A 272,516-nucleotide genomic window follows, 5' to 3' on the forward strand; every position below is an offset into this window, starting at 1 on the left:
CCTAGAAAAGACATTTACCAAAATCTTAACTGTGCTTATCTCTGGGTGGTGGAATTTCAGGTTATTTTGGTAACATTTATTGAGGGCTTATTATGTGTCAGGCATTCTTTTTAAGTACTTTACATGGATTCAATTCATTTAATAATCTGTATTATTTGCATTTTTTTTTAAAAAGCAAAAGCATGTATCATTTTCCCCCCAAAACCTACAAAGCAGTTTTTAAAAATGTCCCTTCTGTTCTCTTACATGAGAGGAAGCCCTTGTTTCCTAGAGCCCCACAATCTTGGAACCATTGAGAGTCTGAAACTGCTCTATGCAGATCCCATCAAGCGTTATTATTGGGAATCTCCCCATTTTGCAAAAAACTGACTTTCTCTCATTGCTGTTGGAGTGTTTTGTTGGTTTGTTTTCATGGTCCCTCTGTTGTTTATTACGGATTGAGTGAGTAATATGTTCCCTTTAACCCTCCTTCTTACTTCTAACCCTCTCCCATAGGCAGCCCTTCTGATGTACTTAATTTTCATCCTTTTGTTTCTGCATGTGCTTCTAAAATATGCACTGTTTAATAAGCTTGTATTTTTAATTTATCCAAATGCCTAATGGTCTGATTTTATTTCTCATTCATGGGTCCTCCCTGCCCCCATCCCCATATACTTCCTCCCATCCAGCACCAATACCCTGTCCTCACTGTTTCTGCTGTTGCTGCCTCAGGGGTTCCTAGAGCTGCGAAAGTATCCTTCATCAACCCTCCATCAACCACTTACCCCCAACCCCACGGCTGGCCCTTACGGTTCACCCAAAAGTCAACCTTGGTTTGTTTAGTTTTGTCTTTTCATATGCGTGGTCCTCTCTACTGAGAAACTTGGTACAAGTTCCCTCATTTGCCCACCTGGAGGGAATTGCAAAGCTCGAAATGAGTGTCCAGTCCAGAGCATTCAAGGCTCTGGACGAGGCACTATCTCCCAGCTCTCTTACCTCCAAGTTACCCCCCTGCCTTCCTAAGTCACTTTCTCTTCTCCACAGGGGTGAAACAGCCTTGCTTTCCAATTTGTGCTTATGCTTACATCTGGAGGCCTGATGTCAGCCCCAAGACTCCATTATGTGTCTTCCAGAAGATCTAACATGTCCTGCGTCATCTCCCAGCCTGAGAGCTTGATATTTGCAAGAGGAATAAGAATGTATGTGATGGGGTGCCTGGGTGGCTCAGTCAGTTAAGCATCTGCCTTTGGCTCAGGTCATGATCTCAGGGTCCTGGGATCGAGTCCCACATCGAATTTCCTGCTCAGAGGGGAGTCTGCTTCTCCCTCTCCTGATTCCTCCAGCTTGTGCTCTCTCTCTGTGTGTGTCAAATAAATAAATAAAATCTTTAAAAAAAATGTATGTGATGAGTCCCCACTGTGATCTTTCTATAATTTCTGCCTTCTACTCATCCCTTTGGCTGCCTTTAACTTTAGTTTGATTTAATCTGCAGAAAAATGCTAGGGGTGGGGCACAGTCAGAAGAGGATTTATCTCAAAGTTAATGAAGCTTGAGTTTCAAGGCCCCTAACTTGTAAAGGCCCTGGAAGGAGTCCTATTAATGTGTTCACAAGGGGCACATGTTTTTGTTAAATTTGCAGCATTAAGGTATTTTAACCACAACCAGTTAAGACCTCTGTCTTTGCTCTCTGATTTTCCTTTCTTCACAATCTCCCTCCTGTCAGAGAGCTTCATAGAGGGGCCTTGGACATTATGGAATCTAGCTAAAGGAAAAGTTGGCTTGGAGATACACATAGTAGGGTTTGGTGGATGTATTTAAATGTTTCTTAAGCACTGTTGTGTCTCCTTGTTATAGTATTTGTATCCTAAAATTGTATTCTTTTCTCTTTTTCTTTAAAGATTTTATTTATTTATTTCAGAGACAGAGAGCGAGTGCAAGCATGAGCCAGGGGAGGGGGAAGCAGGGGGAGATGTGGGGCTCGATCCCAGGACCCTGGGATCATGACCTGAGCCAAAGGCAGACACTCAACTGAGCCACCCAGGCGCCCCAAAATTGTATTCTTTTCTTAAAGGTTTCTAAAATTATAATGCTTTCTTCCACTTCCCAGAGCTGAGGCTTCCCACACAGTGAAGCACAGTGTAATTCGCTTCAGAGCTCATATACCCCTAGATGACCTTGGATGTTAATGATGGTTTTGCCTGATCTTAGTTTTGAAACATTCCTGTTGTAGGTGGTCCCCTAATTTCCACTTAACAAGTGCAGCCCTTGGCTCAGAGTATGGCTTCTAACTCACATATCTTTGTTGGTTTTCTTTCTGGGGCCTCTCCCCACCATCGCCCTACACACACACATACACATACATACATACACACACACACACACACTTTTATATCTGCTTCATTTGAATCTATTTAAGTATCACAAGCTGGAGTGCAGAATGGCAATGAGCCAGTTTTTAAAAATGAGCTAAAATGTACAAGGCAAACACTTTCAAGAATGCCCACAGCTGCCAGTCTTAACCTTAGAGGGCAAGCGTACGAAACAGGCTTACGAGGCAGGTGCTCTCTCTGGGTCTTTGGAATCGAGGCTGTTTAATGAGGTAAAAATATTTCCACCTCTTCACCTACCAAAACGGTAAAAGGATGAAACACTTTTAAATTAGAAAAGTTCCTCAAACTAACATCTCAGCAAAATTTTTAACACATAGAAAAAGTGCTTAAGAACTATTAAGTTAACAGAGTCTCATTTTAGAGGAAAGCACCTCCGGTATTGCAAATGGATTCCATTTCCACCTAAAATGTCTTGGAAGAAAGGCTTTTCCATTGGCCTATATTCAAGATCAAGTTTTTTGTTAGTGTTTTCTTTTTTCTTTTCTTTTCTCCTTCCTTTTTTTTTTTTTTAGGGGAGAGAACTGTTTTTATCTTCTTTTCTCCCTCTAAAATTCCTTTCCAGAAGTGTTAAACCTACCTATAGTTTTAAAATATGTTAACCTTCATTTCTCTGGCAGTAATCCATTCATGTATTGATTGAACAAATATTTATTGAGTGCCTACAACATTTTAGGCCCTATTCTAGGTACTTCTTTCACTAGGAGAATTTTCCTATGTTATTAAATCCCTTTGCAAACATGATTTAATATCATAACATTTTATAATAAGCAGAGCCCAGAGTTTAGTTAGCCATTCTCTTTCTGTTAAACATTTAGATCATCTCTAATTTCTCCCTATTATAAGCAATGCAGCAGTGATCTTCCTTGTAATAGATGCTTGTCCGTATCTGTGATTAATTCTACAGGACAGATGTCTACAAGTGGAATTACTAGATCAAAGGGTAGGAACACTTAAGTTTCTTGTTAAATACTTCTAGCAGACTTTCCAAAGCATATTATCACCTTTGAGTTCCCCAAATCCTCTTCAACTGAAGAATCACCCACCGCTATTTAAAGACAGAAGAGCATATTCCATTCCTTCTATAGAGGCTTGCTGATTCCTAAAATAATCTTATTTCCAGATGGCAATAAAAGTAATCAGGTTGTTTTCTTGAACACCTCTAGTCCTTTCTGTACCACACTCCTTTTTGCAAAGGAAAAACACTTAAAGAAGAGAGAGTATCCATATACTCATCTGTTCATTATTATCACTCCAGACAGACAAGAGGTCAACCTGAAAATCATGCATGAGAAATACAGAATCGTGCAAAGGTATGTAAGATTATAGTAATCATCTTCATTACTGCTCATATTGAGGCTTTTGGGGAGGGACAATAGGTAGCTAAACACATCTCTGAATAGCCTTGTTCACAATAACAGCACAGTGGGTAAATGAGCCTTCTCAGCTCATCAGCATCTCTGCTCTGGGAGGTCAAATGGTAAAAATACTTCACAGAGGTGTTTTTCAATGTAGAAGTAAATTTCATTGCATAGCACTTTGTCCTCTAATATTTTCTGGAATAACTTCATTCCCTCTCAAGAAAAATTGCTGCTTTCCAAGAAAACCAGTGCCCCCAGTACATGGTGCTCAAAGAGAAACACTAGGGGAAATAAACAGAACCAGGAGCAAGTCCCCTTTGGTCTAGATCGAGGTGGAATATTTGCTAACTGCATTGCCTTATTGTCTTATTTGCATCAGAAGCCCCTTTGAGCCGGAATTTTGTTTTTATGATGGTCTGCTCAGGACAAGAGCTATGAAGATTGAAATTCAAGCTTTTCTCTTTCCTGGAAGCCGGGCAGCCTAAAAGTAACTGACTGCCTGGATTTTTCCCCCTCTGACTGAGTCCAGGCTGTAGAAAAACCCCTGACCAGGGCAGACTTTCCTCTCTGGCTGACCAAGAGGCATTTTACCAAAGTGGAAAACAGAATCTGTGGTGGGTGAAGAATGACCATCATTCGTTCACCCATCAACGAGGTACTCAGTGTTTAGAAACTAGGCTGGGGAGCACTGTGCAAGTAAAATGGGCAGATAACCTGCCCTCGTGGAGCTTGCTCCTGAGTGAGAAGCAACACTAAACAAATGATCATGCCCATATATATAAAACTGCAGTCGAAGTTGGGTTTGTTTGTTTTTTTTAAAGTACAATACATACAATAAAGTGTTTTAAGCACAGGAATGACATGAGATTTGTCATATGATGAGAGCCCCCTGGCTGTGGTCTGGAGAAGGATAAGAAGGGGCCAGAATACTCCTGAACATCAATGCATATCAGCGCCTTATCAGCCTTTAAATAGGAGAATTCAGACCTCCCCTTGCTGACATCCCCTAGGAATTGTGCAAAGCAGTTGTCAATGGACTGTAAAGGGAATTCAGCTGGAGAAAAATAGCTGGGAAACTGGGCTAAGAGAACTAAGGAAACCACAGACAAAGGAAATAGGTTGAATCAGATTTCTATTACATAGGATCTTTTAAGGCAGAATTAAAGTAATCATGATTGTTTTAAATATTTCAAATCTGTCAAATGCCTTCTTAGGTTCTCTTCCCCACATCAATAATTTTTCTTCTGAGATTAAGAAATCTAGCAGGCTGGAACTGGTTGATGCAATAGGAAGGCAAAAATTATCTTTTATCCATAGTTAGAATGAATAGAATTAAAATGAGATGAGAATCAGGTTATGTCTCCAAAAGAACATAGGCAATATTAAGCAATGGAAGAAGGTTTGGGGAGGAGGACTGGGTTGTAGAATCATGTGTGGAATCCTAAGGCACCAATGCAAAGTCAGAGGGGCACCTGCTTGATGAAGGTTTAAAAGAACCACAGAATCTAATCATCTCAGAGTTGGAAAGGATTCTCAGAAAGCCTATCAGCCTACACATTTCACAAATGAAATGCAGAGGTAAAGGGAACAAAATTAACCAGGAATATTCATAACTAATATTTGATTAGCAGTTCACCAAGCATTTCAATATTTATTGCCTCATTAAATCCTCATAAAGTGCTGGCAAATAGCAATTATTAATTTTTCTTTTCAGAAGAAAAGTTGGGGCTTAGAGTGTGATGCAGAGAAACCTAGTTCTCATCAATGCTCAAGTTTCTCCTCTTGCAAGACACGCCACTAGGTCACAGTTCTCAGCTCACTGGCACTTGGTAGGGTGGGCTGGCAGAAAACTGAGTTCTGGCCAATGGAATGTGGCAAAAGCCTCCCCACTCCTTTCTGGGCTGACTAAAACCTGGCATACAGTCCTCTCTTGCCCACATTCACTCTCTTCTTTTGCCTGCCGTTAGATGCATGGGATCCAGTAGAAGATTCAAGGCCCCAGGGGCTGATGAAGCCACCACTTGGCAGGAGCCCGAGTTCCCTGAATGACTCTGTGGAGCAGAGATGTTTTTTCCCATTCACTGGCCCAAGTTAGACTGTAACAGGAGTGAGAAATAAACCTTTATTGTGTCCAGGCACTGAAGTCTGGGTGGTTGTTGTACTGGTTAAACTAACATAGGAAGGTTAAGGGACTCGTGCAAAATCTAGATATTAATTTAACAAAAACTTGCTGAGCAATTATTATAGGTGCCAGACATTGGCACAGCATGGCACTGGGTGTACGTCAATGAATTAAGGCAGATCTGGGCCATGTCCTCATGGGGCTTAATCTAGCAGCTCACACAGTTATGGACAGGGCTAGGATGCCAATGAAAATCTGCTAACTCTAAATTTCTTCTATTGTCTACACCACATCTTTCCTCCCAAATAACATGAATCAAAATGTATGACATTCCTCAAAGATTGCTTTGAAAGATAGAAGACTCATCCCACCATATGAATTATAGGATTGAGAAAAAGAGGTAGAGATTCTTCGTTAACTTCTTTGTCCTTCAAGACCTGAGGAGGCTCAGCCATGAAAAACTTCCCCTGTACTGGATGGTTCAGTCAGTTCAGCATCTGACTTCAGCCATGATCTCAGCTCCTGTGTCCTGGGTGTCCTACATCCTGGGATGGAGCCCCACGATGATGATCTCCATTGTCATCGCCATCATCATGGTTGGGATCTGTGCTCAGCATGGAGTCTGTCCCTCCCCTGCTCATGCTCTCTCTCTCAAATAAATAAAATCTTAAAAAAAAAAAATTCTCCTGTACTGTAGAGCTTTAGTCAGTAGGAGAGACTGGAAAACCACTGTTTTCATATATTTAAATTTTCAGTTATTTAAGGATTAACTTAAACCATGTATTTCAACTTACATTGTTGAAAATGGCATGAGTCCATTCCCCTGTATTACTAAGTAGTAGGTGATTTTAACTTCTCTGGATCTAAAATTCTATGAGCCTATGACTATTTTTTCAACTTTTTATTTAAACTCAATTAATTAACATACAGTGTGTTACTAGTTTCAGAGGTAGCATTTAATTATTCATGAGTAGCATACAACACCAAGTGCTTATTCCTTCAAGTGCCCTCCTTAATGTCCATCATCCAATTATCCCATCCCCCCACACACCTCCCTTCCAGTAACCTTCAGTTTGTTTCCTAAAGTTCAGCATCTCTTATGGTTTGCCTCCCTCTCTGTTTTCATCTTATTTCATTTTTTCTTCCCTTCCCCTATGTTAATGTTTTGTTTCTTAAATTCCACCTATGCGTGAAATCACATGGTATTTGTCTTTTCTCTAATTGACTTATTTCGCTGAGGATAATACCCTCTAGTTCCATACACGGAGCCTATGACTCTTTCTGATAACTGTGGCTTTCTGGTACCTCATGCTCACTACTCAGAACTGTTCTCATTATAATGCATTGTTATAGGACTGGGCTATCTCTCTCAGACTCAGGATATCCCAAGCAATTGATTGGATTTTTTTAGAATACTCAGAGGCTAGTTTCTTATGCCTTACTCTCTTTTCTATATGATTAATTTTGGCAAGTTTGTAGGACAAGCTGACATAGCCAATAGACTCTGAGTTTTCATTTGTCTCTCAGATATTGCTCTAAAAAAATTCAGATATATATGTACTTATCTAATTTTTCCTCTTATTCAAGTGAATTTTACATGATCATTTTATATCAGTTAAGATTTTTTTGTTTATAAGTAACAGAAAGATTCATTCAAATGGGATTGAGCAAAAAGTTAATTTTTGATTCAAGTAATTAGGCCTGGGTTTCTTTTTCTCCATCTTTTGGCTCCATGTCCTTCAGGTTGACTCCATTCTCAGACAATCCCTTCATGTTCATGAGATGGCTGCAGAAATGCCAGCCTCACAGACCTGTAAGTTCATATCCGGAGGGAGGAAAACGTATCTGCTGGTGGCATTCAGAGAAATCTTGAAAGTTCCTTAGACTGCACTGATTTAGGTCATGCACTACCTCAGGAGCACATGTGCAGGTTCTCTCGGGCCTGGGTCATGGCTTCACTCTTGATATGGGGAATGCATTGAGACCTCACAGACTCAGAGTGGAGAAAAGGTAAATCCCCAGAAGAAAACTAGAGGCTAATTCCATTGAGGCAGGCAAAGAAAAACTACGGAATGCAATGACTTAACACTGCATTGAACACATTAATGATTATAAGCACAGAACCAAAATTAGATTCTTTTCAAAGAACAAAGCCATTAACCAACTTGGATAGCTGTCCTTGAACTCAGCAAATGTCTGGGTAACACAAGGATTAAGGGTTCTACTTAGCCTTAAGGACTAGAAAAGCTGAAAGAGTAGACAGTGGAACCTGTCAAAATAACTCTTTGTTAGAGAAAGTGTAAGCTTGAGTAAGCACTTGGTAGGTTATTTGTAACTAAAGGGGAGAAAGATAAGAAAGTATACATACTTTCTCTTACAAATCATTTATTTCTTGTTCCTTTAAAAATGGACGATTTAGTAAAGTAACAAGATAATATACATTCAGCGCAATAATGTGATGGGGAAAGTAAGGAAGGGAAATACAATTTAAACTAAGGTTGCTAATAAGAAAAAGATCTTTGGGAGACTACCTGGGATAGTTGTTCTAATATTAGGCATAAGTAGGAAAAAAATCATTTTGAACAACTTCTGTTTCTATTAGGAAAAACACAATAGCCGTTTGTGGTCACTTTATTTCCTACCATTTGGGTTCGATGTTTGAGATGCTTATCGAAATGAAGTTAACTTCATCTTAAAAGACTTAAAGGATTAAAGACCTAGATGTGAGACCTGAAACCATAAAACTCCCAGAAGAAAACATAGGCAATAATTTCTTTGACATCAGCCATAGAAACATTTTTCTAGATTTGTCTCCTCAGACAAGGGAAACAAAGGCAAAAATAAATCATTGGGAATATACCTCAGAACAAAAGGCTTTTTGCACAGCAAAGGAAACCATCAACAAAACAAAAAGGCAATCACTGAATGAGAGAAGATATTTGCAAATGATATATCCAATAACGGGTTAATATTGAAAATATATAAAGAACTTATACAACTCAACACCAAAAAAACAAATGATCCAATTAAAAAATGGGCAGAGGACCTGAACAGACATTTTCCCAAAGACGTACAGAGGCCAACAGATGCATGAAAAGATACTTAACATCACTCATCACCAGGGAAATGCAAATCAAAACCACAATGAGATATCACTTCATACCTGTCAGAATGACTAAAATCAAAAACACAAGAAATAAAAATGTTGACAACAATATGGCGAAAAAGGAACCCTCATGCACTTTGATGGGAATGCAAACTGGAGCAGCCCCTGTAGAAAACAATATGGAGTTTCCTCAAAAAGTTAAAAATAGAACTACCCTATGATCCAGTAATTCTACTACTGGGTATTCACTCGAAGAAAACAAAAACGCTAATTTGAAAAGATACATGCACCCCTATGTTTATTGCAGCATTATTTATAATAGCCAAGATATGGAAACAGCCCAAGTATCCATTGACAGATGAAAGGATAAACCTGTAAGATATATATATATATATATACATATATAATATCACCCATAAAAATAAAAAAGCCATAAAAAAGAATGAGCTCTTACCATTCATAACAACATGGATAGACGTAGAGGGTATACTACTAAGTGAAATTAGTCAGACAGAGAAAGTCAAATACCAAATATAATTTCACTCATATGTGGAATTTAAGGAACAAAACAAATTAAGAAAGAGATAAACCAAAAAACAGACTCTTAAATAAAAGCACAAACTGGTGGATGCCAGAGGGGAGGTGAGTGGGGAGAGGAGTGAAATAGATAAAGGAGATCAAAAGTACACTTACCTTGATGAGCACCAAGAAATGCATAGAATTGTTGAATCCCTATATTGAACACGGGAACCTAATATAACACTGCATGTTAATATACCTCAATTTTAAAAAGGGGGAAATGGAGTTGACCTTTGACAATATAAATGAAGTAATAAGCTTTGACAATATAAATTCAAACGAGACTTATTTGAAGTCATTGTGAATGAGGTCTCTCTCCTTTAGTGAAAAGTGACTGAAACCCAAGTCAAAACTAGCTTGGGCAAAAAGGAATCTGCTGGAAGGCTCATCAGTTCTGAGATGGCAAGAGCATACCTGGGCCTCACAGACAAGGGATCAGAGATTCAAATGCCACCTGGAGTCTTCTTTCATCTCTCATCTCTGTTTCTCTTGTACTGGCTTCTTCCTGGGAATTATGCCACAAACATAGTGATGCTCCACCTCTCTGTCTTAGAGAGGGAGTAAGCCTCTTCCCCAGCACCAGTGTTTCAAATCCCAAGGAAGGACTCTGATTACCCTGGTTTAGGTCATCTGCTCACTGAAGACCAAAACACAGTATTTTGATCAGCCCTACTTGATGTGGTCACTCATCTTTAGTCCAATAAACTTTAGCCAGGAGTTGGGACTCCCTACAGATGTTTGTGGGAGGAAAATGGACATTTTCTAGAAGAAAGAGGGTTGGAATACTTGGTCAACAAAATCAGAAATGCTTACACCAGACACTCAATTCTTTTCTTAATGATAAAGAATATTAAAGTCAATAAACATAATTATCACTCTAATAAGAAGGGACTTAACAATTGCAACACGAAGCCCACATGCCTGGATAAAATGCTTGACAGGAGATAAACCAAATACTTCACCAGTGGCTTCAGTCTTTGCTTTGGTGTCCAGCCTTTGCAGATGGCCTCACTTAATGCATATTGAACGGCAGAGCTTCACCCGGATTCCTAAAATGAATCCCAACCTTTGGGAGTTCTATGTGCCACTCTGGGACTCAAGGTCAAATCATCCTTATCTTGCTTCTGACCTTAAGCTTCAGGTCTGATAATCAGACCTCTGCTTTGCTTATCTTTTACTTAAGCCAAGTTTCCCCTTCTCTCTGACCTTCCATTCCCTCATGTGATCACCATATAGCTATAGACCTTCAGAGACAAGCTTCTTAAAAGGAATAGTACCCCAGATCATGGTTTCTAAATACCATTTTCCATTCAAAGGAAACAGGAGTCCTTAGACAAATGGCTGATGCTAGGGCTAGGGCAGGGAAGATAAGAGGAGCCTAAAACCTCTTATTGTGTGAGAAAGTAAAGAGGTACTCAAAAAATGGTGGGACACGTCAAATGGCTTAAAGGGCTCCTTATGTCACTTGACTTCTTAGGGGCATGTAAAACTACTAATCTCGTTCTCCTTCTTGAAACTTTTTCCTTCTCTAACTTCTGGCCTCTTTCTACTTCTGATTCTCTTTCTTCTTTTCTCAATGGCAGCTTCTTCGAAGAGTCTTTTCTGGATATCTCACTTTCCGCTCACCTCATAAATATAGGTGTTCCTTGGGGTCTTGTCCTCAGCATTTTCTCTTTTCATTCTATTCCCTCCCTGGTGATCTTAGCTAACCTCACAGCTTCAATTACTATATAAATAATGGCTCTCAAATATATACATTTCTGAGTATACTTATGTATAGGTAGAGATGAGAGACAGATACATTCAGCACAGACATCTCTCTTAAGCCCCAGAGACATATAGCCAACCAAAAGGCCTCCTGGATATCTCCATGGAATTTAAACTACTAGTATCCCAAAGATAACCTGTTAAAAAAAAAAAAGATAACCTGTTAAAAATTGAAGACATTACCTTCCTCTCATCTAGTATTCTTTATGTCTATTACTAGTACTACCAACACCTGATTATCCAAGCAAGAAACTCTGGGATTATTCTTAATGTCTTCCAGCCACAGACTAGGACCACATCTCTAGTTGAAGGAGGTGAGTTTATGACTCACTTCAGGAAGAATGCACAGCATAGGGAATTATGGAACTCAGTACGAGAGCATTATAAAGAACCCATTATAGGATTTGCTAATTGTGTGAGTGATTTGAGAGAGGGTCTAAGGAAGCAGAGGCCTATTCTAGATTGGATGTGGTCAGAAAGAGGGGGATTTTTATGATTGAGATCTTAACACATCTTACGTACAGGATGGACCACCCAGAGCAAGGATAATGTTATAATTGGTAAGAAGTAGCTGTCACTCATTTCAGCCAAAAGAAGGGGGTGTTTGGAATTTTGTGGATGGCACAATGACCGCTTTTGTCTGTGCTTAGACAAAATTATGGAATGAACCTGTTTTGTCTCATGTCATTATGGCCTCAGAATAATATCGTCTCATGGTATTCTGCAAGGTTCTTATGCCCAACAGGAAATAACATGGCCTACCTGTAAATGCTAGGCCAGCTTCTGAATGTCAGGAGTTGCTATTACCCCCTTCCTCATTCATTACATTTATTAGTTTTATTCCCATATAAATTAGTTACCAAGTCCTATTAATTTTCTCACGTATCTCTGGGCTCTGTTCTGTTCCCTCCATCTTCTTTGCTTCCTCTGTAACCCAGGCCGTTGTCCTTTGTCATCTGAATGACTACATCAGTTGCTGAACAGTTCACCCAACATTTCATCTCCCTCCTGTTCTAGTCCATCAGCTCCCCTCCACTCTTTACCCACAATGATGTGGGTAAATAGAGCACCTCTGCTTAAAATCTCCTTTGGTTACATTACCAAATTGCTAATATTTAAACGGTAAAATTAAAAATCAGTAAGTTTAGCAAAGAAAATTGACTTTTTTCTTTTCTCCCTAAAAGGAATAAAAAAAGGCAGATGAGTGTATTTACATAAGGAATCAACTGAATATGGAGACTGTTTTGATATTCTGATTCCCTCTTAAGAAATTATGACTCAGTGTGAATCAACAGAGTGACAGGACTGCTAAAAAACTTACTGCATTATTGGCACCATTAGCAGAAGTGTATTTATTGTCCAGAACAAGAAATTTATGTGCAGTTCAGTTCTGGGTAATCCATTTTAAGAAAGACATTATTAGAAGAGTATGTCCAGAAGAGGGCAACCAGGATAGGAAGGTTCTGGAAACCATGTCATATGGATAATCAGAACAAGTGAGGCTTACAGAAAAATGAGGGATAGGACAAGTGTTTGCAAATATCCAAAGAGCTGTCATACACAGAAGGGAGTAAATTTATTTTGTACAGTTCCAGGAGTAGGATCAAGTCTGAAGACTACAAATCACAGGAAGATTGATTTCTATTCAATTGAAGAAAACATTTTCTAATAATCAGAACAGTCTAATAATGAGTTGGCTTCCTGGAAAGGTAATGAACTCCTAGTTACTAGAAGAGTTCAAGCCAAAGCTGAATAGTGGTCTGGAAAGTATACTGTAAAACAGGAGTTGCCAAATCTTTTGTTAAACGGGACAGTTCTTTAATTCTGTTGTGGTCTGATACTTTTATAAATTACCACACACACAAAAAACAAACCCTAAATTAGCAGAAATGAAAAGAAAAAAATTGAAAGTACAGGCTTAAATTTTTTACTATCTGATTCAATGAACTTTAAATTTCAGCAACTAGAATTAGAACAAACATAAAAGGGAAAAAGTGATTTAAAAAAACTTGCTCACTGAAAATGCACATTTAAGATTAGAAAATTTCTAGAACTCTTAACATTTTGTTCAATTGTAACTGAAGAAAATTATGAGTGAATTATTAATTCTCTAGATTAGACCATTATGTAATACTTTGAATAAATACTATGCATATTAATATTTTTAAGTTTTTAATGTGACAGATTAGCTAATTTATTAAAATATCTAATCCAGGACTGATAATACTACTTTCAGGGAATGATGTATATCAAAACTGCTTCTATGTGTTGCTTTAATATCATTCATAAGAAAAAACGGTATTTACAAAGGGATGATGATGAAAATGGAAAAAAGGGGTTTTAAAATAATTTCCACATGCTCGGACTATTCATTTTTAACTTTGTCCAAAATGAGGTGAGTGATGCTGTATTTTCAAAATTCATGTTCAATTCTTCACTAGTTACCAGTTTATAATTCAAATCATTTTTTGATGAAATAAATGGATTCCAGATCCATGAATTGGCTGTATCTGGACATTCTTTTAGTGGAAAATAAAATTCGAAGCATCCTATCAAATTCTTAACAGTTTGATAACTTTTTTGCAGATGTGCAACATCAAGATAATCACCTTCACTGGGAATTGTTGTAAATTATGGAACATGTAATAACAGTCTATAGAAACCCTATTCTTTCAAACTGCTACCTTTTGGTGTGCCCTTCAATTTGATCTGCCATTGAAAAACATGTTGCATTCCTGCCTTGCAAGGAAGAATTCTGAAGAGATCAAAAAAATTAATAACTCTAGTTGGCCAATTTATATTTTGAGACCAAACTGGTTTCTTGCAGTCGCACTAGATGTTCAAATATGCTCAAAAGAACTCACCCTCTGGATAACCATCATGTCTCAGCACGCAATCACAGTTGTTTATGATTGTCTTCCATATTATCATATAAAAAAAGAATAATCTTGAATTTACTGCATTAGCCTTTACATGATTTATAATCTTCAACAAGTCACTAAGCACACTGTTTAGTTCAGTTGACCAAGACTTTCTCAAAGAAAGAAGTGGTATGTTGACTTACATTCTGGGTCATGGTCCTTAATTTCGGTAACTACTCCAAAATGTTTTCTTGTCACTGCCACTACATATCCAATTGTATTCCTACACAGAAGTTCAAACCACAATCATTATGTTATGTTAGTTATGTTTTTCAGCAATGAAGCTGAAAAAAAGAATTCCTCCTTCCTATTACTATCATATTCTAATAGCACATAAACTAAAGGAATTGCCATATTAGCATTATCTATACATTCATACCCATCAATAAGGTTGCAGAGAAAAATAATTAGCTTTATTCATTCTATGAGTTAATCTACTCAAATATTTCAAGTTGTTAGGTTGTTGGTAAGTGACAATTAAACTACCTTCTCTGCCATAGATTCTCCCAACGTTTTCAAGAATTTTTGATGCAGTTTTTCACTAATGCCTTGACAATTACATGCATCTATATTAGTTTTAACAAGCTAAAATTGCTTACTTTATAAAGAACCTATAAAGCATACTGTTTATAAAATTGAATGTCTGCTTTTTCCAGCTTTTTAAATTCACTTATCTTTCTTTGAAACTGGTCTTTTGGCTTTGGACTTACCACTATGTCTAGGCCCAGGTATTGGGGAAAATTTACAGCAAAAGGGTCATGATAAAAATGTCTTCTATCTTGGTTGTGATGATGGTCACATGAATGTATACATTCGTTAAAGGTCATCAAACCACACATTTAAAATGTATTCATTTAATGTATATAAATTATACCTCAATAAATTTAAAAAATGGTTCTCCATGAAGCAATCTTCCCTAAATAATATAATCTCCAGTGACTGCTTCTCCTGAACTTGAATGATGGTATAAAATTTATCAATTGACTACTTAATGTCTTATCTTGGTCTCCAATATTGCCTTATTGTTTAGCTCTCCCCTCACCTCAACCCTTACTAACCACTGTGTGCAGGAGACACCGTTAAAATATACGAATTAAACTGATAAGGAAATTATCGGTTACTGAGTATATCAATGAGTGATCATTCAAGTAGAGATGGTTCATAAGTAAAGGTTATAAATTTCTTTTAAACACTGGAAAAGAACACTCTAATCAACTTTTGACTGAGGGCCAACCATATCACGTGCATTCAGCTCCGTCCCATAGATATGACAATCTAAACCCCAAATCAGTAATGGAATGGAATGGCCACAGTATTTGCTGTTTTTCCCTTCAAAAAGTAGAATTTATTTCCCTATTCCCTGAACCTGGGATGGATTTGTGGAAGTAATGTTGTGCCAGTTTGAAAACTAGGCCTTAAGAGACCTTGCAGTTGCCAGTCTCATACCCTTGAAACTCTGAAGCCATGTGAACAAGCCAGGCCTGACTTGCTGGATAATGAGAAACAGAAAGTTCTCCTTATGGCTCCAGCTGATGGTCACTCAATCAATCACCGGACATATGGGTGACACCAGCTAATACCAGCCAGGTTCATCAACCCAATTAAGACCTCAGATGCACTGGCAAACCCAGTCAGGATCAGGTGAACCCAACCTAGACAAGATTTACCCAGAACTGTAAACTAAATATAGGGTTTTTGTTTTCAGCTAATAAGTATTTGGGGTGACTTGTAACTTAGCAAATAGGTAACTGATATTCAAAGGTTCATCCAAAGTTCTCTTAAGAGACAGACCCTCCAAGTAGTTTTAAACACTTATTAAGAAGTCATTAAATCCTTTTTAAAAACACACATAAAAACCCAAAAAACACTGAAAGTGAAGGTTAAAGCTAACATGTAAAGAATAATTTACTTACCCCTGGAAATACTAATCAGAAAATAAGGTAGAGTGTCTCTGAATGGATAATTAGGATGAGTAAGAAAATGATCCAATGGCATGCTAGAGCTGGTTCACTACAATCTGAGATCCAATTATTAAATTTTCATAAATTTTGTGAGCCAGTTGTTAAACTGTTGATAGATCAAATCAGCCATGATGGCATTATTTACACCATGGAAATTGGCAAACATTACCAGCAGAGCCAGTTGTTGAACCTCTACTAGTATACGAGTAAGCACATCTGTAGTTGCAGGCTAATTTCATCAGTCTGTGTACGCATAAATATACATATAAAAATATCCTTAATGTTTAAAGACATTGGTTGATTCTGCCATGATGTGATCTTTGGCAAATCAATTAGTCTGACTGAATCTCAGTTCCCCTATCATCAAAGTATGTACCCAAAAATCATCTTGAAGGTGTCCTTCGTGTCTACTATTCTATCTTCTATGATCCCACTTATCATCCCCAATGATGAAAAAGGCCAACGGGACTAATTAAAATTGTCACACTGACCATGTTACTAACCACAAACTTTGCTCTAATTCGAGACAAATTTTAAAAAGTGATACATTAGTAATTCAATGTGCTTTGGATTATGGAGAAGGAAGAAGTGAACTCTGACTAGAAGCGAAAGGAGGGAAGGTCTGGGCAAGATATTTTGTCAATCAGGAATGAGGTCTCATCTTTGAATACATTGTGGCTTGAACTCTATAGGTGCTTAATAAAATTTACTGAAATAATTAGATGCCTGGAGAGAACATTAGAATATAATCTTGCTGAATTAAAGACTGACTCAGGGTTCTACCTGCAATTTCCAGATGTAATTGTGGAACTCTGCCTCAGTTTTTCCATCTAAAAATGTAATTTACAAGCAACACTGTAAGAATTTACACAATCACAACTGTGAAGCATTTTAGGTTCCTACGGGAAGATGCTATATAAATATGAGGTGATGTTACTAAATCAAAGCAGATGCCTTTGTGCAAAACTAGAAAGCTCATTACATATTCTTCCTGAGCATTTCTTCCTGTTGTGTTAAAATATTTTTTCTTTCAGAAGGTTAAACAGCACATTAGAAAATAGTAGGGGGCTAATGGCCGAACTATAATTGGGACAATATTTACAAATTATTTTGCTAAGAATATTAGCAAGTCATTTTGAACTTCTGAGAAAAAAAAGATCTAAGAATTCATTCCCTTTGACTGTAAGCCATGGAGACATTTATTTATGCCTTCAGCAAATAAAATAATTTGCTAACCTCTTGTGTTTATGTGCTGATACTCAAGTTGACTCGTTTCTGGAAATTGAAAAATACACATCTGAAACTGGAAAAATCTTCAAGTCAGGGTTTGTTCACATTGCTAGAGCCTTTCAAAATGAAGGCATATGAGGTCTTCTGTTCTTAAAAAAATGCTTGGGATCTAACTAAGGTTGCTTTCTCAGAATACGTGGAAACCACACTTTCCATGTTGCATATCAATACCATTCCAGTACTAATGTTGTTATGTACTTAGTTGCACGCAAGTAAGAACTAAGACATGATGTGATATAGCCTTTAATGAACTGAAAAACTATAGATTCTATTCCCAGGAAAAGACACAAGATACATATTTTCCAAATTCTACACAATTTCAGGAGTTTCATAGATATCCCCCAACCCCAAATCCCATTCATTAAATGGGAGGGTTACTATCCTCTACACTACACCAATTCTTTTATAAAATCATATGTTTGTGGTACAATGAATGTACCAGGCCATATTAAGCACTAGGGACACAGTGGTATACAGAGCCAGTCAGGGACCTTGCAAGTTATAGAGTTTACAGTCCTGTAGATAAGATAGATATTTATCAAAATAATCACACACACACACAAATGTTTAATTAAAAACTTTGATCAAGTGCTCCAGAGTAAGAATTTTATCTAACTTAGTTCAGATACCATGAGGGCAAGAAGAGAATGGAAGGAAATATTTAAAGCATTGAGAACAAAAAAATCCCACCAACCTAGAAATCTATACCCTGAAATATTATCCTTCAAAAGTGAAGGGAAATAAAAACTTCCTCAAACAAAAATTTAAAGAATTTGTTGCCAATAGACCTGTCTCGCAAATAAAATATTAAAAGTTCTTTAAAGAAAAGGAAAATGATACACGTCAGAAACTCAGATCTACACAGAGAAAGAGCAATGAAGAAGGAATAAGTGAAGGTAAAATATAAACTTTAACTCTTCTTATCCTTCACTGATCTAACGTAACTTTGTTTAAAAAATAGCAACAGGGGCACCTGGCTGGCTCAGTCGGTGGAGCATGCAATTCTTGACCTTGGCGTTGTGAGTTTGAGCCCCATGTTGGGTGTAGAGATTACTTAAAAATAAAAAAAAAAAAATCTTTAAAAAATAGCAACAGTGTATCTGATGATATGTATATATGCTTATATGAGAAATGAGTCACAGCAATGATACAAGAGACAGAAGGGAGGAATTAGGATTATTTTGTTACTATAAGGTACTTGCACTGCCATGAAGCAATATAGTGTTACTTAAAGTGGACTTGGCTTAGTTGCAAATATATATACACAATCACTCTAGGGCAACCACTAAAAAAGATTTTAAAGAAAGAAGTATATTACAACAGGGCCTGGCATGTACGAAGGCCTTAAGGATGAAAAAAAAAAAAAAGAATAACAGATGTGCTAAGGAGAGAAAACAGAATCACATAAATTAATCAAAACCAAAAAAGGCAGAAAAAGAGTAAAACACAAAAGACAGAAACAAGGGCAACAAACAGAAAACAGTAGCAAACATAGTGGATAATAACCCAACGATATCAATAATCACTTTGAATGTCAATGGTCCAAAGCATCAATTAAAAGACAGAGATTGTCAGAGTGGATAAAAAACAAGACTTAATTCTATGTTGTCTGTAAGAAACCCACTTAAAATGGAAAAACACACACAGATTAAGAATAAACAGAAAGAGAGAAATATATACTATAATAATACTATTCAAGAGAAAGCAGGAGTAGCTATATTAATTTCAGACAGAGCAAACTTCAGAGCAAGGAACCCTATCAGGGAAAAGAAGGGCATTACATAATGATAAAAGGGTAATTTTTCTAGAAGACATGACAACCGTTAATGTGTATGCACCTAACAACAGAATGCCAAAATATGTGAGGCAAAAGCGATAAAACTGCAAGGAGAAATAGATGAATGCAATATTATAATTGCAAACTTTAATCCCCTCTATCAGAAATGGACAGATCCAGCAGGCAGGAAATAACTAAGGACATAGCTGAACTCAATACCACCATCAATCAACTAGATATAACGGACATCTATAGATTACTTCAACCAACAACAGTAGAATACATATTCTTCTCAAGTTCACATGGAATGTTCACTAATATAGACCACATTCTTGGCCATATAACACAACTTACCAAACTTAAAATAGAAATTATACAATGTCTGCTCTCAGACCACAATGGGATTAAACTAGAAATCATTTACAGAAAGACAGCTGGAAAATCCCCAAATACTTGAAGATTAAATAACACACTGCTAAATAACACATGAGTCAAGGAAGAAATATCAACAGAAATTAAACAGTATTTTGCACTAAATGAAAATGAAACAAACCTATCAAAATTTGTAAGATGCAGTGTTTAAGCCATGCTTGAAGGGAAATTTTAGCATTGAATATATGTGTTAGATAAAGAGAAAGATTTAAAATTAACCAACCATCTAAATTTCCACCTTAGGGAACTAGAAAAAGAAGAGCAAATTAAATCCGAAGTATGCAGAAAAAAAAGAAATAATGAGAATTAGAGTAGAAATCAATAAAATTGAAAACAGGAAATCAATAGAAAAAACTGATAAAACCAAAGGCTGTTCTTCATAAAGATCAATAAAAAATAGTAAGTCACTAGCCAGGATAAGTAAGAAAAAAAGACAAGACACCAATTGCTGATACTAGAAATGGAAGAGGGGCCATTACTACAATTCCCATGGACAACTCTACACCCACCGATAACTTAGATGAAGTAGACCAATTCTTTGAATCTGACAAAACTCGCACAAGATATAGACTACTTGAATAAGCCTGTATCTATTAAACAAATTGCACTGGGACGGCTCGGTGGCTCAGTCTGTTAAGTGTCTTCCTTCAGCTCAGGTCATGATCCTGCGGTCCTGGGATTGAGTCCTACATCAGGCTCTTTATGCTCACCTACATCAGACTTTTGCTGGGCAGGGAGTCTGCTTCTCCCTCTGCCTGCCGCTCCCCCACTTGTGCTCACGTGCTCTGACAAATAAATAAAATCTTAAAATAAATAAATAAATAAATAAATAAATAAAATATGGAAATTGCATCAATAATAACCTTCCAGAACATAAAGCACCAAGCCCAGATGTGAATTCTACCAAACATATAAGGAAGAAATAATAACAATTCTCTACAATCTCTTTCAAAAGATAGAACAGAGGGAATATTTCCTAACTCATTCCATGAGGCCAACATTACCCTAATACCAAAACCAAAGACATTGCCAGAAGAGAAAACTACAAGCCAATATCTAAAATGAATATAGATGCAAAAATCCTCAACAAAGTATTAGTAAATCAAATTGAAAAAAAGTATAAAAGAGAATTATGCACCATGATCAAATGGGATTTATGCCAGGTATATAAGGCTGGTTCAACTTTCAAAAAGCAATTAATGGGGGCGCCTGGGTGGCACAGCGGTTAAGCGTCTGCCTTCAGCTCAGGGCGTGATCCTGGCATTATGGGATCGAGCCCCACATCAGGCTCTTCCGCTATGAGCCTGCTTCTTCCTCTCCCACTCCCCCTGCTTGTGTTCCCTCTCTTGCTGGCTGTCTCTATCTCTGTCGAATAAATAAATAAAATCTTTAAAAAAAAAAAGGCAATTAATGTAATCCTCCAGTATTGAAGAAGGAGAACAAAGTTAGAGGACTGACACGATCTTATTTCAAGACTTACTATAAGGCTACAGTTATCAAGAGAGTGTGGTGCTAGTGAGCTAATAGACAAAATATTTCAACAGAACAGAACAGGAGAGCCTAAAAATAGAGCCATATAAATATAGTCAACTGATTTTTGACAAAGAAGTAAATGCAATACAATGAAGCAAAGATAGGCTTGAAATAGGGGGAAGGTATATGTTGGGATATGGGAAATATCTGTACCTTCCCTTTAATTTTGCTGTGAACCTAAACTGTTCTAAAAACTAAAGTCTTTCACTTTTTTTTTTTTTTGAAGATTTATTTGTTTGACTGGGGGAGGGGTACAGGGAGAGGGAGAGTGTCTTAAGCAGATTCTGCACTGAGCACAGATCCTGAGATCATGACCTGAGCTGAAACCAAAAGTCAGACACTTAACCAACTGCCACTCAGGTGCCCCTAAAAATAAAGTCTTTTAGAAAAAAGTAAAAGTATCCACTAGGATGTTAATGACAGTATTATTTATAATAGGGGACAAAGAGAAACAATGATTATGTCTAAAAGTAGGGAGTTAATTATGATAATCAGATTATACAGTAATATGCATTTGTTACACGAGAGTAATGATATGGCAAAAAAAATCAGTTATATTAAATGAAAAAAGGAAGTTAAAAAATAGCATGCATAATTAATACTACTTTTATTTTCTGACATATATTTATGCAGTGAAATAAAATGGAAGAAGGAGAGCAAAAATTTTAGTGTTATCTTTACAAGGGATAATTATGGGTAATTTTTAGTTTCTATTTATCTACTTTTTAATTAAAAAAATAATAATGTACTATGTTCACTGTTTAAAAACATCATTATAAAAATTCAGTAGCTCAGTAGATACTAGTGAAGTAGATACAATCATCCTTAGAAAGGACCATTTTTTGCTATTGGCCTAGCAAAAAGTATAATGCCTCTTCACATGTATTAGCGGTTTGGTAAATGCTTAACAGGTAGATCAACAGAATGAATAATGGACTCAGAATATCTCAACACATAAGTTCACTACTGCCATTTATTCTAGCACTCATTCTTACCTAAAGAACATCCAAATATTCTCTGGTAGAAGCACTTTAAACTACTACCTTTGGGTGAGCAACGTTTGAATACAACACTATGTGAGAGTGCCCTCTGGTGGTTTCACCGACAGTGCTTTTTATCAGCTTGAGGTGTGTTGCTCCACCTTACCAATGGACACAGAACTGGGTCGTTAAAAAAAAAAAAAAAAAAGAACTCAGTAGTAAATTTTTCATGAAGCTCAATTAATTCCATTTAAAGGACCGTCCCACCTTATGAAGTTTTTAAGTTTCAGGGAAAAAGGAGACAAATAAGTGGACATTTAATAAAATGTTAGTGATGACAGGTAAGTTACTACTCCTGGGGTAGTGGGGAATGGAAGAAGCAGAAAGGAGGTGACGATGGTGATGGAATATGTACTTATTTAGCAAAACTAAATAACAGCAATCCATGAAAACCAAAATTCCAGCAACTACAGTATTACTCTGTATTTCCAGCACAATAAGATTGAAGTTAATTCTCCAAAGCTTTGACATGTGGATGTGATGTTTAGGTATTTTACAGTTGAACAATCTCTGTTTAGTACATCTTTGTACTTAGAAAAAAATTTTTTATTTAATTAAATTCCTTATTCTTCCTACTTTTAAAATGTGGCATATCTCAATCTTAATAAAAATTTGGATATAAATCAACCTGAAAAAATTTAACCACTTTTCAACGTCATTAAACTTGTCTGGTAAATATTTCTGATTATTAAGTTCTACCAACTTATTTTTTTTGATCTTTCCCCCCAGATTAATGTATTAATGAAAAAAGTAAGCCACTAAAAAACATTTCCTTTTGGTAACAGAGGGTGGCCATTATTAATTAGTTCCTTTACTCTTCCCTATTTATTATTCTGTAGATTCTACAAAATACTTAAACCTTCAGCAAGAGTTCCTTTATTAAAAGAACTAGATTAAACAACAGACTTAAAATAAGTTTTCATTTCAATGAATTTCATTTCAATTTCACTTTACTGAAATCATTTTTCACACCAAATTTTAAAATACCACAAATATTTTACAAGTCTGAATAAAACACTTTTCCACCTTCTTAAGAGATTCCTCACCTCCTAAATAGAACTCACAGGAGCAGTAATGCCATCAAGGATCACATATAAGGCGGTAGTGACAATCAACAGCAGAATAATCTACTAACATTCTCACAAACTAGTTTAGTGATATCAACATTTTTTTTTAAAAGATTTTATTTATTTATGTGACAGACAGCCAGCGAGAGAGGGAACACAGCAGGGGAGTGGGAGAGGAAGAAGCAGGCTCCCAGCGGAGGAGCCCGATGTGGGACTCGGAGGAGCCCGATGTGGGACTCGATCCCAGAACGCCGGGATCACGCCCTGAGCCGAAGGCAGCCGCTTAACAACTGCGCTACCCAGGCGCCCCTAGTGATATCAACATTTTAACCAGAGCTGCATGTGTTCTGAAGCTAGCATAATTTTTAAAAGAGCCAGAAAAAAAAAATCTCAAAAAAAAATATATAAACTGTAAGCAAAATGTACTTTCTTTCTAGGAAAGTACACTCTTGGGTGAAAGAAAATACCCTTTTGTCACTGTAATATACTGTAAAAAAGCTTTGGGGCCTGACCGTTTGGATTTTGGCTCTCCCATTTGCTAAGTAGGTAGGGTTCAAGTCACTTGGCCTTCCCATAAAATGGGGATGATGCTCTTTCTTTAAAGAATTATTGCGAGAATTTAATAATGATGTATATAAAGGACCCGGCAGACAGTAGAACTAATTAAAATGTAATTACAGTTGACCCTTGAACAACAAGGGGGTTAGAGATACCAATCGCCATGCACTCAAAAATCCATCTATAACTTTGACTTCCCAAAAACTTAATCGCTAACGGCCTACTGTTGACTGGTGGCCTTACCGATAACATTAATGTTCAATTAACATATATTTTACATGTTATATGTACTTTATATTGTATTCTTACAGTAAGGCTGGGGAAAAGAAAATGTTACTAAGAAAATCATCAGAAAGAGAAAATACATTTACAGTACTGGACTATATTCATCCAAAAAAAAATCTGTGTATAAATGGACCCGCACAGTTCAAACTCGTGTTGTTTAAGGGTCAACCGTAACTTAATTTAGAAGTCACAAGAATTGTCACATTAATTTTCTGAGTGGGCCTCATGAGTTTCTTTTCAAAGGCAATTTAAAAATCTCCTTGAGAATCAGGAGTACCATGCACATTTCTATTAATCACATTTATACTACTAATAATATATGGCTGATAATGTAAAAATAGTTAATCACACTAGACACATAAAAATAAATGGCAGACCTTAATATCTCAAAAGTAAAGTAAGATGAAGTAAGTTTCTGTAAGTAAGAATGTCAAATCCACGATACCCTAATATATATATAGATATATATATAGATATATATATATCTATATATATCTATATATATAAAGAAATATACATTCTAATATATGAAGACATTTTATTATTTTGCTATATAACATATTAGTGAATATACTCCATTGCATTTTCAAATGGCAAATGAGACACAAGATAACATATTTTGATTCCTGAAAACCTCAGTATCATCTGTCTTTTGGAGGATCCAGTTTCCTACGACGTCTATGATACCTTTAAAAGAAGAAAATATTTAAGATATTATTTTAGTAAATGTTAACTGTTCTTGAAAGAAATATCAAATTTCTATGATTAGTTCGTTATTCATTAGTACTCAATGAAATCAATGAAACCTTACATATATTATATATATTATATATATTATATATATTATATATTATTATATATATATAAGGTATATATATACATATAATGTTAGCTAAATCCAAGATAAATATTTAAATTTTTCTTAATAAGAGGCCACATTTCCCCACTGTGAAAACCGTTTTCCACTAAATAAGCATTTTAGAAAGGTTTTCTTCCTGCTTTTGAGGTTGATTTCAATAAGGTAACCTGGATAATTGATCCTTAATTAAAACTTAATAATTGTCTTGGGGTGCCTGGGTGGCTCAGTCAGTTAAGTGGCTGTCTTCAGCTCAGGTCACAATCCCAGGGTTCTGGGATGGAGCCCCACATCAGGCTCCCTGCTCAGTGGGGAGCCTGCTTCTCCCTCTCCATCTGCCCCTCCTCCCGGCTCATGCTTGCTTGCTCTTCTCTCAAATAAATAAAAAATAAAATCTTAAAAACAACCCACAAAAAAACAAATTAATAATTGCCTTTTGAACATGCTCTATTAAAGTTTTATTTATAAGGGGGCATTCCCCCCTAAATGGAGGTCTCTTAAGCTACAAAATCATGTTTTAATACACAACAGAATTCAAATAATAATATGTTTATAGAAAATGTACATCACAAAAACTGGACGAAGTGCAAACAGTGAGGAACTTTTGTTTTTGCAATCACGATATTTTAAAAATCATAATGTCCAACCCAAGCACAGGTGTGATGAAATAAAGCAACATCAGACACGACTGGTTAAAGTATTAACTGGTACAATACTTATGAAAAGCAGTGTGGCAATATGTATCAAAAAATATTTTTAAATAGTCATAGCTTTTGATCCAGTAATTCCTCTTCTGGAAATCTAGGCTAAAGCATATAGAAAAATAGTTAAAATATTAACTATCTTAATAGTAAAATATTAAATATTAATCTGGGAGGTAGAGATGCAGGACGCACATTTATATACACGGTATGATTAAAGCCATGTAAAAATACACAAACTAACAACACTTACGACAGATATAAAAAGAAAAATGAAATGCATTGTTAGCAGTGACTGACTTTGAGTGATTTCACCAGGGAGAATTTTTCTTTTTGCTTCTTTGCATTTCCTTATTTTCTTTATTGATTTAAGAGAATTTCTACATAGCGTACATGTGTTTATGGTGATGAGTTCTCTTCAAAAATTCCCTTACGACCAGATTTTGGCAAGTTGGTCTAAGTTTTATTTACTTTTTTGTGAATGGGGAAATCCAGTGTAAGGATTTCTATACCATAAATGGTAAGACATGTATTTATGCTCTTTACTTATGATTAAGATATTGAAAGCATTCTTTTTTGCTTATCTTATGGTTTCATACAGGCAGCTCTCCTATACATTGTTTTTTGATACTGATTTTTTGAAAACTGGAAACCAGAAATTTAGTAGAAAAAATGAAGTACATCTATATACAATAACACAGAACATTAAGTTGTAGGATAACACATACAGCATAATACAATTTACATAAACTTTTCTACATGTACTTATACTGGCTTAGAAAAATTATAGAAAATAATCATTTTCTTAAGGGTTCCAGTTATGTGCCAGATAATCAAGGTTTTACTATTGCAACCCTGAACGGTGTTCTCTCAAAGCAGCTAGTGACCAGAACAGGGGTTTGGGAAGTCACGCTTCCTTTTTTTTTGTTTTGTTTTTAAAGATTTTATTTATTTATGGGGAGAGAGAGAGAGAGAGCATGTACACATGAGCGGAGGGGAGGGGCAGAGACAGAGGGAGAAGCAGACTCCCACAGAGAAGGGAGCCAGACATGGGGCTCAACCCCAGGACCCTGAGATCATGACCCAAGCTGAAGGCAGACGCTTAACCAGTCGACTGAGCCACCCAGGTGCCCGAGAAATAAGAAATTATGATGAATTTCAATATCTGTTACAATCATTAGCCAGGAGCAAGCACTTTAATTATAGGGTGCCCTTATAACTTATCATCAGACTCAGACCCTTGAGAGAATTAAAAACCCACCCTATTAATAATTAACAAGAGAGTTAAACCAAGACTATTCATGGAAAACCAAGACACACTGTTAACCTTCTTAAATTATACAATGACTCAGGGACATCTGATTTATCTGTCTACAGTTCTTAATCCAGAACAGAACTTTATCTCCCGGTTCACACTGCAGCCTGATGTTCAAATCTGTTTCCTACTGATGGGGTAACTAATTTTTGTGACCTCCGTGGAAAAATAATAAAATAGTTATTTAAATAAAAGAATACTGCTATTCATACATTTATAGGATTGATCTATATTTCAAGATATTTAAAATTATTTTCCAAATCCTCCTTATTTTCCATCCAGCCTTCCTTCAACCCTTCCATCCTTCTTCCTTCAACATACCTTTATACCTAGTAGAGCTATGTTAGCTTACATCTTCTTTTTTAAGAGGTATTACGAGAATCAGGATCACTTACCCATTCACTTATTAATTTTTAGATGTGTGAGAATCCACTACATGCCAGCGACTACTTCTAGGTGCTAAGAATTCTGTAGTACACAAAACAAGACAAAAATCTCTGCCCTCATGAAACTTATGGTCAGGGAAGGTTTCAGGGAGCAAAAACCCAAAGGAAGTGAGAAAGCTAGGTTTGCTGATACTAGCAGGAAAAGAATTCTATGTAGCATGAACAGCAAGTATAAGGGCTTTGAAGGAAAGCATGTTCAAGGAACGGCCAAGAGGCCGTGTGGCTCTAACAGAGTAAACAAGGAAGAGAACAATAGGAAATGAGAATGGAGAGGTAATGTAGGATCAGATCACACAGGTTCTTATAGGTAACAGATGGGAACAAACAGGGAACTACTGGAAGGTTTTCAACAGAAAAATTTTAAGAACTAAGGGAAGTTTTAACAAGGTTACTCTGCCAATATGCTAAGAACAGACTATAGAGAAGTAAAGCAGAAGGAGGGAGACCAGTTAGGAAATGACTTCAGTAAACCAGGCAAAAGACAGTGGCATGCACCAGGATAGTGGCAAAAGGAATGGTGATAAATGGTCAAATGTAGATACATTTTGGGAGACAGAGGATAGGATTTGCTGCCAGACCAGTTGTTGGGTGTGAGACAAAGAGAAGAGTCAAGAATGACACCAAGGTTTCTGGCCCAAGGCACAAGAAGGGAACTAGCATTAACTAAGGGAAGGGGGCAGGAGAAGCTGGTTTGTAGGAGACCATCAGAGGCTCAATTAGAGACAATATTAAGTTAGGGATGCCTATTAGACATGTCAAGTGGGCAGGTGGATGGATATACAGTTCTGGAGGTCAGGGGACAGGTCTTGACCAGAGATAGAATTGGGAGCCGTTAGCATGCAGAAGGTATTTAAAGCCATAAGACTGGTTGAGATCATGTGTTAGAAAATGGGACAGGAAAGAGCAGAGAACCAAAGACTTGAGCACTCCCAAATTGATAGATAAAAAAGATGAAAAGGAAACAGTAGGACAAACCAAGATAGTATATGAACTTCAGATACATAAAAAGAGTTTCAATGAAGTTATTAAGATTGAATTAATGAGAAAAATAACAGAAAACCCACACACAACCATTAGGGACTGTAATATTGCTAAAATGATGTGTTCTGGAAAGAATTATAATGGAAAGAATGCACCATCACTTTTGATTTTTTTTCATGCCAACTGAGGAAGACTGAAGAAAGGAAAAACAGCTTGTACACAAATGCTAGCAACTAAGGGCATTGACATACTTGCTTCCTGAGTACTGGCAACCCTAAAGGCCAATAGGAGATACCTCAGAGGCTGCTGGGGAGGGCAAAACAACTCAGAATCATGTCCTTAGCAATTATTTACAAAGGGGCTATCTAACACAAATTGCTGTTGGGGATACAAAAAAAAAAAAAAAAGGATTTGCATAAGAGGCACCTTTCAAAGAATACGTTCAAAGTTCCATGACTTCAGGTAAATATAATGTAATGGCTAGGCTAGATTAATTTGTTTTCATACCCACAATATCATCTAATAGGAAGCAGTAGGAGCCGCATGGTTACATATGTTATCTTTTGAAATCAACCTTTGCACAAATGAATGTACAAATAGTCATTCGGGCAAAGGTAGAGGGTAAGGAACTAAAAGTTTCTTTTAAACCCAAACCCAACGTCCTGAGTTTTCTCATCACCCACTTCCCACACTAAAAATTCGAAACAGCGCTAGCACCCACTCTCAGCATAAAGCCCAAATCTAAGATTCTTTGAATTGCCATCCCAAAGTAAATATGATCACCAGGATCAGGAAAAGTAGTAACAATATTAACTTCAGCCTTCCAGACCAGAGATAATCTAATCACCAATGTTTATTGGCCATTGGGCTATTTCACAGGATCAGTTTTGTATAGTCATACTACCTACACTTCCAGCCCACCCACTCTGGGTGAGGTCAGTAATTAAATGCATGTAGGTTCAGAACTGAATGAAGTTAGGCAACACCTTGGGATCATAAAACTCACTTTGCTGACCTTGATTAAGAATTTGATAATAAGGAACATTTACTCTGAGACTCTCCTAAATAAAATGGAAATTGAATAAACCCACAGAATTTGACAGCTAAACTCTGGAAATAAAACTTCTAAGAATCACTGAGAAATTTACCAGTGGATCATCCCCAAAACTACCATAAATGAAGTACTATTTCAAAGAAAAACTGAACACCTTCAAGAAGCTGTGAGGATAATTAGGTAAGATAGTATTTCATCAGATAGCAACTGAGCACCCACACACTGTATTAAGAATATTGTATTAGAGATCATGTGGAAAAGTACAAAAGATGCATTCCTGATGAAGAGAGAATAACCTACAGCAGGAGATGTAAACAAAAAATTACCCACAAATATAAATACAACATTAACAGATAGCTAAACCACCTATAGTTATAGATAGTTGGGTTAATAGGGGTAACAGCTATTCAAAATTACTATACTCAAATTAAATTTCATGAGGAAAGTGAGCTAAGAGCAAATGGTAGAAAAATGAAAGTACTGAAATCAAAGGAAACAGCATTTAAGATAGCTTGATACTGAAATGAAAAGTCAAACTGGACGAAAAAGCAAAAATCCAATTATATACTACTTCTAAGAAACCCACCTGAAACATAAAGACACAGACAGATTAAAAGAACAGAAACAGATAGATTTTGTAAACACTAGTCAAAAGAAGGCTGGATAGGCTATATTAATACAGATAAAATATATTTCATATAATAAATATTAGCATCAATGAAAAGAAGACTTCATAAAGATAAAGGTGTCAATTCATCAAGAAAATATAATAATAAACATATATACAACTGATAACAACTTCAAAACATATGAACACAGATAGAATTAGGAAGAGAAATAGAAAAATCCATAGTACAGATGTAGAATTCAATGTTCCTCTAGTAATAATCAATTAGATAAACAGAAAATTAGTGAGGGTATAGAAAAACTTGAACAATACTACCAGCCAAGCAGACCTAACTGATATTTTTAGAACACTACCAGCAATAATGGCAGAATATACATCTACTTTTCAAATGTATGTGAAACATTCACCAAGAGAGACCATAATCTGGGCCATAAAACAAATCTTAATCAATTTAAAGACTGAAATCATACAAAGTATGCTTTGTGATCACAACTAGAAATCAGTAACGGAAAGGTATCCGAAAATTTTCAAAATATTTAGAATTTAACTCACTGATAAATAATCCATGGGTCAAAGAAGAAATCAAAAGAGAAACCAGAAAACATCTTAAACTGAATGAAAGTGAAAACGCATCAAAATTTGTGGGATGTGCTAAAGCAGTGCTTAATGGGAAATTTACAGCATTAAAAACTTAAATTAAAAAAGAAGACAGTTTCTAAACAATAAGCCTTAAGAAACTAGAAAAGGAACAAATTAAACCCAGAGTAAACAGAAGGAAGGAAATAACAAGGAGCAAAAACAGAAAACTGGGGCTCCTGGGTGGCTCAGTTAGTTATGCATCCAACTCTTGATCTCAGCTCAGGTCTTCATTTCAGGGTAGTGATTTCAAGCCCCAGTGTAGAGCCTACTTAAAAAAAAAGAAAAAAAGAAAAAAAAGCAAGCAAGTAAGTAAGAAAGAAAGGAAAGGAGGGAGGGAGGGAGGGAGGGAGGGAGGGAGGGAACAGAAAGACAAAAGAATCAATTAAACCAAGAGCTGGTTCTCAAAAAAAATCAACAAATTAACAATACCAGTAATGAGAGAAATTACATCACTACAGATTATGAAAATACTAAAAGGATAATAAAGGAATATTATAAACTATGTACAAAGAAATTCAATCTAGGTAAAATGGGCAAATCCTGAAGGAATTTGATACAAACTGCCAAAGCTCCCTCAAGAAGAGATAAACTGAATAGTCCTATCTATTGTGTACAGAAGTTGAATTTGCAGTTAAAAATCTTTCCACAAAGAAAATTCCAGACCCAAATGGCTTCACTGGTAAATTCCAACATTAAGAAACAATATCCATTCTACACATACTCTTCCCAGAAACTGAAGAGGAGGAAATAGTACCAAACCTACTCTATGTTGCAAGCATTACTCTGAAACCAAAACCAGACAACGATGTTATAAATCTATAGACTAATATCCTAATAAACAAAGATGTAAAAATTCTACAACAAAATTTTAGCAAATAGAATCCGAACTACATTATGTATATATACATATACACACATATATATATCATGACCAAATGAAGTTTAGTCAGGAATGAAAGGTTGGTACATTTGAAGTCATTCAATATAATTCATCACATGACTAAAAAAGAAAAACGTTATGATCATTTTAATAAATACAGAAAAAAGCATCTAACAAAATTCAACACCCATTCATGTTAAAAAAAACTCTCCACTGCAGGAATAGAAGGGATTTTCTCAACCTGATAAAAGGCATCTATAAAAAGACCCAACCTGATAAAGAGCATCTATAAAAAGACCCATATTGAAACATCACAATTAATGTTTAAAGACTCAATGCTTTCCCTCACTAAAACTGGAAAAAAAGCAATGTCCATTCTCAATACTTCTATGGAACACTGTACTTAAGACTCTAAGCTGTGCAATAAGGCAAGAAAAAGAAATAAAAAGCATACAGATTGTAAAAGGAGAAGTAAAATTGCCTTTATTCAATGATACCATGATCATCTACATAGAAAATCCTAAGGAATATATCTAAAAAGCTACTAGAACTACTCTCAAGATCACAGGAGACAACATCAATAAACAAAAATCAATCATATTTCTACAACAAATAAAACTGTATTACAAACAATAAATCTTTGGAAACCGAAATTAAAAACCCAATACTATTATTTATAATAGCATAAAAATTATGAAATATTTGAAATAAATTTAACAAAAAATGTACCATACTCATACACTGCAAATTATATAAAACACTGTTAAGTGAAAAAATTCTAAAGACTTAAATAAATTAAGAAATATACCATTTTAATGATCAGAAAGATTCCATACCATTAAGACAGCAATTCTGAACCTGATCTAAAGACTGAATGGCAATCTCCTTCAAATCCCACCAGGCTTTTTGTAGAAACTGATAAGCTGATTCTTAAATTTATATGGAAATGCAAAAGACCTAAGATTGCTGAGACAACTTTGAAAATAAGAACAAAATTAAAGGACTTTACCTAATTTCAAAACTTAAAGTTATTTAGCCAAAACAGAATGGTATGGCAAAGATAGACAATGGAACAATATAGAGTCCAGAACCCACATATATGGTCAACTGAGTTTCAACGAAGTTGGTAGGGCAATTAAGTGGTAAAAGATAATATATTCAACTAATAGTGTTGGAACAACTGGATATATATATATATATATATATATATGCCAAAAAAATGAACCTCAACTTATGCCTCACACCATATATAAAAATTAACTGTAAATGGATCAGAAACCTAAATGTTAGAGCTTAAATTATAAAACTTCTAGAAGAGAACACAGAAGAAAGTCTTAGTGACCTTGGATTAGGCAAAGATTTCAAAGTAGAATGTAAAAAACCTGAACTAAAAGGAAAAATTTGTAAATTGGACTTTGTGAAAATTATAAAAATTTTTGACCTTCAAATGACACTATTAAATGAAAAAGCAAGCCACAGAGAGAAAATATTTACAAGACGTATATCTCACAAAGGACTTTGATCCACAAGTTTTACGCCATAATAAGACAACTAATTGGCTTTTTAAAAATAGTCAAAAGCTTTTTACAGATATTTCACCAAAAAAACCCCAAACAAAAAAAACCTCCCAAACATACAAAGGCCAATAAGCACATGAAAAGATGCTCAAAATCATTAGCAATTAAGAAAACATAAATTTTTTTTAGAAGGAAATGACTTGTATTTTTTTAAATAATTTTTATTTTGTTATATTAGTCACCATACAGTACATCCCCAGTTTTTGATGCAGTGTTCCATGATTCATTATTTGCATATAACACCCAGTGCACCATGCAATATGTGCCCTTCTTAATACCCATCACAGGCCTATCCCAACCCCCCACCCTCCTCCCCTCTGAAGCCCTTGGTATGTTTCCCAGAGTCCACAGTCCCTCATGGTTCATTCCCTCTTCTGTTCCCCTCCCTTCAATCTTCCCTTCCTTCTCCTACCGATCTTCCTATTTCTTATGTTCCATAAATGAGTGAAACCATATGATAATTGTCTTTCTCTGCCTGACTTATTTTACTTAGCATAATCTCCTCCAGTCCCGTCCATGTTGCTGCAAATGTTGTGTAATCGTTCTTTCTGATGGCTGAGTAATATTCCATTGTATATATGGACCACATCTTCTTAATCCAGTCATCTGTTGAAGGGCATCTTGGCTCCTTCCACAATTTAGCTATTATGGACAATGCTGCTATGAACACTGGGGTGCATATGGCCCTTCTCTTCACTACGTCTGTATTTTTGGGGTAAATACCCAGTAGTGCAATTGATGGATCATAGGGTAGCTCTATTTTTAACTTTTCGAGGGACCTCCACACTGTTTTCCACAGTGGCTGTACCAACTTGCATTCCCACCAACAGTGTAAGAGGGATCCCCTTTCTCCACATCCTCTCCAACATTTGTTGTTTCCTGCCTTGTCAATTTTTGCCATTCTAACTGGTGTAAGTTGGTATCTCAAGGTGATTTGAATTTAGGGAACCGTAAGTTTAAACCACAATGAAATACTACTACTCACTCAACAGAATGACTGAAGTTAAAAAAGAATGATAATAGCAAGTGTTGGGAAGGATATGGAGCAACTGGAACTGTCACACACTGCTGATGGGAATGAAAAATGGTTCAGCTACTTTGACAGTTTCTTATGAATTTAAACATGTCCTTATCATATGACCAACTAATCCTACCCCTAGGTATTTACCCAAGGGAAATGAAAATATGTCAATAATGACTTGTACTTGAATATTTATGCAGCTTTAGTCATAACAGCCCCAAACTGTGAAGAATCCAAAATGTCTCTCAACTGTTGATTAGATAGACAAATTGTGGTCTATCCATACAAGAGAATATTACTCAGAAATAAAAAGGGATAAACTACTGGTTAACATAACAACAAAGATGAATCTCCAAAGCATTATACTAGGTTAAATTAGGCAGACACAAAAGGCTTCAGACTGTAATTCCATTTACATGAAATTCTAGAAAGGGAAAAACATGAAATTCTAGAAATTCATGAAATTCTAAAAGGTGACAGGAAGGAGATCAGTGACTGCCAAGGGTGGGGGTTAAAGGGAAGAAGCTCACGGCAAAGGAGATAACTTTTTAAAGTGATGAAACAGTCTTTATTCTGACTGTGGTAGTAATCATACAATTGTATACACATTTGTCAAAACTCATCACAGTGTATACTTAAAACTGGTGAATTTTTCTGTATGTAAATTATACCTCAAAACAATCTAAGAAAAGATGCTTCAAAAAGAGTAAGAAGGAAACTATGAGTAGGAGACACTATTAATAATTATCATTACCATATTATCACTGAGCATATACTATATGCTAGCTGCTTAACTTACATGATTATATTTTATCTCAAAACCACCACCATGCAGTATTTACCCAAAGAATATGAAAACACTAATTTGAAAAGATAAGCACACCCCTATGTTTATTGCAACATTATTTACAATAGCCAAGACATGGAAGCAACCCAAGTGTCCATCTATAGATGAATAAAGAAGATGTGGCACATATATATATTTTTTTCAATGGAATTTTACTCAACTATAAAAAAAGAATGAAATGTTGCCATTTGCAACAACATGGATGGATCTAGAGGATATACATGGCTAAGTGAAATAATCAGTCAGAGAATGACAAATACAGTATGATTTCAATCATAAGTGGAATTTAAGAAACAAAACAAATGAACAAAGATAAAAAGAGACAAACCAAAAAACAGACACTTAACTATAGAGAAGAAATTGAGGGTTACCAGAGGGAAAGTGGGTGGGAGGACAGATGAAATAGGTAAAGGGGATTACAAGTACACGTATCATGATGAGCACTGAGTAATGTATAGGATTGTTGAATCACTATATTGTACCCCTGAAACTAATATAACACTGGAATTACTTACTTTTTTAAAACCATCAGGCAAATTAGGCACTATTATTTCTATTTTCTTTAATAAATAACAAGATTAAATACATAGTTAGTAACTAGAGAGGGAAGATGATTTGAGTAAGCCCAGGACCCTTTAAAACACAGCTGTACACTCAGAAAAGAGTTTTGCTTTACTGGAGTTTAAAAAGCACAAGACTGAATATAATATGAGATAGGTCTATTCATATAGGAAGAGTTTAACAGTGTTTATGGGGCATAAGGAATGAGTAAGTATAAAGAAAATTTCTATTTTATACTTTACTGCATTGTTTAAAAATACTTTAAACAAGCATTTTGTATCTGGTAATAAAAACTTATTTAAAAAGATATTATATACCCACAATTATTAAATTCATAATGGTTCTCAGTCTTTTGATTGCCATAATTTAAAAATTGTGAAATATTTAATAAAACATCCTTCTATACACTGCCTGATGTTTAAGAAGAGCTCAATGACATCTAGAAATCAACACTTGAAAATGGCTTACATTAATCCAAAATAAATATTTGGATAGCAAACAAATACTTGTTGAATGATTAGTGATCACACCTTAGCTTATTTAAAATTCTGAAAGATGATGCATCACAAGGACAATGCCTATTGGTAAAAATTTTCTTTATATACATAAGCTAGTATCTGGAGTTTTTCTGCTAAACTCTTTATTAGGAGAGATATGGGATAATCAACTGCATCTAATTAAAGTCTGCTTAAAATTGCAAGTGTCTAGTAATCCTAATGGGACAAGACATACCAGGAGATTAAATTAATTAGCAGTCAAAAGCTAATAAGCAGTAATAAGATTAAATAAGTAAATAAGATTAAACATAGGTGGGATACTAGACATAAAAGTCTGAGGATAACACGCGTGATTTTAAGACTCCCTAATGGTCTTCTTGCCTTCAATTTTGTTCCTTTCGAGTCCCCTTTACAGGATTTTTATAACTACAGTGATTTGGTTATACACAAAAGACGGCAGAAGATTGAAGCAATATGGAACACGCAGGAAGAAAACAAGTACTGAAAGTCATCATAGAAGAATTTCAAGATAGGGCTTAAGCTTAAATATCTGGATAATGAGACAAAATAAAATATAAACATGAGTGATAATATGAATCATAGAAAGAAATCTCAGAATACAGTAATGACATAGATACGGGACTAAGAAATGGTCTGCTAATTTGTTTCCACATACCCTAAATTATAATTACAAAGACTGGGAAAAACCCATAGAGCATGCATAAACAAAGTGAGTACTAAATAAGAAAGAAAAAATCCAAGAAGAGGATATAAAACAGAAGCAGGAATTGAAAGACACCATGGTGGCCAAAAAATTGCAGATTTTTTTCCTGGGAAATTGATACAGAAATAACACTTTTTTTAAATAGAAAGATTGATTATTAAGGGAGGAGCTTTTTTAAGACAGAAAAAGAAGAGCTCTGTTTTCGTTACAATGAATTTACTAAAACTCTGGACATATACCTATTTTGAAATTTCTAAGGACAACGATACTGGGAATAAGACCAAAGAAATAAAAAAATGTATAATGGAGCAATTGCATGTCATCTATATAATGAAAGTAATTAAAGCTCTTAGAATGAATTTCAGCAAGACACGGAGAATGAGACTAGAGCCCTAAGGAATCTCTATTTTACCTAAGGATAAGGGAGGAAGTACCATCTGAAGAGAAACTAAATACGTAAACCAAGCTCCAGAGCCATACATCCAGTTGCTTTCAGAACTGCTCCCCACCAGATGGATCCACTGACACCGACTCAACGTGACCAACAATGGGTTCATCTTCCTGTCAAACCTGTTTCCCAAAGTGAATGAATGGCACCACCATCCACCCAAACACCTCTGTCGGAAACTTGAGAGGTCACCTGTCTCTTCCCACACCTAGTCAGTGACCTACTGCTGTTAATTAAAATTCTTTTTTTTCCCTCCTTCCTCCTTTTATTTCCTCCTTTTATCACAGTCCTTTCTTTTATTTTCTCCCTTTCTATTCCCATTTCTGGCCCTTTCATTGAGATCTTCAATAAATCTCACCTAGACTATTACAATAGTTTCCAAACAGGTCCCCGTGACTCCAAACTTTCCATGTATCACCTTTCCATATACACTTTCCACGTATCCCAAGTACGTAACCCACTTTATCATTTTCTTACACATTAACTTTTCTTCTTAAAATTTGGCAATGAAAATAAAATGTAACCTCAGCACAACACAAAATCCTTCATAAGACCTACAATCCCTCCTCATAGTCTTGGTCCCATACAAACTGAACTACTTGCAATTTCCCCAACATACTCTATGACATCCTGTTCTCTCTGCCTGCAGACCCTTTTCTATATTCCCCATGGTTAGCTCCTAATCATTCTTCAAGGCTCAATCACTTGACTTTGTTTATTACTGTACTATCTTCTCTCCTTGACTATAAACAACTTGCAAACAAGAATTGTATTTTTGATCTCCCAGCACTTAGTAGAGCAGGTGGATGAATGTATATTCATTAATTCCATAAGCATGTCCTGCCATGAAATGTGCCAGCCTAGTGCTTAGTCACTGGTTGACTAAGTAAGAGTAAGAGCAAAGTTTGCTCAAACATAAACGATTAAAAAAAGTCACCTCTCAGTTTTGGCAGCAAATAAGATAGATATAAAAGAAAGAATCAAAAGAACAAAAATAATTACAGCCAGAGTCAGATAGGAAATAAGAATCCATGTAATAAAAGATGAGTACTAGCAAACAGGGGCAACTAGCTTCTAAAGGAACTGAGAGGGGCACCTTGGGTGGCGCAGTCGTTAAGCGTCTGCCTTCGGCTCAGGGCGTGATCCCGGCATTCTGGGATCGAGCCCCACATCAGGCTTCTCCGCTGGGAGCCTGCTTCTTCCTCTCCCACTCCCCCTGCTTGTGTTCCCTCTCTCACTGGCTGTCTCTCTCTGTTAAATAAATAAAATCTTAAAAAGAAAAAAAAAAGGAACTGAGAACCATATACACTGCCCAATCATTTGCTGTACCCGATTTTCTAAACAATAACTCGATATCTGTTAAATAAATGGACAGGTGGGCTAAGTACAAGATCAATTATTTGGTAGGAGGATGAATAAAAACAGTAAATGACTATATCACAGAGTAGAAAAATTTTCAAGAATTTTTGCAAAATTCACTGAAAGCTTTGGTTAAATTCCCCCACTAAAAATAAAAGAAAAAAGAAGTACTATTTCATTTTAGCTACACTATATGTACATCTAAAAATATAATTTAGGAGGTGGGTGTTAATTTCCCCATGCAGACTAGAACCTCAGAAGTTTGTTAACACAAGAAAAGTTACATATTCTTTTAGTTGTTAAGTGGGAGTTAAAGAAAAGAACTTACTGTCCACGAGGATACCAACGGTGCTTAGTAGTAAAGAACATTTTGCTAAGTTGTTCTATCATGGGTCCTTGCTCAAAGTGCTCATTTTTTTCTTCTAATCTGGTTTTCAGTACTTGGTCATGTGTTTCTTCATTATTGTGCACAGGATCTGGCCGAGGGATAGGCTACAAAATAACCAGTAATCAACAGCATCAGAATGTAGGAATGTTAGCCAGCATTTGATTGAGTTTACAGTACAACAATTACTACACTCTGGAATTCATTAGAGTACCTAAAGGTAGGTAAGTTAGTTTTCAGAACAGAATTTTACTTAGTTGCATTATTCATTAAAGAATCAGAAATAGGGGCGCCTGGGTGGCTCAGTTGGTTAAGCATCCAACTCTTGATCTTGGCTCAGATCATGATCTCAGGATTGTGAGATCGAGCCTCGCATGGGCTCTGCACTGGGTGTGGAGCCTGCTTAAGATTCTCTCTCCCTACCCTCTTACACTGTTGGTGGGAATCCAAGTGGTGCAGCCACTCTGGAAAACAGTATGGAGGTTCCTCAAAAAGTTGAAAATAGAGCTACCCTACAACCCAGCAATTGCACTACTGGGTATTTACCCCAGATACAAATGTAGTGATCCAAAAGGGCGCCTACACCCCAATGTTTATAGCAGCAATGTCCACAATAGCCAAACCATGGAAAGAGCCCAGATGTCCATCAACAGATGAATGGATAAGGAAGATCTGGTATATACATACAATGGAAAATTACTCAGCCATCAGAAATCTTCCCATTTGCAATGATGTGGATGAACTACAGCATCTAATGCTAAGCGAAATAAGTCAATCAGAGAAAGACAATTATCATATGATCTCGCTGATACGTGGAATTTAAGAAACAAAACAGGATCATAGGGGAAGAGAGGAAAAAATAAAACAAGACTAAACTAGAGAGGGAGACAAACCATATGAGACTCTTAATCACAGGAAACAAACTAAGGCTTGCTGGAAGGGAGAGGGGTTAGGGGATGGGATAAGTGGGTGATGGACACTAAGGAGGGCATGTGATGTAATGAGCACTGCATATTATATAAGACTGATAATCACTGACCTCTACCTCTGAAACCTATAATACATTATATGTTAATTGAATTTAAATAAAAATAAATTTAAAAAATTCTCTCTCCTTCTTCCTCTGCCCCCCCAACCTCTCACCTCCCCCTCTTAAAAAAAAAAGAGAGAGAGAGAGAGAAAAAAAGAATCAGAAATATTTTTCCTCTCACATCAAGTTTTGGGTTTCTTTTCCAATAATAAAGTTCTTATTTAATGTTATTGTTCCCCTAATAATAAAGTACTTATTACTTTAATTTTTATTTCCCAAAACTATAAATTGTGCCCATTATTTTTTAACTTAAAAGTTTACAGTCTCGGATGCCTGGGTGGCTCAGTCAGTTAAGCGTTTGCCTTCGGCTTACATCATGATCCCGGGGTCCTGGGATTGAGTCCTTCATTGGGCTCCCTGCCCAGCGCTGAGTCTGCTTCTCCCCCTGCCTCTGCCTCTCTCTCTCTCTCTCATGTATCTCATGAATAAATAAACAAAATCTTAGAAAAAAAAAAAGTTTAGTCTCTAACCTTGCTTATCATTTAAGTGAGATACAATGAAAATGGTATTTCTTATATCCAAAGGAAACAAAAAAATTTCAATGTTTTCATTTTAGGTGACTGAAAGTCATCAAACGATACTTTATGGTAACTTGAGTACTTTTTTCACCTAAAGATATCAACTACTAAAAATCTCATGTCCTCCCCAACACATTTGAGTGATATTCCCATCAGTAACACTACTTCATTAAAGCCTTTAAAAATCACTGTTTTGGAAAGTCAAGTCATGTATATTTTAAATATTAAATGATAACGTATGTAACACAAGGTGGTAACATTGTCTTGCTTTACAAATACCATATATATGTATTACAATACAATGAAAATCTGAATTTATAACCAGAAAACAATTCAAACATAAATGCCTTTACATTCATACACTATTAATGACAACTACAGTGGGGAATACATTCCCCCACACTATAAAATATTATAGCATATACTTATATTTATTAGGCATATGTACACGAAAAAATAAGACTCCCTTAAAAAGCATTATCTAAGCACATGAAGGGGGCACAATTAACTCAGTACTACAGAAATGCAAAGTAACAAAAAGATATTAGGGAGAGGTAGAATAGGAGCCAAGTCAGAGTCTTGTTACAGAGTGCAGAATGCATTCTACAAGGGATAACAAATATTATGAATAAAGGAAAGTAGGAAAGAACACAAAATAAATAGATAAACTTAAAAATGGATCTTGAGGGCACCGGGGTGGCTCAGTTGGTTAAGCATCTGCCTTTGGCTCAGGTCATGATCCCAGGGTCCTGGGATCAAGCCCTGCATCAGGCCCTCCTCAGCAGAGTCTGCTTCTCTCTCTCCCTCTGCCTCTTCCCCCTGCTCATGCGCACGCTTTCTCTCTCAAATAAATAAAATCTTTAAAAAGATAAAAATAAAAATGGATCTTGAGAAACCAGATTATGAAAGGCCTTCAAAGTTAGACTTATAGGTAACTATCTGAGGTAAGTAGAAATAAAGAACCATTTACTTAGTGTGGGAGGGAATGAGGAGGTAGTATAATAGAGAGGTTAAGAACTTGAGCTTTGGTCTCTAATTCTACCACTTAATAGTCTGTGATCTTGGACAAGTTATTTAAGCTCTTAATTCCCCTTTCTGTAAAGTCAGAGAAATAATACCTATCCAAAAGGGCTTGGTGAGAAATAATAATATATGATATGCTTAGCTGTCCCTTGTACTCCTAAGAGTTCAATAATGGTAGGTAGCTACTAAAATTTCTTTAAGGCCTCAAACAGAAGAGAAGTGATATAATTTTATTTTAAAGAAAAAGTTCTCCTTAGACATTTAAAGTAATTTTAAAAGATCATTACTTGTATGTAAAGTAAAATATTAGTAAGTGTCTTTGCAAGTTACTATGAGACCCTCAGAGGTCTAGCAAACACAAGATTAGAGCCTATAATAGTTTTCTTTTAGGTCACTATACATGTTGCTAAAGATCAAATGTTTTTAGTATTATCAAAAGTTAAGTTGATTTCAGGTGTTCATGAATGTTCCATTGTCTGTCTTCCTATTCCCAAGCAGGTTCAATTCTAACATATCACAAATTCTCTCTGCTTTGTATAATTAAAAAGACTTCTTTTCCAGGCACATAGATAAAAGACATTGGAATTAATGGATTCTTCAAAGTCTATACCAAGAGCCTCTGGCTGATTCAGAATTGATTTTTAGGTAGCATTTGATCTCCTTGATCAAACTTCAAAGAAAGGATACGTGACTATTTCAGTAAAAAGGAAAAACTAAAATAAAACTGTCAATTTTAAAAAATATTCAGAACTGTCATCCTGCATTTTCTTTGTTTCTCTTAAGAATTTTCAAAATTTGACTTTTGAAATTTTCCACTAAATCAGCCACTAAAAAGAACTGCCTAGTACTTACATTTTAATCTTTCCAAGTCATTATTTTTGCCCCTGGTGTAATATTTTTATTCTCCTAAACTAGACATCCTAAATTCTAGAAAAACATTTTTAGAATACTAGTACTTTTAATAAAATATTTACTTGGCAAAAGAAGAAAGAAGGATCTTTCTACCTGGATCTGTGGAAAACAATCAACGTGTTTTAGATTCAAATTACCAGAAAACCAAAGATGCAAATCATCCTAACTTTCTTTAAGCCAGTCTCAGTAGGTATTTCTTTTTTTTTTTTTTGAATAATGCATCATTATTTTATTCACTACTAAGAAAAAAAAAGGTGCCAATCACAATTGTTAGACTGTTAGATACCTCCTAGTTTCAGAGATGTTGAAAGGTGGGGAAATGTGCATCTGAAAATTACAAACATAACATACAGTAAATCTACATAGTAATTTTCTATCACATTTCTTTGTATTTTTAAAAATTGCATCATAAAATTTCAAACATATTCCCGGATACAAATGTGATTTGGGTACCCTATTCAAATTTAAAAATCTGCATTTATTTATTTCAGCAGATCTCATATAATTGATATAAAAAAGCATGTGTTGTCACTTCTTTTAATATTTGAATTATTTGGATTACGACAATTTTTAAAATTAGATTTCTCACTTTTTTATAAAGATCTACTATTTGGATAAAACAATATTAATGTTTTTGCACATAAAGTGAATTCTTAATGCCAACCAGTGCATATATTTTAATCCCCTTTTAAGACTTAGTTGACTTTTTAATCTTCCTTTTAAATTATACAAGACCTCAGATAAAAATTAGGTCCCTTCATATGTGTATAGCATCTAGCGCTAATCACCAGTTATGACAGAAATTTAGCGCTTGCCCAAACTCGTCATTGATCCTGTGCAACTGGAACATTTTTGATTACTTTATTGTCATGTTTCTCCTGAGGCAGAGTATTCAGATGAAGCTTATTTTGGGGATTTGGTGAGGCTGCTGATGTCAGTAGGTATTTCTACATGACCAGGATCTTTGTATGTAGTATGCTTTTCAGGGCCTAGAGAGTCAAAGGGCACACTGGAGTTGCAGCAGCCCCACTTCCCTGAGGAAAGAAAAAAAAATCAAAACTAAAATTCAAGTCATGTTGGAGGGTATTTACCATGTACTATCTGCATGAGATTTGTAAATCTAGATTCAAAAAGAACATACTGTATTCTAAATTCTAACAGTAACGTGTTTTCAAGTATGTTTCTCACTGTGCAGCCCAATCTACAATTTATTACTTCCCCATGTGCATGTCTCTTTGCCCTAAAACAGAAAACCCATAAGGATGAAGAGAGAGGAAAAAATTTATTCATTTAACAAATATTTAGTGTACACTTATCAAGCACAGGTGTTCTTACAGATGCTAAGGATATAGCAGAGAATAAAAGACAGAGCTCTATCCTCATGGAGCTTACATTTTAGTGGTGGGAGACAGACAGAAATACAAGAAAATATCTATTGTGCCAGAAATGACACAAGCTATTGAGAAAAGACAACAGGAAGGAGTCCAGCGGTAAGGGTACTACCTTAAATGCAGGAGTCATTCACTAGCTAAGAAATATGGAAAGGGGATAAACTATGAGGTTTCTAGGGGGAAAGCATTCCAGGCAGAGGAAGAAGGAACTACAAAAGGCCCAGAGGTAGGAGCCTGCCTCATGTACCTGAAGAACAGCAGAGAGGCCAGTGTGGCTAGCAGTGGAGTGATTACATGTAAAGTGATAGGAGTGATCTTCTAGACGAGAGAGAGAGAGAGAGAGACAGAGAGAGAGAGAGAGGCGGGGGGGGGTGGAGGAATACTGATGATGTGGGAAAGGAGACAACGGCTACAATGGGAGTGCAACAGAAAAAAAGGAACCAGAGAGTTGGACATGTATGCAAGAGAGTGATTATAATGATGGACCATGGAATCTATGCAGAGAAGTAAGAATGTGTGAGATGCATGACGGCTATGAAAAAGTGCTTTGATCAATAAATGTAGGTCTCAATGAGGAGAAGAAGAATTCTTGGAGCTGGGAGACTGGGGGAATTGGTAGGAAGCTAGCAGAATTCTTGAAATCTAGACTGGCAGGAAGGAGAAGCAGGTTATTTGTGATTAGAACATCTCTAGAGTATAGCAGTGGGAATGGGGGCTGAGGTAGGGAAAAAGATGAAGTGAGAGGCCAGGGCATTAAATCATCTCCATACACTGAAATAACAAAGAATTAGGACAGAAACAGTAACAGAGGGTGTGATGGTACACCTACAAACTACAAAAGAGTGGAGGAATGGGGGAAGGAGAAGTGAACTGAAGGATGGTAGATAACAGCAATAAAAAAAAGAGAGCAGATGGTGTAGTTTAATGATACAAACCACAAAGCTAGAAAATTGTTAGGGAGGAGGAAAAATGGTCTGAATATGACAAAAATGAGCTACAGAGACCCCTACTTCCCCTCTAGGTCTAGTAGTAAAATGGAACAGGAAAGAAAACATCAACTACTTAAAAACCTGCTGGGGAAGTTATGACTCCAAGGTCCAACCAGGTTTCTGTTAGAGCCAGAGGTGAAGGAAAAATTCTGGAGAGATTTTAATGATGATAATGAGTTCTAAAAGTACAGTAGAAAGTTTTGAGAGTCAGGAAGGATAGGAAAAGTGTCAGATTCAGGGATGTAAAAAGCCATACACGGATGAAAGTCTGAATGCTGAGAAATGACTTTGCGATTGTGGCCTTGGAATAACCACTAAAATAGAAACAAAGCATGTAACCAGAAATATAATACAAAATAACAATGGAGGGGGGCACAATATAGCATAAGCTGGAGTGTTTACAAGCCAAAAGTCAGTGATTTATGCCTATTTTCTACACACTGCCCCAAGAAATGAAATTAAAGAGGTACCGGATTATTGCCTATGATATGTGGCTAGAATACAAAGCAGACAGACAAAATGGCAAGGTTAAAAAGGGAATAAAAACTAGCAAAATAAAATTAAGTTATTTTGTCAAATCAACCACTACTGTGGCCCTAACGATGATTTTTAAAAATAGGTACGACTAGATGCATCATGTGATGATTTGAATTATCTAATTATTTTCTCCTCAAAGAGCAAATCAAACATTACCAAATATAGTAAACTAAGGCTTAAAGACATAGAAGGAAGCGTTTCAAATATAAAATAAGAAAAAGACTTGGGTTAAGCTAAAATAAATTGTACTGAAAACAAAAACAAAACTTCCTCTATCTAGTGCTTGACTTTTGAAGGAATATGGAAAAAATTCAACTAGTCCTTAAAATATATGCTCCGGTTGGCTCATTAAAAAAAACTGGGGGAAAAAAAAAAAAGAAATTCACCAAACACTAAAAGGATTATCAGAACCAATATAATATAAAAGGTATAAAACAGCATACCAAAATACAAGTTTTTCATGATTAATTAGATTTCAATATAAGGTAGTATGGGACAATGAGTTTTGTAAATCTGTACTAATCAAAAATCATCTACCAGATTTTAGACCAGAAAACTGATGCCATAATTGTGTTTAAATGGTTTATTCTGTGTACTGAAAAAAGTCTTTAAAGAAAGATGAAAAAGAAATAGGAAAAATTGAAATAGTAAAATAAAAACAACAACAAAAAAAGATCTAAACCAAAGGAAATCAAACAATTCCATTCTCTTTGGATACTGTAAGGAAATGTGAATATTTCTAACAGCAAATTATAAATTAACGAGAGATTTTCTCATACATACTTTTGTATGTTCATATGGAATGTCCACAGAAGGGTGGTAGCATACTATCGTCCTGCCATCAGATGTCAAAGCAAGCTCTACTTTGCTAAAAAAGAATGTTTTAGAAACAGAGTTATACTGTATTCAAGGCAGAATGATTTTCTTAGAGATAAAATTAATTAATCATAAATCCCTGAAGAATTGATGCTGTGACACTGGACTGGCAGACCTGGTACCCCTATCATAGGGGACAACTCAGATCATCCCACAAAATATGTCAGCTTAACTACCACAACAAACCGTTAATGCATAACCCACTATTTTACCTATTTGTTTTTAAACTATCCAAATATTTGAAAGGGATCTTCATGTTTACTCATTATTATTATTAGAACCTTTTTTCCTTTTCTAAAAAATATCCTCAGGGAGCCTGGGTGGCCTAAGTCGGTTAAGCGGCTGCCTTCGGCTCAGGTCATGATCTCAGGGTCCTGGGATTGAGCCCCGCATTGGGCTCCCTGCCTCAGCTGGGAGTCTGCCTCTCCCCTTCCCTCTGCCCCCACTCTGATCATACTCTCTCTAATAAATAAAATCTTAAAAAAAAAAAAAAACCACTACCCTCATAAAACTGTAAGTAGATTACTTTGTTGAATTATTAAAATTAAAGATCAGCAAAGTACATAATCTTCAGGCAAAGGATCACCTGAATTTCCAATCATAAAAAAGACTGCAGCTGAGCCCTTTTTCTAGATCAAGTGCTTTCTCCAAGTGCCTTTGGTGGAACAGTACAGCTTAAGAAGCCTCCCGTAAAAAGAGTTCTGCAGTCAAATAAATTTGGCAATTACTGAATACTATCCCTTCCCTCCATTAATATCCCTCAGAAAACCACATTTTGGGCAATACTCCTCTATTTTTTCCAGGAATACTCTGGCTGGATCTCATTCAAGTACCAACTGACCAAAACTATTTTTCAAAGATCCTAGCAACTACTATTATACTTAGATCCATATATTCTAAGGAGCACAACTTTCAGCTTTCATTAACCTTACGTGTTCTCTAGATATCTATAAATTTAAGTTTCTAGGGTTTCAATACTAACCAGATTTGAACTAGATTAGCAATTAAACACTACAGTGTATTTTAGCTAACACAGGATAAGGTACTAGGTTGTTTCACCACGATTTTAAGAACAAATTGCATAACATGACTATAATGAACATTTAATCTATCAAGTGATTTTTGATGAAGAATGGAGTTTTACATAATACAAAACATTATAAGACTCAATCTTTTCAGGTTCAAAAAGTTACCTATTACCTAGTCTAATTTCATCACTATCTTAGTACTTAATAAGTATACACTTAAAATTCGAATTAAAACTAGTGTCAAGAAGAAAGAAAACGTATTTTCACTAAAATTTGCAATAAAAAAAACAGCTTAAGAAAATATGTTCAGTTTCTGTACACCACACTCTACTACAGAGAAGAACGACAACATTTTATTCATATGTTATTCCTAGTTCTTAGCATAGTGACTAGAATTGAGTAAGTACCAAATAAATTGTGACTGAATTAAATTACTTATAATTTAGGGTTATTCAACGTCAAACAAAAGATAAGATAAATAACTGCTTAAGCTAATAGTATGAACCCCAAGAGAAAAAACTATGAAAACTAATTGACTTTTCCAAAAAGCTAAAGAATGCTTTCGGATAAAAGATGGCATTTCATGTCTGTCTTACAACAAATTAAGGATTCACTGAAACACAATGATAATAATTTTTATTTAAAACATTTATGAGCCCAGATACTGTGTAAATAAGGCCATTGAAATAATTTTTAAATACAAAATTAAAGAATCATAAAAGCAGAAAATAACAAAACGAGAAATAAAATTCAATCATTTCAGATACAACTAACAGACTGTTATTTTTCAATTGAATTTACATACATACCAATTATAGTCATCTGGTAGAGAAGAATATGTAGATTTATGACAAACACAATATAAAGCTCCGTCTGCAAAAACCCCAAGCAGTAAAATGGAGTTAGTTAATTTGAGCATATGTTCTCACATGAATGTAAAGCTAGTTTCACTCATTCAACCAATATTTACTGTGTTTACTATGAAACGGGGCTGTACTAGAGACCAGGGATTCAACAAGATCTAGTCCCTGCTCTCACAAAGGGTACAAGTCTGGTGAGAGACAAGTAAACAAGCAATTCCAATATAAATGACAAGCCCTGTTAGAATGGGTAGGAATTGGGGGAGGGCACACAAACAGGTTACAAAATAGGACTATGCAGGTTTAAGAACGCCTTTCCAGTGAAGATGATGTCTAAGGTGCTCTGAAAGATGGAGGGATAAGCAGGAGTTGGTAGGGGTGAGTACAATGTTCCTTGCAGGGAGTTACAAGTGCTAAGGATCAGAGGAATACAGCAAGTATTCAGGTATTCTAAAAACTTGTAAAATAAATAAATAAATAAAAACTATTATGAGACCAAGTGTACAGTTCACAAAGGGAGAGTGTTAAGTGATGAAATACAAAATAAACTGTTCAAATTTAACTTTTCTTAATCAAAACACTCACACTTCAAAGCATATTTTCCTTTTTTAGAATACCTGCAAATTCAAGAGCCGTAATTACTTTTTTTAGTTTCTCCTATGTTCAGAAAAACAGTGTTCCTTTAAATACAAAGAAAAAATGTAAATGTAGCTCAGTATAGTTAAAAAATTATTCTGAATACAGTAGTCCTCCCTGATCCATGTTTTTGCCTTCTGCAGTTTCAGGTACCCAAGGTCAATCACAGTCCAGAAGCAGATGATCCTCGTCCTGACACAGTGTCAGGTCAGTAGTAGCCTCATGCTACATCACACTGCTTTGTCATTCACCTTGCTTCATCTCATCACATAGACATTTATCTCACCTTATCACAAGAAGGGTGAATACCGGACAACAAGGTATTTTGAGAAAGACCACATTCACATAATTTTTATTGCAGTACATTATTAGAATTGTCCTATTTTGTTATTAATTATGGTTGTTAATCTCTACTGTGCCTAATTGGTAAATTTAAGTTTATCACAGGTATTTATATATAGGAAAAAACATAGTATATATAGGGTTCAGTACTATCCACAGTGTCAGGCTCCCCTGGGCGTCTTGGAATGTATCCTCTGTGGATAAGGGAGAACTACTGTATATGCTGGCTAAAGCCAAGGATCAACTTCTCTCAACTGAGTCTCTTGCTCCTTAGTATGGAATGCAATCCCCATTTTGTTCAAATACCATTCATCCTTCAAAGCCAAATGCTACTCTTCCATGAAACCCTTTTTCCCCTCCCTGCCCCACAATTCCCATCACAGAGAAAGGAGAGGTCTACTGTACATGTCCCAAAACCTATGCTTCACATGACATTGCTATACCTTCTTTGTGGTCTTTTTGTTTTTTCTGCATCGGTTATTTACACGTATCAAAGATGTGTAAATAAGATATATTTTCACATCTTTGTATACTCCTCCTTTCCCCAAGGACTGCATATACAGGTCTAAACATAAATTCTTACTCCAAAGCATAAAAAGTGCCTTAACAAAACTCACTTTTATCATAAAAGATTGCTCAGCAAAATGTCAATCCCAAAATTCTACTTATGTAAGATAATAAAATACAAAGAATTAGAAATTTAACCTCAACTCTCAAAAGATTTGATCTTCGATTATCTGTGCTAGTATAGAGGAGCATTTTTCATGACAAGTCAGAGAATGGCGTAAACATCATTTACGCTTACTTTCTTTACAATGTTGGGAATCTTAATTATGTACGAATTAATACTAAAAGAAGTTTGTAGTCTCTGAATATAAACCAACTAGGTGATATGCACATTCACTGAAAGAAACAGGGTTGGGGGGCAGAGGCAGGACAGACAGAACTAAGTGTTCTTAAAACAGGCAGGAGGGAAAACTCAAGACATCAGTATTTCAGGTCAACAAGAAACTTAAATTTCTACCCCGTACTTATACAGACATTTGTTTGTACCCTCATGACATATATGACATTCTATGCCATATTCAGGTATTTCTTATTTCCATAGATGTCTGTTTCACCTTCAAGTGTAAATAAGTTCCTTAAGGCCAGGAACCACACCTTGATCGTGTCTCTGTCCCCTACAGTGGCTACTAACAGAGAAGTGACTGCTGAACTGCCTCTAAAATGCTAACTTCTTCACAATTAGTACATATAGATAGTCATCTGACACTTTATCAAGAGAAAAACTCTAAAAATGGTAAATATCACAGGTTTTAAATACATAATTAGAATTGGGACTCCTGGGTGACTCAGACGGTTAAGCGTCCAACTCTTGATTTTGGCTCAGGTCATAATCTTGGGGTTCTGAGATTAAGCCCCGCATCAGGCTCTGTGTTCAGTGGGGAGTCTGCTTGGGATTCTCTCTCTCCCTCTACCTCTGTCCCGCCCCCCATCCCACACACGAGTGCATGCTCTCTTGCTCTAATAAGTAAACCTTTAAAAAAAAAAAATTAATGCCAAAGTTAACATCAATCAACTCAATTTACCAAAAAGAATTTCAATGAGTCAGCTCTCCATAACTTACAGGCTATTCTTGTTACGTATACATGTTTAACTGCTTTCTGATAAGATCTATAAAAACTGACGGTCCCACTTAACCTTCAAATGCTCAATATTTTAAGTTACTACAGGAAAGAAGATACAGCAAAAAGTGTATTAGACTAAATAAGATGGGAAGACCCAAGTCTCAATCACAGCTCCCATCTACCAGATATACAACCTTGGGTAAGTTTCTGAGGGGTTAGAGAACTCAAGTTCCTTCATCTTCATAAAAACCTACCATGTAGTATTATTCAAAGTTGTAAAATTCAAAGTTGTAAAGATCAAATGACTTAGTACGCTTAAAAACTGGTAAAATATTCTACATTCCCATTGTTGACTGTAGTTTTTGGAAGGTTTTAAATGTTCCTTTTGGCATATGGGAGGCCTTTTTATTTCTGCTCACTGGACTTTCTCCCTTAACCATGGTTTTGCTTTGCCTCTAATCTTAATGTTCTTCCTTTTCATGTAAGATATCAGTAACAGTAATAATACTTTACCTTCAATAATAGTAATGACAGGACTTGTGGAGAATAAGGGGCTTCAGGATGCAAGAAGTTAGGCAGTCACTGAATATTAGGATGACTGAGTAATAACGGAATATTTTCTGGGGTAACCTAAATTAATTCTTAGTTAACTAGATATTTTGACAACTCTAGTTGTCAAATCGGTTCACAAACATTTATCATCTACCATGTATGAGAGGTACTAAGGAAACCAAAATAAATTAGACACTACAAATTTATAATCTAGAAAGTATACATAGATAATTTTCACTTATCCAGGGGCAGATTAACTGGTTTTCAGATTAACCTCAGTGAGGGCTAATTGCTGTTTCAGGAAATGGACTGGGAAAAAATGGATTAGGTCTGATTTACCACTAGCCTTGAAGCTGAGTTCTAGTCAGGGCAAAGAGGAGGACAAGCAGTAGAAGTCTCTCTGCCAATTCTCAACAACAAAAATGCTCCTAAGTAATCAAGAATTGTTTTGTTTTAATTGATTTTTTTTTTAAGGGAGGGAGAGAGAGAGCAAGCGAGAAGGGAGAGGGGAGGGAGAGAGAGAATCTTAGGTAGGCTCCATACTCAGCACAGAGCCCAATGTGGGGCTTGCTCTCACAACCCTGACATCATGACCTGAGCTGAAATCAAGAGTTGGACACAGGGCGCCTGGGTGGCTCAGTCGGTTAAGTGTCTGCCTTCAGCTCAGATCATGATCCCAGAGTCCTCGGATTAGCCCCGCACTGAGCCCCGCATCGAGCCCCCCATTGGGATCCCTACTCAGTGGGGAGTCTGCTTCTCCCTCTCCCTCTGCCCCTCCCCCACCACCTGTGCTCTCTCATTTTCTCTTTCAAATAAACAAAATCTTAAAAAAAAAAAAAAAAAAAAGTTGGGCACTTAACAAACTGAGCCACCCAGGGATCCCGGTTTTAGTTTATATATAAAGTCTCTTAACAATCTTCTCCTTCATGTACTTGATTAATGGCAATAAATAGGAAACATGAAGGAAGAGAATAAGGTCAGCCAGAGATGTGTAAAAAAGTTGGCTAGCATAGCTAAAGAAGATAAAGCAAACCAATTATTACACTCGAACCGTATCTGCTTTAGAAATGGAAGAAGAGAGTTCACAGAGGAAAGGGAGAGTGAAAGCAAGACCCATTGGGAAATAAGATTTTAATAGTCTATTTATTTATATGGATCAATATTTTGACTATCAAAAATGTATCAATAGGATTTGAAGAAAATATTAGACTATGCACATTTCTTAGAAAAGAAAGGTACAAATTATATATTATATAAATTATAAATTTCTTTTTTTTAAAACTAGGAGCCATGCCCAACATGGGGCTTGAACTCATGACCCTGAGACTGAGAGCTGCATGCTCTGCCAACTGAGCCAGTGCCCCTATAAATTATAAATATTTTACATACTATGATACATAAAATATATTTTTATATTAAATATAAACATACAATTTTTAAATAGCTAAGTACACAGAAAACACATACCGAAATCCTAAATATTAGCAATGATTTTCATAGATGGAATTGTAAATTTGCCCTTTACTTGCTAATTTTAAGAACTACTGAAAAGTGATATGTGAAAACACAGTGAATATATAAGCGATTCAAACCAGAGAAAGTTCCTCTTTGTCAATCCCTCACTTGCCCTCACCTAAATCCACTAGTGGTCTATAGATAACCTTTTTGGTCCACGTCTTTTACTCTGTATTTATACATATACACACACATGTATATGGTAGATCTTTTAAATGCACAAATGGGATCATACAATAAATACTGCTCTGTGACATACTTTCCCCCTCTTCTATTTAGAGATCTTTTCATGTTGGGAACAGCTGTTTGATATACATAAAGATGTGCCAAAATTTATCCACCCCCTTTTGATAGCCATTTAGACTTTCTCCCCTTTTCCATATTGCAAACAGTCCTATTAAGAGGCATATACAATAATTAAACACTTCTTTTTTTGCCTATTAACCAAATAATTTAAATTTTCTACAGTGAACATGGATTTCTACAATATTTGAAAAATTTTAAACCTCTTTTAAAACATGAAAAAAAATCTCACTTTGAATTGGAAATAAATGTTTCCAAATAGTTCTGATGGATATCGCCCATTTTACTGCTGCTAACGCCATGGTGAATCAAGATGCTTATCAGGTGGTGTGAAGAAGATGATCTGAAGAGAAACTGATGTTAAAATCTTCTTCCAGGTATACCTATTTTCATCCCTGCATAAAAAGATAAAGAAAAATTAGTGCTACCTATGAAAAATTAGTGATACAATATCCTGAACGATACACGAACAAGAGGAATCCCTAGCTAGAACTACAGTCACAAGAAAAACTTCTAAACAACTTTCCACTTCCATGTGATATATGACAAAGAACACCACCAAAATATAAGCCCTAAAGCCCTGGAACTAGGTCCATTACTATTTTTCTTAAATGCAAACTTCTCAGCACCTAGTGTAGTTCTTTCCATTTAGTAAGCACTCAGCAAATGGGTAATTCCCCTTAGAAACAGTCACTCATACATGCTACACAACGCATCCTTCTTCATAATGCTAATGTGTCTGTGTACAGCCTTTCAGGTGCCATACACAAGATCTTATTACATCACTTGAAGTAGGATTGTTTCTAATTAAATTAAATATTAAACAAGGCTTATCCTTTACCTATTAAATACTGATTTAGAGGAACACATATAAATACTCTAAAGTCCCAAGTAAAATTCCACTCTCTTATATATGTACAAGGTTTTTAACTTTCCAAGATGCTTTCACTTTGGAAAAGTGCTTTCACCATTTCATTTACTCACTGATCATGACAGGTATCTTTATTTCATTCATGAAAAAACTAAAGTACAAAATTTAAATGATTTGCTTCCATGAACTTTAGAGTCAGTCACTTATAAACTGGGAAACTTTGGGCAAGTCTAAACTAAACGACCCTTTGTTTCTTCCAGGGTAAATGGGGAAAACAACCACAACCTCCATGGCTTTTGTCAGTAAATGACTTATAACCATTGCTACAGCCCTTGTTTTTAATTGGCCTCCATGACTATTCGTTCCCTCCCCCGAATTGTGATAAAACGGAATCAGGACATAGGCCTCACAGTCTTATTTGCTAAATTATGCAGGGCGGTTCAAATGCACTGTCAGTACATTTGCACTGCTTTCCCTGAGTTCATACAGTGTGCTTTTTACAGTTTATAACCCCGTTTCCCTATACATTATATGCTCTTTCACAAGTCCATTAAGTAGGCATTTTATATATTGAGAACCTGAGGCTCAGAGAGGTCAAACAATTTACCTGCCCACTATACCGCTGCTTTATAGATGGCAGGGTGAAACGCAAACCCATGTCTTCTGAGCACGAATCAAGGAACAAAATATCTGGGGGGACATTAGCTCCCCTCAATCGGGGCGGCTGGAAAGTCAGATTACTCACTCCAGGGAGAGAGATTCAGACAGTAAATTCCTTGGCCCGGAATTCAATCCCGAAGCAAAAGCTGCGGAGAGCCTCGAAGGATCCGCGGTTTGGGGAACATGCTACCAGGAGCATTGGGACTAGCACCCAGGGAAAGAACCAAAAGACCTGGCCTGGAGGGGTCCCCGAACGATCCGCCTAGGCACGAGGGAAGCCCCACAGGAAGGGCACCGCCATACGCCAGCCCTTCTGCAGGCCGGATCGAGAATGGTGATGCCAGGGGCTTTACCCAGCCGCAAACGACAGGTAGGAGACATCGACATTTCCCCATAAGGCTTCTGGACCTGCCTAGCTTCTAGAAACTCCTTGACCAGAGGAAGAGAGGGCAGCAGTTACCTGACAGCCGCTTACCACGAGCCCGCCATCTTACCTCAATCCGGGTCCTAGAAGACACCGTTTCACGCACCTCCCTGGCCCGCGGGGCACTCTGGGAAATGTAGTCTCCGTTGGGAAGAGCTCCGGGTGGGCTCGTGAGGGCGGGATCCACTGAACTTGCTCCCATGTTTAGTTGCATGACCCCTTCCCCTCAAAAAAACCTCCAAAATCACTGCCCCACGCACACATCCTTGGGAAGTAACAAGCACTTTTTTTAAAACTTTATACAAATAATTAGAGGACCTCGAGATCGATTCTTGGTGGGTAAGCTAAGGTTTCCTGGGGGAAGAGGTAACTTCAGAGAAGCACTGAAGGCCGGTGGGATTGGACTTGACGTTTGACATACGGAAGTGGGGAAGCCCTTACACCCAAAAGCTCGAAACTGTGTTCTGAGAATTGCGCTTCCTATTCATCAAGGGAGGAAGAAAATGCACGGAATCCTGGACCTCGCCTCATATTTTAGTGAGGAGAGAAGACCCCCGGGCCTTTGCACTTCCTGTTCTCATTGTCAACAATGCTTTTCTCTCACCTCTTCTCATGACCACTGCCTTATTAATACAGGTCTTGCTCAAATATCATCTTGGAGAGGACCATACCAATAAAAGAGCTTCATCTGCCCTTATCCCATTGCTCTCCTTTATTTTTCTTCATGACATTTACCATTACAAAACATTCTATTATCATTCGTTTCCTTGTTTAACCTCTGCCTCTTATGCTGGAATGCAAGCTCCATGAAGGCAGGAACAAGTATCTATCATGTTCTATACTGTATATAAACCTGACATCTAGGACTATGTTTGGCCCCATTGTAGGCCTCCAATATTTGTTAAATTAATGAAACAATAACACTGCAGATATACAAAACAGTAGATGATTGACTGCTGACGCAGCAGTTTAGCCTGGGGATTCTTTTCGCAAATGATCTGCAAAATTTTGTATATATCTACATTTTTCTAAAAAGAATTCATAACTTTTACCATGTATTCAAGGCGGACAATAAACTCCTCAAAAGTCGAGGGCCATATGAGTGCCTGGGTGCCTCAGCTGGTTAAGTGCCTGAATCTTGATCTTAGCTCAGGTCTTGAACTTGGGGTTGTGAGTTCAAGTCCTGTTTTGGGCTCCACACTGGGCGTAGACCCTACTTAAGAAACAAAAACAAAAGCTTAAGGCCATAGTCCTGGTGGTTAATATTGAAAATAAGTGAACATAGTATAAGTTCACAGTAAAGAAAAATAAATGTGGCCTGCTTTGGTGTCTCTCCTTATTTTTACAGAATACCAAGCTTATTCTGCTACTAATCTTTGCTTCTGTAGACGCCCACACTGAGAGCCCATGTCTGTCCTTTCTAATCTTGTCCATCCTTCAAAGCTGTTTTGTAACGTCTTTCTGAACTATGTTGTAGGAAGAGAAAGAGAGGAGAAACAGACTTGAATGAACAATCAACTGGACTTGTTAAACATTCGCTATGCAATGCAGAAGAGGAATGGATCAACGATGACTCCAGAGGACACACCTTGACGGCTCTGAGCTGTGTGGAGACCACTGACCAACAGGGAGACTCACTTCATGGGGCCAGGAAAAATTGACAAAGCTGAGACCAGAAAAGAAACCAACCATGTGCATGTGAAAGAGAGTAGAGAAAGCTCTAGGCTAAGGGAAGAGCTTAAAAGTCTAAAGGGGATAAAAATCTCTTACCCGGGGCACCTGGGTGGCACAGCGGTTAAGCGTCTGCCTTCTGCTCAGGGCACGATCCCAGCATTCTGGGATTGAGCCCCGCATCAGGCTTCTCCACTGGGAGCCTGCTTCTTCCTTTCCCACTCCCCCTGCTTGTGTTCCCTCTCTCGCTGGCTGTCTCTCACTCTGTAAAATAAATAAATAAAATCTTGGAAAAAAAAAAGAAATCTCATACCCTCTGCTAGAGTATGGTGTGGAGGAGAGTGGCAGGAGATGAGGTGAATAAGAGCCAGGTCATGTTGGGCTTTGTAGGTCTTGGTAGTGATCACATGGAATCAGGAGCAAGGCCATATGCATAGATGTTATGCTAAATACAGTAGGGAATTGCAGAAGGATTCTAACACCAAAAAAGGGGCATGATATGATTTATGTTTTTATTTATTTTTATTTTTTAATTTTTTAAAAGATTTTATTTATTTTAGAGAGAGAGAGCATGAGCCAGGGGGAGGGGCAGAAGGAGAGGGAGAAGCAGACTCCCCAGTGAGTAGGGAGCCCAAAGCGGGGCTCCATCCTAGGAACCACAGATCATGTCCTGAGCCGAAGGCAACGCTTAATCAACTGGGCCACCCAGATGCCCCATGATTTATGTTTTTAAAATACTACTCTGGCTCTACTTGTGAGGATGGCACCCCTGAGATGAAGAGAAGGGCAGTGTCCATATAGATATTGGAAGTAGAAATGATGACTGAACCTGCTGATCGATTGATTGGATGTGGGAGTTAAGGGAGAGGAAAGACACCTCAGGAGGTGTTTTGATGACTAGTTGAAGGTGGTGTGGTTCAGGAGACAGGGGGACTGAAAGCGGAGCAAGTTAAGGGGTTTGATGATGGTGATATTGAGTCATTCCATTTGGGTGTTGTTGAGTTTGAGATATCTCTGAGATATAAATAGAGATGTAATAGAAATAAAATGAGGCAGGTGGTTAGACAGATGTGTCTGAAGAATAAAGTTTGGGCTAGATGCAGATTTGAAGCCAGGGGAATGTTGAGCGCATATAGGGAGAGAGTGTAGAAAAAAAGAAAAAGAAAAAGGCCCCAGGTTGTGGGCCCAGGGAATTCCAACATTTAGAGGTCATGTGGAAGAGGACACCCAGCAAGGACCTCTCAAAGGTGACAAGGAGAGAGGCAGTATGAAAACAGAGAGACCATGGTGTGAGAGTAGCTAAGAGAGGCATGTTGTGAAGTAGTTCGATGCCCACAATTTAAAACTATAATTCCCCAAAATACAAACTGGGAACACCAGCAATAACTTACATTGGCTTACGTAAAAGCAGTTAAATTCATGCTAGTAAAATGACGAAATGGACAAAATTGTAAAACTTTGGAGTTGGCTTCAGCTGAAAAGGGGATTGCCTTTTTTCTTCCCTAACTTCACAGAGTAAAGTCACTTTTTATATAAATGAGAGATCAAAGATTCCAGAGCAATCTAACTGCCAAACCATTAGGGATAATCTTTCTAAAAACTTCTATTAATTTTTTATTACATAAAATTGGCTACGGTTTTGAGTACTTACTATGTGTCAGACATTATTCTTCAAACACTTTACAGGGTTTTTTTTCCTATTCCTTCTGAGAATCCTAGGAGGTGGGTATAATTATTGTGACTATCGTTATGCAAATGAAATTCCAGAAGCACAGAGAAGTGAAATAACCTGTTCAAAGTCATGCAAGGTACAAATGGTAGAACTGTGACTTGAGCCTGGGAACTACTGATTACAGTACCCCTGAGCTTAACCTGTGCAACGCTCATTTCCAAATAGAAAACGTATATTTAAAAAAATACTAATACAGATTTAAAAAAAACAAAACCCAGCAAATAATCACTGCTAACACTTTGGTGTATAATCTGTCACTTTTCATCTCTTCTTATGTCCATATTATAATAGCTGACATTTATTGGACTCATTATGTGTATTGTCTTAAAATCCTATGCCAGTAAATGGTAGAACTGAGATACTAACTAACCAGATGGCCTGGTTCTCTTTCAATCTCCCTCTCTTTCACGCAAACACCTATTTAGGTTTTCTTTTATTCCTATAAATTTACATATACAAATAAATACACATATACTTGCATATATAGATTTTCTTTTTTAAAACTATATGTACATGCATAATATATAAGTAACTTAACAATGTATCATGAACATCTTTCCAGTGAAGGCCTAAATAGTGTCAGTTTTTTGGGGTTTTTTTAGATTTTATTTATTTATTTGTCAGAGAGGGAGAGCGAGAGAGCTCAAGCAGGAGGAGCGTCAGGCAGAGGGAGAAGCAAGCTCCCCGCTGAGCAAGGAGCTGCTGCAGGACTTGATACCAAGACCCTAGGATCATGATCTGAGTTGAAGGCAGACACTTAACCGACTGAGCCACCCAGGTGCCCCTCTCTGCCTAAATTTGAATCTTGATTCCCTTATTTCCTAACTCTGTTATTTGGGAAAATTTATTTTCTTAATATTTTTGAGTCTTAGTTTATTTTTTATAAAAGGGTTACAAGAATGATCTTCCCTACCTTATAGAATTGTTGAGTGGATTAAATAGAAGAAGGTAAGTAAAATGCTTAGCAAATGTAATAAGCACTCAATCAATGTTAGCAGTAATTATACCTTGTAGGTGCTTAGTAAATATTTGTATAATAAATTTTTATGAATATCTTGCCCAAGGAGATTACTTATTTCTTAGGCATTAAAATACAATCCTTCCCTTTTGACCGTCAGAAATAGTCTAACGAATGGGCTTAACACTGAAAAATACAGTTAGTCTAAAATGGACAATAATAATTTCTAGCTCTAAGTTGGTATATCACTTAAAGTCACAGCAGAAAACAGATGACAAACTCAAACTGGTATAATTCCAGAAGAGTTTATTTACAGAGGGATTCTTTACAGAAGCGGGAGTGGAATTACAAGAAGTAGCAGTAGTATAACCCAGGCTTAGTAGCACTGGCTGTTTCTTCCAGACCAGAAGGGACAAAGAGGAGGAGCAGTTACTGGACCCCAGAAGGAGAGAATCCTATAGTTGGCTACCTTGAGAGGAGCAGTAACGTTTTGTAGAAGGGCAGAGCCAGCCTAAGGTGACCTTGCCAGGACTAACCCAGGTTAATAATTACTCTGACCTCCCCCCATCCTTCCCCAAACCAGAGGGTAAGGAACCCCCTCCACACAAGGTAGTACATTCAGATCAACTTCCTGGGCAGAGAGCAGGGTGGACTAAGTAAGAGTGCATCTGGGGAGGAGCAAAGGAGAGATAACTGGCACCATATCAGGAAGTGTTATTAGCATGCCTCTGTGTTGTAAATGGAAAGCCAGAGACTGGTGCAGAGTACAATTGGATGTCAGTAAAATATAAGCAATGTGACTCTCCCATATTGATAGCATGTGAAAAGAATTCTGAATAGTTTCAAGCAATAAGTAGCTTTATTGAATATGTTGGTAAATCAAATAGCAAAACAACCTAGGTAAGAGATTAGGGGCTCCAATCACACTAAGAATTAAGTAAATGTGTAACCTGAATTCAAGTAACAGGGGCAGTGAGACGACCTCATTTGGCGGGCGTGGTCTTGGAATTCCTATTGGTACCACAACCGTAAAAGAGGGTTCTGTTTCTCCCTCCAGGTCATTCAGAAGAGATCCTGGAAGTCTGTCCTTCCAGACTTCACCCTCACAACCAATCTAGAAGGCACCCCCAAATTGCTTGTGTCGGTAATCTCAGATTACTTGGGGGGTTCCTTAATTTTTCCCCTGGATGTGACTTTAGTTTCTCAAAGATTTAGAATTAAGTGTAGAAATGACGGAATAAATAAAACCCACCTATTCGTCCTAGTTTCCAGTTAGATTTGAAAATACAACACATTTACAAACATGTGTATGCCATGTTTATATTGAAGAATTTAGGAGATATAAGATAATTTGTACTATCAGATTTGGTTTGTGGCCTGTCAGATGAGCTTTGTTATCCTAAATTTTTTTTAATAGGCTCCAAACTCAGCATGGAGCCCAACATGGAGCTTGAATTCATAACCCTGAGATCAAGACCTGAGCTGAGATCAAGAGTCAGATGCTTAACTGAATGAGTCACCCAGGAACCTCTGTGATCCTAATTTTTAAAAACTTTTTTGCTAGTCTTACAAATAGAATAATAAGATTTGTAGTTGAACTTGAGGCTTAAAGAAAAACTAGACTTTATTGTTACTTCAATAAATTGAATATTAAAAACTAATCTGCGAGTAATCTCTTTTTGTAGGAAAGTTGCCTCAAAGACACAAAAATACTCATTTCATCATGAAGATGTTTTTGCCCTCTTTCTCAAAAATCACCCCCAAAGACTGACGAGAATAGGGACGGAAGCCAGCCATTGCAGGAATGGCACCTGAGTTAGCAACGTTAAGACTGCAGGTTGTACCAATAATTGGTGGCACCAAGACTGCAGGTTGTACCAATAATTGGTGGCACCAAGTATTTAGGAAGAGGGAGTAAGGAAGGAACTGAAAACTGATGGAATGGTTGAAAATTTAGACTCCAGACACCCATGCCCATCACCCCACCCTAGTCAGAAATGGCAGTCAGAATCCAAGAGGCTCTGGACTCAGGAACACCATACCTGGAGAAGGACAGGGGAGAAGTGTACAACAGAAAACTGGCCAGGTGAGTCCTCTGGCTCCCTTCTTTGCCCAGTTCCAAAATGCCAGCACCCTCTGTGTTTCTGAGCCTGGTCTGAAGCTTTCCCTGTGATCACATGAACCACCCAACATTCTCCCAATGAGTTCCTTTTCTGTTACTCTGAGTCAGTTTCTTTGCCTGCAACCAGGAACTCTGATTAAAAAACATTTCACACTTATCTTGTATTAATTTCATTCATATATGTTTGCATCCATTCTCCATGAGGGTGATTCCATGTCTGATCTGGTGCATCATTTACCTGTAGAAACTAGTATCGTGCCTGGTACTTAATAGGAACTCACTAAACGTTTATTAAATAATTGAGTGAATGAAGCCTTCCCTGTGTCTTATGTATTCTTCACTGTATCTTCTGTATCTTAATTACAGAACTTATCACATAAAATATATTAATTTGTGTTAATATTTGTTTCCCATATTAGAAAGTAAGTTCAAGATTAGAGATCCTACCCGGTTCATTTTTTTTTTAAAGATTTTATTTATTCATTTGACAGAGAGACAGCCAGCGAGAGAGGGAACACAAGCAGGGGGAATGGGAGAGGAAGAAGCAGGCTCCCAGCGGAAGAGCCTGATGTGGGGCTCGATCCCAGAACTCTGGGATCACGCCCTGAGCCGAAGGCAGACACTCAACGACTGAGCCACCCAGGTGCCCCTACCTGGTTCATTTTTAAATACTGGTTGGCATTAAGGAAGACACGTGATGTGATGAGCACTGGGTATTATATGCAACTAATGAATCATTGAACATTATATCAAAAATTAATGATGTACTGTACATTGGCTAATTGAATTTAAATGTAAAAAAAACCCATACCAGTTGCTAGGGAGGGTCTAGTACATAATAGACAGAGAATGAAGGAAGGCAAAAAGGCAGGAAGGAGAAATATGTGTCGGGCATTAGGTCACTGCTGCACACACAGAAAGAATATGGTGCTCGCTGCCTTACAAGGGTGCATAGCGTGGGGAGGGAGATTTGTAAACAGATGATCACAGGGAGGATTTGTTAGAACATACTGTGCAAGATGTTTTGGAGAGGAGGGTGAGACCAGTGGGCAGATGGGGTGGGGAACCGTGAGCAAAAAGGCACCCAGATGTGAAAATTAGGGTGTTAGAGTGTAGGTATGATGGATCACGGGATAGTCAAAGCTTCGATGAAGTCTGGACTGTGAAGCTGAGGTTGCCTCTGGGGAGTGGAGACGGAAAGTAAGCAGTAGGTTAAGAAGATGTCAAGAGGTTTTGTAAATTGAAGCTAAGAGGAATAAGTTCCCTGATTGGTGAATTTAAAATAATGAGTTGGGTCTGCTCAGCCTTGTCTCCTTCTCTCTTTTCTTTCCCTCCCTCCCTTTCCCCTCTCTTTTCCTTTCTCTTTCTCTCTTTCTTTCTTTATGTCTTTTCTCCTCTTTCTTCTTCTCCTCCTCTTCCTCCTCCTCCACTTCCTCTTCCTCCTTCTCTTTCTTCTTCAGTGGCCTGTCTTCTGCTCTCCAGCATTCCCAGCTCTGCTCTGGCTGGGGTTGTGGGGCCCGCACTTGTCTGGCTGTGCTAAGTGACTGGGCAGCTGTGTCTGTGACTGGGGAGCAGGTTGGGAGAATGTGAGTCAACCCAAATTACTGCAGACTTAGAGCTGTGTTCTCCAAACAGTTTTATTAGTAATGAAAAATTAGCAATGAAAGCAATTCTGATCTCCATCTCTTTCAATTCGGTTGTAGTTTCAGGAGGGGAAAGTGGGTTTTATTTCTTGACCTCCTCAAAACCCAACAATCTGGAATACTGAACACTTGGGCCAATTTAAACCCAAACAACCTGAAATATCTAATACCTGGACCAAGAAAATTAGAACAAGCAGGAGGAAAGATATGGGCTTGGGGTCAAAAAGGATCTAGCAAAACAGGAACAAGAAGAGTATAAGTCAAGGCTGCTGTTGCAACAGTTTTGTTTTCTCAAGCAGATCAGGTAATAAGGGACAGTGACTCCCAAGCTTTGGGCCCTTTGGTAGTGCCTGGGGAGTGTGTTAAAAACACAGATGCATGGGGCCTGTGACTTGCACTCAGAAGACCTTGGGTGGGGCCCCTGGACCTGTATATTTAACCAGCCTCCGAGGTGTTTAACACTTCAAAGTTTGGAAACCTCTGCTCCAGAGTTTATTGGATCCCAAGTCATTGTTATCAAAAGCAAAACAGTTTTCAAAACATATCTAATCATGCTGGGACCAGGTGGGCAGTTTCTGCAGACAGCAAGCGACACAACTGAGAAGGATATAAGAAGCCAGTAAGACAGAGGGACAGGTGCTGGCTGGAGAAGAAGAAAGGTGAAGGCATACCAGGTGGGGAAATGCAGGAACAGTTTAACTGGTAGGTTGAGTATGCAATCACAGGCCCAGTTACGCAGCAACTGAAGCCCAAGGTCATGGTGCACAAATAGTTCTTTGGGAACCTGGAAGGGTGGCACACATTTGCAAGGAAAAGAACTTTGCTTTCAGAGTTCCTGTTCCAACCAGGCTTCTGGCCAAATGTCTTGAGTCACCATCCCCTGGAATCCTGTTGCTGCTGGGAAATGGCCCAGAGAAAGGCATACCCCCTCCATCTACTTTTATAGAGACATGGTGGAGTCAACGATGGACTCTACAGAATGCCTCCAGCGGTGCATGCATTTAAAGGACCCCCTATGGGTGAGAGGACATTAAAAAAACGCTTTGTAAAGCATAAGGCATTAAACAAAGGCAAACCTTATTACTCTGATTCTCCTAGGTCTCATCTTTACTGATGCCTTCTACCTTGAGATGGTGTTCTTCTGACCCGGGCTGATCCTGCTCAGCTTCTTCTTAGGCTGGCATTGTGTTGGTTAACACGATGTAAGTTCTCAGCTACTCACATTGACGTCTTGAATATGAGGCAGCAGGCATTTTTTTTTCTTTCTTCTTTTAAACCAGTGTGCAGCCTTTTCTTCCTCCCCCACCCACTTCCTCCCTGAGTCAGTGTTCATGAACTCTCTTCTCACAGATTCTCCTGTCTTGATTGCCCACGAAACGGTTTCCTTATGCCGCAAGAAACAACAAGGGTACTTGCAAACAAATACTTCTGCCTGATGACTACCCCTCCTGAATTGAAACAGGGCCTCTATTAGAGGTGACTGATCTACCATTTTCCAAACTCATCTACTCTACTTTGTCTCTGTAAAGCACAAGGCAGTTTCTGAAAAAAACTGTTGCCCTTTAGGAATTTGAAAAGTTGAGGGATGAACATAAACATCCCATGCTTTCTGTAAGCATTCACTTATTGATCATGAATCTATGTGACCTATTCTCAAAGAGGTGTTTATTTTCCCCTTGCAGTTATTGGTTCTTTCTCTTGACAAATATTTTTTGAGAACAATCATGTAGAAGGCCCTGAGCTAGGCCTCAGGGGTACACTGGTGACCAAAATGGAAGAGATCCATAATGCTTTGGAGCTCAGGTATAAATGTCCCAAGAGATTATCTGCAGGGTAAATAGTACTTATGTATCTACTCTTATAAGACCAAAGTAGCAAACCTGGATTATTTGGGGTTGGGGGTAGGAAAGGAACAGGATCCAATAAAATAGTGTTCTGGGAGTAAGAGCTTTTCGTGGAATAGAATGCCTCTAATTCCTCCAGTACAGCATTCTTGCTTATTCCCTCCCTTTATCATAATGCAAAGGGACTTGCAGTTTGAGTCCTGGAAGGAGCAGAGACTGGGAAAACAAAACAAAACAAAACAACAACAAGAACAAAACACAGCTGTGAGGCTTGACAAAAAGCCGGAGATTAATTAGCTAAGAATTCTGCCTAGTATTACTCAACTTAGTGGGGCTATCTGGTCACTATAATTTATTCAATATCATGGCCCAGCGTCTTTTTGCTGAGTTTTGAGTGTATAGCATCATCCTTGAGCAGCATTGAAAGAACTCTGAATATCTCTTAAGACTGTTGAAATTAGTGAATTGGATTATTCAGTGTTTCAAATAAGTAACACATTCACATAGTCCAAAATCTAAAAGGTACAAAAGTGTAAATGAAATGTCTTTCTTTTATCTCTGTTCTCCAATACCCAACACCCCTCCCTGAAGGAATCGATTAAATTAGTTTGGTGGATATCCTTGTTTTATCCACATTTGAGAGTAAGGATTCTTAACTAGATTTCTAACTTGAGAATAGACCTTATCTTGATCCTGTCGCAATCTGTTCTTCTAAGATGATATCCTGTTCTACAGGACTTCTATGAATCAGAAGTTCAGATTTTATTTCCCAAATGAGTATAGTGTGAGCTGTTCTCAAGCGGGAAAAGAATGGGAAAAATAACTAGAAGAGACATGCAAAAATAGATTTTATTGATAATACTCTTAGGAGTGTTTCATGCCGTCAAATAGTCTCTGCCAAAGTTATAATTTCACGTTTTAAAAATCTGGTCTCCTAAGGAAAACCATACCTGGTTCTATCAAGATTGTGAAAATAGTAGTCCTTGCTAAGTGCTATGTAGTGTTCATTTAAACTTCACAACAATCACATGAAGTATGCACATTTCATAGGTGAAGAAAACGAAGGATAGCAAATATAAGTTCTCGAACCTAGACCAGGGCTCCAGTGCCCTCACTCTTAATTTGCATGATACTTATTATCTACCCTAATAGAGAATAGCCAATAGAAGGCATGTGGCAACATTTTCTGTTTATATATTTTTGTTTATTCAAAATCTTTATTTTCAAATTTTAGGATTCATCAACATTACTCATGATATTTAAATGCTGATTCCCAGGCCTCGGCACTGACTTAGAGAATTAGAATCTCTGAGGGAAGGGCTCTAGCCAGGCATGCTTATTTTAACCAGCACTTAGAGTCACAGGCAGCTAACACTAAGCCAGTTGGCTGTAAGCACAGTGACAAATGTCATACCTGCGACAGTTTATATTTTCCAAAGTTGGCCACAATCATATCTTCCAACACACACATACTATGCTAGTTTCTAGAATCTCTCCACTCCCCTTTCAAGAAGTAGAGTCCATGCCCCATACCTTGAAATTGGGTGGGTTTTTGTGATTAGTCAACCAATAGATTATAGTGGAAGTGATGCTATGTGACTTCCAGGGCTAGGTCAAAAAAGACGATTCAGCTTCTATTTTTGCTAGCTAGAATACTCACTCTTGGAACCCAGCCACCAGGTAGTGAGAAAGCCAAAGCTGCCCCAGGGAGAGGCCCACTAGGAGAGAAACTAATAGCCAGCACCAACTTGCCAGCTATGTGAGCCATCTTGGAAGTGGATCTGGGCCCAGTCAGGCTGCCCAGGCTGACACAGCACAGCAGGGAGCAGAGATGTGCCTTCCCTGCCAAGCCCTGCCCAAATTGTAGATTGAAGAGCTAAGTAAATGATTTTTGTCGCTTTAAACAGTAAGTATGAGCTGGTTTGTTAGGCAACAATAGGTAAGTGGAACAGCACACTTCTAACCTAATATTCAATCTGCCTTTCTTCCTATCAGGGTGAATTCTCCTGAGCCATCTCTAAAATATCCTGAAAGTATCCTTGTCCAATGTCATTTATTTTCCCCGATTCTTCTAATCACAGAACCACTTATTTCAGACTTCTGGTTATGTGAGGTTCTCATGATTACTTCTGAGGCTTGTTTTCTTATCTCAAAAACACTGGTAATAAGAGAACCTACCTCATGAGCTTTATAGTTAGATGAGATGATCCATGTAATCATTTAGCATTGTGCCCAGCACATAATATTCTCTTATTATTTTTACTAGGTTTCTTGCATTCATAGTCTCCATTTCTTTAATGCAATGTGTGTGTGTGTGTGTATGTATACATATATAAAAATATTTTTTTTCCTTGTAGTCTAATGCCATTTTACAGTCTATTCCCTATGCCTGACGTGCTCTTCCCTAGTAGGTCAGTTAGACTTTTACTCATCCTTGAGGGCAACTCTTGTCCTTTGGGAAAGCCTTCTCTGATTTATCAATCAATTAATGGCCCTCTGGGCTCAAATAGCACCTTGGAGGAACCTCTACTATAACCCTTAACACACTGGGTTGTAATTAATTACTTGTCTCTCTTCTCCATTGCACTGGAAGGCAGTCAGGGTTGTCTTTGTATTCTCACCCCCCAACGCAGCACCTGGCACATCCTGGCGCAGCACCTGGCATATCTACTATCTGTGCTGTACTAGGAAACACTGGTTAAGCAGTTAAGGGGTCCATATTTTGGGAAACCTGCTGGGGTCAAAACTGCTCCATTTTCTCCTGCATAATCTTGGAAAAAGTTAGTTGACATTTCTGAGCCTCATTTGTAGAGACACCTTCTTAAGATTGCAGTGAAGTAAAATAATACCTGCGAAAAGCCTATCCCAGAGCAAGCAAGCAGTCATCAAATGTCACAAAATGCTTCTCCAACAATCCCATTTTCAGGCACCGCCACTCTAATCTTCCTTTAGGGCCCTGCGCTCCATGGGTAATCCCTCTCTCCGGGATTACTCTGGGCTTTCTCATCCTGTCCTCGGTCATTCCTCCAGCTAGCAACTCTGCGTTCAGAAGCTAATTCCCTGCCCCCCCCCCAACTCTCTCCAGACCCTTTCTTTCAGCCTTCCCTGGCCTTAAGGAGCCCGATTTACGTGAAATTTAAAAATCAAAATTTAAATATCAAAACTCTATGACTAGGGTTTCCCTGGATAACTTCCGAGAACCGCATTTAGGAGTATGGCTTCTGAGTTTCGGTCTTCCACCTCCCTTTGAGGAAGGAGCCTGGGGCTCAATTTAACCAGAGTCGCTCCCCGCTGCGGCCGCGCGCAGCGCAGAAACGTTGAATGAACCAACAAACGAACGGATGAATGAATGGGCTGAGCCCGCGTCAGGGCCTCTGTTACGTCGCCCACCACCCCAGGCGTGGCCGCAGTAAGAGGCCTGCGGGGCACCAGCCGCGTAATCCCACCATAGCGCGGCGGGCTCGGCCACGAGCGCCGGAGCTCCGCGCTGCCTCGCGCCTCCTCCCCCAAGTCCCTGCCCCGCCGGGGCTCGTCACTTCCGCCAACCCCAGGCCGGGGCTGGGGCGGGGAACGCGGGGGAGGGGGCCAGGTCCTAGGGAAGCCCGCCCGCGCACGAGCAGGGACTACATTTCCCGAGGGGCCTCGGCGGCGGCGGCGGCGGCGTCGGCGGGCGCGGCAACGTCCCCCGGAAGTCGAGCCCTGGACTTCCACTCGTGCGTGAGGCGAGCGGAGCCAGAGTCGAGACCAGAGGCCGAACTCGGGATCTAACAAGATGGCCGGGCTGCCCCGCAGGATTATCAAGGTAACCGCCCAGGCCAACCCCCGGCTCTGCGTTCTGCTCTTCGCCGCGCGGCGGACCGGGCGGCGCAGCTTCTCGCTTCCTCGGACCCGCGGCCCGCGCTGGGAGGCCCGAGGCCAGCGCGGAGAGGGTCTGGCCGTGGCGGCGAGGGAAGTCAGGCGCTGGGGAGGGGGCTCTGGAGAGACTTCCGGCCGCGGTAGGGCAGCCGGGCGGCGGGGACCGGGGGCTTCCCGGTGTCCGCCCCGCGGGCGGGGAAGGCCTGGCCTGCACACTGGCGGAGGGTGGGGCTGCGAGGTTGCGGGGTTCTTGTCTTGGGCGCGGGCAGGCGCGGGCCTCCGCGGCTTCTCAGACCACCCGGGAGGAGGCCGCGGGCGCGCGCGAATCGCAGCGGGGCCCGAACTCCGGGCGGGAGTTGTGGCCCGACACAGCCCCTCGGCCCTAGAGCCTTTTTTCTGGCCGGGCGGGAGCGCGGGTGTGCGGAAGCCCCGAGTTCAGAATGAATGAACCAGGAGAGTGAGGCCGGGCGGGGCCCTGTGCCCCGGGAGGCGGCTCCGGGAGGGCCGCGCGTCCTGCCGCCGTAGGCACATGTTCGCCGCAGGCTGCCGGGGTCCGGGGACGCGGGACTGCGCGCCCCGCTGCCCTCGGTTTCGTGATATCCTCTCTTTTAAATACGTTTCCGCTCGTTATTTCTGTGAAGTGATTTTACTGTTTGGCAAACTCTTTGAGAGCGGTTTCTGCTCAAAGGAAATAGTTTAACACATCATGGGGGGGAGGGGCAGAGCACGTATGGGGGACTTGGTGAAATCCTTTGCCTCTCGATTTTAAGCACTTTAATGTTTAAACTGTTTCTCGGCTCATTATAAATACTATACTTTGACAAATACATATGGAACTCTGAAAAATGGACATATTGGTTTTGTATTCTTTACATAATATCAGGTCCTCAGATGTGCGGTATTTCTTGAAGTACATAAAAACAAAACCTTGAAATTTCTTGTCATTTTTAAGGAAAATTTTAGTTGAATCTCTGTGTTGCTTAATATGCGAGTTAAAGTGACTAAATTGCAGCATCATTTCGCTGATACAACCTGGTGAACGGGTATTTAATCTAGCTTGTTCTAAAGTTTGGGGGGGAGATGCATACTAATTCCAAGATCTTTTAATGGGTGGTGTATTGTGCAGTGCTTCGTGCAACTGCTGTTAAATATATCTGAGCTGGGGGATGTCTCTGACCTAGAGTTGCTTGATTTGGAGAAATAAGACTTTTTATAAGGTAGAAATTCTTAAGAGATTAGAGAAGTAGCATACATTGTCATTGTGTGCTGCAGTCTAATGTGAACTTCCATAGTGCAAAATTTGTTGTATTATGGATTTGTCTCAGACTTTGTCCAAGGCTGTTAAATTGCTGTATGCCTTGGATGGTCCTTACAATATGGTTTTCCTCACATGACCCCAATCATGTTTATTGAAGCCCCAGTTGAAAATGAGAGAAGGGGGATCTAGCTGTACCAGATATCTTCAAATTTTTGTTTCCTGTATTGAGGTTATTTATGGACTATATAATACAAATTAATATTCTTAGTAATTCTCCAAAATACATAATGAACGAAAGATTTAACATTTTTTCCAGTTTTGCTTGATTCTGGACATATTCTGCGGTAATACGAAAGCCTTGGATGGAAAAATAAATTCTGTGAAACCTTGTTTAATAAAGTTACAGAAATGATTTATGGCAGTGAATTGAAGGCCTCATAATCCAATTTTTTTGGCACACAATTTACACTGGGTATTTTAATTTTACTATTTTAACCAAGACAGTGATAATTCATGAATATGGTCTTAATTTTACGGTATCTTGTTGATAGCACCTCTTTAATAAAAGGTGACTTCATTTGGGTTTCATCTTGGAAAAGTTAGGCGGTTTTACTTTAATGTCTTTTATAGCTTAGACTAAAAGAACTGTTTTCTCCAATTACAAGAAAGATTACAAGACTATAATGTGTTTTCTAGTGCTGTTTATGTATTATGTATATTTTTCCATAATCAGGGAAAAATTTTTTTAAGATTTATTTATTTGAGAGAATGTGTGCTGGTTGAGTGGGGGGAGGGGCAGAGGGAGGGACACTCAAGCAGTCTCGCCACCGAGCACTGAGTCCCAGGCTGGGCTTCATCCCAACACCCGTAAGATTACGACCTGAGCTGAAACCAAGAGTTGGATGCTCAACCGACTGAGCAACCCAGGCACCGAAAATGTTTTTTAATCAGAATTTTTTTAAAAGTTTGCCTCTTTTTTGTCATCCTCAATACGAGATTCCATGTGGAATATGGTGGTGGTGGTGGTCGTGCAGGATAGGTAGGTAGCTGTACTGTCCTGAATTCTAGGAACACACCATCTTTCATTGGACAGCTATTAATAGGATGCTGTTTACCTCCATGTGGTTGTTACCTACATTTGCAAAATTCTTTCTCTTTTTTTCTTTTTTTTTGAGATTTTATTTATAAGTAATCTCTCCACTCATTGTGGGGCTTGAATCCACAATCCCATCATCAAGAGTCCCATACTTCACCGACTGAGCCAGCCAGGTGCTCCTACATTTACAAAAGTCTTACATCATTTAATACTTGTAGATCTTGATCTTGTGAAGTAGACTACCTTTTATAGTCTAGAAACCCATTCAAATGACTTTCCTAGGATCTTAAAACTGGCAAGGGACAGAACTCGGATCTTGACCCAGCGTGACCTTCCCCTGCCTCTTGTTATTATGAAATGACAATGTATGTAAATATACTTTGATGACTAAATAACTATGCAAATATAAGATGGGGTTTTTTTGAATTACTATTCACTCATTTACTGCCCCACTCAGATTCCCATAAACCATCCACTAGCAAATTCCCTAGGGTGCCAGCTTTCAAAATATATCCTTAATCAGCTACATTTACCCATCTCTCTGAAACCACTGTTCAATTCCATCATTTGTTGTCTAGTCTACTGTATTAGTCTCCTAAGCAGCAGCTGGTGTTACTGTTTGAAAATGCAGATCATGTCACTCCCTTTCTCAGAACTCTACAAAGGTTCTCCATCACACTTAGAATAAAATCTTGACTTTTTCCCCCGTGGTTACAAGGCCTTCCTTGCACCTGCCTACATCTGAGATCATCTCCTGCATGTCTGTCCTTGGGTCACTCTGCTGCAACCACAGTGTTGCTTTGCTCTACTCTGAACAATAAGAGGCTAAGTTTGTTCCAGTCACAGGGCTTTTCTTCTGGTTACTACGTTGCTTGTTTTGGCATATCGTTTAGTTCTTGGCTCTTATGTCATCCTTGGAGAGGTCTACCTTAATTATCCCAAAACACAGTTTTCCTCTTTATTCCCAAAAAGAAATAGTTCCTCTTTATTGCCATATTTTCTCCTCTCTGTATAGCACTTACACTATTTGAAGTTACATTGTTTACTGTTTATCTCTGCTCCTACTAAAGCTCCATGAAGGCAGGGATTCTTAGATGACTTGGGCATTGCTCTAATACCTAGAGGACATGGTAGGCACTGAAATATTAAATGAATGAATGTACTTCAATTTCTGGAAGAAAGTTTTAGGAGAGCTATTCTATATCATAATTTGGCATTGTTATTGCTTAATAGATTCTGTCTAAACCAATGTCTGAGCTAAAAGTTAATCTCTGAGGTAAAAGTTAATCTCTAATTCATTAAAAAATAAATAAATTTTTATTTTGTCTAATAGGAAATACATGGAGGTCCACACTTGAAAGGTTCTAACAGGTACATAGAGAAAATTAAAGACTCTCTGATCTGCCCTTCAGCATTCCAGTTGCCTGCCCATACAACCATTATTTTTATTGTGTATTCTTCCAGAAAGACCAGAAAGATTTAGTATGTATATATTCGGCCTATATCCCTCCTCCTGTTGCAAATACCTTAATCCCCCCCAACACGTATATATCTTTGAGGTGACTCATTTTTTAAAGGGGTTCTTTGTGGAATCATGTGGTTAGACCTTAATATAACTGATTGCTTATTGCTGACTTTGAGATTGTCTCCAGAATTCGCTATACAAACAATGCTGTGATGAATAGTCTTACAGTTAGTGGTATTTTGCACACGTGCGAGTTATACTGAATCTTGGCAGTTCTGTGTTTTGCTAGAATTTTTAGAATTTGCTTTTTTCTCTCTTCTCCTTGGCCAGAGCTCTTTTAGTCTCCAAAAGTGACTGAGCAATTAAAGCTTAAAATCGCATAGGTTAAAAGATAACTAAGAGGTCCTTCCTAATGTGTTCCTCATAAAGAACATTAAAGTTACTTTGGGAGCAGATAAATGAGATCTGTAATTGTGGCCTTGATCAGTAATTTATTTCAGATTTACAGTTTACATGTTACATTAACAGAATGATGTTCTTTTGTCTTCTCAAAGTTAATCATGAAGACAGTAAAATATGGCCTTAAGAACAGTAGTGAACTTACTCAAGGAATTGATTTATTTGATTAAAACCTGGCAAACCAACCTGCTCAGATTAGATTTTCACCAGTCTTTCATAGAATTAATTCTTCTGTTTGGTGAGGTTTAGTTTCAGATTCTTAAAAACTCAGTATGGTCTGTCTCTGCATTGAACTTGAGTTCTATATACTTTTTACTTTAATAATTTTGATTTTTAAAAAAGATATCACTTTTTTCCTGTCACTATTTAAAAGCCATTCATTTGGTATCTGTTCTAGTATATAAGGTAGTTTTTAGTGAGAAAAGTGATTCAGATAACTAGTCCTATTTTTAGGCCTGAAAGTCTGACTGATAATTTTTTTTTCCCATTTAAAAAAAGGTGTGAAAATCTTACATGATGAGGATGGACTTGTTATATGTAATTAAAACATCCTTAGGAAACTGATAAACTCTTATAGTAAAAACTTGACCAGAAACAGTGTGGTTCTTGGCTCTTTTGGTTGTTGTCCCAGTTTAAGAATTTTCTGGGGCGCCTGGGTGGCTCAGTCGGTTAAGCATCTGACTCTTGATAACAGCTCAGGTCATGATCACAGGGTTCTGAGATTAAGCCCTGCTTCCAGCTCCACACTCAGTGGGGAGTCTGCTTGAGATTCTGTCTTTCCCTCTCCCCCTCTGTCCCTTCATGGTTTCTCTCTCTCAAATAAATAAATCTTTTAAAAAAAGAATTTTCTGACCATTCTAGGATAATAAACCATATTTTTTGTATATGACTTCTGGGGATTCAGGTTCTTGACAAGCTTATTTGTGAATCCTCTTAGTCTCCATGGATTCCAAGTTAAGAATCCCTGGACTGCTTTTGGTAGTGATTAATTTTTCAGGTTATAAGGATACTGTTTAATTTACTGCCTAATGTTTTGATTATGAAATGTGGGCATAATTGAAAGTAAATTAAAAATAGCAGTTGAGTGTTATTTTTTAAGCTTCTCTGTGTCAAGCACTTTCTTTAGTCCAGGTTGATGAACTCTCACAATAGAAATTGAGTTTTGTCAAAATATCAAACACTTCCTGAATATCTACCATGCTAAGTAATTATGGCATCAGAAATATTATGCATTTGCTTTGCAGAAGTTCTAAATTTTTTCCATACTGTGACCAGTTATAGCCATAGAGTTTTACACATTAGAGAATGCCCACCCTTTTCCTTCTCTGATGAGTCTGTAGGCCAAAAAAGTTGGATGACTAGGATTCTGCTGCAAGTTGGTAACTTTGCTTTTAAAACCCTTAACCTTGTAGGATGGTTTACTTGTGTGTAAATGTTTTTAAGAAGCAAATAAGTTGTACTACAGTTTCAGGCAGTATGGATTGTGAACGTACATTTGAATCTGTTATTGTGAGTTATGGACGTGTATGCCCTAGAGAAATAAAGACCAGAAGGATAAGAGAATGAGGATAGCATCCACTAGAGGCTTTGAGCATTACAATTGTAGTCATCATTTTTGATGTAAGTGCCTAATTATTATATAATTTTACTTTCTAAAAATAGATCTGAAAGGCATAATATATGTAGTAATTTTATATCAAGAAATATTCCTTTTTTATGAAAGATGTGTTGGACTGGTATTTTATTATACAGTTGAAATTTTCTTTGCAAGTGTGTATGAAGGACATCAGTATGGATATATACATTTGGAGATGGAATAGAGAATCAGTTAACTTCACCTGAAATTTTAGCAACTTCTAAAAATGCTTCCTAAGTGAATTATTTTTGTTTTTGAACTGTTAAATAGTAATCTTTAATTTGTGGATTAAATAGGATGTAGGGTCAGCATCATCTGAGAACTGTGGCGCTAGCATCTCTGGTGGCAGATACCATTATTGTGTGATTGAAAGAACTGGATAACTGGTAAAGAGCCCTCAGAGAATCAACAGAAAGTCTTCTTTATTAGCCATTCTTTCAAGAGCTATACCACACTATTCAGGCTATTTTATATTTTTAAAAGCCTGGTTGTAACTATTCTAAAATCCCTAAGGATACTTAGAAATCGAAATTTTTTATTATTTTGATTTGGCCTGCAACTCAGATGTTTCTAAATGATTAGGATTCAGCTATAATTTAAAGTGATTTTATCTTATTTTGTTTTATTTTATTTTATTTATTGATAAATAAGTCATCTCTGCCCAGCGTAGGCCTCGAACTCACGACCTTGAGATCAAGAGTCACATGCCCTGCTGACTGAGCCAGCCAAGGGCCCTTAAGTGGTTTTAGACATTGTTTTCAGAATCTAATGTTGACACATTTTGCTTTTTGGCTAGTCTGTTCAGATTTTCAAACTCCTTTAGTTTTCAGTATGTCTTGATCAGTAATTTGGTCTGTTTTGGGCAAATCTGTTTTTATTTTCAAAGTCTTTACAGTCTAGTGACTAAAGGCATTATAGACAGGAAAATTGTAGAAAGACGCATAACGGATATTATCTTTGTGTCTTGAGACTATGGGTGCCTTTATTTACAACTTTTTAAGATTTTTAAAAATAATTTATACTAAGGAAAATGTTACTCCCATAAAGTCTCTGTGTTTCTATGACCCTTAAGGACAATTGGGATTACCATTCCCTTCCCTTCTTACTATAGGTCAGGGACAAAAATGACTTTACTAAGCTAGTAAGAGCCCAAGGCCAAATTTCATTCTTCTATGAATTGTGATTTTTCTGCCTTTTTATTATCCCTTTTTTTAAAATCCATTCTTAAGACATTTTCAATTCAAATAAATGGACGTTTACTGGATGCATAATAATGTATTTAGCGCTAAGCCAGGTGAACAAGAAGTGCATCACTATCTAATGGAAAACTCAGTCATGAAACAAATTAAAGTGAGGTGTGTTAGGAGAAAAGATACACATGGGATTTACCATAGTCCGAGGATGAAGGAAAGTAGGGATGAGGGAATGTTTTTAAAATTGAAGGAGGAAGGGGTGCCTGGGTGGCTCCGTTGGTTAAGTGTCTGCCTTGGGCTCAGGTAACGATTCCACGGTCCTGGGATCGAGCTTGCATTGGGCTCTGTGCTCCACAGGGAGCCTCTTTTCCTTCTGCTCCCCCTCCTTGTGTTCTCTCTCTCTCTCTGTCAAATAAATAAATAAAAATCTTAAAGTTGAAGGAGGGAGAGTGAGTTTTGGGTAGATGGAATAGCAGGTAGGAAAGTTGAAAGAAAAAGAGGAAGAGAAAGAGTATATACACAAGTATACCATATTCCAGGAATCTAGTATGTGTGATGGATAGTGTCTTATATAATTATTAGGGTTCCATCAAGAAGTATTACTGTCTGATTACCTAGAGAGTTGGAATCAAAAACTGTTGGGCGAGGAATTTTGAATTGTTAAATTCAGACTTAGTGTATGAATCATTCACCAGAGTGTGTGACAACTGTTCCTGAAGTGAGATTGGTCATACAGTTTTTATTATGTAAGTGAGACATCTTTTATTGAACACTTCCTATGTGCTAGGCACTGTTCTAAGCATGTTACATGTATTAATTTAATTCTAACAGCAAACCTAGGATACGAATATTAGTTTTAGCCCTGCATTACAGATATGGAAACCTGCACAGAGGGATTAAGTGGTTGCGGGAGCTGTGATATGAACAGGTGCTGTAGATTAAATGCACCAGAACTTATCTGCCCCTAGATAATAACTGGCAGTGTTTGTATTTTTATATTTTATCATTTGGACAAATGAAGTGGAAAAACGTGTTCATTGCAGAATCTAAGTGCTTAGCTTTCTTATTTTTCATCAGAAGTCTCCTTATTATAGTTTAGAGGCTTTTGCACAAGTGAGTCCCTGTTTAGTAACAGTTTCAGTTAAGATAGAATGACTTTGGTCTGGGGTGGTGTATTCCTCTCCTGCCCTCCTGGATCCTTTGATTTGGGGAAGTTCAGGGTTTGGGTGAGAAGGAACTAAAGAGCAGCTGTTCCTCTCTTTCCTGCTGTTTCTTTACCAGCAAAATACATTTGAGGTATCACTGCATCAGAGCATAACCTCTAATGTTAATTTTAAACAAGAATTTTTTCATTCAATTAAGCATAAAAATAGATTAGAATTATCTTACATTCCTTTATATATTAAATTGAATTTTGTGTGTTCAACCCAGGGAGGGTGTTTGTACCTGAGTTAATTTCCTCCCATTTTGGAGAGAAGGACAAGTGCTGTTCCAGTATAAGTCCCCTACACGCCTGCACATACTATAATTCTTGCTTTGGCTTTTTAGAAAAGATATTTTTCACAGTTGGAGGCACAGTGATTTACAACTAAAAAGCTTGAAGTTTCTTACCCTTAGCTGTAAAAGAGCTATTCCCATTAAGTAACATTTTTTTCAAATAAAGCGCTCTGTCCACCGTGTCTTTATTGGTGCCTTTCAGGAAAGGTTTCACCTGAAAGTGCTGCAAGCTCCATTCAGGTTCCTGCCACTGATGTGATTAGAGATCAGTGAATACTTGGCCAAACCTTGCCTACCAGAATCTTCTCCCAGTTTAATTGGGACCGCTGTATTGGGTGGTAGGAACCAGAAGGCATATTCTGTGAACACTTGTTTATAATCTGAGTACTTAGTTCATGATTGTGCATCAGAATTATCTGGGGCATTTATAAATTTAACTTATAGCAGCCCAGCATGTTTTCTTGTTATGTTTTAAGATCTCCAGATGATTTTTACGTGCACCTTGCAGAAACAGTGGCCTTGTGTATGCTCAGCTTCACTGCAAAGCTGGTTAGAATGTGGGGGATACAAGATACAAGTAAAATCGCATAGCTGGTACCTTCTCATACATGGAAAGCAAAGGCGTCAGTGGGGATACCAAAGACATGACAGTCCAGGGTGGGGAAACCATTAAGACAGGTTTAGGGAGAGAGATTTTAGAGCAGTGACATTTGAGCTAAATTTTGAAGGGTAAGTAGAAAAGTGACGTTGGGGGGGAAGTAGAATGTCATTCCAGGTTAGACATATCAAACTCCAGGAAGATATTTGAGCAGTGCTAAAGCTGAAACATGAGTCAGCACTTCTTTGCTTGGACCACAGACACTTTAAATTTGAAAAAGTTTTTTTCTTCAGAAGTGTAGCAGTCTTAATTTGAAAAAGTTTTTTTCTTCAGAAGTGTAGTTTATGTGTCTTCATTTTGAAAATTCAGTTAATGTACTAAGTATGTTATATACCAAAATAATCAAGTAATATGGATGATTTTTCCCTTTCTTTTGCTATTTCAGTCTTCAGTTCATAGATAAAATGGCTAACATCTTATTGAATATGGAAGGAAAACCTAAATGCTTCATTTATTTTTTTGAAATATAACTCACCATAAGATTCATCCATTTAAAATGTACAGTTTAGTGGGTTTTGATAATTCACAAAGTTGTGCAGCCATTGCCACTAATTCCAGAACATTTTCATCACCCGGAATAGAAACACTATGCCCGTTAGCAGTCACTGTCCACCTCCCTAGTTCCTCAGCCCCTGAGAACTGCTTATCTATCTCTCTGGTTTTGTCTATTTTGAACTTTTCATATAAATGAAATCATATAATACATGATTTTTTGTGTCTGGCTTCTTTCACTTAGCATGTTTTCAAGGTTCACATTATAGCAGTACTTCATTCCCTTTTTAATTTTTTGGCTGAAGTTTTCTGAGTAACTTTTAAGAAATGACAATACTGAATGAAGCAAAGCAGTAGTTTTATCAGGTAAATATTCTGTATTGGCTCCCTAAAATTAGTCATATTTGAAACCTACATTGCTTTAGAACATTTAAGAAATATTCTTCAGCCTTGCGAGCCATTGTTTAAAAAAAAGTGGTCAGTGGTAGTAAATCTTCTTTATTTTTTATTTTTATTTTTATTTTTTTTAGTGGTAATAAATCTTTATCTATGAAGATTAGACTTGATTGCTGGACACTGAGAGAATTAAGCTAATGCTGGTGAATAATGGTTAAGAATCAGCACTGACTTTTATTCTTATCTTAAGGATTAAGAAACTTTGTGACCTTGGCCAAGTCACTTACTTTCCCTGGGCCTCAGTTATTTATAATTCTATTAAAACTTGATGATTGTATGATCCCTTTGGGCAGAATTTGAAACAATGAGAAAAAGCCATGATCACATAATCCTGGGACTGAGTTTCCCTTTTGACTTTTAAACTGGCTCTTAGGCACTTGAACAAAACAAAACACGCAAATGCTGAGTAGTTAGCAGTATTCCGAAATAAATGTCGTTTTCCAGCATAACTGGTATGCAGGCCTGTATCCTATCAGCTTTGATAGTTTTAAAGCCTTTAAATGTTTATGTTCTCCTAGGGTTCAGACCTTGAAACTTTTCTCATTATATAATCTTCTGAACACCTTTATTTACTTTTACCTGGCTTCAGTCCACATTGATTAGTGATTCCAAAATCTAGTGCTGAATTTCAGATCTCCAAATGCCTACTTTTTATCTCCACTTAGATGTCTTGCAGACATTTTTAAATCCACTTTTTTTTAAACAATAGAATGTATTCATTTTGCTGCCTCCCTTCATGTGTGTCAACACTTAATATTTCTTCTTTATTATGTCAGCGTTAACCCAGTTGCCTGAAATTTATTCCTCCTCTTCCCTCCCCTTGCTTCTCTTCCACATTCAGTTTGCTAGTAAGCCCCCGATGGATTCAGCCTCAGAAATGTTTCTGGCTTCTCCTAACCCATTCCTGTCTTCTCCTTCCAGTTGTCTTTGAATGTGGGCCCTTATACATCCTCTCCTGATTGTTTTTGCAATAATCTCAGAACTCATCTGTCTTCACTTACTGTCCACCCATCTCCCTCTCTCCCCATCCATCACATTATTCTAAAAACATTGATGTGATCATGTGACTCTCCACTGTATATAGGGTAAAGTTCAAACTTTTTAACTTGGCATATAAGCTGGCCTTTTTGTCTTATTTCATTGACATCTCTTTCCTGTCTCCCCTTTCTTATATAACTTCTGATAGTGATACTGCTTACTAGCCAAAATGATGTATTTTCCAACTTCTGAATTATGCCATGTTTGCAGGGAAGCATCCCTCATCAAATGTGACTGTCCAGCATTCTGTTTTGGGTTTGTTTCCTCTATTCTGCTGGGAAAACCTTAACAGTATAGTCATCTGGTTTATGTTCTTAATAACAAGTAGGTGGTGTTTCATAATTAGAAATACTATTTTCTGTTATTTCAGTAGGTTCTATCAAAAGAAAATCAGGGATAAAATTTAAGTAATTTGCTTTTTTTTTTTATTTGAGAGAGAGCCCGGGTGTGGGTGTTCATGAGGTGGGGAGGGGCAGAAGGAGAGGGAGAAGCAGCCTCCCTGCTTAGCAGGGAGCTGGGCGCGGGCGCGGGAGCGGAGTGGGGCTCGATCCCAGGACCCTGGGATCACGACCTGAGCCGAAGGCAGACGCTTCACCAACTGAGCCACCCAAGCGCCCCTAAGTAATTTGCTTTATTTTCTGGGATCCTGTTAAGGCACTCTGGGAAACAAGTGTTGGTTTTATTGTTAGTCATTAATTACAATGAAAAATATGTTTAAAAACTTTTTTGACAAATACAGACTGTATAAGGTGTACATGATGTTTTGATATGTGTATGCCTTTTGAAATGATTACCACAAACTTATATCTGTTACTTTCCATTGTTATCTTTTTTTTTTTTTAAGATTTTATTTATTTATTTGACACAGAGGGAGACAGCCAGCGAGAGAGGGGACACAAGCAGGGGACACAAGAGAGGGGAGTGGGAGAGGAAGAAGCAGGCTCCCAGCAGAGCAGGGAGCCCGACCTGGGGCTTGATCCCAGAACCATGGGATCACGCCCTGAGCCGAAGGCAGATGCTTAATAACTGAGCCACCCAGGCGCCTCTCCATTATCTTTTTTGTTGCAGTAAGGACACTTGAGATGTACTCAGCAAGTTATAAGTACGCAATGCATTATTATTAGCTGTCACATAGGATACATTAGGTATACAGAACTTATTCATCTTATAACTGAAAGATTTTACTCTTTGATCAGTATCTTCCTTTTTCCTCCACCTTCCAGCCTCTGGTAACCACTGTTCTACTCTGTTTTTAAAGATTCCACATGTACGTGAAATCACACATATTTGTCTCTCTGTGTTTGGCTTACTTAGCATAATTTCCTTGTTGCGAGTGGCAGGATTTCCTTATTTTTTAAAGCTGATAAATATTTTAATTTGCTCTTTGTAATCATTGGAAAAATAAAATATTTGGCACTGCCTGGGTCAAAGTTTTGAGCACCATATATACTTTTTAAAAAGCCTGTAGACCCTTGCTCTGATGGCTCACACACATACGTACTAGCCTTTCTGTTTTTTACTGCTTAATTTGATAATAGTGGATTAACCCTAACAGGGCCATAAACAAAGGCATTGGAGAATTCCAGTGCTGGCTCCCTTCATTGTAGGGGTTACTTCAGCAGATTTTTCTGTGATAGGATGCAGCAGGACCCGGACAATCAAGAACCCAGTCCTAGTTGATGAGCAGGCTTTCGTTCCCTGTGCTCCTCAGGTGTGTATTAAAAAATGCAGCTATTTAGGTCTACTGTCAATGAAAAAAGAAAGTAAAACTAGCATATGTTCCCTCTTATGAGTAATCAAGTTACAGCAGTTTTAATATTCTTAGAGTGCACACGCACACCTCTTTACTCCATAGTACTCCTTTATTTCTTGAGTTGAATCATCAGGCCAATTATGGTTATGATCTATGTATATTAATTTCTTAAATATTACAAGTATTAGTATGTTGAATATCTGCTTTTTTCTTTATATCGATTATAGACAGTTCCCTCTGTTTATGACAGACTGAAAAAAAATATTTAATTCTTTCTGGTTGTTATATATCAGCCACTTTTTTTTTCTTTAAAGCTTTTATTTATTTATTTGACAGAGAGAGACAGTCAGCGAGAGAGGGAACACAAGCAGGGGGAGTGGGAGAGGAAGAAGCAGGCTCCCAGCGGAGGAGCCTGATGTGGGGCTCGATCCCAGAACGCTGGGATCATGCCCTGAGCCGAAGGGAGATGCTTAATGACTGAGCCACCCAGGTGCCCCGGTATCAGCCACTTTTATATCATAAAGTCGGTCCTACAACTTCTGTTGGAAAACAAATACCTTGAAAAAATGTGATTAATTGCAAAGTACAGAAATGTTACCCATTTCCCTCAATATTAAGAGTCTTATTTTTACCTCTATTGAAAAAGGTTTATGATGGGAGTGAGAAGATTGAGAAGGGATGTTTGTATCCTCTGGCAGGGAGATCCCAAGAATTGTCCCCTTCCTCAATCTAGATGTTTTCTATAGGTTACTTTTTTCTTTAGATTCATTTGACTCCCATATATGTGCAAGTATTGCCTCAAAGTATTACCTAAGCTGTGTGCAAAATTGCTGGACCCTATATCTTCTTTCAGGGGTACTGGAGAAGTGCGGTTTGGGAGAAGTTGGTTGTATGGTGGTTGGGAGTCTCAAAAATCTTCCCAGATTATGAAATTCTGTTTGGGTCATTTACACTTGGGAGTGTCTTACTTTGAGCATATTATCAGATAGTTCTCTGAAGAGCATCTGGCTGTAGTCTGCTGCTTTGAAAAGTGAAGAAGGGTGGATCTTAGTATAGTGTTGGTCCTGATGTCTGTGAAACTTACATATTGATACCAGTAAAACCACTTTTAAAAAAATTGAAGTATATTTGACACAGTGTAACATTAATTTCAAGTGTTACAACATAGTGAATTGGACAAGTTTATACCTTATGCTATGCTCACAAGTATAGCTAGCATCTGTAACCGTACAGTGCTATTTGTTATAACTGTTGACTATATTCCCTATGCTGTACCTTTTATTCCCGTGACCTATTCATTCCATAACTGGAAGCCTGTATCTCCCACTCCCCTTTACCTATTTTGCTCATCCCTTCTGGCAACCATCAGTTTATTCTCTGTATTTATGGGTCTGTTTCTACTTTTTGTTTTGCTTTTTAAATTCCACATGAGTGAAATTATATGGTATTTATCTTTGTCTGACTTATTTCACTTAACATTATACCCTCTAGGTCCATCCATTTTGTCTCAAATGGCAAGATCACATCCATTTTTTGTAGCTGAGTAATATTCCACTACATGCGCACCTGCACACACGCGCACATATGCACACCCCCCCATATCTTCTTTATTCATGGGTATTTCTCATGGATATGTGGGTTGCTTTCATATCTTGGCTATTTCATTTAATGCTGCAGTAAACATAGTGATGCATATGTCTTTTCAAATTAGTGTTTTTGAGTAAACCACCCTTCGAATCCTGAATTTGATTATTTGATTTTAGTTGCTAGGTATGGGCATTGTGGCTTCTACCTGTTCAAGTGGAATGGTTCCCAGACATCTAGGGACCTGAGGTGCTTGCATGGCCACCCTCTGGGGTTGGCATTTCCTTAACTGGCATAACTGCCCTTCTACTTCCCAGCTGTTCTTTTATCCTTTGCAGAGTGGAGGGCACGGAGGCTTAGGATAGTACTAGGTGGTGTGCAGGCAGCTGGGCTTATCCTTACTGTGGCAATTCTGTGAACATGTGGGAGCTGTCACATATATAAAGTTGTTACTTGGGTGACTGGAAAGGGTGAAAAGAGCTTTAAAATATTGTGGCGGTAGAATAGGAAGGAGATACTACTTCCAAGTCTGGGAAGAAAACAGAGAAAAGATTGAAATTATTAAAATTGAGGAACTTGGAATGCAGAGCCCCATCTGGGATGCAGAACTCTGAAGAGAGTCCCCCCCCGGGACACGTGACGATGAAGTTGGTGCTCTCGGTGTGAGGTAAACTGTAAATTGAATGAGTGCGCTGCAGGGATGTTGGATTATGCTCACAGGCACCGCAGACAGACAAGAAACCCAGAAGAGGCAAGTTCTCTCTTTTGGCTCCTCTGTTTAGCACCTCTCATCTGCAGAGTTTAGTGCTGATCCCTGGCAAAGCAGAATGTGGTTTGCAGAGTCCCATCTCCAGAACCACAAAGTATAGGATAGTGAGAGATAATTACTTTACATCTGACACAGATATAAATTTCCCCTTGTGGAGGTTTTAGAGATAGAAAGCTGCCTGACCTTCTGGCCCAGCCCATGATAGATAGGGAAGAGCAAAAAACCCCTAAGATGTGGCAGTATTTGGCTTGACTTCAGAATCCCTGCAGAATTAGGGATTTTGAGATTTAAAAAAAAAATGTTATTGTTTTGACTAAGCCTAGCGAAAGGGCACCGCTGCCATAACCCCCCCACCCCCCATACACACCATTTGTCGGGATTTTTTTTAAAGTAAGCAACCTACACTGTAGATAAATGCCTTTGTTCCAAATCAGTTTAATTTTTCCCCCTGTTTTTGGACCAACCCTCAGATCTCAGGACAGGCCAGAACTGTGTGCATTCAAACTAGGATGTTAGAGAAGAAAGTAGGCTTAGAGAAAGTGCCAGAGGATACAGGCAAATGGTACCTCAGGAGTTTACCCTTGCCCCTATCCTTGGTGACTGCCTCAGCTCTGAGGACACTTCTTCATAGACTTTTAGAACAAATTAAGAAACATTTTGTATTTTTAGCTCAGATACACCTTACAGTTATAAAGAAACATTTTCTATTTTTAGCTCAGATACACCTAACATGAATGTATAGATGTAAAGCCTGCTGGAGGCCGAGGATTCCAAGTACCAGCTGTTAAGTGTAAAAGAGCCCTTGGCTGCAGTGTGCTTCTAGCCCATGTTCTGCCACTTGTGTACCTTTCTGGAGGTGGTTCTGGGGCTTAAATGAAATAACATATGTGAACATCCAGGTCAGTTTTAAGGATTAATTCTTGTGTTGTCCCTATACCTTGGAGTTGGAACTAAATTTATCTAGCTTTCTAATTCATTAGCTTCTGAAAATCCAATGTCCTGCCCAGGGTTGGCCATTTATCAAGGTCTTGAGGTTTTCTTTTGTCCGTAGTTCTGGGATTATATATGCTTTTTTTTTTTTTTAAAGATTTTATTTTTATGTATTTGACAGAGATAGAGACAGCCAGCGAGAGAGGGAACACAAGCAGGGGGAGTGGGAGAGGAAGAAGGAGGCTCACAGCGGAGGAGCCTGATATGGGGCTCGATCCCATAACGCCGGGATCACGCCCTGAGCCGAAGGCAGACGCCCAACCGCTATGCCACCCAGGCGCCCCTATATATGCTTTTAACCCAAACACACAGTTCAGCCCTTTAAGCATTTTCCATAAAAGACTTCACTATGTTGTTGCAAGCATTTTGCAAGTTTACGGATTTTTATTGGAGAGTTAGGAGTTTAGCAGCCAGTGGTCATCAGGCGTCTCATTGGCTCTTGGTGTTTTTCCTCTGGGTTCTTCCGTCCTGCATTGCTCCACTGCTCAAAATCTCTAATGCCTGGTCAGTGTAGCTCCTGCCTCTAAATCCCAACAAATACTCAGGTGAATAGGGGCCCTGTCTACCCAAATTAAGACCTACTTCCTGCCCTCAGTAAGCTCAAGACTTACACTAAGCTTTTTTTTTCTCCTTTTAAATAAACTCTGTTAAGGTATAATTTACATACAGGTAATGCATCCATTTTAAGTTTACCATTTAAGTTTGACAACAGCTGTGAAACCACCATCTTGTTAAGATTCGGAACATTCCATCCCAGCACAACACTTAATCAAAAGATTATACTGTTTTGAAGTGTGTGTTTTCACTTATGCAGGAGGATATTTTTCTGTGGTGTTACACATTACAACATCTTTTTCTCATAGGCTTTGGTGTGATCATTATTTCTGGAGCTATACTTTTGAACACATTCACAGTTTTTCCTTGGGATAAATTCCAAGACATGAAATTTTAAAGGTTGGGTTAGCTTGTAATCTTCATCAGCCGTGTATATGAGAGCCAGTTTTCTCCATAACAGTAAGTAGCATTTTTAGAAAAATCTTTGTGTATTCTGAGTTTTAAGGGTTGTCTTGTAATGAGACATTGTCACTTTCAAAATAGGGTTACTTATAGTGCTTATTCAATTTCCTTGCGTGATTTTATTTAAAAACATTTTTTCTTGCTTTTTTTGGTAAATAGTACTTGGACATGTTACAAAATTCAACAAAAGGATACTCAGCTGAGTGTCTCCCACCTCTCAGTCATCTAATTACTTTCCTCAAGGAAACCGCTCTTGGACCATTTACATCTGTTATTTTAATAATTTTGTAAGCTTTTGTAATCTTTGAAATTTTGTTATTTTTTTTAGGTGCAGTTTTACATCATATTAGTTCACACTGCTAGCAAGCCCTAAGTCCAGCATTCATATTGTTGCAGAGACTGGCTGTCCCACATGAAGTGGGTGAATTTGACCCAGTACTATTGTACACAGAAGCTCTATCATATAATATGTCTGCCTCAGTATGTAAATTTGTGCTTATTTCAGTTATATTAAAATCTAGGTGGGTCATTTCTTTTTCTGGCTCAGTGGCACAGGACAAAATAATCATCTAAAATCATAGAAAAATAAAATATCTATTGAGTTATATACTCCAGCTGGCTCTCTTAAGATTATTTAACTTTCGGGGTGCCTGGGTGGCTCAGTGGGTTAAGCGTCTGCCTTTGGCTCAGGTCAAAATCTTAGGGTCCTGGGATTGAGCCCCGCATGGGCTCCCTGCTCAGCGTGGAGCCTGCATCTCTCTCTCCCTCTGCTTTTCCCCCAGCTTGAGCTCTCTCTCTTGCTCACTTTCTCTCTCAAATAAATTAAAAAAAAAAAAAAGATTATTTAACTTTCAAACCAGACTAATACTGTGTGAAATATTAAAATCTCAAAAGTACTCAAGAAAAAGAGATTAATTTCAAATTCTTCCAAAAACCTTAAGGTAGAAGACTGAATCTTTAATATGTCAGCCAGTTCTTATTAGCAAATGAGCATTATTAAACTTGAGAAAAATGATTATTAGATTATCAAAGCTATTAAAGGGGCAAAGGAAACTTAAGCCTGATACTCTGGTGCTTAGTATTTGGTTCTTTAAGTGCACAACTTGTAAACAGAATAGCAAGGGCAAAGCTTTTGAGCAGAAGTATGAAATAGTTGATGAAGATTGGGTTTAAAACTTTAAAAAATCCTTATTTTTTATTTTTTTGCATATTCCTGCCATTTATGGCCACTGTCTGACTCCTTAAAACCTTGGGCCTGCCATTTTTGAAAGTTCTTGAGTCCCGCTTTACCCTGTCCATATTTTTCTTTCAGTAGTAGTTAGTTCTGTTCATTCAGCCCATGTGGAATGCGAGACACTCTGGTGCTCAGTGTTGGGGCTGCAAACACTACACCTGGGCCTTGACCTATAGGTACCAGTGTAGCTGGGGAGTCAGACAGTAGGGGGGAAGTATGTAAGGGATAGTTTTTTGCAGAAGGTGCACCCCTACTGCCCAATAATACTCCTGCTTTTTTAGTCACTGGTATTTTCTCAGTTGCTTACCGCTTAGGTGACAGGTGACTTTTCATAATGGTCGAAATGCTGCTTTGTGGGCAAAATAATGTTTAGTGTGTTAAATGTCTTAAGATACTTCCTAATTCTGAAGAGCAAAAAGATTTTGGGTATGTGGAGCTGTGTGGGTTATGTGTGGCAGGAGCACAGAATGTGGGGGTAGGCTTTCTGGGTTTGACTTGGAGCTGTGCCAAATACTAGCTTGTACAGCCCACTTGACCTCTACTTCTTTATCTGTTTAATACACTAATCTAGCTCTAAGGTGGTGGGGAGGGTTGGAGTGCAGAGAAGAGAGCTTACAATAATACAGTGAACTTTATAATGTTACTATTTTCTGATTTTGCAAAGATGCTGCTTCATTGTAAATCTGGAAAGAATGAATACCTTCTCAGTGTGGGTATACTTGTGTTCGTCATCTATGTATTAGTTCCACAAAATGGATAACCGTAAACATAACTGTCTGAAATGGGGCATAGATTATTTATTTATTTATTTATTTATTTATTTATTTATTTATTTATTTTTATTTTATTTTATTTTTTTTAAAGATTTTATTTCTTTATTTGACAGAGAAAGACAGCCAGCGAGAGAGGGAACACAAGCAGGGGGAGTGGGAGAGGAAGAAGCAGGCTCGTAGCAGAGGAGCCTGATGTGGGGCTCGATCCCAGAACGCTGGGATCACGCCCTGAGCCGAAGGCAGACACTTAACGACTGTGCCACCCAGGCGCCCCTAAGATTTTTTTTAAAGCACAGTGGATGCCCATTTATCAACAGTGGGTAGGAAAATGGGATGTTTGAAGTAAATAATATATTCTGATTTTATTGGAATTATCATTTTGATTTTATTAGAATTACCATATAATTGATTTTCCATGAGTTAGACAATAATAAAGTTGATTTGTATTGCTGCTAAACTGAAGTTTTATTCTTTAATCCAAAGTACATGGGATCTTGCACTGTACAGCTTCAGGGGGTGCCATTCATCCAGACTGGTGTGAATGGGCCTCTCTTGGAGCAGTGCAGTATGGCAGCCTTGTTAAAGATGCTTATTTTGGGGGAGACAGAATCCCTAATATCTGACTGCTTTCTAATTTATCTCAGTATGCAGTATTTTTTCTTCTTGTAGTTTGGATTTTGGACAAAATTATGTCAAGTGGCACAATTGGATTGAGAATGGAAATCTGGACCAGCTGTAACTTTTTGTTTGCCTCACTGAAAATTTCAGCTGCTCTGCTTCTGTCTTGTCTATTAATAATAAGCATAGGCCTTTCCTGTTAGTGGAGACCTCGGGCATTTAGCAGTTAAATTTTGTTGTGATTACCACATTTGAAACCTGAAGTAACTAGTGATCAAGGATTGAATAAGTAATACATGGTAGTTGTATAAGTGTAGCCACTAGCTTGTAGACCAGTAAAAGTGCCTATTTATGCCACATAGTTTGCGAGGAATATTGATTAATTTACCTGTAAAGCAACCAGGAAAGTGGGGTGCACTGACACAGTAAATGAAAAAGGTAAAAATGTTAAGCTGTTTTTAAAAGGGCTTTTGTCTTTATTAGAATAAATACAAACATACTAAAATGTTAACCAAATTTTGGTTATTAGGAGTATAACTATTTAAGTCGCTGTTGTATTTTTCTTTAATGAGCAGGTGGGAAAGAATTGGGGAAAAAAGCAGGTACCATTAACAACAGATTTCTTCTTTAGATATTGAGCATTGGCATAGATGCTGGGGATACAGTCCATAATATCTCTTCCCTCAACATGGAGGGCGAAGTAGTGAACAGTAATTACAATGTAAAAGAATATTATAGGGGTGCCTGGGTGGTGCTGCTGATTAAGTACCCCACTTTTGGTTTCAGCTCAAGTCGTGATCTTGGGGTCTTGAGATTGAGCCCTGCGTTGGGCTCCGTGCTGAGTGCGGAGTCAGCTTGGGACTCTCTCTCCTTCTTCCCCTCCCCCCTGCTCTCTCTCAAATAAATAAATAAATCTTTAAAAAAATAAGAGTATTATAAGAGGGGACCTTTTAGTAGAAGGGACCATATAATAGTAATATTTAACCCATTCCAGTGTTAAAATGTTAAGTCAATTTTAGTGCTAAAGAGAACCTTTGAAATGTTTGAAGGGACGAAAGTTTAGAAGGTAGGGGAGGTTAAGCGAATTTGTATGATTGTATAACAGATTGGTACAGTTAGGATTGGGGTTAAATAGAGATGTTTTAGCTCCAGGTTTTTTCCCTAGAAGATATACCAGGCTGTCTAGTTGGAAGTTCGCTCTTTTAATGTGAAATTAGCTCCCTCTTTAAAGGCTGTTAAACTAGATAGAAGTTCTTTGATAGAGAGGTTATTCAACTTTCGTGCTCTCCTTTGACCTCATTTAATCCCAAAGAGATACTTAGCTTCTTAACCTCTGCATCTCCCCAACCCCTGGTCTGTTAACTCTTACCTTTTCTTCACTTTCTTTTCTGTCTAGTTTAGGCTTTGTATTTTTAGCAAGCAATGGAGGTCAACTTTGGCTAGTTTAAGTAGAAAGTATTTATTGAGTTATTAGGTATCTCACATAATCTTCAGGGGTGGCAAAGAAAGAGGCATTCAGGAAACAAAGCTCAGAATCACATCATGGTGGAGACTTCACTGCCAGCAGTGTGTGCGTCGCACTCTGCAGTTTGATTGCTGATGCCAAGTACAGAACGCTCCACTAGAACCTCTTCTCTTGCTGTCTAGAGGTAACTACCGCTGTGATCTCTAGAATGGATCCTTCTGTTGGATTTTAGCTTTGATGCACAGGTTTCGACTGAGCCTAGGTCTCACATGCTTAATAGAGAGGAAATTTTCTAAGACTAAAGCTTCAGTTGAGGGAGGTGGGGATCCGTAAAGTTTGGGGGGTATTATTCCCCAGCGAGGCTCTTCTGCCTGTCAGGTTGTCTAAAGGAATGACGAACATCCGCTGTGAACCTCATTTTTCTCATGCTGGCAGACATAATCCTGTGTGACATGGATAACTTTTTCTATTTTCGAATAACAGTTACTTCAAACTTTCACGTTCTTAAGCTCCCCATTCCAACATTATATTAAGGAAGGGAAAGGAAGGCATGAATGAATGGGGGAATTTTACTATTGTTTAATTGTAGACAAATATATAGAGAAATGACTGAAATTACACATAAAGGCCTTAAAATGAATTATCAGCTTCAACCAGTTGAAATTTTAAGAAAGAAACCCACAGTCTAGATCATTTCTAACTTAAATGCTGAATTTTTTTTTTTTTAAGTACAAGTTCACTGGTTTTTGCTAAGGCGTCACTCGTAATTTTAGTTTTCACTGTGCAGAAACAGGCAATTAAGAAATTGCCTATTTTCATTCAGGATGAATACAGAAGACCTTTCCTCCCCTACCTACTAAATTATATACTTTTCCCAGAATCTAAAATATGCAAGTTTTAAAAAAATGCTTTTTGATGGGTTTGGTAACAGTGATTTAAGGATTTTATTACAGCAGCAATCTCAATAAAATGTTACTAAGCTAGATAATCTCTTCATTCAGAGTTCCAAGACATCCTTCCAAAGACACAGAATTCATTAAGACAGAAGGACAGTTATATTATTCAGATCAGTAAAGGCATATTTTAAATTTTTGAGCTGGTGCTAAAGAAAGTCCAGGCAATGAAGTGTTTATATTATCCATCAAATCAGAAACCAAGAAAAAATGCGGATGTTAACTTTCATGAGTCTACTAGTATTTACAGTGCTGGGTATTCAAAGGACATTTTTACCATAAAGAATTTCATGAGTGTTTTATGAAGGAATAGTTGGCATTGTCTTCAACTGTGATGCCAATATTTAGAAATCTTTCAAAAAATAGAAAAAAGATGGAGATGTAAAGTTATCTTTCCAGAAAACTTTTGAAATGTCTTTAGAAATAAGCAAGAACATAATGTGCTCTCGGTCTAGTCCTGTTGTTCATGTAATTAGTATCCCTAATCACACCTGCACCTTCTCTAAGACCTTGACATACCCCATTTGAAAACGCATCTTTCAAAAACTGACATTTATATGTACTTTATACTAACAGTGAAATAAATTCTTAGGGGACAAAGGGACTTTTTAAAAATTCTTCCTTTGAATTAGTTGATACCACAATGTCATGTACAAAATAAACATTTGTTAGTAAATTCATATTTCAGAATCACAACATTTCAGAGCACTTCTGTCACTACTTGTCACAGTTCGTTATTGTTACTTGATTTTTTTTTATTGAATCTCTGCGTATCTGGACACAGTGCTTAATAATCACATAGAATCCCTGCCCTTAAGGAATTTACAGACTAGCGGGGGCAGGAAAAGAAACACAGACTGCAGTATAACCTGATGTGTTTAGTGGAACAAAAGAATTTGGGGGTGATAGACAAGGAATTAGTCTAATGGTTTTCTCTGTTGGAGGTACACTTTGTTAATAAGATTTTCAGATTTTTGTCTGTTGTCAGTAATCGGAATAATTTAAATGCCATTCCTAGGGTGGAAGTTCCCTACTACTAACACATTAAGTATAGTAATTCTTCTTATCAGCTCTGTGTGGTGCCTGAGCACACAAACATTTATTCATTGAACAAGCATGTATTTAGCATGTCATCACCACCATTTGCTAGCTGGAGTTCTTATCTTCAAATACTTATTGTCCTAGCTGTAGTAAGAGGGGTGGTGTTAATGTCCAGGAAACTGGAACTATAGGGTCGAGATGCTTCCAGACTAATTCAGACCTGAGAAACAAGTTGATTGAATATACTTAGCTTTTCAGAAGTCCTTCCCTGGCTTCCAAGTCTCTTCTTTTTCACTGAACTTAACAGAAATACTGATTCAGTCTTGGCTTGAGAGAAAAAACTAGAGATTTCTAGCCCAGGTCATTCCATTCCATCTCTTGGGTATTACTCCAAGTGGAATATAGAGTACAGTTGACCCTTGAAGAATACGGGTTTGAACTGTGCTCCCTGGTCTGCTTATACATGAGTCACTTGTATGTGGATTTTTTTGTTTTAATAAATACAGTACTATTAAATGTATTTTCCTTATGATTCCTTTTTTTTTTTAAGATTTTTTATTTGAGAGGGAGAGAGGGAGCACATGCGCAGGCAGAAGCGGGGGCAGAGGGAGAGGGAGGAGCAGACTCCCCGCTGAGTAGGGAGCCAGGCTCGGGGCTCCATCCCAGGACCCGCAGATCATGACCTGAGCCAAAGATGCTTAACTGACTGAGCCACTCAGGTGCCCCTAATTTTCTTAACATGTTCTTTTCTCTAGCTTACTTTATTGTAAGAATACAGTGTATAATACATATATAAAATATGGATTAATCAACTTAAAGGTAAGGCTTTCTGGTCAACAGTAGGCTATTAGTAGTTAAGTTTTGGGGGGGTCAAAAGTTATGTGGATTTTCAGCTGTGCAGGGGTTGGGGCCCCTAACTCCTGTGTTGTTCATGGGTTGGCTGTACTTTGTTGCTACTTATCAGTCCAACTGGAAATAAAGCTTTCCATCAAAGGGATACCTTGGTCCAAAATCTTAAGATTTAGTCCTTGGTATCTGGAGACTTTGGAAGGGCTTCTTCCTTTTTTCCTTCTTCTCAGAAGGAAATTGTGAGGTTTATGTGTGTGGGAGAAGAGGGAGAAGAGGACGGTGGAGGGTGTGCCTTGAGAATCGTTATTCTCATCTGAGTTTAGGGTAAACATTTAAAAAAAACATAGTGAATTAGGGTAAAATAATTTGTGAGCTGTTAGCGAAGGAAGCGGGGTTGAAATAAGTAAGTGATGTCTTTCATCCACTAGGGGGTAGTGTGGACTGTAAAAATTAAAGTTATTCCTCAGGGATTAACTCTTATTTCTTCATGTAGTTGCCTTGTTTCAATTAATTTTTGTCCATGCTATGTTTTTTTTCAAATGGCTACAAATCATTATTTTCAAACACAATCTTGTGGCTGTAACAAACAATAACACTTACCACATTCCTGTTATTAGTGATTCAGATGTTCTGACATTACTGTTTGTATAGAATTTTTTGAGGGGGGAAAAAGTGATACTTTTAAGTTTCTCTACCAGATTTTACTCACTATATGAAGTAAATTATTTTAATAACCTGTAAGTACATTGTAACATTATAACAGAATTGTCTTGTGTTTCACTGTCCTGTATGATAGCTGCTAGTCCCATGTGGCTCTTGAGCAGTTGCAGTGTGGCTAGTTTGAATTGATACATGTTGTAAGTATAAATTACTAGATTATGAAGACTTTGTATGAAAAAAAGATTATAAATATTAATAATTTTATATTGATTACATGTTGAAATGATGCTTTTGAATATATTGTTAAATAAAATATTGATTTTTTAACTTTTTTTTTTACTTTTTAATGTGGCTAGTGGAAAATTTAATATTATATTTGCAGCTTGTACTTCTGTTGGGCAGCACTGCTGTAGAGAAAACATTCATCAACCATTTTTATCATGCTGTACATACCTCTAGCTGGCCTTATGATTTGTAAGGAAGTGGTGTAGAGGGGAAGTTGAGCACAATTTTGGCTCTGTTTCTAATCCCAGCCAAAATTAATATAGTCAGTTCTATAATGAGATCTGTGCATTCCTGAACTTCATTGTGTTGACCAAAATTGTGAAGTAAAAACAACATGGCTCATGGATAAAATGTTAGCGGCATGACACTCAAAAATGTTGGTGACATTTTTCTAAAATGCTCACTTATTATATAGATGGTGAAGTTGTAGATGCTCTTAAAGTAGTTTACAGTTGAAAAATAGGCTTTTGCTTTATCAGTAATCCGAAAAAAGGAGCCCCTGTTTGTTAATGTTTTAGAATTACTTTTAGATGTAGTTAACAGAGGTTGGAGTAGACATAGTAGATCTCAGTTTGATAACAAAATTGATAATATTATCAAGTATAGTCAGATGGCTCTTGGATGAGATGGTCTGAAAGATCCACAGTTGACATTAGTAATACATTGCATTTTTTTTTTGTGTTTCAGAAAATATTCTCTTTTAATTTTAGAGAGTGAGAGAGAGGGCATGGTGAGGGGTGGAGGGAGAGGGAAAGAGAGTCTTAAGCAAACTCTGTGCTGAGGGCTCAATATCATGACCCTGAGATCACAACCTGAGCTGAAACCAAAAGTCAGATGCTTAACTGACTGTGCCACCCGGGTGCCACCAGAGAATGTTCTAAATAGGGAAAAACCTAATTGCTGTAGATATATGTTGGAGGTGTATATTGAAAGTTATTAAATGGATCAACTTTTCTCCTATGCAAATTGCCACTCCCTTTTCCTCCCTCCCTCCTTTCCTTCCTTCCTTCCTACCTTCCTTCCTTCCTTCGAGGGGGGAGGGGCAGAGGGAGAGAGAATCTCCAGCACACTCCCGGCTGAGCGCGGTGCCTGACCTAGGGCTAGATCTCGGACCCTGAGATCAGGACCTGAACCAAAATCAAGATGTTTAACTGGCTGAGCCACCAGGGGCCCCTGCCCCTCTTTTTCTAAGAATACTGTTTATTATCTAAAATTTTACTGTACATAATTCAGTCATTGCCTTAAAAAATGTAATTTTTTTAGTCATTCATTGCTTCATAGTGAGCGCAAGTTGTTAATTAACTTTAAAGTGGAACAAGACCTAGTTAAAGGAATTTAGTTGACAAACTTATCAAGTGCTGCAGTTTACTGTGGTATAATCCTGGAATTTGCTCTTCAAGTCCCAGTAGATATATTGATGACCAAATCAATTTGATGTTATTTAATTTCTTTTTAAGGTATTTACAGCATGAACTATTACACTCACTGTGTAAGATGAGATAGTTTCCTTTAGACTAAATCTTGTTGCCACTTAAATTCATACTCTATTTTTATGTACTTCCTTTTCTGCTTTTTAGTAACTAATTTAGTAACTTATTCCCTAAATAGTCTTTTTGTTCTATATGGCCTAAACTCAGTTCTACCTGCGATTGGGTCAGAGGATTGCTTTTAAATAAGTAGGATCATAATGCAACTAATGGTTATTCTGTTTTCTTTAAAAACAAATACTGTTATTTAGTAAATCTTAAGATTTACAAAAACTAATGTGTTTTGTTCTTAATTCTTTTTGAGTTCGTTGTACATGGCTAAGGCCTTCCTATGTGATCTCCTTTGTTAAGTCTTTCTGCAGTATTATCTCTTTTGATCTTAGCAACTCTGCATGAGAGGTAATCTTAATTATGATATAGATAAGTCAGCTGGCTGAGACTCAGAGCAGTGTAAATTATTTGCTCAAAAGTAATAAGTAAGCAATGCAGTAGGAATTCGAACCTGTTACTTCTCGACTTGAAGAAATCATACTGTACTTCACTGTCTTTCTACCAAAGAATAATATAAACTAAAAGGCGTTTCATAGTTAGTTAACCATGTGTGAGTAGTAGCAGCAAGGATTTTATTTCCTACCCACTTTTGCCTTTTTTGGGAAAAAAATTGACTCCAAGTTCTGTGGGTGAGACTTGTTCCATTTGGTTTGGATTTTATTCTTTTTTCCTCCCGTACTTTATGCTGTGGGTTTGTTTGGGAAATCAGTGCCATGTAGTCAAATAATTATGCATCTATTCATTATATCAAAATCCATGAGAACTTGAGAGCATACAAAAACTGTTTCAAAAGGTTTTCCACACCTGAAAGGAACACATTATGCTAGAATGTGTTCTGATTAAATCTTATAATTGATCCAGCCATGTGATATGTTTAATATGTACATTCTTTAGAAAGACTCTTATTTTGAGGAGGAACTGAAGATGAGGAAGGAATGCTGAATCTCTGACAATGTGTTCTAAGAGTGATTTTGAGGTTATTTTGGGATATGATCTTGGAGGCCCTTCTGGCAGCTTTTTTTAGCCTTGAATAGAGCTGCTACTACTTTGTGTAACCAGGGACTGGGATTTTGGGGCTCTTAGACCCCAGCCTTTTCTTCTTTTTTCCAGTCTCCTTCCTTATGGATTTCTAAAAATAGGAAGACCTGGGGCAAAACAAAAGGAGGATGGAGGTGAGGAGAGGTCAGAATTCAAGGAATTTTACCATCTAGTTTTTTTTCATTCCTTTACTCTTACTTTTGATCCTTAATATTTTTATTTTATTTATTTATTTATTTTGCTAAAAATGAAGACCAGCAGCCTCTTTTGTTCTAATTCCATGTTGGAGGACTTCCCACAGTGGGAGGCTTCATAATTGCCTCTTGAGGTTTTTTTTTTTTTTTTTTTTTTTTTTTTTTAGATTTTATTTATTTACTTGAGAGAGGAAGAGAGCAAGAGAGTGAAAGAGAGAGAGAGAGAGAGTAGGCACAAGCTGGGGGTGGGAAGGGGCAGAGGGAGAGGGAGAAGCAGACTCCCTGCTAAGCAGGGAGCCTGATGGGCTTTATCCCAGAACCCTGGGATCATGATCTGAGCTGAAGGCAGACACTTAATCAACTGAGCACCCAGGTGCCCCTCCTCCTGAGATTAATAATGCTCTAAAAATGTTTTACTTTGAACCTAAAGAACATTTTGCTGAAAGTAGTTGACAGCATTTCAGTTTCTCATTTGCCCTTGCATTGCCACGGTTAAAACAAAGCAGAAACACCCAGTCTCTAATTAAAGTACTAAGGGCGTTACTTTAAATGGCTCTGGGTTTAACACAGTTTGGAAAAGGGTTTAATTTTTTATCTGCATCTCATTATTTCAGTATATGACAGGGAAATCTCTTTTAGTATGTGCCTTGTAGGCTGTAGAATGAAAATGGTGTAAGGTGTAGGAATTTTCTTAAGTGAAGACAGCGTAAATACAATATTCTCATTGTTTTTCATATCTAAAACTTTAGATACAACAGTGTTCTAAAACTTCGACTGCACATGCCTATTGAAAATGTTGAAAATATATTACTAATATATAAAATCACACATGGTATTGTCAGTTTCTTTTATTGAGTGTTAACTATTTTTGGCTAAAAGTAAGTTCATAAATAGAAGTTAGATTATTTCTTCCTATGCCTGCATGGATCCTTTTGTTTTCTTCCTGTGATGTGCACATCCTGCTTTCAATAACAGTGCTTTAATGTTAAAGATGCAATTCTGATAGTTTATTCCTTGTTCTTTGTAACATCAAATAGGTTCATAATTCAGCAAGTATTTATTGAACATCTGTGGTGCCGGGCACTGTTCCAAATGCTGAGGATGTAGCAGTAAATAAAACAGGCACAAATCTCCTTTTATGGCACTTCCATTCTGAACAAAATAAGTGAGATATGTAATATGTTAGTAGTGCTGTGGAGATAAAATTAGGGGAATAGGGATAGGGAGGGTGTGATAGGGTGAAATGGGCTTTTGCAGATTCAATTATGGAGCCTTTACCAAGAAAACACATTTGAATGAAGATCTTAGGAGCTCTGAGGGAGCAAACCAGATAGAAATTTCAGGGGGGAAAAAAGCAAGGGCAAAGCTTTTGAGGGAGGAGTATGCCTGGCAGGTTGGAAAATTACAAAACCGCTAATCTCGCTGGAGCAAAGCGCCAGTGTGGGAGTATTGGGGGAAACATAGTGGAAGATGACTTAAGAGTAGCCAGAGTGAGGGGATGGCTCTTCTTGGGGGGCCATTACAAGGACTTTGAAAGTTCTGTGAAACAGACCCACGAGGGAGTGGGGAACAAGGTCAGAAGCAGGAAGAACGGAGTTAGGCTATTGCAGTATGCCAGCTGATAGCTGATGGTGGCTTGGATCAGAAGTGTAGCCGCAGGGTGGTAAGAAGCAGTCCAATAGATTTTGAAATTCAAGCTAACAAAATATGCCCATCATGTTAGTTGTGGTGGGGTATGAAGGAAAAGATTTGATAAGTTGGAAGGATGGAATGATCGTTAACTAATGTGAAGAAGGCTTTGAGGGAAGATCAGGTTGAAGGTAGGTAAAGTCATGCTAAGTTTAGGATGCTTATTAAGACACTCAGGAGGATCTGTTGAACAGGTTGTTAAAGATAGAAGAGGCGTGGTCCAGGGGAGAGATCTGTGCTTTAACTGAATTCAGGGAGTCGTCATATACGGGGAGTATTTAGTATTTAGATTCATTGGACAGTATGGGCTCACTATGGAAGTGTGTAGGTAAAGAAGCCCTAGGACAGAGCCCTGGCTCACTTCAGTGTTGCGGAGTCAGGGAGGGAACCGGCAAGCAGGTTGCAGCCAGACAAGCAGGAAGAGAATCAGGAGACTTGGCTGCAGGAAGCTGGGTGACGTTTGGCAAGGAGGGGGCAGACCAGCTGGGTAAGATGTTACATTTAGGTCAAATAAGATGAAGATTAAGCATTGGCCATTCGATTTGACTATGTGGGAATCACTGGTGACCTCAACAGGCAGGTTAGTGGCTAGACCCTGATTGGAGAGTTGTGTTCAGGTTAGGAGGGGAGGAGAAAAATTGGAGACAATCAAGTATAGGTAACTTTGAAAGAGCACCAAAGCAGTGGGGTATTAGCTGGTGGGAGGTGGGGGGAGAGTGAGGTCAAGTTTATTTTCTCCTCTCACTGGGAGAAATTACAGCAAGTTTGTACTGTTTGGGGAAAGATCCAGTGAAGAGGGGGAACTGATGATTCAGGAGAGGAAAGAGATGGTAGAGCAATGTCCTTGAATAGGTGAGGAGGAGATGAGATCTAGTGCTTTAGAGGAGAGGTCGGTCTTAGCCAAGAGTGACGGCCTTTTCATCCCCAGTGACAGGAGGACAGGCAAAGCACATGGGTACACAGTTGAAGGTGCGTGTACAAATGCTACAGTGGCAACTTAAGGAAGTGTCTGTTTTCTCATGAAGTAGAAAGCAGAGTCATCAGCCAAAAGTGAGGGTGAGGATAGAGATACTGGAGGTTTGGAGAGAGAAAAGAGTATTATAGTTCTTTAGGAGAGAAGGAGAAAGATGGGAAAGAACTACTGATTGTTGGGGAGCAGCATATAAGGGTTCAGTGTCCAGGTTGTTTATATTTCTCTTGCCCTGTTTAGGTGCCTAGGCACTTCACTTGGCCCTCCTACATTCGTATCCTCTGTTTTTCAGAGAAGAGATTTTCAGTGACTTGTAGAACTAATTTTACTTTTAAAAAAATTAATTAAAAGATTTTATTTTTAAGTAAACTCCACACCTAGCGTGGAGCTGGAACTCACACCACCAAGACCAAGAGTCTCATGCTGTACTGACTGAGCCAGCCAGGTGCCCCTAATTTTACTTTTTAAAGGTTTTGGTAGAGTTTCAACAAAGTTGCCTTTACCTATGTGATAATCCCTGTGTTATTTTTTTTTCTCTTCTTCTCCTCCTCTCTCCTCCACTCCCCTCTCCTCACTTCACTTCCTAGTATAAAATCAGTTTCATTAGCCTAATTTCTATTATCATCGTATTTTCAGGCATTTGTAGCGGCAGTGTATGTCATCAGTATTCACTTCCAGTTGCATTCAGGTGATTGGGATTATTTAGATAGTCTAGTCTTTGAACTTCGAGTTTTATAAAATAAATAAAAACCCTTTGGGAGACTGGAGAAGTTCTGTTATGTCCATTCCCAAGAGGTGAACTTAATTTTTAACTTAGTATTTATTTAGCAAAGTGACATTTGTTTCATAAATGTATCATGTTTTTCTGTTGTAGGAAACCCAGCGTTTGCTGGCAGAACCAGTTCCTGGTATTAAAGCAGAACCAGATGAGAGCAACGCCCGTTATTTTCATGTGGTCATTGCTGGCCCCCAGGATTCCCCCTTTGAGGGAGGGACTTTTAAGCTTGAACTATTCCTACCAGAAGAATACCCGATGGCAGCCCCTAAAGTACGTTTCATGACCAAAATTTATCATCCTAATGTAGACAAGTTGGGAAGAATATGTTTAGATATTTTGAAAGGTAAGTGTTACCTTTATTAATATATGCTATTAAGATTTCTCCTTTTTCTCTTAAGCATTCCATATTGAGAATCTGAACATTGTAATCTTGCCTTATATAAAGAGCACAAAGGTCTGTGGGAATGAAATGCAGTAGTTGTGGGGCTGTTGTTTCATGCTTGATCATTCTGGGCCTGTTGCCTTCATAGATAAGTGGTCCCCAGCACTGCAGATCCGCACAGTTCTGCTATCGATCCAGGCTTTGTTAAGTGCTCCCAATCCAGACGATCCGTTAGCAAATGATGTAGCGGAGCAGTGGAAGACCAACGAAGCCCAGGCCATAGAAACAGGTATTGACTATCCGTTCTCCTTCACACCACTTCCACTTTTTAAAACAAACATATATTACCTTTTCAAAAACTTCTTTTCGAGTCTTAACAAAAAGATATAGCAAGAGGAATAAGTCAGATCCTGTTTCTAATATGTAAACACCTCTTAACGACAGGCGTTTAAGCTCCATCATAGGGCCTGCTTCATGACCCCCCAGATGTAAAGACAACCTATAATTGGGAGCTCTTCAACTCCTGTATAAGCTGTACCTGGTTTATCAAATACTAAGTGTGTACCATTCATCTAGCAGTACATAAAGATACTAGAAAACTTGAACTCTTTGAGCTGCTTTTGTAATTGATCTGATCGGTAAGACTATGTCAGTTTATAGCTAGGGAGTTTGAAATCAGTAAGCTTCTACCTGTTACAGATTTTAATAGAATTAGTGGAGAGCTTATCTAGAAATGAAGGAGACAAAAGGAGACAACTCTTCATCCTGCTGAATTTTGTAAACTTCTGGATTCCGTTGTAGTGTTATTTAGTATGTAATGTAATTAGATATACACACAGTCTTTCTGTCTGATCCAGATGATAGAAAATTTTGTGAATTTCACATAATACTGCTTTATTTTTATAGAGTTTGGAAAGTAACATATTGAACTAAGTAAAATAATCATTGCACGTTTGTTTTGTCTACAGCTAGAGCATGGACTAGGCTATATGCCATGAATAATATTTAAAAGCGATCTGGTCATCAAGTGTGCATCACTTCTCCTGTTCTGCCAAGACTTCTTCCTTTTTTGTTTGCATTTAATGGACACAGTCTTAGAAACATTACAGAATAAAAGCCCAGACATCTTCAGTCCTTTGGTGATTAAATGCACATTAGCAAATCTATGTCTTGTCCTGATTCACTGTTGTAAAGCATGAGCAGAGGCTAGAAGTACCATCTGGATTGTTGTGAAACGTTTAAAAGCAGTGGCCCTTCTCTGCTTTTATTCATTTCCCCCATCATGGTTTTAAGTATAAAGCACTGTGAATGAAGGTAGTTGTCAGGGTTAGCTGCAGGGGTGTGGGTGTTTTTCTTTCTTTCTTTTTTTTTTTTTTTGAGGGGGAGAGGTAGTTTTATTTTAATTTTATGGGCTCCTTTCCCCCTTTTTATGGTGATCTAATTGCATTGGTTAAAAGCAGCTAACCAGTTCTTTAGAATATGCTCTCTAGCCAAGTCTAACTTTATTTAGACGCTGTAGATGGACAAGCTTGATTGTTTGAACCAAAATGGGAACATTAAACAAACATCACAGCCCTCACTAATAACATTGTGACTTTGCTGTCAAGTGTAGAATCCTTCCTTCAAGAAAAAGCTTGTGACCATTTTGTATGGCTTGTCTGGAAATTTCTGTAAATCTTATGTTTTAGTAAAATATTTTTTGTTATTCTACTTTGCCTTTGTACAGTTTATTTTACTGTGTTTATTTCATTTTCCCAATGTGACAATCGTATTTAAAAATTAAAGCTGATGGAACATTCTCTTTTGGTCTTCACCATCTGACAAGTTGATCCAGCAAGAGGTGGATTTTGCCAGTTTCTTCTCACTGATGCAAACTTGTGTTAAGATATCACTGAATGGAGTATTTATAAGCTGGCCCTGAGCATGCGGAAAGCATCGGTATTTGATATTTTTTTTACCTCCTAGAAATTTGACTAGATGTGTTTGTGTTGTCTGATTATTAGTTAGATGATCATTGGTGTCTTGCCATGATATTTGAAACTTACTGTACAGCAGAGTCACAGCAAAGCAGCAGTTGTGACTGACTTTGTGTAGGACTCACATGTTGTGCCACCTTTGTTTGTGTCTGGCATTTGGGATATGACCTTTTTCTTAGTTCTTGTCTGGAAACTTCACGTGTAACCACTGGTGTGTGCTGTTAGGAAACACCAATCTGATAATCATTTGGGGTTGCTGAGGCATTTATGAGTCTTCCTTATAGACCTGATGAGCAGATCTCAAGCAACCAACTTGCATAAGTGTCATCTGAAAGGTTTCTTCTTTTGAGAGTTTCAGATCCTCAGTTTAATGATTCTTTCATCCTTCAGTATTTGCTATGGGAGCTCATATTGTTTGATACTCAGTAATTTTTTTTTGCATTGACAGAATTCCTCCCCTCAAAAAACTGTTCTTTCCCACCCTTCTCCATACCGAATTCGCAATCCTTGTTCTTTGTAAGTCATCAGTGTAGCCAGTCCTAAGTATGTAAATGTTAACCCTGCGGGTTGGAACCTTTGTCTCTTGAAATTTAAGGTAATGGATATTGTAGCCCGTCGAATTTCCCCCACTCTTGATTCTCATAACTTCTGGAGTTTCTTCAGAATGTGGTGTATTTTATTGTGCTCCTATGTAAGATGAAGAATTATCTATTAAAATTACATTTTCAACATACGAAAGTTTTTGATGACTGGTAACTGGTATCCTTCCAAATAAATTCACTGCTTGGAAACAAATGTTAGTTTAATTCGGAATAAAATTGTTCATAACCTGAATGTTGTAAATTTAAAGCTTTTAAGGGCAGTTGACATTTATAACAGCTCTTGGGCTGTAGAGGGTGCTTTGCAGCTGAGGAAACTGAATCGCAATCTGGGGCCAAAATGAACACGCAGGCAGCTCAGTAGAGATGAGCTTCACCTCAGGCAGGTTGGCACTGCTCGTGATCGTAACTGGTGTCACACAGTGATTTATAAGTCCTAAAATTCCGGATTTCAATCCATTGTACCACAAAAATATGTCTAGAATAGGACTCTTATGTCTACTGATTGGAGTTTTAGAAGTACTAAAATGGAATAATTTACTGTTTTTGTTTAAAATATATGAATTCCTGATTTTATGGAATCCTGTTTTTTTCCCTTGTAATTTTGTTAAGAGCCCCCATTGTTCTGGTAAGACTCTTCTTTCTCAGCCAGTGGGATGAAACAAGCCAGTTTGTTGATTGAACTTGTTTAGGATTAAAGGGGCTCTGGGAGAGGCCAGCGTGGATTTCAAAAACCGGCAGCTATCTCTGGCTTTTGGGCCTCTTTTCCTTGGTCCACACAGTGTGGTTGATTAAAACATTTTGAATTCGGTGCCAACCTTTATTAAAAATCAGGAGATTGACGTGAAAAAAAAATCCAGAATTCTGGTAACTTGAATAATGTGAGGATCTGGCAACTGCAGCCATGACCAGCGTTTGTGCATAGTACCTTCTGGGAGGAGTGGGGTAGCAGCCGCCCGGATAAGAGGGACTCTCCACTTGGCTGGAGTCCCCTTCCCGCCCACTTGACTCCTTGATGTAAGTCCTCTTCCCTTATAAGCCTTTGATTTAGAAACTCCTAAGCTTAAGGGAACAGTGAATTTGACAAAAGTATTATATGTACCCAGCACTGAACCACTTGGGGATGATTAAGTGAATGAGATTGGCATGTGGCTTTTCCTGTGGACCTTCTAATGGGGAAGGGGCACAGACAAACTGCAGTTGCACCTCTGTCATGGAGAAGGGAAGTACTTGGGAAGGGCTGCTTTTCTGGATTCCAGCCAGATGAACACCTCCACGCAGGAGGAACAGCATGTGCAAAGCCCTGGGGGAGAGGAAAAGAATCTGAATATGTAAGTGGCTTCTTGAAAATCTGTTCCTGCCCTTTGGGAGCTTTCCTGAAATCCTGAGGCATTGACAGGAGCTTTAGGTTTTTTTAATTTTGTTTTGTTGTTGTCTACTTTGATTTGTTTCCACACTAATTATTCTTGGTCCTGCCGAATGAGATCTTAGATCTGCAGTGTGTAGAACTTAAACCCTGCTCTAGATCAAGAACATACTTTAATACAGAATTTCAGAAGCATTTAAAAATAAGCTTAAATACAAACTGATATTTAAACGAGCCACAGGTGCTGTGGTTTAGCACTGTTCCAGGAGAGTACGGGAGGAAATCTGGTATCCTGCAAGGCACCATAAACACAAGGTTCGCAAGAAGGAACTGTTGGTGTCATAGGAATGATAGAAATTGTTTTTATTTTTCTATTTGATGGTTCAGGAATCTTTTTTTTGTGTGTGGCTATTCTAGCCATATCACTTTTTGTTGGTTGCAGTAGCAAAGGTTTTAAAAAGTAGCCTTATCTGGAAAAGCTGGCCAAAAAACAAGATTAAATGCCACGATCATAGGGCAGCTAATTCATCAGTCAATTTAAGAAAAATGTAGTATCTCATTGGAATAATGTATTTTGGGGCTGGGGGTAACATTTCATTTAGCTATTTAGCATGCTGCTTAGTTTAAGGAATTATATCAAGGGTTTATTTTTTAAATGATTTAATCACAAAAGCAAAACATGTTGAATGTAATAACTTAAAAGAAATACAAAGAATAAAAATCTGTAATCTTCCACCCAGCCTGGTGATACTTTGTTTCCTTAACTATGAGCCCCTGTGTTAATTTCCATTTCTAATTGATGTTGGAAATTGGGAGGATTTGTTCCAGGAGTTGGCTTTGCTACAGCTTTGTTACAAATTGGGTAAGTTCCATTGGCTGCAGAAGTAGGAGTTGGGCTGCAGTTTTTCCTTTTAGGTGTAGAACTCCACACGAAGAGTTCCGGTCCTCCTTCCTCTCCCGTTACACCTTTGCCATCCTTTAGTTGGTCTCATTTCATCTGGGCTTGTTGGTGTGGCATTTCAATTGTGTGAAGGTAGACTTGCTACACAGCCAAGCCTCTGCTGACTTGATATAATTGTTTCAGTTTCTAATGTAGAAGCAAAATAGTTGCCTGAGTATTTCAACCTTGCTTATTGTCTCTTGTAGCAGAGTAACTGAAATCTCATCATTTAGAAGTACATTTTGTGGTGCTCACTAAGGAGATTTTAACATTTTTCCTCTGCTAATCATTTGTACCTATGGGAGAAAACAGGTCTTAGAAGTTAGAAAGATTGATAACACCTCATTTGTAGAGAGTCCCTAGCAGGTTTCCTTTTTACATACTCTGATCCATTCTCACCACCATGTGACTCTTGTTTGAAAAGTTCATGATCTAGATTAGTATATCCCAATTAAATTTCATTATAATCTAACAAGTTTACAAAGTATTCTGGCTAGAATTCATGAGTAGACTGCTCAAGACTTGTCAAAAGCAGTTTAGATAAGGTAGGTTGGTTTCTCTAGATTTGAACTTGGGGCTGTTAATTTGTTTTGGCAGGAAGCATTAGGATTGTCAGTAACCAAGGGAATGAATAGGGCCAAAGTCTTACAATGTTTTGTTTTTCCCTTCTAAAACAGTAAATATTTGGGGCTCTGTGGTCCATGGGTTTGCCCAAGTTACTCACCTCTGCCATTGTTGGTGACAAAGTATCCATAGACCATTTTAAATGGTCGGACATGCTGTGCTATGACAAAACTTTAATTTTCACAGGTCACAAAATATTTTCAACCACTGGAAATCTTAAAAAAAAAAAAAGCTCTAAGTTTGTGAGCTGTACGAGGACAGGTGGGGGCTAAGGTTTGGCCTGTAGGCTGTTACCCACCCCCTTGGCTGTGATTATTCACTGCTCTTGTATTAGAACAAATGTGTCTCTCCTCCCCATCCTTTAAAAAGTGATACATTACTGTTATTCCAGTAACAAAGATGGTGTAGGTTTCTTTCCCCCTTTGCTGTTAATATGTACAGATTAAGCATTTATCAAGCCCAGGTTTTTCATGCAAGATTATTGAACATTTTTACATTGAAAATTTCTTGGAATATTAATTTTAAAATTATACAGGTTTTTAAAGAAAATCCATAGTTTCCTTTTTTAAAAGTGACCTTTAGCAGGTAATGCTGTATAGTTGAGCTTTTTAAAATGTGTTATTCAAAGTTTACACTTGTGGCATCACATTTCTTTGGTATCCGTATAGTATCTGTTGATCATAATTTAATCCCAGTTGCAACATTTAAAGTGATGCCAGTTTTACAAAGTCTGCAATACACGTCTTTAACCATATTTTGATTGTACAACTTGTGTATTTCAGTTGACTAGATTCCCAGAAGTGGAACTGTAAAATTTTGCTTAGTAGTACTTAAGTCGTTCTCCAAAAGGCTATACTGGTTTACATGCACAGATCCTTTACCTGACTTGAATGCCATTTGTGTGTCTCCATAATCCTTTACATGGATATATTATTGGTTGATTATTACCCCTTTAGGTGTGTGCATGGTATTTTCCTGCCTCACTTCAGTTGCCTCATCTTGGTACATAAATCTTTGTACACATTTTGGAGAGGGTTTGGGATTCTTAGTGTAGTAATTTGATCAAGAGGTAGGTTTTTAAGGTTCTTGATACACATTAATGGTCAAAGTATTTTTTAATTTCATTTAAGGAGAATTTGATTAAAAATTGAGAAAAACAGTAGGAGTTACAATACTGGCATTGGTGTTTAATAAGAACCAGGAAATGTGATGTCCAGAGGGTAGTTAGTATTCCACATACTGGCAAGAGTAACTTTGGGGATAATTAGTTGCAATCATGGCAAAGTAGAGGAATTTAAAGTGGCTTTTGGCAAAAAGACAATTGAGCCTTTGGATAAATTTGGGTCTTTGCTATAATGCAATGCAAAGAGAGACCTTTAGGGCCTTCTCACCTTACTGCTAGAATTCAGCCAATGGCAGTAGTCAGGAAGAGAGTCTGAACAAGGAGGAAAGTAGCACCAGAGAGATCACTTTTCAACCTGATTTTTGTTATAGGGCTCCACATAAAATGTTGCTAAGTACTTGGGGGGAGGGGCATGCTTAAAATAAAATGGTCCTTTTGAAGATGATACATTAAGTCTGTAAAAAAAGAAAGTTGTTAACACCGTGAAATCCCAGGACCCTGAGATCGCGACCTGAGCTGAAGTCATGCTTAACTGCGCCACACAGGTGCCCTTAGACTATAACCGTCTTGAGGGCAGAAACTTACTCTGTGCTATGAGCAACAATGCTGGGCATAAAGCAGATGTTGATTATTTTGCAGCTTCTGGTAAACATTAGGAATTTATGAAATGAAGTGTTACTTGGAAACTTCATTTGAGACAGAATCAACTACATGACAACCTTCCTGCTATAACCCACTTACCTAAAAATAATGAACTCAACTAGTGTTTAGTCCTGTCACTTTGTCTACAAAGTTCAGCTTAAATAGGGCCCTGCAGAGAATTCTTGTATTCCAGTGTGAAGACAACACTGGAAATGCCAGGCTTTTGTTTTACCTCCAATTTAATAATCCTAGTCAAAAGCCAAATGAGATCTGAATGAAACTTTTATACGAGGATTCTTAAGTTGGTCTTCAGTAAGCAGTATTTTGGGGAAATAATATTTTGGTGGGCAAGAACTAGCTAGTTACCCTTTGAAACAGAGCTGTAATAAAGTGATGGTAGTACATAGTTCTCTGCAACATGTTAACAGCAAAGTAATGTAATCAGAATAGAAGAGCTCTTGGAAATTATTAAAAACAACAAAACCCATTGAGGAGCAGAAATAGCAATAAGTAAGATAGCCATAGCAGGACACCATGAGACTGATATCCCATTTGGGAGAGTAATGGCAACACTTTACTGGTGGACAATTCCTTTGTTAATCCCACCAGCAAGGATGATAAAAAATGGAAAGTGTGTACATATACTATGAGAGAAGAGTAAAATTTTTACTGTGGAATGCCACATGTTTTCCATCTGGACGATGTTCAGTTGTTAAAAAAAGAAAAAAGATAATGTATTTCCATTTTATTTGGTTTCCAAATATAAAAAAACGTCAAGATTCTTACACCAATTATCTCAAATGAGACCATGCAAAGCAATTTAGAGTGTATACAACAATCATCCCCCCTTTCAGTTTTGCTGCTTTATACAACTGTTTGATTGACGGAAAATTGAATGGCATGTGCCTGGTTGGAAAATTACACCTGTTTATTAAAAAATACACACACGCACACACACACACACAACCCCCCCCCAACAACAAATATTCAGGATAGTTTGCTACTTTGTGTCTGCGAGTCAACTTATAACCTAGCTATTTCTTTTATTTAGGAGGCACATGGGACTGAAAAATTTAGCTGCCCAATTTTTATCCATCTACCCCACAGAAAACAGAAATGAGTCCCAACACTCTGTAAACTTTGGAGGGTTGAGATAGTAGACACTATTTGTTATCTATAGTAGATTCAACTGTTGAGCCTGAAAATGAAGGCTTTTTCTTAATAGAAATCTTAGGGCCTTTCCTCTAATTTTGCTAGACTGGGTTCCAGAATAGTGAAGAATCCCTCGTGTGAAATTCAGAGTATGACAACTGTAAAGTATTCTGTTGCATCATACAAATTTTTGCTAGTTGCATAGACTAAAGACGGTTTGCTAAATGGCACTGAAGAAAATCCTGACCCGAGTGGCACTACTTAGTTCAAATGTTTTTGACCAAAAAAATTATACAACAATATTTATAGGCTCACTTTTAAGAGATGGCTGACATTAATACTGTACATATTTTACATGTCAAATACATAGTCCAAGTTTATAAAATAAGTTCATGCATTATTACCTAAGAATATCATGTACAAGATCCCCCCCCCCCCAGTACTTGTGACAGCATTTCAGGTGGACAGTTTTATATACAAAATCCAGTTTCTCTGCTGTGTTAAGGTATATAATTTAAAGGAACTTCAGAGATTACTGAGAAACAAAAAAATCTTAAGTCCATTGAAGATTGAAAGTGTCAATCTGTGGATTTAAAATGTTTCCTTTTAAAAAAACACCTAGGATGCATAACCTCTGTACAAAGAAAAATATAAAAATTCTGGATGGTCATGTTTGATCACACTACCTAATTTAGAATGAAATGTCATTGGTTAAAAATTTTTCCTTCTACTTTACTCATTCCTCTGACAGCATTAATTTGTGAACTAATATTTGTATTTAGTTCAGCTGCATTTATGGCACAAGATCTTTTTCAAAACAGTGGCACCGATTTTCCTTAAGTGTAACAGCACTCTATTTTTTTAGCAGCAATTATATTTTTAAAGGTTAATTTGTAGAATGTACAACTATACCTTCTACTCTATACTCACCAGTTACAATATTTACAAGGCTAATGCCTACATACAGAATGATCTTTCACTCTCCCCTCATCCCATGTCTTATTCAAAGGTTTTTGTCCTTCCGTCTCATTTCTGAGTTGCCTGGGGAAGTACAGGGGTTTCAGACAAGGTACCTATGTGTTTGTCAATGGGATTCTTGATTCCAAGTGAGTATAAAGACAAGACAAAATAATTCTTAATTCAGGTATGTTCCAGGGCCCCAATAGTTAGTTATAGGATAAACAGTACTTATTGGCAACCTATAGAATATGAGACATTCTCAGGTTTAAGTCTGTAACAAGCTGAACAGCAAGAAGGCCATTTTACTCAACTGTGATGCAGTCATCACTGACTAGCATTTGAGGTTAGACTCTAATCCTGTGGTTACTACTGGTAACCAGTATGTTTAAAGAGGGGCCAGTAAATTCGAAAACTGGAAATGTATCTTTTAAAAGGAATTTACCTCGAGGGAATAATGGTTCTCAAGTGTTCTGCGTAAAGAGATTATGGATAAAGGGAATTGGCAATTTAGCATGCTAACTCAAATCCCATGAATACATTTTTTCATGATGATGTATTTTATTACATGCATCTTTCTTATAATACCTCTCTAAAAATCACCAACTGTATATAAACTTTGTGTTAAAGGACTATTGAGTTATAGGGGGTAACTGGCCATATCAGGTAGCTAGTGACATACCAGTTGTGAAAATTTAGACAAATGAGTTGACAAATTCCTGAAAACAGCAAATTAAGTCCTTTGTCAAAATAGTTATGGGACCATACAAATAGTCTAAATCTTGGATTTAGAAATTAAAACTGTGATCCTATGAAACAAGTTTTCAGATCGATAGATTTCTTTAATATCAAGAATTATTTTTGTAAATTTCTACAACAGAAGAATTTGTTAACTAAATGCTGTGATGAGAAAATTTAGAGAGAAGATATACCAATAAGTAAGCTGATCTGACAAAAACCACAGACTGATGTCAAATGGACAAAAAACTGAACAAAATGCTGTGAAAAAAACTGACAACTAAAATGGGGGGATAGGTTGGGGCTGGGGGCACAGTTAAGGCATCTAAAAAAAATTCCACATGGCTTTGGCTTATTAAAATATTTTACACTTTTTTTCTTTTTTCAAGATTTGAAAACATCTGAAAAACATGCAAATTGTTTGAAAATCCTGCATGGCAAATTCAGACAGTTTGCAAGCGTCATTCAGATGTTTGCCAAGGAAAATAGAGACCTCTCCCCACAGGACCAAACAGGGGAGGTCCTCCCAGTTTTCTCTATCTTATACTGGATGGCAACCCAGAGGTCTGTGCAGCAGTCATGAACAAGGTGTTGTTATCTGGAAGGGAAGGGACCGTGGAATTTCCATTGGCTGGAGAACAACCCAGCTTTAGTTTTTCCAGATACTCTGCATGTACAGGCTTATGACACTGGAGAACTTTGATGGCATCTTCTACTTTGAACCACTCTCTCTTCCTTCCTAGAAAATAAGACATTGGTCACTACACAATAAAGTCAATTTTAAAAAGTAGGCCATATGCTTTAACAATGCCCTTCACCCCCTTGCCCACAAATAATAACTTTATTGGTTTTTTGGAATGGCTTAGATAATAATGTGTTGGGGGGAAGAATTTTAAGATAATTCAACTGTGGACATACATACTGATCCTCTTTTTAAAAAGGTAGCCAAAAGTGGTTTAAAATGAAAATTGTATACAACTACGAAGTACTTGAATTAAGGGAATCCAGATGGCAAAGGGAAAGGGAACTTACCTATATTAACAGAATCTTCCCAATCTTCTAATATTTCAGTGACAGTAAGTACATAAACATATGTTCTATGCTTTCGGTCTTGGTTCTGCTTGAATATAAAAAAGAAAAGCATTTTAATCTCCAGGAGCTAGCCATTACACATTATTGAGGGAAAAAAAATCAGTTGTGGCATACTACTGGTTAGCACATAGGCAAGTATAATCCAGTTGTATAACCCAACACAGAAGTCAGTTTCATGTAACACGAAACATGTAAAATGATGAAATTAGCTCCCCATAGTAAACTTTTGGCACTCTGATTTCAATTCATGTGTTTAAGAGACAATTTAAGTACTGATAGCTTAAAAAGCTTCCAGGTGAACTATGCAGAGCCAAGGTTGGGTTATTCTATTTCTGGAACATTATCTTTTAGTTCTGTGTGTTCAAACTCAATTTTTTTTTACCCGTATGAAAACTGCCATGTTGTGTTGTTTCTAGATTCAAAAACACAAGTTGGTTTTAAAATGAAGGGGGTCACCTTCATCTTAATTAAAAGTTAGCCTTGTTTACTATAATTTAGGACTTCAGATAACTGCCTAATTTTTTTTTTTTTTTAAATAAACTCTGCCTGACATGGGGCTTGAACTCACAACCCTGAGATCAAGAGCTGCTTGCTCTACCAGCTGAGCCAGCCTGGTGGTCTGATAGTTGCCAGAATTTTTTCCACCACAAACAACCTGAGTAATACACTCAATTCAAATAGCATATTATGTCTCGGGGAAGGTACAGGGACAATAAAAAATGAGAGGCATCTCTCACATAGAACATTACTGTTCATTATTTTAAAGAACTTGTCTTATTTCTATGCCTGGAAAATCAATACATTTATTCTTTGTTCACAAATTCACTGAAATCACCAGGGTGAATAGGCAGGACAATTCTAACTTTCCCTTACATTTCCTAAGGGGAAAGATACATTGGTTACTATATTCTGTTCAGATTCTATGAAATTTAAATAGCATTTGTAATGCAATTAATACTATTACCTGTGTTAAAGAAGCTTTATTTATAACGTGAGAAATTCTCTTCAAAAATCTTGCGAGCATATTGACAATGTGCTATTTGTACCATGGCTACTATGAATTATGGAAAACCCTCAATATATTTTTCAGTTTAACCAGGAGATGGTGCTCTTCAACTGGGTAAAGCAAGTGCTGAATTCTGAGACCGTTTGAATATTAACTTGAGAACTTTACTGTTAAACACTTAACTGTATTCTAGGAGTCATCAATTCTACCAAGTGTTGCACAATTTCTGAATTCTGTAGTAAGACTTTTTCTCTTTTTTTATTTATTGGGGGTGAGGGAGGGAGATTGGCTGCGCTTGCAAGCATGGGGGGGGGGGGCAGGGGCAGGAGAAAAATCCCAAGCAGACCTCCCTGCTGAACACCCAACGACACTGAGATCATGACCTGAGCCAAAATCAAGAGTGGGCCACTTAACTGAGTCACCCAGGCACCCCCTTAAAAATAAAATGTTTAAGGTTCTACGAGAAGGACTAAACTAACCCTTAAGTAGTAATTGGAGAAAAAAAAAAGTCACAATGTGTCAGGTATACCACGTATCTATATCTGACTCTTGGATAAAAATATGAGAATAGCTTCTGTCTCATGATCCTTACCTTCCACAGAATACCTCCCAATTCCAAATTCCCTCTCCACAAATTCCATTTTGCCTTCGGCAGTAACAGATTATACAGAGAATTCTATGCTTTTAGCATCTATTCTTTGTATCTGAGTTTTTTTTTTTTAACCTTCATAAAGTTCTGTAAGGATAATAAAGTCATTATTTGTGTATCATCTAATATTATGTGCTAAAGGCAAAGGCTCTATTTCCAGATGGTATCCACAAGAGACCTAAGCCCTTAGGTGATACTGAGGACACTGTACCTCCTAAAAAGTCTATACCTAAACAGTATACAGTAAACCAAGATATAGGTCTTTCTGTATCAGCTCCACTGTATCGTCATATAAAAGTAATTACTACTGTAATAATGTATAAATTTGATGGCATATGAAAGTAACTTTTACTTCCCTCTCTCCCTCCCTAATCCCTATAACTGACTTGCTTACCGATAGTTTTAAGAGGAATGTCTAGCTCAGGTTACTGCCAGATTATTTGGCTGGTTAGGAAAGAATCGTTAATTTCACTATTCGAAAGGATTACTTTTGTTACTCACCTCAAATATGCCCAGGAGTCTGCCTAATTTTCCTCTGACTCCAGCCTATTAAAAAAGGATGAAATGTTAAACTGTTACCTTTCATTAGAAAATTTATTTTCTGGCTATTTCAACTCTTGGATGTAAGCACAATAGGCCCTCCTTTTTTTTTTTTTTTTGTCGTGATATTTATTATATTATGTTAGTCACCATACAGTACATCCCCGGTTTTCGATGTAAGGCTCGATGATTCATTAGTTGTGTATAACACCCAGTGCACCATGCAATATGTGCCCTCCTTACTACCCATCACCGGCCTATCCCATTCCCCCACCCCCCTCCCCTCTGACAATAGCCCCTCCTAATACCAAGCCTGCTTCTGTGAAGTTTTTTTGGCTATGCCAAGATTGATGACCTGTGGTTTGCTATAAACATGGCTTAATGTATTCCATATGCAAGTTCAGACTGATCAGATTGATTGTCATTTATTTTATTAGAAACAACAGGGACTGACCAAAAATTTAGACTTTCTACCACTTTGGGACAAATTTCATGTATGAAAACAGGCTTTTCTGTATGACCGATAAACCCTTCTTACTTAAAGGACTGTCTTTCTGCCTTTCCCCCCCACATGGCTCAGGAAGTACAATTTTTTCCTGTATGTTACCCTTCGACTGCAGAGTGCTCATTACTTTTACCCAGTACTGTAACAGACTGACTGGAACTTCAAATCCACACAACTGGCCCATCGGTACCCGCTGTCGCCTCTACACAGGCCGTGTTCCTCCCTCAGGAAGCTGCTCATCCTTTTAGACCCATCTCTATGAAACCTTTCTAATTACACACCAAGACCCAATAAGAACATTAGCATTTGCTTCCCATTTACACCCTAACTGCTGCTCAGTAACTTTTATAGCACTTAAATCTATGCTGTTTTGCCTCTGAGTAAAAGCAAGTTCTCTCTATAAGCAACTGTTAGAAGGTAAGCAGGCCGTATGCTTTTGTGCATGTGTGTGCGCGCCTCATTTTACTCAACTTTAAGACAAGACAAAAAGCAATGTGCTTATTCATCTGAAAAAGAATTATAGCACATGAGTAATGTCTGTGCATTCTTGCAGTACATTCCAGTGTATTACTAACTGCTCTGAGACAAGGCCACCGTATTATGTACTGATCGCTGATCAGGCTTATTGTCTGTTACACAATTCCGGGGGATGTCTCCATTGCTTTTAGCTCTATTTTACCAGGTGGAAAAAATATCTGCTTAAGCAAAATGCTAGCTATGGTAGCCTGCTTAAAAAGGTTGAACCAGACAACAAAAAGAGCACCCACGTGGCCTGCCTTGACGTCTTCTCAGTGCATGTAGCACAAGTGCCCCATGAACACTAAATCCTCCCAAGTGCAGCGTGTGTGAAAGGAGAGCAGACCAGCTACTGCTGTGCATCTCACCTCTTCATAAACCTCCCTCACAGCGGCGCCGCCGGGCTCCTCCTCTGGCTCCATGCCTCCTCCGGGGACAATCCACTGGTCCGGGTACCGGCTGCTGCTCACGAGCAGCACCTGCAACAACGACCACCACCGTCCACACCCGCAGCCCCGAACGCCACCCTCAAACCTTCCTCAGGCTGGGAAGCCCTTCCACGTTAACCCGCCTTTCAGGGTCATTCAAATTAGGAGGGGCGCGCATTCTACCACAGAAAAGCAGCCCACAGCTTCTGTACACACACTTTCAGAATTCAGCAACAGTGTGCTCACATTACAATACCATTCTGAACCTGAAGTCACTTCAACTACAAGATTCAGTGCGTGAAACTTTCCAATTCTTGGAGCCTAACAAAAGATGGAAGCCGAGACTTGGTTTACTATCCTGAGGTGTATGCACTTAGGTTTATGGTCGTAATACCCGTTTTTTTCAGTTACAGAATATTATGCTCCCAAATTTATGGGTATGTGACCCCAGGCACGTCACCCTGTTCCCTCACCTATAAAATGTACGCACACTTAAAAGATAACCGTGACTGTGAGAAAGGAATAGGGAAATTGACGTAAAGCCAAGTCTCACTATATGGAGAGTTCCTGCTATTTTTACACTTATGATTGGGTGGGAAGAGGCACCCTTCATATTCCAAAGCTGTATAAGTGAACACAAGCCACTTCTTTCAGGAACAGGCAGCTGTAACTCACAATCTAGAAGAGTCTTGGGCTGGCAAGCTACAAAGACAGCTACTGCTTGTCTTTGTACCATCTGGGAGCTAAAGATGGTTTTTATCTTTTTAATTATATGAAAGTCAAATCCCAGTGTTCATAAATAAAATTTTATGAGAATCTAGCCATGCTCATTCATTTTTTACATGTTGCCTATGGCTGCTTTCATGCTACCACAGCAGAGTTGGGTGGCTATGTGAGACAGTGTGGCCCACAAAGCCTAAAATATTATCTGGCTCTTTGCAGGAGAAGCCTGCAGACCTCAGTCAAGAATAGCATTAACCTTGAAATATGCAAACACTTAAAAAAAAAAAATGAACTACAATATCAGAGTATCCTAGAGGTTCATTATTTTAACAGTGCCTGAAACAAGAATTATGTATCTTACAAATGAAAATTTGTGGGCTAGGGTAGGTTAAAATTCACCAAAGTTAAAAAAACAACAAAGGGATGATAAATAACCAAAGGATGTTTGTGAAGTAACGGGTGTCTTAATCAACTTGAACAAAAAGTGTTTACAAAATTACCTTAGTTTACTGCCTCCACTCTGACCAAATCAATCAATTCAGAGCAAAGTTTAATCCCTGATGTGTGTACTGTTTTCTAACATGCATGCCAGTTAGTTCTATCTGCTCAGCTCCCCTGCTACTGCCAGAGCAACTGCTGGCATTGAGAGTTCACAGCCAGCACAGGATTCGCCTCCCACTTGAGGAGGCTGCCAGGAACTCAACCTTCCCCAAATGGAAAGTTCCAGGCTCACAGTAAATAGTTCAGCAACTCCCACCTTTCCCCAAAACCTCTAAAATACTGAGTTGGAAGATAAGGGAACACCTATCCAGGCACATATTCCTTCAATTTGAAAACTACGGGGCAAATTTTGGCCTACGGACACACCATTATCATAAAGCGGTGATCAATCAATGTTAAAGGGGTCTGAGCATTGTTTCTCTCATTCTTGATCTGGATAGGACTCTTGCTTCTACTGGCTTTATTCCTTCAAATGAATAATTGGCACAACAGTGTAAATCCAGAGGATTTACAGCTGTAAATTAATAGCTGATTAAACCTTCGTTAAAATATTAATGGCTGACATTAAAGGTACCACCAAGTCCAAATATAGCAATTTTGGTAAAATGAAATATAAGACAGCCTTAGATTTAAGCTTTCTTAAATATAAGCAAACAGAGCTTACATACCAAAATTAGAAACTAAAGAGCCAGAATAAGCAAATCTAGCAAGAATTAGAAAACACTGGTTTGAGGGGCGCCTGGGTGGCACAGCGGTTAAGCGTCTGCCTTCGGCTCAGGGCATGATCCCGGCGTTATGGGATCGAGCCCCACATCAGGCTCCTCCACTATGAGCCTGCTTCTTCCTCTCCCGCTCCCCCTGCGTGTGTTCCCTCTTTCGCTGGCTGTCTCTCTCTCTGTCAAATAAATAAATAAAATCTTAAAAAAAACAAAACAAAACAAAACACTGGTTTGCACTTGAAGATGTTCTGCAACTGTTCCAGATCACAACCCAGGTGTTTCATTCCTGGATGCACACAATGAAGGCTGCTCGTCTACCTTTCAGTGCACCAGTGTTGACCTCTGTAAAAGCAAGTGCCCATCCTTGTGGGGCTGTTGAGTGTTAACTGAGAAATAATACCTTAAGTCCTGGCCTAGGCACTTGCTAGCTCTTCTGCTTTCCCACTAGTGGAGAAATAATACCTTAAGTCCTGGCCTAGGCACTTACTAGCTCTTCTGCTTTCGCACTAGTGGAGTTCAATCAGCTTACCAAGAATTAGGTTTCCCCTCAAATGTTGCCACTTCTATTTGTTTTATAATTATTGAGAGTCAATGATGAAATGAGTGCAGAAAGGAATTATCAAAAAGACTGTAAAGATTAATTAAAAACCTCTATTAAATTAAATACGGATGAGACTACTATAAAAGACTGGAAAAAGGAAATTTAAAAATCCAGAAAGAGCCTGCAAGAGTCTTCAAAGTTCAAATTCTTTAAACAAAGTGAAACTGCAAATCAGATTTCATTTTTTATCTTATTCAAAAAGGAGGCTTATGGAGATCTATGGTATTTCAAGGCTTTGGCCTATATTTAGACTGGCAAATATACGTTTCTAAGTTAAAACAAAAATGCTTAAAGTATAAAAGCATATATTTTGCATCAAGGGAAAGTAAGCTGCAAATACTGTTTCTGACTGTAGAGCCGGAGGCCTCTTTTAAACCTGGTCACTAGGTGCGGGTTACAGATAATCTAGTTTTTATTGCCTGGATGAAATTCTTACTACCCAAGTCAATGCTCCCTAAGCAACTTTCTTGATTACCTTTATAATGGGACAGGACAATGCAGGCACTAGCTACTGGAAAAGGACATCCTTATTTAGTAAACAGGGAGTTTCAAAGTCATTGATATTCATAATGTTTGAGTCCTGAAAAAAATGCAACTGAGTGTCATGTATCTAGGTCAATGATAATTCCCATTTGTCCCAAAACAGTCTTTAAGGGATAAATTATGATAAATTACATAAGGTTAATAATGTTGAAAATCCATTAGTAGAGTCTGTCCGCTTTTCCGCTTCCAATTAAAACCAAATCTTTAATCGGCAATCTACAGGACATCATTCACATATCACAAAACTTGTCTTCCAAGTCAGTGACATAGAATCCCTGTATGCTTCAACATCTCCCTTCATAAAGTGTATTTTTTAGAAAAGTATGAAAACAGATCTGTATAATTTTGGACAAATGATTTAGTAGAATCTGAGAACTTATCATCCAAGAGTCCCTTGACATTCCAAAATGATTAAATTTAATTGATCAAACCATTAATTTCAAATGTATCTTTCCAAAATATAAATTTAATAAACGAGTAATACCTGTGGTATAGAAATGATCAGCATCTAAACTACTAGCATAAAAGATTTGATAATGAGCTTTCTGTGATGAAACAGATTTGAAAACCAGTATGTTTCATTAAATATTTGCCTACTCATCTAGAGTACTTCATTCAGAGTTCAAATGAGGTCAAGGCCACATTATTACGTTTGTTGTGTTATATAGTAGGGAGTGGTGGTAGTGATTATCTACCAGGGTAGAAGAAACGAATCTGAATAGCATTAAGTAGAGAAAGATGAGTAAAAAGTCTCTCCTACATGCTAGAAGATATATTCTATATATCTATATATATAGATATATTCTATATATTTAGAACCCCATCACAAATTATTCAATATCCTCAAAAAAAACCCCACAAAAGCCATCTAAGATTTCTACAACATCCCCAATCTACTAGATCTGTGATATAGCTTGTTTACTAATGCTCTAAAAACATTATTACTGAAGTAACAAAGAGAGGTTATAAAATCTCATTCAGTAAGAGGATATACCAATACCTGACAAATCCATACCTGGTTGTTCATAGGTTTTAAATTCCTTTTCAAATACGTTTCTAGGCATATTACATTTTGTGTACCCAACAAGATGACAGTCTGCCACATTAGTGACAAGGTGACAAAGATGAAAGTAGACGTTCAACCTTCCAGATAAGCCAGAGCTGAGACCAAAGGAAAGATTTATAAAAAGGTTAGCCAACCCACCAGGCTGCAGAATTAGACTTCAATCAAACTTAACCTCAAAAGCCAGTGCTGTTAGAGTAGTGAAAAGTGAAGACATTTCCTTAATTCAACCTGCTCACCTTCATATAAGCATTCCTGCTACTATACTATCAAACCTCAATCCCTTCTTCCATGTATTAAACAATGATCAGAATACAACACAGATACATTCACTTATCACTGTTAAGAAGCCGTTTCTCACACTTGTCTTTTTCTTAGATACTTAATGTTTTAAGCATTTGGAATATAAGTACTTCTCACTTTAAGCAGCAATAGTATAGTAGATAATGGTCTACCTGGAACCAGCCCTGAGTCGTCCTGGACAAAGGTTTGTCTATGAACTGGAGTAATCTACAGTACAGATTCTATACTCTCTATCATCTAGTAAGTCCTCCTCGCTGGGGGGTAGGTAAGAGCTTGTAAACTAAAAAAAATGCTGTTCAAGATTTTATGTAATGCAGTTATGCCTTCAGAAGATGGAGGTACTTGAAATTCTTAGTCCTACACACCAAATGGCCCCCAAATGTCTTTTGTGTTTCAGCTTTTACTCTTATAACTGTTCTTGGTCACAGCCTGCTTCTGGGAACAACTAGTCACTACAAATGACTACTTCTTGGTGGCGAGGGGGGGAGCTATCTAGAGAACCTCTCAAGTGATACCTAAATCAAAGAATATAGAGTTTTATTTTGTGAATCATAGCCATTTAGAAGCTGTACTGTGGTTTTTGTTCGTTCTGCCCACATTATCATGAACCAGGATGCATGAATGGTTGAACTACCTCTACCATAGTAACTGTACTATAGGCATTTAGCCAAAATTAGGCCAGCAAGCAGCATATTAGCAACACCCAGTGTGTACACAGACATTTTTAAAAGATCTTAAGTTATAACAATGATTATTGTATCCATTAACCAGCTACCTACTGTTATTATTAAACAAATTAGTACTACTTTTTGGGACTACAGAGGTACAGTGCTGTAAGTAACAGCCCATTTTGGGAAAACGTGCTTAACCCAAATTAGATTATTGCTACCTTAAAAAAGATCAAAATTCAAAATCTGAGGTATGGGTTCTACTGAATGCGTATCACTTTTGCACCATCATAAAGTTGAAAAACCACAAGCTGAACCACTGAAGTCAGGGACCATCTGTACGGGATTGGTTAGATAGATGAATGTTAAGTTGGACTGATGACATTTTCTCCTAGCATGTCAGTGTTTTGAAGCTATGGGTAAGCTTTCTTTCACACATTACAGAAAACCTTAGTGATATATACCGAGAGCCTGAAACAGATGCAAATTGTACAAAAAATGCCTTTCCTTGAAGGAAGTGGCTGATTGAGTGGCCTGAGGAGCCCTGTAGGTCTGGGAGAGCTGCAGGAATAGATGACATTTTCCTATGTTTAGAAAAGCCTGCCTTCGGATAGTTACTAAATTTTCATCAAAGTGGTCTCCATTTGAAGCGAGTATCTTCAAGGACTTAAATCTGAAAGGACTTCTGCGGGAAGTATAAACCCCAGAGTATACATGAGAAAAGGCACACTGCCTACTGATCCCAAGTGTACAAATGTTAGTAGAGATTTACCTGTACTAATATTTCTTATTAAGATTGTTTTTTTTTTATCAGGGCTCTGGTTTTAGAGTTCTGCTTTCCCTACCAAGTCTTTTTAGGAGTCTGCTTTTTAAAGTCTGCTTTCCTTTCCAAGGCTTAGTTTTAGTGCATGATTTTGTAGAATTCAGACATTTAGTTAATACACATTTGGCATTTAGCAGACTGTAGAATGCAGCCCCTGGCTCAAGGAGCTTAAAAGTTAATTAGGGCAGTTAAGTCCAAATGAAAGGGTAGTGGGCAGTCTTTAAGACTGTTTTGTTAGTGTTTCTCACTCACAACTGTGCCTGGATTCCACCCAGAATCAAGTCATTTCTATTTCTCTTTTTAGCACTCTATCCTATTTTACTGCCAGATCATCCTCAAGCTTGAATACATTAAAAATGTAAATGTTCCTTGTTCAAAACTAAGTGTTCCTTTCTTGCCTACAAACTCCTCAGCCTTACATTTAAGGTGCTCTTTTTCAACCATTGTCTCTCCCATGCTATCCTAAGCTGCAGCTCAACTAAACCACAGGCCCAAGTTTTGCTGTTTGTGATGCCTGGTCCTTCCTCTCTCACTGACTGAAATCCAGCTCCAGTGGATCTTAACCCTGGAGCACATGATGGTACTTTTCCCTTTCTATCAGTCATTTGTCTATCCTCCCACTACAGAGTATGTTTCTTTGGAGTTGACGCCTTCCATCTCCGCAACCCTGTTCAAACTATCATATATGCAATTATGTTCAATTCTTATTTTTGGTTACCTTTTGTGAATGTATTGTTGTCTTTCACTGTACAAGCACAATATCCCAGCTACTCTATGGGATGGTTAGTGGAAGTCCAACTGCCAAAACTAAGGGTGGTTCCCTACAGAAATAACTGCCTGCAGAGGATCAAATGAACAGGAGATTTAGAAATAAAGGACCTGGGCTCAAAATTATCTGCCAGTTTCTGTGACCTTGGGACAAATTATGTCTGTTGCCTAATTTCTTTCTGTACAAATGCTAATGCTTATTATTTACCTCACAGGGAAATTAAAATGGGCAAATATAAAAACACCCCCCCCAAATATAGACTGTGCTTTTAGAACCTTCTTCCTAAAACAACCTGTTCTCAATTATGGGCTACTGAGAACTCCTTCAGTACAAGAAGAACCATACTGGAACACTGTGTGCGTAACTTTTTGTGCTCAAACAATTACTATTTTATTTCAGTTGAAACTATGGCATACATTTAAATCTTCCAACCAGGACCCAGGTGTTGTTAACCCAGTAGCGGGGATTATTCTCACCTAGTAGCTAAAGAGGTGGATTCAGGCTGTTTTGTATCCTATCCTTAGAAGGCTACCAGTGTAATTTCAACAGAGGGGGAATAAATTCATAGCAAAAAGAGCAAGATGTCCAGGAAAGCTAATAGGGTTCATTTTGTAACTATCATTTGTAACTATAATAGAAAGAGCCCCAAATATACACAACTACAGAAATGAAGATCCTAAGAGATAAACCACACATTAAGGTTGGCTGTGCATTTTACCTAGAGAATTCTAGAGCCTTCCCTCAGAGTACATTCTGACTTGGTTTCTCAGTCTTCACTGTACCAGATTTACCAAGTTTTACATAACAGATTTCTCTAATACTCCAGAGCCTGCTCCTTACTTCATTTTATCTAATGGCAGTAGTCTCTTGACTCAACCAGAGGCTAGGAATTTAGCATTTATTACAGTAGGTACAATTTCCAAGGACAAAAATAATTCATTGATCTGCTAAGGTGATTTCTGAAGCGTTCTTCAGGCTTTGCTTTACCATTCACACAATACAGATCATTTCAATTTCCTCCCATTTCCTTTATTTTCCCTTGGGAACTGTTTTTTACAAAGCCTGAATTCCAAGTTCAGGTTATGGCAAGACTTCAAAGTCATCACTTCCAGAAAGGCTTCCAAGCTCAGCCTCAGAAAATCTCTCATTCAGCAAACAGCATGCACCCAACTGCTAAGGAGCCTTGTGCCAAGAGCCCAGCATCAGGAACAGGGACTGGATCCTGACTCCTGACTCTACCACTTCCTAATTATGTTATTTGGGGAAAGTACTTACAATCTGCAATGGTCTCCTCACCTATAAACCAGCACCAAGAGGATGAAATGTAACAAACTTAGAGGTCTTCAGGCAAGCCCCACACATGGTAAGCACTCAACTAAGAATGGGATTACACAATAGTGAGCAAATCATGATCACTTTGGGCTATTCTTTTATATTCAAAGCTTGTTTCTTCCTAACATGGCCCTTCCCTCAACAATTTTCTAATCTTTTTAAACAGAATATACTTAATGCTTGTTGTCTGTTTACTCTGTGAACGTTAAAAAATCTTTCCCCTTCCACTTTCTAGCTCTCCAAAGTGGGCCCAGGTCATAGACACAGACCTATTTCTTCTGAAAACTCAAGAAAATTTAGGCTTAACACTTAAAGGCCCCCAACTGAGCACTGATCAGCACTAAAAGCCTTGGTTTCTTTTCAAAACAATAAAGGCAAAACGAGAGTTTGAAGAGCACTATTTTGTAGCACTTTTGTTAGCATAGTCAGAACTATGCTACTGAGAGTACACTATGTCATACCCATCCTAAGTACTCGGGATTAGCAATAAGGAAGCCATTAAACTTCCTGTCTCCAGCTTTAGCCTGGTATTTTATTGGACACAGTTGGTTATGGAAGCAGAACTCTGTTAATTTTTCCCTGTCTAATCATTTTAGGAGTGGCAATGCTTTATAAAAGATTTTCATGGCTACCAATCAACTATTATTGCCTTAAGCAAATTTAAAACAGTGAACCATTTTTAAATTAAATAAACGTAACTGAAAAGGAAAAACTGCTCTCCAGGAAAGCCTATGGGCCTCATATCAACCAAACGCAGGAGGGTAAATTACGGAAGATAGACTGCTTACTCTTAGAACAAGAAAGGCTGCTCCTTTCCAGATGTCAAACCAAACACAGCAAAGTAAAGAAGCCTTAATAAATATGCTGAGAGCGAGGGATTACGGTCTGAAAATGGCAACTTTGTCCACCTCTAGTCCACCTTCTCCCTCTGGCGTTATTCCACATTTTTCACTAGCCATCTTTCTGCAGTCAGAAAACTTTAAAAGAGGAGGCCTTTAAAAAATCTATATCAAGTATAATTATGCCAAGTGCTTACGAGTTAAAGGGTCCACTTAAAAATGGGATTTAAATAACCAGCCCGAATGGGGCTTTATTTTAAAGCACGGGGTTTGTTGGCTATACCACAAACACCCCAAGGTTTAATCCGAAAACGCAAACGGCTGTATCGTGGAAGGAAAAAAAAACACAGGCAGAGGCAGAAGAGCTTGGGCTGCAACACTCAACGCCATTTCTGCCGCCTCTGTTAGCACTCGAGGTTTATCTGGCTTTACACTCAATTCGCGTGTTAAGATGGTGACTCCCGCCAGAAGCGACCTAAACCGCCCGGGACCTACCCGCGGGCCAGGAGGCGTCTGGGTGTCAGGTCCTCACGACCGCCCAGTAGAACATTGGGCTGGGCCAGCCCCTTTGTCTCCTCTATCAACCCAGAGAAAGGAAGGAAGGAGGGAGGGCGGGCGGGAGGAAAAGAGGGAGGGGGCTAATCCCTTCCAGCCCCGGGGCCACAAGAAGGATCGGGCGAGGAAGGGGAAGGGCAAGGACCGCCACCCCGGCCAGCTCCGGCCCCCCACCCCCGGCCTGCTCCGGCGCCCCGGCCGCGGAGGGCACAGAGCGCGCTGGCGGCCCTCACCTCGTCCTCCTGCTCGCTCCGGAAGCACAGGCACGCCGCCCGCTTCTTGAAGCCCTCGCGGTCATAGGTCCGCGTCTGGTTGGGCTTGAACTTCATCATAGAGGCGGGCTCTTGCTGCCGCTGCTGCTCCAGCCGCCGCCGCGGGGGCCCGGCCGCCGCCACCCCGCCGGGGAGTTGGGGCGCGGGCGAGTCGGGGCACAGGGGCGCCGGGAGGCGAGGCGGCGGCACGGGGAGTGGCAGCGAGGCCGGTCAGTCCCAGAGCCGGCGGCCGCTTCGACGTGGGGCAGGACGCAAGCGCCGGTCACTGCAGCCCGGGTGCCGGAGAGGAAACGCCGCCTCTGCCCGGGCGTCCGCCGCTCTCCATGGAGCCCGCCGCCCGCTCGCCTCCGCTCCCTCCTGCTGCTGCTGCTACTGCTGGCAACGCCGCCACCGCCGTCGCCGCCGGGGGAAGAGCGAGGCTCGAGGCTCGCGCCACAAGGAGACAGTTGTGAGAACTCCCGACGTCTGCACAGCAGCGCCGCGGCGGCTTCGCACCGCCCCCACCGCCCCTATATTTAAGTGGGCCCGCGCAGCCCCGCCTCCGTGCGCCCCGCCCTGCGCGCGCCCCTGCGCCTGCGTGCCGGGACGGTTGCGGCGGGGGGCGGGGTCTCGGCCGCGCGGCAGCGTGGGTTCCTCAGAGCCCGAGGGCTGGGGCTGCAGTCGAGCGCGGGCTGGCAGTAGGTCGCTAAAATGCCCGCGTGTAGAAAAAGGCAAAGACCCCTCCCTCCCTGTTTATAAACACTGTTGCTTGCCCCATGGAGGCCTTAAATATCATCTACAGGAGAGGAGGTCCGACTACGTACATCCTCACAAAGTTGCACCCTGGTCAGGAAATGCCTGGAGGCATCGCAGCGATGGCAGTCTCCGCAGTGACTGACGTCCAGAATTCGCCCGTGAGGTGCGGGGAGACAAGAGGGTGAAGGCCTAGAAAGGGGAAGACGTTGGTTAAGAGGGTTTTCGTTTGGAGGGTTTTGTTTTGGGGGTTTTGTTTGTTTTCCGGAGGAAAGAGAGAAGGCACATTTCCTTTTTTTTTTTTTTTTTAATCTTTGGTTAGGGGGTCGTTTGTATTCTTTTAAGAGCCCATTCAAGCTTGAGTATTTCTTTGAAGCTATGGGTAACATCTTCCACTTTGTCCCACGCTCCGGAATGTATTCCTTAATACTGGCAATGGCTAATATTTACGAAGTGTTTTGCACGTGTATTTCATGCTAAGTAACAGGCACAGCTTGGGTACTGGGGCCCCAACACTAAATATAATAGTATTTCTGCTGAGAGTTTCAAGTCTGGGGACTTGGGACAAACAGCCTTTCCATTTCAGAGTGTCACTCAGGTTTTATGATGGGAGCCAGGAGGTGTCCCCCCCCCCCACCGTGTTAAGGAAGCCGACCAAATCCATCCTGCCCCCTCCACAGAGCCCAGGCTATCTAGTTCCAGGCACGCGTGACTATTCGGTTTTCATTCCTAGAGGGCCTACTGTGTGCCAGGCACTGGCATCTAAAATCAGCCCCTGCCCTTCCAGGATCTTAGGCACCTGAGAGCAGATATAGTCAAATATCAAACAATCACACAAGTACATGTAAAACTACAAATGTGAAATGTTGAAGGTGGTGGAGGGTTTCACAGGGAGGTAGACAGCCAGAGCTGCAAGACAGAAGAGGCTTCCTGAGTGCAGGAGGTCAAGAGCTGAGGGCCAAATGAGGAGGAGGAGGAGCTAAGGCTACCAAGAGCCTGGTGAACTTTCAAGGCGGAGGGAACTGGAACTTAATGTAGAGTCCAGTGGGAGAAGCAGAGAGAAATGAGTAAAGGCCCATGTGGCTGCAGACCGGGTGCGAGTAGCTGGGTTTCACCTTTGGCCCAGAGGGCTGTGAGGCCTGACTATTCCCAGCCAGGGGTCCCTTGGAGAGTCCAGAGTAGGGAACTGGGCTTCCTGTTCTCAATTCTGACCTCCTTCAGGCTCATGACCGCTGCATCTAACTTCATCATCATCTTATCTCCAGGGTCAGGCAGATGCAAGTTTGTACAATAAGTTAATGTTGAATAGTGATTTAAGAAATGAGATTTCACCATGGCACAATCGGAAATCTTATCAAGTCCATGCAGGGACATTTTCTAAGCCTTAGCTTTCTTATAGAAGCCGCTTGAAGTTTATTTCCAGTTTTATAAACAGGGACTGAACACATCTAGCTAGGGACTCCATTTTGGCTAGTATGCAAATATTATTTTAATAGATAATTGGTTCAAATTGATAAAATGATTAATCTCACATGGTCTTTTTAAATGATAAAGAACATTTAGTTTCCCTCTGCTTCACAGGTCTAGCTTCTAGTTTGTGTTCAGTGAATATTAGTTGGTTGGATGTTGGTCTGCTCAAATCTTTCCCATTTAGTTATACGAGGTGAGGCATAAATCAGAATTAACTGAGGAGGAAAGAGGAAGATGGCTGGAACAGACTCACTGAAGGGAGGAAAAACTGCACAAAAAACTGGCAAATATGACATGGGGCCCCTTGCTTCAGGTTCCAAACCATTGCATTTGTTTGAAAAGGTCTTGAGTTCAGGTCTCACCTGCACTGATCACTATATGTAATTTTTCTTACCTGTCAAATAGGTACAGTATCATTTATACCATCTTGTACAAGACCACAGTGGATCTGAGGGTGCTTTAAAACTATAAAGCATTTAAACATAGGATATTATTAATAAGGACATTTTCTTTGGAGATCTATTCTCCTCCTCTGTTTCCTCAAGGAGTAGAGGAATAATGCAGAGGGCCAGGTGCTTGGAAAGGGCTGTGAGTTGTAAGGAAAGGGTTTTTAAAGGAATTTTGCAACAAAATGATTTGAACAGAAGAATGCTATCCTATAAATAACAACCCCCTACTTTTTTGTTAATTTATTTATTTTTTGAGTTAGTTTTTGCAATTATTTGAGAAACACCTAAGAGAAAAGGAAATTTTTGTCTCACTAAAATGATAGAATAGGGAAAGGCTGAATTACAATGCTAGATCTTCATTTTCCTATGTCAGTTCCTCAGTAGTAGGGTGCACACCCCAGGCCAAAACTCCCTGCTTAGTATTGTCTAACAGGTATTATGCATCTGAAATGGGCTTAGGCACCGTTCAAAGCTTAGATCCTATCCAGCCAGATCCCAGTTGAGATAGATGTAAGGTTGTTTTTCCTCGGCAGGGCCAGTAAGGACTGGGCTACACCGGCCGGTTTCCTTGGGGATCAGAGTCCAATTTCAGGTTAATCTGTTTAGTGCACTTAGCACAGTGTTGTCTTACCTGGAACTTATTACACACGGAGCCATTTCTTGTACTATTTTCAAATATTTGGAGCCACCAGAGTGGAGAACTAACATTCCCTCTCCAGGGTACTTCTTTTCCCTGGGTCTTTTTATGGGAGGCAGTGCAATAGGGGTGCCGTGCAGGGAGCTTGCTGCCTTCTCTTGTAATCTCTTGTAATTGACTCACAACATTACCATAAAGTAAGTTGTATCTCTCAAGGTAAAACTGATCATGACAAATCATCCCTTCCTCTGTCTTTCCAATAATAATAATAGCTAGTCATTACTGAATGTTATTCAGTGCTGGGTGCTTTTCATGATCATGTTTGAATGATCCCAACAGCAGCATTAGGAGACAGCTACTATATATTGTCCCCATTTTACAGGCAAAGAAACAGGGACGGCCTTTCTCTTTTTGCAGCCCATATTCTTAACTCCTGCACTGTATCACTGTAAGCTTGTCTTGCCTCTTTTATTGCATGGTAATTATTTTGTGTGTGTTATGTTCTGACACTGGGATTTCTTTCCATTTTATTTTATTTTATTTTATATTTTTTAAAGATTTTATTTATTTATTTGACAGAGATAGAGACAGCCAGTGAGAGAGGGAACACAAGCAGGGGGAGTGGGAGAGGAAGAAGCAGGCTCATAGCAGAGGAGCCTGATGTGGGGCTCGATCCCACAATGCTGGGATCACGCCCTGAGCCGAAGGCAGACGCTTAACCACTGTGCCACCCAGGCACCCCTCTTTCCATTTTAAAATGAAAAAGTTTTGTTTAAGGTAGGATGGTAGGAGAAGCTCTTATAGTGCACAATGGAAGTGGAAGTCTTGATTACAATTTCATGTCATCTAAAGTGATTTTTCTTTCTTTTACAAAAGGCACAGATTAGAATGGAATAAGCAATAGTTGAAAATTCAAAAGCCTTAAATTAAATTAAACTAAAGCTTTAGGATTAAAAATCCTAAAAAGGATTAAGCAACCAGCATTAGCAAGACTTTAAAGGAGACTGGTTTGTCTGTTTATAAGTTTCTCTTTCGTTGAAGTAAAGAAATGATTTTCAGATTTACAACTCATTTTCTATTTCCTCAATTCCTATTTACTGCAGAGCACTTTGTTTCACACACATCATGTTTATCTGCAGTTCTGGGTGGCTAATAAAAATGTTTACCGGAAAGCCCAGCTCCCACTTTCCTTCTTTATCATTCAGGGAAAGGTATATGCCAAGTGCTTATCTCCTCAGCAAAGGCAGTGACTTGACATTTTCACCACCTTCTTCAGCACAGCATTTTAAACTCCTTCTTCATTCAGAATTGCTTGTTTTTGCTACATTATAATTCTGCATTTTCATTTGAGGAGAAAGGCTTAAAGAAGAACGTTCGTCTGTATAAGACATGTTACTCAATTGTAATGTATGGACCTTTTTTTGATATAGATTAAAACAAATGAAAAATAAGAAAAAAGACATAGGGCAATTAGGGAATGCGAGCACTATTTTATGATATTAAGCAACTGTAGTTATTTTTGGGGGCATGATGATGTTTGAAAAGGGAACTGCTTACTTCTTAGAGTTATATACTAAAATATTCAGAGCTGAAGTGATATGATGTTTGAGATTTCCTTCAAAATAATCTGGGTTGTTGGAGCAGGGAAGATGGGTTGGGAGTGTGGAGGAAACTAGAGAGGCCATGAGCTGATTGTTGTTGAAGTTGTAAGCCATTAGGAAAATGGAGGAGAGGAAGGAAACAGAAAGGAGGAGAAATGTTTTCTATTTCATGGGGCATGGAAATGAATCTCTGTTAGAAGTTGTACACACTCATGATACAAGTATTAGATTCTAGAATGATTGGAATAACCAAAAGTGGAGTTTGCAAATTATGCAATGTTTTTATAAAATATAAAATAGAAAACTAGGACATAAAAACTACTCACCTATGCAAAAAGTTGTGACCAATATTATTTCATGAATTGAAAAAAGTTTAATGGTCCCTTCTATGTGAACATCTAATAGTGATTGATTTGATTATCAGCATTCATCCTTGTGTGGTGAAACAGAATTTCATTCTTATAACTAGACTACAAGCCCTAGGAGGGCAGAAAGCCAGGTGATCCGGTGATACTTTTGTGTTACAACTGAGTTATAGGTTATGAGACAATCCGTAGATATATGTTGCTGATTTCTTCTCCTGGCATAATTACTATATCATGAATCATATTCTTCTATAGAAAATGCAAATACAATCAACTTCTCTTGTTTCCCTCTGTCTACTTCCTTCTCTGTCTCTCTCTCGCTCGCTCTCTTTGTCTCTATCTCTCTCTCTCTGGCTATTTATGCTGATTTTTAAATCTGTCCTTGATTTTTATTTGTTTTGGTTTGGGACTATATATAAAAAGTTATATATATTTACCCTAACTGAGGAATATGATCAACTCAGTCCTCAGAACCCGACATTTATTTCTCACAGTTTTGGAGGTTGGAAAGTCCAAGATCAAGATGCTGGCAGATTCAGCATGTGCTGAGAACTCACTTCCTCATTCATAGATGCTTCCTGGTTCCTTGTGTCCTCACAAGGTGGAAAGGGCGAGGGAGCACCCCTTGATTTCTCATAAGGGCACTAATCCCATTCATGCAGGCTCTGCCCTTGTGACTTAATCATTTCTTAAAGGCCCACTTTCTAATACCATCACATTGGGGGTTTGGATTTTAACATATGAATTTTAAAGTAATACAGTCTATAGCAAGTAGCTACACAAAGAACTGTAGAATTTCTCTTTAGATAGGGCTTAGAGCCAGTGATTTGGTTGAAAGAGGAGACTTTTTAGAAGCACAGTTTTAATAACATTTGACATAATATCGAGAAACATCAATTGTACATATCAAAGAAAAAAGTATGGCTACTTTAGTGAGCCTTAATGGCAGCTTATGCTTTCTCCAAAACTATCCCTTTTGCTGCCTCCAACTAAAATCACATTTGGCAGGTGCTTAGGCCAGTGATGGACATAGCAGGAAGGGTCAGGTCTATTTCCATATCAGGTAGACAGTGGAGTCCTATAGTTTTTGAACTGGAAGGGATCTTAGAGCTCATAGTCAAATCCCTTGTTTTCCAAACATCGTCTTTCTCTCTGGCTCTCACCTGCTCTTTGGCTAACTCCTGTTTCAGGACTCCGTTTAAAGACCCTTCCTTCAGGAGGCATTATTTCTCTCCTTCTGCAAAGTCTGGTTGCAATCCCTGTTTCTGTCCCCAGTACTTCTTCCATGGTCACATTCATCACTTGGTATTACAAATATTCTTTTCATTTCATTTTTTTATCTGTTGTTCCTGAGATTCCAAACACTTGAGGGCAGAGGACTCTGCTCTATCCAAGGCCAATTCTAGGCCCTACACATAGTCATTCTTAAAAAGTATCAACTGAATAAAGGAATGCACTTGAAAAACTCCAAGGCAAAATCATTTAAGTCTAGGGAGAATTTGCTAGGGTACAGTAGATTAGGTGGCTGGACCAACAGGGACAGAGCAGAACTAACAAACCAGAAAACATCATGGGAAATGATAACAATAATATATAAAGAATAATTATAGCATCTCATGGGTGCTTCCAAGGTGACATCCTGTGTCCTCGTACTTTATAGATATTAACTCATTTATTCTCCACCAACATGCCCATTTTACAGACGAGAATACTGAGGCACAGATGAATTATATAACTTGTCCAGTTCACAGACAAGAAGGTGGCAATGAAGCCAAGAGTTCAACTCAGCAGTAGAATTTCCAAAACTGTAATTATCATCACAATGACAAACATTGATGGCAGAGCTAATAACCAGAAGACACAAATAGCAATCAGCTACAGTCCATGCTATATACAGACGAAGAGGCTGGCAGGTGAATTTGTAGTCAGAGTGTGGAAGTGTGTAGACCTGGGGCAAGTCTTAGGTAACCTAGAAGTTTCTTACACCCCTAAAGATTGAACTGCGTCTTTGAATGTACAACAGGTTCTTATGTAAAAGGAGAACTTGAACTTGAAGGAGAACTTGAAGGAAAGGTGTTCTGGCAATCTAAAAATTACGAATTAAGAAAGACTGGAAATTTGTCCATTGAATGACGATTGGGTATCTTTTCTGCTAGGATTTCAGGTGATTTAAAACTCTTATGTATGCTTTTCCTCACTTTCCAGCATTTCTTCAATGTACATATATTACTTTGGTGATTTTTTAGAAGAAAAATCTTGAAAGTGATAAAGACAAGGACTAGCTTTTCTCAAACTCCACCAAGAATTAATTACATCTGTTTGTAATGACTGAAACAGAGGAGGTCTTTGAACTTTTGTGGCTGTTTAGAAACTTAGTTAATCAGGGTTGCCTGGGTGGCTCAGTTGTTAAGCCTCTGCCTTTGGCTCAGGACCTGATCCCAGGATCCTGGGATTGAGCCCCACGTCGGACTCCTCTGCTGGGAGCCTGCTTCTTCTTCTCCCACTCCCCCTGCCTGTGTTCCCTCTCTCGCTGGCTCTCTCTCTATCTCTCTCTCTGTCAAATAAATAAATAAAATCTTAAAAAAAAACAAAAACAAAAAAACCTAATCAGGATTAGAAAGAACCATAAAAGTTTATTAGTTTGGTTCTGGATAGCTGAGTTTATCTTTCTCCCTTCTATCTAAAAGTTGAAAGGAAGTCATTCATTGGTGGCTATAAAGATTTATCCTAGATTGCATTGTTTTGTGGGTTATTTTTGTTTTTGTTTTACACTATAGGTTACTATCAGCAGAAGCCCTTTGAAAGTGGCCTCTAGGAATGTATGCAAATCTTTGTGTGTTTGTGTGTTTGTGTATATGTGTACTTTTTTTTTTTTTTGGAGTGGTCGAGTTCATAGCTTTCATACATTTTCAAGGAACCCTTTAAAAGGATGAAGAACTGCTACATGAAATGGACTCACCCAGACAAGGACGAGAGAAGTCTGGATCTGTTGTTAGAAAGTTAGAGGCAAAGTTGGAATCAGGTAACACTGTCAACCATCCAGGTACAGGGTCAAGAATAAGGTATTTTAGTCACGAGCTGGTCATAGCTTATAAACCAGAATCCAGATGTAGGGGCAGAAACCGTCCGGAACTAGGAAAGAGGAAAAGAAAGAATACAACAAAGGCGGTTTTAGTAAATACCTGTTGCTTGAAAAGGAATTAATTTTAGACTCGGCTGAGACAAGAAGTTTTAGTTGCACTGCTTGTATTCTGGTATGAGTTAATGTGTCTGAGCTCCCAGATAGCTCTATGATGTCTCCAACTCTCCCTTCTAAGGGGTATCTCCACACCCTTACAAACAATCTACTAGAGGGAAGCCTAGGTGGCTCAGTTGGTTGAGCATCTGACTCTTGATTTTGGCTCAGGTCATGTTTTCAGGGTTGTGAGATGGAACCCTGCGACAGGCTCTTTGCCCAGCAGGGAGTCTGCTTGAGATTCTCTTGCCCCTCCCACCCCAATAACATGCTCTTACTCTCTCTCAAATAAATAAATAAATAAATCTTTAAAAAAATCTGCTAGAGATTTAGAGATGGTGGACTTCTCTGCTTTCTATTACTTACTCCCATTCACCACATTTATAAAATTATGTGTGAGGCCTTAAAATATCCAGAGAACAGGCACAAAAACATTGTTTTTCATAATAATACTAATAATATTTGCAACCATATCATACAAATGTAGATTATTATAGGGTCAAGATGTCCCACAAAATAATAATATTAACATTTAGTTTCACATTTAGAGAATGAGAACAATTTATTTCAAAGATTGGATGGTTAGTAGAATTGGTTCTCATGGAACATAGGGTGAGTTAGTTCCTCTCTCCCCTCCCTCCCTCCCTCCCTCCCCCCTCTTTTTCTTCCTTCCTCTCTTCCTTCCTTCCTTCCTTCCTTCCTCCCTTCCTCCTTTCCTTTCCTTTCCTTTCCTTTCCTTTCCTTTCCTTTCCTTCCCTTTCCTTCCCTTCCCTTTCCTTTCCTTCCCTTCCCTTCCCTTCCCTTTCCTTTCCTTTCCTTTCCTTTCCTTTCCTTTCCTTTCCTTTCCTTTCCTTTCCAGGTTTTAATTTTAAGCAATCTCTACACCCAACATGGGGCTTGAACTCACAATGCCATGATTCAGTGGCATGGTCCACAGCTCAGCCAGTCAGGTGCCCCATTTTTAAACTCAATATAAACAGTGTGGCAGGCACTGTGGGGGATACAAAAGAAATAGAAGACAAAGTTCTTAACCTCAAGATATGGCAGTCTTTTCAGGAAACATGAAACAATACAAGTCCAATCTAAAGAGTTAAACTCAATGTGGTCAAGTGCTAAATTGTAACCACATTCAGGCTAGTTGAGGGCTCTTAGAAACTGCTTTTCAACAACAAAGATACACATGTGTATACATACATGCACACGCAGACCCCCTCATCCCTAATGAAAGTAGCTTTCAACGTTACTTTTCCTTTCATTTTTAAAAAGAAAATAATACATTAAAGTATGATATATAGAAGATGTATTCTATTTCAGTTGTATGTTCTCCAAGAGTCTTTTACATTCCAGTTTTACAGAAAAGTCACATTATTTAAAAAGGCAAACAGCCATACACATACGTACAGATACATTTTCTGTTGATGAATTTTCCAGGCTGAGCCTTTATATATCTAGTCAGAGAGAAAGAGAGAGAGAGGGAAAGAAACAAGAAAGAGAAAGAAGGAAAGAAAGGAAATAAAGAACTGTTCTACCTTTTTAAACAAAGCTTAGTAATGTTAAGATAAATATTCACTTATTTAATTTAAACCACACATACTGTAAATTTTTCTGCTTTGAAGAGACACACTTGCATTTCCTAGTTTTATTTGCCATTTTAAATGTCAACATAGTTTTTCAAATATGTTACTATATGTAAAGATTCATCTTTATCCCTTTTAACTATTTGGAAAAATAAACGCTAAAATTATCTTTGGTTCCTACTTCTATGTAGGTTAATTAGACAAGAAAAATTTTAAATCCACATTTGAAGAAACTTGGAGATTCTTTAAGACAGAATACATCTATATATGCTTCAAGAGAATACTCAGGGTTTATATGTCAGGTTTTAAACAAGTACAAAATTCCTTTTGAGATATCTGATCACAGAAGCACAAGTCATGTCTCCATAGAGTTTCCAACAATGCCATCTGCCAAAGTCATTGTGATAGGATAGTCTGTAGGAGAAGGCACCCTGGGCCAAAAGAGAAAACATCTGGGTTCTGGTGGTAGCATCTTTACTTTCTTTTCTTATCTCCAAAATACAGTTAATAATACCTGCCCTACCCATCTCTCAGAGTTTTGTGAAGACAAACTGTTAAAAGAAATATTTGGAAACACTTTGGGCAAAGCATGTAGAGTGATTTCAAAATTTTAAGATAGCTTTCTAAGAAAAAATTGATTTAAGTGAAAATCAAATGAAAGTATAATGGTACATAGCATTTTATTTTCCCCAGATTGACACAAAGGTCCAAGGAAATTGGGTTTTAGGAAGACTCTAAATTCTCTGTCACTTTAAAAGCATTGCACAGTGGTGATTCTAGCCATGTTGAACCTGTGAAAACTTCTGGCTACCTACTCTGTTTCTGGTGAAGTCTCAAGGGCATGGGAAAAGATGAAAGATTTGGTGAAAAGACACTTAGGGTAGGTAGGGGATCACTGTTAACAAATGGTTGTTAAAGTTTTTGTTTAGCAAAGTGTTCCTCTAAGGGGCACCCGGGTGGCTCAGTCAGTTAAATGTCTGACTCTTGGTTTCTGCTCAGGTCATGATCTCTGGGGTGTGAGGTTGAGCCCACATCAGACTCCGAGCTCAGTGGGCTCCCTTCGCACACCCACTCACTCTCTCTCTCTCAAATAAATAAATAAATAAATAAATAAATAAATAAATAAATCTTAAAAAAAAAAGAGTCTCTTCAAGATTTAAGGACTTGGGGCAAGCTTATCAGTATCTAGTCCCCATCAAAGGCCCTGGTAGGTGGAAAAGTCCGCTGTCATGTTAAGAACTTGTGGTTTCTTTTTCCCAACTTCATGTTTTTATACTACCTCTCATGTATTTGTGCTCCTTTTTCAACACTCTTCTCTTTCCTACAAAGCCTTCCTAGAACTGGTTCCACCTTCAAGTCAACAGAGTTTTATGAAATACATTATTCTTGAGGAAATTTCAGAGTAGTTCCTGCTTTTGTTTATAATTCAGTGATACTGTACCTGTTTTTCTTGGCTAAAGGAAACCAATGACTAAAATGCTTCCTAAACTGTTCCCTACTGCTGCCTACACCTTGTTTGGAGAGTTTTCATTTAGTCATTGCTAGTATTGAGAGCTATTAAAAGGTTTAAATCCATATTATTAATCCAAAATATGTTTTATAGAAACTAAATGCTTAGTAATAAAGAAATGATTATATAAATTACAATGTATCCACTTCCAAGGGTACTGTGTAGCTATAAAAAACAATGCTTAACTATTTTCTAAGAACAAGGCAAGAGCTTGTTACAAAGTTAGTTTTTTAAGTGTTAAAAGTAAATATAATAAAGTCCCAATTACAAAAGGTTTTTGAGTATAGGTGGGGTTTTTTTCTTTACACTTAGCTGTATTTTTTCAATTTTCTATCATTAGCATGTTCATTTTTGTATTAGAATGGAGTCTATTTGTTGAGGGTTTTTTTTCGGCCCAATACTAAGTAAATTGCTTTCACATTGGTTAATAAGAATAAAAGCACTTATAATTCCAACAATAATGACAACAGTTAAGATAAAAATATATGTAATATTCTGGTAGGAACTGGTATATAATGAATGAGTTCACGCCAGACCACTCAATTTTAAGTCAAACCTAGAGGTCAGCCTATTAGTGTGCAAAGTAGGAAGTGATGAGGTTATTGGAGCTTTGTGGTTGACTTCATTTAACCTTGGTCACAACGGACATAGATACCTTGTAAGCCTCAACTACTACCCTCCCCTTCATCCTTCACAATCTCTTCCCTTTCGAACCTCCCATTTTATTTCCATACCTCCCCACTGGCTTAAATCAAGGGACAGGAAGGGAGGGAAAAATGGGGCAGGTCAAACTTAAAGGTATAGGAAAGATTCTTTTTTTCCTTACTTCTATCTCTGCAGGCAGGGGAGATCCCTTTGGGCAAGTTCTGAGAAATAGAACTATTTCATGTAACTGAGCACTCAACTACTTCAGCTAATGGATCTTGTGACCCAGTTGTGGGAGTGGAGTTGAGTTCCCTTTTATTTCTTAGAGTGACTTTTTAAAAGGCACTGGAGCATGTAACAGTGTCTTTCTTCCTTTCTTTCTTTTCAACACTGAAAATTCATGGTAATGATTAATACTACCCCCATTAACATTTTGTGAAATTGATCAAGACCTAAAGCAGCTTTTCTGGCATAAGATTGTTGCAATGTCATATTCAATAAAGGTTTAGTGAGCAGAGACTACATAAGGGCATAGCATAGCATATTTGGAAGCCCCTTAAAATCTCCATAGTTCTCCAAGGACACCCAAAAATTTTTCAAAAAATGTAGTCTGTGATGCAAACAATATTTTCCTCAATCTTATTTAAGATGTTGGGGAGGAAAGTTGTCTCTTGCCTTTGCTGTTTCTTTTGTAACGTATGATTTGTACAATTATAAGACAAGTCCCCTAAGTACTAACTAGTAGGGAAGATAAATAAATATTTGCAAGTTGTGAAAGAACTATAAGAGATGTATGTCCAGGATACAGCTCTCCCCAGGGCTCCAGGAAGGCTGGCAGTAGAGGTATTGAAATGAGAGTATCAGGCAAGGTAGAGAAAAAGAGGGGCTCAGGCTAAGGGAAGGTAAAATTCAAAGGCACTGCTGTGTGAAAAAGAATCCTCAGGAAAACGAAAGCTACTTGCTGTGAATAGTTGAAGATGAGGCCAAAGAAGCAGGCATCAGCTCTATCACAGACTTAGATTCAGGCTAGGGAGTTCAGACTCTACTGTGTGGACCAGGAGTATCAAAGTGACCTCAAAAAGAGTTTTACTAGGATGGAACAGCTGTTTTAAAATAGTTTAGGTTTGAATGCCTTTAAGTGGGACAGGTCATTTCCAGGTCCGTACCGTCTCCTACTTTACTGTATTAAATCCCATGATTTCACATATTTAAATACCTAATAGTGAAGGCACCTCAGATTGTCTATAGAAACCTCTGGGTAGGCAATGGAGAGTCATGAAAATACTAGAATAAATCAATGACATCAGATTTGCACTTTAGGAAGGTTATTCAGGCAGTAAAGTGGAGAAAAGGTTTTGTGACAGTTGGCATGAACTGGTGGGAAAGACCAATTAGAACAATACTTAGAAGGTAGAGTCTACAGGACCTGATAACTGATGGTATGTGGAAAATGAAGGAGGAACCTTAAATGTCATCTAAGTTCTTGCTCCAGTAAAGGGGTGGATTGGAGTGTGATTCACTGAGATGGGGGCTTTGCAAAAGGAGCAGCAGGGTGGGAGCAATGAAAGGATGTTCAGTTTGAGATCACGTAAGTCTGATTTGTCCTGTGGGGCATTTTGGGCAAGTTGTTCAGTGGGCTAGAGATGTGGATGCTCTGGGTATTTGGCTTCACCCCTGGTCTAGACCCAAGCCAGGTTGTTGGGTTTTGAACTATTCTTAGCACTGTTTGTTTATTAACTTTTTTGGCTATATCCCGAGGAAAAGTTGGATTTCTGTTCTCATTTGTTCCCACCTACTTCAGTTCTCAGTTTGTATCCATCCTGCAGGGGTTTTAAGGAAGAGGAATATAATTGTGTTTCATCTTTTTGTGACTATATCCTCTCTTTTCCACCCATCAACTAACTGCCCTATGGTTGTTTGCACTGTTATTGTTAGTAGGTAATTGTGCCTGCGTGGTTAATGACCCAGCAGCCCAAGTGGAGATTTGTGGGCTGCATGTGAACATGAACTGCTACCAGCAAGAGGTGGCAGACACCCAGCCTTGGCCATGAGCACACCTGGCCGTAGAAGGCTTTCCTGACTGACTTATCTGTAATAGGCCTACTGGAAGGGGTGGGGCTCAGGCTGGGCTGCTTATGGGGTTGGAACTAATGGCAAAACCTTTCTTAGAAGCTTGGCAGGACACATGCAAAGAACAGCTACTTCTTAGGATACACGGCATTTGCATTGCCTTCAGTAATTTGAAGCTTTCTCCTCTGGACCTAAGAGGAATTTGAGTTCTATAAATGACTAAGATCTTGGTGTAACTTCAGCATTTGAAGTTGTCTGAGAAATGAGGCAAATGATCAGTGAGCACACTCTGAAGGACCTCCACAAAGGGTGGGACTCCAGGGGTATCCCTCCATGGAAATGTAGAGAACTCTGAACCCTGGCATGTCTCCATGATGCTTTGGATAATTCACACCCTACTTTTTGAAAGGGGGAGGCAATCTTGAGATTAAGGGCAGGAGAGGTTCATTGAAACACATTTGGACATGCTTGTATATTTGTATTTATTTTAATTATTATAATGCTCATTGGCAAGTTTAAAAAAAAGAAAGTAAAAAAAATCATCTCCAAATCCTTTTCTGCAGGTATATATTCAAACATTATTTTTATTAATGATGAATTATGTTATACATATAGGAGTTTTGTTCCTTATTTCAATTGATGTATAATTTACGTAGAATGGAATGTTAAATGTACATTTAGATGAATTGGCAAATGTATATCCACTCTGTCCCTCAAGCCCTATTCTAAGATTAGAACATTTGCATTACTCTAGTAAGTTCCCTTACCTCTTTTCAAATTAGTGTCTACTCTCTTCACCTGTTCTCTACCCTCTCGGCCAACCTCTGTTCTGATGACTGTTGTTACTACAGATTGGTTTTGCCTGTTCTGGAACTTCATATAAATGGAAACATACAAGTACAAAGAGTTTTGTATTTTTTTTTTAAATCTAGTAACATAGGTGAATGATTTCCATCTCAGTAATATTTATCCACAACATCACTTTTTTTTAAAAAAGATTTTATTTATTTATTTGACAGAGAGACAGAGACAGCCAGTGAGAGAGGGAACACAAGCAGGGGGAGTGGGAGAGGAAGAAGCAGGCCCCCAGTGGAGCAGGGAGCCTGATGCGGGGCTTGATCCCAGGACCCTGGGATATGCCCTGAGCCGAAGGCAGACACTTAACAACTGAGCCACCCAGGCACCCCACAACATCACTTTAATGGAAAAATAATACTGCTTTTTATTAATGCAGTGTACCGTATTTATTCATTTAACCAGTTCTTATAGGTGGACATTTTGATTTCTTTAATTTCTTCTCTTTCCCTCTTCCTTCCTTCCTTGCTATCCCAGTAATCAATGTCATTATAGGCAAGTCTTTGCATATGAGGCAATGTGAGGTTACATTCCTAGAAGTGGAGTTGCTGTGTCAAATAAATGCGCCTTTAAAAAAATGCACATTTAAAGGAATATTGTCAAGTGATCTCCAAGAAGATTGCCTTAGTTTCTTAATATTGTCAAAACATCATGTAAACTTGTTGTCTCATACCCTTACCAACATTGAGAATTGGGCGGAAAATCTTTGATTATAGTTTCATAGTATAAACCTGGTATTTCATTTTAATCTGTATTTCTTTTATTATTAATGAGGTTGAAGACTTTTTCTTCTGAGGAAGATTTCATTTTCATTTTGTCATTTTACAGTGGAAATAAATGGTCTTTTTATAAAAAAATAATTTTCCAAATGATCAATAGCTCGCTATGGAAAAAATAATCCTATTGAAGATGGGAGGATAAAAATAAATCAACGAACAAAGCCACAAGCCAAATTTTCTGTCTCTGTTACTTTTAGCCAATGGCCTTACTCCATAATAATTGACATTAGCCTTATTCTATAATTGATTTTGCCTAGTTTTTGTTTTCCAGGCAATGTCTTTGTTTTCAGTTACTTTCAGAAAGGTTTTACTTCTGCTTGAGAAAAAAATTAAATTCAGTTTTGCATCACCAGGTTTTTAATTAAAAATTAACCCACTAAGGATACATTTAAACCAGAACATACCTTAGATATTTTAGGAATGCTTTTTTTTTTTTTTAAAGATTTTATCTATTTATTTGACTGAGAGAGAGAGAGCAAGAGAGCACAAGTGGGGGGAGCAGGAGAAGGAGAAGCAGGCTGCCTGCTGAGCAGGGAGCCCGATATGGGGCTTGACGCAGGGCTTGATGTGGGGCTCGATGTGGGGCTCAATGTGGGGCCCGATCCCAGGACCCTCGATCATGACCTGACCTGAAGGCGGATGCTTAAATGACTGAGCCACCCAGGTGCCCCTCTTTTAGGAATGATTAAGGGAGAGCCAAATAGCCAGTGTTTAGGAAGCCACTTGCTTTTTGTGAAGTTATTCAGCAACAAAGTTAGTAAGTGAGGTTTGAAAACATTCTAACTTTTGGTGTCAAGTCCCAGGGTTGGTTGATACCATCTTGTTAGTATATCACAATTTTATTTCAAACTCTGATTTTCATCATCATCAATAGGTATATACAAAGAGGTTCATTTTTTCTAACATTTTTAAGAGAACCATTGGTGTTTTAGTTGTAGCTCAGTTGACTTGGGATAGCTCAGTTCCTTATTTGTAGAATTGAGGGGGTTGGTTAAATTTACCCCAAAGATGTCCTTGGGACCTAAAACTTTTATTTTTTTAAAAAGATTTAGTTTATTTATTTGGTGGGGATGGGGGGGCGGATGCAGGCAGGAGTGGCAGGCAGAGGGAGAAGGAAGAAGCAGGCTCCCTACTGAGCAGAGAGCCCTACCCGGGGCTCGGGCTCAGGGCTCCATCCCAGGACCCTGGGATCATGATCCAAGCTGAAGGCAGATGCAACCACTCAGGCGCCCCAGGACTTAAAACTCTTAAGATAGAGAAATTTATCATTGTTATAGTAAATATTAGTAAGAGTTTTTATGATAATAGAGATGAATAAATAAATAGCAGTTTAATAAGCTCTTGTTTTGGGAATGCCCACTGAGCCATTTAGAGATTGAATAAGCATGTAGGCAGTGGGGCAGAATGCAGATTCTGGAGTTGTAAGCAGTTTTGGGTCTGAAACCCAGCTCCCCCACTTGATATCTGTGTAAGCCTTCAGCTAGTTACTTAATCTCTCAGTTTTTCAGTTTGCTCATTTTTAAGTGGGGATACTAACTGTCTGTCTCAAATTTTTGCCTGATACATGGGAAATACCCAGGATAGGGGTACCTCTGTGGCCCCCCATCACTTTATTATTCATCAGTCTACTCTAATTTATATTTGAAACTTTTAGACTGGTTATTCATCCTGTCAAATATACAATGAATCTGACTCCCTCATCCCATCTGGAAGGATATATTAGCAGAAAAACTTTTCTACTCCCTCACACGTTCTCCTTTCTAACTAAACCACTCTCTTGAGTTGGTGGTATTGAAGGCCATTCACTTTGTGAAGGTCTAGCTGGTTTAGAAGGAAGCCTGGAACCCCTTGTGGCCTGAATGCATCCACTTCCTAAACCTCTCCCCTTCCGAGTCCCTGCCACGGTGCCGATGGAGAGACCACCCTGCAGGTCTCCAGAGGGGGTGCAACTGCTCCCCACTACGTACTCCTAGAGAGACAGGGATGAACCACTAATAGATGGCCCTGAAACTCCCCTGCAGTGTCCTTCTACTAAATCTTCTCTGACGATATGTGATTTGACCTGAAAGGTCCCCTCTTATTTTGGGGACCTTGCTGACTGTCATTTCCAACCCTTTCTTCAGCTTACCTATGTGATAGTACCCGTGTCTTACAGTTAGTTATGCATGAGTCTGTCTTTCTTGCTAGCCTAGATAAGAAGCTCCGTGACCATGTATGCAATGAATAAGTGAATGCATGAACAACACAGTTCCCATCCTTGATAGTGATGTTCAGGTCTGGTCTAAGACAAAGTTTTCAGAGATCTCACAGATACTTTAACTCCTTCAAACATTGGAAACTGTGCTACTTCCCCCACCAGGAGGATTCCCTCATGCCTACCTGTCACTGTCATGTATGTACTCTGTCTGCAGCTCTACATACACCACCCTGAAGACTGGTTTAATTTTCCCCATTTTACAGATGAGGGCACCTGAAACTCAGAGAGATATAAAGCAACCAACCCAAGACCCAATATTAGCAAATGGATTGGATTCCAGGTTTGCCTGACTCTAAAGCCCAATGCTCTTTCCACCATACTACACTGTCTCCAGAAAGAGGACTGGGAGGTGGTGAGGTCTGTCACCTGGTTGTCCCATCACCTCAGGTGTATATAGGTAGGACTCCAAAGCTTTCACCAATAGGTCTTACTATTTTGAGACATGAGAGAAGGTGGGTGGTGGAGTTTGTTTTGAATGTGGCAGAAGAGCTTGAAATGTCACCACCAGCTTGTCGCTGATATTTAAATTTCTTCTGGCTCAAGGGATTGCTCCCCATTAAAGCAATTAAATCTATGTGGGAGGAACAGGACATCTGTAGTAAGTCATTTATATCTTATGTGCCTTATCAGTTCAAGCCCAGATGATGTAGGTTTGGAAAGTGACATATATATGACATATACATCAACCTAAATAAAGAGGTAAACTGAGACAAGCTTAAATGACCAGAAATTGAGCTTATTTGGGAATAGTGGAGGAATTGCAATTTGGGAAATGCATGCTGTAGCAAGCTACAGGCAAGTCTGTTGAGGGTTTAGGACAGAATTAAGAACAAGGAATGCAAAGAGGGGGACGTCCAGCCAGAGTCCAAGCAGTAAGTTCATTGGCTGGAGGATGGGAGAGATTTCTGTTGGATGTTCATTGGTGAGGAGATAAGTCTCATCTTCTGTAAATCACGCGTTTATGGGAAATCAGTGTCTCAGCTCTGAAGTTCTGTTCTTCTGAGGGCATGTGCGTGAGATTCCTCACTTTGTATCCTCCAGTTCAATTTGAGATTAAAATCCTTTCACATGATTTAGAGAGAGAATTAAATATATTAATATTAATAAAAATATATATTCTGTCACACATGTAGTTATATAGAGAGAATTAAATATGTATTTATTAATTCTAATATTAATAAAAATATTTTTAAATTAAGACAATCTCTCTTGGTAATATTCTCCTAGACATGATCAAGAAATGTGGTTAAACTAGGTTTTTTTGTCTTTGGAGCAAAGTTTTAAGTGGTCTTGAGTCATCTACTAAATATAAGAAGAGATTGCTATTTAAGGGAATCCAAAGAAAGATTTTAGTACTTTAATTTTCTAGAAGATTAATCTGGTAAATATATATTTTGGTATTTTTATAAGGGCTGCATTTATATATTAGAGTAGCTTTTTTTTTTTTTAAATTCTAAAGCAATACATTAGAACTGAGTTAAAGCAATGAAATTCCATACTTTTCATTCTTGCTGCCCTAGAATGGTCACAGTAGGCTCAATGAAGTATTTCTAGAAAGATGTCAATACCATATTGTGTCTTTCTTAGTATTGTCAAAGCTTTAAAGTTTGTTTGTTTGTTTGTTTTTTTCACAGAAGGATTGAGATAAGAGCAATATTATTAAGTTTGCATTTATGGGGAGAGAGAGTCTTGTTATAAAGGAGTTAACAGTGGATTTAGTGTTAGGAGGCTCCAAAAATCAGAAATAGCCTAACAGGAGAACAATGCCTGTCATTAGGTGGAATTGCTGCATAAGCGGTCTTTCTCTTTTAGAGAGTGCAGTTTATAGTAATTGAAAAAAAATCCCATGTGCCATTTTCATTGTTTGCTCCATTTATTTGCTTTCTATGTAATTGAATTTCACACAAAGGAGAGAATGAAAACAATTTTCAGGTGCATCACTACATTTTCTACAGATTCTTTAATTTTAGAGCTTAGCTTTTGTTAAGGATTCTCTAGGGGGTATGTAGTTGGTGTGTGTGTGTGTGTGTGTGTGTGTGTGTGTGTGTGTGAGAGAGAGAGAGTGTTATGCCATTCAAAGAAGGAAAATGACATTTCTTTTGAAACCAACCTCTGATTTGATTGAATGTTACATTTTTTAAAACAGCAAAAATTGGCTTTCAGTCACATTTTGAGTTTATTTCTAGCTGTTTGCCAGAGCAAGCCTTTTGAAATTAGGAGACAAAATTGTATTTCATGTTTCCTAGCGCTGTGTTTCCAAAGCCACAGAAACGCAGATATATAGTACTCTGCCACACAAATATTTTAAAAAACAATATATGAGATGCAGTTCTCAATCACACCACATTTTCCACATCTTTTTGTCAGTGTTTGGGTGTTTATAACTGGGTTAAATAAATTTGGGGAAAAGGCAATATGTCCTCATTTTGAAGCCGCAAATCTTTGCTGCTGTTTCATTTTATGAATGGTACGTGAGATTGGCTTGTGGGAGTAAATGGGGAACTGTAAGACATAGAGTAACATTCAACGGACTAGGGGAAAGGCAATGAAAATGTTTTTATGGAGTTCAACTATAAACTCATGGATATGGGGAACAGAATGGTTGGCTTTTAACTTTAATTTTTGTAACTTGGGCCCTGCTACCTAGCATCACAGCAGAAAAAAGAAATACTTAAAAGACATTTTTTGAACACAGATCTCTGAATCTCATTATATTAACTTTTAATTATGAAAAGGAGTTTCTGTGAGACTCAGAATCTGATGAGCCATTGGGAAGAAGAAACTAGTGTACTTTTATGAGTGAGGACGGTATTGATAGATTAGAGGGAAAGAATAGTAGCTCAAAATTTTGGATTCTTATACAAAAACGTCCTAAGACAGAAATCTCCTTCTCTTTTCAGTTTATCTCTCACAAGAGATAATGAGGAAATGGGGATTCAGTATCATTTAATCTAGACTTTAAGCTTCAGACCTTTTTAAAAAGCCTCATAGCTGTTTATTGAGATCATTTGGCTCTAGAATATTGTATTCAGCAGCCTTAGTGTAGATGCTTACATTGTATATTTAGAACATGTTAACTTTGGGATGCTCTGGGTCCGTTTCCACACTGCATTTTACATTGTGTGAAAATTTATTGTTAAACTCTTTGCTGACTCATTAGGATCTGTAGAAAATATGACAAGTGTGGTGACACAACTGACTTTTTAAAAAAGGAATAGTCCAAGATCCTGGTGAATAATTTGTTGCCACTATAACATTTATAAACATCTATGGATCTAGCAAGATACGGTCTTCAAACATGTATTCTTCTATTAAGCAGAATGGTCAGTGTTGGGAGACAATTTCCATGGGTCTCTCACATTTCTGTCTGTCTTGTGTTCATTCTAGACTATCCTTTCAAGGATGTTTGTGTAGTGAATGGTTTTGGGAAATAAAAGTCCTATCTCCTTCTGGAGCAAAGGAACAGGTTTATTTACTGCCTATTATAAAAGATTCAGCACTCCTCTCCTGAAATGCAAATAGTGCATGTGCAGATGTTATCTGGCTCCTTTCATGTCACCTTGTGGGGGTTGAGACTCTGGAAACCAGTGCAAGAAAGTGCTGATACTCTGGCTACTGGCATTGATGTGAGTAATAAAATCCGTTGTGACTGACTCAGGAGTCTCATGCCTTTTACCAGCATGCATAAAACTGTGGCAGGCTTACTGTTAATTTGCAAGTAAGATATAATCTCAGTGCCTTCACAGTCCTTGATAGTCAGTACCATAATTCATAGACAAATTTCTTCTTCATGTGTGCCTGTAATTGTTATGGCCTTACGAGAGGTATGACTAATAAAAGAAATGATCTTCTAAATAATACCAAATACTAAATAATATGGGACACCTGAGTGGCTCTGTCAGTTAAACGTCCAGCTCTTGATTTTGGCTCAGGTCATGATCTCAGGATTCTGGGATTGAGCCCTGCATCAGGCTCTGCACTCAGCCAGGAGTCTGCTTGGGATTCTCTCTCTCCCTCTGCTCCTCCCTCTGCTCGTGTGTTCTCTGTCTCTCTCTCTCTCTCCAATATATGAATAAATCTTTAAAAATAAATAAATAAACACTAAATAATCTTATAAAGTAATACTTAATATTCTTAGTGTGGTCTTCCTTTCCCACCCTATACCCCACCTAAATTGTTAACTCAAGGCCAACTTTCAATTTAGGGAAAAAAGAACTCAATTGAATCTTTTACCCCTAAAAATTCCTTGGTTGACAGAACTTTAGACATCACTCATTTCAAAGAAAAAAGAGATGAGAAAGCCAAAGTTGGAATCTACTAAGGGCAATAAAGTAAGTAGGGAGCCTAGCCTGGGATGGAAGATTCCTTTTAGTTTAGGTCTCTTCCAGGATACTTGCTAATGATGACTAGTACATGTTTTCTTTTCTTGTTGGGTGGGGACATTATATTTTCTCCTTAACATTTAAGAATGATAAAATAGGTCTGGAATAGTAGTGTGCTGCCCTGGTTAAGAGTAAGACCTCTGGGGGTGCCTTGGTGGCTCAGTCAGTTAAGCATCTGACTTTGGCTCAGGTCATGATCTCAGGGTCCTGGGATCGGGCCCCATATTGAGCCCCAGCTCATCCTCATCTTTGGGCTCCATGCTCAGTGGGGAGTCTGCTTGTCCCTCTCTCTCTGCCCCTCCCCCTGCTTGTGCTCTCTCTGTCTCTCAAACAAATAAATGGAATATTAAAAAAAAAAAAAAAGAGAGCAAGACCTCTGAAATCAGCTGGACTGGGTTTGTGTTCTGGTTCCACCTGTGTGGAATCTTAGAACAACCTTTTATTTAGCTTCTAGGTCTGTATGTCACCTTTAAAAAGGAATTTAGAGCAATACTCCCTTAAGGAATGTCTGTCACAATGAAAGGAAGTAATGCAATGCACAGTGCAAGGCACTTAGTGAATTCTTACCAAATGCTAGTTATTATAATTAGGTATTTGTTAAATATATGCCTGACAACTAACGAATGACTTAGGAAACCAGTCAACAAGTAATGCAATAGTGTTCATTATTCATCCCAAATTGTTTTCAAGACGGAGACCATTGCAGGTCGATCAGTTTCTATGCCATTAGTGTAGTTAACATGGTTTCCTTAAGTGCTTCTGTGTTCCTGTTCAGGTCTTGCTGGGAGTTCATCCACATCCTGGCTGTCCACAAATGATTTGGCCCTTAGGGACTCAGGAATTTCATTTCCACTTCAACAGCTTTATAGGGACTCCTCTATCAGAATAAAAGTAGGATGTCAAGTTTCTTGGCCAAAAGCTTCACTTTTATTTTCTTTGAGAGCCATATGAGAGAATGTTTCTTTTTCCTCTGTTATTTGCTTCCTGCAAAGCCAGTAAGCTGACCTGATGATCCTATTATCTTTTTTTCACATAACTCACAAAAACTACTGTCCAAATTCTCTGATTTTTTCTAAAATTTAAAAACTTTTAACTATTAATAAGTGAAAAATAGAAATGTAAGAGTTTTAGAACATTGGTTCTCAAACACAGTGAACAAATAGAATGTTCACTGCTCCGTAGAGAAATGAGAAAAATAACGATAATGTAAAAAATCTCTCTTAAGGCTAAATATAATGGTAAAAGTCATTTATTTTGACATTGTGTTCTTAATTTTTATGTTATTAAAATTTTTTTATGGAATGTTGCTTACATACTGGGTTTTTTAAAAGTGTTTTTATTTCGGGAAAAAGGCAAACTCATAGTGATTTCCTTAAATTCTCTTTTTTAAAAAAATTGGTTTTTGAAGTTCCAAAGTCGAAGAACCAGGAATTAGTGAACATTTATGTAAGGTTTCTATAAGTCAGGCTCTGTTTTAAGAGCTTTACAAACATTAATTCATTTAATTCTTAACAGCAACTTTATAAGGTAAGTACTGATTATATCTAATTTATAGGTAAGGAAACAGAGAAACAGAAGGGTTAAGTAATCTGCCCAAGGTCACATAGCTAACAGATGGTGAACCTAGGTCTAAAATCCAGGATTCTAAAGCTAATCTCTGCCTTTCCTTCCTTCCATTGAGCTAGAAATCTCAACCCAGTATTTAAATATGTGGAAGGCATTTTGGCAGGATCTACCAAAAGGTTAAAAAATGTCTTTAGTTTGACCCAGCATTTCTAGGAATTTATTCTAAGGAAACAATCAAAGAATTGTACCAAAATATAGGTACAAGGTGTTATTATTATTATTATTTTTTAAGATTTTATTTATTTGAGAGAATGAGCGAGCAAGCAGGAGCAGGGTTGAGAGGCAGAGGGAGAGGGAGGAGCAGACCTCCTGCTGAGCAGGGAGCCCACTGTGGGGCTCCGTCCCAGGAACCTGGGATCATGCATGACCTGAGCCGAAGGCAGACGCTTAACCAACTGAGCCACCCAGGTGCCCCTGTACAAGGATATTAATTATAGTATTATTTTCATTGGAGAAAAATAGAACTAACCAAATGCCCCACATACAGGGGATTGTTTTAAATAATAGATAGAACAGCCATGCAAAGAATACTAATAAATAATTTTTAATTGATTTAGGTGTTTAAACTATGTCTCAAAGTCCTGGGGTTCATCTATCTGCATTAGGGCTCTGCAGATTTTTTATCTGAATTCCATAAATTCTGATGGAGATTATGTATGTTTGTCTCATCACCCCTGATTGTACTTTTTTGTGTTTGTAAAACATGTTCTCATAGATTTAAGACGAGTAAATACTCTACATTTGAATAGTAGTCCATTTCCATGGGTTGACTGATGCCTTTTTTGTTTTTATTTATTATTATTATTTTTTTTAATGAGGATGCTATGCAGACTAAGCCAATTTTCAACACCAGCTCTCTAGTTATGGTGTGATAATGAGTGTCCTCATTAGGGTTTTCTGACTGGCCAAACTTGTCAGCCTGTCCTCAATATATTTCTTCTACTAAACATAACCAGACTTTGCTTTGCTAAACTAGCCTGTAATCAACAGAATTCCTGAGAGGGAGATTCTTCCCTGTTATATTTTATTCAACTTTATATAAAAAGCTTCTCTAGTCTAATCAAGTAGAATTCTTCCTTGAAGCTACTGAAAGAGGTAAGTGTAATTAGTGATGAGTGTAGACAACACAAATGGCTTTTTTAAAATTTCAATTAAAAACTCTTGAAAATGTGACTGTATCATGGTGTAAGGGAAGAGGCATTTGTCTTAACAGAATTGTGAATTTGCTTTAACTGTTCCTTGTGGGATGCTGGCAAGTTATTTTATCTTTCTAAGCATTAGACTTTTTGTGAGTAAAACGGAAATTATTATCTTTCAGTTTGTTATGAAGATTACATAAGATACGTTTGAGCATTCAACAAATGTTGACATAAAAGGAGTGTGGCTAATTTAGATACGGGAGTCAGGGAAAGTTCCATCAATTTAATTTTTTTCCTGTATCCATCACCTCAAATACTGGAGGTAATTTCAAACATCTCCAGTAATAGAGAGTTAGGAATTAATGTAGTAGACTTTTAATTTTGAAATGTTTCCTACTTTTTACCCTCAGAAAATCTCTAACTTCCATCTATGTAGAGTTTTACAACTTGTATTAAAGATAATATTATACCCACTCTTTGCTGTATAATCTTGGAATGTTCTCTAGCCAAAAGCAATAAATTTCACTCTGGCAAGATAAAGACTATTCAGATAATATAAATATAAAATATTTTACTACTTTTTAAACTTATGGTCCATTTGTACAAAGGCTCTTTGCACCACTTCTTGGTCTTTTGGCTAACATCAAGTGTAGTATGCTCATTGCCATAGGAGAAGCATCTCAATTATTTTCTGGTGGTGCCCATAGTTTTATGGAATTGTCTTTCCATTCTCTCTGTTTCTCTCAAGTTTTCCTTGATCTTCCCTGAGTTGGGTTCCCCTCCTGTAGGCATCCGTAGTCTGAATTCCACAGGTAATCTGGGGTGCATTTTTCTGTCAGTATGTATGGGTCTTCCATAACAGATTGTGAATTTGCAATGGGCAAGAAGGGTTCCTGGCAAACCCTCACTCCCCTGTCCCCAGCACCCACAGCTGTGCCACTGCTATTATCCCTGGGGGCCTGTGCTAATCCTATCATGCCTCTCTCCCATTTATGTCAGCACTGGTCCCCCAAGGTCATCTCTCATCCTTTGGACTCCGATCTCCACATGGCCTCATATGCCCCTTTCCTGGCCCTGTGTCTCACCCCTCTCCAACTTCTGAAACCCTTCCACAGTGACTTCACAGCATCCCCCCTCTACCTCACTTCTTGAATGTTGTCTTCAACATCTTCCTATGGGGTGATCTGGCTCTCCCAACGACACTGGTTGCTTTGCTGATGGTGGCCGTTTTCTCTCTCAAACTCCTTATATCGCGAGCCCACAAGCAGGTTGGGTACAGCAGACTGAATGTTTGTGTCTCCCCCCCAAATTCATATGTTGAAAACAAATGCCCAATGTGATGTTATTAGGAAGTGGGGCCTTTGGGAGGTGATTAGGTCATGAGAGTAAAGCCCTTATGAATGGGATTTGTACCCTTATAAAAGAGGCCCTAGAGAGCTCTCTTGCCCTTTCTGCTTCATAAGGACGCAGGAGAAGATAGCTGTCTGTGAACGAGGAAGCTAGTTCTCACCAGACATGGAATCTGTCACTGCCTTGATCTTGGACTTCCAGTGAGAAATAAATGTTGTTTATAAGACACTTAGTCAATGGTAGTTTTGTTACAGCAACCTGAATGGACTAAGACAGGGGGTTATCTTTATTACTGCTTCCAGGACATTCCCTCCACCTCTCAGTGCTCCTAACCAACTCTGACTCTCAAGTCATCAGAACTGTAGTCTTCTACTGCCTCCTTCTTCTAGTATACACCCTTGTTTCTTAAGATTTTAGCTCCAGATCCCTCTCTCCTGCACTACATTTGCCATACTTCTTGATGATTGTTTTATCCTCATAGGTTTTGTTTTCATTATCTGGTCTTGGCTTTCTTTAGATTCCCCTCCTCCAATGACATTTCCCCACCCCACCTCATGTACTCAGTCCCAGGTCAACCCTTGGACTTAGTCATTACTAATCAGTGTAACCTGTCCCTAATCTCAGTCTCAAGTGCTAGCTATTATTGTTACTATTACTATTTTTACAGAATTTGTTGAATTGGATTGCTCACAATTTGGATCACCACAGGCAAATGAGTTCCATTGTTTCAGCCCCATTTGCTCTATTCAGGGGCTGTGGTGTGGATGAGTTGAGAGCAGGTATTGGTGGTAGGATAGCTGGACAGAGAAGCAAGAGGAGCTGAATAATGAAGGGATTAAGAGGTTTGAATTAAGTCATGAAGAAAGAGGTAAAGCCTGGGGAACGGGAGAGGATAGAACAATATTCTATTCTGGAAGAAAAGGATGGCTAACCTGCATGTCAGGAGGTGAGATATTGGGTAAGAAACAGTGAACATCATAAACCAGAGGTTTTCAGGACCAGCAAGGGTAGAATAGAGAGATTAGAGGCAGCCTGGGGGACACAGGGAGAAGAAAATGTTCCAGAGCGCACAGTAGGGGCTGAATAAATATTTGTTGACTAAATGAATACATTATATGACTCCAGGCATAGGGTTTCATTGTTTTCTCATCCTGTTTTTGGGCCCAGAAATGCAAGGGTATCACATTTTAGGCAGGTATGGGGGGGTGGGAAGGTCGAGGCTGCTGCTAGCTTATTTCTTGTGCAAATTAGAAGTGACTGCATATCTGGGCAGATAGATTAGAGAAGGTTTCCACTTTTCTAGGTTCTAAGCAGCTTTGTGTCAGCAATGTACGTTTTGGATCTCTGTGCCCCTATCTTTGGGGATAGGTTGGGGACAGGTGGGTAACATAATAATGTGGTAAGGTTATAAAGTCCATTCTTGAACTATCCCCCCACCCCCACCCCAGCTCAGTGGTCTTTATACACTTTAAACCCGGGCTCCGGCAATCTCTGAAGCCAGAAATTCTTCTCTTAACATTTCTGCTGTGGCCTCCCTTTCTAGTCAGTTGAGACCAAGGTCTAGTTTAAAATGAAGAGTTGGATGACTGGGGGTGTAAGGGATTTATTTATCTTTTTGTTAGGGTAAAAAAAAAGGAGAACGATACGGATTTATGATGCGACTCCTGTTTACTTTCTGGGTCAGACATTATAGACACTTTCCTCATTTTCACGATTCACAACCATCTTCCCAGGCAAATATGAATTACATTATTCTTATGGAGGTCTGAGGGGAGTCTGCAAGTTGGGCCAGGTGCGGAGTGAGGAGTAGCGTGAAGATTCAGACTCAAGGTATTCCACTGTGCCTCGTGTTTGCTGTATTTGCTTCTGGTGAAATATACCACTAGCTGTAAACTTGCTGAAGTTAGGCATTGTTTTATTTTTTTCATCTTTGTATCATTCCCAGAGTTTAGCATGATCCCTAACACTAAGAAAATGGTGAATAAAGGGCAGTGGGGTTGAATTGAATGTGCATGAACAAAGGCTGCTGACTACCAGCCTCCCCCTCTGTCTGCTGACATTTTCACCCTGGGCATCAGTCATCACAAGGCTGTCTTCATAATTTGCCTCTTCCACACTCCCCTCCGAAGGAAATGCTTCTCATTATGGGAATCTGTCTGATCCAATGAGCTGCAGTCATTTGATACCTGAAGAGATCTAGAAACATTCTTTTCCTAGTGGCTCCTATGCTTACTAGGGGCTAACAGTTTTCCTTACTGTCTCCATTTGCTCTTATTTGGTTCTTGTATTTGGAGGTGTATCCAAGGATTCTTAAGAAAAGTATATGTGGAATTTTTTTGTTGACTCCAATACAACCCTGTGGTAGCCTTGGCTCAGGTCATGATCCCAGGATCCTGGGATCAAGCCCCAGGCTCCCTGCTCAGTGAGGAATCTGCTTCTCCCTCTCCTTCTTCTCCTCCCCCCACTTGTGCTCTCTCTCTTTCAAATAAATAAAAAATCATTAAAAAAAAAGAATTTTGAACTATATAATAAACAATTGTCTGCTTTTAAACTTGAATTGAGTGATATAATTTTCAACAAACTTTCATTTAAAAAATTTTTACATTAAAAAAATTTAGAAGAATAATTGATATATAATATTATATTAGTTTCAGGTGTACAACATAATGATTCAACAATTGTATACATTATAAATGCTTGTCACGATGAGTGTGGTTACCATCTGTCACCATATAAAGTTATTACAATCTTATTGACAGTGTTCCCTATGCTGTACTTTTCATTCCCATGACTTATTTGTTTTATAACTGGAAGTTTGTTCTGCTCAATCCCCTTAACCTATTTGGCCTGTCCCCCTACCCACCTCCCCTCTGGCAACCACTTGTTTGTTCTCTGTATTTATGAGTCTGTTTCTGTTTGTTCATTTGTTTTGTTTTTCAGATTCCACATATAAGCAAAATCTTATGGTTTTTGTCTTTCTCTGACTTATTTCACTTAGCACAATATCCTCTGGGTGTATTCATGTTGTTGCAAATGGCAAGGTTTCATTCTTTTTTATTGCTGTGTAATATTCCATTGTGTATATATATTATGTCTTCTTTACCCATTCATCTATGGATGGCTTGCTTCCTTATCTTGACTATTGTTGATAATGCTGCAGTAAACATAGGGGTATATAAATCTTTTCAAATTAGTGTTTTTCTTCTCTTTGGATAAACACCCAAGAGTGGAATTACTAGATCATGTGGTAGTTCCATTTTTAATTTTTCGAGGAACTTCCATACTGCTTTCTATAGTGGCTGTATGAATTTATATTCCCACCTGCAGTACACAAGGGTTCCCTTTTATCCACATCCTCACCAACACTTGATATTTCTCAACAAACATTTTTTTTAGACTGGGGGTGGGGCAGAGGGAGAGGGAGAATCTTAAGCAAGCTCCATGACCAGCACAGAGCCCAACTTGGGGTTCAGTCTCACAACCCTGAGATCATGATCTGAGCTGAAATCAAGAGGCAGAAGCTTAACCTACTGAGCCACCCAGCCACCCCTCTCAACAAATTTTTAAATCCACTCCCTGATATTAGCTTTCTTTTGTTTCTCAAACTTGCCCAACCCATAGAATTAGTAAATAGCAAGGCTGGAATTGGAAGTCTTTTAGGGTTTGGTTTGAATTGTTAATCTGTTGCTGTCAGGCTGGCCCAGTTTCTTAGCTTCTATAATAAAAATAAAAATTAAAAAACCCCTAATTTTTTATTACCAGATTCTAGGCACTGTTCTAAGAGCTTTTCTAATCTGTAAGTTAGGATAATAATAGTGTTGTCTTGAAAATGACATGTGGGCATTTGTGTAACATCTGTTGGACGAAGGCTGAATATTATAAATGCTCCATAATGTTAGTCATCGTGATTGTCTTTATGAATAATTTTGTCTTCCAAGAAATATGACCATCCACAAAATGCTGCCCTTGCCATTTCCATTTAAATGGTACTGTTCTGGGGCACCTAGCTGGCTCAGTCCAGGGAACGTGCAACTCTTGATCTCAGGATTGTAAGTTTGAGCCCCATGTTGGGTATAGAGATTGCTTAGAAATAAAGTCTTTAAAAAAATGGTACTGTTCTGAAGAATGTAAACATGTCACAAATGCTCTTTTTTTGGTAGGCAGCAAAGCAAGGTTGTACAAAGCTCCTGAGGAGGGAGGGGGCCTGAGAGAGTTGCCACTGGAGTTTCTAAGTCTAGGGGGTTTTATGGGCTTTGTTGACAGGCTGTTTTAATCTGATTAACCCTCCCTGCACCTGTCATCCAATAAAATTTTTGTTACCTATCTATCATATGGGAAAGGGTGGAGGGCTCCTTCAAGGGTGGAAAATCCTTTTAAGGGTGGTTTCATCTTAGGGCAGGGGCGGGGAGTGGGGGGGCTTGTCCCTGCCTGCCTGCCTTCCAACTATCCTTCATCATTCCCTCCCACTGAAGATGTAACCCTAATTGCCATTAGGGAGAAAAGGTGATGACTGATCATAGCTATTTCCTGTTGGTTGGGGGGCGGGAGGGGGTTGGATGGAGCGGCAGTCAGGGTTCCTCTCATCCTGATCTGTCAAGGGGTCCCTGTAGATGTCTGGTTTGACTTTCATGTGAGGCTCCATCTGAACCACCATTTGGAATTTGATGACCTTTATTCTGGAAGATATAAAGTGGGAGACGGCATTTAGGAGGCAAGGCCCAAAGCACAATGCAAGATTGAGTACAGCCAGGGGTCCTGCGAGAGATAGAGGATATTTTAGTGAACCCCCCACATCCTGTGAGGAGAGGGCAGGTGAAAAGAACGCAGTAAGGATTATGATTTTGATGGGATCTGTGTCTTGTCCCTTTAAGACTAGTTTGAGGTCCTCTCTGGGTTCACAGAGGGATTTTGGTTCCTTGCTGTTAGGCCCTGTTTGGGACCAGGGTTTGACTCTGGAATGGTGGATTCAGGCTTTAAATTCAGGCACTTTGCTGTTGGAGTGGCTAAAATCACTGTATGTGGGCCTTCCCAGACTGGCTCCAACAAGCTTTGGTCCCCAGGGTAAAATGGGAGAGGTTGGGTATTTTGGGGCTGGGAGTTGGGGAGCTCCTTGCAAGAGGGATGAAAGGATTCCAAAACCTTGGATGCTCCCTCTGTTATCAGTCCGAAGGGAATGGGGGAGTTCAAACCAAGGGATTTACCAGTGCCTTTATCACTTCTGAGGTTTTTTCGGTTTTATAGGGGAAGGCCTCAACCCAGTGCATGAAGGTGTCTACCCAAACCGGGAGGTACCTGTACCCTTGCATTTTAGACATGTGTGAAGTCCATTTGCCAATCTTCCCCAGGATAACTTCCTACTTGCTGTATGCCTCTGGGGATTTGTGAATGGGAGAACTGGTATTCTTCACGGTTTTCCTGTCCCAGAGTTAGTTCTTCAGTCCCAGAGTTGTTTCATAGCTTTGGGAATCAAGAAAGCGGACAGCCACTTCTGCCCCTAAGGCATGCTAGCCAGCCACAAGCCACCAGATCCAGCTCTTTGCTTAAGTATCCCACTGACTGTTGAGCTAGCCCCTGGGCCTGGGTTAGGATGCCCAAGGCCATTCCCTTTCTGTCACATCCCTCACAGTAGGAAGACTTAAAGCTGGGGCACTGAGCAAGGTCCTCTTTAGATGTTTAAAAGCTTTTTCTGACTCTGCATCCCACATTAATTGATGGGTACCGGCTGTCTGGGTGTCCTTGATCAACTGATAGAGGGGGTGGCCTATTTTTCCATATCCTGCTACCCATGAGCGACAGTGTTCTGCTATGCGCAAAAAACCTTTCTGACAAGGAAAAGTTGTGGGGTCCTTAAGGTGTATGGGAATTTACTCTTTTTTCCTAAAGGTATTTAAATAACCTTTTTATTTTATTTTAGAATAATTTCAGATTTATAGAAAAGTTACAAGATGGTACAGAGAGTCCCTCTATATCCCTTAGAGGCATCTCATATTACTGTGGTACTTTTAACACTGCTAAGAAGCCAACATTGGTACATTACTATTAATTAAACCCCAGACTTTTTCCATATTTCCCTAATGTCTTTTTTCTGTTGCAAGATCCAATACAGAATACCCCATTGCATATGGCAAATGCTCTCTTCTGCCCTAAGCAGTCCTTCTTCCATTAAGCCTGATCTGTGCTCTGCTCCAAAGGTATGCCACAGGGAAGCACCTTGCATTCTCCAATTCTGGCATTTGCCCCTTTCTGCCCTTCACTTTTCTGACCAACCCCTGTTTTACACTCTGACAGGTCTGTAGGACTGGTCTGAAGCAGTGTACTTCCTGGTTGTATGACCTAACTTAGATCCTCAGTAATAATTCCTACAGAACCTGGCACATGGTGACTCTTCCTCAAAAAATGTTAATTATAGCTTTTTTAAAATCACTGTGCTCTCCTCTTCAGGTTGTAAACCAGCCTAGCTCCAGATTCTGTCCAAACTTTTTCAGTCCTCTCCTGTTATCTCAGATGTTACTCAGTTTAGTAGATGAGTTTGCTGACTCAGAGGCTGCTTAATTGCCAGAGAAGTTTGAATGCTTCTTTTTAAATGCTTTGAGACTTTCCTTCCCTTATAGAAAATTTTGGAAAGTAATAGGACAACAAGAAAGAATCTGGTATTTCAGACTTCTTCCAAGTCCTCTCCCACCCTCTATTTTGGTCTTTTTTATTCCTAGAACTCCCACCATACTGCCTGCAAATAGGGGAAGGCCCACCCACCCATCTGTTGAGAGCAGGGAGGGAACAGACCTGGCAGCTGTAGTCTAGGATAAGCGATTTTGAGTATTTGAATCATTTTCTGTGGGATGTGCTTAGGTCACATGGTCTAATCAGAAAATTTCATGTAATCTGACATTTCCCATCAGAGTTGCTTAGAAACCTAAGGAAGGCTCTGGCTCTGAATGGCAGGACAGTAATAAATTAGGCAGTCCCAGGTCCAGCCATCTGCTTTAAGTAAATTAAGAGCATAACCCATATGGGATTTATCTAAAATAGCAATTCTTATTTTTTCCCCTCTTCTTGTTTTTATTCCTCTTTATCTGGGCTCTGTTAATCAGTTTAACTTTGGATAGAATATCCCAGCTGTCTTTATCCTGCCCTTTATGCTATCTTCCACCCCTCCCCTCCCCTTTCAGGCAGCCAGCCTCAGTTTCCTGAAGCCCATGAAGAGGTCCTCTTGACTGGCTGGTGATCTCGACATTCTGAGAACTGCCTGACTGGAGGTGAGGGTACTTTAGCTGTGCCTCTGCAGGACCACCCTCCACCCTCTCGTCCTTCCTGATTTACCACCTTCCTCTGGTCCCTCTCCACCTTGGCTTTCCTGACCTCTCCAGCCAACGTCCCCTCATCTGGCCTCTCGCCATCGTTTTCTGTCACTCTTTGCCCACTTTTTATACACTATCTCATCATGCCACTGCCTCGCTCAAAAACCTGCACTGCTTACAGGGTGAGCCAAATGTTTCTACTGTAAATTCCTCATCAAGCTCCAGCCTGCCTTGGAACTTCATCTTCTCCTTACTGGCTTTTACCCTCACTTCACATAGTCTGTTCTTGCCACTTTTTCTTTCCAGGGCACACCTACTTTGTCCAAGCTCATTTATTTTAGTATTTTAAGATTAGAGCCTGCTTCATATCTTTGCTTTAACTGTTTGTGTTTCTAATTCAATTGTAAGCTCCTGAAAAGCAGTCTTTGACATTTTTGTTGTCCCCACCCCATGCTTATCACAATTCTAGACACTTGGAAGTGGTCGGTAAATACTGAACTTAATTAATTAATTAACGAACCACGTTGTCATGGTTGTATTTCTAGTGGATGAGACAGACAGTTGAGACAAGTAAGATATATAGTTGGTGAGGTGGTGACAACTGCTATGATAGGAATTAAGTCGAGGAGAAAGCGGGGGAGGTGTAGACATAAATAGGATAGTAAAGAAAGGCTCCCAGAGGAAGAACACTTGGGGCAAGATATCATAGTGGTGAATCTGAATTCTGTGAGGCAAACATTTAGTCATTAAAAAAGAAAAAATGGTCCTTTCCAGGTCACAGTACAGTAATATGTACATGTCTGATGAATGTGATTGGAATGGCATATATTGTGGTGTCACTGAAGACCCAGAATACAATTCAAGTGATATTTTTAAGTACAAGTTATATTGTACTAAAGGGGGATAAAGCCACCCATTTCAATCCCCAACTGAAACTAGACACAATACAGGAAAAAGAAAGAAAGAAATGGCTTTGTGACACAGAGTTTGTTTAGAATAGATATGGTTAAACAAAGTAGGAAAACAGTCAAGACCACCCTTAACTGAAAATTAAATGGAATGCAATACCAAAGATTAGATTTCTCCCTCCGGCCTTGGTGGAGGACCGGAGCAACTGAGCTGGAGCTTGATGCGGTGGGGGCCAACACAGGGATGGTCCAGGGATGCTGGGGCAGGGAGGCTGTCAGGGGGTGTGAGAGGATTTATGGGTCCAAAGACCATCAAAGAGGGTCATTCCTTCAGCAGGTGGGAAGCAGCTACTGTATGCAGACTGCCAGAGCACCCTCAGAGGTCTGATTGGGGTTCCATGTGAAGAATCACTTCATTCTGGAAAGTTCATCAACATTGGACAACATCAGCAACCTTAAAAAGTTTATTCTCTTTAACCTATTAATTTCACAGTTAGGAATCTAGCCTAAGGAAATCTTCAGAGATGCAAATATAGGGTTATGTACTGGATGTTCATGTCAGCATTATCCACACAATGGTATTTGTGCATTCATAAAAAATGCTTTAAAAGTGGCACAGAAAAATACACCCACCACACTGAGCAAAATTTTTAAAAGCAAAATTCCATACTGCATGTAAGTATTGTTCTAAATGTGTAAAAATAAAATGATATTTACTTATTTGCCAAACATTATTACCACATAGATGTTTCAGACCGTGGCAGGTGCTAAAGAGATGAATTTATATGTGTATGTACGTGTGTGTTCATAGAAAAAAGACTAGAAAGAAATACTCCCAAATAACAACAATGGTTCTGATTGTTTTACTGTAATTTTAACTTTATTCTTTGTATTTCCTCTAATTTCCATATTTTCTACAGGGTGTATATATTTCCTTTAGGTTGGCAAAAACTAACATGATTATAAATACTGGAGCACAATTAAACTTGGCGATTCCCAAGTAAATAAAATTCATTAAGACTCTTTCCTTTTGTGAATTGTAGGGTGCAAAGCCACGTACAGTACGTTGCATTTCTCTGCAGGCAGCTCATTAAATAGCAGCAGAGCCATCCCCTCCCCCCACCAGTGTCTAAATGTATCTCCTTTCTGGAAGAAGCCTGCATAAACCAGCGGAGCAGGTTTGTGGCGGTGAGGCGCAGCGTGCAGAGCAGATTTGAATCCGGGATTAGCTCACTTGCAGATGGACAAATGGGCCACTTGAGTGGCCTCCCCTATGCCTGCCTGAAGGACAGTCTGTGGTTCTCAGTCAAAGGAGGACACGGAATCTGACACCCCCCATCCCCACATCCCCGGGTGGAAACAAAGCAATGCATGGAGAAAAGATGCTTTTGTGCCAAAGGAGGTTTCTAGGCAACAACTCATTTAACTACTTCAATGTCTCTAATCATTCAGCATTGCTGACCTTTAGAACCTGTCTGATAAGCTCATCAGATTTCCGCTATGAAAGAGCTGACATATGCAGATGAGACAGATCAACATTTGGCTCCTGCCTTACTTTCCAGCCTCAGAGGCCCTCCCTTTGTTTTTTGTCCTACCAAAAGATTGTCTTGGTGTCCTCTGACTTTGCTATCTTCATCTTCTGTCCATACTGGTCTCTGTGCCTGGATTCCCTTTTCTGGACCTGACAGTCTCTTCAAGATTTAGTTCAAGTTTCACTTCCTTTGGGACTTTTTTCTTGCACTACCTTCCCCAACTCCTCCCCACCCCCCTTCCATCCATCCGACTATTCTCAGACGCCTACTACGAGCTAGCGCTAGAGACAGACATGGCCATTGTCATCGTAGAGGTTATAACCTGAAAGGAAGACAGTATTGAACAAATAATTATAGTTTTATTTTTCTCCATATTATTTATAATGCCTTGAGATTCAATTATATATATTTTTGTTTATCGTCTACCTTTGATATTAGACTATAATAAACTCTAGAAAGGCAAGGGCTTTATTTTGTTTGCCACTGTGCCTAAAAAAGTTCCTGTCATTTTGTAGGACCTTGATTAATATTTGATAACTGAGTAAACTAGAATTGTGTATGGTTACATTTAAAGCAACTGAGGATGTGAATTTCTGGTGTGTTTAGAAAGATGCATTAAAACCACCCCCTTCAGGCATCTTTCAAATGACAAATGCTTAAATACTAAAACCCAATATGATGCGATGTGGAGACAATGATTTATACCTCACTCCTGACTTCAGTTAGAATGTCTGAGAAATTCGGTCAAGTCGACACCAAAGTATTTTGTGATAGAAACTTGATGATTGCTTTGCTGCAGTTTTTGATTAATTTTGTGATTCTCCTGGCGATTTCAGGGAGAGGTTTGTTGGAGCCTGATCATGTGATAAAAATATAGGGCACAAAATAGAAGGTATTTGGTTAGCAAGGAACAGGCATGATAGTAGTCAACCTGTGTGAGTAAGGGGCATTCTTACATAGCCGTGTCTGCGATGCATTATAATCCTGTTTAGTTGACAAAAACAAAACACAAAACAGATGATGGTTCTAATACTGCCCAATCTTGCTTCCCCTGGCACCGTCCTTCCCAAATGGGGGCCTGAGTTGGTCCTTGGTGTGCTGGGAGCTTGGGTTGTTGGTGGGAAGGAGCTGGTGTCCCTGAGGGGATGTTCTCCAAAGTGGTAGTGGTGGTGGTAGGGAGACTGAGAGCCTCTATCCCTGAGGATACCAAAACTTGACCAAGACAACCAGAGAATTCAGGCAAGGCTGTAATCCATGGAAACTGAACGAGAGAGAGAAACGGAGAGAGGCATGAGGTGAAGCCTAGGGCTGCTGTACCAAGGAACCACAAACTGGGAGGTTTGAACAACAGAGATGTATTATCTTACAGTTCTGGAGTCCAGAAGTCTGAAATCAACATGTTACCAGGGATAGTTACATTTGAGGGATGTGACAGAGAATCAGTCCTATGCCTCTTTTATAGCTTCTGGTACCCTCAGATGTTCCTTGGGCTTCTAGATGGCATCCTCCCGGGGTCTTCATATTGTTTTCCCTCTGTGTCTGTCTCTGTCCAAGTTTGCCATTTTTATAAGGACACCAGTGAAATTGGATTAGGGCCCACCCTAATGACCTCATTTTGACCTGATTATCTGCAAGGATCCTATTTCTAAATAAGGTCACATTCATAGGAGTTTGATATCTTTTGGGGTAACAGAATTCAAACCCACAACAGAGAGAGAATAAGAAAGAGAAAAGTGGAGGAGTGGAGGGTAGCCTGGAGAATTTCTAGAGTAGCTGGAACATAGCATAGTGTTAACACAGGGGCTTTTTATAGACCCTAGGCAGCCTCAGCCAGCTTTGGAGGAGGGCAGGGTTGCTGCTCAGCTTGGACACATACCAACAATGAAACTGAAAAAAATCCCCTTGAAGTGGCTGGAGCTTCTTGGAAAGAAACGTGTTACATAGCCACAATACTGCTTTATTTCTGAAAAAAAAAAAAAATTGATGTCAAATCTGGGGCAAATCATCAGAGGTAATTTGGTGGCTTGGGAAGTATACTGATTCACAGTGGGCTACATACCACCTCTCTAGTCCTGATTGTGTGACCTTGCTTCACCTTGCAGGGCCTCAGTGTCCTCATCTGTAAAATGAGGCCAGTGAGCTTGAACTCACAGGGTGTTTGTGACGATTACATGAGATTATATATGAAAAGCCAACTGCTCTCAGAAAGGCACTCAACAGAAGTCAGTTCCCCCTTTTCCCTTTGTTTTTCTTCTTTTAGAAGATTTATTTATTCATTTGAGAGAGAGAGAGAGCAGGGGGAGGGGTAGAGGAAGAGAGAGAGAGAGAATCTCAAGCAGACTCCCTGCTGAGCACAGAGCCCAATGTGGGGCTCTATATCATGATCCTGAGATCATGTCCTGAGCCGAAACCAAGAGTCTGACGATCCGCTGACTGAGCCACTCAGGTGTGCCCCCTCCATTTTCCTTTTCTGAAAAGATCCAGAGAGAGCTTCTGCTTAAGAAGCCAATTTCTTGTTTTCATTATTATGTCAGAGTACAAAACCTTTTTACAAAGATAGGGTAGCAGACATCTAAATACCTTACAGCTGGTTAGATTCGCTGCCTTATTCAGGGCATTAGAGAAAATGATAAGCTTGAAATGTGGCTAGAACCCTCCTGTATTACTCTAATCATTAGTGTAGGAGGCCAGGAGGCTGGGATTGCAGGGGCCCTCCTAGTCAGTTGCTGTTTTCAGATGTAGCCTTTGAATAATTCAACATACAGAAGAAAATCTCTGCCAGGTCCATAGCCCAGGAATCAGTAAACTGAAAAATCTCTGTCAAAGTTTACGATAATAAAGAATATGCCTACAAACCTTAAATTTTTAAATATAATTCACGAATATAATCATGACCTGAGCCAAAGGCAGATGCTTAACTGACTGCGCCACCCAGGCACCCAGTAATATTGAATTAAACTACAAAATTATAATAGGAAATACAATAGATATAAAAGGGAGCGAGGACAAAGTCCACTGAGTCTTGGAAAGCATACAGCTGAGCTGGAGGGGAACAGAAGCATTCAGACAAATGGAGGCCCTTCCAGCTGCATCCCTTAAGTGGGGATATGGTGAAAAGTCAGTGTATTTTAGAGAGGAAACTACAGCCTACATTAATCTGATGAATTGGTTAAACGAAGATGGGTTGAAGTGTTTCACCACATGAGCTGATAATGGGAACCATAATGGTTCAACAGTTGACAGATTTTGATATCTCTCTAGTAAGATTTTGCTGTAAATTAGGACCACCACCATCACTTCAACAACAGATTACAGATGTTAGAATAATCCTAATCACTCTTCAGGATGCTATCATTATATATATAATTGCGTGTTATTTTTATATCTAAGCTTCTCTCATGTTATTCCTAATTCAACGCTGTGTGTTCAACAATCTAACAAACATTTATGAAGTGCTTTTATTCCTGCGTGTTGGAGCAAAGTATGGTCCTTGCTTAAGGTATGCTGCTTGCTCTTGGGGAATTTACAGTCTGGTAAGGTAGCCAGGTCAGTAAACAGGCAATTACCAAGCAGCTGGGTAGCACAAGGGATAAGCAAGCCGAGAGAGCAACATTCCACGTTGCACACTGCTACTCCACATCTTAGTGGAAGTCAGAGGGTAAGTGTGGGTTCAGTGATTAACAAGCATCTGTAGGGCACTTGCAGAGTACCAAGCTCTACTTTAGGCAGCAGGGTTACAAAGATGAGTAATTCACAGTCCTGTACTTGAGAAATCCATACAAGTAACTATAGTACCCTGTAGTGAGTGTGGTCTTTTGAATGGGCACTGGGTCTTCAGTGAGCATCAGGGAGAGACAGTGGGGAAAAGGAAGTTTCCTGCAGGAGGTGAGGCTCCTCTAGGCTGGAAGTGCCCTGAGGGCAGGGCCTGACTTGTCTTGTGCTTTGCTTTTGCTGCCCCTCAGTTCCTGGGACAGTGCCTTGTTTGCACCGTGAGCTCAATCAGCTTTATAATGAGTGAGTGAACTACAGGATGAGCAGGAGTTAACTAGGGGCCAGGACCTGTATGAGATGCTGGGAATGCAAAGTTGAGTGAGACGCAGCCTTTGCCCTGATTATAATGAAGTCTCGTTTCTGGCTGAATCCTGATGACATATTAGGCAATGTAAATGAAACCATTTGCAAACATGGGCATGCCTTTCTAACAAATGGTGCTTCACACTGGATACAGCAAACACTTGCCAAACATACTCTCCTGAGCTTATTCCATGGAAGACAATGGATGATTAAGGGAGCAGGAGACTGATCAAGGCCAGCTCCAGCCCTGGTATTAAAAAGGCATCATTCAGACTGGCTTGAATCATGATTGTGTCAGGAAACCATCAGTACTCAACCCTAGAGTGTGGATAATACAGCTGGCAATAGGCCATTGGGTGTAGCGAGCAGTTTCATCTGAGGATCCCCCAAGTGCTTTTTCAAATATTGACTACCCTTTGAAACTTTCCTCTGCCCTACCCCCACCTCTAGCTGGGAGAGGTGGCAAGTAGCAATTCTCATAACAGCATCAAATACTATTAAAGTTTGGAGTTGCTGGCTGGTGGTTTGCTCCAGGTGACCAGCAATTTCAAGCTGGTCTCTGGCAACAAAGCAGTTTGAATGAGGTCCCTCAGTTTATTATAGTTACTACTGCCTCTGTTCTGACTCTACTCAAACCCCCGATTCCTGAACCACCGAAGGCAGCTGAAGTTGGTAGAGAGGCTAGTAGAACAGGGGACACCAGGCAAGATAGGAGGCATGGCTATGTGATTAATGTCAATGTAGTATGCGTAAGTGCCAAATCAGCAAGAGAGAAAACCCCACATCTGTGTAACTTTTACAAGCTGGGATGGAGGGTGGCAAGGACTTTGTCTCAGGACACATAGCAAGTTAGGGGCAGAAGTACTGCACTCCTTGAGTAATCAGCAAGTCAGATTGCATGTCTGTCCCAAAAAGAGAAAGGCCTTCCCTTTTCTAAGTTGGGCATCTCACATCTTTGGCGTTTCTTCTTAAGAATGTGCCTCATTTTTCCTCCCCAGATAACAGCCCTTTCCATGTTCTCATTGCCATATTTATTCTTGAGAACCCACACATCAGATGCAAGCAGAATTACAGTTCTAATATCCTATTCATGCTCTCCACATGCCCTCAACCCTGCCCAGCCAGAGGGTCACATTCCATTTCAGAAATAGTATCAAAGGGAAGTCACTTTGGGGGTAGAGAGCAGAAGTGTAACTAGAAGTTGGGGACCTCTAAGCAATGACTAATACAGTGGACAGGCTTCTCTTTGTCCATTGTTAACTGATAATTAATAGATCTCCAGCCCCCTTATTTCTACCTCTGGAGAAAGAAGAAGGAGGAAATAAGCAGAGAAAGTTACTTTCAGCCTGCCTCTGCCTTGAGTTATTGCCCCCCCCCCTCCAGCTTCTGGAAGTGTAACTGACAAATATAAGATAGTTGAAGTGTTCATTGTGATGATTTGACTGCGTATATATTTGTGAAAGGATTCCTCTTATTAGTTAATTAGCACGTCTATCACCTCCTGTATTTATGTTCCCCCCCTTTATTTGTGAGAATGTTTTGAGTTATTGCCTTTTCCCCTTTCCTCCACAAGTCACCAAGTCTAGTCATGAGTTTTTAGCAATTGGAACCTCTAACATATCAGAGATTTTGGCTCTGATGAGTGTTCTAAGAAATGTTTCAATGGTCTGTATTAGGACCATATCCTCCAGTTCTGTATCTTATTCTAGTCCTATTCTAGTTCTGTCTGCAGCACCAGAGAGCCATGTGCAATTGTGGGCATGTTGACATTTGGGTTTTAGTTTCCTCATCTATAAGATGAGGGTGTTTTCTGGGTCATATACTTCTCGAAAGTATGTATTTTGCTGTACAATGTTTTTGGTTTTTGCTTTTTGTTTGTTTTACAAAATTTGAATTAGTGTCAATCATTTAAAAATTGCTATGGAGGTTCCTCAAAAAATCAAAAGTAGAATAACTGTAAGATCTGGTAATTCCAATTCTGGGTATATACCCCCCAAAATTAAAAGCATGGGCATGCCTTTGAAGAGGTATTTGTACACCCATGTTCATAGCAGCATTATTCACACTAGTTAAAAGGAGAAAGCAACCCAAGTGTCCACTGATAGATGAATGGATAAAGAATTGTGGTATGTACATGCATGGAATATTATTCAGCCTTAAAAAGGAAGGAAATTCCGACCCATGCTACAACGTGGATGAACCTAGAGGATATTATGTTAAGTGAAATAAACCAGTCACAAAATGAAAATACTATAAGATTCCATATATATGAGATACCTAGAGTTGTCAAATTCATAGAGACAGAGAGTAGAATGGTGGATGCCAGGGGCTGGGGGAAATGGGAAATGGTGAATTGTTTCATGAGTACAGAGTTTCAGTTTTATGAGATGAAAAAACTTTTGGACACTGGTTGCACAACATGAATGTACTTAACACTACTGAACACTTAACAATGCTTAAGACAGTGAATTTTATATTATGTGTGTTTTACCACAATTTAAAAAACTGAGAGATAACTCATGAAAATCTGAATAGTCATCTTTTTGGGGAAAAAAATAACAAGATTAGGCACATTGGGCCTTAGATACCAGTTGGCAGCAGCCAGCGTGAGCTGAGCATTTTGCTCTGCTCTTCAGATGAGCCTCTCTTTGCTGTTCTCCTTAGGCCCCAGCATGCTATCTTTTTTCAATTAAATAATCTGTCTGGCCACTATAGGCCTTTGGGTTTGCCACCCATGGATTAAAACTATCTCTATGGTCCTAGTTTCTAGCAGTAATTTCTATGATTCTAGAATCTTAGTCATTATGAACAGCCTATAAGTAAACAAGGTCAGTGAAAATGTAGGCAAAGTGACATTCAAGTTACCTCCTTGGCATCTCTTTTCTCAGGTCCCTGGGAAGGTAACACCCATGTCCATAATGGGTATAAAAACAATTGGCTTGTAACATTGGTTTAGTTGCTCCCTGATCTTTGGATAACCCCAGTCCATGACTGGGGTTTATGCTCTGAGCCTGAGCCTCTAGGATTACTCAGGGTATTGTGGCTTGCTGATACCCTGATCCAGGAGAGACTGTCACCCAGGTAAATGAAATCCTTAAATGTTACAAAATGGGTGACCCTAAGGCATGAGAACATTACAAGAGAAATAACCTAGACAACTGGAAGATTTGCTTCCAGAAAAAGAAGATGATTTAAAATTGTTTAAAGAAGAGAAGAAAAAATAGACATGTTCCTTAAACTGCCTTCCTAGTTCAATATCGGTATGCTGTGTATGCTGTGTGTGACATCATGATATACAACTCTACTTTTGATCTTGGGAAAGAAGGACTTGATTATTGGAAGTCTGGAGTAAAGTAATTTTGAAAGTTCCCCCCATCCCTTTATGTGGGGAGAAATGAGATCAGCTCAACTAAGCTATCAGAGGATTCTATTTTGTGAAGATTATCCCCGTCTTGGTCATTCATTCATGTGTTCATTCATCCATTTATTCTACCAATATTTATTTAGCATCTACTACTGCCAGTCCCTGGCTAATAGGCAAGACAGTTAACATTCCTGTCCTTGCGGAATTTTGATAGTGGGGGAGGACAGACAACTAAATAACAGCTTCTTGATGTCTGATCAGTAATTTCCTAGACGATATTATTTGGTATCCTTTTCTTACTCAGTATTTATAAGACACTTTGGTAAATGCTCTGGAGTCAGCTTAGTGGAAAGATAGGCATTGAACAAGAATGATAACAGAGTTTTGTAGCTTTTATTAGTTCTGACTGCAGAGTATCTGGGAAGTTGCTACAGAAGTGGTATTGGTATCTGGCCTTGGAGGATGTCTATGTTCTTAGTAGGCAGAGGCTGGGAGATTTATTGCAGGCTGAAGGCAGAACAGAGCCAGAGGCAGGAAGTATGGAATGGTAAGAATGTTTGTGGAGAGCAAGACTTTCTGTGGAGTTGGTTGAGCTATTGTTCTTCCAGTAACCCTGAATATTGTACCAAAATATAATTACAAAGAGAGTCATTTCTAGGGGTAGCCTCTGTTACCACAGTGCCTGGAAACCTGCCTAAGAAGAGGCTGCCACAGGCTTAAGATTAACTCTGAAAAATTTTTGTGTTTTGTGAATTTTATTTAGGATTGGGGATGAGTAGTTGTAGTGTACAGGATGACAGAACTGAAACTTCTACACAGTATTTGCACCAATTCATGGGCTGCACTTTATATACTTGAAATTAAGCTTTTGGATTATATTAAGTGAATTTATGAGAAATACCTTACAAATTCATGAAAAATAACATACAAATAATTATCTTAAAATCTGCTGGAAGTATCTGGTGACCCTAACCTAGAAAGACTGTTTTAAAACGCTAGGTGTCTTATATTTGGCAAGATATAAAATACACTTTGAAAAGATGAAGTGTGCTGCCTACCATTTTGGGCAGCTAATAAAAGAAAGTTTTGTGGCCACTTCATGCATAGATGCTTTACATATATGTACACTAATAATGGCTAACATTTATGTAGTTCTTACTATGTGCTAGGTATCCTTCTAAATAATTTACATATATTAACTCAGATGACTATCTTGATAACTCTTTAGACACTATTATTATCCCCATTTTACAGATGAAGAGTTACAGGGAGGTTGGATAACTTGCCCAAGGTAGCCTGGCTAGTAAAAGGGGAGGCTGGAATCTCAACCCAGGGCTGGGGTTGAGATTCTGTGTGAGGTATAGTGCCTCCGAAAAGTAAATTAAAAACAAGAACAAATTTAGAGTTAGGAAGTGGGTTGTGTTGGATCTGTACATTTTCTAGTGTTTATTGAGCACTTATGCATTGTGTGAAGCATTGTCAAGGTGCTGGGACATACAAAGGTACGCAAAGCAGACAAAAGTCCTGCCCTCAAGAAGCTTATGGACCAACACGTCTACTCCTTTGATTCTGAAAACATCGGTTCTCTACTTGATTGCTTTTCAAACTATCTGTGTTAAAGGACCATTTTTTTTTTTTAATTTCAACTTGTGGACAAACTTCAATGAAGTGCAATAAAAATCAATTACTAGACAAATGAAATTTTAAAAACACGAAGACATACAAAACACACAGCCTATTTTTAAAGTATTAGATTCAACAGATATAAAATTACTCTGTCAATTTTCTATAATTGTCTAAGGCTTACTCTCAGTTTCTGTGCTTATCTCATTATGGATCATGATAACTCACTAACTGGCAACAGACTAAGCCCCACATTTGGGATAGCTGCCATATGCTCTATCTTTGACAACTATCTGGACATTTGCTGCCCATAACACCATGTGATCTGAAAAATAAAGATGAATTGGATTGGCAATATGATAGACTTTTTTCTGTCAAGGGCCAGATAGTAAATATTTTAGGCTCCATGGGCCAGATAGTCTCTGTCACAATCACTCAACTCTTACTATCTAGCTTTCTAGGAATCATGGATGATATGTAAATATGAAGTGTAGCTATGTTCCAATAAATCTTTATTTATAGTCAATGCTCTCTGGATTTTATATCATTTTTATGTACTTCAGAGTATTATTCTTTTTTTAAATTTTTTTGGAACCATTTATAAATGTAAAAGATGTTCTTAGCATGTGGGTCACCCAGAAACAGGCAGCAGGCTGGATCTGGCCCATGGGTCATAGTCTTCTCATCCCTGCAGTAAACCAATTCTGGACAACAGAAATATCCTGGAATACCTAGGTTTCCTTGACTTTGCTAAGGAATAAATGCAAGCTACCATATTTTTGTACTTTGTAATGAATATTAGTGGTAGTATCTATAAACACAAAACAGCTGAAAAAGCCAAAACTGCACATTGTAAATGATAATAAAAATCAAGAGAAGATTAGAACCCTTATGGATTGCTAATGGGAATGTGAAATGATGCAACCAATTTGGAATACAGTCTGGTAGTTCCTTGAAAAGTTAAGCCTAATGTTACCATACCATATGATTAAGAATTTCACTCCTAGGTATATATACAAGAGAATAAAAAACATATGTCCATACAAAAACTTGTATATGAACGTTCATTATTCATAATAGCCAAAAAGTAGGAATTACCCAAATGTCCATTAAGTGATGAATAAACAAAATATGGTCTGTCCATATAATGGGATATTATTTGGCCATAAAAAGGAATGAAGTAATGATATATACTTTAACATGGTGAACCGCGAAGACATTAAGTGAAAGAAACCAGATCCAAAAGGTCATGTATTACATGATTCCATTTATACAAAATGTCCAGAATAGGCAAATCCATAGAGGCAGAAGCTAGATACTGGTTGCCAGAGGCGAAGGGCATGGAGAGGGTAATGTAATGGGAGTGGCTTTTTTGAGATGATAACTGGAATTTGATAGTATTGATGAGTGCATAACCCTGTAAATACACAAAAAAACAGTGACTTGTATACTTAATAAACTTTATGTACTCAGGCTAATTTTTATTTAAAACATGGAGGTATTATTTTATTTTTTACTGAAAAACTTTACTTTTTTATTTAAAAACAATTTTTTTTTTAGGGGCGCCTGAGTGGCTCAGTCCATTTAGTGTAGGACTCTTGATTTTGGCTCAGGTCATGATCTCGGGGTTGTGAAATTTAGCCCCGAGTGCTCAGCATGGAGTCTACTTGTGCCCCTCCCTCTGATTTATTTATTTATTTTAGAGAGAGAGCAGCATGTGTGCTGCAGGGGCGGGGAGGGCTGGAGAGTCCCAAGAAGACTCCCTGCTGAGCTGAGAGCCTGAAGCAGGGCTCAATCCCCTGATCCTGAGATCATTATCTGAGCTGAAACCAAGAGCTGGTGCTTAATCAACTGTGCCATCCAGGCGGCCTATTTTTAAATTTTGATTCCAGTATAGTTAACATACAGTGTTATGTTAGTTTTGAATATGCAGTATAGTGATTCAACAATCCTATATATTACTCAGTGCTCATCATAAGGCTGTTATTTTTTTAAAACTTGACAAAAGAATCAAATTTTGTCAACAACATTTGACCTGGAAAAATTTGACCTCAGTAAAAATAATAGCCATTGGGGCGCCTGGGTGGCACAGCGGTTAAGCGTCTGCCTTCGGCTCAGGGCGTGATCCCGGCGTTCTGGGATCGAGCCCCACATCAGGCTCCTCCGCTATGAGCCTGCTTCTTCCTCTCCCACTCCCTCTGCTTGTGTTCCCTCTCTCGCTGGCTGTCTCTATCACTGTCAAATAAATAAATAAATAAAATCTTAAAAAAAAAATAATAGCCATAGCAAAAGCTTTATAAAAGGCTATAATTGATAACATTTTATTTGGACAAAACATTGATAAATGTTTATTGATAAGATTTGATTCAACATATTTTCCTCTATTGATAAAAATTGAATCAATGAAAATGACTTTAGCTGAACAAAATTTAAAATAAAAAAAGGGGGTAATCAGGAGGGGGAATGAAGCATGAGAGACTATGGACTCTGAGAAACAAGCTGAGGGCTTCAGAGGGGAGAGGGTGGGGGAATGGGATAGGCTGGTGATGGGTAGTAAGGAGGGCACGTATTGCATGGTGCACTGGGTGTTACATGCAACTAATGAATCATCGAACTTTACATCAAAAACCAGGGATGTACTGTATGGTGACTAACATAATATAATAAAAAATATTATTATAAGAAAAAATAAAAATAAAAAAATGAAAACAAAACAAAACAAAAAAATTAAATTAAATTAAATTAAAAAAAAAAAACCTGGAACTGGTTTAGTACATAGAGAATGGACATAGAAAATTGGTCTAATGGCATTCACCCCCCAAATTATTCCTTAACCAAAATTAATGAATATTAGTACTACTTAATTAAAATATTTGCATTACAACTGCAGAATCAAAACATCCTTAATCAAAATGGCAGATAAAACATGTCCTGCACTGGGATTCTAATATTGCTCTAAAATTGTTGTATTAGCAACAAATACAACAGGTATTGCTTTTCTCGTAGTTCTGAAGGCTGGAAGTCCAAGATCAAGGTATGGGCAGAGTTGGCTTCTTCATCTCTCTCCTTAGCTTGCAGATGGCCACCTTCTCCCTGTGTCCTCCCTTGGCATTTCCTCTGGTCACGTGCATGTCTGTGTCCAAATTTCCTCTTATAAGGACACCAGTCACACCAGATTAGGGCACACCCTAACATTCTTATTTGAACTTAATCACCTCTGTAAAGGCTGTATCTCCAAAAACAGGCACATTTTGAGGTACTAGCAGTTAGGACTTCAACATATGAATTTGTGGAGGGCACAGTTTAGCTCATAACATTTGTATAGTAATGGTGCATGTACACACTTTCTTTATGACTTCATGGGCTCCTAGAAAGTTAAGAATTGGAAATCTCAGATGTCATGTAGTACAGTTCCTACCTCTCCTCTTTCAGAAAGAGGAGTGATGCAACATTACACAAAGCACATATCTCTGACTTAGAGCTTTTTGTCCCAGGACGGAAGGGTCTATATTCAAGATGAAAACAGTATATTTCAATATTTGTTATCATAAATGACATCTTGTGTTATAACTAAAGGAGTGCTCTTTGGGAATCATGAAAAGCTTGTTTGCATAGTTTAGCAATGATGAAACATTACTTGTGAAAATATAATGAACAACAGACAACATGTTTATAACCCCAAAGCTGGACCACACCCAGACATTGTTTTAAAAAGTGCTTCAAGGGGCGCCTGGGTAGCACAGCGGTTAAGCGTCTGCCTTCGGCTCAGGGCGTGATCCTGGCTTTATGGGATCGAGCCCCACATCAGGCTCCTCCTCTATGAGCCTGCTTCTTCCTCTCCCACTCCCCCTGCTTGTGTTCCCTCTCTCGCTGGCTGTCTCTATCTCTGTCGAATAAATAAATAAAATCTTAAAAAAAAAATAAAAAGCGCTTCAGGACTAAGTTCACCTTAGATTAATATCAAGAGTCTTGCTTAGAGATTTAGCTATCTTCAAAAGTATTCCAGGTGCTATCTGATAACAGATATTTGGGTTCAGAGATTGAAACGGGAGAAGGAAAGCTTCAGAGGTCATTAGTGCTTGGTTTTTTTTTTTTTTTCTTTTTTTTTTTTTCAGATTTTGTTTGTTTATTTGAGAAAGAGAGCATGGACGGGGGGAGGGGCAGAGGGAGAGAGAGAAGCAGACTCCTAGGACTTGATCCTAGGACCCTGGGATCATGACCTGAGCTGAACCCAGGCACTTAACTGACTGAGCCAGCCAGGTGCCCCTGTACTTGATTCTTAGAGCCTCTTTTCTTAGCTAGAGAAATTTAGGGTCTTCTTCAATTGTAGGGGAGAAGATATCACGAGGGCATCAATTTTGATGAAATCTTAAGAGATTCTTTTGGGAATATCTTAAACATGTCCTGTCTAGAAGCAAATAATAAACATTTATTTCATTCATTCATTTTTATATTCCTCCTTCCACCAACTGTTTATCAAGTGTCTACTGCATGTCAGACATGTGCTAGGTGACCAGTATTTAATCATGATCACATGGAGGCCACAGTTAGGAGACAGACCATTAAACAAGCAGTTACCATACGGTGTGATAAGGTCTGTGAGGACTAAGCAGAGTGGCTTGTAGGAACCTACAGGGAGAAGGGCACTCAGCTCAGGCAGAGGGGTCAGGAGAGCTTTCCACAGAGACATGAGGGCAAAGTTGAGACCTGAAAATAAACAGGATTCAGGTGAAGACGGGCAGCAGGGGGTGAGGGGTGGGGTGTTGGTGGAGGAAATAGCATGTTTATGGCTTGCAGGCAAGAGATGTTGATGGGACCAAAGTATATTCACTTTGGCTAACGTGTAGCATGTAGATAAGGAGAACACAGGGGTGAGGATGCAAGAGTAGGTGGGGTGGTGGTGATGGGTGGAATGTGGGAATGCATGTCCTAAAGACCTCTTGAGAGAGAGAGGATAGAAAAAGGAGCATATTCTGAGAGTTCCTTATTTACTCCTGATCTGCTCCTGTGATTCTGAGGTGCTCCAAGGGGTCTGTACATTGTGACTGTGGGCTTTAGAGTCAGACTGGGTTTGAAGTTCCACTGAGCTGCTTCCCAGCCTCATTACCTAATCTCTGTGTTCCAGTGCCTTCCCTCATCTGTGAAATGTAGCTAAAATAGTACCTACCTCAGACGGCTATTGTAAGACTGAAATAAGATTATGCACATAAACTGATCTGGAGGAATGCCTATAGCATAATACATTCTCACAAAAGTGTAGCTATTAACAAAATCCTTATTGCAAAGTCCATCTCACCAAATACTAGGACCTCTTTGTTCTAGAATGAAATTACGTTGTTTTGGCTGTTGAAGATTTCTTGCCTTTCATACCTTGAATCCTGCGTTTCAAAATAATGGTAAGAATTTGTTCTAATAGCTTTATGACACATGCTTGGGATTATGGTCTCTTGACTGTTATTATGCCACAAAAACTCCGAGCCAAGAGCCTGGGACATTTATGAGCAGGCGAGTCATGGAGTGGTATACAAGTTCAGACTGATCTAGGGAACTTCCTGTTGGTCAGTGACTGTGGGAGCTGTTAGGATGGTCTGTCCACTGCTCAAGAAAGCTGAAGGAAGACAGGGCATCCTTTGTGCTTTGTTAATCGAGGAGCAAAAGTTTCAAGTGAACCTTGGAATTTGTGATCTCTCAGTTGGAAGTCAGGTTAATGACTTGTTTGTACTCTGTTTTTATTTCCTTTCATGAAGTAGTGTTGTCCTAACAATATAAAAACAGTTGATGAATTCACTTAGTCAATTAATTTGACAAGTATTTACTGATACTGTATTAAGAATGGAAAATAACTATGAGCAGTACATGGTTCCTACCCATGAGAGGTGATATTGATGTGTCTACTTATAATTGAAGCAAAATAGTAAATGCTAACATAGAGTTTTATTTGAGATGCTTACAGGATCACAGAAGGAAAAACCCTAATGTTGCTCAGGATTGTGATGTTTACTTTTATGTATCAGTTTGTCTCTGCCATGGTGCCCAGATACGAGATCACACATTGTTCCGGGTGTTTCTGTGAGGGGATTTTTAGATGAGATTAGCATTTAAATCAGTAGACTTTGAGTAAAGTAGATTGCCCTCCATAGTGTGGGTGGGCTTCATCCAATAAGTTGAAGGCCTGAATAGAACAAAAGACTGACCTTTCCCAAGCAAAAGGGAATTTTATAGCAGATGGCCTTCATCCCAAATTGCGACGCTGGCTCTTCCTGGGTCTCTAGCTTGACAGCCTTTGGTCATGAACTATAGGGAATTCTAGGCTGAGAGAACGGCAAGCACAAAGGCATTAAGCCTTCCAACAGCATAGGGCTTTGGGAAAACTGTAAATAGCTTGGTTTTCTTGAACTTGGGATGTTTGGCAGGCATGGAGGCAGATGGGAATGGGAAAGTAGGCAAATCATGAAGGCTTTGTTATGTATATAATGGTGAATATGTGAGCAGTCACTCAGGTTATGGAGAGTGGAGAGGAATGTGTAGAATGAGCTGTAAGTGGGGTGGGATTCAGGCAAGAGATGACAAGGGGCTGAATAAGGTAGTGGTGGTGAGGAAGGGGGAGAAAGATGGGTTTGAGAGTTAGATTTATGGGACCTCATGGATTAGACCCAAGGTGGGGATAATGACAGCAAGGGTGGAGGAAAGGAGGGCATCTGGTTTCTGGCTTAGGCCTATTGGTTGGGTGGTGCCTCTGTGACTCATCTGTTACAGACTTTATGATGTTATATTAGCCTGGACAGCTTCCAAAAGGGTTTAATTAATAAAGTGCTAAAACGGAACTAAACCACCACAACAAGACTAGCAAGCTAGTGAGCTTCCAGAAAATGAGAGAATTAAAACATACCTTATAGATCCACAGCTCTCATCAGCTTCATTCTATGTTGAAGGTAGGTAATTTTCCACTCAGGCTGGAGCCTGTGAATTCCAAGGGAGCAGCCTGAGCTTAAAGTAAAGAAGTCGGGATGCCAGCTTCTGCATTCCATGCATGTGATTGTCCCCCTTGCCTGTGCGACAAGCATAGTATGGACTGACATCATGTCCCAGAACTAAATGTGGTCGTTTCTTTGGAATAACAGGATAAGACTGATTTTCCTGCAATGCCCTCCCTTCCCTGTTCATTCTACCTAGTGTGTATGTGTGATTCAAGGCCCAGCTCATTTCCTGCCTTCAGGAACCTGCCCCATATGATATCAGCCTGCAATTAACTTGCTTGTCCCTACATTCCTTTGCAGCACTTTGGAGTTTATTATAAATTGCCTTAAATATCTCATTTTTATTTTCTGTGAGTCCATAACCTTCATCTTATTTACCCACTGTGTTTTTCTTGAAAGTTTCAAGTTTCTAGTTTCCACATTTCTGTGCTGGTCATGTGCGCTTTTGCTCAAGGCAGCAGGAATTATGTGCCACCTGCCCTTATAGTTGACATGTACCTATTCATTCATTCAACAAATGCTTTTTGTTGTTGTTTCCATTCCACAAATGTTCATTGAGTATTTGCTATGATCCAAGTATATGATCCTGCCCAATCTACACCCTCTACACCCTCTCTCCCTCACTTAGTTCCAACCACAGAGGCTTATTCCCATCTTAACGCTTTTTCATCTGCCTTCTGGCTGCCTGGAGTGCCCTCCCCCAGAACTTCCCAGTATTCAGATTTCCTTAATCTCATGTCCTCAGAGAGACTAGCCTCCCATGTATCTGCTATCTCACTATCCTTTGCTTTGTGTAGAGCACATATTATTATAAAAAATCAGCTTGTTTGTTTAGTTGTTTACCATTTATTTCTCCCTACTTGGGTGGAAGCTGCAGGAGGGCAGTGTGGTTTTGTTCTCTGCTGTAACCTGTGCACTTAGCACGGTGCCTAGCTTTTAGTAGGTGTTCTGTAGGTACCTTTCGAATCAATGAATCAGCTGTGTTAGACAATTAGGCACCTGCCCTGATAGACAGGGTCTAAGTACATACTTGTAATGAACATATCCTATGAATATAGAAGTATGGTAACTTACAGTGGGGGAGTTCGTTGAGACCGTGGGCTCAGAGAAAGGCCTCTCTGAACCCAGTGAGGTTAAGTAGAGACCCGAAGGACTTCACAACCTCTTTTACACACTGCTGAGTATGTCCCAGTTTTCTTGTGCTTTATGCTACCCAGAAGCTCCTTTAGCTTTGACTCCTAGGACAACACTTTTGATTATTGATGGGGTTAGGAGATAATGGACCCTTCTAGCTATTTTAAGACACTCAGCACTTTTAAGATACATAACAAACAGTCCATTTTAGCATATAATAAATAATAATGCTTCAACCCAGCCCATTTCACCATCATGTTTATTAATGAGAATTCAGTGTTACAGCTGTTCATGCATTCATTTCACTATGACAAATGTTAAGCTGATGCTACCGTACACTTGACAAATCTTACTCCATCTCCTCTTTTATGCAGAGGCAGTTAACCTTCATGCTGTCTGTGGTTGTTTATTCCACCGCTAAAGCACTGTTGTGTTAGGATTTAACTGAAGAGAGTTTTTCTCCCTTACATACCACAACATTGCTAATGAAGCACTCTCTGCTATGCGTCTGTGGGTTGCTACACTGATGATCTATTTTTTTAAAGGGTCCCTTTGGATATTATTACCTTGATCTTACCCTTGATATCAAAAATGTCACTGCCACATGGCTGATGGAAAAATGTTTCATTTTTATGGCAGAGCCATATAAATGCTTAATCACAGCTTTCCCTTTCCCTGTTTTATGACCACCATAACCATAACTATCTCCCCATATATTTATTTCATTGCTGCAAAAATTGATGTTTGTTGATTCAGTGGCTAGTTAGGGCTCATTTCTAGTCAACTGAAAAGGTCTTTGTGTTTGGGAATCAAATTATAATTTCAGCTGTTTTCTCCATCTCTTCAGCAGAAAAAGGGGTGTGTGACCAGAATGTACAATATGTAATTAGACTGGAAGATGGGACTCTGTTATTCCAGAGCTACCGCCAGGCGCCGGAGGATGAGACTGAGGAGGAGTGGCAATTGCTGGAGTCCTATCTTCTAGCCTTCTTTCTCTTTCTGTGCCCTTGGACAGATCTCGCCTCTCTATGCTGCAATGTCTTCCCATATGAAACCGTTAGATTGGATTGGATTGTGTGAGGACTCTCTTCTGAGAGGCAGCCAGATTTATTGATAAGGTGTGGAAATCTCTAGCTATGCAAAATTTCTATTTAGTAGAGTTGCTGAGGGACTCAATGTGAGCAACTTTATGGCCTCTAGTTGCCTCTTCTAGCTTTTAGCATCTTTGAAACCAGCTGGAGAGAGAGAGAATAGAAAATTGTGCTTACTGTGTAAATAGTTAATAATGCTATCAATTTCTACCTCATTGCCATATAATGGAGATAGGAATCTCATTATCCAGAGACATGCAAATGTGGCAATTCTAGTCTTTACATACAGCCTCTGAATCACCATGCCACTCACACTATGTAATTGCTCTGTGAACCTGAGTTCACATAAAAAATGTCACCCTAATCACCGCCAGTCATGGCACCACTGAAGAAAGAACTAGAATAATAGGTATTTGAAAGGGGACATGCTGAGGATTGCACTGTTGCAAGGCAAAAACAGGTTGCCAAACACAATGGCCTCTGATTGGCTTTGCAGAGCAACTGGCTGGAAACTGACACAGCTGTCTCCCAAGTGGTGGCAAAGTTTGAAGGTGTCCCTGAGAGACCTGTCTTGAAATTGAACTAGTAAGATTAGAAATGATGTGGCCTTGAAGAATGCTGTCAGATCTGGCTTTCAACTATATTCACTTCCACTACACCAGAAATAGAGACTTAGGAGTTTCTTTGGCCTAGATATATGCTGTCCAATATGGCAGCCACTAGCCACATGGCTATTGAGCACTTGAAATATGGCCAGTGCAACTGAGATGAGCTGCGAATGTAAAATATATACTGGATTTCAAAACACTATAAAAAATGAATATAAAATATCTCAATAATTTTATATTGATTACATGTTAATATTTTGGATATATTGAGTTAAAATGTGTTATTCAAATTATTTTCTTTTGTTTCCTTTTACTTTTTTAATGTGACTACTTAGAAAATGTAAAGTTATATATATGGGCCACACTTTATTTCTCTTGGATGACATTAGCCTAGAGAAATCAGATGCTTGTTTACTCTAGTTGCTAAGATTCTACCTTGTTTTTCTTGCTGTCTTTACAAACTCAAGTTCCTTTAAAGATTCTTCACATTGATTCAAGGAGCCTGGTTCCTCATTACTATTTGGGTGCAGAGTTCCTCCTATCAACCTCTTCACTATTCTTCCTGGCACCTCTCTGACAGGCACCCCCGACCATACTCCCAGCGTGAACAGCCTGGGTAAAATATGTCCCTCTAGTTTCAAAGAAGGCACCGTTTCCAAGGACACCTATCTCAGTTCTAGATGGACTATGACTCATGGTGGTCATTGGAGTGTAAATCTGACACAGGTTTAACCTTTTGATGGGATTTGGTGTTTGTTTCAGAAAAACTATGGGGGTAAAAAACAGCAGCTTATCAAGGACAGTGTGTGGTATTAAGGAGAAGGAGGGGTTATAGTTTGACGTTAGAAGACAGATTCAAATCCCTGGTCAGCCACTCACTAGCTATGTATGATTTGGACAAATCACTGTATTTGAGCCTTAGTTTCTCTCTCTGTCAGGTACCTGTAAGATGAACTCAACAATGCTTACTTGGAGGATTGCTGACATATCAAATGAAATAATGTATAAGAAAATACTTGTCAATGTGAATCTCTGTTTATGGCGACCAATTTATGGCCAGAGGGGTAGATCCTGTGGGCAGATGGTTTTGTTTGGCCAGAAAAGTGTGTTTTATTTGAATCAGAGTGCCTGCAGAGAGATCCTGTCCAGTTTGTCACAGACTTTACCACTCTTGTTATCTTAATTCAGCTGATTTGTCTCACTTGCCTGGCTGCTGAAGATTGATGTGCTTGTGTACCTTACAAAATGGGAGGGGTAACACTTAGTAACACAACCATACCTGATGCTGGCTGACATGGTTCCTGTCCCTGGGACTTCATGGTAGGCATATAAGTTATACCATAACCAAGTCTGGATGAACAGATGTTTACCAAGCACCTGATTGCTGCTCTAAATTCCAGGGATAAAAATTAAGAGGGACAAATCAACTGTGGGTACAAACAAAAGGATGGGCAACTAACTCTGCCTTGGGAAAGGATATTTAAGAGGTGGGGTATAGGAGGAGGAAAAGTAACCTTTTTGAGGCAAGGCTGGGCCATCCGTAAGATTAGGCACTTGTCATACACTATCTCATCTACCCCTCAAAAAGCTCTCCGAGCTGAATATTGTTATCTTCATTTTGTAGATAAGGTCTGGTGTCTCATGCCGTCCAAGGTCATGTACATGGACAGAGCTAGGATTTGAATCTGGGTCCCTGAGAGGGGTCCCAAGGCCATGATGTATCCCCTCTGTTTCCCCATGAGATTAATGAAAGCATGATTCATAGCAAATGCTTCATTTCTGCTTGCTGGGCCTCTCAACCTACTTCCTACCCACTGCTTTCCTAGAGTGTTGTTTTTTTTTAACCCAAAATTCATTTATTTGTTAAAGTTACAATAACATTACTTTTAAATGCATACAAAATTACAAAATGATTTTTTAACAAAGATACTAGATATATTTATTGATGACATACAGATATGTCTAATAACTTTTGTTCTATTTTAAAGTCATCATGAGAGGCGCCTGGGTGGCTCAGTTGGTTGAGTGTCTGACTCTGGATTTTGGGTGGGGTCGTGATCTCATGGATTGTGGGCTGAAGCCCTGCGGCAGGCTATGCACTCAGTGGAGAGTGCTTCAGGATTCCTCTCTCCCTCTGCCCCTTGCCCAGTGCATGTGCCCATGCACTCTGTCTAAAATAAATAAATGAATCTTAAAAAAAAAGTCATCATGAAACCAAAAGTGTACATCAGTGAGGCTCTCTTCCACTGGTGTATGTGTTTTAATTGGTCACATGTGAGAGTCTGTTCCATTTTGGTGATTGGCTAGAATCCAAGGTTGTTTGGAAGATGGTACTTGGAGTTCATAAGGCATCACTAACTTTTTAAAGAAATGGAACACAGGGGGCACCTGGGTGGCACAGCGGTTAAGCGTCTGCCTTCGGCTCAGGGCGTGATCCTCGCGTTCTGGGATCGAGCCCCACATCAGGCTCCTCCGCTATGAGCCTGCTTCTTCCTCTCCCACTTCCCCTGCCTGTGTTCCCTCTCTCGCTGGCTGTCTCTATCTCTGTCAAATAAATAAATAAAATCTTAAAAAAAAAAAAAAAAGAAATGGAACACAAATGTCAAAGAGAGGCATGGAAATGTCCAGTGCTAAATCCATCTTCCTGTGCTTGTTCACCTCCTAAGGTGATTGTGTCCTTGGTATCCTGTCCTATCTTTCCTTCAGCCTGAAGGGGATGTTTATGGCCTGTGGACGTTTGTTACCAGGGCATCTGAACGGCCTGCGGTGAACTCTGATCCCAGCAGTGACCAAGGCTGTTTGATTATAAAAGTTGGGGAGTTCTGGTTCTTGACTGTAGTAGCCTTTAGCATTGATTCCCTAGTGATAAACAACCCCCCCCCCCCCGCCTCCAAATCCGGTAAGTTGTCTTGTCCCCTTTCCATTGCTATCCCAGTTAAAAGGCCTTTGTCTCACCCCTTTACCCCAGACTGCCTTGGGATTGGCCCTTTAAGTGGGCAAAGGTCATGGTCAGAGAGTTGCAACTGAGCATGCCCAGGGCAATGGCCTTGTTTTGGGCTTACAGTGCACCATGAGACAGCAGCCTTCGTCAGCTTGTATTTGACTTTCTTCTGCTACGGTGGGGGTAAAGGTCACTGTGGGCTCATTCAGAGCCCAGGGTCTAGAAGCTGACACACCTAGGTTTGAATCTCTACCAGGCCAAGTTCCGGGTGGGTCACCTCGGGCAAGTTGACTTAACCCTTAGCCAGCTGAGCTGTTTCCTCATGTATGGAACTATGTAGTAACAACAAAGCTCTTGTGAGATTTTAATAACAACAAGCACTTCTCTTGCTCTTACTAAGTGTTAGGCACTGTTTTGAGTGTTTTACATTTTTAAGTTAATGAATCCTACGACAGCCCTATGAGTACAGCCCTGGTACAGTTATCATCCGCATTTTACAGATGAGAAAACCAAGACATGGAGAGGTTAAGAAATTTTCCCAGTGTTTCAGAGCTAGTAAATGCAGACCTAAGATATCAAAGCAGTGTGAGTCGAGTCTGTTCCTAAGGGCTAGGCTATGCATAAATATTTAAAATATGCAAATTTGGAACATGGTAGATCTTCAAGAAATTCTATTAATCCAATTATTATTTTAAATGGTCCTGGATTCATGGTTTCCATGATCCACTTCAGAAGTCGAGTGAAACTTGAGGCATTTTTGTGAGATTATGACTTTTTTTTCATAGTTCTGAGCTTGCATGAGAGTATTGTGTCTGAATTCAGTTCTTCTGTCTTTTTACTGTAACTTGTTAAGTCTCAATATTTTCATCACATTTTGCAGTTTACATTTTTTCCCCCAGTTTACATTTTACATTGTACTTACTGATGCATACTAGCATCTTCTCATAGGCTTCTTATAAGCTAAGGTGAGTTAGTATGAGTACTTAGACACGTGCTTGATACTGAATATGTGCTCTATCAAAAAAGGATATATGAAGGGTCCTGAAGGTATGAATATGATTTCACCTGATCCTCCACTTTGATCTTTCCTGTGGGAATGCATCTGTTCCTGTGGCACATAGGACCAGTCTAGACAGCTTACAGTTGTTGTATACTGTGTTGCCAACTGCCGAGTCAGGAGCTCCTTGGGGCTGGAGTCTGGCTTGATGTATATCTAATGGTCAAGGCCCACCACTTTGGTACACTGAAAAGAAGCATGAACTTGGCAAGAAACTGAATTACATTTCTTTGTGCCAAATTCCAGTAGGGAACAGGCAGAAAAGAAACAAGAGGAACATGTCCTCATTTCCCAAACTTGCTATTCTATCGCTAAGGTCCTTGATTTCAATGATTTCATGACACAAGGAGTTAATAAGACCCTTCAGGTGGCCTAACTGTTAATCTAACATCACCTTACTCAAATTGTCAAACATGGGAATTATGTCACATTACATGGAAAATAGGGTTGAGGGACTATAGGTATAATAAGGACAATATTGGCTCATATTGTTTCTGCAACTATAAAGATTCTCTGCACATAATTTCTTTGTATGTATATATATTTATACATTACATATAATATATATTGAGATTCCCCTGTGTATTAAGCATTGTTTTAAAAGCTTTACGTGTATTAACTCACTTAATCCTCATGATAGCCCTACAAGGTAGATACTTTTGTGATCCCTATTTTAGGGTTAAGGATACTTTGGCATAGAGAGGTTGGGCAGGCTGCTCAAGGACACACAGCTGGTATATGGTGGAGGCAGGATTTGAAGGCAGGAGTCTGGCTCTGATATCTTACACATCACACTTAACAGCCGATTCCTTATTTTGATGAAGTCTTTCACTTTCTAATATGTAGTTAACATAGAAAACATTATATCAGTTATTAAATAAACACATAACAGAGATTTCAGAAATCCCTCTGAGAGAGCTCTTCTGGGTGGTCAGCAACTATTTTCCTCCTGTGAACTTCCTCTTTAATGGCAAAGGGCTGGGAGGAACTTGACTTCCCAGGTAAAAGTGACACAGTTCACTACTTTAATTAAGTGGACTTTACCAGAGGTAGCACACTTCCAAATAGTCCATCAGAGAGATCTCCCTTCCTCTGCCACTCCCATATCTGCCCCAAGGACGCAGCCTGGGAACTGAATCACGTGCAAGACTGACATTTCCACTCTCCCCTTGTCTTGGTCAAGGGCTGCTATAACAAAATACCATAGACTGGGTGGCTTAAGGGACTGGCATTTATTTATCACGGTTCTGGAGGTTGGGAAGTTTACGATCAGGGTGCCAGCAGATTCAGTTCTTGACAGGACCTCCCCTCTGTCTTGTGATGGCTGCCTTTTCACTGTGTGCTCACCTGACCTCTCCTGTGTGCTCAAGAAGGAGAGAGCTCCTCTTCTTATAAGGGCGCTACATCCCATCATGATGGCCCACTCTCATGACTTCATCTAAACCTGTATTCCCAACGGCCTCCTCTTCAGATATCTTCACTTTGGTTAGGGCTTCAATATATGAATGTTGGGGGACACAAACATTCAGTCCATAACCCCTATCTTCCCTACAGACCACTTGACCTAGAGCTATTGATTCCAGTGCAAAGTGAGGCACTGAGTAGATAGTAAGTACTTGTTGAACTGGAAGGAGTTGAATGATCCACTGGTATTGTAAAGTCCCTGAGGATTTGGGCTTTCCTTTCTACCCAGAAGAGGGACTGCAGAATATAGCGAAATGCCCAAGAGGAGTAGTGGTGGGGGTCAGAGTCACCTTTGCAGTGTCTGGTGAAACAACTTCTCTTTAGGACAAATAGAAGAAAGAGAAGGGTGCCAGAGTGAGGAAGCCCCAGGTCTGCATCTTGGTGCTGCCACGGAGAGGCTGTGTGGCCTGGGTCTTCTGTAACCCTCATCCTTGCTCTTTTGTAAGGGGGGATGATACCAATCTCATGGATGTGCTGGGAAAGCGTGGTGGAGAAGCATGTATAAATCAGTAGCACAACTCCTGGCTCAGAGGCACCAGAAAAGGTTTCCTGTTATTCAATTAACTCTTTATGCCAAATGAAGCTTTCATAAGGCGGTGGGCAACCAAGAGAGCAGATACGGGAATGCCATGTACACATGAGTCACAGACTCCCAGAATCTGAAAAGGAATATGTCATGGGAACCAAATTAAGTGTTTACCTGGGAGGCCACCCACAAAGTCTGAGGTTACCTATTAGACTAATGATGAGTTCTTGGGTGTCTCTTGTGGGGAGGGAATGAGAGAAATGAAGAAAACCCACTACAGGTGAAATGTATGTGTAGCCCTTGTAGCTCTCAAAACCCCTATCCCTCAGAAAATTTAAAGGAACTGGGAGCAGCGGGTAAAGGAAAACAGCTTATGGAAAAAGGCAGACTAGACACTGTATGCAAGGAAAAGGGGGGAGTAATACTAAGCAAGCATTCAGAAGTAAGGGAAACTTGATTCATTAAAATTGGAGCAAAACTTACCCACCTGGTTAGCTTTGTGAGACAAGTTTCCAGACCCTTGTGTCCCCCGGCTCCCATCCTTCACTTACCCGGGGTGGTCTAGCTACCTTCCTCTACCACTAGCTTTGACATTGGGTTAGCTGCTCACTCTCTCTGCTCATCTCCATTCTCATCAGAAAGCCCAGCTCTTAAACACAGATTACCAGGAACCAAAGGGTAATGAGTGTTTAGAAAAAGCTGTTGATTCCCCTTCTGTAAGAGTAGTGTCTAAGAACATAGGCTCCATGATCATACTCATCTGGGTTTGTGTCCAGGCTTCACTGATTTTTTATTATGTGATCTTGGATATGTTTCTTAACCCCCAAGAGCCTCAATTTCCTTATCTGTAAAGTGGGCATTATTAATAGTACCTGCTTCTTATGGATGAGTGAATTAAATTACATAATAGAAGTGAAACACAACAGCTCTTGGAAATAATGAACACTTAGCAGAGACTAGCCATTATCATTCTTAGTAGTGATATTTTTATACACTGGGAAAAAGCCAATTATCTTTCATTCTGTTTCCTTGCTGATCATGATGGTTGGGGGTTAGTAGAGAGAACAAGACCAACAGATGGCTCTGCCTTAATTGTGCAACATTGAGCAAGCCTGTAATCACTCTGAGCCAGACTTGCCTCCTCTCTAAAATAAGGACAATGGTCATGCTTCTGCTTACTAGACTATAAGAGTGCTGGGAGGTGCTCAAGAGACAATGCCATTGGGGCACCTGGGTGGCTCAGTCGGTTGAGCATCTGCCTCCAGCTCATGTCATGATCTCAGGGTCCTGGGATCGAGTCTCACATTGGGCTCCCTGCTCAGTGGAGAGACTGCTTCTCTGCCTCCTTAGCCCCCCTCCCACCCCACCTCAAATAAATAAATAAAATCTTTAAAAAAGAGAGAGAGAATGCCATCAAAGTGCTCAGCAAGGCAACACTGGGAGGGGAGATGTAAGATAATATCCATAATTGCATGGCAATGCTAGAGTGGTTCTCCATGTGTAGTCCACAGCACCCCCTCTTAGAAATGCAAATTCTCAGGGTCACCCCAGGCCTTGTAGACCAGAAACTCTGGGGGTGGTGCAGGTGATCTGTGTTTACTCAGCAGTCCAGGTGATTCTGCTGCATCATTCCATTTGGGAATCACTGCATTACCGTTCTCCAGAGAAGGGAAGAGATGAGATGACCAAAAGAAGCTAACTTTTTACCGAGTAATTCTTAACTTTGGAAGATATTTGTAAATCATCTTTCCCCTCTCTCTTCTCATGCAGAAGGATATTCAAATCTATTTTTTATTTAGCCAATGTTGTGGGCTAAATTGTGTTCCACCAGAATTCATATGTTGAAGTCCTAACCTCAGTATCTCAGGATGTGACTGTATTTAAAGAGGTAATAAGGTAAAATGAGATCATATGGGTAGGCCCTAATTATCATGACAGGTGTCCTTGTGAGAAGAAGAAATTTGGATATAGAGAAGCACAGAGGGAAGACCATGTAAAGACACGGGGAAGATGGCCATCTATAAGTGACAGAGAGAGGCCTCCAAAGAAACCAGTCCTGCCTACACCTTGATCTTTGATGTCTAGCCTCCAGAATTGTGAGATGATACATTTCTGTTGTTTAAGCCACCCAATCTGCATTATTATGGCAGTCCCAGCAGACCAGTATGGCCAAGACGGGGCACTAAGCAAACTAGAGAGTGAGGTTTGCATTGTTGGGGCTGGCAGCTGCAGGCAAGGAGGTGAGTTCAGCTCTGGGGGTGACTCCTTTGGGACTGCAAGTGGAAAGCCATTTTTTTTTTTTAAAGATTTTATTTACTTATTCGACAGAGATAGAGACAGCCAGCGAGAGAGGGAACACAAGCAGGGGGAGTGGGAGAGGAAGAAGCAGGCTCATAGCAGAAGAGCCTGATGTGGGGCTCGATCCCAGATCGCCAGGATCACGCCCTGAGCCGAAGGCAGACGCTTAACCGCTGTGCCACCCAGGCGGCCCGGAAAGCCATTTTTAGATGCCTCTTTTGATGGAAACAAAATAGGTGGGGCAATTGCTCACTTTAAAAAGAATTCTTCACTTTACAAGTGACTCACTTGTCATGAGAGAGAGAGATTAGAAGCGATGATAAAAAACACTATGGATCAGTGTTTTTGGATCAGAATGAAAGTCAGTGGAAAAATATTATTTGTTCTACAAACATTGTGTTCACATATAACCTTTCAGGAATGTGTTTACCTCAGGAAGGCAGACACCTGGGTCTATGTGCAAGGGATCAGATAGAGCCTCTGGAAGAAATTGGTTGGAAGGGCCAGAAGAACCTGGTCAACCCACAGACCAGGGGGCAAGAATATTACACTCACACCTAAAGAAAAAAGAAATGCAGGACCCTGATGATGACTTGATTATTTACTAAGTGGGTTTACTCCCCCTACCTTTGAGTTTCACCTGCATTTTTATCTTTTTTCTTTTTTTCTTTCTTTCTTTTCTTCTTCTTCTTCTTCTTTTTTTTTTTTTTTAAAGTTTTCCCTGGAGATGTAGACTTAGCAGTGTGGTCAGGTTAATTAACCTGGGGCTGGGTGAATAGATGAGGTCAAGGAATTTGAGAAAACACCTTAAATAGGTTCTTCCATCTAGCCACCTTCTCTAGCGTGTGACCATTGATGTCACATCAGATAGAGAGATGTACATACAGAACTTGCTTTCCCCACAGCTTTCTCTGAAGTCATTGTCCTGGGGTTGACATTTGACAGGTCAACATTTTATCTGTCCACTTCTGGAAACTGCTTGTGAGAAGCAAGCCCTCCTCCTTTCTCCCTGCTCTTCACCCTTCAAATTTACACTATATGTATTTTATTTTATTTTATTTTATTTTATTTTATTTTATTTTAAAGATTTTATTTATTTGACAGAGAGAGAGAGAGCACAGGCAGGGGGAGCAGGGGATAGAGAAGCAGGCTCCCCACTGAGCAGGGAGCCTGATGTAGGGCTCGATCCCAGGACCCCAGGATCACACCCTGAGCTGGAGGCAGACGCTTAACTGACTGAGCCACCCAAGTGCCCCACTGAATATATTTTAAAATGTCATTTAAAATGATCATACCATAAATGAATAGAAGGCTGAGTCTGTTCTTTTAAATGAAGAGACACATGGTTTCTTAACATTCAGTATGAGATACAGAAGTTCTTCCAGGTCCTAACAATTTCTTTCTCCCATTGGATAATCCTTCTGGGGAGTCTCTGCATGCACAAAGCATGAAGACTGCATGATAAAACAACAATTTGACCTTTGAGCTCTGCAGAAAGGACATACCCAATAATAGACCATTTGTGTGTCATAAAGATTTCCATATGGGGTGCCTGGGTGGTTAAGCGTCCAACTCTTGATTTTGACTCAGGTCGTGATCTCAGGGTTGTGAGACTGGATCCTGTGTTGGGCTCTACGCTGGGTGTGGATCCAGCTTGGGATTCTCTTTCCTCCCTCTCCCTCTGCCCCTCCCCCTGCTCACCCATGCACTCGTGCACTCTCTCTCTCAAAAAAGCAAAAAAAAAAAAAAAATAGATTTCCATATAAAATTTTTCTTCCTCTGTTCATTCCGTCCATTGGCAATCGTATAAAAACTAGTATGCAGGAGTCACATGGAGTAAGTGTAGTAGGTTCTCTTGTATGAAACGCATTTCACTTTGCAGTCATTGGCATTTGTGAAAGTATTGTCAAGTGCTGGCAAGGGGCAGAGAGAGTGGGTAACTTGCGTGAGATTCAGTGCTGGGCTGTTTTTAATTTGGGGCAGAGGGGAAGCTGGGATCAGTTTTGTGCTGAGTATAAGATGCTGCATGGTCTTGGTAGTGACATGAAATCTTACTCCTGGTAAGAAGTTCCATGGTTCCTGACTTTTTTTTCCTTTCTTTTTTTAATAGTCCATTCTGGAAGACTGGAAGACTAAATAGGAAGTAGTCTCTTGGGTGTACATAGACATTTCCCTGGAGAGAGTGAAAGAATATGTAGTTGCATGTGTGGCAGGCATGGGGTATGCTCCCAGTGCCCCATTTCAGGACTGCAGCTGGAGTGTGACTGGCTGACGGCTCCCACCTTTGTCCTCCTGCTCCCCTAACCCTGGTGAAGAAAGCCACATAGTTCAAGATCATGACCTTTTCCTGGAAGCAGCTAAAATCCGATGACTGGCTGATGTGGGGGTAGAAAGTTTCAGCCTTATTTTGGGACATCTCTGCAGGACCATCCCAGCTCTGCAGCTCCCAATGAGATTAGTTGAGGTCTTTGCTGTGACTGTACTGCAGCTCAGTTTCTCCTTTGCCTCATTTGGCAGCTTTGTTTCCACACAGGTGTCGATGCCTAGATCATTCCCCAGTAAACCTCTTGCATGTAATTCTCCATCTCTGATTCTGTTTTCTAGGAAGCCCAACCTGCCTGCAATACTTTCCCTTAAATATGGCTATTGTTTTATTTTTCATATGGATTATTATTAAGAGATAAATTCATATTTTCATTCCAGGAATTGATATGTATTGCTTTTCAGAGACTTTATTTGTATGGAAATTTTTCTGTGTATGCAAAGAGTGTATAAGAATTGAAAATGTTTTTGAAATCCATTGGAACAAAATAGCAGTGAGAAAGTGCAATTGGTTAACCCTGAAGTTTTGGTCATTGTGTTTGAATTGACTGCCAGTCACACACAGTGTGGCCATATGGCAGAGGTGAAAGTCTGAGGCCAGGGGCCCTGTTGAGAAAGGCCAAAGGTTCAACCTCCTTATTGTTTGGTCTGTTTTCCGTTGTTTCCTGGTCTCAACCTGTACTCTAACCTGGCCAGTCATAGTATAAAATGTTCTCTTGACCTGCCCTTGGAACAGGTGATAGGATGTGGATAGCCACTGCAAATCCGTCACCATGGTTGGAAAAACAATACTCAGCACCTGCCCTGCCACATATGGAAAGCAGAACATTTATCAAGAGCAACCCGGGAGAAGCCAGTTTGGAATTTTCCCCCAAAAGATAAGAGGCTAGGTTTCCACAATTTGTTTTTTTTTTTTCAAATTTAAAATACACACAATTTTGGCACAAAAATAAACACATAGATCGATGGAATAGAATAGAGAGCCCAGAAAAAACCCACACATACATGGTCAGTTAATCTAGGACAAGAATATACAATGGAGAAAAGACAGTCTTTTTCGAGAAGCAAGCCTTGCTCCTTTCTCCCTGCTCCTCACCCTCCGAGGGTTGCTCGGGTTGAAGGGTCTGCTCAGAGGAGGAAAAAAGGAAGAAGAAGGATGGATTGGTGCCAGTGTCAGATAATGACCCCTGGTCAGGTCCTGGGGAACTCCTGGAACATAAGGGGCAGTTTTATGAGGGGTGGAAAATGTGTACGTGTGTGTGGGTATGCAGTGTGTTGGGGGCCAGCAATGACGGAGAGGAAGAGCACTGTGGGTGCCATGAGGCAATTGTGTCTAGTGGACTGAACTGTGGCACATGTGAACAGAAATACTCTGGGAGGATTTTACAGGAGTTTGGAAGGCTGCAAGAGCAAATGCCAGTAGGAGCCAATGGAATTTGAGCAACAACTATTACAAGTTAACGTCTACTGACCATCTACTATGTCCAGGTACCATGCTAAATTCTACAGTCCTTAGCTCCATTAGTCCTCCAGCAACTTCTTAAGGAGGGTACTTTTACTCTTTTCTAACACATGAGGAAACTGGAATTTGAGGAGGTTAAATAACTTGCTCAAAAACTGGCTGAGCTACACATTGTTGCTCAATTTTGGGAAACTCTATTGGTTGTGTTTTCTTAATGGGAAGCACTTATATAAGTAGGTAAAATCTTGAGCTATGAAGACAAATTTGGGTTTCTGTCATATCTTTTATTTATTTGAGAGAGAGAGAACAAGCAGGGAGAGGGGCAGAAGGAGAGGGGAAAGTAGGCTTTCCACTGAGCAGGGAGCCTGACTTAGGGCTCAATCCCAGGACCCTGGGATCAGGACCTGAGCCAAAGGCAGGTGCTTAACCGACTGAGCCACCCAGGTGCCTCTGTCATATCTTTGCCAATATCTGGCTGTGTGGTCTTGGACATACTATACAACCTCTCTGAGCCTGACAGAGTTGTTGGAAGGATTAGAGATAATAGACACACAAAAAAATACTCACTTAATGGTAGTTATCTATCATTCAAGACCAAAGCCTAGCTAATGACTATGAGTTCATTGATGAATTAGGTGCTGTATACTCTTCAGGCAAAAGGAAAAAGTAAACTTCGACCATAGTCCATGACATAATAGATTAATTGCACAAACAAATCTTTTTTTTTTTTTCAGTATTCAGTTATTAACTCAATGTGATAGCTAATTGTATGTCAACTTGACTGGGCCACAGGGTGTCCAGATATTTGGTCAAACACTATTCTAGATGTTTCTGTGAGAGTGTTTTTGGATGAGTTAACATTTAAATTGGTAGGCCACTTTGCCCCTCTTACTGTCAGTGGCCTTCATCCAATCAGCTTAAGGCCTGAATAGAACCAAAAGACTGACCCTTTGAATAAGAAAGAATTCTTCCTGCCTGACTGCCTTTGGATGGGGTCATTAGCTTTTTCGTGCCTTCAGACTTGAACTGAAACATCAGCATTCCTGGGTCTTGGATCTGCTGGCCTTTTGACTTGCACTGGAACTATACCATTAGCTTTCCTGGGTCTCTAGCTCACCGAATCACTCTGCAGATCTTGGGGTTTATCCGCCTTGGCTGTGCCAATTCCTTATCAATCTCTTTCTCTCTCTCTCTCGCTCGATAGATAGATGTGTGTGTGTGATCTCCAAGCCAGAGATATAGAGTGAATGAAGCAGTCTGGTATCCTGTCCTCATATAGTTTATAGTTTACAGCCTAGACTAGTTGGAGAAGCCTTGGAGACCTTAGATATTTCATTGCAAATAATGAACAAAAATTGCAGTAAGTATCACAGAGAGAAAACAGAGCAGGGGCTGTGTGTGCATAAGGCAGGGCCCTCCCCCACTTTGGGCTTCTCTGAGGAAATAACAATGAGCTGTATAAGCTGAGACATCAGGGGTGAGTGGGCATGAATCTGGGAGCGGGAAAGGGAGCATGATGGGGAAGCATCCTGAGCAAAGGCAGCAGCATCGGTTTGTTCTAAGTGGAGAAGGTACCTTGTATATTCCGGAACTAAAAGGAGGTCTGCAGTGGAGCAAAGAGGGCAGGTTAAATGAATGAAGAACCCACTTATTCCCTCATCTGCTATCTTTTTTTGAAGAGATTGTAGAGAATTGCATAGAATTCTTCTTTTTTTAATTTTTTAAATATATTTTTTATTATATTATGTTAGTCACCATACAGTACATCCCTGGTTTTTGATGTAAAGTTCGATGATTCATTAGTTGCGTATAACACCCAGTGCACCATGCAATACGTGTCCTCCTTACTACCCACCACCAGCCTATCCCATTCCCCCACCCCCCTGAATTCTTTAAATGTTTGATAGAATTCTCCAGTAAAGCCATCCGAGCCTGGAGATTTCTTTTCAGCAGTTTAAAGTTATAAATACCATTTCTTTAATAGTTACAGGGCTAATCAAATGATTGATTTCATATTGGATGAGTTGCGGTAGTGTGTGCTTTTTGTAGGTTGGTCCGTCTCATCTAGGTCCTCAAATTGGTATGTGTAGAATTGTTCGTAACATTTTGTTATTATTTTGATGTCCACAGTGTCTGTAGCAATATCCCATTTTATTCCCGATATTGGTAATTTGGGTTTTTTTTTCTCATTTTATTCTTTGTCAGCATTGCTAGAGCTTTGTCAGTTGATCTTTTAAAGGAGCTGGCTTTTTGTTCCAGGGAAGTTTTTTTTTTTTTCTATTTTTGCTTTCCATTTTATTGATTCCTGTTCTTTTCTTTATTATTTCCTTCTGCTTTCTTTGTGTTTATTTTGCTTTAAAAAAAATGTCTTGAGGTGGGAGTTTAGGTGGTTGATTTGAGACTTTTCTTTTTTATTAATGTTAGCCTAAGTGCTACAGATTTGCCCTTGGCACTGCATTGGCTGTTTCCCACAAATTTTGATATACTGTATTTTCATTTTCATTCAGTTGAATGTATTTTTATTTATTTTTTTTAAAGATTTTATTTATTTATTTGACAGAGATAGAGACAGCCAACAAGAGAGGGAACACAGGCAGAGGGAGTGGGAGGGAAGAAGCAGGCTCATAGCGGAGGAGCCTGATGTGGGACTTGATCCCAGAACGCTGGGATCACGCCCTGAGCTGAAGGCAGACGCTTAACCGCTGTGCCACCCAGGCGCCCCTCATTCAGTTGAATGTATTTTAAAAACATTTCCCTTGAGACTTCTTTATGACTTATGGGGTCTTTGGAAATGTGTTGTTTGGTTCCCAAGTGTTTGGAGATTTTCCTGTTGTCTTTCTGTTGTTGGTTTCTTTTTTGATTGCATGTGGTTCAAGAGCACACTCTGTGTAATTTTAATTCTTTTACATTTGTCAAGGTAAGTTTTAGAACTCAGGATATGGTCTCTTTTAGTATATGTTCCATGCGTGTATTCTGCTATTGTTGGGTGGATTATAGTCAATTGGATTTTGCTGGCTAATAGCGTTATTGCATTCTTCTGTATCCTTGATGATTTTGTGCCTAGTTGTTCCATTAGTTGTTCAGAGAATAGGGTGTTGAAGTCTACAACTATAATTCTGTATTTGCCTATTCTTTCAGTTCTATCGGGTTTTCTTCTTTATTTGGTAACTCTGTTGCACACACATTTAGGATAATTATGTCTTCTTGGTGGATTGACCCTTTTATAATTATGTAATAATGTCTTTATCTCTGATCATTTTCTTTGCTCTGAAGTTTACATTATATGATATTAATATAGCCATTCCTATTTTCTTTTGATTAATGTTTGCATGTTTTTTCTTTTTCTTTTCCACCTACCCACATGATTGTATTTAAAATTAGTTTCTTGGGCGCCTGAGTGGCTCAGTTGGTTAAGTACCTGCCTTTGGCTCAGGGGCCTGGGATCAAGTCCCACATTGGGCTCCCTGCTCAGTGGGGATTCTGCTTCTCCCTCTACCCTGCTCGTGATTTCTCTCTCACTCTCTCTCTCAAATAAATAAATAAAGCCTTTAAAAAATGAAATTAATTTCTTATAGATAACATGTAGTTGGGTCATGCATTTTAATCTACTCAGCCAATCTGTCTTTTTAATTGATGTATTAGACCACTTACATTTATGCAATTATTGATGTGTTACAGCTTATGTCTGCCATTTTGGTTTTTGTTTTCCATTTGTTTTGTTTCCTCTCTGGTTGTTTGTTTGTTTATTTGTTTCTCTGTTTTCTTTTTCCCACCCTTCTATGAGTTATTGGACATTTTTTAAAATTTTGCTTTATTAATTTGAGTGAGTCTTTCTGTATAGCTTTTTTAGTGGTTACTCTAAGTATTACATTATATATACATAACTTATCACAGTCTACTGGTATTGACATTTTACCAGTTTAAGTAAAGTGTACTCCCCTTCTCTTCTTTTACCCTACCTGTTTACACAAGTGCCTGAAACAGTCTATCTACATACATTTATTTATTTTTAAATCCATCTACATACACTTAGAATCACATCAGACTTATTATTTTTGCTTCTATTATCAAACAATTGAGAAAACTCAAGGGAAGGATTGTATTTATTCATATTTTTATTTTTTTTGCCTTCCTTCCTTCCTTCCTTCCTTCCAGTTTACTTCTTTCATCATTTCCTTTCCATTTAGAGAACTTCCTTTAGCTGTTCTTTTAGGGTATGTCTGATGGTGACAAATTTTCTTAGTTTTCCTTCATTTGAGAAAGGATAAATTTTTCCTGCATTCTTGAAGGATATTTTCAACTGGATACAGAATTCTGGGTTGACAGAAAGATGTTGGGCTACTTCCTGACTGCCATGATTTCTGATGAGTAATCTGCTGTTGCTAGAATCATTATTTCCCCTATAGGTAACATGTCGTTTCTTTCTTTCTGCTTTCAAGATTTTTTTCTTTGTCTTCAGTTTTCAGTTGTTTGACTATGTGTCTTAGCAAGGTCCCTGGTGGTCTTTCTTCTTTCTTTCAGAGTTTGTTTTATATATAAGATCAAGAGTTTTTAGTTTTACTTAGCAGGAAGAATAGGGAAAAGCACATCTCCATCCTTCTGGAAGCAGAAGTTCCTAATGTATATCCAGATTATTTACTTGGTCTTTTTAATCCTGGCCAAAAAAAGAAATGGAAATAAATACAATGTTAGCTTTCGAAATTGAATCTAAATGGAGGACTGCTGAGTTTGGTTTTTTTGAGATATTATGCACCAATATTTTTTAGGAGTAAACCTCATGCCCTGGATTTTCTAGGGAAGTCTGGGTTTCAAACAATTTTATTGTTTGAAATAAAAGCATTCCATAAACTAAAGAAATGTGATTTTTCATGCGAATAAACTAAAAATGCGAGAAAAACTCCTATATCTGTTCCTATTTTTATTTTGGGAAGTGAGGTTACTTTATCTGGTCATGAGATACTAGTCAACCATAGGTGACTAACATTTATTATTCTGAGGCACTCTGGCTAAACATTTGAATGATAGTTGGTGAAAAATGACAACAACAATAATAAAAGTGAACATTTACAGAATATTTTACTATAAGCCAGGCTATGTGGTAAGTTTTTTATTCAGTGCCTCATGTTAAATTCACTACAGGCCTATTCAGAAAATAGTAAAATGTCCCCCAGTTTACAGATGAGTGAACATGGGCTTAAAGAGGTTAAGTAGCTTGCTTAAGGCAATATGTCAGCAAATAGGGGGAGCTGATTCTCTCTGACCCCAAAGCCCATGCTGTAGACTAGCACCAGTGGATAGAAATAATGTGAACCACACATATAATTTAAAATGTTCCAGTAGGGGTGCCTGGGTAGTGCAGTTGGTTACATGTCTGACTCTTGGTTTCAGCTCAGGTCATGATCTCAGGGTCCTGGCATTGAGCCCCACGTCAGGCTCCATAATCAGTGGGGAGTCTGCTTAAGATTCTCTCTCCCTCTCCCTTTGTCCCTCCTGCTCATGCTCTCTCTCTCTCTCTAAATAAATAAATCTTTAAAAAATGTTCTAGTAGCCACATTAAAAAGTAAAAGAAACATGTGAAATTATTTTTAAAAATATAAATTATTGAGCCCATTATAACCAAAATATTATCATTTCAATATGAATCAACATAAAAAAGTATTAATGAACAAAATTATTAATGAGACATTTCACGTTTTTGTACTAAATCTTCAAAATCTGGAATACATTTAACATCTACAGCACATCTCATTTTGGAGACTGAGTTTTCATTGGAAATACTTGTTGTGCATTTAGATTTCAAATAATTCACAGTTGAAAAAAATAGATTCAGCTACCCAGGTTGTTCCAGACATACTCAGAAATTCATCAACAGCTAAATTCAGTGTAAGTTTTAAAGTTAAATAAATTGAAATAAAATGCAATTGAAAGTTTTATTTCTTGGTCACCATAGCCATATTTCAAGTGCTCAGTAGTCACGAACGAGCTCTTTAGATCGCTCCATTACCCTGTCTGAATTCAGCTTTCCTTTGAGGGCTGAATCTCTGGGAGAAAAAAACCCTTATACCATAGCCAGAAGGAGGGAGAAAATTCATGGAAACAAAAGGAAGGATCAGTCAAAGGCTGAGAGAAAACACCTTTCTTTTGGCTGCTGCTGAAGTTATAGTAAGTTCTAGAGTCTTAGGTAACTCGGAAAGGAAGTAAAAGTGTTTTCTTCCATTTCTGAGAATGTGTCACATGCGTATTCTATTAAACCTGGCTTTTCAAAGAAAGTTATACATCTTGATGTATGAAGGATTAAAGCCAAATGAAAATAGCATGGAGCTTCTAACAGAGAAGCTCATCAGCTGTGCACGTCCACGAAGTCATGAGCTGTGTCCCTGTGGTGCTTAGTCGTGTAGTAAGGGGTTCAAGTCAAAGCTGAACCCTCCACCACAAACCTGGAATGGAAAAGATCTCAGATTTTTTTTCCTTATTGTAGTTGTTTGTGGAAGTCTCTTGGTTCTGAAACATCCTGAAGTGGCAGAAATTATACCTTGGTGCCAAGCTCTAGTTCCTTATTTATTTATAAAAAATTTTTCTTTCTGACATTTTTAGACTCAAATCCATTTCATAGGACTGTATAATTTCATGAACCCTCTCAGGAATTAAAAAAAAATCATTGTGTTACTTTTACGAAGTAACTAGAAAGAGTAATTTTAAGCTAAAAAATCAATTTTAGAGGTATATTATTAAAGATTTTATTGAAATATATTTTAATATGTTCTTAATATTTATAATACATATAAAGACCGGTTTTATCTTTTTTCTACTTAACAAATGACAGATGCTATTTAATTTCTCTAAATAAATTATATAAAGAAGTATCACTTGACAAATGAATATAAAATAACATATCTTGTTTGCTTTGGAGACCAGATGTATTAAAATGTAGATTGAGATTTGACTGTGCTAAATCACCAGCAATAATACTATTCAATCTGATGGTTGGAATTCTCACATTTTGTGTGCCTAAAAAAATAAAATCATCACTTTACAGTTATCCATCCTTAACCATAGATTTCCTTTATGTGGTTTCAGTTACCCATGGTCAACTGTGGTCCAGAAAGCAGATGATCCTCCTTCTCATGTATTGTCAGAAGGTCAGTAGTAGCTTAACACTATGTCACAATGCTTATGTCATTCCCCTCACTTCATCTCATCATGTAGGCAGTTTATCATCTCATGTCATCTCAAGGAGAAGGGTGAGTATAGTACAATAAGATATTTTGCAGGAGAGAGATCACATTCACATAACTTTATTATAATATATTGTTTTAATTGTTTTATTATTAGTTATTGTTGTTAATCTCTTACTGTGACTAGTTTATAAAATAGACTTCATGATAGGTATAGATGTATAGGGAAAAACATGGCATACATAGGATACTACCCGTGGTTTCAGTCATACACTGGGGGTCTTGAATATGTTCTTTGCGGATAAGGGCAGCAGGGGGTCTACTGTAATTCGATTATTTTTTTGAGTTCCGTTTCTATAAGAAGAGATAGAGCGAGGGCTCTGGGCCCTCTTTAAAGGGCAAATACATGTATTTGAGGTTGAGGAAGTGGGATTTGGAGCCAGACATTCTGAGTTTGAGTCTGACTCTGCCACTTACCAGCTTGAGAACTTTGGGAAGTTATTTAAACTCTCTGTGTCTTGTTTTCCTTCTCTACCTCCTGGGGCTGTTGTGAGGATTAAGTGAGTTCACATATGTAGGGAGTTTAGAACATCTCTTGGCTCGTGAGAAAGTCTCAATAAATGTTTATTTAGTTTTTATTATGTTAATGTTCATTAATTCAAATGGTTTATTTCCACCTGGATGTTCCACTCGATGTGTCTAAAGTCAAACTTACCAGTTTCTCTTCTACACTTGTTCTTCATGCGCTTTCTATAAAAATCAGTGCTACTATCAAGCACCTTAGCACCCTAAAAGCCCATGATTCAAGTTTTCTTCTACTTACTCTCCTCATCTAACCATTTGCCAAATGCTCTCTTTTAGCTCTGATTTCAAGTCATTTGCTCTTCTCCCTTTTTAGGACCATTGCCTATTAGCTAATCTTTCTGTTTCATTTCTTGTTCCCCCTACATTAATTTTCCATACAGCATAGCACCTAGTTACAACCTAAGTGTGAGTAAAGTTCTCTCCCACTGGTACTTCTCCACTACCTACCAAGGTAAACCTAAGTTTTTTAGCATAGAATGAATATGAGGTCTTCTGTGATCTATTTCTGCCTACTTCTTATTCATTCATTCAACAAATATTTACTGAGAACTTACTACATATTCACCTAAAACCTTGCCATATCTGCCTGACACTTTTGTTGAACACCATGCTTCTTGAAATTTCTTGTACTCGTATGCTGTTTCTTATCTCTCTGGGATGGCTTTCAAGTTATATTTCACTTGGAATGCCCTTTCTCAAAGTCATTGAGTGTCTGAGCCAAGGCTCAGATTCATGTTTCCTGGCTCCTCCGCCAGTTTTTTCTGTCTGTCACACCACAGTTCAGGACCAAACACCTGTCCTGCATCAACCATAAGGTGGGGAATAACCTCTCAATAAATATTAAACAATGGATGCTATGATAATAACCAGACCAATTCTTAGGGCATTTTTAGTTATGGAAGTTCTTATGGAAGTTCTCATATATCACATTCTCACCTCTCTTCCTCTTAGTGAGTTTCAGATTCTTTAGTCTTAGAAGGCCATTGGGGATTATATGGCCTTTATTGTACAATGTAGGAGAAAAGATGCCATGTCTCATATTGATCTAATATGGGTCGGGACAATGGGGCTAAGAAACCTGATGTATCCTCTGTCCTTCAACACATCTTTGACAGAGGCTGAAAAAGCGTAAGGATAAGCTTCTGGGTGATCAACTCCGATTTTCTCTCTCTTGAGACTGTGATGGCCCCTCTAGCTTAGGCAATCATTCATATATTTACTGATTCAATCAGAACATTCACTCAGTGTCCATTTTGAATCAAGCGTTCTCCAGAACTACCTCATGTGATGCTACTCTTTTTTCTTCCCCCAAAGATTTCACCCATAGGGTGTGGGTTGTCTGCTTCTTTCTCCCAGGTCCCGTCCTTGTCTGACCATGACATCTGGCCACCTCTCATTGCTCTGTCCCTACTCTCCTGCTTTTCCATCCTTCAGACTAATTTGCAGATCTAAAAAGGCTTTTTAACTTCCTTTCCTCTTGATCCTTCCATAGGTGAATATAGGAATATAGGAATTTCTATAGCAATATAGGAACTTTGATTCCAAAGTTGAATATAGGAACTTTCTAGGACATCTCTACTGAGAACCTGGGCACAGACAGTGTGTGTTTGGGCGATGATGGTGGGATGGGTATCAGAGTAGAATTTAGGGACTTTGCTTAGAAGTTAATTTGACCAAATCTTAAGTTAGAACATGCTAGGACTGCTTAGAGAAACAGGAAAGAAAACATGGCATAGAATAAATTCCATAAGCATTTTTAAAACCTCCTAAGGATTAGTTTCTATATGAGACTAGGAAAACTAACAAACCAGACAGTCCTGGGTTTAAGAAGAATATATCATGTGTGCCATCCAGCTGCTCTGCAAAGATGTTCCTTAAGAAGTACAATGTCTGATATAAGAGGCAATGGATATAAATTTGCAGAGCATCATTTTTTTTTCTAGGAATAATTACTCTATTGTCTCTTGCCTCATCTCCAAAAGCCACCTGTGACAGTGACAGAGTGAAGTCAAAAGTACAGGAAGATTCATTATTTTAATTGTTTTGTTTCTGCAAATGATCATTTTACAGCTGGATTTTCCTTAGTTCCTAGAGGAAAAGAGATTCTCAGAAAAGCTTTGAGCTGTTTTGGCTTTCCCTAAAAAGCTGGCCTAGTTGGAGTGGAAAAATAATAGCAGTGGTGTCTGGTCTGGCATTGACAGATGTCCTCTCTGTATCATTTGCTCCAGCTCTCTTCCTGTCTTCTGATTTTTCTCCCTCTTGCCAGTCTTCCTCCCCCATTTTTATTCCTTCTCCAAGGCGCAGGTTTTGTCCCTAGATGTTGTGACATCCCTCAAATGGGAAGTAGTATTGACATGTGTATAAACTCTCTGCTCAGTCTGTCTAAGGTTGCTATAGCCCCAGCCGGCATCCTTTCTGCCTCCCTGGCCCATCTTCCTGGCATCTTGGGGCCCTAGCACTTGTCTACTTGGGCTGACTCAGCCTTTCTTAACTTCAGTCATTTCCAAATCCTCTTTACAATTTTGAGATATCTAAGTAGTGCCCATCCTGTCAATTCCTTCATAGTTTTAATTTGATTTATTTAAAAACTTCATTTATTTTAGAAAGGAAATTTAATTCATCACCGTAAACAGAAAACCACTATCACTATTCTAAAGCCCAGTGTGATAATATTAGGAGGTGGAGTCTTTGGGAAGTGGTTAGGTTGTGAGAGCAGAGTTGTCATGAATGAAATTAATGCTGAAGAGAGCTCCCTTATCCCCTACCGCCTTTTCAGTATATATGAAAAAGTCTGCAACCTGGAAGAGGGCTCTCACCTGACCATGCAGACACCCTGATCAGATTTCTAGCCTCTGGTACTGGAAGAAATAAATTTATGTTGTTCATAAGTTATCCAGTCCGTGATATTTTGTTACAGCAGCCTGAATAGACTAAGATAGTAACCTTAACGATGAATACAATAAAAGCAAAATAGTAAGTGTCTAGTTGTGTGCATTTAAAGTTGATTTTTAAAAAAATATTTATTTATTTATTTTAGAGAGAGAGAGGGAAGGCCAGGGGGAAGGCCAGAAGGAGAGGGAGAGACTCTCAAGCAGACTCCCCACCAAGTGCAGAGCCTGATACAGGGCTCAATCTCACAACCCTGAGATCACGACCTGAGCCGAAATTAAGAGTCCGATGTTCAACTGACTGAGCCACCCAGGCACCCCCAATTGTGTGCATTTAAAATAATCTCTTAGACTACCTGTGTTTAATGCTGCCTTTTGGGAAATTTCCTGCGAGGACCTTCAGGTTTCCTCTTAGATCCCTGAAGGTGGGTCTAAGATGGCATTCTCTCACCACTGCAAGGATCTTGGGCTCTATGTTCACTCTTTGAATGATTTTGGCCAAGTTACTGTTTCCTGGGAGATCTCTACGTTTCAAAGCTAGAGGAGCAATGGCCACCTTTTAGAGTATTTATTAGGATCAAATGGGACAACATCTTTAAGGCTTACCACGTGCCTAAGAATAGGAAGCACTTATTGAGGAAGAAACTTTTCCTTTACCTTTCAAGATTCTTCTGGCTGGTCTAAGAATCAAATCGACATGAGAGATTAATAGGAGAAAATCAAATTTAATTACATACATATGGGGAATCCACATAAACATGAGATTCTAAAGACAGGAAAAATGAGGTATATGTGTCATTTGAACTAAGGAGAAGGGGTTAGGGGTCTGGGACTTTAAAGGGAAGGACAGTAATTCTTGGGAAGGTAAAAAGAAAATAATAAATGTTTGGTAAACCAACATTTGCTGGGCCATACAGAAGCAATGGGACATAGAGAGGACTTGATCAAATAGACCTTGCTAGGTTCTTCCTTGTCTACCATGCCTAGTTCATATTATACTATAGTTATCTATGATAATAACTCTCTTCCTGAAGCAGGTCCTCTATCTAACTTCTTTTAGGCAGTTAGGGGAAAGGTCACAGTTTCCTCTTGTGTCTTTTGGGTCTTGATTGTTTTCAGCTCAAAATAATCCCCATGCCAAAGTGGTGCCTCTTGGGACAATTTGTTCTAACCCCTACACACTCAAGAAATGTTTATTGCTTTACCTACCTCTCTTACTGCGTCAAAGAATGAAATTTGAATCATAGGCCCTCTTGCCTTTGTATTTAAATGGCAATGAGCTAAACTGGGTGATTTGCTAAACTGGCTAAACTTAAAACAGCCATCCTCCCCCTGGCATTTTATTGGCTTTCCTAGAGTGACACAGTTACCAGTGGTAGAGCTAGGGTTCAAACTCATGTCTGTATGACTCCAAAATCTGTGTTCTTAATAATTAAGATGCACTGATTTCTAAAAAAATCAACCTTTTGGAGATATACTTTACATACAATAAAATTTAGCCATTTAAACATATATTTTGATGAATTTTGACCAGTTTGTATGCCCATGTAGTTACCAACACATCCCTAGAAGTTCCCTGTGTGCCTTTCTTGTCAGTTCCCTTTTGCTGCACCTCTAAGTTTCTGTCCCATTATTGACTATAGTCTATTCCTTTTCATTGCCAAGTAGTAATGATCACACGGTGGGACAAGTTTTTCTTACCCCTTGCCTGTTAATGGACATTTATTTTTGTAGTATCTCAGTCCTCTCCACTTCTCTTCATCTCTGCTAATCACTGAGGAACCACCATCTCTTGCCTGGACTACCGTGATCGCCTCTCCAGTTGATGCCCCGGCCTCCTTCATAGCCCCTCCAACTGATTCTCCATTCTGTAGGGAGAGTGATCTTTAGAGGGGTGAATCTGATCAGGAATCATCAACTGACTCTAAAATTCGTCCCCCAAGGATAAAGATCAAAATGTGTATTTCGTCTGGCAACATCCTGCATGGCCCGAGTAGGATCACCTGTTCTTCCTGCCTACACCACCTGTCTTGTGATTGCTTTGCCCAGTGGCTCATTGCCCTCTGGATATCTTTGACCTTCTTTAGATTCCTCTTATGCCCATGCTGCTTGTAGCTCACAAAAGCTTCAAGGCTTCTGGAGTGCAGTTTCCTTCATCTGAAACTGCCTTTCTGCCCCTCAAACCCTCCTGGCAGCTGTCTGCTCTTCCAGTTAGTGCCTACTACTCTCCTTTCAACCTTCACTCAAATCTTGTTTCTTCAGGGAAGGGTTTTTAACCCTCCTGGTTGGGTCAGCTCACTAGTTTTCTCAAAGGATTGTATTTCTTTTTTCCTTCCAGAATACTTTCTCAGTTTGTAGTTTTCCCTTCTCTGGTGGGTTTGCAGTAAATGATTAGTATCTGTTTTGCGGTGCTAAGAGATCTGGGCAGGCAGATTCTGTGTCTTTTTTACATCCTGTTGACTCACAGTGCATTGCTCAGTGCTTGGCACATAATAGATCCCAGTAAATAGAAGTTAAATGAGTAAATGAAAGAACTGACCCTTAGATCTGCCAGGGTCCCCATGAACACTTCTACCTGCCATCCAGGAAGGTAAAACTGTTGCTGACCTATGAAAAGGAGGCATTAAGAAAGGCATTACATTTTGGGAGGATTTATTTTGTATTAGGCAAGGTAATTATCTTACTGTTGGTATTTGGGAGAAATAGGGATGTACCTACCTACGTGCTTTGAACTTTGGAAAGGAAATTGCCTTCTAAGAGAGCTAAATTGTGAAACAAACATAAAAGGAGTCAGATTATACAGGTAGATTACCTGAAAGGATGGAGTAGCTTCTAGGCCCCAAGGCTTTGACTATAACAGGCTTGAAGTTATTCTCAGAGATGAAGAAAGAACGAATCTTTCGGAAAGGGGATAAACTAGCCTCAGAGGAAGGGTAAACTAAATGAAATTATGTCTGGGAGGGGCTATCTGCCAAGCAAAGGACTGGACCCATCAAGCCCTAACATGAACTCTTCAGTTCTGATTACACTGGAGATGGCACAGTCTGCCTTCTTACTGGTTCTATATTCATCAAGTAGCCTTCTAATTATAATCCAGTTTCCATGCAGTTTGTCCACAGGGAGTGAATCTAATCTCAGATCTGCTTGGTGTGTTATATGTGCTTGTAATTAATCATCTGGCATTCTGGTTTTGTACGTGGGTTTTGGTGATAAGCTTGATTAAGGGGAATCTGTCCTGAAGAGATGGCTGTGTTCTCTTTTCAGTGTCAAGTTCCTGAGGCTGTCTAGCCAGTAGGCCAGGATCTGGAGAGGGTAGAATTCACCCTGAAAGTGCCTGCTGGGGGCAGGGGGAGTCAGTTTGGGTTGCCCATTTTACAGATAAGTACACTGATTGTTACTGGAAAGGTGCCCTAGTATAATAGTTAATGCAGAATGTAGATCTCCATTCAATCTGAGTAATTTATTGATGTGACTTTGGATTTATGATCAGGAATGCAAGAGGAAGGGTAAGATAATAATTGACAACTACTTAAATGCATTGTGTTAGAAATCTACACTTGGAACTCTTTGTGTTCAGTTTAGGCAATGCACAATTTTGAATACCAGAGGGTTGTTTTCACAGTGACCTCTTTGTTTATTGTAGGATGAAAAATAGCTATCATGTGTCAATTATTTACAAAGGCCAAATATTATAGGATTAGTTAGATATTAATCATCATATCTTTAGCAAATAGACTTTCTGTGTCTCAGTTTCCTAAATGTAAAATGGGAGTAACAATAGCAAACATTGATTGAGTGTCTGCTTTGTGCCAAACAAACATTGTTTCATATGCTTAACCTAAGTATTAGCTCATTAATTCTCATAAGCAGTCTAGGAGGTTGATGCCACTGTATGATGATTCTGCAGAAGAGCGACTTGTCCAGGGTCATATAGCTAGTAAATGGGGGAATTCTCAAAACCAAGCAGTGTGTAGCTCAGAACTCGTCCTTCTGAACACTTCACTACCTCGTAGAATTAAGTGAGTTAATACATGTAAAACACTTCGACCAGGGTCTGGCTCCCTTTCACCTTCAGTAACTGTTAGCTATTATTATTATCAGTTTGTTTTTATTGCAAGTCTGTGTGCTAGGAAGAATAGAACTGGGACTGAAACCTTTTGTATCCAAGCCCCTCATCCTGGTCTTTTCCATGATCCTTTGCTGCTTGTGTATGTTTCCCTAAGGGGAACCAAAATCAAAAAACATTTCAGCTTGAATTACTCTATTTGAAACTGCCTGCATAACAAAAATCATGCATTTAAAAACCCAAGATATTTTCTTGAGTCTGCCTTACGCCTATTATTCTGAACCTTTCCTCTTTATCCCCTGTGCACTCCTGGAATTGCTTTGTTACCTTTAACCATATGAAAAGCCAACTGTCCATAGGGACTACATATTTTGAATCTTGTGACAGCCTTGCCTAAATCTTAAGAACATTTATACATGGTACTTTTATTGCTAATATCTAAGAAAATGGAAAAGTTTAGTTTCTTAGGAAAGGCAAGATTTATAAGGCTCTTTATAGTGCTGGGAATCATATTCATTGCTAGCTGGAACTCAGGTTTATAAGATCAGGGGAGATGCTTTTATTATTTCCTTGCTCCATAAGCCAAAGGGAGAGGAATAAGATGCTTGAGCTGCTGCTGACACGTAGATGGTTTGTATCTATAATAACAAGCCAGCCACAGAACTGAATTTTTTCCAAAGGCATTATCATCCTGAGCTCTTTAAAGTACAAACTATTTTTCATGGAAAATAGGATTAGGACTTAAAACCAGCTTGGAAACCAATTTCTCATTTTGTTGACCAAATATGTGAAGGCTTTCTGTGGATGACGCAAAATGGTTTTCGGTAGCATTGGAAGTATATTGGAGCAGAACCTGGCTTTTCCAATAGTAATAATATTTTCTTTTTTCTTCATCAGTTAATCAGTTAGTCATCTGATTAGAAGCTGTTCAGCTTGTTTTAGTCTTGGTACCTCTGCAATATTATTCTCTGTCATAGAAGTTTTAGGTTTTGCCAGGAAAAGGTTTAAGTGAATTATTTTGACATTACTCTAATGAGGCATTTCTGTGGGATATTAATCTCACTGTATACATATGGGTCATGTGAACTTTTTCTGATATTTTTGGGTGGTTTCTTAGGGGTTTCGAACAGTTCAGAATTAAATAATCTTGGCCTTGGTTTGGACTTGAGTATCTAGAAATTCACTGTTAAAAACCACTAATGTGGGGCGCCTGGGTGGCTCAGTCGTTAAGCGTCTGCCTTTGGCTCAGGGCGTGATCTTGGTGTTCTGGGATCGAACCCCGCATCAGGCTCCTCCACTGGGAGCCTGCTTCTTCCTCTCCCACTCCCCCTGCTTGTGTTCCCTCTCTCACTGGCTGTCTCTCTCTCTGTCAAATAAATAAATAAAATCTTTAAAAAAAAACCCCACTAATGAGAGTGAAAAATTCAATAAGAAACCATATCCTAAGGACCATGGCTTGAAAGAGCAGACAGTGGTTGTAGATGATAAAGCTCATCTCTCTCTTCCCTTCACTAATCGCTATCAGTTTTATATTTGAAATGCAATCAATGTGTCTGCTTCTCTTCTAAAGATGCTGACAATAATTCAGTGTGTAGATTAATGGACAGTTTTGTTTTAACACTTAAACAAAGTGAAGGAAACACCCCCTTTGTCCTTTGGCCAACAAATGCTCTGTGGCTTCTTTCATTTGCTCTCAGTAGATTATTTCAGTCTCTAGATTCCAAAGCAAACACAGATTTGAGAATGAGAGCCGGGCGGGACGAATCAGGCAATGATTTAAAACTTTCCATGGGCTCTAGAGTGCTTTATAAAGACTTCATTTATTTATTCTAAAATTTCACAGGAAGAACTGTTATCACAGATTCATGATAAAAATATAAAAGAATGGAAAGAGCTATGAATTGTGATTCAGGCGTGTGTGTGTGTGTGTGTGTTGTTTATTGGAGAGGAAAGAGTATGGGCTTAGGATCTGGGTTTGAGTCCTGGTGACATCACTTATTAGCTGTGTGAACTCAGGCAAGAAACTTGATCTAGCCGGACCTTGATTCTCATCTGTTAAATATTCGCACTGCCCATTTTTAAAAAGTGAGATTTAAATCAACTAATGAATATAAAGAGCCACAATGGTGCCAGGCGCTTGTGTAAATTATGTATTGGAACAGTGTTTGACTATTCTGTAACACCTTTGTAGAATGACACATGAATGTTGTGTTAAGATGTCGGTGACACCTTTACTGGAATCACAGACCGTTTAAAAGTCTTAGATTTCTGCAAAATGGTCCCAACAATGAAACCATAATGTATAAAATTTTGATCAATCATGCTTTGATATTTCTGGCCAATGTAGAAGCACAAATTCTTTAAGTGAGATATATTGTACATACTGAAAGGTGTATAGATCTGAAACAAAAAATTCAGTGGGTTTTGACAAATGTAACCATTGCCAAATCAAGATATAGAATATTTCTCTCACCTGGAGTGTTCCTTTGTGTCCCTTTCTGGTCAATACCTGCTCTTTGCAGAGGCAATCATGCTTCTGATTTCTATCACTACAGATTAGTTCTGCCTTTTCTAAATGTTCTATAGAATATACTTTTGTTTCATTCAAGATGATGATTTTGACAGGACAGTTTATCAGTTTGCTTCGTTTTGTTGTTAAGTATTATCCCATTATCGCAGATCTCACACTTTTTCCTTTCTCTTGCTGATGGACATTTGGGTCTGTCACTTCCAGTTTGGGTCTATTATGGATAGATCTGCTGTAAACGTTCTTGTCCAAGTCTTTTTGTTGACAAGTGTTTTCATCTCTCCTGGGTAGATGCCAGTTTCCCACCAGCAACTTAAGAGACTTGGGGTTGCTCCACATCTTCATCAACACTTGTTATTGTTAGTCTTTCTAATTCTAGTCATTCTGGAAGCAGAAATCTTTACCACCTGATTTCAGTCAAGTGATTTATAGCAGTTATTCTTAACCTGAATATCTTGAAACGGTATTGGGACTGGATTGGTTTTGAAGTTTCACGAAAAATTTATTACAGAACAGTAATAGTAATAGTTTAAGCACTCAAGTTTATGAATAGTTTTGTTTATACTTTGAAGAGGATTCAAGGTCATCTCCAAAGTAGCATGACTCTAAATTATGGGTATCATGATACATATTTTTTTCTGAAAGTGATAAAAGAGATACAGTTCATGCTACAGAAATTACATATTATAGACTCTTAACTATGCTTGAATCCGTAGCAAGTGGAAGTTCTTGGTGCACTCCTAATACCTGTAGCAATTATGAATTACTGAAAAATAGGATGAGAAACTCAGGGGTCAGCAAGTAAAACATATTCACAACCTAATAAGACAGTGGATGGTCTATGTTCAGGTAGCTTTATTTACCTGTCCATTCATCCATCTATCTATTCATTCAAAAAATATTTACTGAGTACCTACCTTAGACTAGTAACCAGGCTAGGCTCTGTGAATATAAGAGTGGCAAAAATGCAAAGAAATGTTCCCATTTGGTGGGGTTAACTGACACATACATAGATGCTTATACAGTAATTGGTCGTCACCAGAAACAAAGAGATCAAGATTATAAGTTTAACGTTATGATTTTTACAGACATCACAAGAGAACCCAAGGATAAACTAGTAACAATGTTTATTAATTTGTTCAAAAACATTTGTTAAGCCCCCACTAGGTGTCAGGGACTTTGTTGGTCACTGAAGGACAAAATGAGAAAATAATTTCTGTCCAGTGGGATTTATTTATTTATTTATTTTAAGTTTTTATTTATTTATTTATCAGAGAGACAGAGAGAGAGTGCGAGCACACGAATGGGGGAGTGGCAGGCAGAGGGCGAAGCAGGCTCCCCACTAAGCAAGGAGCCCAATGCAGGACTCAATCCTAGTACACTGGGATCATGACCTGAGCCAAAGGGAGACACTTAAGCAATTGAGCCACCCAGGGCCCCCTGTCCAGTGGGTTTTAAATGCTAGCATACTCAAAAAAAGAGAGTGCTTTAGATTTTCTGATGTAGTAGATAAGGAGTGGCCAGGAATCTGAATATTTAACAGGAATTCCAGAATATTTTGATGTCTCTTGGTATGTGAGCAACCCTTTGAGAAACATCCTAGTCTATTGGTGAAGAATGACGTAAATATTTACTTATATGACCTCATGAATGAGCAATAATGGAAACATACAGGAGGACGGTAAATCCACTCCCACCCCCAGGAAAACTAAATCTCTTGTCATTATTGTGTATGTCTAAAGGTGATTGAGTAACATTAGTGGTATGTTTACATCATAATCATCAACAGGTAATTTGTGCCCTGCTGAATTCAGACTCAAGATGGCAACATCAACTATTACCTGAATTTTGGGCCTGCCCTACAAATACTGGACTGCCAGCCCCCATAATTGTGTGAGCCAATTCCTTAAAATAAATCTATATATACTTAAAAAAAAATCCACCTGGAGCTGCCTAGGTCAGTCAGTCGGTTAAGCGTCTGCCTTCGGCTCGGGTCATGATCTCAGCATCCTGCGATCAAGCCCTGCGTTGGACTCCCGGCTCAGCTTGGGAGTCTGCTTCTCCTTCTGCCCCTCCCCACTGCTCATGCTCTCTTTCAAATAAATAAATAAAATCTTTAAAAAAAATGCACCTAGCAACACTGACTCTGCTTCTCTATGGCAACACTAGGCTAGAGCATTTATATTCTTGTTTCCTTACCTGGTATAGGTGCTCATTTCTGTAATATGTTTGATCTCTGTAGGCATTTGGGGTACTGACATGGATGGTATAAGATGAAGTCTTTTGGTATTTAATGGGCCAGGTCAGATTGGCGTGGGAAAGAATACAGTGCCTATCTTCTGTTTCCTACCCTCAACTTGCCTCTATGTACTTAAAACTAAAAACAGTATCAAACCATATACAGCTGTAGGTCAGTTCAATAAAGTTCAGATTTTTTTTCACTCAAGGTGACTTCCTGGATATTTTTTGGGAGATAGTCATTTCTTTCCAAAATAATTTTTTGGATGCTACTCCTTTGCTTTGCTGGTGTTGCACTATGGACTTGATTCATCTCTGGGGACACTAGGTTGGCTCCAATCTGCAGCATTTCCCTTCACCCAGGTCTCCCTGTACTCCTTCTGCATCCCCAGTCTGGAGTATAGCCCCACGCTCCAGCCTGTGTGACTGTAGCTTGGATAATCCCTGTCTCTTTTGAGCCCTTCTCTTCTCAGGCCCTAGAACCTGTCCTCCTTGTCCTCTGCAGCTTTAAACCCAGGCTATGGCTGTGGAAATAAGTATGGGTCTCTTGGATAGAGGGAACCAGGGCTTATGCTCAGGAGCTGAGCTCAGTGGGTTTGCATGTGGAAGTTGGCAGTGACTCTGGTTAAGACAGTGTCCCAAGAAGGCTTTGAATTTGTGTCACGCCTGAGGCAAGAGCCTCTGTGTATATTATCTTACCAAATCTTCATTATTAATCCCATTCTCCAGATGAGGAGGTTGATGCTGATGATTTCTCAGTAAGTGGCAGAGTCTGAACCCAGGTTTGTGTGACTAGTTTTGGTGCTTCGTTTGGGGGATGGAACTTGGGCAGTCACTCTTGCCCCATGAAGACTGAGCAGGTCACAGGGAAAACTGCATGTTTAATAAGTAAGCTGTCCTTTCTCACTTAGTACGATGATGTTAGGAACATGAGTCCTTTGGACTGTGATAAGAAGAGGGCATTTAAAGGCAACAGGTAAGATCTCAGGGCTCTTCTTTACTGTTCAGTCCTCTGAGTTCTTTTGTAAGAACTATTAACGAATTAGGTCTGCTTTCTCTTTTGTTTTCAACCTGATTCTTGTGGCTAGAAGCAAAAACACACAATTCTCTTGTTCTTGTTTCAACATGAAATGACATCCATAAAACTGTAGGCTACAGGAAAGCAGACCCCAAGACCAAATCTGATAGATGTTAGCATGTGAGTCTGTTTGGATCCCTTTACTTTACCTGGAAGAATCCTGATGGAATTGATTTTCCAGTTGTGATAGATACAGGACCCCAAATGAAGACTTCCTGTTCAGGGGGGGAAAAACAAAGAGATATAGAAGTAGGTCAGGGAGGCCCTCTCCTAGGCTCACCTTGCAGAACCTCCTATATATGGAGTTGTGTGCTTATTTGTATATTCTCTCCAGACTATAATCTTCTGAAAGTCAAGGACCACTGTCTCCTTAACCTCTGTATCCCCTTCACCTAGCACAGTGCCTTATATACCATAGATGGCCATGGATGTCTGATAGACAAGTGAATGCATGAGTGGAGGGATGTGAAGTGGAAGAAAAAGTCTACAGGCCTTTATATAAATATAAAGTATTTTGGGGGCACCTAGGGTTGCAGCTGTGATGAGAGTGGTCTATGAAGTCAGACTACTAGGGTTTCCATCCTGGCACCACCTCCCCAGACCACATAACCTTTAACAAAGCACCCCACCTCTCTAGGCTCCCTTTTCTCATCTGTAAAATGCTAATATAATGGATTATGATGGTCTTTATCTTGTGAGATTGTTATGGGGCTTAATGAGTTATAGTATCCTGGGTTGGGCAGGGCATTACATCCTTATGATAGCCAGTCTAGATTTTAAATAAAAATGTGAAAGGTGTATTAAGCTAGAGGTCTCGGAAGGCTTTGATGGACGATATGGAAAAGTCTGGAAAATTTCAAGACATGAGGAGATTGGGTCTGGGGGAGAGACTAAAAATGTCTAAAGAGGCTGAAATTAGGAAATAAATAAAATTCCAATGAGATTGTCAGGGGGAAAATGAGAGAATTGAGTGGTTAGGCAGCATGTGTCCTGAGCATATGAAATTCCCCACAATGACCAGTGGACTTTTCCTTCAGATGGCTTAAGGGCTTTTGACTGGCATTATTTATCTACCCCAGTTTTTTGTTCTTAAGGAGAACAGATCTCCTCTTTAGTTTTATGGGAAATTGGCAATAAGTAAATTTTAATGCTATTTTGAAATTTTAATCTATTCTGAGTTTTGAGTCATTTCTATTTCTTCTCCATGGACCTTCCTGTGGTGTACAAAAGCAGTATAGTATTCTTCTAACTCTACCTTCTACATATTACTTACTAAATTACATGTTATTTATTAATATTATATACTTACCTGTTTTAAATTATTATAATTTGACCATGCAATACATTTACATAACTCAAGAATCAACATGATGTGAAAGCCATGCCTTGAGAAATCTTGCTCTGTCTCCAGCGATCTACCCTGCCTACTGTTCCCACCTAAGGAGCCATGTGCATTAGTTTCTTACGGCTCTGACCAGTTTTAATGCAAATGAAGCAAATACGAATATAGTCTTCATTTTTCTCATTCTTATTCAAGCACCACAGTTTATTTTCCCAGTTCTCTAGAGAAAGGCCCTTGAATGACTTCAGATCTCTTGTTACAAAAATGCTTGTACGTACTCCAGTTTTATGTTTGCAGGTCTATCTATGAGATACACGGCAGGTACTCACTGGAAGTGGGATTGCTGGACAAAGGGTAAACATAATTGTAATGTTGATAGACGTTACCTAATTGAGCTCCTTACGCGTTACGTCATTCCTGTAAGCAGGGATGAGCCTGCTTGTGTCCCACAACCTCCCAGCACAGTATCTTGTCACACTAACGCTGGTCTAAGAGGTGAAACATGCTTTCTCAGTGTAGCTTTAACTTGCATTCCTTTATTATGACTCTATTTAAGCATCTTTTCATGTGATTGAGAACCATTTCTATTTCTTTTACTTTGTAAATCATGTGCTTATGTCCTTTGCCTATTTTTCTATTACTTAATACTTCTTGTTGTTTGAGTTCTAAAATACCTCAGACATTCATTCATCACCTATTACTGACCCAACTATGGTGCACCAGGCCCTGCAAAAGCACTGGCTAGATAAGAGTTGAATAGAACACTGCCTTCCAGAAGCTCACACTCTAATGGAGGAGCTGTTGTATCTATAATGTCTGTCTGTCTATCTATCTATCTATCTGTCCATCTATCGTTATATCTATACCTATAGGTAGATATCTATGTGTCTGTATTTCTCTACTTCCCTATCTGTCCATATCTGTGTATAGATATATAGAAAGAAACACAGTATAATGTCCAAGCATTATGATAAAGGGTTGTGGAAGTTGTTTTGGGCCCAGCGAGGTGGGCTGATGCCCCATCCAAGCTGGGATGGGAGGGAGTTTTAAGTACATTCTTTCTAGGCCAACTGGGTGGGGGGTGAAGAGCAATCCAGGTTGAAGAAATGATGAGGCTTCTAGTTCCTTGTTCTTGGTGCTGCTCTCTGGTCCTCATGCCCCCACCCTCTTCAGCGCCAGTCACTTAGTGAGTGCTAACTACATGTTCCCTGAGGGCAGTAACTGAAGAGGAGTCTGACGTAAGAGCCCTGTTGAGGTGTGAGAAGGCTGGGGCAGTGGCATGGGGCAAGGTCATGGTCACAGGGCAAACTATGGGCAGCGTTCTGCTCTTTCTCAATCCTTTCCCTCCCTGGCAGGGAATGTCAGAACCTTCTTGGACTCTTCTCCCTTTCAAGAAGATGACCCATCAAACTCCTTGCCATTCTCCTATCTCTCCTTTTCATCCTTTCACTTCACTTAAACCCCTTGTCTCCCTATCTTCATCATCCACTTCTGTCTGTCTCTCTTCTGTGGCTAGGATCCTTGCCCCATTCCCCAGGCCACTATGCGAGAGATAATCTTTATATTATTTGTCTAAAAGTTGTCTTGCCTTCCTCTCCCTTCCCTGCAACGCCTTTCCCTCTCCTCTGTAAACTCGCAAAGACAGATGCTATATTTGGTTCCTAAAGCTGCTGTAACAAAGTGTCACAAACTTGGTGGCTTCAAACAGCAGAAATCCGTTCTCACAGTTCTGGAGGCCAGATGTCCAAAATCAAGATGTTGGCCATGCCATGTTCTCTCAAAGCCTCCAGGGGAGGATCCTTCCTTCCTTTTCCTGGCTTCTGGTGATTTCCAGCAATCCTTGGTGTTCCTGGGCTTGTGGCAGCATCACTCCAATTTCTGCCTCTATCTTCACATGGCTCTCTTTCCTGTGTGAAATATATGTATCCAAATTTCCCTTCCTTATATGGATACCAGCCACTGGATTAGGGCCCACCCTAATCTAGTATGCCCTCATTTTCACTTGATTATGTCTAAAAAGACCCTATTTCCAAATAGTACTTTCCAGGTATTAGAGGTTAGGACTTCAGCATAACATTTTTCAAAGGCACAACTCAATGGATAACAGGTGCCCTAAAACTGCATATTGCTTGGCGTTTTTCAGAGTGCATTCACACTGTGGAAAGTGGCTTTACAACATCTGGTTAAGAACACACTTTGGTGCAGATCTGAGTTTAAGTCCAGCCTCTGCCTCTTAGGATATGACCTTGGACAACGGACTTAATCTCTGTAAGCTGCCTCATCCACATCTGTAAATGGGGAAAGTAGTCCCAGCTACCCCATGGTTGCTACATGTTGGGTACTTTGTATAGGACCCAACCCATAGGATATACTCCAGAAACAATAGGCTCCGTTGTTATGCAGGTAGACTATTCTCGTTCTTCCTCCATTTGCATGTGGTCACATGGACTTCAAGCAGAACTTGACACCAGACTTGTGAGTCCAAACTGAATGCTGTCAGCGCAGTAAGCCCTTTGGACTACGAGATGTCAAGTCAACTCAAGATTTATCCGTGAAACCAGTTGAGCTTTCCTTTCTCTGTGTCCCTCACTGTCCTTGTCTTGTCTGTGTGCCAAGCTTCAAGTGGCATAGAGTAAATGTTAAGAAAACAAACTTTTGGAAATGGGGTGGGGGATGTGAGCTTAGGTCACCCCAGTGAGATGCTCTTTGCGTGTAGTTCTCCTCTCCCCTCCCTTTTCTGTTTGTCCTGTAAGCAAGCAAATTCCCTACTGGGTGGGATAGAACTCCTCTGCCTTGGCTTTCTGCTGATTTCATGCTTAGATACTGGTGTGGCTCTGAAGGAGCGGCTGGTGAAGACAAACCATCATTTGTTTTTTGGGGAAAAAAAGCATGAAAAGAAAGAAAAAAAATCCGGTCTTTTATCTCTGTGTCCCTCTAAATTGCCAAAGGTCTTATTGTGGGGAGAGGGAACAAGTAGGGTTTTATCTTTTTGCTCCTGCCTGGCATCAAAGCTCTCAGGGCCCTGGGGGTATGGGGGGTGGGGGGCAATGTGAGTAGATACAAAATCAGGCTGGGCTCCCCCAAGGAATGACAGGTGCTCCCAGAGAGTTGGGCTCCTTATGGTGGCTATCTGGGCAGGAAGAAGGGGCGCTTCCAGTTTTAGCATGAAGAGGGGAGGCTCTAATGAGTCTGAAGTCAACTGATGAAACCACACTGTGTATGGGGAACAAGATACTCTCTTTACATTCAAAATGCTGGCTGCTTATTGAAAAGGTAGGGTCATATTGCATGGCACAGTAATAGTAATAATCATAAACACCATCAGTTTTTTCCTGTGCATGTATCATGGGCCAGGACCTGTGATAAGTCCTTTACATATGTAATTTCACTTAGTCCTCATCACAACCTTACAGCACAGGAATGGTTATCCCCATTCTATATTCGAGGAAACTGAGGCATAAATGGGTTAAAATACTTGCTTGAGGGGCGCCTGGGTAGCGCAGTGGTTAAGCATCTGCCTTCGGCTCAGGGCGTGATCCCAGCGTTCTGGGTTCGAGCCCCACATCAGGCTCCTCCACTAAGAGCCTGCTTCTTCCTCTCCGACTCCCCCTGCTTGTGTTCCCCCTCTTTTGCTGGCTGTCTCTCTCTGTCAAATAAATAAATAAAATCTTTAAAAAAAAATACTTGCTTGAGGTCACATAGAGGCAGAATTTAAACCTAGGTCCACCTGATACCACAATTTGCTCTTAACCACTAGGCTGTATGGCCTCCTAAGACATTTTATTTTATTTTATTTTATTTTATTTTATTTTATTTTATTTTATTTTATTTTATTTTATTTTATTTTATTATTTTTTATAATAATTTTTTATTATGTTATGTTAGTCACCATACAGTACATCCTTAGTTTTTGATGTAGTGTTCCATGATTCATTATTTGCATATAACACCCAGTGCTCCATGCAATATGTGCCCTCCTTAATACCCATCACTGGCCTATCCCAATCCCCACCCCCCTCCCCTCTGAAGCCCTCAGTTTGTTTCCCAGAGTCCATAGTCTCTCATGGTTCATTCCCCCTTCTGTTTACCTCCCCCCCCCGTTCATTCTTCCATTCCTTCTCCTACCGATCTTCCTGCTATTTCTTATGTTCCATAAATGAGTGAAACCATATGATAATTGTCTTTCTCTGCTTGACTTATTTCACTTAGCATGATCTCCTCCTAAGACATTTAAAAGGATAAAAACAAATAACAATAAGAAGTAGGAGAGATTAACCCTCATTCACTGACTAATAATAAACACAGAGGAGGTAAGTGGTGTGGGAGAGAGGGTAGGTCTAGATTTTGATTTGGACACAGGTTTTGTCTTATTTGTTACTCTGGGTAGGTTATCTTGGATGTTGTCAAGAATCCAGGAATTGTCCTTTCTACTGTACCATGTTTGGTGTGACAGATTTTGTCCTTAGTCAGCATAGCTGCTCTCATGAACACAAGGTGGCTGGAACTACCATAAGAATTTCAGACCAATCAGGTTTTATTCCTGGGGAAACTTGGGATAGGTTTCCCTTCCCTGAGGCTTGGGGGGAAAGGTGAACACTACCAGTCCAACACTGGAGAAGGTAGTATGACTGAGGTAGGCATTTTAAAAATGTCCTACAGAATGCCAACAGAGAATGACAGCTGGCAGGACTTCATTCCCTTTGTATCCATTCATCTGAATGGTGGAAGGCAGTGCATTTTGATTAGTTAAGTTTCCAAGGGTGGGTCATTTTTAAGCGATACATTGTGGTGCCTTTATGCAACCTAACAACTCAATGAAAAAAAAAAGAGTCTTCAGGGATAGTCCTGGCTGAGAAGCCTTCAGGATGGAGAGTGATCCATGTATCTTACTAAAGATCATTTCCAGAGAAAGGTAAACTGCTGACTCTCTTACAGATTATAAAATGAACATGTTTTAAAGAATTTCTTTTACTCATATGATACAAGGAAATTAGGCAGATATACCCGACATATTAGTTTGCTAGGGTAGCCATAGTCAGGCACCACAAACTGGGTGGTTTAGATTTATTCCTTCACAGTTCTGGAGGCGGGAAGTCTGAGATCAAGGTTGTTAGAGTTGTTTCCTTCTGAGGGCTGTGAAGGAGAATCTGTTCCATACCTTTTTCCCAGCTTTTGGTGGTTTGCTGGAAATCCGTGGCATTCCTTAGTTTGTTAGGTGCATTATCCCCTTCCTCTTCACATGGCATTCATTTTGTATGTCTGTCTGTCTCTTTGTCCAAATTTCCCCTTTTTATAAGGATACAGTTATATTGGATTAAGGCCTACCCTATGACCTCATCTTAACTTGATCATTTGCCAAGACCCTATTTTCAAATAAGGGCACATTCACATGTACTGGGGGTTAGGATTTCAACTTTATTTTTTTGAGGGGGGACGTTATTCAACATATAACAGCTGTTTCAAAGGAAAAGTCAAAATAGCGCAGAATTATACAAGTAAAGAAATGTTGAGATGAATTGCAAATGGAGACAAAACTGTTTTTATCCAGTTTTAAGGACAGTTGGGGTGGTCGTGGGGTGGTCAGTTAAATTACTACCAGACAGGATAGAAATTACATATCTATCAGTTACCTACAGTTTATAAAGCTTTATGAAATAACTCAAATACAATGAATAGCACTAGAATTTCATAACCTAGAAGAGCATGCTGTAGAAAGGGATGAATAGTTTTCCACTGAAACATAAAATATTTTTCTGTACTATTACTAGTGCATTTATTTTATTCTGTAGGTGAAGGGGTCCTAAAATCTGCTGTGCATTAAGTGGTCCTGAAATCTCATGTGCATGATTTACTTTCTTGGCAAACTTACAACCACCTCCATTTTATAGGTCTGTTTTCCATAACACTGAGTGGGAGATTTGGCCATGTTTCCTTAATGGGCCTTTTGGATGCTTGAGGCCAGCACTACCCTCTGTGAAGATGTACAGAGCATGTTACAGATGCTCTCTGTTTGTTCCTTCTTAGTCACCTCACGGAGGCAGGAAACAGGCCATTCGGTGGATGCATTGCTCTTATAACTACATAAGCTGCAAGATCCAGGACACTGTGGGCCATTCTCTGCATTGTATTTTCAATCTCTAGTCCTCATGCCTCAGCTTTCAAAATGAATAGGGCATAACATCTCTTTTGGCTGGGGCTGTTGAAATTGTTCCCATGGCCGCATGAGAGAAAAGAGCACACAGAAATAGGAACAGGTGTTCAAAATGTCTACATATTAAAAAATGAAATACAAGCAAGAGCTTCATAAGAAAGTGTTAAAGGAATTGCAGATACAGGGGCTCAAGAAAGAAGAAGTCAAACTCTCACCCTTTGTAGATGACGTGATACTTTATGTGGAAAACCCAAAAGACTCCACCTCAGAATTGGTAGAACTCATACAGGAATTCAGCAACATGGCAGGATATAAAATCAGTGCACAGAAGTAAATTGCATTTCTATACACTAACAATGAGACAGAAGGAAGATTAAGAAATTAAGAAAATTAAGATCAAGAAATTAAGAAAATTAAGAAATCAGTCCCATTTACAGTTGTACCAAAAACCATAAGATACCTAGGAATTAACCTAACCAAAAGGGTAAAGGATCTGTACTCTAATAACTACAGAATCCTTATAAAAAAAAATTGAGGAAGACACAAAGAAATGGACAGATGTTCCATGCTCATGAATTGGAAGAATAAACATTGTTGAAACATCCATGCTACGCAGAGCAATCTACACACTCAGTGTAATCCCTGTCAAAATACCATCGACTTTTTTCGCAGAGCTGGAACAAATAATCCTAAAATTTGTACGGAACCAGAAAAGACCCCAAATAGCCAGAGGAATGTTGAAAAACAACAACAACAACAAAACAAAACCAAAGCTGGTGGCATCACCATGCCAGACTTCAAGCTCTATTACAAAGCTGTAATCATCAAGACAGTATGGTACTGGCACAAAAACAGACACATAGATCAATGGAACAGAATAGAGAACCCAGAAATGGACCCTTAACTCTGTGGTCAACTAATCTTTGACAAAACAGGAAAGAATATCCAATGAAAAAACAGTCTCTTCAACAAATGGTGTTGGGAAAATTGGACAGCCACATGTCGAAGAATGAAACTGTACCATTTCCTTAAACCATATACAAAGATAAACTCAAAATGGATAAAAGACCTAAATGTGTGACAGGAATTCATCAAAATCCTAGCGGAGAACACAGGGAGCAACCACTTCGACCTTGGCTGCAGCACTTCTTGCTAGACATGTCTCCAAAGGCAAGGGAAACAAAGGCAAAAACGAACTATTGGAAGTTCATCAAGATAAAAAGGAGACAATCAACAAAACTAAAAGGCAACCTATGGAATGGGAGAAGATCTTTGCAAATGACATATCAGATAAAGGGCTAGTATCCAGGATCTATAAAGAACTTATCAAACTCAGCACCCATTGGGGACAAATAATCCAATTAAGAAATGGGCAGAAGATATGAACAGACATTTTTCCAAAGAAGACATACAAATGGCCAATCGACACATGAAAAAATAAATGCTCAATGTCACTCAGCATCAGGGAAATACAAATCAAAACCACAATGAGATACCACCTCACACCAGTCAGAATGGCTAAAATTAACAAGTCAGGAAACATCAAATGTTGGCAAGGATGTGGAGAAAGGGGAACCCTCTTACACTGTTGGTGGGAATGCAAGATGGTACAGCCACTCTGGAAAAGAGTATGGAGTTTCCTCAAGAAGTTAAAAATAGAGCTACCCTATGACCCAGCAATCACACTATGAGGTATTTATCCCAAAGATACAAATGTGGTGATCTGAAGGAACACATGCACCCCAATGTTTATAGCAGCAGTGTCCACTATAGTCAAACTATGGAAAGAGCCAAGATGTCCATCAACAGATGAATGGTAAAGAAGATGTGGCATACGTGCCCCCCCCACACACAATGGAATATTACTCACTCATCAGAAAGGATGGATACTTACAATTTACAATGACATGGATGGAACTGGAGGGTATTATGCTGAATGAAATAAGTCAGTTGTCAGAGAAAGACAATTATCAGATAGTTTTACTCATATGAGGACTATAAGAAACAGTGCAGAGGATCTTAGGGGAAGGGAGGGAAAACTGAATGGGAAGTAATCAGAGAAGGAGACAGACCCTAAGAGACTCTTAACTATAGAAAACAAACTGAGGGTTGCTTGAGGGGAGGTAGGTGGGGGGGGGTGGGGTAATAGGGTAATGGGCAAATGGGCATTAAGGAGGGCATGTGATGTGATGAGCACTGGGTGTTATACAGAAATGATGAATTATTGAACTCTACATCTGAAACTCATGATGTACTATGTGTTGGCTAATTGAATTTAAATAATAAAAGAGGGGCGCCTGGGTGGTGCAGTCGTTGAGTGTCTGCCTTTGGCTCAGGGTGTGATCCCGGCATTATGGGATCGAGCCCCACATCAGGCTCCTCCGCTATGAGCCTGCTTCTTCCTCTCCCACTCCCCCTGCTTGTGTTCCCTCTCTCGCTGGCTGTCTCTATCTCTGTCAAATAAATAAATAAAATCTTTTAAATAAATAAATAAATAATAAAAGAAAGAAAAAAAAAGAAGAAAATCTTTCTCCTTAATAAAAATAACATTGGGAAAAGATAAATTCAAGAATTCTTGGGGTGCCTCGGTGGCTCAGTCGTTAAGTGTCTGCCTTTGGCTCAGGGTGTGATCCCAGAGTCTTGGGATCGAGTCCCGCATCAGGCTCCCTGCACTGCTGGGAGCCTGCTTCTTCCTCTCCCACTCCCCCTGCTTGTGTTCCCTCTCTTGCTGTCTGTCTGTCTGTCAAATAAATAAATAAAATTAAAAAAAAAAAGAATTCTCTCCCCCATGATTCATATTCTCAGGCATTCTTTGGCATTCTCACTGTATAGTTTCCCTTTTTTACTGTATTGCTTTTTTTTTTTTTTTAATTCCCAGAAAGAGAAAATCTTACTGGAGAAAGACATGCCAAGCCTGAGAACATTGAGTACCCGAGGCCAAGTTCAACAAGGCCAAGTTCAACAAGGCCAGGGAACTTTCCGGCAAGAAATGATCCCATCTGTAACAAGGCCAGTCTCGTGGACTGTAGCTCATAATTGGCAGGAAGGTAAGTATCCTTTGCTCTGTTTGTCCTGCTCTCTAATTTACTCCCACTTACTTAAGCTCTTACCAGTTTCCTAAGCATCACTGTATCCGGACGTTCCCCAAGCAGCTGCCCTACCCTGGTCAAAAGTCTCAGTCTTAAATTCTATTTCAGCACCATAGGCCTCTTCAGGCAGAACCCAGCTGCGATGCCTAGGGGAGGGGGCCCTCATCATTCTTCTTTCCTGTCTCTTGATGATCTTGTTTGTATGTCTGGAGAGAAAACATGAAAGGGATAGGGTGCTTTCCACTTTGTGTATAGATCGCAGACCTGGCTTCTCTCAGGCTTCTTAATTTCTTTTGAGACTTGGCAAGTGAGCCATTTTGCATAGCTGACCCATCCCGTGGAACCCATGGCACTTCTATCTCTTAGGAACTATACACTCTTTCTAGACTTTGCCAGTTCCCCTCACCTATTCCTTCTTTTCACGTCTTCCACTGACTAAGTGCGGACTCTATGACAGACAATTTGCTAAGCACTTTAATGCATTATTTTATCCCACCTTCAAAACGGCTTTGTGGGTTAGGTTAAATAATGACTTCAGGCTTACAGTTGAGAAAACAGTGTTTAGGGTGTTGGAAAACCTGCCAGTGGTCACATAGCTAAGTTGAAGAGTCGGAATTTGAACCCAGGCTTCACTGACTGAAGTCAGTGTAATTTACCTGCCTGATCATGTGCTATGGGGTTGAAATGTCTGTTAAGAGAGTCTAGGAAAAGAATGCTGAAATCATTATATTCCATCAGTTATGCAATTTTAAGAATACTTGAGTTGCTAAAAGTCTAGGGTTAGGTAAATTATGATGAGTTATTGACATTCTCACAATGCAATGCTTCCCTCTTTCCATTGGATTGTATCCTTTCATGGACTTCTCTCAAAGGCTGAGACTGTCCTGCAGCCTTATTAATCTCTCTGAAGGCAAAAGGTTACATAATTTTCAAGGGGCCAGACTTTTAATGAATTCTAACAGATATAGCCTTGAGTGACATTTAGAAAAATGTTAAGTTTTATATCTGGGATGCCATCTCCCATTTTTATTATTCTTTTCCTGTTAAAATAAACCCACTAACAAAGATACTTTGCTTGTGCAAACTTTAATCAGGCTACTGGACCTTCCCCTAGGCCCATCTCTGCATGTCCTTTTAAAATCTCGTTTAGCAAGAACCTTGATAAGTCAGTTAAACTAGAGCCACTCACCCTTGATATCTGATCACCTTTGATATCTGATCAGGTTTGTCATCCCCCAGGTGATACCTGATCATCCTGGCCTGTTGTCAGCAAGAATCCCATTAGGTGGGGTTAGCCAGAACCCCTCTTATGCCTGATGTTTCTCCTTAATAATTTTTCCTCCACTACACCCCTGCCCCACCCCCCGCCACTCTACTCCCTGGCTTTAAATTCCCATTTTCCCTGCTCTATTTGGAGTTGAGCCCAGTCTCTCCTCCACTGCAAAATCCCATTGTAATATTCCCTGTACCTATCATGATGGTCCTGAATAAAATCTGCCTTACCTTTTTTAACAAGTCTCACTGAATATTTTTTTCTTTAACAGTTACAGTGCCATAACTTAGATGGGATAAGATTCATCATTGGGCCCCTGGACTTCTCACCTAGGACCCTAAGAATGCACCCTTGAAGCCTTTGTTTTCCCTCTTGCCCAATAGATTGAAGATCCATTGAGGAGTCTGACTCTAGAACCAGTGCTGCAGACAGACATTGTTGAAGCTGGTAAGGAGAGATTTTGATTCTTAAGATTCTGAGTTAGAAGCTGACTTAGAGCCCCAGACAGACAGATGCTGGGATAGAATCCTACATTACTCTGTTTGTAAGATGAGTTAGAGTCCCTGGCTTCTTTGAAAGGTACCTACTGAGCTGGAAGTCTCTTCTTTCTGTCTCTCTTGCCTGAGTGGGAATTATTCCCTAACTTTCTGGGCTGGAAGTCTTTCTTCTTGGCTCTCTGTGAGGCCTCTCTGTTCTCTTTGTTGGATTCTCCTTCTCCCATGGGCACTTCTCAGTTGACTGAAGGCCCCTTCTTGGACCTCTACTAATTATAGGCTCTGCCAGCTTGTCTACTTCTTTTCTTGTTGGCATGATTTTACTGAGGATAATTTAGAACTACACTGGCCTCTTTGGAAAACTTGAGATCTCCCCAAACTGGCTCTTTTAAGGCCTCTCCCTTTTCATTGTGTCTCTCCTCCTTCCTCCTCTTAGCACCTTTGATATTCCCTCCAGTTCTCTTGAATCCTTTTATATGTTCCCCTTCAAACCCCCACCTTCTCTATTCTGTCCAACCCTGGAAGACTTTCCCCTTTCCCTTTCTCCTCTCAGTTCCCTATAGCCACTTGAATTTTAGGTCCCCTACCTTCCCTTGGGGCTCTCAGGGAACTCAGGGACCTCCAAAAGCAACCACCTAAGGCTGAAAAGAGAAAAAAAGCTGTTTGGAACCAGACCTAGATGTTTTGTCCATTCAAATGTGCACTGGAGAGGTCCAGACAGTTGCTAGGTGTCTCCTCAGTCACTGGCCTAAAATTTAGTACATAGATTCCGTCAAATCACATATTAGGGCAAAAGAGAAATTTGAAAGTCTTCTTCAGATACTTGCATGCAGGTAACATTAATTTGTCCCATTTGCTAGAAACACAATGCAGATAAAAATATAAAGTGGAGATAAACCAGTGAGTTTGTATTACTATGCTTTATTAATTTGTGACTAAAATTTTAGAATGAAAGCTAAAAAAATCTGTATTTGTCTATATGTTTATGTATGTGTATATATATGTCTGTATGTTATACACAAGTGATGTTTTTCTATCTCCAAATGGTATTATCACATTAATTTATAAAATCCCTCAAAAGAGTTCTACTCTAATTGGTTTAGGGATAAGTGGGCGCTTACATAAATTAAATTATCCTAAAACTCTCAGAAATACAAGGAAACTAGCTGATGTGTGTGTGTTTAAGTTTGCATAATCTGGGATATTCTTTGGTAATTAAAGCTACTTTAAAAACTGTTGGTAAAATAAAGTAGGTATGTCCTCAGAATTCTCAGGATTAATTACAATGTGGAGATACAGTTTTTTCCTACCTAGATATACGAGTCAAACAAGCTTTTATTATCTCTGCTATATGTTTAAAATGATAAAAATAGGAACTCAACCTAAGAACAAAATGTATAATAAAAATAAATTGCTTGATGCATGTCAAGCATGGCAATTAAAAAAAAAGAGGGAAAAACCAAATATTTAACTTTTAGGTTCTTTGCTTCCCTGGTTTTTTTGAAACATACCTGATTTGCCAACAAGAAAAATAGCTTAAGATGATGGCTAGCTTTTTTTTAATGTCTCATGAAATTTTCGTGTGCAATTCAAGCATACTTATAAGAACAAATGAATTAAATAATGGTAAATGGGATACAGGTTTATAAATGAACTTTTCAACAATAATTATTCTTTATGTCTACTTAAAAATATTTGCAAAAATCGGAGATGTTATATACAAACCTAATGGTAACCACAAATCAAAAACCACTAATAGATATGCAAAGAATAAAGAGAAAGGAATCCAAGTATAAAACTAAAGAAAACCAGCAAACCATGAAAGAGAGGAAGAGAAGAAAGGATCAGAGAAAAGCTACAAAAACGACCACAAAGCAAATAACAAAATGGCAATAAATTCTTATCTATTAATAATTAATTTGAATGCGAATGGACTAAACAGTCCAATCAAAAGATACAGGGTGACAGAGTGGATAAAAAAGACCCATCTGTAGAGCTGCCTATAAGATACTCATTTCAGACCTAAAGACACCTGCAGATGGAAAATGAGGGGATGGAGAAATATTTATCATGCAAATAAATGTCAAAAGAAAGCCAGAGTATCAATACTTATAATGGACAACATAGACTTTAAAACAAAGACTATAAAAAGAGACAAAGAAGAACACTATATAATAATAAATGGGATAATCCAACATGAAGACATAACAATTGTAAGTATTTATGTTCCCAACGTGGGAGTACCCAAGTCATAAAATAGTTAATAACAAACATAAAGAAACTAATTGATGGTAATACAACAATAGTAGGAGATTTTAACACACCACTTACATTGATGGACAAATCATCCAAACAGAAAATCGACAAGAAAACAGTGTCTTTGAATGACATGCTGAACCAGATAGATGTAACAGATATACTCAGAACATTGCATCCTAAAACAGCAGACTGCACATTCTTTTCTTTCTTCCTTTTTAAAAAAAATATTTTATCTATTTATTTCAGGGAGAGAGAGAGAGGGAGGAGCAGGGGTAGAGGAAGAGGGAGAGAATCCTCAAGTAGACTCCCTGCTAAGCACAGAGCCCCACCCAGTGCACAATCCCAGGACGCTGAGATCATGACCTGAGCCAAAATAAAGAGACGCTTAACTGACTGAGCCACCCAGGCACCCCTATATATTCTTTTCAAGGGCACACAGAAACATTCTCCAGGATAGATAACATCTTAGGCCACAAAACAAGCCTCAACAAATTAAAAAAGATCAAAGTCATACCGTGCATTTCTGACTACAATGTTATGAAACTAGAAATCAACCAGAAGAAAAAATCTGGAAAGACCATACGTATGTGGAGGTTAAATAACGGTGCCACTAAACAATGAATGGGTCAATCAAGAAATCAAAAAAGAAATCAAAAGTACATGGAAACAAATGAAAATGGAAACCCAATGGTCCAGAGCCTTTGGGATGCAGCAAAAGCTGTTCTAAGAGGGGAGTTTCTAGCAATACAGGCCTACCTCAAGAAGCAAGAAAAATCTCAAACAACCTAACCTGACACCAAAAGGAGCTAGAAAAAGAACAACAAACAAAACCCCAAACCAGCAGAAGGAAGGAAATAATAAAGATTAGAGCAGAAATAAATGATATAGAAACTAAAAAAACCATAGAACAGATCAATGAAACCAGGAGCTTGTTCTTTGAAAAGATCAACAAAATTAATAAACCTCTAGCCAGACTTATCAAAAAGAGAGAGAAAGGACTCACACAAAGTCACAAATGAAAAAGGAGAAATAAACACAGAAATACAAACAATTGTAAGAGAATATTATGAAGAACTATATGCCACCAAATTAGACAACCTAGAAGAGATGGATAAATTCCTAGAAACATATAACCTACCAAAACTGAAGCAGGAAGAAATAGAAAATCTGAGCAGACTGATTACCAGCAAAGAGATTGAATCAGTAATCAAAATACTCCTGACAAACAAAAGTCCAGGACCAGATGGCTTCACAGGTGAATTCTACCAAACATTTAAAGAGGAGTTGGTACCTATTTTTCTCAAACTATTCCAAAAAGTAGAAAAAAGAAAACTTCCAAATTCATTCTATGAGGCCGGTATCACCCTGATACTAAAACCAGATAAAGATACCACAAAAAAAAAAAAAAAAAAAAAGAGAGAACTATAGGCCAATATTTTTGATAAACAGAGATGCAAAAATCCTCTACAAAATACTAGCAAACCAAATCCAAAAATATATTTAAAAAGTCATTCACCACACTTAAGTGGGATTTATTCCTGGGTTGCAAGTGTGATTCAATATTTGCAAATCAACATGATGTATCACATTAGTAAAAGATAAGGTGAAAACCATATTATCACTTCAATGGATGCTGAAAAAGCACTTGACAAAGTACAACATCCATTCATGATAAAAGCCCTCAATAAAGTAGGTTTAGAATGACCATACCTCAATATAATAAACACCGTATATGAAAAACCCACAGAGAACATCATACTCAATGGAGAAAAACTGAGAATTTTCCCCCAAAAGTCTGGACAAGGCAGGGATGTCCACTCTCACCACTTTTATGCAAATAGTACTAGAAGTCCTAACAACAGCCAATGAGACAAGAAAAAGAAATAAAAGGTAAGGAAGAAGTGAAACTTTCACTATTTGCAGATGACATGATACTACATTTAGAAAACCTGGAAGAATCCACCAAAAAACTACTAGACTAATAAATGAATTAAGTGAAGTTGCAGGATACAAAATTAATGTGCAGAAATATGTTGCATTTCTATACACTAAAAATGAAGCAGCAGTGGGGCGCCTGGGTGGCACAGCGGTTAAGCGACTGCCTTCGGCTCAGGGCGTGATCCCGGAGTCCTGGGATCAAGCCCCACATCAGGCTCCTCCGCTATGAGCCTGCTTCTTCCTCTCCCACTCCCCCTGCTTGTGTTCCCTCTCTCGCTGGCTATCTCTATCGAATAAATAAATAAAATCTTAAAAAAAAAAGAAAAAATCCCATTTATAATTGCACCCAAAATAATAAGATACCTGGGAATAAATCTAACTAAAGAGGAGAAAGACTTGTATTCTGAAAACTATAAAGCACTGATGAAAGAAATTGAAGATGACACAAAGAAATGGAAAGACATGCCATGCTTATGGATTGGGAGAACAGATATTGTTAAAATGTCTATACTACCCAAAGCTATCTACAGATTTAATGCAGTCCCTATCAAAATACCAATGGCATTTTTCACAGCACTAGGACAAACCTAAAATTTGTATGGAACCACAAAAGACCCCAAATAGCCAAAGCAATCTTGAAAAAGAAGAACAAAACTGGAGGTATCACAATCCCAGACTTTAAGTTATATTACAAAGCTGTAGTAATCAAAACATTATGGTACTGGCACAAAAATAGACACATAGATCATAGATCAATAGAACAGAGTAGAAAACCCAGAAATAAACCCAATTATATGGTCAGTTAATCTTTGATAAAGCAGGAAAGAATATCCAATGGAAAAAAGTCTCTTCAACAAATGGTGTTGGGAAAACTGGACAGCTACATGCAAAAAAGTGAAACTGGACTATTTTCTTATACCATACACAAAAATAAACTGAAAATGGATTAAAGACCTAAATGTGAGACCAAAACCATAATAATCCTAGCAGAGAGCACAGGCAGTAATTTCTCTAACATTGGCCATAGCAACATTTTTCTAGATATGTCTCCTGAGGCAAGGGAAATAAAAGCAAAAATAAACTATTGGGACTACATCAAAATAAAGTTTCTGCACAGCAAAGGAAACAATCAACAAAACTAAAAGGCAACCTACGGAATGGGAGAAGACATTTACAAATGACATATCTGATAGAGGGTTAGTATTTAAAATATATAAAGAACTGATACAACTCAACACCCCCAAAACAAATAATCCAATTAAAAAATGATCAGAAGACATAAACAGACATTTCTCCAAGCAAGACATCCAGGTGGCCATCAGACACATGGAAAGATGCAAATAAAAACCATAATGAAAGACCACCTCATGCCTGTCAGAATGGCTAAAATCAAAAACAAAAGAAACAAGTGAGGATGTGGAAAAAAAGGATGCCTCTTGCACTGGTGGTGGGAATGCAAACTGGTGTAGCCCCTGTGGAAAACAGTATGGGTGCCTCAAAAAATTAAAAATAGAACTATCCTATGATCCAGAAATTGCACTTGCGAATATTTACCCCCAAAATACAAAACACTAATTCAAAGGGATATGTGCATCCCTATGTTTATGGCGGCATTATTTACAATAACCACATTATGGAAGCAGCCAAAGTGTCCATTGATAGATGAATGGATAAAGAAGTTGCAGTATGTATATACAATGAAATATTATTCAGCCATAAAAAGAATGAAATCTTGCAATTTGCAATGACACGGATGGAACTAGAAAGTATAATGAATGCTAAGTGAAATAAGTCAGAGAGAAACAAATACCATATAATATCACCATATGTGGAACTTAAGAAACAAAACAAATGAGTAAAGAAAAAAAGAGACTGAGAGAGACAAACCAAGAAACAGACTCTTTACCATAGAGAACAAACTGATGGTCACCAGAGGGAGATGGATGGGGGGATGGGTGAAATAGGTGATGGGGATTAAGGAGGGCACTTGTTGATGAGCACCAAGTGTTGTATGGAAGTGCTGAATTACTATATTGTACACCTGAAGCTAATATAACACTGTATGTTAACTACACTGGAATTTTTTAAAAAGATTTTTTCATTTATTTGAGAAAGAGAAAGTGTGAGTGCGAGGGGGGAAGCAGGGCAGGGGCGGAGGGAGAGGGAGAGAGACCATCTCAAGTAGACTCCTGGCTGAGCTCAGAGGCTGAAGGGGGGCTTGATCTCACAACCCTGAGATCATGACTTGAGCCAAAATCAAGAGTCTGACCTCAACCAATTGAGCCACCCAGGCGCCTCTATGCTGGAATTAAAAAAAAAAAAAAAGTTGCAAAAATCTTTTCATAACTTGAAACCTTAGTGCTCTACTCAGTTAAATGCTGGATATTCATTGACTATCTAGATCATTTCCAGGAAAGATAAGACATTAAAACATTAATTGCCAAACATAAGTTTATCCACTTTTGGAATCTTGTTTTTATACAGGATAGAGAAGCTAAATATATTTGAGTCTGTTAATAAACATGAAAAATTATACTATGAGAAAGATATGCCTCTAGAGAATTATGAAATGATGTGTTCATAAATTTGCTACAGAATGATAATATGTGACAGTTCACAACTGCCTGATTCCTGGTTTTCACTGAAAACTAGGGTTACTAATGGTTAAAAATTCTAATCCATAATGTGTAAATGAATCTACTAGAAATAATAAAATTAAAGAAAAAAACTCTGTGCAAGGAAGGTAAGATGTGTTTTTGATAAGTGAAAGTATGAAGTATGTGTTTTTGTTACAGGAAAAAGATAAATTTTGTTCTAAAGTAGAATGACTAATTGTTCCAGACTTAGAAATAAGAAGGAGTAGGACAAAAACTGAATGAATATTAAAAAAAATTTTTTAAAGGTTTATGGAAAAGGAATCTTGGAAAAGGATTTTTTTTCGTGGGTGATCAAAGCTTGCCAGGATTGGATGGATTTATTTATATGGGTTTTAAAAAAAAATTAGCCTTCCTATTACTAACTAGTATACTGACACAAAAGTAGAACTTGGTGTTCTCTCTCTGTTAAAACAAAGTTTTCTTAGATTATTGGTCTGCTCTTAATAACAGTGTAAAAAAATATTTTTTCCTTACATTTTAAGTAATCTGCCTGGGCAAGCAGGATTTTGTGTCTTAAAATAATTTCCCATGCTTCATGTTGTCTTTATCAGGTGTTTGATTACTTAAGAAAACCAAGTATTATCAATATTAAAAGAGCTATGATTTTTTTTGTACAACTATGTAACTTTCTGTATTTTCCTTTGAAGTCTTTTAACTGTCACTTTGGTTAAATGGATAACTAAGTATTGTTTCACAGTGACTTGTGAGCGTATGTAGTCAAGTGTTCAAACTTTTTGACATTTTTGACAATTTTCCAAAATCAAATTCCAAATGGAGTCTTTTTTACTTCAAACTCACTTTGAGATTTCTGAGAGCACTCCTGGAAAATCTCAAAGGATTTCTGTCTCACTTTGTAAAAGAGAGATTTTAAGCTAATTAGAGTTATTTGCTATGTGAAATTATGTGGGAAGCATTGTTAAATAATAAGTGATGATAAATCTTCTTAGGTCATATGTGTATGGATACATGTTACTAATATAGATATTCCAGAAATTGTGCGAAATTCTTTAGAAATTTGCAATACTACACTTTTGTAAATAGCATTGAAACATTTCTCTTTTCTCTTTATTTGATCCCTCCAGAATGTGGAAACCCTTAGCATTCTTATTTTCATGACAATATAGTTATTTGCAGAAGTTCAATAAGAATCTGTTCTTGTAATAAGATACAATTAGAAACATCGTTTGTATTAACAAGGCTTCAACTGAAGTATCATATTTGAGAATGGTGTGCATCAAATCAGATATGACCCAACAGCTTTAAGGAACTAAGGTTGATTTTAAAGAGCTAGTGCTGGGATTCCTGGGTGGCTCAGTCCATTAGGTGTCTGCCCTTGGCTCAGGTCATGATCCCAGAGTCCTGGGATTGAATCCTGCGTCGGACTCCTTGCTCAATGGGGAGCCTCCTTCTCCCTCTGTCTGCCGCTCGCCCTGCTTGTGCTCACTCTCTCTCTCTGACAAATAAATAAATAAAATATTTACCAAAAAAATGAGCCAATGCTTATACGCACCCCCACCCCCCGCCTTAGAAAAGCTGACCTGTATCTGGCTTACAGCATTCCCCACCTTACAGGTGAGTAAGGAAGGTCACTTCTTGGCAGACCCAGGAATCTTAGGATGTTTGGGGGATACTGAGAAGAGAGGAATTCACCCAAATCAGTAGGTAATGCAGGGAAAATATGGTAGTGCATTCTTGGCTTGGCTTCCTAGCCTTGAGAGGCTTTTAAAAGTCCAGTCTAGAATTTCTAATGAAAAGTTCCAGCACAGTGAACTCAAATATGGGCCTATGCAAGCTCTTGTTGCACTTACATAAATAATCAGGCCAAGAGTAATGAGACCAGACTTACTTCACAAACAAATTAGTCTTCCTTTGATTATCTTTGAAATGGAGAAATGGAAGTGACTATAGAAAGAATTTGTTTTTTGTTTCAGTGGAAAACTATAGTGCACCCTTGTGGGCTCTGTCTTGCATATTTTGCCAATCCTTACTAAATCCTGAATTCTTTTAGTTTGCTCTAATATCTGGTTACAACTCTCCAAATTAAAGTCTCTAATTTTTTCTCTCTTGTGATTTGGAATTAAGACTGCCCTTTCCTGGAATTAAAATAAAAACTAAAATAAAGAAAAAAAAAGACTGCCCTGTTCCCGAAGTCCTGTTAAGCTGAAGCTGGATGACTTTATATAAACTTTAAAAAAAATGATAACAGATTATGTCTGGGCAACCTTCATGCCTTCTGCTGTGTGCACCATTCAGAAAGTTCACTGGAACACCTGATGCCATCGCCAGAGGCATTCAAACTCCAAACCAGGAAAATTAATCAGATGGGTTCTGCCATCCTCACTCCATCTTCTAAAGATGCTTCAAGCCTAAAAATCTTGACCGGCTGCCCTTCTGGACTCAGAAACTGGGTTTCTAACAATCTTTGTTTTTCCCTTAGTTTCGTAGAAACTCCGCTCATTGAATGCCTAATTGCTAGCACCATCCAATAAAGTGTCATAAAATATATATGTGTGTGTGTGTGTGTGCGTGTGCGTGTGTATGTGTGTGTGTGTGTGTGTGTGTGTGTGTCTGTGTTTGTATATATATTTTAACACCACCTATCCAAACCCCTGAACAAATCTCAAGGACTTGAGGCCATGACCTGTGCTGTTAGGAAGAAAATTGATCAGATAAAACCATTCACTTGCCTTAATAGTTTATTCTTCTGAGCATAAAAGAGCACTTTAAGGGGAAAACAGTCTTAATCCAGAGCATGCCTTAATAATGGTGGGATTTAGACATCAGAGGGCAGAGGTGTTTTGGGGCTGGTGGGTCTTCCTGGTGACACTTAGGTCAGATCTCTTCTGTCTTCCTACCAAGATGTCTCCCTCTCAACACAAAGTCTTTGCATCTGCTGTTCCCTTGGCCAAGACGTTGCCTCTCATCCCTATTGCTTTGTCTAGCTAATGCCTACTCATTCTTTAGATCTCAATGGAAGAATTGCTTTCTCAGGGAAACCGTCACTGACCTCTCTAAGTCAGATTTTCTTAACTTCTCAAAAGACCATGACCACTCCTTCTTAGCACTTGTCACAGCTTCAGTTTTTCATATACATATGCAGTTATTTGATTGTTGACTGACTCCTTCACTAGATACCGAGTTTCAAGAGGGTATGAGTGATGCCTGCTCTTGGGCATTTGTATCTGCAGCACGTGACACCTTACCTGGTATGTGGTGGGCCCACCCTAAATAGTTGTTGAATGAATGGACTAGGGACTTTCAATGACTTTAGGCATTTCCCTTTCTACTGCCTCCACCCCCATGCCATACTAGAGGCCCAGGATATCCTTCTACAAAAGCCTATGGATGTAAAATCTAGTAAAGCAAAAAACATTAAATAGCCTCTCTTTTCATATTGTTTCAACATACCCCTTTTTCAATGTTTTAGATCAACACCATGTCAGTGTGGCATGCACTTGCCTGGGCCTCCATGGCATGGAGTTTTACCAAGCTGATCATAACATTCCTTGGGATTCACTTGGAAATAATGCGAGATAAGCTTACTGTGACCAACCTTGTAGGACGGAGCTTCCTGTATGAGGCCCACAGCATTAAGACAGGGTCCTCCTCAGAAACTGATTAGCATGACTTGAACAATTGAGCTAGAACTCCCTACCTTCTTGAATAAAGATTAGTTTGGACTGGTTCTGTTTTTGCATTGGAAAAAAGAGTTTTCCAGCTTTTGCAGATAAGATCTTGGCCATTTAAAAGGCTTTTACCTTTTTTCTCCACCCTGCAGGCCATGATGGTCACATATGGTCATTGCTGGGTCCACCTCACCCTGGGAGGTCTTTCTAAAAGCTGAAAGACAACACTCTGGCCTCAGACCAAATGTGGAGTGGAAATGGCCTGGCTTCTTGGCAGCTTCTCTGTCCCACTGACAGCGGCCCAGCTTGTCGAGGCATCTGGTATCAGGAATATCCTGAGCTCGGGTCCTGGGAAAATTTTTCTCTGTGGGTTTTGTGGGGAAAAAAAAAAAAAAGCTTTAAGGACTCTATGTGTGTGTGTGTATGTGTGTTGCATATTATACAGCAAATATTTTCAAAAACCTTAGAACTAACCAAAATAGATTTCATTCTAGAAACATTATCTGTTATTTATGATGGAGACTTTTTATAACTTTTAAGGTTGAGATTACATTACATCAAGTTTTTTATAACAGCAGTTATTTTGGAGGCCTGAGGGTGGGAAAGCAGATTATAATTTAAATAGTGTGGTAGACATTTTCAATGTGGTTTAATATGAAGACTTAGGAGTCAGGATTTGGGGTCTTCAGTCCAAATAGATTGCATTCTTCATCCAAGGAGTATGCAAAAGAAGAGAACAGTGATAATAGCAGTAATTAAGTGTGTGGGCTGAGGTGTGGGTCAAAATCTCAGGTTATTAGCTATGTGATTTCCATGCAATTACCTCTGTGAGCCTGTCTCCAAAATGAGAAGGGTAATTTCTACTTTGCAGAGTTGTAAGGACTATTCGCTATAATATATACAAAGTCCTTAGCATGCATTAAGTGTCCAACAAATGGTGAATTTTATTATAATTATTATTCCTACAATATGCCCAAACCAAATTGGACACTTGTGAGCAGCAATCTTAGGGTGGTAAGAAGACACCAGATTGTAGTTTCTAAGTGACAACAAGGGTGCAGCCATTCCAGAAGGAGAGGGAGAAGCCATTCTGCCTGTCCCCAACAGTGTGGGGGGAGATAATGTTAGCCTAGTTCTTAGATAAGGAGACTGAGGCCCAGGGAAGTTAAGTGACTAGCTCAGAGTTGCATGGCTAGTAAGTGACAGAATTGCAGAACCAGAACCTAAATTCAGGCCTAATTCCTGACTCAGGGGTTCTTTCTATTATACCACAGCAGTAAAACTTCTACCAACATTAATATCAGAAGTTAAAAAGTAGGTATTCTACTCATATAACACATTTTGATACTATCTTTTGTTAGCCTGGCATAGCAGTTTGAAACTTTCAGGGGATCTCCTTCCCTTGTTCCCCACGACCCCCTAGAAGACATGTATTTCTTTTCTTTTTTCTTTTTTTTTTTTATAAAGATTTTATTTATTTATTTGACAGAGAGAGAGAGAGAGACAGCCAGTGAGAGAGGGAACACAAGCAGGGGGAGTGGGAGAGGAAGAAGCAGGCTCCCAGTGGAGCAGGGAGCCTGATGCGGGGCTCGATCCCAGGTCCCTGGGATCACGCCCTGAGCCGAAGGCAGACCCTTAACAACTGAGCCACCCAGGTGTCCCAAAACATGTATTTCTTGAGATGAGAAGTTATGGAGGTTTAGGGGCTTATAGAAATTATCTAGATTCACTGGGCCAGGTTGGGGGGTGGGGCTGGTGATGGTACAAATCAAGCCTGCCCCCACAAAGAACCCCTCTGGACCTTGTGGGGCCTGCCAGCACAGGGGCAGGCCCGCACTAAATTCCCATTTGAGTGTGAATTGTACAATCATAGCTAACAGTCAGGCCACAGTTACATGCATTTTCTCATTTAACCCTCAAGACAACCCACTGGGATCTAGAGACTCGCAGCTGGGAAAAGTTCTCCCTGAGTCTAATGTCCATGCTCAACACTGCACATACTCTTTTTTTGATTAATCAGGTCAGGCTTGCTGATTCTTAATGTAGTGCTCTTTCTGGTACTAACTGGTTTTATTGTGGGCCAATAAAAACCAAGATTCCAAATCAAGCACAAAACAAACCAACAGACCCATAGATCCCTGGAAACCATCAAGAGGCAAGAACAGAAATGGGTGGTTCTTGCACACTCTCCTCGCAACTGTCATCAGTATACAGCATGTTCTCCCACGGGAGGCCCCCACTCTTGGCCTGGAAACGAGAATAGAGAACTCCATGTTGGCCCTGCACTGGGATGTGTGGCCTAAAGAAACTTAGTGATCTCACATTAATTTGTGTTAAGGAAGGACAGTGCTTTTTAAAAGTAGTATGCATTTGATCTCTGACTGGAAATAAGCATTTTGGAACCAGCTTAGCTTCTTCCTGTCATATCTGTGCCTCTCTCCCTTTCCTCTGTGGTACAACTATTGGCCACAAATTCTTTGTCTTGAGTCAAAGGCCTTTCAAGCTCCCACCCTGAACCATCAAAGATTCCTTAACTTCCTTTTCTCCTCTGTAAACATCAATTTATTGCTCTGTCTTCTCTACATACAATGAACCTCTTGACAACAGCTTGATTCAGGGGAAAGCTGGGATCTTAAATATTTCAGAGACGCAGTGCGTGATGAAAGCATGAGTGTGTAGCTACTGAATTGACCCTTGGAGCAAAAAAGGAAAAAAAATTTGTTTTCAGAATTATGAGAATTTTTCTTTACTTCTTTTTCTTCTTTTTTTTCCTAATATTTCCCTGCCCTAGACAATCGCCCCTCTTGCTGTCCAGCTCTCACCAGTGCCCACCCTGGGCTCAGCTGGGCTGTGGGGGGCTCCCAACCTTCCCTTTCATTGTCAGAAGGGGGGGCCTCAAGAATTATAAGGATTTTTTCATTGCACCATGTACCAACCAGGAGGGCAGCACATCAGCCGACTATGTTGCCACAGAAGTATTTCCGCCCAAAGAGGAAGGAGCTTAAGGACAAGAAGGGTCACAAGTAGGAGCAGACAAAGCAGGCAGGCAAAACTGGCAAAACACTGAACTGAAAGGCATTGAGAATCTCTGTATCTGAAAAGTGAACGGCAGGGTCAAGGGTGGCCACCGAGAGGACCTGTCTTCCTCTTGAGCACAGACTGGACCACAGACTATTCTTTTCCTGCTCCATGCATAGTTAAAGGGAAAAAGAGCAACCACTGGCCTGGCTATTGACAAGCCAATGGAATATGCTGGCTCTAATCCAAGTTCTCTCCTAGCAAGGAAACTAGTGGTGCCTGCTGGTCTCTTAACTTCTCAGAGCCTCTGACCACTGGACAGCATAGTCCCTCCAGCCCTTGAAGGTGATCTTAAGCTTCAGTGCTCTATAGAGGATAGCATGGGGCAAAGCAGCGCTTCCCAACCGTAGCCTGCATCACAATCATCTGTAGGCCTTCCTACAACAGAGATTGTTTGGGCCCACGGCAGAGTTTCAGATTAAGTGGGTCTGGGGTGGGGCCAAAGAACTTACATTTCTACAAATTCTCAACTGACACTGATGGACAGGTCTGGGTACCATGCTTTAAGAACTGTTGGTTTAGCGAGAAAACAAGGACTTGTAGGCGGACAGGGATTCTGGTCCTAGTTCTACCACTTCCTGTGTGCTTTTGAGTGAGACACTTAACTTCTTTGAGCTTTGGTTATCTCATCTGGTAGGGCAGATATGGAGGATGAAGGATAATGGTAGTGTGGTCACATATGTGGACTGTGTTCACCTCTGGCCCTGCCACTGACCACCTGTGTGATCTTAGACAAACTGCTTCACCTTTGAATCCCTCAGTTTCTTTACCTAGAAAGTGGGGTAATAACTGTCTACCACCTGGGGTTGCTGTGAGCACTGTGACTGAAAATAAGTAAAACAGTCATGACAGTTTTGTGATATAAATGTGATATAAACAGGCATTCATCATTTTTCGTGGTTGTGCTACTTACATGAGATGAAGAATGTAAAGTGCCGTATGTCATGACAGGTGCATAGAAAATGCACAGTAAGTGTCAATCAATTTCCTCTCCTCAATCCAAAACAGGGAAGTCAGAGCTGGAAGGGCTGACTGAAAGAATGTCCTTTCAGTGGAGATCTCAGTATGAGGATACTAGCACGAGGATTTTAGCTGTTAGTGAAGCAGAGTATGCCAGGTGCCTCCTCCCTTTCAGGAGTCTATGCCAGGGGAGCCTTCCTTTGAGCAAGGATCAGCAACTTGGAAGATTTAGCCAGTTGATGTCTAGCACTCGTAAGTGTGGTCAAGTCTTGAGGAGCTCCCAGCAGGATGTTGGACAGCTAGCATTCCATTTCATGAGGAGGGCTGGAACCACCTAAGCATGGCTCAGGACACAGACACCTCAGGCTGGTGGGACTCAGGCTGATCCATTTCCTTCATCGTCTTCATTATACAGCTCAGGGCAGCCCTGAAATCATCCTGGAGCTGATGCTGAGCTCTAAGACAGCTGTAGTCATTTATTTTACTTTCTGGCCATATTATCTTGTAGTGGTCTGTGGATTAAAGGCAGGGTGAAAGGTTAGATAAAATTGTCCATCACCCCTATGGTATCCAGTGAGAATTTAGTGAGCTGCTTTAGGATAAAGCATTCAAATATGTTTTGGCTGTGTATTAATAACTCCCTCTTGGATTTTTTTGATACTGAGTAGTATACTAAAGGCCCTGAGAAGTCCTGCAGTAAAGAAATAATGTATTTTATCCTTAACTCAGCAGTACTCAAATTGTTTGGCCATGGAAACATTTTTCTTTTAAACAAAAGTAATATCTCTTAATATCTCTGAGAACATACTATAGCAAATGCTGGGATAGGCAGAAATGTAAATGTCCAGATGTGGAACTACTTAAACATTGGGGGTTACTGATCCCTAGAGGGAAAATAGGTTAAAGGCCACATGTTAGTATCCAACCCTTTTAGTTTATTGCTAGACCCATACTAAGCTCTTGTCAAGTGCTGGCTCTCCAAATATCACCGACACAATCTGTTGACATGACAAAGCTGTGTTTATTGTGGTAAGACGGATGACCACCTAGACAGAGTTTGGGTAATGTCTCCTAGGGGAAAAGGCAAGGTTAGATTTTATTGCAAATTGAAAGTTTTGTTTAAAGTTGTCTTCCAGTGAGGGGGCTTGGTTGGGTAAGGGTAATGATGCAACAGTTTAGGATTATAAACAGCATGACAAGGATTTGTGTTGAGGGATTTGAAGATCTTTAGGGTGTTAACTATCTGTTGATGCTTCTTACTGTAGAAGTGAAGGGTCTTTTTGGGAAGTTCCTATAATGAACAATCAAGTTATCTGCCTGGACAAAAATCTCCTGGATTAGTAAAGGCATGATAATGAAGACAATGGAATAACAATTAAAATTCTGTTAATGTATTGTAGAAAGTAAGGGGTGTGTGGGGCGCCTGGGTGGCTCAGTTGATTAAGCATCCAACTCTTGATCTCTGCTCAAGTCATGATCTCAATGTTGTGAGATCAAGCTCTGTGTCAGGCTCCCTCTTGGAGCCTTGGAGCCTCCTTAAGATTCTCTCTTTCCCTCTCTCTCTTCCTCTCCCCTGTCTGTCTTAAAAAAAAAAAAAAAAGTAAGTAAGGTGTGTGTGTGTGTGTTTGGGGGAGGAGGAGAGTTGGATAGTTCCAGTCCTCAGTCCTCAGTTTCCAAGCTGTGTACATGATATAGTTTCTATTCTCACTCTTCATTCTTGAACTTACTGCATTGATGTTGAGTACTCATCTATTTTATTTTAAATATTTCCTCCAGGCCAGACTGCAACAGGATATAAACCTGAGGATGTTATTTGTGTGGGATTCTACAACTTCATCATTATTGAGTTACTATTCTGTGCCAAGATCCCCACCTTCTGCCCCCTTCCTCCCAAACACACCTTTGAATGTGTATTGTGTTAGTGCACAGAGATGAACTTCAGATCACTTAGAGCTGAGAAACTTCTCTTCATCTGGAGACATGTTGACAGGAATGGCATCCATTCCTTTGTTGGATTTTAGCGTATTTTGCAGCAAGGATAGAGAACAACTTTGAAATGATGAGGTAGGCCTTTGTTGGTTCCCTGAGGATGGAACCTCCTAGAAGTGGCGAATTCTTGGTAATGACCATGATGGAGGATGCACTGATGTGGACTGCTTTCCATTTACTTAAGAAGTTCATATGTCTTTAAGGCATTTCTTATTTTACAAACAAAATGAGAAATGTTCTGATCACTCAAGTTTTATAATACATTTTAAGAAAAAATAATGAATTTGCTCTCATCAGAGTACAGAATAAACAATAGATTGAACTGGTATCTTTACTAACAAAGTTATATTCTGTGAATTAAATATGAATTTAAAAATTCAACCTCCAGTTTAGTTCTAACTCTCAATTTAATCTCCAACTCAGACGATATTTTCTAGACAATTATTTTACTTTTTCCATTGGTGAGCTGTTTTTATTTCCAGGTACTTGATATTAGTTAGAAAAAAAAAAGTATTCTGGGCTAATGTCACAATGGCTTTGAAAGTACAGGAATATTGCTTCCTTAAACACTACTTAACTGCTTCTATTAAAAGTTGATACAGTTCTGCATAAATAAAAAAGACATGTCTAAGATTCTGGATAGTACAAATTTAGTATTAACTTTAATAACCAAATACTAGTTGAATAAAAGCAGGCCTAGTTGTTTAGATGGCAAGAAGTACCTGAATTCATGAAAAATATGAACTACAGATCATATTTTTTTTTAAAAAAGGACATATAGTAAATGGAGATATTTCAGTCCAATAATATATACTTATTGAAGTCCATATCAATTACAGCGTTATGCTAGATCCTGGGACTCCAAAGACCAGGGATAGTGTTAGTGTCTGTCCTTGAGCTCTTGTCTAGAAGGGAAGGCTAGGTGAAAACATGTGAGTCAGAATAGGTAGAGAGGGTACAAAATGCTGGGGGTCAGTGAAAGGTTTCTAAAGGAGATAATATATTAGTTGTGTATTGCTGTATAACAATTATCCCAAATGTAGTACCTTTGAACAATAATTATCTCACATAGTTATTATCTCACGTAGTTTCCAACAGCCAAAAAACCTGGAGAGGCTTAGCTCGTGGTTCTGGCTCAGAGTCTCTTGTGAAGTTGCCGTCATGATGTTGGCTAGGGTTGCTGTCATCTGAAGGCTTGACTGGGGAGAATCCACTTTCAAAATGGCTACTGGCAGAAGGCCTCAGTTCTCTGCCACGGGGGTGTCTTCAGAGGGCTACTCATGACATGGTCTATAACCTATCTCAGATTGAGGGATCTAAGAGAGAGAAAGTCAAAAGATACAATGTCTTTTATAACCTAGCCTCAGGAGTGACATTCTTCACTTCCTTCTTATTCTATTGATCATACAGGTCAACCCTGATACAATGTGTGAGAAGACTAAGGCAAGGAAGTGAATATTAGGAGGCAGGCACGTTGGGGGCCATCTTGGTAACTGGCTACCATAGATATTACCTAACCCTAGTAGAAGTTCCTGGGGAACATACTTTAATAAACCGTTATTTTTTTAAAAGATTTATTTATTTGAGAGAGAGAGTGAGAAAGCAAGCATGCACAGGGGAGGTGAGAGGGAGAGGGAGAGATAGAATCTCAAGTAGTCTCCCTGCTGAGCAGGGAGCCCAACATGGGACTTGACCCCACCACCCTGAGATCATGACCTGAGCCAAAATCAAGAGTCGGATGCTTTTTTTTAAAAATAATACTTTTTTTTATTATATTAGGTTAGTCACCATACAGTACATCCCTAGTTTTTGATGTAAAGTTCCATGATTCATTACTTGCGTATAACACCCAGTGCACCATGCAATACGTGCCCCCCTTAATACCCATCACCAGCCTATCCCATCCCCCCCCCCCCCCCGCCGCTCCAGGCCTCAGTTTGTTACCCAGAGTCCATAGTCTCTCATGGTTCATTCCCCCTTCTGTTTACCCCCCTTTTCTTCTTCCTTTTCTTCTCCTACCAATCTTCCTACTTCTTATGTTCCATAAATGAGTGAAACCATATGATAATTGTCTTTCTCTGCTTGACTTATTTCGCTTAGCATTATCTCCTCCAGTCCTGTCCATGTTGCAGCAAATGTTGAGAAATCATTCTTTTTGATGGCTGAGTAATATTCTCTTGTATATATGGACCACATCTTCTTAATCCAGTCATCTGTTGAAGAGTCGGATGCTTAAGCACTAGCCACCCAGACTCCCGTAATAAACTTGTTATTCTAAATAATTTGTAGTCAACTGATAATCTTAACTGATACTTTTTAGCTAGAATATAAATGTCTGTATATAAAAGGAGAATAATAATAGTAGCCAATATTTATTGAATTTCTATATGGCGGGCACTGTCAAAGCACTTTCCATGTATCATCTCATTGACAGAGAGTACAGCTTAGTGTTTAAACATCTGGATTCTAGAGCTATATAGGATTTAAAAAAAAATATTGACATGTTGGGGCAGATCACTTAGCCCCTTTATGTCTTGGTTTTCTTATCTATAGGCAAAAGGAATGGTATGTCCCTCATAGGGTCTTGAGGATAAAGTGAGCCCCAGGCTCTCTCCTAATTGCTGGCACACTTATCCTCAGAAACAGATATTTCAAATTATTTTATTTATTTATTTTTTACCCATGGTAGATGCAAGGCATGGGCATCACATTGGACTGACCCAGTGGGAAGCAAGGAAATCTCCGTTCAGAGTTGGATGTCCTCCACAAAACAGGCTGGTCAGCTCCCATGATGCCAGTCAGCTAGGCTGGGTTTCAAGTTGTTAGTGCACTGCTATGTTCACTCCTTCTGGAAAAATGAAAAAAAAAAATGTGGGTCACTCTATGGACTACTGGGCAAGTATTTGCTCCCTAGGGGAGGCAGATCTGCTCAGTGGCTTGGAGCAACCCATGCTTTTTCCGTGGGATACTAAAGGCTGGCCAACAGGCCACCCCAGGGTGTCCCTCTGACCTCATGCCCTATGACTGAGGACATTCTTTCTTCTTGGCCCTGGCACCCCTTGAAGCCTCACCTGCTATTCTCATCTGGTTTAATCTGGTTTGATCTGGCTCTTGTCATTTTTATCTCCTTAGCATTGCTCAAAATGTCCCTGCAGGACCCTCCCTCTTCCACTATTTCTATCTTTAGTAAATAGAAACTTGGATACAAGTGCTGGCTCCTCCTCAGCTAGGTCATCTGCCCAAAGCCTTCCCAGGTTACAGTGGGTATGCCATTGTATTCATGTATCACTGCTCTGGACTGTGAAAACAGCTCTTCACAAACTAAGTAACCAAAGCCCCAGACAAATTTATCTGAATTTGTAAAGGTCTCTGGGAGTGTTTTGTTTCCTTTTCTTGTATACAGTTATTTAAAAATAAATGGTAAGGACTAATAATGGCAATGAGATGAAAACTATGTGTAGAACGGTGCTCCCAACTCTCCTTTGGGAATAATGCTGGTGAGGCCCTTTAAAATATTCAAAAGAGGGGCACCTGGGTGGCTCAGTTGGTTAAATGTCTGACTCTTGGTTTTGGCTCAGGGTTCTGGGATGGAGCCCCCCCGCCCCGCCCCACCATGTTCAGTGGGGAGTCTGCTTCCCCTACCCCTACCCCTTCCCCTGCTCTCGTGCACATGCTCTCTCGCTCTCTCTCAAATAAATAAATAAATCTTTTAAAAACCTGTGCAAGAGAACACCAACTACTCACCAGGGATTAATCTTTAAATAAGAACAGAGTAAGAACTGTGTTAGTTAAAGTAAACCCTCATTAGCTGATGATTGTCTATTAGGTTCCTTTATTTACCACAATGAATGGCAAGACTTACCATCACCAAGATAAAGGATTTGCCAGAAGTTTGAGCAGTCTCCACCTTTCCCAGGACAGTTGTCACCTTGGCCCCAGTTCTTGCCTGACTAGTGACACAGCATCTGTAGTCATGCTGTCCACAGCTATGGTAGGTGGGGATGGGGGTACAGGAGGCAGGAGTGAGCTCTTGTTCGACATCTGCTGGGCTCTCTCCCTCCCTTTGGTGAAAACATTTTTCAAACTCTGTCTCCTTAGAGAAATCCATTTAAAATCGATTTCTGGCTAACCGCTTTCCCTGTCCTCCTGGTCAACCATCTAGTCTATGGATTTTTTTTCATAAACAAATGCAAACATCCATCTCTACAAAAAGAATATAGAAGACATGAGAACGTAAGTCCATCTTATTGCCTTAGGAACCAAAGAGATTAAAGGAAAGACTCCATTCTCAGACTTTACACTGTTGCAAGTTAGGGGTGTGCTCAAGATAGTCGCTTTGAAGTGGGGCATCTCAGTTCCAGTTCTGCCACTTAGTAGAAGTGATATTCAACCACCCTAAACCTTATTTTCTTTACCACTATAATGTAAATAATGATAAGCAACTTATGGAGTTGTCGTGAAGATTCGGGGACCACAAAAAGCATTTCGGAAGTGCCTGGCCCATGTAAGCACTCAATATTCCACCTATTATCATAATTATTTTTTAAAACTCTGTCTACACTCAAGGATTCGTCCTACAGGCTTCAAGGAAGGTTGGGCTGCCAATATCTCATTGTATCTCCATTGCTATACATAGTAATGCAGTCCCATTTTATCCATGATTATTATTAATTCACATTTTAGATGTGAAAATCGAACCTAAAGAGGTCAAGGGATTCAACCAAAGTTGTATCCTATCAGAGCTGGGGCTCAAACTGATTTCCTCAAATTCTAACTGAGCACCAAGCTCAGGGTTCAACATTAAATTATAGTGATCTTTAGCAAGGCAAATGGATATGTAAAAACAAAAACAACAACAACGACAGCAACAAAATTTCACAGAATGTAATGAGCATGATAAAGACACAAAAAATTGCTCTAATAAATCAGAACAAAGAGCCATTAATTCCAGGGTAAGGGAGGGGTAGAGATGAAAATGGGATGAAGTTAAGGAGGCTCTGAAGAGTAATTGTTAAGTCTTCTCTAGTGGACTTCTGAAACAAGCGTTCATAAACTGGGCTGCTTACAGACACATTTTATTTGTCCTTTAAAGTGCTTAAAATTATTTTGAATTGGTAGCCAACATTTAAAAACAGGAGATTTCACATAAAAATAGAAATTTCTGGCTTCTCTTGGAAAATCAGATCTGTTAACATGATTGCTAATCATTCCACTTGATGTCAGTTGGCCATCCACTTCAGCCTGGGCTGACCTCCAACATCATCCCCACAGGGTCTCTTCTTGACCTTTGTCAAGGGTCAAGAAATTGAAAAGATAAGATTTTCATAGGCATATCAACAACCAAGCATGAAAATTTTAAGTGCTAGAAGGATAATGAAAATCTTTGTTTATTTAAGTAGAATAAAATATTCAAAGACATCTACTATTTATTGACTAAACAGATCTTTTACTCCTTAGATTTCAAGTATACTTTAGTTCAGTGTAGGTCTAAATGTAATTATCACATAGGGACTAGAGAGGTGGAAATCCTGTGGAGATTGTGGCGGTGTTGAAGTGAATTCAGAAAGAATATGCTTCTGAAGAGGGAAGTAGTAAAGTAGGAACTCTAAGGGCTTGCATGCCACCATGTTTTGCTGATTACTATTAGAGATATATTAATGAAAATTAACTAATTTATAATTATTTTTTCCCCAAATTCCTGTATCTGGACATATGATTTAACACAGATGCTTTCAAACATTTTTGTCCTGACCCACAGTGTGAAATACATTTTTCATCACACATACATACATATACATTCATCTGTGGGTGGGCACTTGAGTTGCTTCTACCTTTTGGCTATTGTGAAAAATGCTACTATGGACATGGATGTACAAATATCTGTCCAAGTCCTTGCTTTCAATTCTTTTGGGTATATACCCAGAAGTAGAATTGTTGGATTACATGGCAAGGCTATTTTTAATATTTTGAGGAAGACGATGATTTTTATAAAGATGATTCTTTAGATTATAGCTACTTTTGCAAATAAGAATTCTCAAAGGAATTTTGTTATCGGGGTTCTGAGGAGCACAGGACCCTGTAGAGGTGGCATCAGAGTACAACCAACCTCTGGGGACAACCTGCCACTGAATGATGAATAAATAACACCCATTAAGAAAACTTTACATGGTGATCAAGAAGTTACCTCTGCTTTCTGTGTTAAGATGTACACTTACTAGTCTGTTTTGTGTCATGACTATAAAACCTTAAAAATGGATGATTTTTTTTTCCATGTGCTCTAAGCAGCCTCCAGTGAGATTGCAAGGAATGAAGAAAAGTCCTAAGTTCCAGTCAAAGTCATCAATATTTACATTAAACAAAACAGAAACCCCAAATAAAAACCCAAGCCCAAACTTCTCTTTCTTAAAAGTTACATATGCAATGCAGTTTCATTGTAGGATAATAAAAAAAAATAGACATATAAAAGTATAGATCGAAACCAAGGGTGCCTGGGTGGCTCAGCTGGTTAAGTGCCCAACTCTTGGTTTCGGCTCAGGTCATGATCTCAGGGTCATGAGGTCTAGCCCCATGATGGGCTCTGTGCTCAGTGGGATGTCTGCTTGAGACTTTCTCTCCCTCTCCCTTGCCCCTCCCATTTGTGCTGTCTCTCTCTCTTTCTAGAATCAATAAATAAATCTTTAAAAAAATGTATAGAAATGGAAACCATCTGTAATCCCACCCACTTTTTGTTAAATTCTTCCAGATTATGTTCTGGACATAAATGTATTTCATGTACATTTTAGTTATCAAACAAGTCATGCTATAATTTATTGTTTTGTGATTTGTTTTTTTCCCAATTAGTATATTGTACATATATTTCTGTGCCATATCTTTTCTCATAAAATAATGTTTATGATTGAAAATATCAGTTTTATTGATATCACTTAATTTATTTGTCCAATGTTGTATTATTGGGCTTTTTCTTTGAAATTTTATTTTGCTAATACAGCAATGAATATTTTTTTTGTAGATTAATTTTTAAGATTTTTTTTTTTAAGATTTTATTTATTTATCTGACAGAGATAGAGACAGCCAGCGAGAGAGGGAACACAAGCAGGGGGAGTGGGAGAGGAAGAAGCAGGCTCATAGCGGAGGAGCCTGATGTGGGGCTCGATCCCATAACGCGGGGATCACGCCCTGAGCCGAAGGCAGACGCTTAACCGCTGTGCCACCCAGGAGCCCCTGTAGATTAATTTTTAAGTTCATCTTGATTTTTATGGGTGAATCTTAAAAATAATATGGCTTTTGCAAATAGTATGCATAGATTATTATTTTTTCAAAAAGAAAATATTTGCATATTTTTCAATATTAAAAGTAATATAAATTTATTATTACAGGTTCAAGTGTGAAATAGAACAAAAAGTAGAGTTCAAATTGCTCTTTTTCCTCAAGGTAATTGTGTTAACAGTTTATTGAACATTCTTTTAGACTTTCAGTACATGTATACAAACATATATATTTACAAAAATGAAATCTGACTCTACATTTGAGTTTGGTAACCTTATTTTTTAACTTAGAAGACAGTGGATTTTTTCCCTGTCATTAAGTATTCTTTTACAATATTTTTTGGTGGTTTCAAACTATTGCATTGTGGTGGAAAAACTTTTCCTCTACCTTCCTTGGTTTAGGGTTTGGGGCCTATGAATTAAACTGACAAAAGACAGATTAGCAAGAGAAAAAAAAAGATTTTTTTATTCATCTATGTACATGGGAATTCACAGAAAAATGTGACTGAAGGACATGGTTAGAATTGGGGGCTTATATACCATCATCATGGGGCAGAAGATGGGGAAAAGGACACTTAATGGGAAAAGAAATGACTTTTAGGGAAGATAAATGGGTCCTTAGAAGAATAGATAGATATGACAGCTGAGCAACAATGTCTATTTAGGTGATTTCTTATCCTGGTGGTCATTTCCAGTGATAATAGGGCACTTGAAACAGTTTGATTCTTTTGGGACACTATGCTTTTATGCAGATGGGGAGAGTTCAGAAAAGAAACTCTTCACAATGATATGTTCTGAATCCCTTCGCCATATTTGTATTATCCAAGTTTTTGCAGCCTCTGCTGAGGGGAACAGGCCTACCCACAGCCTCTGGTAACAGGGTGGGGCTCCCCTCTCCTGCTGTTCCTGCCCTCCAGTCACCAGCTAACTGGAACAAGAGCAGGTACCTGACCACGGGCAATCACTCTGCTATGAGGGGAGCTGGTGCAAAAGCTTTGCCCTGGCAGAGAGAAGCTGGACCAATGATGATCTCATTATTGGATCTGAGTTGAGGTGTAAGTAGGAAGTTAAACTGTTCACACTGGATTCACAGCTTAAAGATGCATGGAGAACCACAAGGGAGAGTAGTTCCCATGAAAAGTCATAAACAGGTCAGTTAACATTATAGGAAAGCAGGGTGTGTAGGATATGCTATTAGGTTGATCTAAATATGTAGAATAAAGAGTTGTGTTTTAGGGTAAAGCCTGGAGTGAGATGAGAATTTGAATTTTGATACTTCCACTTAAATGGTTTGTGACTTGCCCCAATTAACTGTCTGACCCATAGTTTCCTTATCAGTAACATGTGGATAATAATATGTCTGCTATTGAGTTGTAGGAAGAATTTATTGAGATAATATAGGCAAGGATCTTAGCAGTGTCTGACACATAGAATCACTAAATAAATGCAGTTATTATTATAGCTATATCTTCCCAAATGTGCCTTATATTTAATATTCTTCCTGTGCTGTTTTTTTTCCTGTACTGTATTTTTGAATCTCTGGTATTTAATATATCAGTTTATGAATACATAATTAATGATTGTTATGTTATGTTCCAGGAAGCTTTCTTATCGAAGTCTGGATTTTTTAATTGATTGAAGTTCTAAAATAACCAAACAAATTCTCTACTCTACAACTTTTTTTCACCTTTGAGGATAAAAGGAATATTCTACCAAGACTGCTCATTCGATTTGGGGCTTATAAATCTTGAATTTTCTTTCCTATAATCCCTTGGAGTGTTGAACGCATGCATTAGAAGTGAAATACCAGTTGACAACTGGGTAGACTGGTAGTTCCTCATAGAAGCTGAATTTCTTACCTTTTTTTTTTGTTGTTGTTGTTAAGAAAGGGCGTACCTAGAATTTTCTCTTGTCAGAATGGTGTAAAGGGGTGTGGGTAGATTCAGTTTTTAGTCAAGTCAACTTTCTGCCTCTTCCCATCCCCTCCCTACTAGATAATTAAGGACTACGTGGCATGTATAAATAGCTTCAGCTGAGAACATCCTCATATCTTTGCCCCTCTCATCACTGAGCAGGGCCCGTAACTGATGTTGCAATTAGAGTGCTGATTTAGCTCTGAGAGACACATTGCAAATGATCTACCGCAGAGGATGGTATTTATATCACTACTGACTGATGAGGACTTTGTCAACTGTGCCTTTGGCAGATCATTTGGTGGCACGCCCCTGGGTTAATCTACTTCTCATTATAACTGATGATCCATGGTGGTGTGTTTTCAGAAACACTCATCTTACACAGGGTGCCACGATGTGGAACAGACCTACGTAAATACAGATAATTAAGGAAATACTCAATCCAAAGTATAGAGATCAACAGAAGAGCTGTAGAGGTCAAGACATTTGGTAACTTACTGGGGCACATTTGGTATTGTTTGTGCCAACAGGATTTACACTACTGTGTTTAGGATTTAATTGTCTATTTCGACATTAAGAGAAAGGAAATGAAAATAGATTGACTATGTTTACCATAGAAAGGTCAGCAATTTGAAGTTTTTTTTTTTCTTTTTTTTACATTTCTTAGAGGCTATATGAGTGCTTCAAAACCATAACATATCTCAGGTCAAATAAGTAATATGGAATCAGAAGTTCTAGGATTATTTGATTAGGAGTTAAACACTTGTGATTCTATCTATCTATCTATCTATCTATCTATCTATCTATCTATCTATCCACCTATCATCTATCTTTCCTCTGTGTAAGATGAATTAGTAGAAACACAAACATGGAGTTGGGCTTATTGTCTTTCTAACTCTTCCTTAATGGCTAGAAGGTGGGAATGTTACAGTGTGTTAGAAGAAAGCTTCGCCTTTGCTCTCTTCTTTGATATGGAGAATTGATATTTATAATCCTTTGTGAAGAGCTTCGAAAACATAGCTTCATGCTCCTCCTGATCCCCCAGCAATCCCAAAGAGATAACCACCTCTAAGCCTTTCCTACCTAAAAATCTTGCTATCAATCAAACGTACACTAGGAGTCTAAATGATGTTGCAATGTGGAAAGTCATTGCTCAGTACACACTGAATCTCCCTGATGGGGACCAAGGAACTCCTTCTCCTTCTTCCATGGTCTCCTTCTCTCAGGATCAACCTCTTTTTCCTCTTTGATACTGGCTCAGGTGCTCAGCCAGTCAGATGGGCCCCTCTGGAGCTGGAGAGAAGGGAAGTAGGGTGGGGGAAGTCCTTGGTCTAAGAAAAAGGGCAGAATGAAAATAGTACCTTCTGGTTCAGTCTCAAGGTGAAATAGCTACCAAACCAACTCTTCCCTTACTGGTTGTGGCCCACTTTTAGAAAATGTTTGTGTTATTTTGTGTCTTTCTTCCCTCTTACCATAGACCCTCAGTATTATTCTAACTTGTATGGCATAGAATGAACAGAGTGAAAATCTCTGGGCTACGATGCAATCATGGCCTTCCCTGTCTTCTTCCGTAAACATCTGTCTCCCTTGTGACTAGTGGCTAGAGGCTACTCAATTCTCATATCAGAAATACCAGATGTAGTCCCTTTAGAGGGTAAAAAAGTAAGCAGGAAAGCCATATGTGATTTAGGACTTGCATCTAGAATATTTAAAGAACTCTCAAAACTCAAAAATAAGGAAAAAAACCACAATTAAAGAAAACGGACATGACTTGAAAAGAAACTTTAAAAATGTACAAGTGCCGAATAAGCACGTGAAAAGATGCTCAACATAATTGGAGAAATGCAAATTAAAACCACAGTGAGATTCTACACACACAAAAGATAGTTAAAAATAGAATAAAGTAAAATAAAATAAAATAAAATACAACAATAACCACGTGCTAATGAGGGTACAGAGCAACTGGAATTCTCAGCCATTGTTGGTGGGAATGCAAAATGTATAGCCATTTTAGAAAACAGTTTGGCAGTTTCTTACAAAGTTGAAATGTACTTATAATATGACCCAATAATCCTACTTTTAGGTGTTTACCCAGCATATTGAACTTATTCTCATACAAAAACCTACATGCAAATGTATATAGTGGCTTTATTCACAAGCACCAAAAACTGGAACCAACCCTGAGTTCCTTCAGCTGTTGAATGGATAAACAAGCTACAGTCCATCCAAACAAGAGAACCCTGAACAATAAAAAGGAACTAACTTCTGATACATGCAAGATATGGGTGAATCTCAAATGCATCATGCTGAGTAAAAGAACCGAGATTCAAAAGCTCAAAATCATGCCATCTGATTCCATTTATATGACTTTCTGGAAAAGGCAAAACTATAGGGGCAGAAAATGGAGACAACAAAGGGACGTAAGGGAACTTTTTGAGATAATTGAAATGCCGTAATCTTCATGGTGGTGGTTACATGGTTGTACGTATTTGTTAAACCTCATAGGACTGTACACTAAAAAGGGTAAATTTTACACCTCAATAATTTAAAAAAGGGAATGGCCATTGATAAAATAGCAGACAAAGATAAAAGTGATCAACCATGGCAACTTACTTCTTTAAGAAAATGAGCAAAATTAGGCAAACCTCTGGTGATATTAACCCCGGTTGCCAAAAGGACCAGGGAGAGAAGGTGGGACATATGGGATAACAGGCCCATACAAGGCAGCCTCTCTTGTCTCTCTGAGTTTCAGGACTGTGGAAGAAAGGGACAGTGAGTAAAGGTTGGGAAAATAACACCAATGAAGAAAAGTTAAAGGAACTGAGTTAGTTTCCCTGGCAACAGGGGCCGGAAGGGTGACTTGATAGCTGTCTTTGAGTTTCCAAGCCTTGACAGTTTAATTACAGTACTATTTAGCAGGAGTGAATAGCTGTAATGATCTTTAGCATATCATAATGGGATTTTATCTATAATATTATCTAAAAATTAACAATTATTGTGCTTACTCTATACCAGACACTGTTCTATCTTCTTCATATTTATTAACCCATTTAAACACCTCATCTGTCCTATAAGGGAAGTATTCTTTATTGTCTCCATTTTATAGATGTAAACACTGAGGAACAAGAGAGGAAGTTGCACTTGTATCTCCTTGCTAAAACAAAATGATGCTTTTTGCTGATTTCTCTTTCTTGTGTGTTCTTTTTTCTTTTAACAGTATCCTTTCATTTATGTTGTCTTTTATACTTGGCAGAGTGCTTTCAAAAGCCATATTTTATTTGTAACCAGAGGAATTTTGGTGTGAAGTAGTAGTTATTTGTATGTGTGGTTAAAGTTCAATGACAGTAGTTTCTAGAAAGTTCTAGGAAGAGTTAAATGCTGCAGTTCTGAATTTCATATCTTAGTTTTTATTTTCTATGCCTCATAAAATTTCCCCTTTTCTTTTTTTGATTCCTACTGATCCTTCAAGGCCCAGGTAAAGGCCCCACCTCCCCATTCAGTGACATTTATGAAGTACCTACCCCCATGCTAGGCATTGGCTTTTCTTCCCTGACCCCTGAGGGAGTATGCTACTACCTTTCTTCACAGTGACGGTACAAAGATGAATGAACCCTGCCTCTGGGGAGGTCACTGTCTAGTTGGAGAGTAGACAGATGCATGGTCTATTCCATGTCATGGTATGATAACTGGAAAATGAAGGGCAGTGAATGAGAGTCTAAGGATACACATATTCTCCTGAAATAGGAAGAGCAAGGAGGAATAGAGTAAAAGATGAGGTATAGAGAGAAGATGAAGAGTAACCATCGGCCAGGAATTAGAGGATCAGGGGTAGAGTTGGGGACCTGAAGAAATAAGGGAGTTTTGGAACCATTACCATGGGGAATAGAAAAGGAGTCAACTCAGAATTAGTTAAAGCAGTCATACTCAACCTGGTGCACAATAGAATCACCCTTATTAAAAAAATAAATACCAGTGCTTGTTTCCTGGCCCAGAGTTTCTGATTCAATTGATCTTGTTGATGGGGTTCAGTCATTGATGGTTTCAGAAAGCTCCCAAGTGATACTAATGTGAGCTGGGATTAAGCAACACTGGAAATATTGCTGAATAGTGCTGAGGGGCTCATGCCCATCCTGCTTAAGTCAATTTTTCATTATTACTTACTCTCATAGTTATTTGTTCATTCAAAAATATTTATTGAGGGGCGCCTGGGTGGCACAGCGGTTAAGCGCCTGCCTTCGGCTCAGGGCGTGATCCCCGCGTTATGGGATCGAGCCCCATATCAGGCTCTTCCGCTATGAGCCTGCTTCTTCCTCTCCCACTCCCCCTGCTTGTGTTCCCTCTCTCGCTGGCTGTCTCTATCTCTGTCAAATAAATAAATAAAATCTTAAAAAAAAAATGTTTATTGAGCACCCATTATGTGTTAGGCACCTCACTAGGCAGAGAAAAGGTCATCTTAGTGCTTTGATAATTATTATCCCTCCCATTATGACATTCCTATTGTGGATTAAATCCTTTTTATTTATTTGTTTATTTACTTATTTTTAATTTTTTTTTTTTAATTTGAGAAGGAGAGAATGAGCACATGAGCTGGGAGGAGCAGAGGCAGAGGGAAAAGCAGGCTCACCGCTGAGCAAGGAGTCTGATGTGAGACTTGATCCCAGGACTCCGGGATCATGACCTGAGCTGAAGGCAGCTGCTTAACCGACTGAGCCACCCAGCCACCCCATGATTAAATCCTTTTTAAAAATATAATAGAAGAGGGGCACCTGAGTGGCTCAGTCGGTTAAGCCTCCAACTCTTTTTTTTTTTAATGTTTTTTTATTATATTATGTTAGTCACCATACAGTACATCCCTGGTTTCTGATGTAAAGTTCGATGATTCATTAGTCGCGTATAACACCCAGTGCACCATGCACTCCTTACTACCCATCACCAGTCTATCCCATTCCCCCACCCCCGTCCCCTCTGAAGCCCTCAGTTTGTTTCTCAGAGTCCATAGTCTCTCATGCTTCATTCCCCCTTCTGATTACCCCCCTTTCTTTATCCCTTTCTTCCCCTACCGATCTTCCTACTTCTTATGTTCCATAGATGAGAGAAATCGTATGATAATTGTCTTTCTCTGCTTGACTTATTTCACTTAGCATTATCTCCTCCAGTGCCGTCCATGTTGCAGCAAATGTTGAGAACTCGTTCTTTCTGATAGCTGAGTAATATTCCATTGTATATATGGACCACAACTTCTTTTTTTTTTTTTAATAATGATTTTTTATTATATTATGTTAGTCACCATACAGTACATCCCCGGTTTTTGATGTAAGGCTCGATGATTCATTAGTCGGACCACAACTTCTTAATCCAGTCATCTGTTGAAGGGCATCTTGGTTCCTTCCACGATTTAGCTATTGTGGACAATGCTGCTATGAACATTGGGGTGCATATGGCCTTTCTCTTCACTACGTCTGTATCTTTGGGGTAAATACCCAGTAGTGCAATGGCTGGGTCATAGGGTAGCTCAATTTTTAACTTTTTAAGGGACCTCCACACTGTTTTCCAGAGTGGCTGTACCAACTTGCATTCCCACCAACAATGTAGGAGGGATCCCCTTTCTCCACATCCTCTCCAGCAATTGTTGTTTCTTGCCTTGTCAGTTTTTGCCATTCTAACTGGCGTAAGGTGGTATCTTAGTGTGGTTTTGATTTGAATTTCCCTGATGACTAATGATTTTGAACATTTTTTCATGTGTCTGTTAGCCATTTGTATGTCATCATTGGAAAAGTGTCTGTTCATATCTTCTTTCATTTTATGATTTGTTTATTTGTTTCTTGTGTATTGAGTTTGAGAAGTTCTTTGTAGATCTTGGATACCAGTCTTTTATCTGTAGCATCATTTGCAAATATATTCTCCCATTCCGTGGGCTGCCTCTTAGTTTTTTTGACTGTTTCCTTGTAAGCCTCCAACTCTTGATTTCAGCTCAGGTCATGATCTCAGGGTGATGAGATCAAGCCCCATGTCAGGCATCACACTAAGTGTGGAGCTTGCTTAAGATTCTCTCTTCCTCTCCTTCTGCCCCTCCCCTGCTCATGATCACATGCCCAAGCTCTCTCTCTCTCAAAAGAAAAAAAATAATAGAAGATATTTGAACACTTACTATATATTATTGAAACTTTACAATGCCTACATGTGGTAGGCCCTGTCCTTATTATGCCCCACATTTTATGAATGAAGGAAATGAGCTACAGAAAAGCGAAGTAACTTGCCCAAGGTCACACAGCTAGTAGCTGGCAGAGCTGAGAGGCTCTAGAGTGGTGTCCTTAACTACAAAGCAGTACTGTCTGTCTGCTATACCTGTTTTCATGCTGAGTCCAAAGCCAATGCTTCATAAGTATATGCTCGAAGCCTCAGAAATGCTGAAAATACTGTAAGCCAGATATACTTAAAGTGATGGAGGGTATCTTGTCCTAAATGAATGCATTTCACTGGCTGGTATGTAGTCACATGGCTACATCTTGTTGTAGGTGAGGTTAAGAAATGCAGTCTGACTATGCGTACAAGAGGAAGAGACGAAAGAATTTGCGAACACCTAGGCAATCTTTGATATAGTCTCCTCTGATGAAATAGAAGTTTTATATTTAATGTAAGTGTCTCACTTTTTTTCTTTATAAGTTATATGCTTAGTGACTTATTTAAAAAGTACTTCTCTATCATAAAGACATAAAGATATGCTATATTCTTTTCTACAAGATTTAAAGTTTTGATTTACATATTTAAATCTATAATCTACTTGGCATCAATTTTGGTGTATGGTTTGAGGTAAGGATTACATTTCTTCTCTTTATGTCTGGTGTTCTGAAATTTCATGATGCTGTTTTTTGGCCTAGCTTTTTCTTTTGTGTTAATTTCTCTCAAGCTGAAAATTCATGTTCTTCAAGCCCTGGGAAAATTTCTTGAGTTCTTTTTAAAATAATTTTATGCTCTCTGCTTTTTCTTTCTGGAACTCCTATCAGATATTTGACCTGGATTGATCTTTTATATATTTTATCTTTTCTTTTGTACTAACCATCTTTATCTTTTGTTTTACATTTTGGTGTGTGGGTATTTAATTATCATCGTTAATTTAATAATAATCATTATCATTTCACACAGCATGTTTTCAGACCAACATTGACAAAAACCATTAAAAAAAACCTGATGTCACCATTGTGGCTGAAGGTGACAAGAAGATTGCAAGCCAACAGGTGTTCTGACACACATGACTCTTGCCTCACTGGCAACTTCATACCAGAGCCTGGAAAACCCAGTCTGTGTCATTTCAAGTCCAATGTTCATGTACTCATGAATCTCTTCCATGCAGAGGGAAGAGAGAATATTCAGGAAGGGGCAGCATAAACTGAGCAGAGGAGGCTGGGAAAAGAATGACACTGGGGCTTCACTCCTGCCGTCAATCACTCGTTCTTTCTTTCGCTTATTGGATATTTACCAGTGTTGTAAAAAAATAAAACTCATGTGGCATGGGATTTAAGATTACAGATGTCTTTAGTGGTCAAGAGACTTCCACTGTAGCCCAGGGAAAAGGGGCTAGGGAAGATAGACTCTATGCTTCACCTGTTGGGGTAGGGAAGAAGGATTGACTTATATATATAATTTATAGGATTGCTAGATATAAAGCCCGTTTTCAAATATCGTATTTCTTTACATCAGCAATGGTTTGGTAAATAATCATTAAAAAGATATCATTTATGTTATCAACAAATAAAATACCTGAGAATAAGTCTAACAAAAGATGTCCAGGACATGAAATATATTGTATAGTGTTTTTGAAAGACATTAAGGAAGATCTAAATAAATGGAAGAAAAAAGGGGGGGTGCTTGGGTGGCTCAGTTGGTTAAGCATCTGCCTTTGGCTCAGGTCATGATCCTAGGGTGTTGGGATTGAGCCCCCCCTCGGGCTCCCTGCTCAGCAGGGAGACTGCTTCCCCCTCTCCCTCTGCCGCTCCCCCTGCTTGTGCTCTCTTGCTCTCTCTCTCTGTCAAGTAAATAAATAAAATCTTTAATACACACACACACACACACACACACACACACATATAACTTTATTTTCCAACTGTTCTATTCAATTTTCAATTTTAGCAATTCTATTTTTAATTTTACAAGAATTTTTGTTTTCTGTTCTTTTTTTCCATAGCATTTTGATGCTGTTTTATGGATGCAATTATCTTCCTTAATCTTTCAGAAGATTAGAGTTCTTTTCATTTTCCTATCTTTATTTACTCTGAGATGCCATTATCTGTTTGTTTTTCTTGGCATCTCTCTATTTTTAAAGGTTTCCCTATTATTAAAGGAGAGTGGGGAATGCTTCTGACCTGGGTGGAGCTTACTGGCTGTTGGTAGTTGTTTTAGGGTGATTGGCAGAGAGTTGGCTCAAACTCTGGGAAACTTCCAAATGCCATTCTATGGAGGTCTTTTCTCTGGAGCCATTCATTTTTTTCCAGATAAGAAACTTCCTAATTCCTGTCTGGAGGAAAAAGGGCCTGGCTACCAGGAAACTGGTCAGGCATGTTTGGGTGCCTAACATTCATTGATTAAGTGTTCCAAATCAATCCCACCCTTTGCAGTGATAATAATAGAAATGGCAAACTCTCATCTATAGCTTACTATATGTCAGATAGTAATCTAATTGCTTTACATTGTTCATTGCTGTAGTAATTTAATCCTCCCAACAAAGCTATGAGGTTACAGTAGAGGAGACTGAGGCACAGGGAAATTAAGTAACTTGCCTGAGATCACAGAGCTCCTAAGTTGTAAAGTTAGGATTTGAACCCAGGCTCTTTGATGGACAACAGGCCATGCTGCCTTAATAGGAAAATGAAATAGGCTGGTATTTGGGGAATGTCAGTTCTGAGGGTACCACAAGACTGCAAGCTCCACGAGGCAGGGGTTTTGCCTCTTTTACTCACCGCTATACACCCAAATCAGAGATCAGGACAGTAAATTTTCATGAAATGAGTGAACATATAGTGCCTTTCATACAGAAAAGACATTTACCTCTCCTGAGAGTGGGGTCACTAAAGGAAGGTGTAGTATGTGCCAATACTGAGGTCTTCTGTGCGTCTTTTGGTTGTTAAAACTCATTTTTCCTCTTTTTGTCAGGAAAGAAAGTAGATCTGAGATTGAAGGGGAGGTGGTCTGAGGTATATTTCTTCAGTAGAACTTTGTCGTCCCCTCCAGTAGTTGGTTACCTCATTTTCTATTCAAAGACAGCTACTATTACTTGGGAAGTGAGCTTACTAAATTTTTCTTAATATTGTATGCTGTAAATCAACATTTCTGTCATTAGCTATATCTGAAGTTCAAGGCAACCCCTAGCCCCCACCATTTCTATTAAAAAACAAACACAACAAACAAACAAACAAACAAAAACCAAGGCCAAGGCTTGATTTTTATATTGTTCTGTCTGATTGAAGACTCCTACCATTCTTTTCCTTACAGAATGGCTTTAATTTTGCAGTGGTTATTTGAAGCATGAATTTCCTGAAGTGGAGTGACCTGAAGGCAATGGCATACACCGGCTTTTTACGTGCTTGAGTGAAAAAAATCTGGGTCTTATTTCAAGGATTTATTGCTGTTTTGACGACATTCTATCTTTTTTACTGAAATGTTTTTGTAAAAATGGGCCCATGCATAATCAGGGTCCGAAGTTTTATTGCCAATGTCACTAATATTTATGGTAGTTTGTGGAGTAGAAATGATTTGTTTTGTTTAGACCGCTTGTTTGCAATTCCAAACTTCTCAGTGTCTTATGGTTCAGGAAAATACTTTTTGTGGATTTTCCTTGCTTTGGAAGGAAGGCTATCTCAGTCAGTTCTGTCTGCCATAACAGAATACCATAGACTGGGTGGCTTCTAACAACAGACGTTTATTCTCACAGCTCTGGCGGCTGGGAAGTCCAAGATCACAGTGCTGGCAGATTACGTTTCTGGTGAGAGTCCTCTTCCTGGTTCATAGATAGCTGTCCTCTTGTTGTGTCCTCACATAGCAGGAGGGACAAGAGAGCTCTCTGGGTCCCTTTTATACAGGCACTAATCCTATGCGTGAAGGCTCCATCCTCATGACCTACTCACCTCCCAAAGGCTCTACCTCCTAATACCACTGCACGGGGGGTTAGGATTTCAACGTATGAACTTTGGGGGGATATAATCATTCATTCCATACCTATGGCTCCTATAAGAGTTTTTCTAAGATTAAACAGAGCAGTTGACTGGAAGAAAGTATATTATAAAGGGGAAAATGAATAATTTCTTAAAAGGAATCAGCAGCTCTCAGCTAATCTTACTTGGTTGTAAGTCACAGAAATCCATTCTGTCTATGTTAAGCAAAACAGGAACATTTATAGATTATGGAAGCCATGGACAGAGAATACAAAGAATGATTTGAACCAGGAACTGGAAAGTCAGAGCCTGAGATTTCCCTCCTACCCTCCCTCCCTCCCTCCCTCCCTCCCTCCCTCCCTCCCTCCCTCCCTCCCCTCCTTCTTTCCTCCCTCCCTCCCTCCCTCCTTTCCTTCCTTCCTTCCTTCCTTCCTTCCTTCCTTCCTTCCTTCCTTCCTTCCTTCCTTCCTTCCTTCCTCAGACCTCCCAAGTGCGAAGCACTGTGGATACAGTGGAGAAATAGTCAGATGAGAGCTCAGGCACAGAGAATATATGCTAAAGAGCATATATCCTTGTAGGAGGAGATAGACAGTAAGCAAGTCAGGTCAAACAAAAATAAGATTCTTATAAGTAAGGTGACCATAAAATCTGTTGCCCACATTTGAGGGCCAGCAATTTACTATTAATAGTCACACTTGACAATAAGCGTAAACCTGTCCAGGGCACACCGGAAATGTCGTGGGCAAAGGACTATGGAGAGAATTAGAAGAGGGTAATGTGGTAATGACTGCATGGCTACTTGAGACTGGTGACAAGGGGTGTTCTATGTAAGCTGAGACCTCAATGACAAGAAGGAGCCAAGTGTAGGAAGATGACAGGGATGAGCCTTCTAGGCAGAGAGATCAACTAAGGGCTCCCAGGGAGGAACGGGCATGCAGCATTTGCAGAGCACAAAGAAGGCCAGTGTGGTTGGTGTGCAGTGGACAGAGAGAGCCTGGGTTGGTTGGGACCAGAGACATAGGCAGGGGTCCTGTAAGGTCAAACCAAGAGTTTAGCTTTGTTTATACAAAGCATGATGGGAAGCCACTGGAAGGTTTTCAGCAAGGAAGTGACGTGACCTGCTTTACCTTTATAAAGAGCACCCTGTAATGTTATGTAGTTAGGGTTTTTAAAACAATTGTTTGCAATTTTTATTGATCTTTCTCTTGATATAGTTATTTCTTTTAAAGTTCCTGTTTTGAAGAGATGCAAACTTGGATAAAACCATTTGATTACATACCAAATGATATGGTATCTGAGATTTTCCTTAAAATCAGAGGTTAGATGAAATAGGATTGGCCATGATTGGATACTTGTTGAACTGGGGTTTGATTTACTATTATTTCTACTTTTGTATATGTTTGAAGTTTGTTTTTTTTTAAATAATGAAATGTAAAAAAAAAAAAAAAAGGCTCACTCTGGCTGTAGCTGTATGGAGATTGTATTGTGGAGGGATAAAGGGCAGGAGGGCCAGTTAGTCCAGAAGAGCCCACCCGGGATCTGGTGATGGATGGATTAGGCTGGGTGTAGTGGACACAGAGAAGTGAGTGGATTGGGAATGGGACCAGATATGTTTTGTAGCTAGAGCCAACAGGACATACTGGTAGTGTGGTGAGGAAATGAGAAGATCCAATGGTAGTTCTTTGATTTTTAGCTTGGCAACCAGTTGGATTAAGATTCTATTGACCAGGGGCGCCTGGGTGGCACAGCGGTTAAGCGTCTGCCTTCGGCTCAGGGCATGATCCCGGCGTTCCGGGATCAAGCCCCACATCAGGCTCCTCTACTACGAGCCTGCTTCTTCCTCTCCCATTCCCCCTGCTTGTGTTCCCTCTCTCGCTAGCTGTCTCTATCTCTGTCAAATATATAAATAAAAAAATCTAAAAAAAAAAAAAAAAAGATTCTATTGGCCAAAAAAGGGAAGATGTAGGAGGAGCATGTTGGAGTCGGGAGGGAGGAAAAGTTCTCTTTTGACCATGTTAAGCTTCACATTAGACATTCACGTGGAAATGTCCAGTAGGCAAGAATTGCCTGAAATTGTGCTGAGAGGACAGGGATGTTATGTAAGACACCTTTTAGGAGCCACCTCAGGTGCTCTCAAACTCACCTGACCCAAGAGCCTCTGCTTATTTGTTCTGTCTCTGTTGCTGGTTCTGCATGGGCTCCCACTGACTTTTTTGCAGGTGCAACCTGACAAAGGCCTGTTTCCCAGGTGTCTCTCATCTTCCACCCTGGGGATTACCTACTGATAATGACCTGCTCAGTGCCTGTAAAGCAACTGGGAAGTGAGGAGGAGTTAACACCTCATGGAGAAAACCTTTGGCCAAGGGGAAATGAGAGCCAGTGGATAAATTCTTCCCTCTTCCTCTCTCTGGAGCCTATCCTAAGATGCATTCACTCATGTGGCCTGTTGGAAGACGGTCTGGGGGATGGAGCAACTGGTCATGCTTGATCCCAAGCAGAAGCCAGCTCTGTAATGCACCATTGTATTTGTTTTCCTTCCTTTCCTGACTCGCTCTCCTTTCCTTGACATCCTTCTAGGTCCCATGAGCTGTGGTAGGAAGGTGGGTCATGGATGAAGCACAATTGTCAAAGACCAGCATATGGATAAGGCAGGCACCCTAGGAAGTACCCCAGCCTCACCTTCTGGATTTGCTGTCCCATAAGAGCGCTGAAGGACAGGTTGGATGCATTTGGCTAAGCCGATTTTTTGTTTGGTGTTCGTTTGTTTCTTGGGATATCCTTGCTATAGGCATAGCAATTGTAGTCAGACTGTGTTCTGAGTTTTAGTTTGGGACATTTGCTCTCTCTAGCTGCAGGGAAACATCTTTTTTTTATTTAGACCCAGTCATCTTGAAGTGTTTGTGTAGGAGGAAATTCAAATAGAGATAGAGTGTGTGTGTGTGTTCTTCCTGTTAGTGGTATCTTGGTTCTTGGTTCTTACTGAATGTAGGAGGACGAATATTTTTTCACTGGGGGAGGAGTCTTTTGTAGTGATTTGCTCACAGGAGCCGATGAGCCCATGGCCCATTTAGGGGAATGTTCTGGGAGTCTTTTTTGGAGTTGTGCTCCCGGCATTATGGGGGCAGAGGAGTTCAGAGCTTAATGAATCAGTGTTTTGGCCTTTATTACTAATTGCAAGTCTCTGTGCCATTGTATTGTTCAGGGTTGACATGTTATTCCTACAGCCAGGCAGAAAAGTATCTTGGTTGGGAACTCGGGCCTCAGTCAGATCTGGTTTAGGTCTCCACTCTGCCATTTACTAGTTGAGTGACTACGGGACATTATTAATGTACGCCTTCTTTATGTAGTTCTTGGGGAGAGGAAATGTGTGAAGAGCATTTAGCAAGAAGCCTAGCACAAAGTAGACATGGCATAAAGAATAATAGTTTAATTTCTAGAAGGTCCTATTGGCGTAAAATGCTGCTGTTGGATGCTCAGTGCAGTGTACGATCTAGAGAAAGAAGACAAAGCTATTTGGTGAATGAGGTGAGATTGGGGGATGGAGGAGCACCAGGTAGAACATGGGATTATGGAACTTTAGTTAGTGAGGCAGATTTTGATTCAAATCTTGAATATGCTGCTTGGACCCTTGATGAAGTTATATCACTAAGCCTCAGTTTCCCATCTGTAACTTGGGAACAATAATGTTTACCTCATGGGGTTGTTGTAAGATAGAGATCAATAAAACACTAAGCACAAGGCCTGACATATAGTAGCTATTCATTAAAGTGCTTTGATGATTAATAATAGTAGATGGGAATCATTGCTAACACAATAGAGGTTGTGTAGCTGAGTGGGACAGAGTGGCCCTCTGCCTTCCTGAAATTGCATCAAATTAGTCATTATCCACTTTGCAAGGGCAGAGGCCCACCCTACCCAAATCTCAGTTCTGATGATTTCACAAAGGTTGTTAGATTTGGCATCACAAAGGCCCCTTTCAAACACACATAAGTTAGTAATAATCCTGGACATGAATCTTGGATACCCCGTCTTTCATTTTGCTTTGGACATCGCACCCTTCTGTTAAAAGCAGTATATATTAAATCTCATTTTTCCCCCTTACTCTGTTGAATCTGATCACGCAGGCCTTGATAAAAATCCTTGTTCTGGAGTTAGTTCAAAGTTCATGGGAACAGCATCACAATGTATTATGCTTGCCAAAATCGCTTACGCGGAATTGAATCACAAGGAAACAATCAGACTGACTCAGAATATGGTATGTTCCACAAGACAACTACCCTGGACTCTTTAAAAAACTTGAAAAACAAAGCAAAACAAAAAGCTCAGGGCTGGAGGTATATAAATTTAGATTAAAAGAGACTATACATGATAACCAAATGCAATGTGTGAACCTTAAATGAATATGGGGAGCCTTCCCCATCAAAAAAAAAAAAAAAAAGGAAGAAGAAAAAAGCCCAACTATAAAGCATATTATGGGAGAACTAGGGAAATGTGATTGTGGACTGTGTATTATATAATATTATTGAATTTATGATAAATTTCTTGGGTATGACAATGGTATCGTGGCTACGTAGGAGAATATTCTTGTTTTTTTAGGCAATTCGATCTAAATATTTAAGGGTGAGGTATTATAATTTCTGCAGCTTACTTTCAGATGGTTCAGTAAAAAATATGTAAATGTGTACATCTATATCCAGAAGTATATAGATGTATAAAGAGAAAGAAAATTTTCTTTGAAGCATTGAGATCATGGGAGGTGCTAACAACTGTTTAACCTATGTGAGAGGTTCATAGCTATTCATTAAACTGTTCTTTCAACTTTTCTAAAGGTTTGACAACTTTCAAAATAAAAAGTTGGGGGAATAAAGTTTTTGTGGAAGAAAACCAGCTAGCCAGCCTGCATGTTTTCTTCCAGTGAGTATTTAGTGAGGAGCCCTCAATTTAACCTCACAGACACTGGTGCTTTTATCCTTTTTGAGACTAAGGGCTCACATGATATATTTAAGCCGATGGCCAGTTCTCACCTGGAAAATCCTCAGTTCTTTATATTCCTGCAGCTGAAAATCTGGCATAGGAGATAGATGTGGAGAGAGGGCTTGTTAAAAAAAGGAAGCGATAAAACAACCATGCATTTGAGAGGGCAACCACTAAAAAACCCCAAGGAAGTAAAGTCCTGTCAGTTTTCAGCATCTGTGTAAATTTAGTAGGAATGTTGTCTGCCTAGGTGATTTAAGAATTCCAGAGTAAAAGTAATTCAGGAATTTTCACCTGGAATTTCTGGGAGAAATCAATATAACTATGAGAAGGAATTTCTTTTCAAGAATGGATTTATTAAGGACAAGTGGGCCCGGGGTCATTCTTCTTAGAGCTTAATTACCATGTTCTGAAGCAGTTTGAGATCTTAATGACTTGACTCCTTCATATCCACTGGTGTCAAATTTAAAACCAACCACACAAAATGTTGGGGGCAAAAAGTACTCCAGTAAACAAACTTATTAATAGAAATGAAATTCCACAGGGAACACAGACACACACAAGTCAGGGGGATATTAAATTCCTGTGATAAGTTAACATGGATTAAGCAAAACTTTTTATAGTGCAAGTTCTTAGTATCAAATTTTGAAGCACAGCAACATCTGATAATATAATTATAATATTTGTATTAACTATTTCTAATAGGTTGCAAATAATGCTAAGGATATATTGAAGGAAAACATTGAATCACTCAATAAATAATTATTGGACACCCATTCTGTTCTGAATTTGGGAATAAAGCAGGGACATATCTTCCTGGAGTCCACTCTCTACCAAGGTAGACTTAAATTATTACATGATAAGTTACACTAGCAGCAAATGCTACAAAAGAGTAGTTTATAGATCTGACACTGGAATAGCTTAGATTTTTGTAAGCACTAATAATCACAGAAGAAAATTATCAAATGTAGAACTATTTTTAATATGTTTAAAGTTTTTCTGAACTTTTTTCATTGTACAAAGGCTTTATGGAGGCTTTAATTTTCTAAGACAACTTCTTAAATACTGAAGGTTGGAACTTTTGTTCTCTTGCTTAGGTCCCCACCCCAATACTTGCAGATAGAGTGATTGACAGGGTCAATGCAGGAAGATTGCATGGGACAGTGCTCACAATCCTCTATTTCACCTGCATGGCAATATGCCCAGTGGTTAAAGATACCAATATTAGTGTTAGATTCTTGAGTTCAAGTCCAGGCTCTGTCACTTGGTAGCTGGGTAGCATGGGCAAGTTACTTAACTCTCTCGCTTTTTTTTTTAAATAATTTTTATTTTGTTATATTAGTCACCATACAGTACATCCCCAGTTTTTGATGCAATGTTCCATGATTCATTATTTGCGTATAACACCCAGTGCACCATGCAATATGTGCCCTCCTTAATACCCATCGCCGGCCTATCCCAATCCCCCACCTCCCTCCCCTCGGAAGCCCTCACTCTCTTAAGCCCAGTTTCCTTAGCTGAAAATGAAGATAGTAATAGTACCACCCTCCTCAACATTTTTTTAACTTTAGCATTCTAAATAAGATAATGCAGGTAAAGCACTTGGCAGAAACTAAGTCTTCAATAGATTTTAACTGTTTTTTTAATTTGAAAATCTGTTTGGCTTTATTAAGCAATTTGTGAATCATGCAGTATCCCATCTAGCAAGTGAAGGGGAGTCCCTAGGTTTTAACTATTGTATGGTTACTTTAATTTTTATGACTAGAAGGTTGTCTGATCATGCCCACTCTGGGCATGCTCACTGACTTTTTATTCTTATTTTTCAAGTTGAATGCAGGCAGATCCCTGATTTCACACCAAATGCATTAATTTTCTAGTCTTGTATACACAGTAATCAAAGTGGGCTTTTACTGCCCTAGATGTCAAAAAGCATAAAATTTTATCTGTAATGTGAAAACCCAAATTTGACAGAGGAAAGGAAGTTTGAGAGTATCAGAGATAAATACAAGAAAGTGCAGGCTTTTAAAAGGCAAATATGCAAAGTTGAGAATGGTCTTTTCCCTGAAAGAACATCTGGAATGACTGCAGGTAGATTAGTGCACTCATGATACCAGCTAGTGCCAGCTACTTCTGAGCCACGGGGGCTTTTTTCCTAGCAATTTGGGAAATCCACATCTATTGATTGATTGATTGATTGATGCTGAGCAGTGTGACAGAGATGGCTATTTACCCCAATATTCTTTTCTCCCTTCTTTTTTGTTGGAGGACATTGATTTTTAGTTGGACCTTTGGCTACTCAGAATGTGGACTACATTTCCCAAGCTTCCTTGCAGCTAGGTATGTGGTCTTGTAACTAAGTTCTAGCCAAAGGGCTGTGAAGAGATATGTTCTTGCAAGGAAAGATGTGCTTTCCTTTCTTTTCCTACTCAGCCAGCACGTGGATGTTGTGGTGAGCTACCTGAATCATGCAGATGAGAATAACACCCTAAGAAAGGTGGAAGAAACTTGAGTTTGGACACATGGAGCAGCCACATTATATGAGAGAGAAATTAACTTCTGTTTATGTCATGGTTACTTGGTCTCCATTACTACAATTGTATCTATATCATAAATAATACAGGCAGGAATGAATATGTAAGTAGAAGTGTCTTCCTAGCACACCCCCCCCCCACCTTGTTCTTTTGTCTGGCTTGAATCCTGGGGAAAAATGCTGGGGGATGTGTGTGTGTGTGTGTGTGTGTGTGTGTGTGTGTGTGTTTTGTTTTACTCCATGTGTGAGAATTCATTCGCTGAACACACACAATATTTATATTGAGAATTCTAGGCATTTTACCTTGTATATATATACCTATATATCAATCATAATTTCCATGTTTAATGAACATACAGTCTAGATTGGAAAAGTGTAGTATGAGAAATAATATATGGCCAAATGAACAAAATAATGGGCATCAGAAAGTTTCTGAAAGCCTGAGCCATCATTTTTACTCTGAACCCAATGAATTACCTATGAAAGTAGAAAACTAGTCTCCAGAAGGACAAGGGATAGGAGTTGACTTCGGTTGGTTTTCCCTATTGTTTATAAAATACCCTACTCACAGATTTCTTTCAGTTCTGTGTCAGGTGGCCCCCTCCATGGTCTTCCAGTTCTTCTTCGGCACCCTCCTCTTCCCCACCCACATAATGCCCCCCGCTCCAAGTCTGGCCCTCCTTCATCCCTTTGTGAGAGGCAAGCAGCCAGCATCACTGCCCCACTTTCATAGACAGAGCAACTGAGTCATTTTGCTATTGTTGCTGGACCAAAGTTAACCAGTGAGTCATTCTGAAGTCCTAGAACCGGATCCTAATTCTTGTTCCTGGCATCATTTGCAGAACCGAATTAGACCGAAGGTTCAAGAGGATGCTGGCCTTTGAACAGCTCAGAGAGGAATGCATTTGCGTGTGACTTAGTTAAAAACAAGGATTAACTCTCTCTTGAAACCTGCTGGCCTGAAAAAGAAAGGGGAGAAATATATCAGTGTAACATCATCGTCATACCAAAAGGATGCTTAACTGCTCTTAAAATGTTCTGCAAGTTCTCTGGTTCATGGCTTCCTTAGTACTAGGTTTTTAAACAGAAAATATCTTATTTGCAGTTGAGGAAATCAATTTTCTTCATCTTACAATAGTCACATATGTGAATTTAGATCTGGGAGGAAACAATTTATTTCCTTCTTTTCACAAGAGAATCTTTAAAGTATCTAACAACAACAACAAAAATAAATTTTAAAAAAGTATCTAATAGACAAAAAATGAGCTTGCTCATGTATTAAAATTAGTAACACAAGCCATTCCAAACACAAGCTGTTCATATTTAGTAGGGAGATGCTTTTTATGTACCCTTTTCTGCATAGCTTAGAATTTCCTAAATTTTCTCCTTTCCTAGTGTCTTTCTTTGCATCACATGTAACCCCATTTCTTCATCCTTTCACTCACCCTCCTAGCCAAGTTGATGAGATGCACAGGGTGTACCTACAGTAGTAACTCCCGATTTAAAAGTAGCAACAGTGTCAGTTCAAAGGCAAGTTACAGCTTTTGTATATTAAACTTAGTGGCTTTATTCTTTGTTTTGTAGCTATGGGAATAGGGGACATTTTGGAAAGCACAGATAGGATTTCTTATGGGAATCCAGGAACTCTTAAAGCTGTCTTTCTTAAAATTATCACCTGCAACAAACCTTTGGACTCTACCCAGACACCCTGAGTCAGGATCCCTGAAGATGGGTCGTGGGATTCTGTACTTCAACCAACTTCTCAGGTGGTTCTTATATCCACTAACAGTTTGAGAATCTCTGCTCTGAGGGGTCTGTGGATGGTCTTTAGGGGCTCTATGAAGCCCCTCAAAGTGTGATGCGAGTGCTCATGTGCATTTTTCTGAGGGAGATTCTCAAGGAGTTCTGTGACCCCAGAAAAGGTTAAGTCCCTAAATGGCCAATAAATGTAGGAAAAAAGTCCTATCTCACTTATTATCAAACAGACACTAAAAACTATTAGTGAACAGATTGAAAAATCTGACACAGTGTTTGGCAAAGATCTAGAAAAGTAGGAATTCTTATGCATTGATTATGAGAACTAATGGTTACAGACATTTTGGGGAGCAATTTGACAATAGCTAGCAAAATTTAACATACATTCTCCTTACAACCCACTTTTCAGTAAGTACAGACTCGTGAATGTATGAACATGACTCGTTTAAGTATATTCTATGGGGTATTCTTTGTTTATAATCGCAAAAAATTGGAAATAACCTAAATAAAATGTAGTATAATCAGTGCTCAATTACTATAAAGTGATTACAAGGAATGATCTAAATCCGTATATTAATAATTATGAAAATATGGGCACCTGGGTGGCTCAGCCGGTTAAGTGTCTGCCCTCCGCTCAGGTCATGATCCTGGGGTTCTGCATCGGGCTCAGCGGGGAGTCTGCTTCTCCCTCTTCCTCTGCCCCCCCACTCATGTGCTCTCACTCTTTGCTCACTCTCTCAAATAAATAAATACATAAATCTTTTAAAAAGTTATGAAAATAATTATAGTTAATACATGCTTACTGGCACAGTTCTAAGAATTGTGCATATATTAACAAAAAGTTTGGATCTCAAGAGATAATATTGAGTGGAAAAAACACATCAGAAAATGATAAACATTGTGATATAACTTATGTCTAAAAGTACAAAATAATACTTACCTTATGTGGATTATCAATACACATGTAGTAAAAATATGAAAACATGGATTTCCCAAATATACACAAAATTTTCTATAATTGTGGTACAGGGTGGCACTAGAGAGGGTTTATAAGACTGAAGGCATTTCAGTTTGCTTCAGTTTATCAGATATATGTCATTTTCAAAAGACCTGTAATTAACAAACACTTATACATACTGTACTCTTACAACCAATCTTTTGGTTGTATGATGATTTATTTTATATGCCAACTTGACTGGACTAAGGGATATCCAGATAGCTGGCAAAATGTTACTTCTGGGTGTGTCTATGCGGTTGTCTCTGGAAGAAATTAGCATCTGAATCAGGAGACTGAATAAAGATCACCTTACCCTATTCAAGTGAGCATCATCCAATCCACTAAGCGCCCACAGAGAGCAAAAAGGGAGAGGAAGGGCAAATTTGCTCTTTGCTTGAGGTGAGACATCCATCTTCTCCTGCTCTCAGACATCTGTGCTCCTGGTTCTTGGGCTTTTGGATTCATACCAGGACTTAACACTGTTGGCTCCAACTTTAAGATCTCAGAATTCATGATAATTAGGGAATAGAGGGCTTGAGGATGCCAGTGATGTGCCTTAAATTTGAGATTAGGAAAACTGGAAGAACTCAAAATATGCAATTCTGATTTAACAAAATCAAGTGTCTTTCCCTCTCTCCCCACCCCACTCCATATTTTTTAAAAAATGGGGTGGGGGGCTAGGAAAAAAATTTGTTATGGCTACTTAGGTA

General features: G+C 39.1%; 4 protein-coding genes across 10 annotated transcripts; 2 read left to right on the plus strand and 2 right to left on the minus strand.

Moving 5' to 3' along the window:
* Positions 1-13,438: 13,438 nt before the first annotated feature.
* On the minus strand, positions 13,439-55,352 carry MRPL42 (mitochondrial ribosomal protein L42). Of its 4 annotated transcripts, none has more exons than XM_087868860.1 (6): positions 55,310-55,352; positions 53,517-53,679; positions 48,258-48,321; positions 46,328-46,412; positions 39,028-39,191; positions 13,439-14,445 (listed from the first exon to the last, which is right to left on the minus strand). In XM_087868860.1, the coding sequence occupies exons 2-6, from the start codon at positions 53,584-53,586 to the stop codon at positions 14,337-14,339; spliced, it is 492 nt and encodes a 163-aa protein (XP_087724986.1). In that variant the 5' UTR covers positions 53,587-53,679; positions 55,310-55,352; the 3' UTR covers positions 13,439-14,336. The 4 variants fall into 4 exon arrangements, with proteins under 4 accessions (XP_087724986.1, XP_087724985.1, XP_087724984.1 ...); XM_087868859.1 differs by having other exon boundaries at positions 55,291-55,310; XM_087868858.1 differs by having other exon boundaries at positions 13,441-14,445; positions 55,276-55,330.
* Positions 55,353-68,862: 13,510 nt separating this feature from the next.
* UBE2N (ubiquitin conjugating enzyme E2 N) lies at positions 68,863-109,136 on the plus strand. 2 transcript variants are annotated; one of them, XM_045780153.2, is made up of 4 exons: positions 68,863-69,011; positions 100,607-100,853; positions 101,041-101,181; positions 101,861-109,136. In XM_045780153.2, the coding sequence occupies exons 1-4, from the start codon at positions 68,982-68,984 to the stop codon at positions 101,899-101,901; spliced, it is 459 nt and encodes a 152-aa protein (XP_045636109.1). In that variant the 5' UTR covers positions 68,863-68,981; the 3' UTR covers positions 101,902-109,136. The 2 variants fall into 2 exon arrangements, with proteins under 2 accessions (XP_045636109.1, XP_087724987.1); XM_087868861.1 differs by lacking the exon at positions 68,863-69,011 and adding an exon at positions 86,785-86,905.
* On the minus strand, positions 108,893-125,951 carry NUDT4 (nudix hydrolase 4). Of its 3 annotated transcripts, none has more exons than XM_045780150.2 (5): positions 125,418-125,951; positions 115,686-115,796; positions 114,258-114,302; positions 112,042-112,126; positions 108,893-111,748 (listed from the first exon to the last, which is right to left on the minus strand). In XM_045780150.2, the coding sequence occupies exons 1-5, from the start codon at positions 125,514-125,516 to the stop codon at positions 111,546-111,548; spliced, it is 543 nt and encodes a 180-aa protein (XP_045636106.1). In that variant the 5' UTR covers positions 125,517-125,951; the 3' UTR covers positions 108,893-111,545. The 3 variants fall into 3 exon arrangements, with proteins under 3 accessions (XP_045636106.1, XP_045636105.1, XP_045636107.1); XM_045780149.2 differs by having other exon boundaries at positions 112,042-112,129; XM_045780151.2 differs by lacking the exon at positions 125,418-125,951 and adding an exon at positions 119,848-125,393 and having other exon boundaries at positions 112,042-112,129.
* A 114-nt stretch (positions 125,952-126,065) lies between these two features.
* LOC148108651 (uncharacterized) lies at positions 126,066-225,598 on the plus strand. The gene is made up of 4 exons (XM_087868862.1): positions 126,066-126,354; positions 199,892-199,953; positions 223,743-223,911; positions 225,498-225,598. Exons 1-3 carry the CDS (start codon positions 126,212-126,214, stop codon positions 223,898-223,900), a joined length of 363 nt encoding a protein of 120 aa, XP_087724988.1. The 5' UTR covers positions 126,066-126,211; the 3' UTR covers positions 223,901-223,911; positions 225,498-225,598.
* The last annotated feature ends 46,918 nt before the right edge of the window (positions 225,599-272,516 follow it).

This window comes from Ursus americanus, chromosome 17 (genome assembly GCF_024610735.1).
Source record: "Ursus americanus isolate L20-20 chromosome 17, mUrsAme1.1.p, whole genome shotgun sequence".
NCBI lineage: Eukaryota > Metazoa > Chordata > Mammalia > Carnivora > Ursidae > Ursus > Ursus americanus.

Bases quoted from the DNA above. Each gene is read 5' to 3' on its own strand.
- MRPL42 (XM_087868860.1), bottom strand. From the start codon at position 53,586: ATGGCGTTAGCAGCAGTAAAATGGGCGATATCCATCAGAACTATTTGG. The intron at 46,413-48,257 runs GTATGTATGTAA...ATTCTTTTTTAG, and splicing joins CTACCAGATGACTATAATTG to CAAAGTAGAGCTTGCTTTGA. The intron at 39,192-46,327 runs GTATGTATGAGA...GTTATTTTGTAG, and splicing joins TTCCATATGAACATACAAAA to CCTATCCCTCGGCCAGATCC.
- UBE2N (XM_045780153.2), top strand. From the start codon at position 68,982: ATGGCCGGGCTGCCCCGCAGGATTATCAAG. The intron at 69,012-100,606 runs GTAACCGCCCAG...TTTCTGTTGTAG, and splicing joins TGCCCCGCAGGATTATCAAG to GAAACCCAGCGTTTGCTGGC. The intron at 100,854-101,040 runs GTAAGTGTTACC...TTGCCTTCATAG, and splicing joins ATGTTTAGATATTTTGAAAG to ATAAGTGGTCCCCAGCACTG.
- NUDT4 (XM_045780149.2), bottom strand. From the start codon at position 125,516: ATGATGAAGTTCAAGCCCAACCAGACGCGGACCTATGACCGCGAGGGC. The intron at 115,797-125,417 runs GTGAGGGCCGCC...TCGTTGTTGCAG, and splicing joins GGAGCGAGCAGGAGGACGAG to GTGCTGCTCGTGAGCAGCAG. The intron at 111,749-112,041 runs GTAAGTTCCCTT...CTTATTTTCTAG, and splicing joins GGAAGATTCTGTTAATATAG to GAAGGAAGAGAGAGTGGTTC.
- LOC148108651 (XM_087868862.1), top strand. From the start codon at position 126,212: ATGGAGGCCTTAAATATCATCTACAGGAGAGGAGGTCCGACTACGTAC. The intron at 126,355-199,891 runs GTGCGGGGAGAC...ATGTGGTTTCAG, and splicing joins GTCCAGAATTCGCCCGTGAG to TTACCCATGGTCAACTGTGG. The intron at 199,954-223,742 runs GTCAGTAGTAGC...TTTAATTCCCAG, and splicing joins TTCTCATGTATTGTCAGAAG to AAAGAGAAAATCTTACTGGA.